The 215036-nt window shown below is 35.8% G+C and overlaps 31 protein-coding genes, 2 long non-coding RNA genes, 1 other non-coding gene and 7 pseudogenes across 82 annotated transcripts; 17 read left to right on the top strand and 24 right to left on the bottom strand.

Moving 5' to 3' along the window:
• Window positions 1-2825: 2825 nt before the first annotated feature.
• LOC147546346 (Acyl-CoA N-acyltransferases (NAT) superfamily protein) lies at window positions 2826-8155 on the bottom strand. Of its 3 annotated transcripts, none has more exons than XM_086632588.1 (5): window positions 7950-8155; window positions 7300-7863; window positions 6378-6892; window positions 5605-6013; window positions 2826-3498 (listed from the first exon to the last, which is right to left on the bottom strand). In XM_086632588.1, exons 3-5 carry the CDS (start codon window positions 6556-6558, stop codon window positions 3210-3212), a joined length of 879 nt encoding a protein of 292 aa, XP_086488714.1. In that variant the 5' UTR covers window positions 6559-6892; window positions 7300-7863; window positions 7950-8155; the 3' UTR covers window positions 2826-3209. The 3 variants fall into 3 exon arrangements, with proteins under 3 accessions (XP_086488714.1, XP_086488715.1, XP_086488713.1); XM_086632589.1 differs by having other exon boundaries at window positions 7960-8063; XM_086632587.1 differs by having other exon boundaries at window positions 7300-8063.
• A 61-nt stretch (window positions 8156-8216) lies between these two features.
• Window positions 8217-11631, bottom strand: LOC147546345 (acyl-CoA-binding domain protein). The gene is made up of 4 exons (XM_086632590.1): window positions 11300-11631; window positions 11104-11215; window positions 8757-8828; window positions 8217-8537 (listed from the first exon to the last, which is right to left on the bottom strand). Exons 1-4 carry the CDS (start codon window positions 11500-11502, stop codon window positions 8460-8462), a joined length of 465 nt encoding a protein of 154 aa, XP_086488716.1. The 5' UTR covers window positions 11503-11631; the 3' UTR covers window positions 8217-8459.
• Window positions 11632-13800: 2169 nt separating this feature from the next.
• LOC147546344 (protein S40-4-like) lies at window positions 13801-14316 on the bottom strand. The gene has a single exon (XM_086635905.1). It carries the CDS (start codon window positions 14314-14316, stop codon window positions 13801-13803), a length of 516 nt encoding a protein of 171 aa, XP_086492031.1.
• A 9433-nt stretch (window positions 14317-23749) lies between these two features.
• On the top strand, window positions 23750-24636 carry LOC147546343 (large ribosomal subunit protein uL11 pseudogene; annotated as a pseudogene). The gene has a single exon (XR_015223217.1). The product of XR_015223217.1 is annotated as a large ribosomal subunit protein uL11 pseudogene (transcript).
• Window positions 24637-33252: 8616 nt separating this feature from the next.
• Window positions 33253-34987, top strand: LOC147546342 (aquaporin PIP2-2-like). Its single transcript, XM_086633344.1, has 3 exons — window positions 33253-33848; window positions 33967-34403; window positions 34510-34987. Exons 1-3 carry the CDS (start codon window positions 33539-33541, stop codon window positions 34627-34629), a joined length of 867 nt encoding a protein of 288 aa, XP_086489470.1. The 5' UTR covers window positions 33253-33538; the 3' UTR covers window positions 34630-34987.
• A 3764-nt stretch (window positions 34988-38751) lies between these two features.
• On the bottom strand, window positions 38752-40734 carry LOC147546341 (BTB/POZ and MATH domain-containing protein 3 pseudogene; annotated as a pseudogene). Its single transcript, XR_015223566.1, has 2 exons — window positions 40424-40734; window positions 38752-39769 (listed from the first exon to the last, which is right to left on the bottom strand). The product of XR_015223566.1 is annotated as a BTB/POZ and MATH domain-containing protein 3 pseudogene (transcript).
• Window positions 40735-44693: 3959 nt separating this feature from the next.
• LOC147546340 (BTB/POZ and MATH domain-containing protein 3 pseudogene) lies at window positions 44694-46175 on the bottom strand (annotated as a pseudogene). The gene has a single exon (XR_015223867.1). The product of XR_015223867.1 is annotated as a BTB/POZ and MATH domain-containing protein 3 pseudogene (transcript).
• A 204-nt stretch (window positions 46176-46379) lies between these two features.
• LOC147546339 (uncharacterized) lies at window positions 46380-47582 on the top strand. Its single transcript, XM_086635904.1, has 2 exons — window positions 46380-47298; window positions 47361-47582. The coding sequence occupies exons 1-2, from the start codon at window positions 46501-46503 to the stop codon at window positions 47580-47582; spliced, it is 1020 nt and encodes a 339-aa protein (XP_086492030.1). The 5' UTR covers window positions 46380-46500.
• A 1507-nt stretch (window positions 47583-49089) lies between these two features.
• On the bottom strand, window positions 49090-50485 carry LOC147546338 (BTB/POZ and MATH domain-containing protein 3 pseudogene; annotated as a pseudogene). The gene has a single exon (XR_015224147.1). The product of XR_015224147.1 is annotated as a BTB/POZ and MATH domain-containing protein 3 pseudogene (transcript).
• A 1437-nt stretch (window positions 50486-51922) lies between these two features.
• Window positions 51923-53328, bottom strand: LOC147546337 (BTB/POZ and MATH domain-containing protein 3 pseudogene; annotated as a pseudogene). Its single transcript, XR_015223806.1, has one exon. The product of XR_015223806.1 is annotated as a BTB/POZ and MATH domain-containing protein 3 pseudogene (transcript).
• Window positions 53329-55295: 1967 nt separating this feature from the next.
• Window positions 55296-56406, bottom strand: LOC147546336 (BTB/POZ and MATH domain-containing protein 3 pseudogene; annotated as a pseudogene).
• Window positions 56407-56510: 104 nt separating this feature from the next.
• On the top strand, window positions 56511-60739 carry LOC147546335 (WPP domain-associated protein-like). 8 transcript variants are annotated; one of them, XR_015223866.1, is made up of 6 exons: window positions 56540-59475; window positions 59566-59692; window positions 59781-59882; window positions 59990-60069; window positions 60155-60231; window positions 60356-60739. XR_015223866.1 is itself a non-coding variant. In XM_086637048.1 (4 exons), the coding sequence occupies exons 1-4, from the start codon at window positions 56735-56737 to the stop codon at window positions 60062-60064; spliced, it is 3045 nt and encodes a 1014-aa protein (XP_086493174.1). In that variant the 5' UTR covers window positions 56511-56734; the 3' UTR covers window positions 60065-60739. The 8 variants fall into 8 exon arrangements, 1 of the variants encoding a protein (XP_086493174.1); XR_015223865.1 differs by having other exon boundaries at window positions 60352-60739; XR_015223864.1 differs by having other exon boundaries at window positions 60325-60739.
• An 800-nt stretch (window positions 60740-61539) lies between these two features.
• Window positions 61540-64881, top strand: LOC147546334 (protein disulfide isomerase-like 1-4). The gene is made up of 12 exons (XM_086633865.1): window positions 61540-62133; window positions 62226-62355; window positions 62767-62932; window positions 63019-63137; window positions 63211-63291; window positions 63385-63471; window positions 63556-63630; window positions 63729-63797; window positions 63880-63960; window positions 64067-64201; window positions 64428-64484; window positions 64583-64881. The coding sequence occupies exons 1-12, from the start codon at window positions 61652-61654 to the stop codon at window positions 64739-64741; spliced, it is 1641 nt and encodes a 546-aa protein (XP_086489991.1). The 5' UTR covers window positions 61540-61651; the 3' UTR covers window positions 64742-64881.
• Window positions 64882-69151: 4270 nt separating this feature from the next.
• Window positions 69152-71279, top strand: LOC147546333 (V-type proton ATPase subunit G1-like). 2 transcript variants are annotated; one of them, XM_086637242.1, is made up of 4 exons: window positions 69152-69275; window positions 69815-69905; window positions 70597-70697; window positions 70932-71279. In XM_086637242.1, the coding sequence occupies exons 1-4, from the start codon at window positions 69159-69161 to the stop codon at window positions 71073-71075; spliced, it is 453 nt and encodes a 150-aa protein (XP_086493368.1). In that variant the 5' UTR covers window positions 69152-69158; the 3' UTR covers window positions 71076-71279. The 2 variants fall into 2 exon arrangements, with proteins under 2 accessions (XP_086493368.1, XP_086493369.1); XM_086637243.1 differs by having other exon boundaries at window positions 69152-69315; window positions 69352-69905.
• Window positions 71280-71439: 160 nt separating this feature from the next.
• On the top strand, window positions 71440-71512 carry TRNAR-CCU (transfer RNA arginine (anticodon CCU)). The gene has a single exon. It is a non-coding gene; the product is annotated as a tRNA-Arg (tRNA).
• A 2223-nt stretch (window positions 71513-73735) lies between these two features.
• Window positions 73736-78120, top strand: LOC147546331 (patatin-like protein 6). Its single transcript, XM_086634950.1, has 4 exons — window positions 73736-73983; window positions 74094-75343; window positions 76801-77111; window positions 77448-78120. The coding sequence occupies exons 2-3, from the start codon at window positions 74234-74236 to the stop codon at window positions 77068-77070; spliced, it is 1380 nt and encodes a 459-aa protein (XP_086491076.1). The 5' UTR covers window positions 73736-73983; window positions 74094-74233; the 3' UTR covers window positions 77071-77111; window positions 77448-78120.
• Window positions 78121-82011: 3891 nt separating this feature from the next.
• LOC147546330 (uncharacterized) lies at window positions 82012-83763 on the top strand. The gene has a single exon (XM_086634256.1). The coding sequence runs from the start codon at window positions 82158-82160 to the stop codon at window positions 83562-83564; it is 1407 nt and encodes a 468-aa protein (XP_086490382.1). The 5' UTR covers window positions 82012-82157; the 3' UTR covers window positions 83565-83763.
• A 1450-nt stretch (window positions 83764-85213) lies between these two features.
• Window positions 85214-86932, bottom strand: LOC147546329 (uncharacterized). Its single transcript, XM_086634260.1, has 2 exons — window positions 86293-86932; window positions 85214-86178 (listed from the first exon to the last, which is right to left on the bottom strand). The coding sequence occupies exons 1-2, from the start codon at window positions 86720-86722 to the stop codon at window positions 85436-85438; spliced, it is 1173 nt and encodes a 390-aa protein (XP_086490386.1). The 5' UTR covers window positions 86723-86932; the 3' UTR covers window positions 85214-85435.
• A 1392-nt stretch (window positions 86933-88324) lies between these two features.
• LOC147546328 (uncharacterized) lies at window positions 88325-90021 on the bottom strand. Its single transcript, XM_086634255.1, has 2 exons — window positions 89283-90021; window positions 88325-89201 (listed from the first exon to the last, which is right to left on the bottom strand). The coding sequence occupies exons 1-2, from the start codon at window positions 89941-89943 to the stop codon at window positions 88450-88452; spliced, it is 1413 nt and encodes a 470-aa protein (XP_086490381.1). The 5' UTR covers window positions 89944-90021; the 3' UTR covers window positions 88325-88449.
• On the top strand, window positions 88492-96612 carry LOC147546327 (serine/threonine-protein kinase GRIK2-like). 3 transcript variants are annotated; one of them, XM_086634258.1, is made up of 13 exons: window positions 88492-88626; window positions 91791-92022; window positions 92333-92694; window positions 93169-93243; window positions 93329-93373; window positions 93788-93862; window positions 94232-94319; window positions 94448-94572; window positions 94946-95041; window positions 95391-95457; window positions 95551-95666; window positions 95974-96052; window positions 96167-96612. In XM_086634258.1, the coding sequence occupies exons 3-13, from the start codon at window positions 92407-92409 to the stop codon at window positions 96286-96288; spliced, it is 1176 nt and encodes a 391-aa protein (XP_086490384.1). In that variant the 5' UTR covers window positions 88492-88626; window positions 91791-92022; window positions 92333-92406; the 3' UTR covers window positions 96289-96612. The 3 variants fall into 3 exon arrangements, with proteins under 3 accessions (XP_086490384.1, XP_086490383.1, XP_086490385.1); XM_086634257.1 differs by lacking the exon at window positions 88492-88626 and adding an exon at window positions 91253-91617; XM_086634259.1 differs by lacking the exon at window positions 88492-88626 and adding an exon at window positions 91338-91617 and having other exon boundaries at window positions 92366-92694.
• Window positions 96613-107312: 10700 nt separating this feature from the next.
• Window positions 107313-111044, bottom strand: LOC147546326 (uncharacterized). Of its 3 annotated transcripts, XR_015223216.1 has the most exons (5): window positions 110734-111015; window positions 110253-110437; window positions 109738-110134; window positions 107480-109456; window positions 107313-107426 (listed from the first exon to the last, which is right to left on the bottom strand). XR_015223216.1 is itself a non-coding variant. In XM_086633343.1 (4 exons), exons 2-4 carry the CDS (start codon window positions 110425-110427, stop codon window positions 107986-107988), a joined length of 2043 nt encoding a protein of 680 aa, XP_086489469.1. In that variant the 5' UTR covers window positions 110428-110437; window positions 110734-111044; the 3' UTR covers window positions 107313-107985. The 3 variants fall into 3 exon arrangements, 2 of the variants coding, with proteins under 2 accessions (XP_086489469.1, XP_086489468.1); XM_086633343.1 differs by having other exon boundaries at window positions 107313-109456; window positions 110734-111044; XM_086633342.1 differs by lacking the exon at window positions 110734-111015 and having other exon boundaries at window positions 107313-109456; window positions 110253-110682.
• A 5851-nt stretch (window positions 111045-116895) lies between these two features.
• On the bottom strand, window positions 116896-118389 carry LOC147546325 (syntaxin-72-like). The gene is made up of 6 exons (XM_086634680.1): window positions 118000-118389; window positions 117794-117919; window positions 117399-117555; window positions 117207-117292; window positions 117035-117103; window positions 116896-116946 (listed from the first exon to the last, which is right to left on the bottom strand). The coding sequence occupies exons 1-6, from the start codon at window positions 118153-118155 to the stop codon at window positions 116896-116898; spliced, it is 645 nt and encodes a 214-aa protein (XP_086490806.1). The 5' UTR covers window positions 118156-118389.
• A 577-nt stretch (window positions 118390-118966) lies between these two features.
• LOC147546324 (uncharacterized) lies at window positions 118967-125686 on the top strand. Of its 24 annotated transcripts, none has more exons than XM_086633338.1 (9): window positions 118967-119240; window positions 119825-119977; window positions 121816-121872; window positions 122651-122800; window positions 122971-123849; window positions 124296-124705; window positions 124978-125076; window positions 125162-125299; window positions 125409-125686. In XM_086633338.1, the coding sequence occupies exons 4-9, from the start codon at window positions 122701-122703 to the stop codon at window positions 125544-125546; spliced, it is 1764 nt and encodes a 587-aa protein (XP_086489464.1). In that variant the 5' UTR covers window positions 118967-119240; window positions 119825-119977; window positions 121816-121872; window positions 122651-122700; the 3' UTR covers window positions 125547-125686. The 24 variants fall into 24 exon arrangements, with proteins under 24 accessions (XP_086489464.1, XP_086489461.1, XP_086489456.1 ...); XM_086633335.1 differs by having other exon boundaries at window positions 119825-120123; XM_086633330.1 differs by having other exon boundaries at window positions 119825-120123; window positions 124975-125076.
• Window positions 125687-126628: 942 nt separating this feature from the next.
• On the top strand, window positions 126629-127244 carry LOC147546323 (uncharacterized). The gene has a single exon (XM_086634537.1). The coding sequence runs from the start codon at window positions 126742-126744 to the stop codon at window positions 127183-127185; it is 444 nt and encodes a 147-aa protein (XP_086490663.1). The 5' UTR covers window positions 126629-126741; the 3' UTR covers window positions 127186-127244.
• Window positions 127245-127383: 139 nt separating this feature from the next.
• LOC147546322 (tetraspanin-6-like) lies at window positions 127384-129380 on the bottom strand. The gene is made up of 3 exons (XM_086634536.1): window positions 128781-129380; window positions 127791-128107; window positions 127384-127711 (listed from the first exon to the last, which is right to left on the bottom strand). Exons 1-3 carry the CDS (start codon window positions 129270-129272, stop codon window positions 127672-127674), a joined length of 849 nt encoding a protein of 282 aa, XP_086490662.1. The 5' UTR covers window positions 129273-129380; the 3' UTR covers window positions 127384-127671.
• Window positions 129381-130153: 773 nt separating this feature from the next.
• On the bottom strand, window positions 130154-133239 carry LOC147546321 (serine carboxypeptidase-like 27). The gene is made up of 9 exons (XM_086634535.1): window positions 132576-133239; window positions 132386-132481; window positions 132176-132268; window positions 131998-132083; window positions 131644-131904; window positions 131350-131477; window positions 131160-131255; window positions 130784-130889; window positions 130154-130674 (listed from the first exon to the last, which is right to left on the bottom strand). Exons 1-9 carry the CDS (start codon window positions 132952-132954, stop codon window positions 130534-130536), a joined length of 1386 nt encoding a protein of 461 aa, XP_086490661.1. The 5' UTR covers window positions 132955-133239; the 3' UTR covers window positions 130154-130533.
• Window positions 133240-136697: 3458 nt separating this feature from the next.
• Window positions 136698-139356, top strand: LOC147546320 (L-type lectin-domain containing receptor kinase VIII.1 pseudogene; annotated as a pseudogene). The gene has a single exon (XR_015223378.1). The product of XR_015223378.1 is annotated as an L-type lectin-domain containing receptor kinase VIII.1 pseudogene (transcript).
• Window positions 139357-144738: 5382 nt separating this feature from the next.
• On the bottom strand, window positions 144739-146741 carry LOC147546319 (uncharacterized). Its single transcript, XM_086636828.1, has one exon. The coding sequence runs from the start codon at window positions 145902-145904 to the stop codon at window positions 144990-144992; it is 915 nt and encodes a 304-aa protein (XP_086492954.1). The 5' UTR covers window positions 145905-146741; the 3' UTR covers window positions 144739-144989.
• Window positions 146742-146819: 78 nt separating this feature from the next.
• LOC147546318 (uncharacterized) lies at window positions 146820-148294 on the top strand. Its single transcript, XR_015223828.1, has 2 exons — window positions 146820-147055; window positions 147674-148294. It is a non-coding gene; the product is annotated as an uncharacterized LOC147546318 (long non-coding RNA).
• On the bottom strand, window positions 147318-150644 carry LOC147546317 (POLAR LOCALIZATION DURING ASYMMETRIC DIVISION AND protein). Its single transcript, XM_086636827.1, has 4 exons — window positions 149834-150644; window positions 148522-148931; window positions 147854-148127; window positions 147318-147676 (listed from the first exon to the last, which is right to left on the bottom strand). The coding sequence occupies exons 1-4, from the start codon at window positions 150363-150365 to the stop codon at window positions 147462-147464; spliced, it is 1431 nt and encodes a 476-aa protein (XP_086492953.1). The 5' UTR covers window positions 150366-150644; the 3' UTR covers window positions 147318-147461.
• Window positions 150645-150872: 228 nt separating this feature from the next.
• On the bottom strand, window positions 150873-154481 carry LOC147546316 (transcription factor GTE6-like). The gene is made up of 8 exons (XM_086634488.1): window positions 154054-154481; window positions 153021-153236; window positions 152784-152861; window positions 152370-152594; window positions 152192-152290; window positions 152020-152078; window positions 151300-151450; window positions 150873-151205 (listed from the first exon to the last, which is right to left on the bottom strand). Exons 1-8 carry the CDS (start codon window positions 154243-154245, stop codon window positions 151017-151019), a joined length of 1209 nt encoding a protein of 402 aa, XP_086490614.1. The 5' UTR covers window positions 154246-154481; the 3' UTR covers window positions 150873-151016.
• A 904-nt stretch (window positions 154482-155385) lies between these two features.
• LOC147546315 (Membrane fusion protein Use1) lies at window positions 155386-160306 on the bottom strand. 2 transcript variants are annotated; one of them, XM_086634796.1, is made up of 9 exons: window positions 160093-160306; window positions 159237-159397; window positions 158918-159010; window positions 158560-158627; window positions 157655-157727; window positions 156870-156982; window positions 156674-156778; window positions 156422-156521; window positions 155386-155758 (listed from the first exon to the last, which is right to left on the bottom strand). In XM_086634796.1, exons 3-9 carry the CDS (start codon window positions 158999-159001, stop codon window positions 155582-155584), a joined length of 720 nt encoding a protein of 239 aa, XP_086490922.1. In that variant the 5' UTR covers window positions 159002-159010; window positions 159237-159397; window positions 160093-160306; the 3' UTR covers window positions 155386-155581. The 2 variants fall into 2 exon arrangements, with proteins under 2 accessions (XP_086490922.1, XP_086490921.1); XM_086634795.1 differs by lacking the exon at window positions 159237-159397 and having other exon boundaries at window positions 160093-160278.
• Window positions 160307-160960: 654 nt separating this feature from the next.
• Window positions 160961-163803, bottom strand: LOC147546314 (pentatricopeptide repeat-containing protein At2g27800, mitochondrial-like). Of its 4 annotated transcripts, none has more exons than XM_086636823.1 (4): window positions 163557-163803; window positions 163308-163442; window positions 162343-162483; window positions 160961-162209 (listed from the first exon to the last, which is right to left on the bottom strand). In XM_086636823.1, the coding sequence occupies exons 3-4, from the start codon at window positions 162414-162416 to the stop codon at window positions 161108-161110; spliced, it is 1176 nt and encodes a 391-aa protein (XP_086492949.1). In that variant the 5' UTR covers window positions 162417-162483; window positions 163308-163442; window positions 163557-163803; the 3' UTR covers window positions 160961-161107. The 4 variants fall into 4 exon arrangements, with proteins under 4 accessions (XP_086492949.1, XP_086492951.1, XP_086492948.1 ...); XM_086636825.1 differs by having other exon boundaries at window positions 163370-163442; window positions 163557-163654; XM_086636822.1 differs by having other exon boundaries at window positions 163308-163750.
• A 963-nt stretch (window positions 163804-164766) lies between these two features.
• LOC147546313 (beta-1,4-xylosyltransferase IRX9-like) lies at window positions 164767-166426 on the top strand. The gene is made up of 3 exons (XM_086636826.1): window positions 164767-165718; window positions 165801-166023; window positions 166154-166426. The coding sequence occupies exons 1-3, from the start codon at window positions 165036-165038 to the stop codon at window positions 166265-166267; spliced, it is 1020 nt and encodes a 339-aa protein (XP_086492952.1). The 5' UTR covers window positions 164767-165035; the 3' UTR covers window positions 166268-166426.
• A 75-nt stretch (window positions 166427-166501) lies between these two features.
• Window positions 166502-169782, bottom strand: LOC147546312 (RmlC-like cupins superfamily protein). Its single transcript, XM_086636821.1, has 5 exons — window positions 169066-169782; window positions 168706-168887; window positions 168250-168330; window positions 167746-168147; window positions 166502-167085 (listed from the first exon to the last, which is right to left on the bottom strand). Exons 1-5 carry the CDS (start codon window positions 169487-169489, stop codon window positions 166657-166659), a joined length of 1518 nt encoding a protein of 505 aa, XP_086492947.1. The 5' UTR covers window positions 169490-169782; the 3' UTR covers window positions 166502-166656.
• Window positions 169783-171298: 1516 nt separating this feature from the next.
• On the top strand, window positions 171299-175107 carry LOC147546311 (protein IQ-DOMAIN 3-like). The gene is made up of 6 exons (XM_086636819.1): window positions 171299-171971; window positions 172499-172597; window positions 172841-173155; window positions 173351-173578; window positions 173742-173861; window positions 174131-175107. Exons 2-6 carry the CDS (start codon window positions 172523-172525, stop codon window positions 174800-174802), a joined length of 1410 nt encoding a protein of 469 aa, XP_086492945.1. The 5' UTR covers window positions 171299-171971; window positions 172499-172522; the 3' UTR covers window positions 174803-175107.
• RNL (RNAligase) lies at window positions 175080-185983 on the bottom strand. The gene is made up of 27 exons (XM_086636820.1): window positions 185798-185983; window positions 185181-185666; window positions 184923-184973; window positions 184701-184783; window positions 184483-184582; window positions 184000-184078; window positions 183760-183883; window positions 183374-183480; window positions 182848-182973; window positions 182469-182533; window positions 182193-182357; window positions 181780-181940; window positions 181636-181667; window positions 181127-181308; window positions 180507-180586; window positions 179866-179931; window positions 179438-179727; window positions 178602-178709; window positions 178150-178247; window positions 177992-178052; window positions 177430-177506; window positions 177253-177324; window positions 177082-177158; window positions 176489-176569; window positions 176162-176264; window positions 175779-175937; window positions 175080-175665 (listed from the first exon to the last, which is right to left on the bottom strand). Exons 1-27 carry the CDS (start codon window positions 185810-185812, stop codon window positions 175273-175275), a joined length of 3441 nt encoding a protein of 1146 aa, XP_086492946.1. The 5' UTR covers window positions 185813-185983; the 3' UTR covers window positions 175080-175272.
• A 2473-nt stretch (window positions 185984-188456) lies between these two features.
• Window positions 188457-193708, bottom strand: LOC147546309 (E3 ubiquitin-protein ligase RSL1-like). Its single transcript, XM_086636818.1, has 3 exons — window positions 192831-193708; window positions 191077-191840; window positions 188457-189306 (listed from the first exon to the last, which is right to left on the bottom strand). Exons 1-3 carry the CDS (start codon window positions 193464-193466, stop codon window positions 188712-188714), a joined length of 1995 nt encoding a protein of 664 aa, XP_086492944.1. The 5' UTR covers window positions 193467-193708; the 3' UTR covers window positions 188457-188711.
• Window positions 193709-197127: 3419 nt separating this feature from the next.
• LOC147546308 (uncharacterized) lies at window positions 197128-199842 on the bottom strand. The gene is made up of 2 exons (XM_086637447.1): window positions 197634-199842; window positions 197128-197465 (listed from the first exon to the last, which is right to left on the bottom strand). Exons 1-2 carry the CDS (start codon window positions 199751-199753, stop codon window positions 197276-197278), a joined length of 2310 nt encoding a protein of 769 aa, XP_086493573.1. The 5' UTR covers window positions 199754-199842; the 3' UTR covers window positions 197128-197275.
• Window positions 199843-200933: 1091 nt separating this feature from the next.
• Window positions 200934-206679, bottom strand: LOC147546307 (uncharacterized). The gene is made up of 4 exons (XM_086635903.1): window positions 206063-206679; window positions 205283-205447; window positions 201448-202251; window positions 200934-201222 (listed from the first exon to the last, which is right to left on the bottom strand). Exons 1-4 carry the CDS (start codon window positions 206644-206646, stop codon window positions 201003-201005), a joined length of 1773 nt encoding a protein of 590 aa, XP_086492029.1. The 5' UTR covers window positions 206647-206679; the 3' UTR covers window positions 200934-201002.
• Window positions 206680-208514: 1835 nt separating this feature from the next.
• Window positions 208515-212805, top strand: LOC147546306 (uncharacterized). Of its 2 annotated transcripts, XR_015224136.1 has the most exons (4): window positions 208521-209054; window positions 212004-212121; window positions 212257-212377; window positions 212507-212805. It is a non-coding gene; the product is annotated as an uncharacterized LOC147546306 (long non-coding RNA). The 2 variants fall into 2 exon arrangements; XR_015224135.1 differs by lacking the exon at window positions 212257-212377 and having other exon boundaries at window positions 208515-209054.
• Window positions 212806-215036: the final 2231 nt, after the last annotated feature.

Raw genomic sequence — 215036 nt, 5'->3', positions numbered from 1 at the left:
TCTTACTTTTGATGTGATACTATTCTTGTAAGTTTAAATTAAGGCCAGCGCTTTGGGGAAAGCAAAATAGTTTCCGGGGTGTGAAGACTTGGTCAAAAATTGGTCAATTTTATTTGGGGAAAGCAAAATAGCTTCTCCACCTCAGCTCTCTCTCTCTCCACCTCAGCTCTCTCTCTCTCTCTCCACCTCATCTTCTCTCTCCCCACCACTATCTCTTCTCCGACAGGTCGCCGGCCGGAAAATTTTCCGGCCGGCGACCATTAAAAAAAAAATCACTCTCTCTCCCTTCTCTCTCTCTCTCAAAAAAGCTTTTTTTTTTTTTTTTTTTTTTTTTGCTTCTTCTCTCTCTCTCTAGAAATCTAGAGAGAGAGAGAGGACCTGTTGAAGGTCCCGAACAGGACCTTCACAGATCCTCTCTCTCTCTCTCTAGATTTGTTCTAGAGAGAGAGAAGAAGAAGAAAAAAAAAAAAAAATTTAGAGAGAGGGAGAGAGAGTGATTTTTTTTTTTTTTTTTTTTTATGGTGACCTTGTCGGAGAAGAGAGAGAGGTGAGGTGGAGAGAGAGAGGTGAGGTGGAGTGTTTTTTTTTTATTTCCCCTTAAAATTTATTTCCCCGGAAAATTTCTAAAATTCTACATATTCCCTTTAAAATTTCACACCCCGGAAACTATTTAGCTTTCCCCAAAGCGCTGGCCTAAATTAAAGTCTAAATGAAATATTGGATATACAAAAATGAAGCCCCGTAGGAAAGTTTTTTCTTTTGTTGAACTTTATAAAGAGAAATAACTTAACCATGAATTTAAGGAGGAAAGTTTAGAAAAATGACTATATTAGAAGTTTGTTGAAGACAAAAACCGAGTTACGCGAGAAACTAGTCATAAACTAGGGGCTAAATGAGAATTATCCTTTTCTTTTTTTTAATGAAGAATGAGCAGAGAATCAGAAACAAAACAAGAACAGGATTTGGTTTTTGGGATCAACTTGTAGTGTGTTTAAACCTTCACATTTCCAACACTCACACATGTTTTAGTAATTTTGACCATCAAACAAATCCCTTTTCCAATGGAGTGGCTCTCACTCTCACATATAAACAGTCAACTGTTGACCATGTTTTCTAGCCGTTAAGTGTTCATCAATTTTTGCCCTATTTTACTTGGAATCCTGTTAATATTGGCTGTCAATTAGAGAGTTTTGAGGAGGTTTGCCATACTTAACTCCCCAAGACACATTTATTTATTGTCTTCACAAGTGTTTGTATTGTTTAAGAACATTATTATATATAACTTAATTACAAGTTCCGAAGAAGAATTTGGGGGTCAGAGAAGCTTCTTAAGCGCACGATTTCATGTATGGTCAGACGAATAAATAAATAAACGTGAATGAGTTGTTTGTTTGCACACAAAAATAGACATAACCTAAAAAGTCTTGTCTTGTGAGAAACTATTTCACGTGATACAGTAAATGACAAAGATAACATTGTTAACAACGGCTTTATAATTATATGAACAAATAAATTTATAATTACTGCACGAATGACTACTAATTCTTTATATAAAGCACAACAATGTAAAAGACCATATAGCGTTAGAAACGGCTGTAATTGCTACCTCGTCCTTTTCCTCCAAATGGTTGTAGATCAACACTTGCCCTACTTTGGGTTAAGGCCGCCCCTATGTGGTCTAAGTTAATGACCAAAATTTGAATAATAAATGGTTGTTAAGAAGTCGTTTTACATTTTAAAACATTTCTATGTGATAATTAGTGTGATGTAATCGACCTGTATGAGTGGTAGCTAGGATATATTGGATATATTTAAAGATGTCATCGATTATATTGAAATGAACAAATGAATATGACATATGAGAAGGTTAAGATTGGATGCATTCTACATATATATATATGGTAACATATTGTCCATCCAAAATACGACGTATGTTAACCATTCGCCATCATATTTTACATAAACGGACGATATCTATTATACTTTTGCTCAGGAGAAGTAGTTTTGAATTTGGGAAAAAACAAACAGTCTAAAATCTGTTATCCGAAATCATTAGATGTTAGACATGAGAAAAAACCTAACCCTTTTTGGAAGTGATCCACTTGGGTTTTGGAAGAGTTTGGTTGGTCATCAATCTTGTGTTAACTTTCAAAAAATTGAAAGAGAGTTCTTCATTTTGTATGTTTTGTTTGTTTGTTAATAGATTGGATTAGTATAAAGATGAGAAAGAAAGGTGTGACTTCATCAAAACATATTGAGAATAAGTTCTACCAAACAAACATTTAGAGAAGACAAGTAAAACATCAACTCATTAAACCACATTCATAAAGTTAATTAACACCCAAAACTAATCTAATTAGACAACTTAACTACCCAAAGCTAACCAATTTTGTTTTGATTATAGATTTGAATGTTTGATCAGTCAGTAGGAGCTTAAGATAATGACATTAACCTAAACAGCTTTTGTCTTTCTCATTTAGGATTAAGAATTAAGACCATTTAATCACTAGTTAGTTGGAACCCCCAAGGAAAAATAGACAAGAATAACTACCCTTTCGAAAACTTAGGTGGTCGAACTGCTTATCTTCTCATAAAAAAAAATTCAAAATACCCTATGACCAAAACTCTAATTTTTTTGCTTAAAAGATAATAATTTTTTGCGAAGACTATCTATATACAGAAATAAACGTTGTAAGAAGAATAAAGAACATCAAAATTCTATTCAAAGGGAGTTCCTGCTTGCTTGGTCCATCGGCAACTAAGACTACAGAATCAAAACATAATAAACGCTAACATTTTGAAAGGAGAAGTAGAAATCAAACATGTAATATGAAACTTCGATATTCCATTCAATTTGTTCTAGTAGTACTGTAGTAGCACACAAAAAAAAGGACATTTAGATGTATCGTGCTTTTACACCCCTAATTCAAACAGATTTGTTACAATAGTTTACTGAGAGAATGAATTACAATTACAGCAGCTGGTTTAGAATTCTTCTCTCAATATGCCAGTGTCAATTTTATACAGTTTCAGAACCCAGAGGCTATTGAGATCGGAAATGAAAATAATATAAAAATACAACAAGTTTTTCCCTTGGTGGATGAAAATACACTAAATACTGTCTTCATCTCACCTACTGATGTATACACACATATACCCTTGTCTCGTCCAGATTATCTTCTCGTTCCCCGTTTTAATCTTCATTATGATTAGTTTGTGGTTGGTGTTGTTAGAAGCTTCATCATGAAATTGAATTGAATATTTGGTGAGGTTTTTGGTTGGGGCCAATTTGCCTTTTCTGGGACTTTGATGCATTTGAAACCCTGGCCTATGTACAACCTTGTGGCACCTGAGTTGTTCACATCGCAATGTAAGGCAAGAGCACGGCAACCCCAGCTCCGAGCTTGGGCCTCTGCTTTTATGACAAGCCTCTTGGCGACCCCTTTGCGTCTGTCACTCTCACGAACTGCAACATTTGATATATATGCGATTCCAGTCCTGCAAAAGAAGAGATCATCTTATATGATAGAATTTTAGTACTAATATAACAATTGACATGTTCACGAAGTTCTGACATAAGGTAGTTCATGAATGTTATGATCATTATTACATCGTACTGATTCCTCTCCCTGATCTTCAGATTTATTCAGGATCGGGATTTTATTTTAGACTCCTTAATAATAACGGTGCAACTCTAGCAGAGTTTCCCTTCTTCCCTCCTTCACAGAGAGAAAAGATAGATTACATACGAACAAGAAAGGGGTGCGCGTATCCCAGACTACAAAAACTCGGGCTGAGAGACCGGCATTATCCACTACTGAGCAGGGATTAAGAGCATTCACCTATAAGACATAAACCAAGACCAAATCACTTGACAATATGTTGTTTCTGATAATGTTTGGATTCCTTTATAGGTCGGGGTTTTAGCCAGATCAATAATAGTATGGGTCCCTCCTGCGTTCCTTCCCAGACTATAAAACTCGGGCTGGAAGGGCCAGCTCTTACTCCCTAGCGGGAGTAAAAGGATTTTCACTTAGAAGACGCTAACGAGGACCTAATCACTTGATTATACATTTGCTCTAATTTTCAGCACATCAACCAAAACAAGATCTAAAGACGGTTGAATGTTTTGGTGGAAATCCGAGACTGACCATTAACATCCTCAAACTCAGGCCATTCCAAGGGTCGGATTTACAACATCGAAGCGATGAGTCTGACTGGGTTGCACCCCTACATAATTGGTCATTCATGTTTATAATCCCCATAAAGTTTGATGTGTTTTAGATCCGCTTGTTATGTCAGTGATACTTTCTCACTCGTGTGATGCTTGGTTTTGAATATTTAAGTACATTGGTTTTTCACAAAGCTGAGCTAGTGTACAATAAATAGTTAGCAACAGAAACTATTACTGCGAGCATAAAGGACCCGTAAAAAGAGCACCACGATGTGGAACGAAGTGCACATGACATTCTTTTCCCATCATTCACGGGTCATACATATTGCGCAACTAACTAATATTTCAAGTTCTTCAACAAAAAAAAAACTAATATTTCAAGTCAGCCAGTTTAACACAATAGTGAATTAGTTCTATAAATGTTTCTAAATAAGATCACAATATTTAAAATGATCTAAAGTAAAGCCTCCCCTTAGTTCTCTAAAGTCACATGCAGCAACTCTACGACTTGAAACATAATAGTCAAGTTCTATAAGACCACAGGATTTGACATTGTTACGCAAGAAAAAAACTACAAAGGTGAAGTAATAGAAAGCACGGAACGATAAAAAATTTAAAATAAAAGATCAAAGTAGTCAAGTCCGTGAAGGACAATTATTTCTTTTTCTTTTGCTCAGTAAAACACTACTTTTTAGGCTTAAAGCCTTCAATTGTTAGCTCTCAGCTTTGGCTCAAAACATAGTGTTGGAGACTGCAGAGCAAGTGGAGTGAGCGAGTATCGTATCTGCCCAAGAAGATGGATGGGGTACAGGAAGCTTCTTATTCTCTGTAAACAGAAAGGGATGTACAATAAAATCTTTTCCGGAACTTGAAACATATATTTATGTGGATAATCTAATCTGAATTTTTTTGAGCTGGAGGCCATTTTGAAAAAGCAACCCGCCACTTGAACAACAAAGAACAACAAATTGGTGTAAAAGGCTCAAAGAATGTATTCAATGCAGCAACTAATTAACAGAGTAATAATTATACTGGAAATTTATCGAAAGTGGAGTGAATGTGGATCAAATCAATATTGTAATACTATTGATGTAAGCAGCATATCTTAATTGACAAAACTAAACTGTTCCACAAACATTAAATGTTATGAGAAGCTATTTCATTTTTGCAGGCAGAGGTTCCAAGTGGGATAACTGTCTTGCTTACTTAGATTTTATGATCTCATGGAAGTCTTCAATACAAACATTATAGAATTTTATCTCTTTTCTTGTTTGGTGTCACACATCGGTAGGTTGTGATCCCTCGCCTTGCAAATGTGGGTGGATAGGTTTCTCGTCGCGCAGTTTTCTAGCAGTATTGGTTTATATTGTTCAAAAAAAAAAAAAAATGAGATCATAAGGTGTCGTCTAGTATTTTGATAAGGAACTAACCTTCTCTGGCGAAGCGGCCCTTTTCTAGGAAGAAAATCAGCTACTGTATCCAAAGTCAAAATGCCAGCAACATACCCCCCCTTATTGGAGCTGAACATTGCTTCAAAATCACCAACTCTAAATTCTTCACATCCAAAGAACAATTTTTCATTATTAACGGAACTGCCAACAACAGCAACTAAACATGTTCTTTTACAACCATGTGGTACAGTGAATCCTGATACCATTGACACTAATCGATCAACCCTGAGCGCCAAATCTAACGGAAACGAGTATTCTGGGAAGAATGAGCTACAATGAGTCTCAGCCACCTCCCAAGAGTCCTCTATTCTAGCTTCCCTAACAACTATCTCCGGGGAGACGGACGATGATGGGTACAAATCAACTGCTTGACTAGCCCCACAAATTCCTGTATTATCCATAAAAAAGCATAACAGTTTATTTGAGTAGTTGATAAAAACAGATGAATCTTTTTGTATTATATGAAATCGAAAATTCAGTCAAGTGTTTCAATTTTGGATTATGGGATTGGTAAATTATGTTTAGATCCACATGCAGCAAATCTAAATGGTGATTAAAAAAAAAAAGATGATGAAAAATACACCAAACAGCAATCAATCAATCTGATAATTATACCCCAGAATGCAAACAAACCCCAATTACCAGTTGATTAAATAAAAACCCAAGTTTCGGGTGTCAACAAGTAGGAGAAGAAATCGATGAAACTTGAAATGAAAGAGGAAAATAGAGGAAGAGAGATTGGAAGCTGGTACCTGATTTGAGTGAATTGGAGAGAGAAGCAGATCGAGTGAGTTCAGTAGGGAAAGCCTTATATGGTGATGATGATGATGAGAGAGAGAATTTAGTAGGAAGGTGGAGAGAGAATGGATTTTTGGGATTGATTAAGGAAGAAGATGGAGGTATTGAGAGATTCAATGGCACCGTAGTCGGCATTTTGTTTGTGATAATTCCCCCTCTGCTCTCTCTCTCTCTCCTTCTGTGGCTTCTTCTCCAATTCAGTCAGATTCAATTATACACAAAGAGGACAGAAATTAGAGAGAGAGAGAGAGGGAAATATCTGTGGGGGTCTTTTCCTCGATTATACCAATAAAAGAAGAAAGTGGAATTTGTAGCGTGGATTGATTGGTCGATTGGGTTATTACCTCATGTTTTATGGGTTCCTACAGCATTGATTGTTGTCACTTTTCCCAACGAAGCAACCCAAATGTCAAATGACCACAAATACCCCCCTTAATCACCATAGAAGAGAAAGAATCTTTAAGAGCATCTCCAATGCAACACTCAACAAAAACTCAATTAATCCAATGTGTCAAGTATGAGTTGAGTTTCTCTTTCCTAAGTTGCACTATTGAGATACTCAATTCAAAATTCATCTCCAATGCAACACTCAAAAAAACTCAACATTTACTTTAGATTTACTTTTGGTTCTTATTTTAATATATAAAATGTTGATGTGGACCAATCGAGATACAACAATAAATGTTGAGATACTTAAAAGAAAACTCAACAATTGAGTTTTCTTTTGAGTATCTCAATATTTATTGTTGCCACATCATATTGAGACTCTAGTTGAGTGTTGCATTGGAGAGGGGTTTTTGTCTAAAACTCAAGTAGTCCTATGTGTCAAATTGAGTTTTGTGAGTTGAGTGTTGCATTGGAGATGCTCTAAGCGACCGGAAATAAAAAGTTCTCTCAGCACAAATCGGACTTGGCTTCCCATGATTAGAACTTGGCATGATTGAATACACACAAGTTCTATTCTTGACAAACCACATAGAATCTTTACCTAGAGTTTCTTCCAAATATCTATTTCTCCGACATTTTTCTTTTTGTTAATGCTGGTGTCAAAGAAAACAGAAGACAGAAGAGACACGTTCTCTCTGGTCCAACTTTCATCCTTCTTCCCCATCCTACACATTTGGGATACTGATGTTGGACCAAAAGAGTAAAACCGGTCACATCCAGCAGGGAGGAATCTACCTACTAGAAATGACATACCAGAATCCATGGCCAAGCCTGATAGAGGAAAGAGAAAGAGAAAAGAGGGAAAGAGAACAAGAGAGAGAGAGAGAGAGAGAGAGAGAGAACAGGAGAGAAAGAGAAGGTGGTGGTGTGGTCCGTGGTGGTGCGGGCTGCGGGTGAAAATGGTCTGCGTGAACAGCAAAGCGAGTTTGGGTTGTGTATAAAGTTTCCCAAATGACACCTCTCATGGCAAATGGAGCTTTTCTTCTTCTAGTCCTACCATCCAAACGATCCAAATTTGAATAGGAATAATAAAACATAGAGCAGGTGTAGAAAAACCAAAAAGGCAGCCTATGCCTGACCTAGTCCAACCTCAGTCGTGGCTCTCAGATTCACAATTCATTAGCTATTTTCTGCACATCTCAAAGGAAGGTACCTATTCACGAGGGCCCGTTGATCCTTGCTCAGGCTGCGGCCTGAAGACAAAACCATAGTGAATTTTTTTGTTCAGCACGGGTTTACATGGTTCAATTGCTCGAAACCCTTTGAGCTCTCTGTTCACAAGATCCTAAGAAACACCCAGACCAGTAAAAGAAAACATTTACAGGCGCATATTCATTAAGCATCAGTTGACGAAAAACGAGCCATTGATATCAGAGCTTACAATTTTCTTTGCCATTTCGGATTAAGAATGCATAATTCTAGTAGTTTTACTCATATACAGTATTAATAGCTTTGGCTGAAGTATGTACATATCATTCTAAAAATACATTTCTAAAAGAACAAAAACAAGGAATTTAGTTAGTTGATCGTGTAATGTGTCGTGGGTAGTGATCAACCTACCTAATTCCGTACCTGGTTTTCCATTTCTATCATAAGCTGCATTTCAACTTCTCGGTTTGCAGTTCTTGTGTCAAGGACTCTACTCGGGCCAGTAAGCCAGTATTCTCCTAATCGCATGGTAAAAGAAAAGCTTATCAGAGCATTTTCAAACTCACCGGAGTAGTTGAGTAAAATCAACCACTTGTGTTCAAATCCAAAGGAACAACAACACTAAGTTACTTTTGAAAGAAAACTTTCATCCCGAGAGCCAAGTAAGAGAGAAGATAAAAGAGAAAATAAAGACTGAATGAGAAAACCACAAACGGGTAATAATATTAAACTCTCACCTGCTGCAGTGAGGCTAATTGCTTGTTGACACGGGCCGCTTCAGCCATCTTTCTCTTAAGATTCTCCTTAACCTGTCAAAGAAAATTGTACTCTTTCAACTGCTAGACCAAATATATTTTCGTTAAAGATGTGTCAAACTACTAAATATGTGAACCCAAACAAAATAATGGTCATGAATCTAAGTTTTCAAACAAGCTGAATCGAACAGGTTTACATATCTGTCCACACAAGGGGCATGGTGTAGTCAAGTGCTGCAAAACTTTTTTGGTGTAGCCCACTTAGAGGATATCTTAATCTCGGATCTTTACGTGCTGTTTGTTTTTAAAATTCTGAATCTGAATATAATTTATGTGTAGTATTAGTTGTTTTCCATTCTATTATCCTTGTAACGGAGTTAGATCTTAAAGCAAGTCCTTTTATACAATGCCTATGTTTTTCAGCAAAAAAACATGTCTGAATTTGACAAGAACACTTACTTTAAGATCTATGTTTACTAGAGAAGTAAGTGCATACAAGGACTCAACTTATACAAGTGAATTGCACATAAATAAAACTCAGATTCAGATCCTTATATAAAAAAACGAACAACACCTTAGTCCATTATTGGTAGTTGTTTGAGGCACATCAATTACTTACGAATTAGATCCAAATGCAAGGTTAAGTGAATAGAATAAGATAAACACGTAAATGTATATGCAAGCGGAGCTGATTGATGGTCCAAACTGCTTAGAGGATGATAGACTAGAATTCTTCGAAAGTTTCGTTTTAGACCGATACTGTAACTATTGCAGATTTGGATAAAATATCTATATCAGTTAATATGTATTTAACATCTATATTAAATGAGCAATATAGGACCGCATGAAGAGAATTGGTTGCAACGTAAATATTTTGTGAACTAACTAGCCAAATGTTATAGTCTTTGACGAAGAGAGATTCTTGGGGTGGCAGTTATTTGTGTGAGATTAGTCCCACATGGGAGACGGGCCATCTAGCAACCAAGAATATAATATCTAGGTCCTCTCCACTCACTGCCAATTGGGTTTGAGTTGGATGGCCACAAACTTAAAAGGGTATCAGAGCTAGGCCACACGTGCTCCACGTCACCCGAAAAGAAAAGAACACGTGTTAGGCTCAAAGAAAGTCACACGTGAGGGGGCGAGTGAGATTAGTCCCACATGCGAGAAGGGTGATCTAGCAACCAAGAATATAATGGCTAGGCCACACGTGCTCCACGTCACCCGAAAAGAAAAGAACACGTGTTAGGCTCAAAGAAAGTCACACGTGAGGGGGCGTGTGAGATTAGTCCCACATGCGAGAAGGTTGATCAAGCAACCAAGAATATAATGGCTAGGTCCTCTCCACTCATTGCCAATTGGTTTTGAATTGGATGGCCATAAACATGACAATTTGTCTTCCTCCAAAACCTATATACTTACGGCTTTCCTTTCTCTTCCTTGTTTCATCCAAATTTCCTTTGCCTTGAGGGTTAGTTGAACCCATCCCTCGAGTGTGACTGTTGTTTGGTAACTTCTAACTAACAAGTATTTCAGGTCTACAAGTATTTCAAATGAGTACTCGAACATGATATGCACGTTTGAACCTTCCTACCAGAGTTCTGTTAATTCGTCTGTAACAGTCAATTAGAAAGCATTGTTTACAGCTGGGTGTCGTTAATAAAACGTGCTTTGTGGGGAACACTTTCAAAGAATACTAATAAACCAACATTACCAACTATGGCGGAAACTAAAAAGTATCTAGATCGATAATGAACCAGGGTCAAATACTCATAGGCAAAGACTGAATGGATAAATAAGATGTTTGTTGCTAATGCTACAATTTGGATATAAGATTTACGAGTACAATATAAATGGCACGCCAATCTCTTGCAGAACCTCAAAATAACAAAATCTTAGCTGCCTCAAAAAATTAACAACAATGTTTCTACTCACAGTGTCTATAATCATGTCTATAGTGGTTGGTTTCATCAAGTGAAGATCATTTCAATGTGTGTCTAACTCTTCTCTATTAGTGAGTTTTCATTTATTTAGTCCCAAATTCTGAGGTTATTAACTTATTGGAGTCACCTCCAATCTGTTCAAACAATTACTAGACTTTTAGTTGCCTCAAAAAATTCATGCCTCCATCAATATGGTAAGCACAAATGTGTGAAGCTAACCCTAATTCTCACATGAGTCCTACAAATGGGGGAATCGAATTTCAAAAAAATCAACATGCCTCTAACACTAGAACTACAACAAATTCTATAATCAAACTACTAGTCAATGAGAATAACTTTAAATCCGTAAAATAAAACGAGGTGAAGAAGATCAGGATTATCATTACCTGGATGAGCTCCGCAGAACACACAGAAGACTTCTTGACCTCTTGATCAAATTTAAGTCTCCATTCTGCCGATTCATCCATTGCTTCCCTATTAGCAAGATCGAATTGTCTTCTGCAAAAAACATAAAAGCAAAACCCTAGTCAGTTAAACGTCATTAGGATAAATGAAAGGGAGAGAAGTTAGATAGATCAGAACCTCAAGTATTCTCGATCTTCAGAAGAGAAATCGTAATCAATCGACCAAAGCCTAAAGTAGATGGCGCTTCCTAATATCATTAATAAGACGAATCCGATCAGTAATGGCTGCCTCCGCCCTAAACCAGCCATCATCCCTCTCTTCTTCTTCTTCTTCTTCTTCTTCTTCTCTGCGTAGTGTTCCGGGAGAATGAATGAAGTCATAACTGACGGAGTCACGAGAGATTGACAAAATAACGTGTTCCGACGCGTTCTAAATTTACGGAAATGGCCCTCTTCAAAGTTAAGCCGCCGCCATCTTTTATCCGTCAAACACTCAAGTCTCAAACCCCAAGTGTTAAATTGGAAAGTCAAAAAAAAAGTGTTAAATTGGAAAGTCAAAAGTTAATTCATCAAATCCTAATGGGTGCGTCTATAGGCGCCTCCCAAAACTACTGTAGGGGCCTCCCCTCTGTAGGCACCTCCCTAACCGACTATAGGGGCCTCTCGAGCACCTCCCTCTTCTCCTCCTCTTCTTCGTTTTTCTCTTCATCTCTCTCTACTTTCAATCTGAAAATTAATCCCAAATCTGAAAATCAACCAACTAAAACTCATTCATCTTCAAAAAGATTTAACACAAAAGATTTAACACTAATCCATTTTCTATCTCCTTTGACTTCTTTCTCTCTCTACTTCCTCTCTCTATCTTAAACCATCTTAAACACAAAACTGAAAACCCTATTTGACCATCCAATTTTGAAAATTTGGTGAAAAAACCCTAGATATGTTGTCCAATTTAAAAAATGTGAAGATTTAAAACAAAAATTAAGCAAAAAAAGAACCATTAATCTATAAAAAAGATCAAACCAACAATAAGAAATAACCAAATCTCTATATTTGAAAGTGTAAAAAAAAATGTGGATTTTGATTTATCTTAACCTAAACTGATTGGTGATGAATCAAAATGCCTTTTGATATTAGAAACAAGTTTTTGGAAGTTGACGACTGTCGGACTCTCCAATCCGATTTATTTCGGGCTGGGCCAGTCCGAGACAAAGTTGTGAGCCTCGGACTGGTCTGCACGAATGGGGGGCGCCTATAGGTGTCGAGTGTTGACTGCAGGTCAAACAGCTATGGGAGGCCCCTATAGCAATTCGGGGAGGCGCCTATAGAGACGCCCAATCCTAATCTCATTATTTCCAGTTTTGTTCTTAAACAAATATATAATAGTTAGAGGATAAGTATGGTGTCCAGTGTCCTATAGAGAGAATTAAACATATGTTTGTACTTTGTAGTGACGCTTTCTAAGATTACGAGATTCTCTTAAGTGTGAAGATGAACAACGTATTTAGCAACTAGGGTCTAGGGAGACTAGTCTACACAACCTTAAAATATATGGTCTGTTGTACAGCAATCACACATAAGTCTGGGAGACTATGTGTGATACCTTCGTCTTCGTCCTTTCAGAAGAATTAAGCACAATTTTTGCAGTGGGGTGTTTAAAGTCATGGACCCCCGAGCAACCACACAAACAGGTCGATACTAATCTGTAATGCAAATTCGCACAGTTCTAGTAGGAAATTAAGTATTATTTTGTAGTTGGGATGTTTTAAAGTTATGGGCCATGGTGTAATAAAAGCAAACATTGTCGATAACAATCTGGAATACTAATCCGCCTAGTTCCGTAACACGTACTAGCATAATAATCTCTATTGTGATGTAATCTTACGTGTTACAACGCCTATCATAAAACAACTACGCATCCTAAATTTGGTGCCACTTTACAATCGATTAAACACTATATCCTAGTGACACATTTTCAACTAGGGCCAAGATGGACAACATTATTGGTGGTTTAAAACGGCTGTCCTTGGCATTTTGATAAAAACATTAAACACTCTTTTCTAGTTCCTCCTCATCTTTTCCCCTCTGTTCCCTTTCTGAGTTGAGATTTTGGGACACGCTTGCTCTTTGCTAGCCACCCATGATTAATGTACTAGCTAAGTAATTGCTATTGGACCGACCACCCACCAAGGCTTGTCCACACAAGTGAACCAGTCCACCTAGTTTTTTTTTTTGCAGGTCAGTCCACCTAGTCTTTTTTTTTTTTTTTTTAGGATCAGTCCCCCTAGTTTAGGGTGGCTTTTGTTTGCTTTCATTTCTTTTGTTGGATTCCCCAACTGTATTGCTTATGTCCAACGCCAAATTAGAACTAATAATTGAAAAGGAAAAATAAAATAGTAAGAAGAAGATGATCAAAATAATCAAAATTTCTCTTTAATTTGGAATAATACAAACATTAAAGTCAGAATTACGTCCATGAATATCGATGATGAGCTTAATCAAACCCACTCATCATCATCAATGGCCAAAAACAAAATTACTAATAATAAAAAAAAGACATTCAAAAGTAAATCTATAAATAAAGATCAAATTAAAACGAAAAATTAGCCTCAAAAAATTGAAATCAGATAATCCGATCAAGTTCTGTTTTCTTCTCGCTTACTATCTCTTAAATTATGGTTAATCTTCAAATCCAATTTTCTCCCAAATGGCATCTCTTACTCTGCTCAAATCTCGTCCTTTCAAAGTTCTCCCAATTCCTTCATGAACAGAAAATGATGAAATTTTAGTTCTCCCTAATTGTCTCGCCAAGAATTCGTGAGGGGGAATTATCTCATTTCCCCCATCTTCATCTTCATCATCATCTTCATCGATATTCAAGATGGTTCGATTATTATCTCTTCGATCTTCTCGAAGGATCTTAGACCAATCTGGTACGTTAACAGGTAATGATTTTGCAGTTCCATCAACACGATTGATCTTCTTCTGAATCTTCTCCACCCCATTAATCGTTGAAGATGATTTTTTCGAATTTCGAGAAGTGGGTGTTGGTTTTTTAAATTGATCAGGTGATGATGATGGGTAAGGATCTTGATGGCGATTTGAGTTGAAGAAATTTGATTCGTCGAATTCGAACATTTCAAAATTCAAATGGTGAGATTTGGGTTTGGTAATATAGTTCTTCCTCGTTGCCATTACTGATGAAAATTGAGATCTTTGCCCCTTTTGCTAATTGATCTTGCTTCTTCTTCTTCTCTCATTCACTTGCTTTTATAAAGACAATTGGATAAGATTCTTCCCCCTTCTTCTTCTTCTTCTTCTTCTCTCTTTCTCTCTCTACTTTTTTATCTCTGTCCAAAGTCGATAATTCTACCAACCGTTGGCTCTTTTTTTTTATTACTGGTATTTAATTTGATTTTATCCAATTTTTATGATTACTTTTTCTGCTTTTTTTTTCCCCCTCAGCTTGTTTAAATATGCACTTACCGTCTTACCGCCATTAATTATTGAAAATAATTTAACGGGTCGGTCCTAAAAACCCGGATGTAAAGACAATTATTTGGATGTGTATTACGGGCCCGCTTGAGGTTGGCCCCCGAGGCAGCATAACCACGGGCGCCCAACGGAAATATAATTTACCAGGGGCTGCCATAAAAATCCAACACGTGCGGTAAATAGAAGTCTACCTTTGAGTGCTATCAAGATTTACTGTTGTGTTTGTTTTGACCGTGATAAAATATACTCTAGAAAAAATGAGTGAAAAACCCAAAAATCTAGACCCTAATAAGAAAAAAAACCCACTCAAAAATAATAATGTCAAAAAAACCCATTTTTTTAGAGTTAATTCCTATATGGCCCCCTACTTTGTGACCAGCTTCCTTTATGGCCCCCAAATTTCTGTAAATTCAAATATGGCCCCCTATTTTCATGGAAATGTCATAACTACCCTTCACATTAATATATTTTCAAAATAAAATTAAAAACAAAAACCTAAATTCCACCTCACTTCCCTCTCCACCACTCATCTCTCTCCACGTCACCTCTCTCCAACTCACCTCTCTCTCTCTCTCTCTCTCCAAGTCAGCACTCAAACTTAAAAAAAAAAAAACATTTTTTTTTTCACTCACCTCTCTCTCCAATCAGCACTCTCATGAAGGTCGCCGGCCGAAAATTTTTCCGGCCGGCGACCTTCAAACTTAAAAAAAAAAAAAAAAAAAAAATTTTCACTCACCTCTCTCTCTCTCTCTCTCCAATCAGCACTCTCATGAAGGTCGCCGGCCGGAAATTTTCCGGCCGGCGACCTTCATACTTAAAAAAAAAAAAAAAAATTTTTTTTTTTCACTAATCTCTCTCTCTCTCTCTAAAAATTCCGGCGAAGGGGGTTTCCCTTCGCCGGAATCTGGTCTGTTGAAGAACAGACCGATTTGGTCTGTTCTTCAACAGACCGAACTGGTCTGTTGAAGAACAGGCCGATCTGGTCTGTTCTTCAACAGGCCGATCAGGTCTGTTCTTCAACAGACCAGATTCCGGCGAAGGGAAACCCCCTTCGCCGGAATGTTGAGAGAGAGAGAGAGAGATTAGTGGAAAAAAAAAAAAAAAAATTTGTTTTTTTAAGTATGAAGGTCGCCGGCCGGAAAATTTTCCGGCCGGCGACCTTCATGAGAGTGCTGATTGGAGAGAGAGAGAGAGAGAGGTGAGTGAAAAAAAAAAAAATTTTTTTTTTTTTTTTAAGTTTGAAGGTCGCCGGCCGGCGACCTTCATGAGAGTGCTGATTGGAGAGAGAGAGAGAGAGGTGAGTGAAATTTTTTTTTTTTTTTTTTTTTAATTTTGAGTGCTGACTTGGAGAGAGAGAGAGGTGACGTGGAGAGAGATGAGTGGTGGAGAGGGAAGTGAGGTGGAATTTAGGTTTTTGTTTTTAATTTTATTTTGAAAATATATTAATGTGAAGGGTAGGTATGACATTTCCATGAAAATAGGGGGCCATATTTGAATTTACAGAAATTTGGGGGCCATAAAGGAAGCTGGTCACAAAGTAGGGGGCCATATAGGAATTAACTCTTTTTTTTAACATTTTTCAAAATGTTCACAACATATGTAATTATGTTGTTAACAAGGCAACATATTTTTTTCATAATTTCATTTTTACCCTTATATGTTGACAACATATATCATTATGTTGTTATAAAATGTTGACAATATCTATAATAATGTCCCGACTTATTATAAAATGTTGGCGTCATATATAATTATGTTCTTAACAACCTATATAATGTATTAGTCAAAATATTATTTGTTCGTTAACGGATTTGTTAAATACAAAGGATAATATGCATAACATTTTAATTTTTGTAAAGGACAAATAAAAAATGCTTTAGTCTTTATATTTATGTCGAAAGCAAAACAGAAAATGCGAAAACCATTTATTTTTTCAAAAGACAAATCGAAAAATGTTGTAGCCAAAATGTTTGTGTTTGTTTGTCTATGTAAAATGCAAAAGAAAAAAATGCGAAATGTTTTGGCAAAACAATGTCTAAGCAAAAAACGAATTTGTTCAAAAATTTACAAATTGTTGAGACAAACTAAGATTTGTTTAGAAATTTACAAAATTGTCGAGAGCAAACCAAGAATTGTTCAGAACGCTGATTTGGGCGGGAAATTTCATTTTGGAGGGTAAAATTGTATTTTTACCTACTGGGTTTTTTCCTCATTATTATTTAGTATTGGGCCTGATTCTCTTTAACTTCCCCATTTTGAGCCTTATAATTACCGGCCCTAAAATATACTGTACTTTTATGTCGTAGTAGCAGATGATCATATGTATTTTCATCAATTTTCTCTAAAACTCATGTTTGGAGTAGTAGACAACTAGACATAGAATGTAATTATTAGAAATCATACACACAACATTTCATCGAGGGTGTCCACCACCCTTTGATACAATGGTTGGACACACTCTCTCTTAAGCCTATAAAGTTGTCGGATTGAGTCTCGATAGAAATAATTTATTATCGAGATTTATTTCATATAATTTAGGCAATAAATAAAGTAGATCTAAGATGGACTTTGGAGCTCTATAGGATTGTCGTAACTCGTAAGTGTTTTTATATAGGCTTTAAGGTCAAAGTCTCAAAGATGTCTTAATTAGCATATATAATACCCATTCAAGTTCATGATATATTGCATATTATAATTATGATATATCAATATCATTCAAATGTAATGATTATTGGAGTCCCAATCTCAAAAAAGGAAAAAATTTGTCAAAAATCACATTTCTAATATATTAAAAAATTTAAAACCTAAAAACTCGATGGGCAATTTTAATCAAATAATATAAACACAAAATTAACCTCCACTGGTTCTATTTCTCGTTATGTTGCTGAAAATTACATATGCTACTCTCACAATCACATTTCGTTTTTGTGGGTGTCATTAGTTGTAATCGAAATTATGCAGTGTTTTATTATTGTTATTTTTTTTTTCTTTTTATTTTTTATTTGTCGTTGAAGTGTTATTTTTTATTTTTTTTGTTGAAAGGCACGAATTATGCAGTGTTTAATTATTTTTTTTTAGTGGTGAGAATAATGAGATAGTGTTTAATTACTTGAAGAAAGGTATTACTGCCAGAGTAAGAAGAAACAAAGTTGGGTTTATTCTAGGATTTTTGAGTAAACAGTCCAATTTTTGGGGGGTAAAACAAAAAAAAAAATCCCTGGTTTTTATTTTTTTTCTCCCCTTCTTGCCCCTGGACAGAAAATTCTGTTGTTTTCTGAAAATATAAAGCGGGAAAGTAAATCTTTTTGAAAATTCGAAATTTTTGGCCGAAATTTTGGGATCTCGTCCAGCAAACTCTGTTTTTTCGTTTTCTTTCTCTCTCTAAATCACTACTTTCGTCCCTTCCCTCTTTCCGTTTCTTTCTCTCTCTAAAATTTCCATGTTTTTCTCCTCCATTATCTCTCAAATTTTTCCTATTGAGCCCTATTTTCCAGAAATTTTGGCGAAATTGTAGGATCTCGCCTACAGATTTTCGCCAAGATCTTTATCTTTCTAGATTTATCTCTCCCCCTAATTTCTCTCATAAATTTACGGTAAATTTATATCTCTTTTCGGAAGTTTTTTTTTAAATCTTAAAGTTTTTTTTGGACGGATTTCATTTTCAAATTGAGTCCGTGGGTATATAGACCAAAATAATATTCAAAAAAGATTTATGATCCAATCTTCCTAAAACATGAATATTTTGTCCTTTTACATTATGGACATAATAACCCATTCTTTATGAGATAACTACCGTCCATGTCCCTCCTACAAAAATAACGGGATTTTTAATTTTCCAGGGTGAATTTGGAATGTTTCTAATGTGGGCGTGATTTAGGAGATTTAAAGCAGCTAACGTATAAATCTGAAATTGATTTTTCTCTATCTTCTAACCGTTTCGGAAAGCAAATCTATTTCCAAATCAATTTAAAACAAAAATCGTAATCAAATCAATTTTCTCTCTCTTTACAGATTTGGAAACCAAATCAATTTTCTCACTCTTACTAAGTAAATTTTTTTCGATTCAAATCAATTTTCTCTCACTTAACTTTCAGATTTGGAAATAGTATATCTTCTAGGATCGATTTAGCGTGATTTGGGGATTAATATATAAAACATATATATCACTTTCTCTCACCTAACTTTCAGATTTGGAACTAGTATATTTTTCTGGGAACATTAAAGAACATATGTTTTCGTTTTTACTCATACATAAATACGCATAGAATACAAATTATGAAACAAATACGTAAATTATGTATTATTTATGACGAGGAAACCATCATTTGTCAAGTATACAACATACTTTATCAAATGTATGTGGGTCTTGTTCAATAAATTACACATAATTTCTTTTACATTACACATCCTTTACATTCTGTTACAAAAAAAAAGTACAAAATCTTCTTTGGTTCAAAAATGGTGCCCATCCATGTACTTTCCATTAGTTTCGTTGACTCACTTTGATTTGATGATTCTCTTTGAACTTTCATCTGGTATATCAAATCTACACACATAAATACACATACATTAAATCAAAAAATCATATATTGTATTATAAACTACATGTACAGTTTCGTAAATTATATATAATGTTTGTCAAATTTTGACAACATTTGAAGGTTTTGAGTAGTTTGGTAAACTTATCAAGGCTACTGTTTTTGGTGAAAAGTACATGTAATGGTAAATAAATAATACATAATTTATGTGCACTTATACGTAAATTATATACATAATGGTAAGAACATGAAGATATACGTAAATTATATATACTTTATTGCAAAGTACAGGAGATTTGATAGTAAAGCGAAGTATTTCTACTAATGAAATGAGTACTGTTTTGGTGTTAAAGCACGGGTAATGTTCTATAAAATATCCATAATTTACTATAAATGTTGGTAATTTACGATAAAGTACATGTACTGTAAATTCTGTTATGAGTAACCGTACGAAAGAACAAATGTTTCATAAATCCGTACGGATTTAAGACCAGATCTGAAGAAAAAAAATGAGAATATCATTAAGTTTAAACTACAAGTCTAAAGATATCTGCTATGATGATTGAATGCAATAATGTCAAACTCGAGTTGAAAGATTAAACATCAAGATCAAAAACATAAATGAAATTTTAAGAGAGAGAAAGAACATAAACATCAAACATTCGATTGATGATTGATAATCTGATCTCACGAAATATCAGAAACAACAGAAGATTAATCATGGATCTAAAGAAATATGATATTATCACTGGATGCAAACATAACATACTAACTTTGAAGGAATCATTAAATAAGGAATAAACATAAAGATCTTAAACAGTAAGAAATATGATATTATCACTGGATGCAAACATAACATACTAACTTTGAAGGAATCCTTAAATAAGGAATAAACATAAAGATCTTAAACAGATATGAAAATTTTAGGGTTTTAGTTATGAATCATTGAATAAGGAATAAACATAAAGATCTTAAACAGTTATGAAAATTTTAGAGAGAGAAAATATACATCATACAATCAAAGTTAATGAATTAGTAAACAGATCTTATAGATATGTACCATAAATCTGATACGTTTTATAATAGAGCGAAATAATTAGGGTTTTAGTTATAAGAAGAAATATTAGATATTAACAATGGTGTTTATAAAGATTTCGAAAGTATTAAACCTGATAAATGATGAATTTGGATAAAAATATAATGTTGAAGAAGAAGATTTTCTGAGTGTAATGGAGGTTTGTCAACTGAATCGGTTTTAGAGAGATCAAATAAAGAGTTTCCGCTACTGAAAATAATGAAGATATCCTTACTTTGAATAGAAACATGATTGGAGAGAAATATGAGAGATAAATATGAAAAAAGATATGCATAGAATCGATTTTAGAGAGATCAAATAAAGAGTTTCCGTTACTGAAAATAATGAAGATATCCTTACTTTGAATAGAAACATGATTGGAGAGAAATATGAGAGATAAATATGGAAAAAGATATGCATAGATTTCGAAGGTAAATTAGTTATAAAATATGGAAAGGTTAGATTAGGGATTATGAAATAATATTTATTCTAGAGATTTGTGTTTTCTCTCTAGATGAGACCAAATGGACTAGATATCCATTTATATTATTTTTTTGATTTTAAAACCCTTTATAGGATAAGAGAGGATTATATCTACTATTAGGACTCGTTTTTTGGGCTATAAGCCCAAAAATTCTTTCAAATTTTAGATTTATCTCCAGATTTTCCTTCTCTCTTTATCATATTTCTCTCTAGATTTTTTACCTTTTGAATCAAATAAACAATAAAATTTCTAGAACACAAGAAAATTTCCTACTACAAAAATGTCTAGTACATAACCCAATTGGTTATATACAAAACAATTCCCGGTACATAATTTAATTCCCAGTTCGAAAAGTGTCTAGTACACAATACAATTCCCAGTAAATACAAAAATTCCCGGCAAACAAGAACATTTACATTACAAAAGTGTCTAGTACAAAAGAAAATTCCTAGTAAATAAAATAATTTCCGGTACACAAGAAATTTTTCCGGTACAAAAGTGTCTAGTACACAAGAAAATTCCCAGTAAATAAAGTAATTTCCGGTAAACAAAAAAGATTACCAAGAAAATTCCCAGTAAATAAAATAATTTACCAGAGAAAAATTCGAAATTTGAACCAATCTAAAAAAACTCGAAATTTGAACCAATCTTGAAAAATTCGAAATTTGAACCAATCTGGAAAAATTCAAAATTTGAGATAAGAAACAAATCTTAAAAAAAAAAAGAATTTTGAACCAATCTGGAAATATTTGTTGAGATTGGTTAAATTTGGAGAGAGAAAAAATCTAAGTTAGTTAGAATTTGATTAAATTGGGAGTGAAATTAGGATTTGGTTAAATAAGTAAAGAGAAATAAATCTGGAAAGAGATTTAGAGAGAGAAAGTAAAAGAGTAGAGAGAGAAAGTAAAACGCAGAGTAGAGAGAGAAAGTAAATCCCGTGATTTTTCTGAGTGATAATTCCGTAATTTTCTGGGTGGCAGATTCCGTAAATTTGATGAAAAAACAAGGATGTTACGGTACTTTCGCGTGGGCCTCTGACTATTTGGACCTGGCTTTCATTTATTGGCAACCCAGGATGGGAATCCTATTTACTCCCTGGTTTTGGACTGTTCACCCAATCCCCCTTTATTCTATAGAATAAGCTGGTTCTACATAAAAGTTTTGGTCCTAGCTTTAAGAGAACCAATAATGAGATGACACGAATATGCCACTTGTCAGTGTAGGAGTGGTTCTACATAAAGGAGAAATCGGGGACCACCAGAAGTAACATGGCGAGGTGAATAATCTCGATCGGTCTTCACTTGGGTTGGGTCTTGGGTGGCCTCGTCCAATAAACCGCCAATCCGTTTTTTTAGCTCTGTAACAGTTGCAATTGTTGAACTTTGTTTTGGTTTTACTCTTGCCTAGCCTAACTATTGGATTTATTCAACAACAACAAAAAACTATTGGATTTATCTTTCCCCTACTTCACCTCGTTTTTCTTTTCTTTTTAACATTTGGTATGTTAACTGATTTTGTTATGTAGCTCCCCAACTCTCACCAACAAAATTGAAAGACACATCGTACATGTACACTCTACTGATTTTGTTATTTTAACAACTTATTATCTAGTTGTTAAGAACTAGTCGTTCAATTTACTATCGACTAATTTCATTTCATTTGTAATAAATTCATGTACTTTTTTTTTTAAATAGGTACTGATTATGATTCATACTTTTTATAAATGAGTATACGTCAAACCTAACATTTACCTGCGTGTAGGTTTGGTTGAAATTGTTGGAATAATTCAAGACAAGAACAACTTTGTTAGGGAAGAAATGGGAAGAAATAATTTTAGTCTTCAATTGTATATTGTCATATGGCGTTGGTCACTAGTTTCCTCCGAAATATCCGAATGCATGTTACTATTAGATTCTAGATCTAAGATTAGGCAAATTAATAATATCATCCAATAATGATCTACTTCCTTCTCTTTATTCTAATCAACTTTACTACACAATTTAGATTTAATTATCTTTCAAAATCTTTATTTTATTGCATATATCATTGAAAAATATGATCAGACTTTCGCGATGCATACTTGAAGACTAGGATATCGAATACACAAACAACAAAAACATGGTTATTGACAACTCATCAAACTTCTAATCTGATGGCTAATGTAACTTAACTAAAGTTTTTATTCTTTTATTTTCTAAACAGCAAATTCTTGCTAGGCTTTCTTTTGCACAAGATTTGTTAAAGAACCTTAAGATCTAGAAAAATGGTTAAGTAAACAATGTTATCTTGCTATCTTGATAAGCAAAGATTTGAGAGCACTACGGTTTTATAAAAGGCACACGCACGAGACCGGCCCAGAGCCAAAATCAATTTTACATAGGCAAATCATTGTTTGTACACATACCCAACTTTGGAAGAATAAGAAAAATGGTGGGCGCCCCACTACCCATCAACCATATCCTTCCCTGAACCATTTTCATCTGTATCCCTGTCAACTCAACTCCCTATCTCTCTCTTATACCTGTGGAGGGGAAAGGAGGATGGCCGTTGCGTTGGGGGATGGCAGCGAGGTTTCGCTGGTAGAGACGATCCTCTACCCCGAAGGCCATTCACCTCCATTTCTTTCAGTGCTCGAACAGAGAGGAGGGGTGTGTGGCATTTGTAAAGCCGGCTGTATCTAGTACTTGCCTTCTAATAAATATGAGAAAATTCAATAGACACCTCAAAATGTCAAAGCACAATTCTTGCAAGGGAAATTTTAAATGCACTCGCCATTTTTGTTATAGACACTCACATCTAAGGTGTTATAGGTTCATGTCAAAGGAGATATCGTTCAACAAACAAAAAAAAGTCAAAGGAGATACGAGTGTGGTATGTAAAAATGGTGAGTTTATATAAAAGATTTTCCTTCTTATAATTCGTGGAAGGACACCCAAAGCTTGGAGAAGTTATATAGACACCTCTTTTTCGGATTGGAAGTCTAGCCAAGTAAGGTGCCTATAGGATATTCAATCTCTCATCTCGTAATCAGGAGCCCAACAAAAGCAACACCAGCCTTCTAGACAACAATTACAATCTAGCAAAACTAAAACCCTAATCCTTTCTTTTGCGTTTTATTGGACAAGTCCTCCCTCCCACAGCCTTCTCTTCCCAAACCCTAATAACCCTAGCTCCGGAAATCAGCAGCAGCAGCAGCAACCATGCCACCAAAGTTTGATCCCAGTCAGGTCGTCGACGTTTACGTTCGTGTCACCGGTGGTGAAGTAGGTGCTGCCAGTTCTCTCGCTCCTAAGATCGGACCTCTCGGACTTTCACCAAAGAAGATCGGAGAAGACATCGCCAAAGAAACAGCTAAAGATTGGAAGGGTCTTCGTGTTACAGTTAAACTAACTGTTCAAAACAGACAAGCTAAGGTCTCTGTGGTTCCTTCAGCAGCTGCTTTAGTCATCAAAGCTCTCAAAGAACCAGAACGTGACCGGAAAAAGACTAAGAACATCAAGCACACCGGTAACATCTCACTTGATGATGTTATCGAGATTGCTAAGATTATGAGTTCTAGATCAATGGCTAAGGAATTAGCTGGAACAGTGAAGGAGATCCTAGGGACTTGTGTTTCTGTTGGATGTACGGTTGATGGAAAGGATCCTAAAGATTTACAGCAAGAGATTGAAGATGGAGATGTTGAAATTCCTCAAGATTGAGATTTTAATGTGAGAGTATACTTCTGTTTCTCTCTCTCTCTCTCTCTCTCTCTCTCTCTCTCTCTTTAGTCTTTCGTTTTCTATTGCATTTCTATTTTGATGATTTTGATTTCCTGTTTTAGTGTAATATCTGTTTTTTTTCCTTAAAACTTAGTAGTAATTAAGAAGAGATTATGGATAACATTTGCAGATTAAAGATTTAAAAGTTAATGGTTTTGACAATCTCATAATCTAGATATTGTTGTTTGCTTGTTCTTTATTTTTTCGACACACCGATTGGCTTGCTTGATATATGATTAGTATATATGGGTTTGCGTGATGTGTACTAGTTATTGCTTTCTAGGGATTGATCTTTCATCTCTATACGGACCTTATGATAGAAATTTTCGATGCTCCATTTGAATGATTAGTTGCATTTCGAATCTTCATATGATAGTGAAGATGCGAAACCCTAGTTTACAATGAGATATTTGATTTAGAGACCCATTGTTATCGGTCGATGATCGGGAAAGAGTAAAGGTCAAAAGAGGCGTAATAGGTTTATGTCCTTATAGATATCCATCCTTTTCTGCTTAGCTATTTCACAATTAGATAAGAAGATTTATACTTGTTGTCAATTAAGGATTCCATTTATTAATTGTGAACGAGTTGAATATGATTATATGATGGTTCTCGTCCCATGAGAACTATTTCACTTTGTTCTTGTTTTACGAAGAAAAACTAGAGCAAAATAGTTATATGTCGTACCATGAAATTAATGTTGGTGCATTAGCTAAACTAAGTGATTGAGATAACTATAATGTTTCTTAGAAACCTACGCCAGAAGGTAGGGCTAATAGAAGAGTGGTTTTCTAGGTGCTTTCTCACCATCAACGAGTTATTAGAACAGATAGAGAATGCCCATTTTGTAACTTGATGATTGTGGCAAAAATGAACTGGGGATTTGATAGTATCCCAGTTTCAGTTATGCCTGAATCTTTTTTCTTTTCTAATTGTGAGACTGATATGAAGTACTAGCTTTGAGAATACACATTTGTATGATTTGAATTTGATTGACTTCATTGTAGGTAAATTCAATCATTTTAGCTTTGAGATCATGGCTGAAAGTGTTTGTTAACATGAATTGTTTAAGTGCGGTGGGTAGCCAGCCCCGCCCTTTTGTTCATAGGTGAACCAGTCCTAAACCTTTGTCGGTCTAGGCTTGTATAGTTTAGGTGACTGAAATGAAGCGGATTTTGTCCGTTTTTTCTAATCAACTTCCTGAGAGTAGCATGGAAAGGAATATGAGGAGACACAAGTTGGTACAGCAGAGGCCTAGGTAGTGAAAGCCCATATAGCCCTAATTTCTTAATTTAAAGGCATTACTGCTTGTTCCAAGTCTAACCCACAACCTAGCTGACTCACAAGTAAGTTCGATAAATTTATTGTTGATGAACGCCATGTGGTAGGAGTTGGATTGGAGGGGGAAAAAACAAGTGATGTTTTCCGAGTAGGCATTCTAGCTGCGATTACCCCCACACTTTTGTGTAATGGAACCTTTGGAGTAGAGGAATTGAGCGAGAAATGCATGGAAGAACTTGATGTAGTGAAAAATAATGGCAAGCCACTGAAATACCCAAAATGAAAGCTACAAGTTTCGGAATTTGGAAGTTTTGAGCGTTACTGTAGCTAATCCTACAAGCGGTCCACTTTGAGGGTCAAATCCAAGATTTCTTTACCCTTTATAAATTTTTCGAGTTCCAAAAACATATATAGATTAAGGAGAACTTTTTCACAGTTTTGTTGCATCACCCGAACATAGAAGTGTCATTGAAATATTTCTGCTGTCTATAATTAAGTTTACCACATGTTAATGTGGTCTCTATTCTCTCTATCCTTGGCCTTTATTGTAGAATCTATTTCTGTAAAGTTTCTCTTTATGTTCTTCACTGCCAACATGTGGTAATCAAGAAGACATTCGGTAGGACAAGAAAAGCGAGACGAGATGGTTTTATGGGCAAGGCATCGTGAAATTGGTGGTGGTGGTGAATTGTAGCTTCTCTTTTTCATTTTCAACAATGTGGTATTAGGCTTAGGCCTACTTTCACTGTTTTATTTTATTTTTTAGCTTTTGGATAAAGTGGGTATAGAACTATAGATAGAGCTGATATCTCTCATGTATGATTTGTGAAATTGAGCTGTAATTTTGGAATAGTCTTGTGTGTCCTTTTTGTCCGAATTCATAGAATGAATTTCTGGTAAGGAAGAATATTCCCACGTGGCATGCCTAGGTGTTCAATTGTAGACGTGGCAGTAGGTGATTGGGTATACGGTAGAGTAATGGGAGAGCAGACAGCGGTGGTAGGACGGTGGAGGAGAGGTGGGGTGGGCCGGTGGGGGATGTGGATCTCCGTGATATTGTCTGTCGTCTTCATGTGTGGTTTCTATGAGTGAGGATAGATAGACAGACTCCTTTTCTTTATTTCTTCACAGGACTCGAGTGCTTGACTTTTAGCTCTCGTCTCTCACTCTTCTCATTATCACGTTCCAAATTCATGAGATCAAGTGTCAATTGTTTATGTGTGACCAATGGAGTAAGGTTGGCCGATGCGATATTGTTCATAGTAGAGCATCGTTGATGACATAAACGACTACTATTGCTCTGCACGGTTAAACACTTGTGGCTTAGAGTAGCATCGTTGTTTCTTTTTAAGAAACAATGAGTTTTGAGACTCAGATCTCTCTGGTGGAAAAATATACATTAATGTTTACAACTAATTAGAATTGGCGCGAGAGGAGCAAATTCTTGTATTTTGTTCTAGAACAGGCTAGATTGATTGTTGAACAACTAAGGTAAAAACTTGTGAGAAGAAGCTTTTTTAGACTCAAGGAAACCAACCACGCTTTGATAGTAACATATTTTCCATGAGGTGTAATTTTTTCCAACCGACAAAATCATGAATTGGATGGAATGTCAGTTCACCTAATTATATTACCTCCTAGTCCTTGCTAGCTCCCACCTCAATGAGGTGGTAATTAAGATATGAATCTTCTCGTTTGTAGTTTTCTTACTTTTGTACTCATCACTAGGTTGGTAGTGGGACGACTTCAATATTCATCTACTCCACATATTTCCATTATCTACTGCATCTAGTACTTTGTAGGACTCTTTAGTTAAAGTTGAATGCCATTTTCCTCCCCAATAATTAACAAAAAAAAACATTAATGTTATGCCCAACCGATATTTCGGCTGAATACCAACCGGAGTACTTGGACTGGTTAAATCTAGTGAGAGAAAGTAGTCAAATATTTTCTGTCATTAAATCTGAATCAGTCAAATACCCTGACTGAGTTTCGACCAGATATTAGCCGGGCGTAACATCACAGTCAAATTCATGTTAAGAGCACATGCAAATAGGCTTCGGGTCCAATTGTTAGCGTCAGCTCTTTAGGTTTGCGATCATTTTCGAATTATTGTCTTGAAAAAGTTATTTATTTCTAAGACTTTCTTATTTAACAATAGGCATTAGATAAAATTTAGGTAGTCTCTGCACTTCTTACGGTAAATTTTAAGAGTTTTTATTTGATATTTAGGTGTCTGATTATCAGTTATAATTGTATATCTGTTATTTCAATCGTCATATAATTTTTTTAATAATGTATGATCGTGATATAATCAATGTCATGTAATAAACTTAATAATTCTTGTAATATTTTGTAAAAGAATAAAAAGGTTACAAGTATTTGGTCCATAATATTTAATATTATTATCTCTATTGTGGTATTATAAAATTTGAGAAAATTAAATATATAATCACATTAAAACATCAAAATTTGTAGGACAGATGAAGTTTACTTTTCTACTAAACGTGTTGAACATGCATGATATAAGGTTCTGCTGAAACAATATATGAGGCTATGTATATGTCTGTCTTAAAAATATTAAAAATAAACTGATACATTTTTTTGTTAAACTTACATTTAATAATACAACTTGCATTTGTCTAAACATAAAATAATTAGAGTATTGTCTACATAATTTTTTAGAAGACCAGCAAAGAAACAACAAAGGAATTATAAAGAAGGGAGATGATATATTATTGGATCTTCAAAAAGAATTGTAGGCACATCGTGTGGTTCATGTTTTTGTGTGGGCTCATGGGACATCTTCTTGTGTGTTTGTTGTTATAATAGGTGATGTGAATTGAGTGGTTAAATGTACACAGAGATCATAGGTTCAAGCTACAGAGAAATTGACCAAGATAGTCATCACAATGACATTGATACATCAACAAAATATGATAAACACGATAGTCATTAATTTTAACCCTTACATAAGGGCCCTAAAACAAAACTAATCCGCTAACTTAAAGCCTAAATAACTACTTTATTTATACTTTTAATAACTTGTGCTAATAAATCATAGATTTCACATCCGCGGAGGAGCTTAATATCAAATCGAAAACTTAAAGAATTTTGAAATACATGTACAACCAAGGGCGGAGGCAGGGAGAGGCTACCCCTGGCTGCAGTTCACTGTAATGTAGAGACAACCCGGGTGGTTATTTGCTAAAACCATCACCCAACACATCCGAGATCGATTCCCTCTCCCCCCCAACTTCTGAGTTTTTTAATTGCTATTTGTTTATTTCGTGTTGGTCCTTCTAATGTAATATTTTTACTTTTAGTCTGCAACTTATGCCCCTATTTCTAAGTCTAATTCTTATTTGACCCTTTTTTGTGCTAATTCAAGTTTTACACCATTTGTTAAGTTTTTTCCAAATTATGTTTAGTTATTTCTTCATCCCCTAATTAGCAATGATCAAATACATTATGTTTGAACTACTAACACAAATTTACATATTCGAAAAAAAATACTTCTCAAATTATTACTTATTAGTAATATATTTATGTATTTTTGACTTTCTTAGTAATTTTAGGCTAATTCGAAGTGACTTTCTAGATCCTGGCTCCGCCCTTGTGTACAAGTTACAACCTAACTTTAAGAATTTCTCTAATAAAATAAGTCTAGTCTTCTCTAATAAACTCCACTATTAAGCCCCTTAGAAATCGGGCCCATCGAACAGAACCGGCCCATAAATTACGCAACCGACCAGGGTATGACCGTATGAGGCTAGAGACTCTAGAGTCTAGACCAGTAACTGTATCACCTGTTCAACGTCGTGTGACGTGTGGTGGGTTGCTAACTATTGCTCTACGTGGTGGACCCCACTTTCTGGAGCCCATCGTTATTTCCCAGAGCTTTGACTCGTTTCAATGCATGCACACGTGTCAAAACAATTTCAACCGTCCAACAATCCACGTGTCATTCACGAAACACGACAAAATTAATTCTGCACGAGAATTTATGCGCCACGTTGTTGATGACACGCTGTGTCAGATCAGTTCGTCTTTGATATTTGTGCACTAAAATCCAACGGACCGTATCCGATTTTTAGTCCCAAAAATGAAATGAATCAGACCAGTAGAAAGAAAACCGGGTTCTGTTATTAGACCGGTTATTCTGATTCTCCTGTTTCCTTGGGATACTTAAATTATTATGGAACGTGTGACACGAGGGAAGATTAGGGCAATCTGGACTCACAGATCAAATTAGGTGTTCATTAGATAAGTTATTTTGTTTAAGCTTAGCTGTCCACCAACCAATCAAACAAGGCTTAACTACTAATCTAATTTTATATGACCTTGTGTTTATGTTGGTTTCATGGGGTCATTCTCCTAATTATAAGGTTATCATTTGTTCTAATTAGAGCATCTCCAATGGGACACTCTAAGAAACACTCTAAAAGTCCTAGTTGTCAAGGACCAATAGAGATTCTCTTTCCTAAATGTCAATATAGAGACACTCTAATTTTTGTCGGTCTCTAATGGAGATCTCTAAAGTGTCTATACTTAATACACAAGTCCTTCTTCAATTCAATAGATAAAAAGTAGTTGAAAAGCAAGATTTTCTATTGGTTGAAATTTAAAAGTAACACTTAGAGAGTCTCAAGTAGACACTCTCATTTTAGAGTTTCTCTCTCTAGACACTCTATAATAAATGTGTCCACCTCATATTAGAGTGTCTAATAAAGTGTTCCATTGGAGATGATTTTTTAACAAAAACTCCAAAAAGTTTATGTGACACTCTAAGTGTTAGAGATTGAGTGTCCCATTGGAGATGCTCTTAGTGATTAGAAAATCGGACCGTTGAATATGCTTGGTTGGAATGAGAAAACATTATAATTGTGAACATGTCATTTTTTTTGTGAAATGCCCTTCTTGTCTGCTTAGTTTGAAAATGATGTTTCATTTGCTCTTTCATTTTCATACCAAGTGAAGTGAATTATATACAACTCCATCTCAAGTAAAATGCCTTTGGTCTTGGAGTATTATGTTTTGGTGTTGGATTAGGTATGTAAAACACAACAAGTATAATGACTAGCGCAAAATATATGTAGTTACGCACTAACTTTCTACTTTCAGATAAAAAAGTTTTTGTCATAGTGATATTGTCTTGAATTGTTAGTTGTTCGAGATATTCGTCGTGTAACTTCTTATAAAAAGTATAGCCTAATAGAGTTATCATGGTATTATAAAAGAAAATTTATTGTTATAATAGATTCAGTAAAACTGATAAGAACGTTCTAACGATAATGCAGTTAATACCAAAATTGTGGTGAAAATTATAGTGACACGCTAACAAGAAATCTTAAACACCCAAGAAAAGAAAGCCAATCTAAAAAGCTACCTTAACATAAACCATAAATTGTTTATAAGGTAATTAGAGTCATACGTAAACATTTAATATAGCTAATCTAGTCCACCTTATACATCACATGACTCATTGCCGAGTCAATATTCCCTATTCAGTAAAAAGGTAAACCAAAGGTGAATACTCTAGTCACTGTATGAGTCTAGCACTATACCATAAGAGGTTATAACAGTAGAGATTCTTCCCACATAACGGTCCAAATGTCATAAATCTAGAAAGAGCTTGTAAAATAGGAATATACCGAGATCTATTCACCAAAAGTAGAAAAGTAAAGTAAAAAAGATGGTAGTGTTTGTTTTTCAATATCTATCTAAAATCTCATTCGTTATTGAAATCAACCAACACTAAATTTTAAAACGATTGTTATTATCTGATTCGTAATGTTTGATTTTGTCTGAATTACATAATTTTAAATTTGAACTGAAAAATATTAAATGTACGAAATATGATAACTTAATTTGTGACATGTTGATTCATATAGTTAAAAGAATTACTTATCTAAATTGTAGTAAACTCCGAATTCTTTTCATTGAATGTAAGTCATTAAATCACAAAAGAAGTCAATTTCTTTTTCGTGTATACAACACTTCTAATTAGACATCGATCGAGTCTGACGATTTAGATCCAAATTCACCATAAAAGTTGAACAAAAACACCAGGGGCGGCCCTGACTTTTCGGTGGCCCGAAGCGAGGTCTGAAAATGTGGCCCTTTCTACCAAATTGTAAAACGTCTAAATGTATTTACATGAAAACGATAAGTACCACAATATATTTTCATCATATTTATATAACAAAATAATTTTTTTGTTCTTCTTAAATTTTTCGATGCAAAGTCACTAATAATAGTCGAATAATCAAGACTATCAGTTATATCCTTCTCAATAGATATAATAGCTAACCAGTTTAACCTTTCTTCTGACATAGTAGATCGAATATAAGACTTAATCAACTTCAACTTAGAAAAACTCCTTTCTGCAGAGGCAACAATAACTAGTATCGTTTACATAATTCTATAAGAAACTCATGTGGTCGGTTAACAACCTTTCATATCTTTCAAAAAATCTAGTACTTCAGCTGGTCTTTTGATCTCATTTGGTAAAAGACGCTTCAACATTTTCAGTTCAGAAACTAAGTCTAGTCCGTCTATGTTATATGACTCATTATGCTTGAAAAATGTTTCAAAGCGAATACATTAATATCTCAAATTACCATCATCTTGGGAGTTTAACTTTTTTTTTAACTCAAACAGAAAACTAAATATTTCTTTGTATTTCTAGTTTGCTCGAATATGCTCTTAAGTGAAGAAAAAGTCTGATCTAATATGTATATGTAATAATTAACTCTAAATGCTTCTTCAAGTGACATTGATGGATCTTCACACGCATTCTCGTCAAACTGTGTCTTTCTTTGAATAATACGTTTTTCCCAAAATGTTGTTTCAACTCCCATTTTAATGGCAATCTCTTTAACTTCAACCATGCCTTCTTCAAATCTCACTTCTCTATAATTTCAAGAGAACGAATGAGTCCATTCAATTTCTCTAATGCAACATCAATATCCATATCTTCAGCTTGAAGTGTTTTGCTAATAGAGTTTACCGCAAACAATAGATTATGCCAAATAACTATGCTCAAAAGGAATTTTTGAAAGTCTTGTTTTAATATGATTTTGGCATCATAAACTGTTTTTGAATCATCACTTGTCTCCACCAATTCTTCTAAAGCTTCTCGTAATTGTGGAACTTCAAACCTAATGTCTTGGTGGCCCTTTTTACTTAACATTTTTTAAATTGGATAAGCTTCTCGTAATCATAACTTGTCTCTACCAGTTTTTGAATCAACACTTTCTACTCTACTTTCACATAAATCAATTAAACTGTTGGGCCCACCATCTATTTAAAGATCATCAAATTTGGTGGCCCTTTTTACTTACCGTTTTTTAAATGGGGCCCATATAATTTTGTTAGAGAGTTGGACTTCTTATATATTTCTTACAGAAATTAATGTCTCGGTGGCCCCTAAAAGCCGGTGGTCCGAAGCGACGCTTTGTTCGCTTTGGCCCAGGGCCACCCCTGAAAAACACTACCCACACTAAACAAAGGGGCGATTGACCTAGAGATGGAGAGTGGAGAGATGATGGATGGGAAATGGGCCCATGAAAACGAAGCAAATGAAGATTAGTGAGAGAAGAGATGGTCGGCAAAAATATTCAAACCTAAATGACCTAATCTGTCTGTCTTAAAATTACACCATAAATAGACACCACCCCCTCTCCCATTCCTTACTCCATAACTCTTCAATCCTCAGCAACACAGAGCCCCATTCTCTCTCTCTCTCTCTCTCTAAGACTTCTTTCTTCTTGCCAGTAACATGGGTAAGGACATTGAGGTGACTGATCCACAAAGTGGTGGTGGGTTTACCACAAAAGACTATTCTGATCCACCACCAGCTCCATTTTTCGATTTTGAAGAACTCTCAAAATGGTCTTTTTACAGAGCTTTAATCGCTGAGTTTGTTGCTACTCTTCTCTTTCTTTACATTACTGTTTTAACTGTCATTGGTTACAAATCACAAGTTGCCATTGGTGGTGATGAATGTGGTGGTGTCGGTATTCTTGGTATCGCTTGGGCTTTCGGTGGAATGATCTTCGTTCTCGTCTACTGCACCGCCGGTATCTCAGGTCTGTAACTAAAACCCTCACCGGAATCTGACCCATTCCCCTCCCCCCCCCCAAAAAAAAAACAAATTTCTCTTACCCATTAATCTAAGAAATCTAATTTGTTTGAAATTTGAAACAGGAGGACACATTAACCCAGCAGTGACATTCGGATTGTTCTTGGCAAGGAAGGTTTCACTAATTAGGGCAGTTCTATACATGGTGGCTCAATGTCTAGGTGCAATTTGTGGTGTTGGGTTAGTAAAAGCTTTCCAAAAAGCTTACTATGTTAGATTTGGTGGTGGAGCAAATGAATTAGCAGCTGGGTATAGTAAAGGAACTGGTTTAGCAGCTGAAATTATTGGAACATTTGTTCTTGTTTACACTGTTTTCTCTGCTACTGACCCTAAAAGAAGTGCTAGAGATTCACATATCCCTGTTTTAGCACCATTACCAATTGGTTTTGCTGTTTTCATGGTTCATCTTGCTACTATCCCCATTACTGGTACTGGAATTAACCCTGCTAGAAGTTTTGGAGCTGCTGTCATTTACAACAAAGACAAAGCTTGGGATGATCAGGTAATAATGGCTGATTAAGTTCAAATTTTGATTTTTTTTAGTTGTTTTAAGACTTGGGTTTTTTAGATCAAGTTCAAAATTTGATGAGTTTTTTTTTTTGTTGCAGTGGATTTTCTGGGTTGGACCATTTATTGGAGCTGCCATTGCTGCTTTTTACCATCAGTTTATTCTTAGAGCTGGAGCAGTTAAGGCTCTTGGGTCATTCAGGAGTAATGCTCACAACTGATCCATGAAAAGAGTTTGATCATCAAAATAATGGAGCAGAGAGAGAGAGAAAGAGAGAGGGTTAGTGAGAGATTTGGGGAAGAAAGAAGGAACTGTAGATATAAATTGCTTGGAAAGAAGAAAGGAAGGGTTTTTATTTTGTGATCATCATCACTATTCTTTCTCACTCTCTTCTTCTTGTTTGTTTGATAATTTATTGTATCTAAGTGTTTTAATTTCTGTTGTTTAAATTTCTTATTTTGATTTTTCAGTTGTTTTTGTTTCAATTTTCCTAGTTTGTTTGTTTGTTTCAAGGTTTCATCTTTAATTATTGTGTACTTTGATTATTAATGTTATCAAGTAGTAGTTGTTTTTCTTCAGTTGGGAGTTGCTTTGAGTAGAAATTAAGTTTCCATTAATACAAGTATGTATGGAGTGAATCAATAATTCCACTATGGGTAACTTTTGATGGTTTAAGTTTCTTAAAAAAAATTATAGATCCCAATTTAGACAGTAAATAATAAAGCTTTCGGCGTCGCCCCCGGATTGAACTTACCCATACTTATTTCAGATTCATTCAAACAAAATTGCATTAACTGTTGTAGTTGATTTTAAAAGTTGTTTTTAATAGTTTCACGAAGATAAGTTTTTTTGGTTTTGTTCAACAGAAACTTCATATGATATACTATACTTGAGTCATACTCATATATGGAGCCAAGATTTGAAGTCAAGGTGAGCTGGAAAAGACTCATTAGAAAATAGGAGGCAAAGTAAGGGGTCGATCATGAAACTTTAGCAAAGTTAAGGGGCAAATGTGAAATTGCACATAAACTAGAGACTATAGAGAAACTAACCGACACAAAAAAAATGTCATGGCGGGGAGCTTGCACCATGGACTTAGTACCTCACTAGAGTCAGGGTTAGTCTATGCTTAGAGTCAAGGTTAGTCAATTGCAAGAGACAGGGTTAGTCGACTTAGTACACGGCCTTGTCTAAAAGCTTAATACTAATGGCCACTGACTAGAGGCAGTGTTAGTCGATGTCTAGTTCCGCCTTTAGTTAGGCCCACGCTATCGATCCAAAAACAAAACATACCCTAAGCCACGACTGACAAGTTACGTATTGAACTTAAAAGTATATTACACGTGGAGACGTGTGAGATTAGTACCACATTGACATAATTTCTCTCATGACTAAGAGTATAAGATCTAGTTCTCTCCCTTCATTCTCGACTAGATTTGGATCAAATGACTGCAAGAAGACAAACTTAAGGCCAAGTAAAAGGGCATTTCAGTCTCACGCAATTAGAAATTAGGTGCATCAATATTCCTCGTAATGATATTAATGTGCTATAGTTTGTCAATCGTAATCCATATAATTGGGTCGGTATCTACCCTCGTCAACTTGTTATAAGGTTAAAAAGTCTAAATTGCTTGGTATCTACCATTGTCGACTTGTTATAAGGTTAAAAAGTCTAAGTTGTTTGGTAAAGGCTTCCTGAGTTTTTTTTTGTTGAAAAAGGCTTCCTGGGTTTTAATCAGAATAAGACAATATCATATAAAAGAGTAAACCAAAGGTTCGATCCAAACTCTTCTAAAAAAGAATTGTTATCTTATTTTCCTTCTATTCTTTAATATTTTTTTTTCTTGTTGAGTTATTCTTTAATCTTTTTGGTAGTTATCATGCATTCTCGTCATGGTTTATACTAATCATTAAGATAAGATTATCTAAGTACAAAAAATGTTATCAATTCCATTGAGAAATATGTGATGCTGAAACAAAAGTATTAATTAAATTAAACTAAACTAAAAGAGGAAAAAGTCCAATACCGGAAGTATTTGTTGTGGTGGTGATTGTGATGGCGGTGGTTAATGGAATTGAGATGATCAATATAAATGATGAATTTTATTATTTTTAGAATTTTAAATAGATCATTAATCTTGATTATTATTGGATTAAGATGAAATTTTGGGTTTTAGGGTCTTCCATCTTACTAAAATTGCAAGTTGATTATAGTATATGTCTTTTGATCATAGTTAATAATTGATAAGCTGATAATCTACATTATCTTTTAGTTCTTCTAATTAATCGTATCAGTAAACTAATTTTATCCCTATTAAATATTGATTAGGTAGCAGTTTTTGTCCTATTTAAATTTTAATGGTAACATTTTCTTTTTGGTTATACAACTAACAATATAGAATTGCTATTTTGCCAGATAATATTAGCAGATACCATCATATTTTGACAATGAAACTTAATTAAATGGGTGTTCCATAGCCCTTCTTTCGGAAATCAAAGAGCCGTGTCTCCAGCGTTTCAGTCCGTGTCTTCTGTTAAAATTCGTTGTAAATGTTATGTTTTGAATGATGTTTTAGCTCAAACAGTATGAGATTCTAAGCCTTTTTTTTATCCTCATATTTTTTGTGAGTAAATATTAAGGATTGCGACAACGTATACGTTCATGATAGTAGTCCTCGGGAATGAAATCCACAAAAAAAGAGTTTTCTTTTAGGGCTAGAACAACCTTCCCAAGTCATACCAGAGATGTCAATATCAACCAAGTGGTTCAACTCATTAATCATAACATTTGAAATGAAATCTTATTAATCAAAGTTTTAATGCGGATATTGCTAATGCTATTCTGAGTATTAATTTGCAGGAAAACAAAGAAGATGAAGTTAAATGCCCTTTAGCAAAATCAGGTAAATATTCCATTAGTTCAATGTACTATAATTTTCGAACTGCAGGAAACCCCACCAATACCGATATGGTGGATTGGAACTTTATCTGGCATATGAATACGACTCCTAGAATCAAACTGTTGTTATGGAAATGCTGCACTTATAACTTACAAGTTCGAGGTAAACTTGGTAAATTTATTGGTTGCAACTACACTTGTCCTTATTGTGATGATATGGAATATCCAAACCATGCGTTACTACATTTTCCATATGCAAGAACCATCTGGTTTTACTTCAATATTCGAACAGAATCTATAACTAATGCCACAGAATGGATTCTAACCTGGAAAGATCTAGATGACGATTTATCGAACTTGTACGGTAAGATTTTATGGTTCATTTGAAAAGCGAGATGTGAAAAATGTTCCACGAAACAGTATCAAACCCCGATGCAAATAATTATCAGAATCAAGGCATTATAAGAATCAAAGCAACACCCACAAAAACTATAAAAGCAGTGACAAGAACTACCAAAAAGCCACATAAACAAACTAAGTGGATCCCCATGCAACACCTTTTCTTAATATTAATGTGGATGCTTCTTCCACTCTACTAACAGAAACTGCAGGTATTGGTTGTATTATTCATGATGATCAGGCAAATTTTGTCATGGCACTATCAGACACAATTCGAGGACAAAATACAGAAGAATGTGAATGCTTAACTATTCACAAGGCGATGCTATGGACAAAAGATCTTAACATTCAACATCTTCACATTGAGAGTGACAACATGAACGTGATCAATCATATCAAGAATCCCACCAATCCAGTGCAATGGAAATCTCTTACGCAAATAGAAGACATTATGAAACTCAAAGACAACTTCACCAACATTATCTTCTTTTATACGCCGAGGCACAAAAACAAAATAGCAAATGCTTTAGCCAAATGGAGTAGGAAGAACAAGCAAAAACGTCTCTGGCACAATGACCATGCTTTATCGAGCGCTGTTTAGCTCTTTGCTTTTCTCATTCAAAGAAAAAAGAAAGACAAAAAACCTTCCCAAGTCAATGGTTTTTATGGTTTCTATTAGGATGGGACTGATGTAATGTGTGGGCATATGTTAAAAGTGGTGTGTGCACCGACCTCTATATTAGGGTTGGGAAAAAGTCCGAGAGCCTGAAATCCGACTTGGTATACTTTGATTTTGTTAGCGCCCATAAACACCTGAAACCTGGAGGTGGATACAATCCAACAGATCCTATGAAATAAATAAAGCCGGTTCGAATTTTAAAATGCCAACCCCTTGAGAAAACAAAAGAAGATGAACATGAAAAAGGAAGTAGAGAGAAAAAGAAATCTTGGTATAGTTCATTAGCCCCGAGGGTGCCTAATAACTCAGCTGCCCTTACTGTGGAAGTTGAGGTCGCCAATTATTGTGGGAAAATTCTATAGGCATACCACAAAAAAACATCTCATTGATCAATCATATATTTGCTAGTACTGGTAGTAGTTTGTAACAGTAATAATTAGGAGAAAGAGAAACTAAATTTAGGGTAAAAGAAAGTCAAGCTCAAAACATCGAACTTTTGCATAGACTGACTCTCCTACTCTGGCCTATTACTATTTTAGTTAGGCTTCTGGCGCAGAGGAACACTTTTTTTTGCTCAATACTAGGATTGACTCAGCATACTTCAATTCAATTATTTCCAAAAGCTCCATCACCAATGAGGGGCAATTTGCTTTCAGATATTCATATCCTTCTGATTTCACCACTTCTCCAAAATTTCCTGGTTCAGTTAAAAATTTTAGACAGAAAGATTTAAGATGAGAACAACAATAGTTTTCTGCTAATACTAGTGTAGTTGCCACTGTATTTGTGGTAACTTCTTCACACAATCTTGACTCACACAAGAGTCTCAATCTATCCAAACCAAACCGATCTGCAACAACTATGAGATTCTGCACCATTATTGTTGGAGTGGAAACGGGAAGCTCGTCCGAGTACAGAAATATGAGCATGACCTTGAAAACAGAGGGTTCAACCTCCTTTATTAAAACCTTATCCATATCTTTGTTTCCAATTAGTCCAAAAAATTGAGCTTTAAATACCGGTGAGCGAGCCGCAAGTATTAATTTATGAGCTTTAAATGTTTCTCCCCCAACTTCAAAAACAATATCGGTACCCATACTTGATTCCATCAACTCTTTCAGACTGTGTCCCATATCGGGTGGAGGAGCTATTTGAACTATTTTAGGATTTTGGATATGGCGTCTAACTACTCCCAAAGTGCAACTAATAACAAGACAATCATCTTTAAGAAAACCTGAGTTCTCTAGAGTTGTCCTTCTAATGAAATTTTTATATCCCGACCTGAATTTTGAGACTAAAGAATGAAAAAAGCTTCCAACTTTATGGTTTCCCTTCTCACTTTGATCTTTCAGTGCAGGGGCGGAACCAGGATTCTCAGCTAGCCTGGGCAAGATTAAAGTTACTCTAAATTAATCGTGTAAATATTATTTATGTGTACTAATTTCACATATTATTATGCATATATGCATTAATCTTGATAATTTTTACCTATAATAAAGTAGGTATTAATGTGAGGAACGAAAGAGAAAAGAAGAAAATGAGACTCGGCAACGAAGAACTAGTCATTATTTGCAAACAAGTCTTGTCTTTTGCGAGAAAACGATGAAATAGACAAGATAGCGACCTTAAACACGAGGAAAATAAGAGAAGATAAAAATAACAAATCTCTTGGTCTCCCTCATAGTAACTCTATCTTTCATAATACAAAAATAATAAGGGTGAAATTGAAATTAAAATAATATATAATCACTAGCAGAAGAAAAAAAAAAAGTAATTTGAGAGTCTATTTTCGAAGCTGGTCAAATTATGGGGGTCATTCTATGAGTTGGTCATAATAGGAGGACTGAAAAGAACCAGCTCTTTAAAAGAAAAAAAACATGCAAAAATAGGGATGAAAATGCTTTAGAGGGGATTTGAACCTCAGACCTTAGATGCACTAGGCAGCAACCTATCCACTGGGCCGGATCCTTGTTCGTGTCATGAGTTTACAGAGGCAACTAAAAATTCCAGCCTGGGCAATGGCCTAGGCTGGACTACACATAGGTCCGCCCCTGTTTCAGTGTGAACTCAACAAAAGTCTCAACGTCATCAACGTCGCTTTCCAAGCTTAGGTACACCGCTACATAGGTCGAGTTGTATTTAGGGTCCTCACCGGCTGGGTAAAATCTCAACATCCAATCGTAGCCACCAACTTGGAATTTATCACTTATGGAAGCCTTACAAGGCATCCTCTTTAGAAGAGAGTATCCTCTAATAACGGATTCATGAGAACCATTAACCAATTCAATCATGGACTTTGATGAAGATGCTGCTTGTAACCCATTAGACATTGAAGAAGAAGATTCCATCTTTTATATTAATCAAGTCTTTCTTCTTCTTTTAGAACTCACCTACTATGTATTAAAACCTTAAACCCTAGTAGTATATAAATAGGAAACTAGACACCCTAAATCTTTCTCAAATTCTCTAATACACATGTGAAGCGTTTCTTTATGGAGTTATAAAGCGCATATAGAGTATAGACCTTCCCTTTTGGGCTGGGCTTTTATGATGGGCTTTTAGGCCAGAGACCTTCTCATATATATATATATATATATATATATATATATATAGAGAGAGAGAGAGAGAGAGAGAGAGAGAGAGAGAAGAAACTGAATTAGCTATTTCAAGAAAAGATAAAGAGTTAAATGAGAGATCGGAAATCGAGTTAAAACTTAGACAAGCTTTAAAATCAAAAGATAGAGAATTGATGTCTTTGAGTGGAGGAGGAGGACAAGATTTGAGTCTTAGTTGGATTAAGATGAAATTTTGGGTTTTAGGGTTGTTTTAAGGTCTTCCATCTTACTAAAATTGCAAGTTGATTATAGTTAATAATTGATAAGCTGATAATCTACATTATCTTTAAGTTCGTCTAATTAATCTTATCAGTAAACTAATTTTATCCCTATTAAATATTGGTTAGGTAGCAGTTTTTGTCCTATTTAAATTTTAATGATAACATTTTCTTTTTGGTTATACAACTAACAATTGGTTAGGTAGCCGTCTTTGTCCTATTTAAATTTTAACGATAACATTTTCTTTTTAGTTATACAACTAACAATAAATAGGAATTGCTATTTTGCCAGATAATATTAGCATATGCCATCATATTTTAACAATGAAACTTAATTAAATGGGAGTTCCATAGCCCTTCTTTCGGAAATCAAAGAGCCGTGTCTCCACCGTTTCAGTCCGTGTCTTCTGTTAAAATTAGTGGAAAATTTTGACTGATATTTTAGCTCGAACAGTCTGAGACTCTGAGCCTCTTTTTTGTCCTCATAGTGGGATTCTATCCCATTTTTTGTGAGTAAATATTACTACGACAAAGTATACATTCATGATAGTTCTTCTAAATGAAATCCAATAATTTCACAAAAAAAAAGGGCTTTCTTTTAGGACTAGACCAACCTTCCGAAGTCAATGGCTTTTATGGTTTCTATTAGGGTCGGATTGAATGTTGATGTGTGGGCATATGTTTAAAGTGGTGTGTGCACCGTCCTATATAATAGGATTGGGATGGAGCCTGGGAACCTGAAATCCGACTCCTGAAATGCCAACCCCTTGAGAAAACAAAAGAAGATGAACATGAAAAAGGAAGGAGAGAAAAAGAAATCTTGGTAAAGTTCATTTAGCCCAGAGGGTGCCTAATAACTAGGCTGCCCTTACTGTGGAAGTTGAGGTCGCCAATTATTGCGGGAAAATTCTCTAGGCACACCAAAAAAACATCTCATTGATCAATCATATATTTGCTAGTACTTGTAGTAGTTGTAACAGTAATAGTTAGGAGAAAGAGAAACTAAATTTAGGGTAAAAGAAAGTCAAGCTCAAAACATCAAACTTTTGCATAGACTGACTCTCCTACTGAGGCTTTTCGCACGACAGACGTTTTTTCTTGCTTGATACTAGGAGTGACTCAGCATACTTCAATTCTATTATCTCCAAAAGCTCGAATGTCAATGAAGGGCAACTCTCTTTCAAATATTCATATCCTTCTGATTTCTTCACTTCTCCAAAACTCCCTGTTTCAGCTAAAAATTTTAGACAGAAAGATTTAAGATGAGAACAACTATAGTATTTCCAACTAGTCCAAAAAATTGAGCTCTAAATACCGGTGACCGAGCAGCAAGTATCAATTTATGAGCTTTAAATGTTTCTCCCCCAACTTCAAAAACAATATCAGTACCGATACTTGATTTCATCAACTCTTTTAGGATTTTGGGTATGGCTTCTGACTACTTGATTTCATCAACTCTTTCAGACCCTGGGCCCATATCAAGTGGAGCTATTTGAACTATTTTAGGATTTTGGGTATGGCTTCTGACTACTCCCAAAGTGCAACTAATAACAAGACCCATATCATCCTTGAGAAAACCTGAGTTCTCAAGAGTTGTCCTTTCAATGAAAGTTGGATATCCCCACATTAACTTTGAGACAAAAGTATGAAAAAAACTTAGAACTTTATGGTTTTCCTTCTCACTTTGATCTTTTAGTGTGAACTCAACAAAAGCCTCAACGTCACTTTCCAAGCTTACGTACACCGATACATGCGTCGAGTTGTCCTCAGTGTCGTCACCGGATGGGTAAAATCTCAACATCCAATTGTAGCCCTCCAACTTGGAATTTATCAGTTATGGAATTCTTACAAGGTATCTTCTTTAGAAGACAGTACCCTTTCAAAACGAATTCATGAGAACGGACCATTAACCAATTCAATAATGGACTTGGATGAAGATGCCGTTTGTAACCCATTTGACATTGAAGAAGAAGATTCAATCTTTTATATTAATCAAGTCTTTCTTCTTCTTCTTTTAGAACTCTGTATTAAAACCTTACACCCTAGTATATAAATAGGAAACTAGAAACCCTAAATTTTGCCAAATTCTCCCATACTGTAGGGAGGATATATTGTTGACAATAATAACCCTCTACTTTGAGTCAAGCGTTTCTTTATGGAACTATAAAGCGCCTATATATAGGACCTTCCCTTTTAGGGCTGGGCTTTTAGGCCATATCTTGGATAACCCAGTAAGACAATAACCGCCGTTGTTAATGAACATAACGGAATTTCAATAGTTGTGTTTATACAGGAAGAGAAATTACTTTCTTCTATCGACAAAGAGAGTTTCTCATTAGGACGATATCCAAAATTCAGGTTAGTTGATTGAGTTTAAGAAATACCCTTCAATTATTTTTCGATTAGATCTATTTTTTGATGATTGAATTTGTATAAGAAATGGATGAACTATTAGATGGATTAGATTGTAGATTAACGGTATCGGATTCAATAATGATATGAATTGTTAATTCTACAATGGAAATAACATTTCAAAAAGCTTGTTCTAAAGAAGGTAATATAGAACGATTAAACGAAAAATTTAGGTTTTGTGAATGAGCACTAATGCAATTAGAATGGTGTTTAAAAATGGAACTTAATTGATAGGAGTTCTGTTGCCACTTTTTCAAAACTCAAAGAGCTGTCTCCACCATTTCATTCCGTATCTTTTGTTAAAATTAGGGATTGGGAAATGTTATGTTTTGGGCCGATGCTTTAGCTTGAATAGTCTGATGCTCAGAGCCTCTTTTTTGTCCTCGGAGAGGAGGATTCTATCACATTTTTTGTGAGTAAATATTATTTCGACAAAGACTAAGTCCAATAATTTCATAAAAAGAAGGATTTTCTTTTTGGGCTAGACCAACCTTTCCAAGTCAATGGCTTTTATGGTTTCTATTAGGGTCGAACTGATGTAATGTTAAAACGTGATGTGTGCACCAACTGAAAAGTCTGAGAACTTGAAATCCGACATGGTACACTCTAATTCTGTTATAAACACTTGAAACCTGAAGGTGGATCCAATCCAACTAATTCGGTGAAATAAATAAATCGGGTTTTGAGTTTTAAATTTCCACCCCCTTCAAAAAAGAAAAGAAAGGAAGGAGAGACAAAATGAAATCTTTGTATACTTCATTAGCCCCGAGGGTGCCTAATAACTGAGCTGCTGCCATTACTGTGGAAGTTGAGGTCGCCTGTAATTGTGGGAAAATTCTATAGGCACGCATATTTCTTTTCTTTTGAACACTAAAAATAAACATCTCATTGATTAATACTAGTAGTAGTTTGTAACAATAATAATTAGGGGAAAGAGAAACTAAATTTAGGGTAAGAGATGGGCGAGTTTAAAACATCAAACTTTTGCGTAGAAGACTCTCCAGCTGGTCTATTATCTTCGTGGTGGGAGCAAACACTCGCAAAAGAATTTGTTTTTTTTTTTTTTTTGTTTTTTGTTTTTTTTTTTTTTGGAAGGAAAAGAATTTGTTTATAAAACTTTTTTTCTTGCTCAATACTAGGATTGATTCCGCACACAAGTCTCCAAAAGCTCTAACACCAATGAGGGGCAATTTGCTTTCAAATATTCATACCCTTCGGATATCATCACTTCTCTAGAATTTTCAGGATCGGCAAAAAACTGTAGACAGTAAGATTTAAGACGAGAACAACAGTTGTTTTCTGCTAACACTAGTGTTGTTGCCACTGTGTTTGTGGTAACTTCTTCACATAATCGTGACTCACATAAGAGTTTCAATCCATCCAAGCCAAATCGATCTGCAGCAGGTAAAAGATTCTGCACCATTTTTGTTGGAGTGGAAAGAGGAAGCTCGTCCGAGTACATAAATAGGAGCATAGCCTTGAAAAAACAGGGTTCAACTTCCTTTATTAAAACTTTATCCATGTCTTTATTTCCAATTAGTCCAAAAAATTGGGCTCTAAATACTGGTGAGCGAGCCGCAAGTATCAATTTATGAGCTTTAAATGTTTCTTCCCCAACTTCAAGAACAATATCAGTACCAATACCTGATTCCATCAACTCTTTCAAACTCTGGCCCATATCGAGTGGTGGAGCTATTTGAATTAGTTTACGCTTTCGGGTATGGCGTCTTGCAGCTACTGTGAAAGTGCAACTAATGACGAGACAATCATCCTTGAGAAAACCTGAGTTCTCCAGAGTTGTCCTTTTCATGAAAGTTGGATATCCCCAGTGTCCCTTTGAGGCGAAAGAATGGGAAAAGCTTCGTACTTTATGGTTTCCCTTCCCACTTTGATCTTTCATGGTAAACATAACAAAAGCCTCAACATCATCATCCACGTCGCTTTCCAAGCCTAGGTACACTGATACATAAGTCGAGTTGTCCTCAGGGTCGTCACGGGCTGGGTGAAAACTCAACATCCAGTCGTAGCCTCCAACTTGGAGTATATCACTACTTATGTAATCCTTACAAAGCATCCTCTTTAGAAGAGAGTATTCTCTCATAACGAATTCATGAGAACCATTAACCAATTCAAACTTAGATGAAGATCTCATCTTTAATTATACTAATCAAGTCTTTTTCTTTTGGAACTATGTATATTAAAACCTTAAAACCCTATTATATATATATATATATATATATATATATATATATATATAGCAAATATAGCAAACTAGAAACCCTAATTCTTCTCAAATTCTTCCCTAGTGATTAAAATAGGAGAGTGGTTATTTTATGGATACTGTAACCCTAATATATAAACAGGAAACTAGAAACCCTAAATTTTCTCAAAATAGATTTTATGTTATATGTAACTCCTAACAAAGACAGCACCCTTTCATAAGGATTTCATGAGAACCTTTAACCAATTCAATAATGGACTTGGATGAAGAGTCTTGGAACCCATTTGACGACAGTGAAGAAGAAGAAGAAGAAGAAGATCCCATCTTCCTATTAATCAAGTCTTCCCTCCTCTTCTTCTTCTTATATTCTTCTTAAACCGACCTTATGGAATTATAAAGCGCCTATATATAGGACCTTCCCTTTTAGGGCTGGGCTTTTGGGCCATATCTTGGATAACCCAGTAAGACAATAACCGCCGTTGTTAATGAACATAACGGAATTTCAATAGTTGTGTTTATACAGGAAGAGAAATTACTTTCTTCTATAGACAAAGAGAGTTTCTCATTAGGACGATATCCAAAATTCAGGTTAGTTGATTGAGTTTAAGAAATACCCTTCAATTATTTTTCGATTAGATCTGTTTTTTGATGATTGAATTTGTAGAAGAAATGGATGAATTATTAGATGGATTAGATTGTAGATTAAGGGTATCAGGAATGGTAGCAGATTCCATAATGATGGGTATTGTTAATTCCACAATGGAAATAGCATTCCAGAAAGCTTGTTCTAAAGAAGGTAATATAGAACGATTAAATGAAAAATCTAGGTTTTGTGAATTAGCAGTAATGCAATTAGAATGGTGTTTAAAATTTGTTCAAGAAAATACAGATAGTTATCTTCTAGTCGAAAAGAGTGGCGAACGAGAAAATTTGGTATTAGAATTAAGAGAAACAAGAGATCGGATTAAGAGACGTTTAGAAGAAACCGAATTAGCTATTTCAAGAAAAGATAAAGAGTTAAATGAGAGATTCGAAATCGAGTTGAAACTTAGACAAGCTTTAGAATCCAAAGATAGAGAATTGAGGTCTTTGAGTGAAGGAGGAGGACAAGATTTGGGTCTTAGTAGTGATGATAGTATTAATGGTGATTTTTGTGAATTGAAGAACTCTGTTAATCAACAATTCTTGAATATTCAACAAAAACTTGAAGACGAACGAGTCAATTTGTCGTCCGGGGTGAGGAAGAATGAAGAATTATGTAAAGAAGACGGCGAGAATGAAGTTGATCATTTTTATCGAAATGTTAACGATTTTGAGAATTCGGGTAGTTTGTTAAAGCCGGAAATAAATGAAGGGTTTCATAAGATGAGATCTGATATTGATGTTTTGAAAGAAACATTAGATTTTGCTTTTAGAATGATGAATGATGCCATTTCTTTGTCTGAGGTTAGACCAATGTTAACGATTTTGCTTTTAGAATGATGAATAATGCCATTTCTTTATCTGAGGTTAGACCAATTGAGGAGAAATGGAGATGGACAATTGACAAGGAGATGAATGCGGTTGTGTTTAGAGGGTTCTTGAGGGATATTCAAGATGATTTTGGAGAGCAAATGAGGGTTGGGAAGAAGCCAAGTTCTTTAGTTTTGACAGAGAATTGGTCTAAATTGGTGAATGAGATTACAAGTAAGAGAAGATGTATGTACAGGTTTCTTACTAGAAACTGTTAAGGAGTTGTATGAAGAGTTAATAAGTTATAATATTGAAAATCACATCAGAGAAGATATATTCCAAATTGTAGTTTTTGAGGGAGTTAAAGATGGCCTAGACAACTTCTCTGCAACTCAATGCCAGAGAGATTGTAAGAGCCGTCGTCTTTTCACGAAGTTCTCCAAAATCTCGAGGGCTTAATACGGAACGATGTTTGTAAAGTTTTCTTTCGAGAAATAGGTAGGGAATGGAACCTCGCTGTTGAAAATTTTAAGAATCAGAGTTACATAATGGTCACTGACTAGAGCCAGTGTTAGTCGATGCCTGGCTCCGCCCTTGGTTAGGCCCAAGTAATTGGTCCAACAACAAAACATACCCTAAGCCACAAATGACAAGATGTATATTGAACTTGAAAATTTCAACAAAAAAAAAAAGAACTTGAAAAGTATATTACACAGACATAATTTCTCTCTTGGCTAAGAGTATAAGATTACTTCTCTCCCCTCATTCTCCACGAGATTTGGAACAAAGTACTACAAGATCCAAGACAAACTTAAGGCCAAGTAAAAGGGCATTTCACTCTCACACAATAGAAATTAGGTGCATCAATATTCATCATAATGATATTAATGTGCTATAATTTGTTTATCGTAATCCATATAATTGGGCGGTATCTACCCTCGTCGACGTGTTATGAGGTTAAAAAGTCTAAATTGTTTGACAAATGCTTCCTGGTTTTTTTAATCAGAATAAGACAATATCATGCATTCTCGGCATGGTTTATACTAACATTTTCTTTAGGTTATATAACTAACAATACAGAATTGATGTTTTGCCAGATAATTTACCAGGCACCATCATATTTTAAAAATGGAACTTAATTAAATGGGAGTTCTATTACCAATCTTTCGAAACTCAAAGAGCTGTCTCCACTGTTTCATTCCGTATCTTTTGTTAAAATTAGGGGTTGGGAAATGTTATGTTTCGGCTGATGTTTTAGCTTGAATAGTCTGATGCTCAGAGCCTCTTTTTTGTCTTCGGAGAGGAGGATTCTATCCCATTTTTTGTGTAAATATTGTTTCGACAAAGTATAAGTTCGTTATAATTCTCCTGAATGAAATCCAATAATTTCTTAAAAAAGAAGGATTCTCTTTTTGGGCTAGACCAACATTCCCAAGTCAATGGCTTTTATGGTTCCATTAGGGCGGAACCGATGTAATACGTGGGCATATGTTAAAAAGTGATGTGTGCACCAACCAAAAAGTCTGAGAACTTTAAATCGGACATGGTACACTATAATTCTGTTACAGCCTATAAACACTTGAAACCTGAAGGTGGATCCAATCCAAACAATTCGATGAAATAAATAAAATCGGGGTCCAGTTTTATATTTCCACCACTTCAAGAAAGAAAAGAAGATGAACATGAAAAGGAAGGAGAAACAAAAAGAAATCTCTGTATACATCATTAGCCCCGAGTGCCTAATAACTGAGCTGCCTTTATCTTGGAAGTTGAGATCCCCAATCATTGTGGGAAAATTCTATAGGCACACGTAATTTTTTCTTTTGCACACTAAAAAAATATCTCATTGATTAATATGTATCTGTTACTTGTAGTAGTATGTAACAAATAATCATTAGGAGAAAAAGATACTAAATTTAGGATGAAAGAAAGTCAAGCTCAAAACATCAAACCTTTGCATAGACAAGACTCTCCAGCTGGCCTATTATTTTGGATTTTCCAACAGGCCTATTATTTTAGGAATGATTCCGCACACATGTCTCCAAAAGCTCCAACACCAACATGGGGTGATTTGATTTCAAATATTCATATCCTTCAGATATCATCACTTTTTTATAATTTCCAGGTTCAGCAAAAAAATTTAGACAGAAGGATTTAAGATGAGAACAACAATTGTTTTCTGCTAACATTAGTGTTGTTGCCACTGTGTTTGTGGTAACTTCTTCACATAATCTTGACTCACATAAGAGTTTCAATCCATCCAAGCCAAATCGATCTGCAGCAGGTAAAAGATTCTGCACCATTTTTGTTGGAGTGGAAAGAGGAAGCTCGTCCGAGTACATAAATAGGAGCATAGTCTTGAAAACAGAGGGTTCAACCTCCTTTATTAAAACCTTATCCATGTCTTTATTTCCAATTAGTCCAAAAAATTGGGCTCTAAATACTGGTGAGCTAGCAGCAAGTATCAATTTATGAGCTTTAAATGTTTCTTCGCCAACTTCAAAAGCAATATCAGAACCAATACCTGATTCCATCAATTCTTTTAGACTGTGACACATATCGAATGGAGCTATTTGAATTATCTTACGCTTTTGGGCATGGCGTCTTGCTACTCCCAAAGTGCAACTAATAACAAGACGATCATCCTTGAGAAAACCTGAGTTCTGTAGAATTGTCCTTTTCATGAAAGTTGTATGTCCGGTCTGTAACTTTGGGAAGAAAGAATGAACAAAACTATAAACTTTATAGTTTCCCTTCTCACTTTGATCTTTCAGTGTGAACTCAACAAAAGCCTCAACACCATTCACATCGCTTTCTAAGCTTAGGTACACCGATACATATGTGGAGTTGTACTTAGGGTCCTCACCGGCTGGGTAAAATCTCAACATCCAATCGTAACCACCAACTTGGAATTTATCACTTATGGACTGCTTACAAGGCATCCTCTTTAGAAGAGAGTATCCTTTCATAACAAATTCATGAGAACCATTAACCAATTCAATAGTGGACTTGGATGAAGATGCTTGCAACGTATTTGACATTGAAGAAGAAGATTCAATCTTTATGTTAATCAAGTCTTTCTTCTTTCAGAACTACAGTATGTATTAAAACCTTAAACCCTAGTATATAAATAGGAAACTAGAAACACTAATTCTTCCCTAGAGGAGATTAAAATAGGAGAGCAGTTATTTACTGTAACCCTAATATATATATATATAGGAAAATAGATTCCCTAAATTTTCTCAAAAAAGATTTTATGTGAGCCGTCAAACTCTTAAAGATAATAGACTTTTCCAAAATTGAGGACTAGTAGTAGATAGGAAACTAGAAACCCTAATATATAGTAAATAGGAAACTAAAACCCCAAACTAAAGGGCGGTGATTAAATGAGCCGTCAAACCCAAAAATAGACTGACAAAACTTAAGAGAGATTTTAGGGTGGTTCCAAGGTCTTTCTTTTTTTTGTTGAAGTGGTTCCAAGGTCTTTCATCTGACTAAAATTGCAAGTTAATAAAAAGTAGTTTAATCATAGTTTGTAATTGATAAGCTGATAATCTACATTATCTTTTAATTCTTATAATTAATCGTATCAGTGAGCAGTGAACTAATTTTATCCTTATTAAATATTGTTTTTTTTAATGTTGAGACTCTTAAGAGTACTAAATATTGGTAACATTTTGTTTAATTTAACATTTTAATTGTAACATTTTCTTTAGGTTATACAACTAACAAATCAAAATTGCTATTGGGTGCTTTATAGGTAGGTACCTGGTCGAATGACTGTAAGTGGGCAGCTCTATAACCACCGGACCCAACAACTATTTTCTCTATAAGCACCAGGCCAATCTGTAAGCACGGGGCCAATTTGAATTAATCCTAACTGTGCGTCCATTCCCTCTCACGAAACCAGGCAGACCAAATTTTCATTTTCTCTCTATAAGCTTCTTCTCAAGAGTCGAACTTCTCCTCACTTAATCTCTCATAATCCCTCTCTAAGTTTCTTCCCAAGACCCGAGACTTAAGAGGTCCAAACGGATCAGCTGATCCGGGACTTAAGAGGCTAAAACGGATCAGCTGATCCCTTATGTTGTGTTAGGTCCCAGTTCGAGTACGCAACCCAGATTCATACTTCTTTTTTCACTAACCATATATTACATATTGAAATATTAAATAATGGAATAGAAAATGTTTGTTTTGCAAACATCAAATAATAGACGGTGCCGGGGAATGTCGGTGGTAGTTGACCTCTACTTAGGGTATTCGTTTAGATAAATTAGCCGGACTTCCTTTTATTTTAGAAGAAGATGAAAGAAGCAAACAAAGGTGAATGTCATTCATGTTGGTGACGGTGCTTATAGAGAACTCGAGTCATTAGTCATTGACCCAAACCGCCCGCTTACAATCATTTGGCCCCACAATAATATTTTTAAAAATGAAACTTCATTAAATAAGAGTTCTGTTGCCACTCTTTGGGAAATCAAAAAGCTGTGTCCACCGTTTCAGTCTATATCTTTGTTAAAATTAGTGGGAAATGTTATGTTTTGGGTGATGTGTGGGCATATGTTAAAAGTGGTGTGGGCACCGACCTATATATTAGGGTTGGGAAAAAGTATGAGAATTTGAAATCTAACGAAAACAATTCATTGTTCATCAAAAAAAAAAAATCGAAAACAATTCATTGATTAAGCATATATCTGCTGCTTGTAGTTGTATGTAACAATAATAAATTAGGAGAAAAGAGAAACTAAATTAAGGGTAAAAGAAAGTCAAGCTCAAAACATCAAACTTTTGCACAGACGGACTCTCTAGCTGGTCTACTTTTTCAGTTGCGCTTTTCACACCGTGGTTGGGGGAGCAAACACCCCGAAAAGAAATTGCTTAAAAAACCTTTTTTCTTTCTCAATATTGGAATTGGTTCCACACACTTGGGTTCAATTGTCTCCAAAAGCTCCAACACCAATGAGGGGTAACTCGCTTTCAAATATTCATATCCTTCAGATTTAATCACTTCTCCAAAATTTCCAGGTTCAACAAAAAATTTTAGACAGAAAGATTTAAGATGAGAACAACAATAGGTTTCTGCTATTACTAGTGTTCCTGCTACTGTGCTTATGGTAACTTCTTCACATAATCTTGACTCACATAAGAGTTTCAATCTATCTAACCCAAACCGGTCTGTAACTGGTAAAAGATTTTGCACCATTTTTGTAGGAGTGGAAAGAGGAAGCTCGTCCGAGTACAGAAATAGGAGCATGGCCTTGAAAACAGATGGTTCAACCTCCTTTATTAAAACTTTATCCATGTCTTTATTTCCAATTAGTCCAAAAAATTGGGCTCTAAATACCGGTGAGCGAGCAGCAAGTATCAATTTATGAGCTTTAAATGTTTCTTCCCCGACTTCAAAAGTAATATCAGTACCAACACCTGATTCCATCAACTCTTTCAGACTCTGGTCCATATCGAGTGGAGGAGCTATTTGAACTGTTTTAGGTTTTCGGGTATGGCGTCTGACTACTCCCAATGTGCAACTAATAACGAGACAATCATCCTTGAGAAAACCTGAGTTCTCGAGGGTTGTCCTTTTAATGAAAGATTTATATCCCCATCCCCACCCCCACGCTGACTTCAAGGTGAAAGAGTGAAAGTAACTTCCAACATAATGGTTTCCCTTCTCACTTTGATCTTTCAATGTGAATTCAACAAAAGCCTCAACGCCATGAGAGTCGCTTTCTAAGCCTAAGAACACCGATACATACGTGGAGTTGTGCTTAAGATCCTCACCGGCTGGGTAAAATCTCAATATCCAGTCGTAGCCTCCAACTTGAAATATATCACTACTTATGTATTCCTTACAAGGCATCTTCTTTAGAAGAGAGTACCCTTTCATAACGAACTCATGAGAACCATTAACCAATTCAATAGTGGACTTAGATGAAGATGCTGTTTTTAACCCATTAGACATTGAAGAAGAAGAAGAAGATTCCATCTTTTAAATTAATCAAGTCTTTCTTTTTCTTCTTTTAGATCTATGTATTGAAACCTTAAACCTAATATATAAATAGGAAACTAAAAACCCTAAATCTTATCAAGTTCTTCGCGATTAAAATAGAAAAAGTAGTTATTATAGGGATTTCTTAACCGATTGTTGACAATAACACCCTCTACTTTGACCTGTTTTTATATTCTTTTAACAAACTTTGGTTCATGGAAATAGGTTCAACATTTTTTATTTCGAATAGGGCATGTCAAGCGTTTCCTTTATGGAACTATAAAGCGCCTATAGACCTTCCCTTTTAGGGCTGGGCTTTTGAGCCAGATCTTGGACAACCCAGTAAGACAGTAACCGCCCCTTGTTAATGAACATAACGGAATTTCAATAGTTGTGTTTATACAGAGCAGAGGAAAAGAAATTACTTACTTCCATATATCTATATATATATATATAGAGAGAGAGAGAGAGAGAGAGCTTGTTTTACGACGATACCGAAATACAAATTTTCCAAAATTCAGGTTAGTTGATTGAGTTTAAGAAATACCCTTCAATTATTTTTTCAATTAGATCTATTTTTTATGATTGAATTTGTAGAAGAAATGGATGAATTATTAGATGGATTAGATTGTAGATTAAGGGTATCAGGAATGGTAGCAGATTCAATAATGATGGGAATTGTTAATTCTACAATGGAAATAGCATTTCAAAAAGCTTGTTCTAAAGAAGGTAATATAGAACGATTAAATGAAAAATCTAGGTTTTGTGAATTAGCAGTAATGCAATTAGAATGGTGTTTAAAATTTGTACAAGAAAACACAGATAGTTATCTTCTAGTCGAAAAAAGTGGCGAACGAGAAAATTTAGTATTAGAATTAAGAGAAACAAGAGATCGGATTAAGAGACGTTTAGAAGAAACCGAATTAGCTTATTTCAAGAAAAGATAAAGAGTTAAGTGATAGATTCGAAATCGAATTAAAACTTAGACAAGCTTTAGAATCCAAAGATAGAGAATTGAGGTAATTGAGTGAAGGAGGACAAGATTTGGGTCTTAGTAGTGATGATATTATTAAAGATGATTTGGACAATTAATAAATTTTTTAGCGCTTATAAGTGATAAAGAACAAACGACTTTACGCTTATAAGTGATAGAAAACGAACAGCATTGCACTTATTAAGTGATAACACTTTGTAAGGGCTAAAAATTATAAGTGACAGGAAACCAAACAACCTCTTAGCTCGAACAATTAGAGACTTTGAGCTTCTTTTTTGTCCTCATAGTGGGATTCTATCCCATTTTTTGATAGAAAATATTATTACGATAAAGTATAGGTTCTTGATGGTTCTCCGGAGTTGAAATCCAATAATTTCACAGAAAAAGGGTTTTCTTTTAGGGCTAGACCAACCTTCCCAACTGGACATATGTTAAAAGTGGTGTTCCCACCTACCTCTATATTAGGCATGGAAAAGAATCTTGAGACCTGAAATCCCACTTGGTACATTGTGATTCTGTTAGAGTCCTGAACCTGAAGGTGGATCCAATCCAACTAATCCGATGAAATATATAAATCAGGCTCGAATTTTAAAATGCCAACCGCTTAAGAAGAAAAGAAGATGCACATGAAAAAGGAGAGAGAAAAAGAAATCTTCGTTTAGTTCATTAGCCCCGTGGGTGCCTATAAACTAAGCAGCCCTGAATATGGAAGTAGCGGTAACCAATTATAGTGGGGAAATTTTATAGGCACACCAATTTATTTTCTTTTGAACACTAAAAAAAATCATCTCATTGATTAATGGGGTTCTTGATTAATCATATATTTGCTACTTGTAGTAGTTCCTCACAATAAAACTTAGGACTTTAACAAAGAAAAAACAATAGTAATAATTAGGAGAAAGAGAAACTAAAATAAGGTAAAAGAAAATCAAACTTAAAACATCACACTTTTGCATAGGCTGACTCTCTAGCTGGCTTAGTGACTTACTATTACTTTTCACACCAACCTTAGTTGTGGGAGCAAAAACCCCAAAAGAATTTGTTTATAAAACTTCTTTTCTTGGTCCCTGCTAGGGTTGGTTCCGCACACGTCTCCAAAAGCTCCAACACCAATGAGGGGCAATTTCCTTTCAAATATTCATATCCTTTAGATTTCATCGCTTCTCGGAAATTTCCTGGTTTAGCCAAAAATTTTAAACAACAAGATTTAAGATGAGAACAACAATAGTTTTCTGCTAATACTAGAGTTGCTGCCACTGTATTTGTGGTAACTTCTTCATACAATCTTGACTCACATTAGAATTTCAAATCTATCCAAGCCAAACCGATCTGCAGCAGGTAAAAGATTTTGTACCATTTTTGTTGTAGTTGAAGGAGGAAGCTCGTCTGAGTACAGAAATAGGAGCATGACCTTGAAAATGGAAGGTTCAATCTCCTTTATTAAAACCTTATCCATGTCTTTGTTTCCAATTAATCCAAAAAATTGGGCTCTAAATACTGGTGAGCGAGCAGCAAGTATTAATTTATGAGCTTTAAATGTTTGGTTCCCAACTTCAAAAACAATATCAGTACCAATACCTGATTTCATCAACTCTTTCAGACTGTGACCCATATCGGGTGGAACTATTTGTACTGTTTGAGGCTTTTGAGTATGGCGTCTGACTACCCCCATTGTGCAACTAATAACAAGACAATCATCTTTAAGAAAACCTGAGTTCTTTAGAGTTGTCCTTTCAATGAAATTTTTATATCCCGTCCTGAATTTTGAGACAAAAGTATGAAAAAAACTTAGAACTTTATGGTTTCCCTTGTCACTTTGATCTTTCAGTGTGAACTCAACAAAAGCCTCAACGTCATCAACCTCGCTTTCCAAGCTTAGGTACACCGATACATACTTCGAGTTGTACTTAGGGTTCTCGCCGGCTGGGTAAAATCTCAACATCCAATCGTAGCCTCCTACTTGGAATTTATCACTTATGAAATCCTGACAGGGCATCCTCTCTAAAAGACAGCACCCTTTCATAAGGATTTCATGAGAACCTTTAACCAATTCAATAGTGGACTTGGATGAAGAGTCTTGGAACCCATTTGACGACAGTGAAGAAGAAGAAGATCCCATCTTCATATTAATCAAGTCTTCCCTCCTCTTCTTCTTCTTATATTCTTCTTAAACCGACCTTATGGAATTATAAAGCGCCAATATATAGGACCTTCCCTTTTAGGGCTGGGCTTTTGGGCCATATCTTGGATAACCCAGTAAGACAATAACCGCCGTTGTTAATGAACATAACGGAATTTCAATAGTTGTGTTTATACAGGCAGGGAAGAGAATTACTTTCTTCTATAGACAAAGAGAGTTTCTCATTAGGATGATATCCAAAATTCAGGTTAGTTGATTAAGTTTAAGAAATACCCTTCAATTATTTTTCGATTAGATCTGTTTTTTGATGATTGAATTTGTAGAAGAAATGGATGAATTATTAGATGGATTAGATTGTAGATTAAGGGTATCAGGAATGGTAGCAGATTCAATAATGATGGGTATTGTTAATTCCACAATGGAAATAGCATTCCAGAAAGCTTGTTCTAGAGAAGGTAATATAGAACGATTAAATGAAAAATCTAGGTTTTGTGAATTAGCAGTAATGCAATTAGAATGGTGTTTAAAATTTGTTCAAGAAAATACAGATAGTTATCTTCTAGTCGAAAAGAGTGGCGAACGAGAAAATTTGGTATTAGAATTAAGAGAAACAAGAGATCGGATTAAGAGACGTTTAGAAGAAACCGAATTAGCTATTTCAAGAAAAGATAAAGAGTTAAATGAGAGATTCGAAATCGAGTTGAAACTTAGACAAGCTTTAGAATCGAAAGAAAGAGAATTGAGGTCTTTGAGTGAAGGAGGAGGAGGAGGACAAGATTTGGGTCTTAGTAGTGATGATAGTATTAATGGTGATTTTTGTGAATTGAAGAACTCTGTTAATCAACAATTCTTGAATATTCAACAAAAACTTGAAGACGAACGAGTCAATTTGTCGTCCGGGGTGAGGAAGAATGAAGAATTATGTAAAGAAGACGGTGAGAACGAAGTTGATTTTTATCGAAATGTTAACGATTTTGAGAATTCGGGTAGTTTGTTAAAGCCGGAAATAAATGAAGGGTTTCATAAGATGAGATCTGATATTGATGTTTTGAAAGAAACATTAGATTTTGCTTTTAGAATGATGAATGATGCCATTTCTTTGTCTGAGGTTAGACCCATGGAGGAGAAATGGAGATGGACAATTGAGAAAGAAATGAATTCTGTTGTGTTTAGAGGGTCCTTGAGGGATATTCAAGATGATTTTGGAGAGAAAATGAGGGTTGGGAAGAAGCCAGGTTCTTTAGTTTTGACAGAGAATTGGTCTAAATTGATGAATGAGATTACAAGTTTGCGACAAGAACTCGACCAATTGATGGATCAAGTGAAAACTTCTAAACGACGCGAGTCAATGTCCCCTCCATCCCAAAAGGACGTTGGACCTTTTTCTCGACGAACAAGTCCATCAAGAGGGAAGCCTATTTCAGATGAAGCTTCCTCTAGTCCTCCTCCTGCTCTAATCAAATGTGGGAAGCCACCCAATGTTACTCCTTTGAAGATTAAAGATTCGGACACTCACGAAGAGCAACAACCGAAAGATAACTCGCCAGAGAAAGGAAGTCTTGTTGCTGAGATGATAAGAAATCATGAAACTATTATACGAAGAAAAAATGCAGAATCAAATTGGCTTAAAGGAGAAATATTAAGAGAAAATTGGTCTTCATCGTCTAAGAAAGATACGGAACCAGACACCTTAAAGGCAAGAATACAAGACATAATTTTACGGCTGGATAGTATTATCGAAGGAAATGCTGCTATAGATGAAGCATACGACAGTAGTAGTTTCCTTTGTGAAAACGATATAGTCAATGTAAGCATAAGAGAGGAAATTCAACAACTGAGACAAGAAAGAGAGTTTTCAAATATGGAAAGTGAGATACTAGGTGAAATTTACACCGTTCTTTTCAAAGGTTTGGTGAAAGAATATCAACTTGGTCTATACAACTACTTTAGTGCCAAAAGGAATAAGGAGGGCCCTCTCAAAGACTCTTGTTTGTCGAACGAGTTGCTTCAAAATATAGAAGGTCAGATAAGGGAAGATGTATGTACGGGTTTCTTACGAGAAACGTTCAAAGAATTGAATAAAGAATTACAAAGTTATAATATTGAAAATCACATTAGGGAAGATATATATCAAACTGTAGTTTTTGAGGGAGTTCAAGATGGCCTTGACAACTTCACTGCAACTCAATGCCAGGCAAAGAGTAAAGAGTTGTCGTCTTCTCACGAATTTTTCCAAAATTTCGAGGGTTTAATACAGGACGATGTTTGTAAAGTTTTCCTTAGAGAAGTGGTTAAGGAATGGAACCGTGCGATTGAAAGTTTTAAGATTGAGAGTCACATAAGGGAAGATGTGGATCACATTATCTCAGTTGAAACGATGAGAGAGTTATCCGTCAATCATTTGTTGAACGTAGAAGGCGAAAAAAGGGAAGCCAAACATCAAGTCAGGTCGGCTAATGCTAGCAACTCTTTTCAAAGTTTAGCCAGTGTGATGAGGGAGGATGTGTGTAAAGTGTTCTTCAAGGAAGTGCTTAAGGAGTGGAAAGAGGAAATGGAATGTTTCAACACCGATATTCTCGTAGATGGCCATATATATCAAATTGTAATTGGAGAGACCCTCAAGGATATTAATCTACAGTTTTCAATACACAAACCGTACCCAAATCGCGAGAACATCTTAGAACTTTGCGGTAACATTAAGTTGAGCAAAGAACGAGAGACACATAAAAGAGAGAAGGTGAGTACAAGATACGATCTAACGGAGAGAAATATGAACGTCGAATGTGAGAATCTAGACCACGAAACTTTAGACCAATCTATATTGGTCCCAAGAGAAACTTTTGGTTTAGATGTTAACAAATTAGACAAGGTTCCACAAGAAATAAGTTCAGCGATAGCAGTTGGAGACCCGGAAAAAGTAAATAATCAGACAACTTCAATTGATGCAACTTGGTTGAGTTATGTCTTCACAATTATCGGCGAATTCTCCCAAGAAATTGTAGATTTTGAGAGGATGGTACAACAAAAAATAGATTTGAAAAATTCGAGGTACTTCTATTTTGAACTTCAAATTTCTTTTCTTCTCTTGCTAACTCATGCCTAATGGTAATATCGATTCTTTTGATACTTCTTATTCAGATTAGAAGAAATAAAATGTCATCTACAGGCGGATATTGAGTGTGTTATTTCATTAAGGAAAAAGGAAACACTTTATAGAAGTGCTTTTCTAAGGAGATGCTATGACCTTCAAAAGGCGGAAAATGAGGTTGTCGGAAATGCTACAATTTGCATTTTTATACTCTTAACTTCTATGCCATACTAATACGTTCGTTAATTGTTATACCAACTTTTAGGTGGATTTGCTGGGGGATGAAGTTGATGCACTTATAATCCTTCTTGAGAAAATATATAGAACAATAGAACAATATTTGCCCGATTTTCAGAACAACTTTGAGGTAATCTCGATTCGAATTGTTATAGGAATTCTTTGTTTTTTGGATGAAAATCTTGATTTGGTTATCAGTTACCATGAATTGATAGTTATTTAGTGTTGTTCATATAGGTAATGGAGATTTTGGAGTTAATAAGGAAAGAGTTGAATGGACCAAATTGCGTATACAAATCAGTAATGAAATAAACAGGGTACATATGTCATATGAGATTTCTTCGACTTTCTTGTTTTCAATGATGTAGTAACCCTTTTCCGTGGTTACTCACTCGGAGTCAGTTATAGATATCCATTGCTCTGCTCTGCTCCGTCTCCATGTTTGCCTTCGGAGTTTAGTACTTCCGTCGATAAGATAGGTAAAATTCTATCCACATTTAGTAAATTCATTTCCCTTTTGTGTGTATGAACATGTAGTACTTTAATAGGTGTGTTATCAAGTCTAATGGCAGGTTCATGTTACATGACATACTCGAAAGCTAGTACCAAAAAGAAGTAGCTCCATCTGAAAGAATGTATCAACAACCACTCTTAGCTAGTCGAATACGGCGAGATGGTTTTCAGGAAGAATGATAGTCAAAGCATGGATGTGAAATGCTTGAAGCGCACAACGAGAAATCCTTTACTAATGTCGATCACGCCATAACCAAATGAAGTGTGTGACTGAGAAGCATTTTCGTATCCGAGAAACATCTTTATACCCTTTTCTTTCGAAGATATTATCATTTCTGTTTGGTTATAGAGAAAAGTCTAACTCCTTCAATCTTCCATATTTAATTGGTGTTCTTGACAGTTATTAGGTTTGCCATTTATCTACTGCTTATTTTGTTCTAATGTTTTATATAGTCCTTTTTCTACTATTAAAAATATATTTTCGGTGGGATTAGCAATTATATACACATACGAGGGCACCACTAAATTTTGATTAACACAAAATGATCTACTACTTTAACGGTCGAATCATTTATTGTGTTTTCAACATTTTCGAGATTTCAAAATTTACATATCCATGGAATATTACTCATAAATTGCAAGATTATCCAAGAACCAAGAAGAAGCTATTTTTTCACGATGATCAAAGGAGGGGGTGATGCATAGAAATAAAAATAGTGAAATTTTAAAGGGGCCTCCCAGTTTTGTTAAAAGGGCCCCTCTAGTGAATTCAGTATAAGTCCACTGAATTCACAATTCGGTACAAGTCCACCGAATTCACAATTCGGTACAAGTCCATCGAATTCACAAAAACAGGCTACTGGAGTGAATTTTGGTGGACTCGTACCTAATAGTCTCTTGTAAATTCAGTGGGCTCGCACCGAATAGTCTTTTGTGAATTCAATGAGCTCGCACCGGATAGCCTCTTGTAATTCAGTGGGTTCGTGCCGATTTACAAGGAGGGGCCCTTTTAACAAGAATGGGCCCCCTATAAAACTACCCATAAAAATACGGGGCAAATAGGAAATGTGTAAATGAAAAGGGGTGATACCAAATTAAAGTATAAATTGGGTAACGTAGACCCACTACTCTACCACGAGTCAAGAAAACCCACTATATAATATGCTAATGTCTTAACGGAGTCAATTGAATCCTTAAAATAACGTTTGATTCTGCGACTTGGTGGGTCCCCCTTAACCAATTACGACTTCCCAGGTGGCAAATAAACATCCTCTGTCATCTACCAAATCAGTTATGAAATTTCCCATTTTTCTGTTAACCCTCTAAAGAAGCTCATCTCAGTTTTCAACAACCTTGAACCAATCTGAAATTTTCACCCTAACATCAATGAAGAACCCTAAATTGATTTTCACCCTAATATCCATATTTGCTCTAGTTCTTACTGACAACTTCAGTTTCACCATTTCTGCAAATAGACATGACAATAATCAAGATCAAAATCTTGAGTTCCACCATCTTCAAGAAGAAGGATTTGAAACTATTGATGGAGATGGAGAACAAGATTATTCATCTTCTTCGCTTTTTGACGATAAAGATATATTTGTTCTTAAGGAGAATAATTTCACTAAGATCGTAAAAAAGAATCGATACGTAATGGTTGTGTTTTATGAGCCATGGTCCAAAGAATGTCAAGACATGGAGCTTGATTATGCGAATTCTGCGAAAGAATTGAAAGGAGAAGTGGTGATGGCGAAGGTGGATGCGACGGAAGAGTATGAATTGGCTCAGAAATATAAAGTAGAAACGTTTCCGACCATGTTTTTCTTTATCAATGGGGTTCATAAACCCTATCTTGGCCTAAATAACAAGTAAGTTAAATATGATATTTACTGAAATGAGATTCATTTGTTTTACGGGTTTTCACAAAGCTGAATCTTGGTGAATTGGACCTGATAAACAGAGAAGCTATTGTGAAATGGATTAGGAAGAAAATTGGACCTGGAATTCGAACCATATCAACAAAGGAGGATGCTGAAAGTATATTGAAAACTGAGAATAAACTTGCTATGTGTTTTCTTGATTCTTTGGTGGTATAGTTCTTGTTTCCTTCGCATTTTCTTAAAGTCATGTTTGGCGCGCGGAAATAGAATGTGATTACTAGGAATTGCATTCAGTAATGTTGTTTGGTAAGCGGAAATGTATCAGGAGTTGGGGAATCCCAAACCTAAGAGTAGGTGGGTTTACGAATATCTGAACCTTTGAATTGTCAATCAAATAATCTACAGACGAAATAAACCTTTATCGATCCTATTCCTATCCAAACCAAGCAGTGTAGTATGTTGCAAGACTGCTATTCCTGGTAATCACATTCATTTCCCGCGTGCCAAAATGAATGAGCAAAATTTGCTCATTTTCGCTGATATAGTTTATTTTGAACTCAAGGAGTTATCATGTCATTGTAACTTCGTTTTTCTATCAGTGATATGATTAAGATGATCCAGGGTCCTGAAAATGATGTGCTTGTTGCTGCCTCAAGACAAGAAGATGATGTTAGCTTCTACCGAACTTCAAATCCAGAAGTTGCGAAGCTTTTCCACATTCATCCCAACGCTAATCGCCCTTCTTTGGTCTTACTCAAGAAGGATCACGAGAAATTAAGTCACTTCAGTTAGTACCCTATTTGGCGTCCTTAGTATTTCGTTACTACATATTCGAATAGTTGGTCTCACTTGATTTTGGTTTTCATTGAATAGATGGTAAATTCACCAAGCTTGAGATATCCAAGTTCGTGTTGCTCAACAAACTTCCATTAGTTACGCGGTTTACTAAGGAAACTGCTCGAATGATATACGAAAATCCAATCAAGAAACAGGTATTGACATACTATTGAATGCACAATTTTTCGTCGCTTTGGGTCTTTAATATATCTTCCTCTTTACTCTTAGATTTTGCTTTTCGACACCTCTAGTGGTTCAAAGAAGGTCTTTCTAGCATTCGAGGAGGCGGCGAAGTTCTTCAAGGGAAAGGTACTTAAGATATTCATTCCTTGAAGTAACTATTCTTTTAATTTCGGAGCCCAAGTTATGGGTTCGTATTTGAAACCCATTTTATAATTGCAGATCATCTTTGTTCATGTGGAACTAGATAATGGAGCTGTAGGGAGACCACTTTCAGATTTCTTCGGTGTTAATGGAGACCGTCTCAATGTAAGTTTCCTTTTCATTCTATTTCCTTTCAAAATTTCTCTTCTCTTGCTTAAAAGCTTTCTGGTTGAATCCATTTGCTTATAGATTATTGCATACACTGGAAATGAAGATGGCAAGAAGTACTTTTTCGATAATGAAGTGACTTATGATAATATCAAGGTTGGATTCCCTTTACTTATAAAAACCAACTTACTTTCGTCATTTGGGTTTTGTTTGCTTCTTTGCTTATTCATCTTAGTTCTTATATCGTCTATTAGGCATTCGGAAAGGATTTCCTTGAAGGCAAGCTTACACCTTTCTACAAGTCTGATCCCATACCGGAGATTGTAAGTTTTTAGTCCTCATTTTCTCGCTGATTTCTTCGGGAAGTTTCTTAGACTTATCGTCTCATTCGTGAACTCGCCATAGAATAATGGAGATGTGAAAATTGTGGTGGGGAGAAACTTCGATAAGATTGTGCTGGATGAGTCAAAGAATGTTCTTCTCGAGGTAACATCACCTACTCTTAACATGTATATCAAACTATTCATTTACTTCCTGACAAAAATTTTTCATTTGCTTCATAACGATCTCATTTGGTTTGGGATTGAGCCAGATGTATGCACCATGGTGTGAATATTGCATAGAACTAGAGCCTAAGTACGAAAAGCTAGCCAAGGAACTTCGAACTGTTGATTCGTTTGTTATCGCCAAGATGGACGGATCGTCCAATGAGCATCCTATGGTCAAGGTCTATTTTAATCTCATCTGTTATAACAAGTTTTTTATGCCAAAACTAAACATATCTTCAAAGTCGTAGGTTGTTCTATTATTCTAACCATCAAAATCAAACTAACTTGCATAACTAAGATTATGACTATAGGGATCTATATTCGACATTTCATAACCGTGTCTACTTTATTCTTGGGCCGGGAGATTAGGGCAAAAGAGTTAATGCTTTGGTCATGGTTTTGCAGATTGATGGGTTTCCAACATTCCTCTTCTTCCCTGCAGGAAATAAGACCTCTGGTCCAGTAAGTGACTTATCAAACACCTTCTCATTGTTCTTGTTTAGTATATCCATTGCTTCATTCGGACTTACAAATTACGCTGTTATTGTTGATTTTTGCAGATTGTCATCGAAAGTGATGGAAATCTAGCTGAAATTGTCAAATATCTCAAAAAACATGCTTCAATTCCTTCCAAGGTGCAGAAACAAGCTTCTTCAGGGGATAATGCCGGTGCTAACAAGAGGAAGCAGAGAAATAACAACAAGAAGGATGAATTATGATGGTCTAGTATGGGTGTCACAATATGTCTAATTATCTCATAGTTTTGTTTCACATATGACTTGAGTAGTGTGAGTTATTTGATAGGCGGTTAGAAATGCTTCACATTTGTTATTCTTTAAAGCTTAAACTCTTTCTTCTAGTGCTCCCCAAGCTCTCTTCTCTATCAAGAAATCCAGTAAGTGCAAATAAGATGTACTTTTGCGTTTTTGAGTCATTGACCTGGTCGGGGCGGATGGGGAATTCCAAAAGCCTAATCAAGCTCCATGCTCAGGGACTAAATCCCGGCTCGAAGACATACCAAGCACCATGTGGGTTCAGAAAATTGCATTGGCAAGAATCTCAGGGGCTTCTTTTACATTCTTTTAGTGCAAAAGAAGCCAATGACTCAATGAGGCAAGAGTTCTATTAGTTGCCTTCTTCATTTTACCATTCTGCTCTGCTCTTTAGAAATTGGAAAAGAGAAGGTAGGAGAAGAAAGGTGGCCCTATCTGGGTCAACCAACTCCTTAGGCATACCAAAAAAAATAAAAATAAATGTTCCAAACCTTAGGTGTAAAGTCAAACATAAAATAAGCCTAACTTTTTCTTTTGGGTTAATTCCGTTTTGGCCCCCGATTTGTGACCAACTCGCCGTTTTGGCCCCTATAAGTGTCCGGCAGTTCGTTTTGGCCCCTATAAGTGTCCGGCCCCAACATATTTTTGTAAGCTTCTCCATTATACCCTTATGGAAATTCTGTAAATTAAATGTATTTTCTTTCTCTTTGTCCACCTCACTAAGCAATTGCCACGTCATATTCGTCCACATAAGGTCGCCGGAAAATGTCGTCGGAAAATGTCACCTCATCACTTCTGTCGGAGATGGTGATGAGGTGGCGTAACAGATGATGTGGCGTGAGTTGGCAGAGAGAGAAAACATGATGGAGGAGAGAGAGTGACGGTGTTATAACGGAAGGGGGTCATATGGGTATTTTTCGTAAAGTAGGGGGCCAGGCGGGAAGCTGGTCACAAAGTAGGGGGCCATTAAGAAAATAACCCTAATTGTCGATAGAAATAAGCCTAATTTAAAAAAGCTAAAATATGTTTGACCCAAGAATTTGTTCTCTAATACAATTTGAAATGTTCAACAACAAAAAAAAATTGAAATAACTATTGTATCTATTTATTGCAAAAAGAATTTTTAACTTTAGATTCAGACTAGTCATTTTACGACAGTGACCCTTTGTATTTAGGGTACACTTATAGGTGCCCCTTCATTTGATTCTCGAGTCTCACGCTTTGCACTTAGGGTACATCAGTAAGGTACATCGGGTTATAAGAGTAGTCCTAACCTGCCCACCAAAATTTGACGGGTTGGGGCGGCAGTGCCTGTCTCAGGCTTCAGACAGTCAATTTCGTCTTCGAACACGGGCGTTCCGGGTCGGACTTGGAACTCGAGAGTTTAATTCCCAGCCCTAGTCCAAGACCTGGACGGAGTGCCATGGGATGGGTCATGGGGCTAAGAGAGAAGAGCCACCCGTGTACTTACTTAATCAATGCACATGAATAGAGAGAAGGAAGGCGCGTATGGCAGGTTGCTTCTCGTGTCGGTTTAGGTATCGGGAACTGAAATCAATAATGCGACTTTACTTAACTTCAACTGACGGGGTGTTTCATTTTCAGCCGCCGGATCTTCCGCTTTCATTTTCAGTAATGCTTCTCTCTCTAAATTACTCCTTTAACCAGTTTTCCTGTCGTCCCGAACAAAATGTCCAATACCAAGGACCAAATAGCAAATCAACGGTCACGATCTATTTATCCCTCTACCTTGTAGTAAATTAGAACCTCTGGATGATATTTGAATAGATAGTCTTCGTCATTGTGTTTGGCCAATTCTAATACTAAATATAGTTTTCTTAATTTTACTGTTTTGATTTAAGTTTGACTTTCTTTTTATAACTTGAAGTTGAATCTAAAATAATAGTAATACTAATAATCAATACTAAAATAAAAATAAAGTTAGGTTATTTCTCACTCCTCTCATCAGTCCTAAAGTTCATTCATACTCGCCTAACTTCTCCTTCATTTCAGTTTTTAAGCTTCAGATCTCTCTCAACTCTCAATTAGGGTTTTCTACTTCATCTTCATCACTTTCGTCTTTCAATCTCGTCTTTCAATCTCGTCTTACCAATCGGAGAAATCAAACAATGGCGGAACTGAATAATAGACTCAGTACTGTTTGCATCTGTTTCTTCTCTCTACTTATTTTCGCTGATTTCGTTATTTCAGCAGATCCACTCAAGATCTCACCAAATCTTGATCCTGGAAACGAAGAAGATGATGATTCTTCTTTCTCACCTCCTCCTTCCAATCTCTCTCCATCTCCAGCTCCAGCTTCCTCGCCGTCGTATCATGTCAGTAGTCCTCCATCTCCATCACCATTACATTCTGGTTCTTCTCCAACACATTCGCCTGTTCCATCACCAAACCCTAAAAAATCGCCTAGTCCGTCACCATCACCGTTGGATGATGATAAATCTCCAGTTCCATCACCGTCGGATGCGAGTGATATAAATCATATAGTGAGTGCTGACACAGTACTCGAGGGACCAAAAAGTTCATCTTCAAGTGGAATGACAGGATTACAGAAATTTGGAGTAACAGTTGGAGTGGTTGTTGGTGCCGGAGTTGTTCTCGTCGGAGGTTTTGTTTATAAGAAACGTCAAGATAATATTAGGAGATCTCGATATGCTTATGCGGCTGGTGGAGATTTTCTTTGAGATAAAAAGAGATTCTTTTTTGCTACTTCAATATTTATGATATTTTTTTGTTTTTTTTTTTAAATTGTATTCTTAGATAAAAATTAGAGTAATTAAGATTTTCTATGGCTAGATCACTAGATGTGATGATTGGGGCGGATATGAAGATTGTGATGATATTTGGTAAATTTTTTGTTTTTAGTTATAAACATTTGTATCGATTGAATAATACTCTCATGTTTTGTTGGTAAACCCTGTTTTGCTGATTTATGACGAAGTTAGGTGTCTTTGTCCCGTAGTTAGGCAAGTTGAATTTGTTGTAGCCCATAAAAATAGATAGATAGTTAGTCTTGGTGCGAAACACCGCTTTGCTAATGATGTTTGTTTTGACATCTTAGGGTGTGTTTGACATCTTTTAGAAGTCTTACAAGTTGAAAATGGGGCAAGTGGAAAATGGTGTGTTAGTTCCCCTAGAGGAGATGGGGTTCTTTGTCTCCTATTAACGTGGATTAGAGCATATCCAGTACCACGAAGAATTTTTAGTTCAAAATTCAATGCAACATTTAATTTGAATCTCTAAAATGATGAGCCGGTAGTTATTTCAGAGATCACTAAGAGGAGACTCTAAATAAGCTTGAGGATCTCTAAGTGTCACATAAGCAAATCAATTAATTTATTCTAAAATATAAGTTTTTAGAGTTTTTCTTGAGTGTTGGGCTGGAGAAGACTTTCCAATAGAGTATCTCTATATATTCAAATAGGAAAGAGATCATTTAGAGATTCACTTTTCACACTTGTCACTTAAGATTTTTAGAATTTTCTAGAGTATTACATTGGAGACGCTCTTAGCTTACAGGACACTCGTCCAAAATTACATCGTGCAAACCACTATTCGGGGTTTGTTGGTTTTGAAAAAAAATGTCTCATGACTTTAAATGTGTCACTCGAAAAGAATTATGGTTTTATATCGGGATGGAAATCTGGACGAGCAGGCGGGCATATCAAGGGCCGGGTCGAGCGGGTTCGGACGACCTTGCTCAATGACCTCTTAATTTTTCTAGCGGGTCGGCGTGCAAAATCTCTTTCTTAGTCTGGCATTGCCCGCTTAATTGAGCAGCCACATCAGACAACGGGCAACGTAACTTGGGCAGCTCGATGTACCTTAAAAAATGGAATTCAGTCATGTCTCAAAATGAGAAGACCTTACCAAAAAGCCCAATCCTAAGAGTGAAGCCAACCTGAGGTTTGAAGGCCATTAAAAAATACGATGCTTCATTTAGATGCAAAGTGGTTGAAGGTATTTATAGAAGCTCATGCTTGTTTAATTCCTCATAAATTACAATGTAGGACATATTCTTTACTCTATCATATGAGTTTTCAGTCCTTTTTATTTAGTCCCACGTGAAAAGGTAACAAAGTTGAAGAGGGGTTTGGGGGTTATATCTAAGTTTCTCTCCAGTACATTCATGTTATAGTTGTACAAGTCACTATGATAACCATGGGCTCTAAACAAGCTCTAAAAGGGCCAGGCTGGGCCAGGTAATCTGTGCAAGGTTCCTGCCCGTAGCCGCTTGTTGTTCTTAACCCGTGCGGGCGGGTAGTGCCCGTTATCGGGCAACAGGCCCGATTTACAAGGCCGGTAGCAGCGGCCCATATAAAAAAGTAGTAGAAGTCCAAGTCGCATGCTTGAATTTATCATTTGCTCCATCCAATCCTATACTCGTACCAGAAGACAGAAGTTGCCTCTTCATATCGGATTACTGTTTTTCGTCGATCCCAAATCAACTTCATTTCCCAAGGTACGTCTCTCTCTCGACCGATGTTTGGTTGTTGCCACCAGTTGAATCACTTTTATTGTGAATTCAATATATTTAGATCCAACTTTGTAGTAGGTCATTAGATTTATGTGTTTCTGTAACGATTTTGATCTGTTCTTATATTCTTCTTGTTTTCCTTCTTTCGATTAAACAGCACGTTGAATTGTCTTACTTGATATCAACCTGTGAATCCTGGAAAGATGTTTTGATTTCAAATTCGATCATTTTAGTTTTCTTAATTTAAATGAAATTCCATTACCCCCAATTTAAATTAAATTTTGATTTTAATTTCTGGGTTAATTGAATTGGGTCTCAGATCTTGATCATATATTATTTGGATGGGATCTTTAAGAACTAGGGCATAATTGATTGCTTTCATTAGATCTAGTTCTTCTAATGGTTAATTTGTACTATTTTAAAACTACTAATAGCAAATATAAGTAGATTCATGAGGAGATTGTTATATATGACTTTGTTCATCTTGATCTTATTTTTCTGTTCTTGTTTGATGTTATGTCTAGCTTAAAATGGATTCTAACAGACAAGGTGGAATTCATCACTTGCTATCTGCCGAGCAAGAAGCACAAAACATTGTCAATGCCGCCAGAAATGGTATCGATTTCTTTATATCTATCCATATTTTGATTGTGGTAATTTTGAAAACAACGTGAGAAGTTATTTCGATTTTGAAAGTCCTTTCTTAGTGCCAACAATGAAAACCCCATGGCATCTGTGAGAATACCCACATTGGAGAAGGGTGGTCTAGTAACCATGAATATAATGTCTAGGTCCGCTCCACTCATTGCCAATTGGTTTTGAGTTGGATGACCACAAACTCAACAACATCCCTATCTAGACTTCAACTCTCTTTACATTTCACATCAATCGTATTTGGGTTAATATTTACCCAACAATTTGACCGTAAGAGCTACTTGATTTTGAATCGGGCTCAAGTTATTGTAAACCTTATCAACACTCATTAGACGAAAAAATACCTTATCTTGTTTGCAGTTTTCACACTTTTCGTGAAGTGGGAGCATTTCTTAGGATCGGCATTTTGTATAGAAACTGATATTGAATTGTATAAATTTGCCACACATACTCGTATTCCCATTGTTGAATTGAAAATACATAAATAGTGCCGACCCGCGCAAGGGGGGGTTAGCTACTAAAGAGAGAAAGAGGGGAAAAGCCGAAGTTCTGAATGCTATATTTATTCTATGGGTTCATTCTTTCACAATTTCACTTCTTCCTAGTGTGACTACTTTTGTTGAGTAAGCTTTTGTTTTGATTTCTGATCCAGCTAAAATGGCGAGGTTGAAACAAGCAAAAGATGAGGCCGACACAGAAATCGGCCAATTTCGCGCACAAACAGAATCTCAGTTCCAGAATAAAGTTTCACAGGTAACATATTCCATAAAATTCCTTTTGCTGTCTATGCATCAATCAACATGCTAATCACGTATAAAAAAGAGTTCTCAACTATAATTTGTGCCCATATAATTTTGGCAACTGATTTTCAGCATGTATTCGCGAAAACCCACCCAAACTTCTTTAACCCCTTTATATAAATGCTATCTTCCATTCTCAATATGCTGACACAAATCGTTGTCATGTTTTTCTCCTTGTTGCTAACAGAGCAGTGGTGACTCAGGTGCTAACGTGAAACGACTTGAGCAAGAGACAGAAGGGAAGATCCATCACCTGCAATCAGAGTCCTCAAGAATCTCCCAGGATGTTGTCGATATGCTTCTTCGACATGTTACAACCGTGAAGGTCTAGGTTTTGTTCGTTACAAGTTGTTCTCCTTTGTTTTGGTCCTGAACTTCAGACTACTCATTATTTTTTGCTTCTAGCACTTAAAACTTGTTATGGGCAAGAGCTGAAATGATATTTATTTCCCCTCTGCATTCCATTAATGTTGTTTTCATGTTGTCCGATTGACTTTTATGTGCTTGAGCTAATAAAAATGCCCCACATTTAATATCTTTGTACTCATTTTTTATTAAGTAGATGGAGGAGTTTGTCTATATTCAGACTTAAAAACTCTTACCTGTCCATTGGGCTGAAGTTTTACTTGATCCTTGTTTCGAAACCTAGCCAAGATTTTTATTTTACTTGTATGAGTGCATATGGAGTATCAAAAGCGCCTGTAGCTCAGTGGATAGAGCGTCTGTTTCCTAAGCAGAAAGTCGTAGGTTCGACCCCTACCTGGCGCGTGATTTTTTTTTTATCCTTTTTAACAATAAAATAGTTGGTGCCTATCTGAAGTTTTCACGATTTTGGATTAGTAGGCTTGGGCCTAAATAATTGCTTTAACAGCACTCTCCTTAAGTCACGGTCAACGGTTCATGACTCAACTGACTAATGACACAACTGAATAGATTACTATTTTTTGCCAAATAATTATACTGTAACCGTGTGGGCACCTAAAAATGATAAGTATTTTTTCTTAACATGGATGGATGCAAGATTCTTTTCATTTTTTTTTATTTAGTTTATTCAAATCTATGGGAATAGGAAATACTTATTTCCAACAACCATATTAGTTTTTTTTTTGTTGTTGTTGTTGAACTGTAACAGCCATATTAGTTGTTGTAACAAAAGAAAAACCACCATATTAGATTATTAGTTATAGACCACGTGAAGTTAAGGGTCATCAAACCACATCTAAATTAAAAATTTATTCGAAATAAGACCGCTAAAAGAAAAGAAGAATGAGAATGGACTTTGTCAGTGGTCGGATGTAGAAAATGGCAGTGGATTGAAGGAAAATAATACAATCATCGTTACTATAGCGGCTGGCCGTCAGCGACGCCCACACTGATTAAACTTGTATGTGTTTTTTCTCATCTACGAGGCGTGCACGTATTTTCCTTGTTCCTAAATTGGAGTCGTTTTCTAATCAATGGGGAGGTTAGTATAGTTCTTTATCATTTGTTCACCAACTAATTTAGGTTATGATTTATCAGCTTGAAATTCTCAATGATGTACTAGTTACATATAGTGTGAGAGAGAAGTTGTAGCGTACTCTATATTACTTTGGGTGATTGATAACAAGTTAAACCAACTAATTTGGGTTTTTGAAGTAAATTATCCCCGTTAAAGAATAGTTGCAAATAATAAATTTATTGATATGATATTAATGCAGTTCTCAAAATATATAAGTAGAGCTTTCTAAACACTAAAGATTAACTTGTGGGGATATGAATTAAATCCTTTTTTAGCTTGATTGATATACAATGTCGTTTTGGTTGCTATCTCTCTTCCTTTTTAGCATAGTTTGGAATCTAATAACCTTGTTAGTTGGACATTTGGTGTGTGGCTAAACCAACTTTAGGCTTGTAATTGAATAATTTAATGTCCCTTTTTGATGGATTGGGAGTTGCTATTAGGAAATGAGGAATCACTGCCCACTGTTTTTTTCAATCCCAATTTCGTTCCGGAAGAAGTAGATAAACTCCACGAACCAAATAAAATCACCATAAAGTCATTTTGGCATGCTCTTCATATAGAAAGAATGCTTATAAAGTAAATGATATTTTACACAAAAATAGATAAAAGAAAAAAAGAAGTTCAAAATCGATTGGAAGTGATACCTAAAGACTAGAGTCATTCACAATTGACACATTTGTTTGGCCTGGACCAAATCTGAGTGGATTGTACTTAGTCGCACATTGTGGATTATTCATTTGCAATCATAAGTCCTCTCACCAAACCAATATTAGTTGAAAAAAGTCATTTGAAAGAGTTATGTGAAATAACTTAACTAGTTATGTTGTAATTGGCGGAACAACCAATTTTTCTCTTTTATTTTTCTACTTGCGAAAAAAAAGAATTTCCTTCATCAAAACAGTCGACTTGGTTTGAGTGTTTTCTCCTAAATTAAATCTTGGTCCATATAGTTGTTTGCATCCAAACTGATCTAGGTTCGAGTCCCCACAACTACGTCTGGCAAATGGTAAGGCCGGCCCTGCCAACAGGGTGGTTGAAAATAGTGGCGGAGGCGGAGATAGTTGCAGGTGAAAGTAAACATAGAAGTTGTACAAGGAAGATCTTCACATAAAATAAAATATCACCAAACACAACCTAATGTGAATAAATTACTCGCACGTTGTTCAAAAGGTTGGACTTTGGAGTAAGAAAACGAAGGGTAGTTTCGGTATAAATGAAACTGTGGTCCAATTTTTAACAACATAAATGTATGAGGTATGGTGTTGGACCCCACAATTGTAGAAGACGTGAGGGCGGGAGAAATTTTGGATTTGGCCCATCAAAAAACGCGGGCACGAGGAAAGCGAAATCAAAATTAATCCTCACCGTTAGATAAGATTGACTCGATTATTTCTTTCACCTAGTGATCGTCGGCTACCTTAGTTAAACCACGGTTACCAATCAAACCCTAGTTAGAGAAGAAAACCCCCTTCTTCTCGCCAATAAGAGAGAGAAAGTTATAGAGAGAGAGAGAGACTTGTTGGGGTTTAAATAAAAACTCAAGCGCGACATTCTCTCTGCAAGTCTATAGCGCTTTTATCGCCATTTCGTCTTTCATTTCAACCTCTTCTTGTTGTTTTCGCTTCTTTTTTGTTCTTCATCTGGAGTAACGTCGACCGAGATTCACCGACGATGATCGATTGAAATATCAGTATTTGAAGATTGTGATCGGAGAAGGAGAAATTGCAACCTGAAGGTTAGTAATTAACCTAATGATTTTGAATTTTGAATAGAAAAATGATCTGAAAACTAGAAGAAAATTTCTCAGTTGTTCAAAGTTTTTTGTTAAAACTTGAAAATCTTCAGGAATTTATGAAATTCGTTTCATGATGACTTGAGGAAGAAGAAACTATCTGGTTTGGAATCGAAGTACGAAGCGAAATTTGTAGAAATTCGTGAAGAAATAACTTCATCTAAGGTTTGATTTCGATTTCGTTTTTTTGAAGATGGCTTGTAGTCCATCGTCAATGCAAGAACCGAGTATCGATACAGATAAACTTAGTTATGAAATTTTCTCAATCTTAGAGAGCAAATTTCTCTTTGGATATGACGATCAGAAGCTCTGGATCCCGAAACAAATATCTCCTGAAGTAGAAACCCCGCCGGTTGGTACAGATAACGGCGTTTTATCGATCAAAAATCAAAGAGGTAAAGTATGCATATTGAGCATAGATGGAGGTGGAATGCGAGGGATTCTACCTGGAAAAGCTCTTGCTTACCTAGAACAAGCACTCAAAAACAAATCTGGTAATCCAGATGCCAGAATCGCAGATTATTTCGATGTTGCAGCGGGAACCGGGGTCGGAGGTATTTTCACAGCTATGCTTTTTGCCACAAAAGGAGGTACCGGGAACCGCCCGATCTTTCGAGCTGAGGAGACATGGAAGTTTCTGGCGGAGCAGGGAACGAGGTTTTATAAACCGGCTGGTTCAAGTTCTCGTCGCGGTTTAGTTGGCCGATTACTTAAAGGAAGTTCCCGTTCAAGTGGTTCCGGAACGGTTAAGCTTGAGCGAGCAATGAAAGAGGTGTTTACGGAAAACGGCCGTTCTTTGACTCTAAAGGATACTTTGAAGCCTGTGTTGATACCTTGTTATGACTTATCAAGCTCGGCCCCGTTTCTATTCTCCCGAGCTGATGCACTTGAGACAGATAGCTATGATTTTCGGCTTTGGGAGGTTTGTCGAGCGACATCGGCTGAACCGGCTATATTTGAACCGGTGGCAATGCGGTCGGTTGACCGCCATACGCAGTGTGTTGCAGTGGATGGAGGTTTGGCTATGAGCAACCCAACGGCCGCAGCAATTACGCACGTTTTGCATAACAAGCAGGAGTTCCCATTCGTGCGAGGGGTTGAGGACTTGATGGTTTTGTCTTTGGGAAGTGGTCAGCTTCTTGACGGCAACACCTACACTTATGAGCAAGTCAAAGAATGGAAAGCGAAAGATTGGGCTAGACCCATGTCTCGAATTAGTGGAGATGGTGCAGCGGATTTAGTTGATCATGCCGTAGCCATGGCTTTCGGGCAGAGCCGGAGTAGCAGTTATGTCCGTATTCAGGTACAATTTCACATCTTAATACATCAAAATCTATCTGTTATTACTATATATAAATATTCTGTGTTGTGGGTGATAAATTTGCACTTTCTTTCATGCTTATATTTTCAGTATACTACTGTTGAATTTGTTGTTTCCAATTTCATGAAATTGGCTTTGACAGTCTGTGTTCCTGCCAATTGTTAAGCCTGTTTGCTTTACTGTTACTGCTAAGACTGAAAGACCAAACCTAAACCCAGGTTGCAAATTCTATTGTATTGGTTCAAGGGGAATTAATTTCCTTTGCTGTGGCTTTTATTTCTTCAAGGGGTTGGGTTTTGTGCTTTGGAATTTTACTATGACAACAGTAACACCTGCCTGTGAATTGCATCAGTTGACAGTAACATGTAATTCAGCCAGGGGGTTTTGTTATCTTTTGTAGGAAGATGGTGAAATTTAGTAATTCCGTTTATGTTCGCATTTGGCAACTTATTTTGCTTGAATCTAGTATCTGCAAGGCCTTGAATCTCGTCCCTCCGTCTAACATTATAGACAGTCGTGCTTATGTCCTATTTCAATTTGTCAAAGTTGTCTTTATCCTATAATGGGCATCTGAGTTACCCGTATGTGTGTATACGACAATTTAGATGTTATGCTTTCAATTACGTCTCTTTGAGTCTTTCTTTTATTTATAAACTAGAGAAAGGAATTCCACTTCCATGGCGGGGTTGAAAAAGCCTAAGACTTTTTCTTATACTTAGTATTATAACTTATATTCATGGGTATGTCTTTACGGTCAATTTTGTCTGACACAGATAAAGATAACTAATCTCATTTTCAAAGAATTAAATTGGGTTGCCTTGAGTAAACATCTTTTTGTACTTAATTGACTTTCTTAAGATACCCTAATCTCCAAAAGTTTACCCTTTTGACTTGGCTAAGCTGAACTTGAACCAACTGTATGGAATTCTTTCGTGGATAGTATTTATGATTTAGATTGCAGAACTGCCAGAACCAACCTGGCTTGTAACACTTACTGACTTGTAATTAAACCTGGGACATACCCTGGAAGAGTTGAAGTGCAGATATACAATTTTATATACTACTAAACTGTGTCTAATAAATACATCACCATCGAAATTCACATACATAAAAAGGTGAATTTGTTCATAGTATTCATTAGATTTCCTCAAGTGGTTCAGCAAAAGCGAGGCGGTTTTGCATACCTAAAGAATCCGTAATTATTTCATTGAAAGACCAACTACTATACTGGTTTTCACAATCCGGAAAAGTGTTTTGTCTGTCTTGATTATGTTAAAAGTTTTATTTCATAGAAGGGTACTTTAAGAAAAAGGCTCAATGCAATAATTTTTGCTGAATGAAGTATGGGGAATTCTGTGTATAAAATCAAATTGTTTGTGTTAGGAAGGCGTAATTATGTTATTTTTAACCAAATTATGTGGTGGAATGTGGTTTTACAGGCGGTGGGATCCAATTCGTGTTGTGGTTTGACCAACATGGATTATGACCCTAGTCCAGGAAATGTAAAGAAGTTGGTGTCTGTAGCAGATGACATGCTGAAACAGAAGAACGTGGAGTCGGTGCTTTTCGGTGGGAAGAGGGTAGGAGAGCAGACAAATTATGAGAAGTTGGATTGGTTTGCCGAGGAACTTGTCTTGGAGCACCAGAGGAGGAGTTGCAGAATAGCTCCCACTGTTGCATTTAAGCAAGCTACTCCAAAATCTACCTAATAATCCCATACAAAAAAAAGACAAGAAAAGAAAAAGAGAAAGTAAGTGTTTTCCTCCCTAATCTCCTCTCATTTCATTATTAATTAGTATCAATTAGAAGTCTAATAATACCTAATTATTTGACTTGGTCCTGGATACCAACCATGCCTAAAAAGCTCACAACCAAATTCAAAATACTTAAACGAGAAATAGAAAAGTGAAAGTGAAAAGGAACAGGAAAAGCCTAAAAAGACTAATTGATCTCTAAAGTGTGATTATCATGTGTGGCCTACTGTCCTTTGTTCGTTCTACCTAACCTTTAACTGATTTTGTTCTAATCTTGTTTATACTAGTATCTTTTCTCCTAATGGTTGTATTAACTAAAATTCAAATTGCAGGTCAAAATGATAGTAAAAAGAAAAGGAAGTAACAGAAAAGAGTAGCTTTGCTTTTGGAAGTGAATAGAGAGAGAAAGAGATGAGTTAAAACCCCACTTCTGGAGTAAAAAAAAGAAAAGATCAAGTATTGAGATCTTTACTGGGGATTCTTTGTCTAGGAGAGGACAGGCAAATATAGGTTTGGGAGTCCCCACTTTTTTCACCTGGTAGATAAAACCCAGGTATGTATGGTTTCTATGAAATCCTCACTTTTTTTTAACCCGCGGTCTGCACCGACATAGGGGGCACACAGGGTTTACTATCTGTCCAACCCTACCAGCAATTCTGATCTTCCTCTATTCACCACTGAAGCCTGAAGGGGAAAACCCCACCACCATAGAGAGCAGCTACCAGTTAAAGCCTCACAACCACCACCATCCTTTTCCTTTGGTTACTTTTTAGGTCTGTCATTTTCTTTTGTTTCTTGTCTTCCCTTTTTTTGCCTCTTGAATATAAACTTTTTAGGTGTATTTGTGATTTGAGTGCGGTTGGATATTTTAGCTATAGTAAAATCTTGTGAAAAGTGATTTGATAGATTAGAATTGATGGAATCATTGTCAATATGGAATAGGAAAAAAAAAAGATCCTATAGTTTGTTAAATGAAAAATTTGATGGATTGGTGTTGCTCTTGTAGTTGATTTATAATGTATACTCTCTATGAGTTTAATGATTTTTAGCTTTGATTATATATCGATTATTGATGCATCTCTTCAATAGCAAAATAACGTTGTAGATATTTTACTCTTGTTCAAAACCTGAATTTTCTAAACTAATATCCATTTGATTACAGAAGTGTTTGTTCTTATTCATGGAGGGTAAAAAAAACTTAGTAGTTATGAAACTAGATCTGTAACCTGTAAAATTGTCTAATATGATGGATATCTATTTTTTTTTTTTTAATTATAGTCTAAATTTTTAGAAGTGATTCTTATCATCTTCCTTTAACGTAATACAAATAAAGTGCACAATTTAACTTTCAAGTGAGAAACCTCTAGAACTTGGGTGGGAGTTTGAAATACAAATGCACAGAGGAAGTTGGTGGAAATTGGTTCATCGTTTTTTGCTGTTGTTTGGTTGTTGAGTTTGAGCAGATTGAGCTACTCCATTTGTTTCTTTATTTACCTTTCTTGAATGTGTCTAACATAAGATGTTGACTAACAGAGTAAACATGCCCTTTCAACAGAAAAAAAAAGAAGCGGCCCAATAAACACGCCAATTCTCCAATTTGGAGTAGCCTTTTGGTTTTGGGTGGTCCTCTCATGTTTATTTATTTTTGGAGTAGTTGGTCTGAAACAATGAAAACCTTTCATTTTATGTTTCTCTTTTATCTCTTAGATTCTGGAATGACCGATCAAAACGTTTCAAACATGATTTTACTGCAAATTTATTTTTGGAAGTGATAGTTTCAATCAATTCATTCAGTAGTATTTAAACTTTAAGCCTCTATAGTAAATTAGAAATTTAAACATTTTGATCTAGATTTAAATTTTAAAATATCCCATCTTTCTTACCAACTAGATATTTGAGATGAGGCAAGCAATTAATGAAAGACATGTTAGTCATTCTTGGGTTAAAAAACTTTTTTAGTTCATTTTGTTGCTTCTTTAGTTTTCTTCTATTAAATTTATTCCTCAAATAATGAAATAATGTCACCGGTCGTACGAAAATAAATTAAATTGTTTGATGTGCTAATAAATTCATTACCTTGTTTTTGTATTGTTTACCCAATTATAGGATACAACTCACACATACACAATATATTAATTATTTATTTCATAAAACTAAAATATGTCTCCTGTTTTCGTGGCATTGAGGAATGAACTAGGTATGTCTTAACACAACTAGTAACAATTTGCATTAGTCTAATTTTAATCAAAACTCCTATGCATATTTTCAAGATCCTATAAACTATTTCTTTTCATGCCAACAACCAATCGTTGGAGTGGTAAGAAGTATAGTCTTTTACCTCAGAAGTCAAGGGTTTGAGGCACGCTGAACAATTCGAAAAAAAAAACTATTTCTTTTCACATATTTTAGTAGCTAGGCAACAAAATTAGCATTATACGACGTGATTAAAAATAAGAACTAATTAGGACTAAAGTTATCCCATTAATAAACCTCTTTCAATATAATTACTTTGTAGTTGATACTGGGACCAAATTAAATAAGTGGTTAGTAGCATAACATTGAGTTTATATGCACGAGAAATGATTAATTAACATCCCTAGAGTATTAAATAGAGTTGAACCCACGTCTTCTCAATTTGTCGAGCCGTCCTAGTACTACATAACCATCATCCAGAATATTGGAAACCTAATTTTTTTTTATTATCCAACAACTATATATATATAAATTAAATGGGACAACTTGCCTATTAGTTAGAATTTAGTACATATATGCCATCATGATCATAATTTTTTCTGTTTATGACTCCTTTTTGTTTACCTACCTAACTACACTTATTAGTGGGAATCTTCTTTTAGTTGTTTCTTGTTTATAAAATAGGTTATCCTCTTTATACTATGGACTACATGCTTACACTATTTATTGCCTTTCATATATTCACATACAATCTTTCTTATCTTTATATGTCATCTCAGAGCAGTTTAGAGATGAAACTGAATAGTTATTTTACTGCACTTGAATAATATATTTGACTTTGCCTATTACTGTACGAAGAATTTGGTCAAAACTTCGTATCAATTTATAGTTTTGGTGAAAAAAGATCTGTCAACTTTTTGTACTCTTCAATTCTGTGTATTTTTTAAATTTGCAACATCTTGCGACAACTTTGCAACAACTTTGCGACACCTTGCAACAACTTTGCAGTACTTTGTTATAGCTTTGCAACACCTTGGAACAACCTTGTAAAAAAAATATTAAATTTTTAATCAAAAAAAATATAATTTTAGATTTTTAACAAAAAAAAGAAGTATAACTTGTCTTTTTTAACTTAAAAAAGTTTAAAGTTGATTCTTCGATCACATTTTCTATTACTATTATAGTTACCGAAAGAGCAAATAATCTAGAAAAGGCAGTAGTTTCGCACGAGATTCTTTAAATTGTGACTCCGGTTCGAATTGATCGCAAAAGTGAAGGACGATATTTATTGAAAAATTAAATTAAACAAAGTTAAACTTTGAGTTTCTCTATTATCTCAAAAGACAAATTTCTTAAATTTAATTTGGTGGCGATGACTATGCCTCTCTTTTTGATGATTTGGTTAGCTTCTTGGTCCACATAATAATCATTTTGCACAATTGATGATAGAACTTGTTAAGACAGATGGTGATTGGGAAAAGCCAAAAGTATAAGAATAAGTATTGCAAATATCATCGTTGATGTATTAAATGCCAATTGTAACGACAATGTAATCGGTTCTAAAAAAAAAAGTATTACAAATATCGAATTAAGTATTATTATTTTTTTGTTGAAAGTAGAAATAAGTATTTGATACATCATAATGGCAAAAATTCCAAAAATAACTTTTTCTGAAGGAATATAAGCACTCAAATTTTCTAAGCTCAGCCCTTGGGAGGTAACTTTTTAAAGATGCTCCTTTTTATTCCTTAAAGCACATTCTTTACTCATGAACCCTCTAAATTTAGCTATAAGGAGTATATACCAGTAAGAGAAGTCTTTAAAGACCGCCTTCTATGGTTTTATTGTGGCATCTTTGTTATTGGGGGCCCATATTCTAGAAAATGATTAAAGACAACCCCTCTCAAAACAAACATTTCTCTTTTTTTTCTTTGCCTTAAAATGGGTGGATTCAAGTCGTTTTGGTTACAAACTCGACTCAAGTCCACCAATTCCAAATTCACTGGGTTCCAAACAATTCTGTGCTCGAATCCTGCCGACACTATTTCGACTCAGTTCCATTGATTTCAACTTCATAATGTAGAGAGTTAGAAATTGGTGGACCTTTCTTTGAGTCGCCTCGATTGTCGGTTGCCTCTAACCAAATGGAACAACAACAACAATGTAGGTGCTTATAGAGGGAGCCTTGCATGTTGCACATAAACAAGAAAAGCCCCATTTTCATACTATAAACCACCACAAAATTTCCGCCTTAAGTCAACCCGAATCTTGAGGGGGGAACCACCGCGCACCGAGGTAGGCAAGGAGATTCCTTGACCATCCGGTTGAAGGAAAAAAAAAAAAAATATAGTCAGACTGTGATATGACTTTAATGACGGTTATAACGAACTGCCACTCTTCACATGCATCATTTAATGACTCTGTTTCGTTTCAAATCCCAATCTACAACAACACACACACAAGAAGAAGCAGTCACTCTCCTTCTGCACTCTCAAAATACTGAAACCCTAACCCTAATTTATCTTCTGCTGCCTGGAATTACAACAACTTGTAGGAGGAGAGAGAAGGATATGTAGAAATCTACTATCTCTCAATGGGATGATAAAAAGATGAAGATGATTCCTGTTATCTCTTACGCTAAAATCATGTCAATTAGAATCCCTAAAAGGGTTTGGCTAGGGTTTCAAAATACTCAAGGTGTTCTCGTGGGTGGAAATCACACATCTTCCAGGTTTTGTACTCGTTAAATCTCTGGTTTTGATCAAGTTTTGCTATTTGACAATTCCTCATAACAATTTCATCGAAAGATACGATTTTTTCTGTAATTTGGGATATATTTTGAAGTTAGAATGAGGACTTTGAGCTTATTGAAATTGCAATTACTTCATGGATCCATAGTCAGGCGTGTGTTTAATCGTGTTATTCTCTTTGCAATTGCTATGACAATCTTTCCATTTCTGCAACTCATGCGAGATAATAATCCTGCTATGATTTTAAACCTAAATTCAGATGCTTGTAGTACCCAAAATCTAGCTTTGGAAAGCCCTTCAACAAATCTAGGGCAGTTCCTGTCACCCTTTTCTGGCTTTGCATATTCACTTTTCGTCTCGCCTTTAGGGTGTAAAGAATATGAAAATGTCACCATAAGTTTCTTCACAGAGCTAATGGATAAGAAAATGTTGAAATCCGATGCTAATGCACTCTGTATCGGGGAGGGATCAGCTTCTGCTGTCTCTGCATTGGGAGAATTAGGGTTTGTAGATCCTTTAAGGTTAAAGCAAAACCGAATTTCCATGTTTAAGCGAAAAAGTATCGTTCATGGACTAGATCATAATGATAATTTATTCGATTTTGTGTTCTCCACAGCTCCAAATACGGTTTCTACCTCTGCTCTCTTTGTTATCGAGATTGAGCGTATATTAAAACCAGGTGGTCTTGGTATAATTCTTGTTGTAGTTCCTAATCTAAATCCTGGTAGCTTGATGAAGTATGTTACCCCGATTTCATCATTCTTGAGAAGCTCGGATGTTGTACTTGTGAGTAGCATCGACTTGTTTTCGATGATTGTTTTTAAGAAAAAAGTCGATATTGTGAATCCCTTTGAGCATTATAAGCTCCCTGATGAGTGTTCATCTATTACGAGCAACAAGCCGTTTATTGAAAACCTAGAGCCACTGCCGGAGAAAGAATTAGTAGAATTTGAAGGAAGAATTTCTTACTTGCCGAAGTTCTTGGATGTCTCTTCTAGGAAGCGGTTCATTTATATCGATGTGGGTGCTGGGCGGTTTTTAGACTCCAATACTACAACCCGATTCTTCGACTCATATCCTATGAATGCTCGAGCCTTTGATGTTTATGTTGTTGATGATGACACATCCGTTCTGTCATCCTATGTGAACAAACCTCGTACTACTTTTGTTTACCATCCTGGTTTGTCTAGGAATAAGGATACTTCTACAAGTTTCAATGAGACCGATGACTGGCCACCAGTCTTGGATGATGGAGCGTTTGATTTTCTTGTCTGGTTTAGAGAAACAGTGACAGAAGGCGATTTCGTGGTCTTGAAGATGAATGCAGCTGAAGCAGAACAGAAAATACTCCATCAGTTATTCGAAAGTGGAGCTATGTGCCATGTTGATGAGCTATTTCTTCGATGCCCAGGAGATATAGATGGTCAAAGCGGGAAACTTGGAGAATGTGTGAACCTCTTCGAAAGTTTACGAAGTAGTGGTGTGTTCGTCCATCAATGGGTGTAGAAGTGATCTTCTTACAAGTTTACTGTAAGTATTGTGTTGTTTTTGTACGAGTGAACTTCCATGAAAGTTTGCTACAAAGTATTGTGTTGTTCTCTGTTTAAGACTAATGTATTGGAAGTTCTTTGTCTGTAGTCCTTGTTCGGGGCGGTAGATAGAAAGTGTACCGCCTGCTTATTAATAAAATCGGTGTGCTTGTTAATGTTATGTCTTATTCCTACTTACTCAATGACAAATTAACAGTATACAGAAGCTATTGTTGCAGCTCTCTTCAGCTCAGAGAGTCATTCGGTTCCTCTTATGTCTGCGAAAGAAATCAGAAAAATTAGGCATAACAGAGAGCAAGAGAGAGAGAGAGACTGAAAACTCTAGCACATACATGGTGCATGGAAGTTACACCACTTTTACAAACCATATATCTCACTTTTTGACTCGTTCTAATATTCTGTTTAGTCCAACCCAAAAAGAAGGGACAAGATGATGAACAGTCTGTGGCAGAGGAAAACCCGACTCAGGGCGAGTTTGGGAGTCAACAAAAAGAGGTGAAGATCGGGAGAAAAGTATGGCGATAGAGATGCAGGTAAAGGGAGGTGAGAGCTGTAGAGAGAGTGAGGTCGAGAGGAAGGGAGGGATATAAAGAGAGACACATAAAGAGATGAAGAGAGAGAAGCGAAGAGATCGAGAGGCACAGATAAAAAAATCTCTCTCTCTCGCTTTCTTCCTCTCTTTGTAGGTATATCTGCCACTGGCAGAGCGCAGAGGTGACCATTGTTATCTTGAAAGAAAAACATAGTGGGGGTTCCCAACTGATGTGGTTAGGTTAGAAATCTGGTTACCAGCGGGCTTGCAGTCTGTCTCTGAATCAGCTTATAACTGCTCTTCTTTGGTTATTTACGCTATGGTGGTTAATTTATCTAATTATATATTCTTATCTCATATTAGATTCATGTTTTGGGAGTATAAGATTTCCAGTTATGCAAAAACATGAAACTCAGGGATCCATATCCTTTAAATGAAAGGACGACGGGTAATCGATGGATTCTGATGAAGTGCACAACTAACAGCTAAGCCTCTTGTTCTTGACATATAAAACAGGTAAAAGTTTAGGTTTCCTTCTTTTGTGCTAAGTTCCTTCTTGAGAGTATATCTCACTTTTGGAAACAATCGCCTCAGGGTTTATGTCTTATTGATAAATTCTTCGTATATCATATGAAAATTCTGGCAGGTTTCTTGTTATCTATACCTAAGGTCTGCACAGAAGTTAAACTAAAAGAACTAAGCCGGGAATATGCAATTCTCATTATCTTTCCGGAATGCCCTCTAGAGGCAGTGCTTGTGAAGGCTTCCAAGGGTCTTCCTAGTTCAAAGTATCAATAAGAGAAAGATCGATCTCGCTCCAATATTACAAAGACGTACGTATCTGCAAATGGCACTGCTGCACCTTGCTAGTGAATTTGAGGTATGTTTCTACCTAGAAATTAATCCGAATAGCCATTAACCCCGAGAAGGCCTTCTAGTACTCAGAGTACTCTGTTGCACTCCATCTTGCTTTTAGAACATCGATGATGTGAACACGTGGATAGAATTATGTTTTGATGGAACTCATGGAGCAAAGGCCGAATTATAAAATGTGTTAAATGATCAAACAAACATAAAATGAAAAAGAATTGTATTCAGCTCAGATAGAATTACAAGGAGGGTTGCAATGCTAATCATAATGCAAACCAACTCGAAAATATAAGTTAACCATAAGAATATATATTTGTAATCGACTTTCGAAACTTGAAAATATTGATCTTTCTTATTAGTTATATAGCTGGAATAAATATCAAGCTAATTAAAATATCATGCTTTTATTTTTAGTTAATTAAATATTAGTACTGAGCCACCATATGAGCATCCATTGACACGCCGGTTTTCCCCGGTTTGAACCGGCAAGCTTCACAAAGAGGGGAAAGAAGGGAAGGTGTTTGATACCTATACTCTCCACCCATCATAGGCATTGGTACTCCAACCTTAACTGGACTGATGTAATCCGATCTGTAAGTCTGACCCAAAACTCCTTCGACCCAGTCTGTTAAATTCACAAACTTGAACTGAGTTTCAAGATGTGCGAAGGCATCATCAGATGGTATCTGATATTTATGAACACGGTTTTCTTTTGCTCCAATAGGCGTTACTTTTAAGTCTATCTCTACCAATCCTGTTACTGTTACTCTTACACTGTTTGTGTCATCTGTTCTCTCGACAATTACAGTTCTAATTCCATCATTGGTTCTCCATTCTGCTTCTCCATCTGTGGGTATTTCAACAGTATCACCGTCCCATCGAACAATGAGAGCGTCAACGTTGTTGTCCCACTTTGAGACTTTATTGGCAGCTAGGACAAGATTGTGAGTGTCAAACATAACAGAGAGAGCTTGAACCCAGGTATAATCACGAGTTCTGCCTTGAGGTCTTGTTCCAATGAAGTGGGCATTGATTTGGAATTCATCGTCGGATACTAGAGCAAAGTCACCTCCGGTAGCTCCATGGAAGTAGAACATCACACCATCGCCACCGACAAACCTTGGATCGTAACAGATGGAGCCGAAACCATCACATTTAGCTCTCCTATCTGCATTTTGTGCACATTTGAATTATTAACTTCTCTTTAGTAGTAGTTTTGCTACAGTTTTATCGTTAAAATTAGAGGTAATAGTATAGCTAGAAAAAGTAATAAGAATCTCACATCTGCAAGTGGTCTCACACCTATTACAGTCAATGAAGCACCCCTTGTCTTTCTTGTTCCTCTTAGGCTTCCTTTCTGGGCATTCCGCAGGGCAAACAAGAGTCATACCAGAGCATCGCCCTCCTTTTCCGCAAACATCTTTCTCTTTTGCCTTTGGAACATTATCTGGAGGACCATTGCCATTTCCATTTCCATTTCCGTTGTTGCCATTTCCATTCCCATTACCATTGTTGTTGTTTCCGTTTCCGTTGCCATTGTTACCATTTCCGCTGCCACCATTGCTATTACCATTTCCGTTTCCATTGCCATTGTTGTTGTTATTTCCGTTGCCGTTCCCTTTTCCACTGTCATCTCCCTGAACCATGGCGGCTTCAATGGAGATGAAAACAAGAATGGAAAACACCAAAAGGTATGATATTTTCCTATCCATCTTTAGTTTGCTAAAGCTCTGCCTTACTCGTAGTTCCCTTTGTATATCTTATATTGAATGAAAGGGAAAGTAAGTAAAGATCCTATATAGAAGAAATAATATATACTGCTTTTTTCAAATCTTAGCCATGAAGGAATTTCAGGTCTAAAGTCTACATAAAGGTCCATAAGTTTGAAGATAAAGAAACTAGTTTAGATGCTCTTTCTCTCTATTTCTCTCTCATTTTCTCATGGAGTTTATGTAGCAGTACTTGGTGGCGTAGGAGTTGAAAGATTTTTGGTGAAGCAAAGGAGGAAATGACCGACATTACATGTGACTGGTACCTATTGGAAGAAAGCAGCACATGCATGATAGAATGATGAAATTGGATTAAATCTTACACCACCATAAGGAACAAAGACTTGCAAGCCCTACAATCATGGAATGAAGGATCTAATATTACTAAAGCGAAGTCATTACAAAGTTTTCGCTAGATAAAGCTGGCTCCATGCACTGATGCACGTTAACAGGTGCGTATCTTCAAAGTCAATCCAACTATTTTAATCCAAAACTGATCCTAGGTCCAACCCGAGCCTAGATTCAAGGACCATATCTATTTAACATTTTCTCATGGTATATTAGAAAACGAAAAAGCAATCAATTGTTAATTTTTTGACCATGTCAACACTAGGATGCCGTAGGGTATAGGAAAGTGCTATAATTACTTGGCATATCATCTATGCACTAGTCGCACAATATTATCTTTTTATTGTAAATAAATTAGATTTTTAAAAAATAGTTGATGAGAATATATGACCAAGAAGACGTAGCATCAGCTTTTAGGGGAAGCTATAAGTAAGATTTTCAGAGTCTCAGGGGAAGAAGTATTTATGGTACGACATAGAGCTGTGACATTAGAATTGCTAATTTTAATTTCCGTGACTATTTTCATTAGAATATGTTACTCATTGCCCTCTTGACAGCGACAATCAACTAGCACACAGAGTTGTGCAAGTACTCTCAACAGGACCGGGATTTTTAGATAAAAAGAAAATTAATATTACTTATTGTTAGGAGAAAAATAAGCACAATTTTATTAAATTGTTGCTAAAATTGATGTGTAGTGAAAACGTTTCAGAAGTCAATCTACCTCATTTAGTTGGTGGGTTGAGTTTTACCATCTTTCTCTCTCGAGTTGTTCATCGTTTTAAAATTGCACTCATTCAAAAATTCCTTCCATCTTATGCGCGAGTGGTGAAGTCATTTCCACGGTTTATTTTGTTTTTCATGTTTGATATTTTTTTCACTTGTTACATCCGAATGCCATCGTTTTTTTTAGTTAGAGATGCATATAGACTCAAAATCGTGTGGATTATTGCACAGGATATATCCAATAACATTAATTAGTGACAATAAAGGACTTAAGCTTGTCCAAGTAATGGTATACAAAAGAGACCAAAATGCATGGTTAGGAAGAAAACGAAAGATATAATGTCATTTCATTATATGAATCTCTTTTATTTTTTCTTAACTAGAACTCAATTGGTAAAAATCGAAAATAAAAATAGGAAGCATCAATTTCAGGAAATATTAGTCTCGCTTCAAACAAATTACAACCGTTCATTTCCAATCCAACTGTTGGTTTATTTAATCAAATCAAATATTATCTCTTTCTTGTTTATACATTTTCAGTAGTTTAGAAAGTATGTATTTATATATATAATTAAATATAAGTGAAGCTTGTTCAACTAATATTGAGCTACCATTTGAATGACAGCTAACTCAGATGACGCTTCCGTTGCACCTGGATTGAACCTACAAGCTTCACAAAGAGGAGAAAGAAGGGAAGGTGTCTGATACCTATACTCTCCACCCATCATCGGCATCGGAACTCCGACCTTCACCGGACTGACATAATCTGGCCGGTAAGTCTGACCTAAAACTCCTTCAACTGAGTCTGTTAGTTTCACAAACTTAAATTGAGTTTCAAGATGAGCAAAGGCATTATCAGATGGTATTTGATATTTATGGACACGGTTTTCCTCCGCTCCGATTGGTGTCACTTTTACATCAATCTCTACCAAACCCGTTACCGTTACTCTAACACTGTTTGTGTCGTCTGTTCTCTCAACAATTACTGTTCTAACTCCGTCGTTGATTCTCCATTCTGCTTCTCCGTCTATGGGTACTTCAACTGTTTCACCATCCCATCTAACAATGAGAGAGTCGACGCTGTCATCCCATTTCGAGACTCTGTTGGCAGCTAGGACAAGATTGTGAGTATCAAACATAACTGAGAGAGCTTGAACCCAAGTAAAATCCCGAGTCCTTCCTTGTGGTCTTGTTCCTATGAAGTGGGCGTTGATTTGGAATTCATTGTCGGAAACAAGTGCAAAGTTGCCTCCGGTGGCACCATGGAAGTAGAACATGACTCCGTCACCACCGACGAACCTTGGGTCGTAACATATTGAGCCAAAACCATCACATTTGGCTCTCCTATCTGCACCAACCGGAAGAATGAAAATTGAGTAAAGAAAGAAAGTTATACTAAAGAAGTGTAACTAAGGATCATAGGACTTACATCTGCAAGTGGTCTCACACCTATTACAGTCAATATAGCATCCTTTGACCTTCTTGTTCTTCTTAGGCTTCCTTTCTGGGCATTCAGCAGGGCACACAAGAGTCATACCGGAGCATCGTCCTTCACTCCCGCATGTATTTTTCTCTTGTTGCTTCGGTTCTGTTGGTGGACCTCCGTTTCCGTTTCCATTCCCGTTTCCGTTGTTCCCATTGCCATTTCCGTTCCCACTGTTCCCATTGCCATTTCCATTGTTACCATTGCCGTTTCCATTCCCACTGTTCCCATTTCCGTTGCCATTCCCATTATTACCGTTTCCATTGCCGTTCCCACTGTTACCATTTCCGTTGCCATTCCCATTGTTTCCGTTGCCATTTCCACTCCCACTATTGCCATTTCCATTGCCATTCCCATTGTTGCCATTTCCGTTTCCATTGCCACTATTACCATTTCCGTTTCCATCCCCATTATTACCATTTCCATTGCCATTACCGGTGTTACCGTTTCCATTTCCATTCCCATTGTTATTGTTGCCATTGCCGTTGCCATTGTTGGCGTTGTAGTTCGCATTTCCATTATCATCGCCTTGAGCAAAGGTGGCTGCCTCCATGGCTATAAAAACAACAAGCAAAGCCAACAGAAAATATGTTATCTTCCTATCCATCTTTACCTTGCTAAAGATGTATATGTGTATATTTTGTTCTCTAGCTATGTAAAGATGGAAAGGGTTAATGTTTAAGATTGGGTTGTGGAGAAGTAGATGAATTAGGTCTTTATATAATCAAAGGTTATGCATGGAGTTCTGCCTAATTCATGTTCATTCTCTTTAACTTCATGATTTTGTTTAGGGGTTGACCAAGTTAAGAGTATCTGCATTGACATTGTCATTAAATTAATGGAGGATCTAATCATTCCTTCCATGGAGGTCAATATATTTGACTTTCAATGACTTGGTAGTTAATTAAGAGAAAACAAGATTAGAAAATGTTCATGGGAGAACAATGTAGGTACTAGTGCTTTCCGTATAAATTATACAATAATGAATTGCTTCGTCAGGAAATTAAGTCGAAGACTCAATTTTGAACTTATGCAATAACATAAGAAGAATCTTCGAACGATCGCTGAAAAAAAAATTTTTATCAATTACAAGTGGGCATTTTTTTATTAACCTAATTAATTGGAGATGCCAAGTTCAATCATCTTAAGGTTTAAGGTAATTAATCAAAGTTAAATAAGTACACTATGAGCTAGTGGGCTCATAAATTATTATGTTACTTTTAGTGGTACATTACTTGCATTGTCATTTGGCTTGCAACCCTAGATCTTGCACAGGATTTGCCTTCCCTATATTGTTATCTAACTAAAAAGTACTTTAAAAAAAAAAAAAAAAAAAAAACTAAAAAGTAATCACAGTATTTTTGAAGGATTTAACTAGCCAAAGCAATTGCCCCCAAAATTCAATACTATCTCTGATTTATTGAATTGCTTTAAATTGAGAAGTCAACTACCACTAAACTGTGGTAGAAGTAATTGATTTGTTCAAACTTCGGTTTGTACAGCAGAGGCACAGGCACACATATGCTACTGCTCAAGCCAAACTCGGCTTCTTAGATTATGACTAGTGGTTGAAAGCGTTGGGTTATATTTAGTGTCCTCAAAAAAAAAAATGTAATTATCCTGAATGACGTTTAGTTTCACGTAGAGCAATTTTCATTTCATTTACAATTCCAATAGAAAGAAAGAACTACAAATCCACATACTCTCTCAAGTTAGATTCCACTTCTCGCTGACAGTATTATTCTTCTCGCTGACGGTTATATTTAATGTCCCACCGTCTCCCGCGTCCCTCAGACAGAGTAGTCTAAGGGCACTCTGGCTAGTTTAACTCATATCGGATTTGAACCGTTCGGACTAATTCGAGTGCCCTTGGATTGATATGTTTGTGAGTCTCAGACGGCTCTGTCCCAAGCATAGGAGGAGTGCTAAGAGAGGGTGGGCCTATGACAAATTTTTGGGACCAATCCTTTTGGTAATGCGCCAAACAAGACCTAGGTCGTTGACTCCGTAACCGGTTGTAGCTTCGCGGGCGAACCTCATCTCGCTAGATATACGCGGCAAAACCCACGAAATTTGGAACAAACGGCTTCCACCTTTCTCTCTCTGCCTCTCTCTCTCTCTCTCTCTTGAATTCTTATTCGATTCTGTTTGACGATTGCTGAAGTTTCTCTCTTGAATCGAAAGAGGTCTTCAATTTGATTCCAAATCAACTCGCCGTCACTAATTAGGGTTTCAGAAATCACTTTTCAATGCAATGTGTTTGATTTCAATTTGAATCAAGGTTAGTTACTGAATATCTTTAGTACACAGTGATTAATGACTTTTAACGTGATTTCAAGATCCGATTTTTCGTTTTCAGCGTTTCCGTGATAAGTTTGTAGGACCCAAGGAATCTCTTTATTGGTTTCATTAATAAATTTTCCCCCTTTTTTGATTTTTGTATGATGATGGTAGGAACCGTGAGGTCAAGGGTTACTGTGTACCTGTTGTTGTTGATGGTGATGTTCTTGTGAGTTTCTTAAAAGAGGGTATTATTTATTAAAACTGGAGCTTTCGAGATGTTAGTGTTGAATCGAATTGGTATCAATTTCATCAGCTGTTTTGTTCCTTTATGTGAATGGCATCCCTTGGAATAACGAATCGTCTCTGGGTTTTATGTGCCCTAAACCTACTCCTCCCTTATCAGGTATCCGTAGTATCTCTTATTGGATCTGAATTGATAGTTTTAGATAAGTAATCAATTGTCAAATCTTTATGCTTCTATTCAATAAATATCGCTCATCATTAAAATAGTTAAATCTGGAACTTCTTATCGTATCAAATCTCACCTCAAAATTTGAAGGTTAAGTTTGCTTTTCATTGCTAGAAAAAGCAGTCCACTTATCTTCCTCCACATGTAGTAGATGGTTTAGTTATATATGTAAAAAAATTCCTGTTCGAAGCAGTTTCGTAGAGTTCTTGATGGCACGATTTTTCATGGTTATTATATTCGCCAGGTCCAGGAATTGACGTATCTTACACTTTGATAGTGAATTGGCTGGAGCTGTTGGTTTCATCTCAAGATTGAGAAATGGGTTGTTGTAGTTGTTTTGGGTTCACAAAGAAATCCAAAAGATCATTGAGACCATCTTCTATCTATGCCAGACGGTTTTCTCAGGAGCATTTGCTTAAGAATAATCTACAAGAAGTTTATGTAGATTTAAATAACGGTGGAGCGAGCAATATTCGAGATGGAAGTTATGGGGAGCAACCGAACCATGTAAAATATCCCGAGGGGATCATCTCACGTGGAGCTCAAGATGGAATGATATGCAGGGAGGTTTCTGTCAGGGAGACTCACAAGCTTATCCGTTCGGAGGTAAGTGGGGTGTGGGGAATGGACTAAGGTCACAGTTAACAATTTGAGTACCTCACAATTACTTTAGATTTTTCATTCCTTCATATGTCATGTTTCAATCCATTTTGAGTCTTTGACCATGCGAGGCTGACGATGTGTTGCTTAGTTCGTCACATTAGGAACCGAAACATCTAAGATTTAAGTTCTATACTTTTATAACATGTTTGGAAACTCCAAATCAAGGCTCTTAAAAATGGTGCAGGTGGTTATTTATCAATTGTGGTCATTATAGCCTTGATGATTTATCATATAGCCCGAACTTAGCACGATTCGAGTGATGCCATTTTAACTAGAGACTAGAGTCAGAGATACCAACTATGGCATCTTAAATGTTACAATATTCTTGTTCTTGTTCAAATAGAACTATGACATGTTAGCTATATGATGGATATGCATGATTCGGACTAAACAATTCATTTTTCAATTCATGCTCAGGACGAAGATGGAAATAAAATGGTGAATGAGTATGTTCGAGTATGCAAGATTGGTTCTGGGAGCTATGGGAAAGTGGTGAGGAACAATTTATTGACATTCTCTTTGTTCTTATTTTTTGAGAGAAGGTATTTGCTTTTTGCTAAGCTAATGCCTTTAACAGGTACTTTACAGAAGCAGTAAAGATGGAAAGCAATATGCATTCAAGGTCACATATTTTCTCTTATATTAAGTTTCTGTTGTTTGTACGCTGCTATGTTTTTTCTATGTATCTTCCCACTGGCTTCGAAAATTTCCAAAAGAGAAGACCAAAAACTGTAGTCAAGTTTTCTGTCAATATTAATTCAAGTTTTTCTATGTATTGCCGCTATATATTCCTCCTTTTTGTCAATATTAGTCCAAAATTTTCAAAGTAAAAACTGTAGTCAAGTACTATTTTTCATTATTTTCAGTAATTGCTCTATTTCTCTACTTATGGCATTTCATCTTTTTCCTTTTTGTCATGTTTAGATGTATTTAACAGTTACGTTCTTACAAGTGATATATGTATGGACACAAACAGGGTTAGTTGCTATTGCTTAGAATACACCAACCTTTAGTTTCTTGTATGGTTTGATTTCAGGTTTTTCACAAGTCTCATTTATCAAAGTTGCGAGTAGCACCTATGGAAACTGCAATGACTGATGTTCTTCGGGAGGTATGTGCTGTATGGTTGGACACTTTACAATGCATAGGACTCCTTGCTCCTGTCTTAAATTCCAAGAGTTAATGTACGGTTAACTTGGCATTTTTGTTCTTATGATATCTTTGTATACGTGCTTACTCTAGAGAGTAGAAAGGATTCTTCATTTCTAATCTAAGCCATTGTATCATGTTTGAGTTGAAGTAACTGCACCTGAGTTAGCAGGTTAAGATGTATTTTGTCTTTATTATTTGATTCCATATCTTTTAATTGGTTTACATATTAGTTCTATCTCAAATAAAATTTTGAAAGTAATGCATATATTCAATCTTATTATCTGCTTGAGAACAGTACGGTAAAGTTACCTACGGTATTATTTTGCAGGTGTCGATCATGAAAACGCTGCAACATCCAAATATAGTCGACCTTGTCGAGGTGATTGATGACCCCAACAAAGATAATTTCTACATGGGTATTTATGATACTTATATCTCGTTGTCTTTTGGGCACTTAAATATGAGTTGTTATTATTCTATCTTGAGCATGTAAATTAAAGATCCCAGTGTATAGCTAATTCTAAACATTGCATTTCTCTTACAGTTCTTGAATATGTAGAAGGCAACTGGATTTGCGAGGGTTGTGGTCCGCCAGGTGGTTTAGGGGAATTTACTGCTAGAAGATACTTCCGGGGCATAGTTTCCGGTCTTATGTATCTTCATGCTCATGTATAGTATCTTCCTTTTTCATCTACTTTGTTCATTTTAATTTTTTCCATCTATAACCTTCACTCACAATTGTACATTTTAAAGTCAAGATTTAGTTGGTTAAGATCAATACTTTTTCATATTTATAGTTACCTTAACAAGGTGGATCTAATTATTGTAGCTAGATCGGTTTTTGTTTGTGGTTAAATGTTAAAATTCGCATAAAGCTATAATCATTTTAGGAAGCTAGAGCTTCAGTAATTGATAGTATTCATAGTTGAATATTTCTTAGGGTGAAAATCCCTGAAAGCTCTTTTAAGGTAACAAACTAAGTCCAGCGGACCAGCGCTAAAGTTGTTAATATTAAATACCAATTTTTTTCATTCTTTAACAGAATGTAGTGCATGGGGACATCAAACCTGATAATCTTTTAGTTACAAGCACTGGCTCGGTGAAGATTGGAGACTTCAGCGTCAGCCAGGTCTTTGAGGTAATATTGTTGTTCCCGCATTGCTTTGCTTTACTTCTGCCTAAACTAGTCCGTGTTACTTGACTATCTTGAGATGAGCCAATAGAATTCATTTTTAAGCTTGCCCATTTTCTAGAAATATAAATTCATCGATAATTTTTTAAGCTTTTCATTTTTGTGAAAGTTTTTCAATTTGAATTTCGTTGCTAATTGCTCAACTCTGCATTTAGAAAATGTGGAAGTGCCGTTTCAAAAAAAATTGAGAATTAAGTAGAGCGCATCAAATTTAACTTGGAGTCAGTTTTCTTTAAACGCTTGCATGGAATTTCTTGACGATTGTCTGTTTGCTTTCTCCTTGTTTTATCTGAAGGACGATAATGATGAGCTTCAACGATCTCCTGGAACTCCTGTTTTCACTGCACCAGAGTGTTGCTTAGGTAGTGTAACTGATCAGAATTGAACTTCTGACATTTTTAATAGATGTCCAATCTTATGTGTACTTGAATGTGTGGTTTCCATTCTGATGGCAGGGCTAAGATACCATGGTAAAGCTGCAGACACGTGGGCTGTGGGTGTCACTTTATACTGTATGATCTTTGGTCAATATCCTTTTCTTGGAGATACATTACATGACACATATGACAAGGTAACCGGATTACGAGAATACTTGTGTTTGATTGGTTCTTTTTTCCCTCGGATATAGAATTTTTGAAATTGAAGTTCTCCATCTGTTTAATCAATCATTTAAAGGGAATAAGTTACCTATTTACCCGCCTTCTTTGAGAACTTCCCCCCATCCCTGAAATTGCAATCCAACAAAAACTACAGCTTGAGAAAACAAAAACGTGAGAATTAGTATCTTTTATATAGAATTTGAAACGGTTTTTCATTCTTTTTAGATCTCGTGCTAAGAAGTTTTGCTAAATAATGAACTGCACAACAACTTTTTCCAGATTGTAAATAATCCGCTATCATTTCCGGAGGGCATTAATCCACAGCTGAAGTACTTGTTAGAACGACTTCTATGCAAAGGCTAGTAATTTTCCCTTCCATCCAAAAATTAACTTGCTACTGCATGTTTCATTTCCTTTTTGTTTTCTTGTTTGCTCTTCATTCTCACTGAATCTGCACTTGTTTATTGCACAGATCCAAAACAAAGGATAATTTTGGAGGATGTTGCCGTCCATCCATGGGTCATACAAGAAGAAGGTCAAATCCCCGAGTTCTTGTGTTTATGCAAGCGTTGGAAACTCCAACAGGAGGTCTAATGTGATCATAAAGGAAAAGCAAAACGTATAAATGACTAAATTATGTAAGCATAGATAGTTAAACAAGAACTACCAATAGACATACACTAGGATGATTACGGCTTCTTGAATGGCTTCCGTTGATGACAATATAAGTAAAGGTACATCATGAATATTTGGGTTTAGTAGGGTTTGGTTTTGATGAATTTTGGCTTTTTTTTTTTTCCTTTCTTTCTCGTTCAGTGTTGGAATATACAGTAGGATGACTTTTTTGTTTTGGCGTAGAAAAGCGAGGTTGTATATGACTCATTTTTCCTCAATTTTCCACATATTAGCTCTTCTAAATGTTACTAGTATGAAACGCATGTATTTCATATACAGAATCTGTCTGCAGGTTCGATACTGCAGTCTTCAGTTTCCAGTCGGACTGATACTCCTATTCGAATCAAACTATTAACCGAGCAGGCGGAAAATTTGTCAATCCTTGGGAAATTTAGAACTCACTCATAGTTTAGCTTGACTTCTCGACTAGAAGTGATTTTATTATAGTCCAGTATATAATTGATTCTTTTCTTCTCACTGAGGTGATAATCTTTTTGTTCATGGTTAGATATTCTTCCACTGTTTGTAGGTGACCTCCTTCTGTCATAATAATGTTGTTTTTCTGCCAAATATCTGCACATTTATGTCATAATAATGTTGCTCAAGTAGAGGTTTGAGCTAAGCGAGTCAGTAATGCTCAACCCTAATTGATTAAGTTGAGAACCCTAACCGGCTAAGTTAGAGTTTGTATCTAAGTCAAGACCCAAGGGACTGCTTTAACCCTGTCAGGGTTCAGATATGGGACTGTTTCATTATGTTCTTTAACACTATAATAGTCAAATGGGACTGTTTTAAGAGTAGAAAAAAGAAATGTCAAGAATAGACACATTTGTGATTGGTTCATGGTCTTGGTTATTGTATCTGACAGAGACAAGTACAAATGATCTGAGTGAGTCACATTCGTAGGCATAAGTCATCATCATCATCTGACAAACGTGTGTGATTCCCTGAATTGAATTGTTCGTTTCCAACTCAATAAACGTCAAGAAAATTCAATAAAAACACCCTTCCCCACTTACCCGTTTCATATCTTCTCCACTTTTACCATTTTCTGCAACTAAGTGATTTTGCAGCTTTACTTTCTCTCTACTCCATCATCATCATCTTCATCATCATCATCATCATCAGTTAGTACAGGGTCGATCACTTTTACCTGTTTCATATACTGATTATACATGTGCTTTCACCAAGTATAAAAAGCTAGTCCTTTCAACAAAAAAAAAAAAAAGTATAAAAAGCTAGTATGTTGTTTTTTTTTGAACGAGTGATACCATATATCAATAAAGTCTATTACAAGGTAAGAGACTGGAATTAACAACACTTAAAAAAGGAAATCAGTCAGCACGGACCAATTCTTCAACAGCCAAATTATGAGGGGCCGAATTTGCAGACCGAGGGCAGTAGCGGAACTTCACTCTTCTTTCTCTCGCTTTTTCTCGCAACAGCTGGACTTCATGTTTGATGCGCCACGGGATACAATCAGAACCGTCCGATAATAGGGTTATCATGACCCTTGAATCTCCCTCAATCTCTGCTCCATATAATAGGTATTCCTCCACCATTTCTAAACCTAATTGGAAAGCTTTCATTTCGCTTTAGAGAGCCGAAATGGCCGAGAATCTTGAAACCCTAGAGCTGAGAATACCTCCCGATGAGTCCCTCACTATCGCCGCCGCCGAAGCTCCCCCTATTCTGTATGCTCCATCGACATTTACCTTTATATTTCCTTGTGAAGGTGGGATCCAAGCTTGTACCTGTATTTCATTTACATCAAAGGTCGAGTTTAACAAGTTAGGGTTTTTGTTAAGTTCAATTTTGGTCATCAACCAGACTCTATCCAAATCGATGGTGCGATTATTGAAGTAAACTTCGTTGCGACTCTTCCACCAAATCCATAACAGATAAGTATATTTATACCAAATTCTGTTATCCTTTTCTCCTTGATTCAGTAACTCCTGCAAATTTATAATGGGATCCGACCCTAATTGAAGTAAATCATGATCATTAGTTATATATAGTAATTGTATAAACAATGGACATGAACCGAATAAATGATTTAAGGATTCTACTTCCTGTGAATTGCATAGTTTACAAATCGGATCTGTGTGATGCATGCGTCTGTTGATGTTTGAGAGAGTAGCTATACCATTGTGTATTAACTTCCAAGTGAATAACTGAATTTTAGGGTCCATTAAACTCTTCTTCCAGAGCTTACTCCAAGGAAATGATTGAAGATGATCAGGTAAATTCGATTGTTGTTTAATTGTAGAGTAATAAGACTTAGTTGTAAAGTTCCCTTTTTCTGTTTGGCACCATATAAGGCTATCTTCCGAATTATCATTTGGAACATATAAGTTAAGAATCGCAGTTATAGTTTCCTGATCGAAGTGCTCATTAAGCAAACTACAGTTCCAATGATTAGTACCAGGGTGTAGCAGATCAGAGACCCATTTGATGTTGTTGGATAACGTCCTTATTACATGTGGTTTCTTGTTCTGCATTTCAGGTAGCCATGGATCCTTCTCTATTTGTACTTTGGTGCCATTTCCAATCTGCCATATGCTGTGATTTCTTAACACATCCCTTACTTGAAGCAATGACTTCCAGAATTGAGAGTTATGTTGCTTTGGAGAAGCCTCCCAAAAGTTCACATTGGTAAGATACTTCGACTTTAGTATTTTGACCCACATATCATCATTATTTGTGCAAAGTCTCCATGCCATTTTAGCCAACATAGACTCATTGACCTCCGCTAAAGTTCTAATACCCAAACCACCTTGCTTCTTCGATGTAGTGATAACATCCCATTTGATAAAGTGTAATTTTCTATCTTCAATTTCATGTCCCCACCAAAAACTACGCTCTTCTCGTTCTAGAGTGTAAATAATTGATTTAGGAACTCTCTGTAATCCGAATGTATAAGTGCAGAAAGAGCCTAAAACCGACTTTATCAAAACTGTCCTACCAGCTTGTGAAATTAGTTTTTGCTTCCACCCAGAAAGTGATTTCTTGAACTTTTCTTTTAGCCAAGTATAGGTTTCTATTCTGTTTCCTGGTTTCATGATGAGTGAACCCAAATACTTGGCCTGATTTGTCATACGAGGTGCTTTTAACTTAGCTATATATTCTTCTTGAATTTCAGGTGGAATTCCCGCACCAAAATAAATCGAGGATTTATCGAAATTCACTGCTTGTCCAGAGAAACCAGCATATTCTTCCATTAGTAGCAAGATTGCATTGAGGTTGGTAAGACTAGCTTCTCCAAAAAGGATTAAATCATCTGCAAAGAGAAGATGAGTGATAGAAAGGCAAACTCTATTAAATTTGTATCCTGTGTAAAGACACTGCCTCTCATAGTGGATAATAAGTAGTGATAGGGATTGAGTAGTTAAAATGAAAAGGTAGGGTGATAACGGTCACCCTTGCCTAAGACCTCTCGAGGCTGAAAAAGCCCCAAACAGACCCCCATTAATCTGAATATTAAAATTAGCAGTCGAAATACAAGATATAATGAGACTCAAAATGGGGCCACGAAGACCAGTCGCTTGAAGAACTTGGGTCAAGAAAGACCAATTGACCCTATCATAAGCTTTGGCCATATCCATTTTTAGAGAAAAACCACCCGATCTAGCTTTTGAACCATGCATAGAGTGAATCAATTCGGTAGTCACTACAATATTATCTACTATTTGTCTATTCGGGACAAAAGCGTTTTGAGTCCACATGATGTTATCCTCTAAGAGAGGCCGAATCCTATTTGCAACTATTTTAGTGATGAATTTGTAAATAGAGTTGCATAAAGAGATCGGACGAAAATCCGAGGCCATACTCAGACTCCTCACCTTAGGGATTAAAGCAATAGTAGTTAAATTAAGAGAAGGGTCAATTGAACCTGACTTGAAAGCTTCCTGAATATAGTGTACCAGATCCCCACCTACAGTCTCCCAATTTTGTTGATAAAATATACACGGGAGACCATCTGGTCCCGGGCTTTTGAGGGAACCCATCTCCATGACAACTGCTTTAATCTCTTCTGTGGATGGAATTCTTGAGATGTAGCCCAGGTCTTCTTCCGATATGACTTTATATGCATCTAATAACTCTATCGGTGGTTGTACTACCATCTCTTCAGTAAACAAATTCTGAAAAAATAATGAGATATCAGTTGCAATTTCAGTGGGATTATTAGATTTGATACCTGATTGCAGCCTAAGCTCACTTATTTGGTTTTTCTGTCTTCTTTGTGATACTGCTGCGTGAAATGCTTTAGAATTCCGATCACCGTTTTGAACCCATTTGACTTTCGCTCTTTGTTCCATTCTTGCTCTTTCTAATTCTTCAAAATATAATATATCCTCTTGGTAGTCACTTTCTATCTGAAGAGTAATTTCCGTGGGGGCTAATGTCTGAATGTGTAGTAACCTGCTACGAAGTATTTTAAGTCTCTCTTTCAGTAAACCAAAAGTCTGCCTACTCCATTTCCTTGTCAGGTCTTTTACTTGAAGTACTTTATCGTAGAAAGAACCCGTAGTTTTGTCCCAATTACTTTGAAATGATTCTTTATAGTTTGAATGTTTTAACCAAAACGCCTCGAATCTGTCAATTTTTGCAAAGATATTAGATGCCACCACCATTTTGAGTAAAATAGGAGCATGATCACTCGAGTATCTAGGTAAATGGAACAGTCCCGAGTCAGGGTAATTTATCAACCAATCCGCATTGCAAAGGGCACGGTTCAATCTTTCTCTAGTGAGATGAAATCTGGATTTATTATTAGTCCAGGTAAAAGCAGGCCCATGAAAACCAAGGTCTAAAAGTCCACCATTCTGAATGAAGTCCTGGAATTGTTCAAGAAAAGGTATATTAGGAGAGCCGCCGAACTTTTCCGATCTCGATCCCATGGCGTTCATATCTCCTATACAGCAAAGAGGTCCCTGTGTGTTTGAAATTCGTACTAAGAGTTCCCCCCAAAATGACGACCTATCTTGCACTCTTGGAGGACCATAAACACAGAATAGATTCCACGGTTGATCCATAGAGGGACCTAAAACAGTGATATGAATTAGATTATTCGAAGAGTAATTAATAGTAACATCCAGATAGTCATTCCAATACAAAATAAGACCTCCACCCCTACCTTGAGATGAAACAAAAAAACTTTTATTTAAACCTACATAATTATAGTTAGGAATATTATTAATATTATTTATTTTAGTTTCAGAAATAAACGCAATAATAGGCCTAGTGGCCGATAGGAACTGATACAAAGTATTCTTTGTCGTGTCGTTCCCTAAACCACGACAATTCCAACAGAATATACTCATTCTTCCATCGGCTTTGCGGTAGCCGTGACCGATATAACTTCAGTTTCATCCGACATGTTCCTCATGGGGCGTTTAAGTGAACCTCTATAACGATTCTGTCCTTGAATGGAACTTTCTGTAATTTCGAAACAATTTCAATGTTTTCACTATTTACATATTTCCTTATGAACATCAAAATATGTGCCACTTCTTGCTAGTAGAGAAGACTAGTCTTGATTGGCTTCTCAAATGGACCGAACAAAATTTAGTGAATAATGAACATCAAAACAAGTTGAATAAATTAAGAAAAGTAGTCCATATAATGTTTAAAAATACATACATATAGTACTATTTGATTTTGGAATCTAATCTTCCAAACGACTGACTAGGAGACAAATAAGCTTGACAGAAGTATAAGACAAACTCTGCTTTATAAATCACTCATCACTTAGAAAATGATGAGATCTCAAACATACAAGTTGTTTGGGGATGAGCAACTTCAACAATCTCTCTCTAAAAAATGAGTTAATGATCTCTCTTTCTCTCTCTCTTTAGATAGTAAATATAGGAGTATTATGGTGGGAGTTGGTTGGTGGAACCTTCAACCCCACAACATCTTTTTACCCATCCATAATATACTACTACTACTACTACTACAGTATATATATCAATTTTCTGGAAAGACGGTCAGTTCCCCACTTCCTCAAAGTTGGTCAAATAGTGGTTGTGGGCCGGGGTAAAAACCAAGTTGTACATGAGAAGAGAAAATTCTAGAGAGAGAATGAGTCTACTAATACTATATACTTCCACAACCATTAACAACATGAGAAGCCAAGCTAGTTCTCATTTTGTTTTCCTTTTCTTCTTTTTTTTTGCATAGAAATTAAGATGTCTCTTGTTCATGACTATATGTTTGTTCTCTTGATCCTTGGGTACGTTACGTATGTACGTACGGTAGTATATACTAAATGATGATCAATGATGATGCCTGGCTCCCTGTATGCCATTTGCTGAGAGTCCATCGTATCTAGCTAGCATTTTGATGGGTCTTTGTGGATGGCGTGCTAGGAGCCAAGCATATTTACATCTCTCAACTCTCTCTGTTTTCATGGAGCATTTTATAATCCCTTGTATAAAATGGGTATTGTTCTCTCATTTCAAATTAAATTTTTGGCAGTAGTAGTACTACTACTTCCGGGTCGTTATGATTTTAATACAACTACTAGTTTGTTGGTCAAAAGTAAGTAACTAGTACTAGACTTGTCAAACATGAGATCATTAGCTTGTTGTGATAGGGACCCCCCCCCCCCCCCCCCCCCATTGATCATCATATAGATTCACTACAGTTTATAGAGTACAGGCCAGTAAAATAGATCCATATTGCCTCTTATCATCATCATCATCATCATCTCATTTTTTGCCTATGTTCTACAAACTACTACCAATAACACAGAACGAATAAGAAGGGCAAAGAAAATAGGTGTAACTAGTAAGAGTTAGCACTTTCCTAAAACAATGCCTACCAATAGGTGAAGATGAAGTATTATGGGCACCACCAAAGAAAATTTTTGTTTTCGGAAATAATATACATGATTGCCATGAATATGGTAGATTATCATACATCGATGTATCATTTTTTTTTTCTTTTTAGAAATCGACTACAATCCACACGTCCCATCTTAGGGAATCGAACTTGAGACCTCTAGGGTTTTGGAGTTTATGTCAACACTAGCAACCACTTGGGCAAAAGTGTTGACATACATCATGTATCGTTTGACTTTTGATACATTATCATGACAGAATATACATACTATTAGTGAGAATCGAACCAATAACCTCTGAATTATCAGATTGAGTGTCCAAAACTGCATCAAGGGTGGACGACACCCACTTTCTCACTGAACCCCATCTATTCTATGGAGACACCTTTAACCAGTCAAGAGGCGCCGCCTATGGAACCTCCCTCTTCACTCGCCCTTTATATGCTGGCCCGAGTAGGGAAGATTTTATGGGCGCCTTCGTCTTTACAGGGTCAAAGCCTCGGGCCAAATTCATATTGCTCAGGACCTCTAATTTTATCTTTATAATCTCTTTCAATGAATCAATTTCGCATGATTCTCTCAAATTTCATATGGGTCTCACACGATTTCACCTTCATTCCTAGTTAAACCTACATTGAGGTTGTCTATCCCTTGGGATCCTCTGTGCTCCCTAGAATCACATACTGGATGTGAGACTATTCTCAAATGTCTCTTTACATGTAGTATTCTTTAAATCTAGCACGTGTCTTTTATCTTGTGACGCGAGAAACGTGTTCCTTTTGTGCCTAACTTGTGTGGGCTTATCCAGGGCCGTGCCTGAGAATCCGGGGGCCCGGTGCCAAATTTTTTAGTTGGCCCCCCTTGTAAAAGCAAACGTAAAATCTAAATTTTTTTACGCATTCGGTTGCTTTTGTGTATGTCAAGGTTGTGGCTAACTTTTTCATCTCACACATTAAATTATAGTTTAGTTATGAATGATAATGAGAGTTTAGATAGAGATTCATATGATAGAAAGAATGAGAAATTTTAGAGAGGAGAAAAAAAAATAAGGATTAAAAAGAAAGTTATGTGTCAAAGAACAAATTGCGTTGCGATAAAAATTATAGAAATATCATGTCGCAAGAGAGACCGAGAGAAAGGAGATTTGTGATAAAGAATAGTTTTGTTGTCCTTATTGACTTTGGGATGACAATACTATATATTATACCATTTTTTTTTGTTGACATGTATATTATACCACTTGAATCATTGACCATTAACGTTTCAATGTGACCTCTTCCAAAAAAATTAAGAGAAAGTGCTACCGGTAGCACTCGAACCCAAGACCTCTATCCCAAGAGATGAACAGTGAACCAGCTGAGCTACTTCACAACTCATGCTAATCCTATAACCTTCCCAGTTTAATAGGGTTAATAAATGGCCAAAAGCTTGAAAATGACCCTTTGTGGTGGGGGCCCTGTGCGGGCGCACGGCCCGCACCCCCCACTGCACGGCCCTGGGCTTATCTCTCATATCATGTTAAATTTATGGCCATCCGACTAAAAAACAATTGACAATAAACTTTCATAAAAAAACTATTGTTAGTAATTAAAATCCAATACAAGGAGTGTCTCTGTTTGTAAAATGGTCTCCTATAATAAACAAGACTTTGGAATTTTCAGTTCAAGCTATTAAAATCCATCTTTAACAAAAAAAAAAAAGCTATTAAAATCCAATGTAAGGGGTGTCTCATTCTAAAAAATGGTATGGACTTTGGTAATTTGAGTTCAAACTAGTACATGCATGACTACATGTAGATCTTCACGTGGTGCAATTCAATCATATGATAGTCATCATTATAAATAAATAGTAATCACATTGAACGCCCAATTAGAGTGTCTAAACATATGATTATGGCCTATATCTAAAAAAATTTCATATAACACTTGTACTTTGGTTTGGGTAGCCACGGGAATATTTAGATAACAAGACGAGTAGACGACTCCAATGTCATGTTTGGCAAACGTCACTCGAATTTAATATTTTACCAAAAATTTCATTATTTATGTAGTGCCCCAAACCTAAGAGATTATCAATATTGTTGTCGTACTTCATGTATAAAATCACTGGTCCAGAGTTTTGTGGTTAGAGTAAACTCTACCAACTCACCTAAAATATCTTAACACTTACTAAGCTCAAACGTTCACCTATAATTCAGATTCCGGACAATCTTACAAATGGTGTGGGACTATCATAACGGAACATTGTTGGAATGCAAGAATGCTTGGTGATCTGACTTCCCAATATACAATAGGATTCATCGTGCGAAGAGCAAATCCCAAATTCGTGTGCTGAGTAGGTTTGTTATTTGGGAGATGCTAGAGTGACTTAGAGGATGACATAATGACATGGAATTCACTAAAAGGCAAGATTTTTTAAAAGTTTGACCACGGTGGGGACCACTTTTCTTTCCAAATGAGGAAACATGTCATCCTCTAACAGGGCCGGCCCTAGTATATCGGGGGCCCGAAGCGAAACCAAAAATTGGGGCCCCCATATAATGGATGTTAGAAAAAATTAAGTAAAATTTAAACAATGCAAATGGTAGGAATCGAACCCTTGACCTTTCAATTAAGATCTAAACCCTTTACCACCAAGCTATAATTTAAATTATATATGAAATTGATTTAAAATATAATTAGTTTTTCGAAAGTTACATACGAAATATGAAACATGAGGCCCAGGGCCGGATCCATGGGGGTGCGAGGGGGTGCGGCCGCACCCCATGGATCCTCCCGAAAAATAATAACAGTAGTAGTAATATTTTTTTTTATTTACGTATATATAAATCAATATATTTATCTAATGATGTATGATATTGACACAAAGAAGCATTTGGTGTGGTGGTTTGGTTATGAGTTAGATTTTGGCTATGAGTGTGAGGTCGTGGGATCGAATCTCTCCATAAGCAATTTAAGTATTTTTTTCTAATAGATATATTTGTATATATTTTTTTGATTAATGATATATTTGTATATTATTATTAGCATTTTTAAGTATTTTATGTTTGAATTCATTTGATCCGACTATCTTTATTGATATTCAACTTCAAGAACCAAAAACTCGTTTCAAGAGTACCGAGTTGTTCTGTTGTATGACATGTTTGAGTCTATCTAAAAGATTTTCCATTTTCGACAAAATTAAGTTGATTCTCTTGTTCAATTTTATCCGTTAGCTTTCATTAGTCTTGACACTTTGCCACTTAGTTATCAGCTTGATAATTACATTTACGGTACGAAGAAGAATGACGATTTTCTAAATTTGGATGAGATTGAAGTTTTTGCTAGAATATTGGTGGAAACTAAGAGAAATAAAACATATCATTTAGTTTATTTGCTTATCACTTTAGCACTAATTTTGCCGACTGCGCCTGCCTTTAATGAAAGAGTTTTTTTGAAGCTAGTTAAAGCGCGTTTAAGAAACAAGATGAGTGATTCTTGGTTGAATGACAGTTTAGTAGTCTTTACTGAAAAGGAATTTTTAGTAAAATTAGGAATGAGTCCATTATCAGAACATTTCAAAACATGAACTCTCGAAGAGGTTAATGTGTTTGTAATTGTTGATGTATTAATATAATTAATGAATACAAGTATTTTGTTTGCAAAAAAAATTAGTTATATAACTCCGCACCCCCTAAATAAAAATCCTGGATCCGTCCCTGATGAGGCCCTTGATTATTTGAGGCCCAAAGTGACCGCTTTGGTAGCTTTGGTCACGGGCCGCTCCTGTCTTCTAAGTACCAAATTCTAAGTCACTCTATCATTTCCCTTGTTACTATTTCACATCCTTTAAAACTGTCAATCAAATAATATATTTATAAGCAAAAGTTCAAGCAAGCTAGACATAACCAACTGCATAGTAAAATAAAGTATTACGATCATATAACGATCACATTTACTGAGATTACGATCCTCCGTTTAACCAATGTGAGACTACGGAAGTAATACAAAACCGACAGGTCATTGTAAAAGAACATATTAAATGATCTTTTTAGAAGCTTATTAGCCTATGAAAAACAACAAAAACAACTTAAAACAAGACAATAGCAAGAGGAAACCGGTTTAGCTAGGCTAACTACTATAGGTTATTATTATTCTATATAGCTTACAAATACAAATATGGAGTAGGCTAAGAAGAAACAGTAAGGTTTGCATGCCTTTTTAAACTCCAATATCTTTATTAGTTGATACATGCGTTTACACAAACTTAATTAGGTCAAAATACTACTGTAATAATAGTTGAAAAAACTAGTACCAAACAAAATGTGCATGAAAATACATACTCCATATTTATGTGGAGGAAGTAGTCTTACTTACTTACCCTAAACTGACAAGTCATGCATCTTTGACGTTTGCCGTTTCTCCTCCATAGCTTGACCACCCTTCTTCCTTGGTCAACGCAATCAAAAGACCAGACAGACAGAGAGAGAGAGAGAGAGAAACACGTGCAGTCAAATATATACACCAAACCAAAGACGACAACAACAAAAACAACAACTAGGGCAACCAACCAACCAATATTCAAGTACTACAGTATCTTTTTTCATTTGCATGATTCCCAACGCCACCCCGTGAATCAACTCAACTCTCTCTCTTGTTTCTCTCTCATTATCAGTTTCATCTTCTCTAGGTCAAGTCGAATCATGATATTCAGACCACGACTGAGTCAGCTGACTCAGTATGAGTACTAATTAATTAGCTCCACTGATCTGCTAAAATCCACCCATGACCCCATTAATGGCTTCCACTAGTACTATATCTGTTCAACTGATGATTTTGATCCATAGTTGAAGAACCAGCCATTGAAGAAGCAAAATTCATAAACTGATCTTGTGTTGGTAATAATGGACCAAGATGATGATGATGATGACTTCCATTAGTATTATTCCTATTAACATTTACTCCTACTCCAAGGAAATCTCTTGTCATATTATGATCTTGAGGACCAATCACACTTGAATTATTCTCTCCTCCTCCTCCTCCACTTGAATGGCTTATAATCTGTTGTTTATTCAATAATGAAGAAGAAGTTTTGTTTTCTTGATCTTCATTTGCTGCTGCTACTGACATCATTAACCTATCTAGGTTATTTTGATCTGTATCTGTTAATGAGCTTAAATTCATCAACCCACTAAACATTCCATGATCACTATTAGTACTATTGTTACAATTTACATTTCCATTCATCAACTGCTGATTCATGTTCTGGTATTGTTGTTGATGATGATTATCGGCAGCTGGTTCTTGCTGTTTAGTTTGATCATGGCGGCCGAAGAATAACTGATGAAAATTGTCATTTCTAGTCTGGGTAGCAGATTGTGAGAGATGAGAATTATTAAACCCATTATTAGTATCAGAAGAAGATGAACTTACAACACCGGCGAAGTTACCCATGAATGAATGACTACTTCTTGATGCTCCTAAATGAGCTGCTTTTTGTAGAAGTGCAGTTGCTGACATTTGAGGAGTTGATGATGATGATGATGATAATGTTGGTGGTGGTGTCTGGTTTTGATTTGAATATAAAGATGAGGCAAAATTGCTTTCCACAATTAACCCTTCTTTATTACTATTATTGTTGTTGTTTATATTTTCACCTTCCTTCTTTAGACCTCGTGGCGAAGTCGATAAAGAAAGGTTGACACCCGTTGATCCGTCGTTACGTCTGTTCATCCATTGTGTCGATATACATCCTTGATAATCAACAATTGGCGATGACGATCCGAATAAATTATTATTTGTTGATGCCATATGTGGTGAGAATTCATTTGGAAACCCACTTGTTGATTTTGATGCTAAGAATGGATCTTGATTCACAACATGACTAGTCATATCAATGGGTGTGCTAATTTGAGGATTGGATTGGTGATCTAGCCAAAGTGATAACCTAGGCTTGGTCTCATTAGCATGAAGATGATGATCGAGCGGGTTCATTAGTCCATTAGGGTTAGTAAAATCCGAGCTACCAATCGGGCAGAATTGAGAACCACTACCAGAATCAAACCCTTCCCTTTGATTGTTGAATGCTTGTAACAAACTAGTAGATTGATGAGGATTTATCATACTTCTAGCATTGTCACTTAAGAATGACGAATTCTCCGCTCTAAAGTTCAAATTACTTTTCATTATCATCGATGGATTAAATCTCGCACTTTCTTCTGCTAAAGCATCACAAAATGCTCTGTGTGTGATAAAACTGTCCTTCCTGATCGAACAAGAAAAAAACTACTCAGAATAATTATACGAGATGTCTCACTACTAAATAAAAACAAAATAGACAATCGCTTGGAGAAAAAATTAAACAAAAAATGTTTGTAAAGTTGATTGACATGGCTGCATTTAATTCAAGATCCATATAGGAAAAGGAACAACCATGAAACCCTACTTGTTGGGTCATTTATTAACTCTTTAGGTATTCATTCATAAAATAAAATAAATTGAAGGACTAAAAGTAGTAAATAATAAAAGTTGAAGAGAGGATTAAACCTGGAGAAAAGTGTTCCACAATCACATTTATACTCTTTAGTACCACAAATTTTAGAGTGAGCTTTCCAGTCAGATTGAACTGCATATTTCTTCGAACATTTCTCGCACTTCCATTTCTTCTCTCCATGTTTTCTACTAAAATGTTTTTTAATTCCAGTAAGATCACCTAAAGCCCTAGATGGATCATGATGAACACAGTTTTTCTCTGGGCATATATAAACTTTCTTCTTGATCTCATTACTTGTTCTTTGTTTAAGCTTCCATGGTAAATTATGACCTCTTCTATGAAGTTGTAAATTTTGATCTCTTTGAAAACCCTTTTTGCAAATCTCACAGATGAATCTGTTTGTTGCCATAAGTGACTTTGGTGATAAAGCAATAACCTCAGCATCTGGATCTGTTGAATGTGAATGAATACCTTAGATAGATAGAGAGAGTGAGTGAAAAATGAAAACCCTAGCTAGCTAATTAAGTGCATGTACTAGTTATTACTATAATTATCCATACATACATACCTGGTGTTCCTGGTAGATTTCTCTTCTTTTTGGCAACTGGGTTACTAGTCTCAGAATTAGGGTTAGGGTGAGATGAATTAGTTTTTTCTTGATTAGGAAACCCTACTAGTCCTCTGTTAAGAGAAGAAGGAACTGAAAGTGAACATCCATCATCACTAGGTCCAGACATCATCATCTCAATCTCTCTATCATCATCAACAACAAAAACCCAACACTTTCTTTAATTAGTTAAAATTAAAACAAGAGTTTGAGTAGCTAGATAACAAAGTACTATAACCAAATTAAACAAAGCAAAGACAAATACATGCTAGAAATTTACAAACAGAAGAATCCACTAGTATATAAATCTCAACTTTCGATCCTGCCAAAAATATACTCAAAGTTGAAAAAACTATATATAATCAAAAAAATATATCTTGATTTATAAATCTAACTTATCATCTTTATTGCTAACAAATAAGTAGTAGTATTTTTCATTTACCTTGTTTGTTTGAATCTCAGAAGAACAAAAGAGAAAAAACCAACACCCACAAAGCTAAAAAGGAATATTTCTTCCTTCACTTCTCTCTCTCTGTCTATCTATCCATCTTACTCTCTCTCTCTCTACCTTCTTCCTTATCTTTGACGCCTTTCTTCAAAGTCGGCCAGCCATACACTAGTAAACCTAGATGGTCCACCACCGCCTCTCTGTTTCTCTCTCTCTCTCTCCACATATACAAACACTTGTTGTTTAGCTGGTGAAAGGTACTTACTGCTCAGAATTGTCTTATGTGATGTCTCTTGTTTCTTTTCATTTCTAGGGTTAAGTTATTTCTTTATTTATTTGAAGAGTGAAAATTGGAAAGTTAGAGAGAAATTAGAGAAGTGGGGCTCACTAGCGCTAGCTAGGGTTTTCATTTATTTTTTAAATTAACCAAATTGGAAAATGAAATGATGTGACTTTTCACCCTTCAAAGTATGATTTGATTAAAAGTTTGATTTCAAGTAATAAAAAGGTAATTGCCTTTATACAGATCCATCAAAACCCTAAAATGATTAATTTAATTATTGCTTTTTATAAGATTACTGCACAAACTTTGTTCTGGCCTGATAGATAGGTATCTAGCAAGGATCTATAGAGAGAGAATCTCATCATCCATCATTTTTAACCAGACTGTGCCCTAGCCTAGGGGTGATCCGTGATACCATCATGTCTGGTCTCTGATGTGTGTGGGTCCCACTACACTGTCCACTGTAAAAAAACCAGCCAATCAAATGTTCAAGAACGGTTGCAGTAAAAACAGAGTTACCGTTACGTATCAGTGATTTATTTGAGTGACTAGTTAAGCTTAGGGCTTGAAAAATTACAAGGTCTAGGCATGATTATTCTTTCCGGAAATTATAAAGAGATACTTTTGAATTTGAAGCTAGGGCAACTTGTGATATGGAGAGGATTGAGGCTCCTTGAAATATTAGAAAAGTCAAGAAAACCCATGCTCTAAACATCCCTTTCCAATGATTTTTGCTAATGCTAAATATTGTTTAATGTTCATATGGTGAATGATATGACGTGATGCATTAATAATGTATACTATTTTTTTTAGTTGATGTACCATACGCAATTATGCATCAAGTGCAGAAAACCATATGGATTATTAATTAAAGTGCCCAATAGGTTATATGTAGATTTTGAAACTAGTTTATCTTACATTAGTAATATATTTATTTCTACATAGATCAACACCACAAATTTTAGTGACTTCAGTTGTAATTAAGATGTTTTAACTGGATTTTAAATCTTTGTTGAGAGTAACAGTTAAGTCTATCCGATAAGTACTATTCATGTGTATCACCATGAACGACAGTATTTTAATTTATTTCTTCTCAAATATATATCTAGTGCTACATAAAAAAAACCTACTCTAAATTGACATACCACTAGTTTAGATTCAGGTGTCTATACCAATTAGTCTGAACCAATCTAACAATTAGAAGGGAGGGTAAAAGTCTAGATGGCTAACCAACAACCCGATTACACTTTCAAAAAAAGGAAAAAAAGCAACAATTAGATTAAAATGTTTCTTTTTCTAGAGAAACTTTTTATTGTGGCGCATGTCAATATATGTAATCCGACGGCACACATGTAGATGCTTTTTGCGTGTTTGATTGAACTCGTGCCATCTTTAACTACTTCAAAGTTATTTTTACATGCTTAAGTGTCCATAAATGTACAGTTTTTGTCGTGTCAAAATAGTTGTATTTCTTATTACCCGTGGAAAGAATCAAATAAGATGTGGCATTAAAGAAATTATTTAATACTAAGTTGTTGTTTTCTTCCCCAAGAGCTTCTCCAATGCAAATTAGATTAAAATATTTTGAAGTGTCACCTAGTTAAGTTTTCTTTAGTTCAACAATAAAACTAGTTAAGTTTTCATTAGAGTTTTTTTTCTTACAAAGATGTGACATCATTTAATTTTGAGAAGTCTCAAGATGAAATTCAATATTGAGATTTCTATACACAATCTCAATTTTTCACTCAACGTTAAAAATAAAACTTCTCAACTAAGAAATGACATCTAAGTAATTTTAAAGTTTTTAGAGTGTTGCGTTGGAGGTGTTTTTGAATTTAAGATCTTAATATATAATGTCACGTAGAAAAGAAATTCTCAATTGAGACTATACCCATAAGACAATTTGAGTTTCACATTCGAAATGCTCTAACTAAAATAGCTTAAATAGAATTATGATACAAAATTGCATGTCTTATTACCTAGTCAGCGAGTCTTATATATATAGAGAGAGAAAGATAGAATACTCGGAACCTGAACTAGCTATAAGCGAATGTTCAAACTGATTAAGTGTCGAAGTCTTTTGGGTGGACTCCACGATATGGACGTAGTGACTGGAACCACTAGTTTTTTTTCAAAAGATGTCATCTGACTTTATTTTGATTAATTTGTTGGGTCCACGAAGACATGGTATACATTCTTGTCATGTGAGCTTTCTTAGTTCTTTCCTCCATTATGTCGTTTTGTAAAACATGCAAGGTAACGGCTGGCATATTATTTTGTATGTTGATTGGGATGCTAGTAAGTATTATCCCTCTCTTATATCTACATATAGGAAGTTAAACTAAAGAGGTCGTCCTTTCAAATATATCTCTAATTGTCCACGACTCATTGGTGCAGTGGTTTGACACCCCCTCTCCAGTCTATAAGATCTTGAGATCGAGTATCTGTGAAAACAATTTGTCATCAAAATTTATCTCATGTAATTTAGACAATAAATAAAGTCGATGTAGGAGTAGATGGGCTTTCAGACTCCTAAGATGGTCTTAATTAAGGGTCTTTACACGGGCTTTAGGGGTCAAGATGTCTTAATTGACATATTATACTCATGATGTATCAACGCCGTTGAAATGTAATGACTCTTGGAGTACAATCTAAAAAAAGGAATATCTCTAACTTGTATACTAGGCCTATTTCTCAAAAAAAAAAATTTACATGTTTATCCATTATAAGTTAACTATCTTGGTTTCCACCATAATTGTGTTTTTTATCTTCTTATGAATGAAACTATTTTACCTTCTCTTAAAAAAAATCTATTATAAGTGATAGAGACGTTAGGGTCAATTATCATCTTCTTCTTCAAAGCGGTTGCCTTTGTCTGGTTAACATTTTCTAAGCCGCTATTACAAATTAGTAATATTGGGACAAGATTTTGAGATACGTTTCTTGCAACCATAAAATTCACATCTTTTTGTACTCACGGTCAAATTGTACATATAGAGATATCTTTTACACAAATTTGAACAAAATTAATGCAGAAAAATGGACAAATAGTAATTTATACATATATAGTGATTTTTCTGTTATTTGTACATACACATTTTTTACATGAGATCTAGCTAGTTCTAGTTGATTACTTGCAATGGCAAAATGCAATAAAAAAATTATATCTTTATGCATGGAGCAAATGGGTTTATATTCCTTCCTCAAAAAAAAGGGTTTATATTATATCTTTATGCATGGGAGCAAATGGGTTTCTAGTCTAGGTGTAAAACTCGCCTACAAATGCATGTTCAGATCGACTGATTTTCATAGAAAAAAGCGTTTTAACAAATAAAAAAATGTATAAACTTTGAGATCGTAGAGATAAAAACCCAAATATTTTATTTAATTGAAAAGCTTTGGCATGGGGCTGTCTGGTGTATTATAAGTACAAGAATCAGGATCCTATGTTGCAAAACACAAGTGATTCTCTTTTATTTACAATAATAAAATAACATTAATTATAGATTTATTTCTCTCTTGATTTCTTACCCAACATCTCTTCAATAATACTATAGATAAATATAAAATATATTCAATTCAGGTGTACCTAATAATTCTCTATACCCAATATTATATAGTCTAATCTTTTACCAAAAAAAACATTATATAAGTCTAACGTAATGTTACTTGGCCCCATATGTGTGCCGACCATGTGATCTGAGAACGACGTGACATGTCTGAATTGGGCCATAGGCGTATTATGTCATCTTTCGGTAAAGAGTTTGGGTCATGTAACACTCATGTATATAATAAATCTAATTTTGGGAGCACAAATTTTGTGATTTGTTGGGGATGTTTGTCCACTGAAATTACGGGTTATCAGCTCGGGAAACAATATAATAAGTTGATCTACAATATGTACAAAGAGGGCCTATTAGTTTCAGATCTGAATTTGTTTATAATTTAATTAACCATTTACCCAAATTTATATTTTTATGCTAATTACTAGCATTTAAAAATTGTAATTTACAATAAGATATTAAAATTTGAACTTCTAATTGCATGTTAGATTGAAACCTAATAGTTTAACTTGCAAATGCTTACAAAACAGATTGGAAATCTTGAATAGTGTTGAATAGATATTTTCAACTATTAATAAGGAATTTCAAGAAAAAAAAACTATTAATAAGGAAACTTTGAAAGAAATTTGACTCGACCATTCAAGTCATGTCATCAAAATTAAGTATTTAGATAAATTTTTTTCTCCCCCAAATTATTAATTAAATCTAATTCAAGAAGGAGCTCCAATGGAAAAAAATATGTTAATATAAAACACATAATTTTGCTCGATTACACTATTTGACTTGGATCAGTAAAAAGAAAACTATTGAAATCATGTCCCTAATATGATGCTCCTGATTCTAAATTTTTAAACAAATTACCATACTTGAAGGAAAAGTAACTCCAAACATGGAAGAATGGATAGTGTTCCAGTTTTTAAAAAAAGATGAGACAATTTTCAAATTATTAAGATCAAATTGCTAGACTATGCCTAACAACGACGCTACTTGACTTGATAAAAGTAGTCTGAAAGGCAGGACAAGGCAAATTTTGCACAGGTTTGCCCTGTTTGGGCCATTCATACCACTTTTTGTCAGTCAATTAGCATTTTCATACGTAAAGAAAGAAAAGATGTATAACCGAATAATTTAACATATACCTAAGAAAATTATAACTAAGTAAAAGGTATAATTAAAATATGAGCACAAACAAGGAACAATAATTATGAACTAAGACAAACTAATAGATGGGTTTCTTTTTGTCTTAATCTAAGCACAAGAGTATAAAAATCAACAAGTAAAATCCAAACCTGAGCATCAAACTGTCAATATTATTATACATTTATTTGTATCTTTAGAAGAAACCCAAGCAGTATAGGTAACAAATTTCAAAATTATGGCACGGATAAACCTAAAAACTCCAATAAGATGCAAACAACCAAATATTATATATAATCACCCAAGAAAAATAAGTGAATTTGATACTTACATGAATAGAGTAAAAGAAACATTTACATTATTAGGAACTCGAAAATTAGTACCAAAAGCTGAAAAGGAATTTTCAAGTTTGAACAAGAGCAAAAGAATGGCGAGAGAATTGAAGAGGTGGGAAACCAATGTATATATATAAGACCTTCAATGAAGAAAAATAAAGTGGCTCCCCGTTGAGCAGAATCAATTGATACTATCGATAGTTTCACTTCAATATACTGCAGCAACAAAAATAATAAGTAAATAAATAAGAAAGCTTTTGAAGTTTCATTTAGTGTATGCGAATTATAGTTCAACACTAAGACTCTAAGAGTACCAAAACTCAAGACTACTTGGATGCTTTTAGGTAACATATTCCCATTGAGGTCTTAGATTTTGGTCTTGGCCCGGGAAGCTCTCATCCTAGATTTCGAGCGGTCTTGCACTCTTGCCATGTTGATGCTTGTGATATTGAAATGATGATCCGTGTAACCTAGATTTCAGAGGGAACTTACTTGTATAAATATGAAGCGATGCCCAAAATAACGCACACGAGAATAATATCAATACACATATTCCGACTAGACCTCATCTGGAACAAACACAATACTCCATTCGTTAAGATTTTAGTAATCATAAAGCGAGGCAAGAAATGAAATGGGTTAAAAGTATTAGGATTAACTCAATTACCTGGTGAATAGTTTGCTTGAGCCTGACATTAGTATGCCTAAGGTCAGAAGTTGCCTTGTCCACCTATCATAATACCAAAAAAAATCTCATTACTATGCAGTAAAATTGTTCCGATTGGACCTTTCTAATATTGTCAAAAAGAGTCGCAGGATGTAAAGAACAGGATAAGATTCATACCTTAGTATCAATTTCATCCATCAATGGAACTTGCCTATCCAGCTCCTGCACATATTATGACTTAATGAGAGAAATATCGAACACATTCTATGTGCCATTGTGCTTGTCAATACTAAGTGCAAGAACGACTAACCTCATTCATGTCATGAGCCATATTCTTCAGTGTACTTAACCCATGCGATATAACATCTAGTCCTTCATCCTGTGGTGAATCGCAAATTAGTTCGGATAAGTATCTAGCAAGTTGCAACTATAAACATCGAAAGTACTAAGCAGTAGTATATATAAAACAAATAAACACTTGCCTGCTTTATTTTTCGCATTTCATATTCTTGCTTAAATTGATTTGACTCTTCGGTTTGGTCGAAGAACCCATCGTCGAGTCTAGCATCTTTACAAAATATATACTATTGTTAAAATTTCCTACATAAGAATGTGTAAACGGAAATGTGGAATGATAAGAGATGAGAGCCCTTTTGAAAGGATGAATAGATAACCTGATGTTGCATCAAACACAATGCCTTTTTTAGGGGCTGAAGATCCCCAACCTCCAGTTTGTTTTACTCCAGCATCTGGAATTGCTTGAATCCTCTCTGACAAACCCATAACCAAATCGCAACGGGCTTCTAATTCCTCCTTAGATACACCTTTTACCTGTGATCAGATAGAGAAGTAATTTTACATGCAAAACTAGTTCCATATCAATGAATTCGAAAAATTAATTTGGATAAAAGTTGAATGGGGGAGATTCAATGAGATTATGGGTCTAACTCCAAGTGCTAGCATTAAGCGGGAAAACGTCGTTGAGGGTTCTCCAAGATCAAACAGGAATCTTGGAATTTATCCTTGATGAATTAAGATTGAAGTAATAACAGAAGTAAAGGAAAATTACCCTTTTAACAGCTAGTTTTTGCAATTTGGGGAGTTCTTCCATCAACCGAGCCTTGGTCCTTCGAACCTCGGCATTCATAGCAACCGCAGCAGCCCTATTGCTCTCGTTCGAAGCAGCTTCGGATTTCTGCCAGGGAAAATAATTAAAGAACAACTCAAGAAAATGAACGGAAACCCTGAAAATTAACAGGATAGGGAGAGAGAGACCTCGAGAGCAGCATCGATATCGGAATCAATGGATGAGTAGAGACGAGCGAAAGGATCTTCAGAGGAAGCAGAGAGTTCCCTCTGTTTATCGACATCGTATTTTTCATACTTGGTACAGATTGAATCGAGTCTGGTTAGAATGTCGATCACACTCATCTTGATCCTCCTCTTTTGTTAAATTTAAAGATCTGTAACTTTGCAAATTGAAGAAAGTAAAAAAAAAAAAAAAAGTAAAGGAAGAGAGAGGAAATGAGGGTGGGAATCGTTTTGGAGTACTTGGAGGAAGAAGGAGAGGCTGAGAATCAACTGGGACTGGGTAACCCTAACTAATAAAACCGGGAAACCTTACAACTAACTTCCTACCAAAAAACGCGGGAAGTAACTGAAATGTCCAAACACGTAGTATTTACTTGCGTGACGGGTTCAAATCTCTTCACAGGTCTCAAGTGGGCCAGGCTATCACACCATTCCAAGTTCATTGTTAAATGGGCTGGGTATGAACCAGGCCTGGAACAGGCCCACGATGGGTGTCAAGCGGCATCTTGTAGGCTTGTGTGAGGGCCCAATCTTTAGTCACTAGGCACCAATAAAGAAATGCACACTACCCAAATTTAGAGTTTTTAAATTTCATAAGAGCCGAACTTATTGCTACCTCACATCATCCATGATGTATTAGTTAAAAAAAGAGAAAAATGAAGTCTCCCGTGGGCGAAAGCACCCACGGACAGAAGATAAATACGAAAATGAAGAAAAATAAGTTCTTTTTCTTTCTTTATTCGTGTGCGTCTTTAATAATTGACTTGGTCCAAGTCAATGTGGCAAGTTATTAAGTACGGTGGTGTACCTATATATTCTCCCTATAGAAAATCCACTATGTGCCCCAAAAAAGAAATCCAATATGAGCCCTAAGTTCCTTCCATAGTACTATTGTGTTTGTATACAAAAGAAGCCACCCCATTCCCAAAATGAGCGGGCTAGTGGGTGGTTCATGAAATTGGGCTAAGCCCAGTGTAACAGAAGTCCGTGAAAAAGCGTGACCATCTCTCTCTCTTTCTCTCAAGAGAGAAGTAGGAAGGGAGGAGGATCAAGTTTGTTGTATTTAATCGGTTTGGTTTGTGCTGAATGTGGGCGTGAATATCAAGCCAATTTTCTCTCTCAATTCCTTCTTCTTCTCCTCCTCCAAAAACACCACCATATCCTCATCTCCGTCGATCGATCCTTCCGGCAGATTTCTCACTAAGGTATATTATGTTTCTCTTCTCTAATTCCGATCATCACTTCACGATTTTGATTTCCACAATTTATGATATCTATATTCACCTTTTGTTTTGTTTTCTTTTGGATTGATTTTTTTGATGTATTGTTCTTCTCTAATTCTATTGTATTAATTCATTAAATTGTTCTTCATCTGCTGCGTCCTCCTCGCTAACTCACCAGATTCGTCAAAAAAACAATTTCTTGCATGATTATGCTTCCAAAGTGGGGATTTTGTTTGATCGGAGTTTGAGGAGGTTTCTACCTTTATGAGCTTCGTAGATTAGCTGTTAAATTCTTAATTTTGATCTTTAAGTGAGTGTTTTAGGTCTTACCCTTTCGATATAATTGATGGGTAAGGTGTAGGTAGATCATAGTCTTTGTAATACTAGATTTCTTTTATGTTCTTTCTTAGTTGTGGGGAGTTTGTCTTTTGACCAATTTCTAGGGTTTTCATTTGCGATAACATTATGAGCTCGTGACCTTGTTATATAAGTTGTTAATTTTCGTCTTGAAGTGAGTGTTTATAGTGGAAATCAGCTGGGCATGGTACTTTTTTTCGTTTTTGCAGATAGGTCTTCTGAGTTTGTAAACATCCCCGGGAACCTTCGTGTTCTGGTCTGCAACATCGTATATGTGACACCTTTGGTGGGGGGGCATCTTACCTCCATCCCCATTCTTTTCATTCGAATACTGGCATTTGTAGGATTATGCTTATGTGCGAGTAAGGTATTTTAAATTTTATGTGTTAATGGTTCAAAATCTAAAATACTGAATCGAATAGAATGGAGGTGTTCGCACATATCATGTTAGCTTGAAGTGAGACACTACCGTAACTCATTATCTTTTTGAACAAGAGAAAGCATCATTGTAAGTACATTTTAAAAAAAAAAAAATTGACTCATTATAAATACAGTCATTTGCAACCTTCATAGTTTTCGTACTTCAAGATATACGAAGTTTTAACGTTAGCCAACTATTTTGTAAATTCAACCTTAATTTTGCCCTAACTTACAATTTCATTATCCTTATCTCTGATAGACTGAAACAGTCCTTTTCTTCTCCAATTGATTTAATCTTTATACATTAGTTTGTTACACTCTAGAGAACTAATTGTATCCATACGCCAACATATTTATTCTCGTGACTTCGGTTTAATGCTTTGAGGTATGATATATTCTTTTAAGTTGTTAGACAGGTATATTCTCTAAGTAAGGCACAACCAGGTAACCCTTAAAGTTCCTTTCTCTTCTTTTGCTGCACTTCTATCAAGTTGCTCTTCAAAGATGTGATCGAAGTATCTCAAAATTCTATTTAGCTTTCTGACATTTAATTAGGCCTAGTGGGTTTAGATGAATATGCAGGTTTATGGGTAATATTATATTGGCCAACAAAAGGGGGACATATATGGTTAGTCTTCCTAACTCGCATACGACTTATCTATGGTCCCCTAATTGTGTATGGTGTGTGCCATGATTCTTGTATCTAAAGGTGAGAATAGTGTTCAGATTAAGATCTCTCAGCTCTTTCTTGCGCCTATCTGTCTCTCTCAATGGATTCCAATCTCTTTCTGCTGTTCTTTTTAGTGGATTAACAAGCACCTGCAAATTCTTGTGTCTCAGCATTTTCTAGGATAAGTTTCTTTAAACTCGAGTGCTGTTCATTTAGTATCTTTTTATACATTAAACATCCAAGTACCCATCTTTATATTCTCTTTACTCTGTTATCTTACTCTAAGGGTGATGTTTTTTCACATACGTTACTATGCTGAAGTTAAGAGGTACGTGCATAGGGGAGACTGCATGTCTTGAGTTGTGCGAGTAGGATAAAGCTTTGAAGTTGTTTGATGGTATGAGTGTGGCGAAAGTAATGGTAGAGGCTTATGAGATGATGCTTTTTAAGGCTCGATGGTTGACTATTGGTTGCATCCTGTTCTGAAAGAGTACCACTGCATGGATCTGGAAATGAGGGGATACGGGAAATGTGTGGAATGTCGGTGAATCGTTTAATATGTGGTCGATTTGGAATGATGAATTTTGTGTCTTGAGCTTCAATTCACTAAGCGACGTATCTAATTTGACAGGCTTCTTTCATAACCAAGCTAACTATCATCATACATTAGACCTAATCATCATTTTCGGAAGTTATTGAATTTTTCAGCAGTTCAGAATATATCATACCACCAGGACAACTTTTTTCAGAGATAGCTCAAAAAAAGTAAAATCCTACCTGTGCATGTGGTGCCGTTGTTTTGACTGATCCATTAAACAAGACCAGTCAACAGCTCATTCCTTTCTCTAATAAAGTCTCTTTAGGGAGGGTTTTTTTATGTTCTTTTCCTTAATCAATTCGTTACACTGTTAAACTAAAGTTTTTTTTTTTTTTTTTTTACAAAAACCAAAATAATAAGAGAAGATATGCAACTTCACTATGTAGTCTCTTCGGAGTTGAGTTCATGGAGTCATCTAAGATCTATATTCTTTTATGCAGTACCCTGGATAGGGTGATAAACTAATTTTACAAATTGAAATTTTATGCTTATCTTACTTATGTCCTTAACAGGCCAAACAGGTTTATGATTGGTTGCTGATTAGGCTTCACGCCAAGGCAAATCTTTTGGTAGGAATTGTTATGCTGTAACAACTACAATGGACTTCTTATTACTTAAAAGATGTTGTTATAGCTTTTTTAGTAATAGGACGTGACTTTAATGTTATTAAAAACCACATGTACCAACCTGTGCAGACAAGGATTAGGTCCTGTTCCAGAAAGTATATCTAACTGTGCAACCTTTTTTATTGCTTTCGAAACTCTTCCTTACTTCCCCAGTAGAGTTGTAGGTTACTAGGTTGTGCTCCCGTAGGTGATTTTGCGTTAATGAGGCTCTCAGTCCTTGTAGGTGTATGCGTGCAATTTGTGTGTGGGTGTCTGTAGGTGGCAGCTGCATTGAAGGTCATCCATCTCCTTCGCCAGTGTTTTCGAGTTGAATTTGTAAAAGCAACTACTAACTATTGGTTCATCCATCTCCTTTGCCACGACGATCAAATACCTCTAGTGCTTATAATTTTTTTTATGTTGCATAGTTGTTTTAGAGTACAACAGCAAGAATATTGCTGTCTATATATCCACCCTTCTTCCTTCTATCTTAAAAATCAAACAGAAGTAATGACGGCAAGACATTCCTTACCATTCTCAGACTCCCAGTCCCCACTAATGGCACATTGAATTATTTTTTCAAATTACTCGTCAACCATAGTTTGCTTGGTAAAGTTCTCTCATCTGGGTGAGAAGACAACGAGCTATTTTTAACCAAAAATAAAGCCTTCATGCTTTACTTCGAGTCAGCAAATTTTGCTGGATTTTAATTGTTGATCCTTTTGTTATGACATATGAACAGGTAGATTTTCTCATTTCGTCTGAACTTAAGGACTTACAAGATTGTTTTTCATGGAGCATAGACGCTTGTTCGGCACATCCTTTTTGTTTGACGGGGACCATGATCAGAACCCAAATCCTGTACATGCTGAGCATGCTTATGTGCATATGGGTACGCTCTCACTAATATTTTACTATATCTACAACTAGTATGTCTAAATTCTAATTACTGACTTTTAAACCTATACTCATCCGTGATATGCTCTTTTAATTGCCTACTTATAGTTATCTGCAAATTCCTATAAATATTTGTTAAAACTCATAATTCTTAATGCACTGCAGGCAGGACTGGAGCAGCAGATAACAGTTCTACCTTCCATCCCAGGGAAAGTATGCCCATCGAGGCAAAAGAACTTACCTCTCAGAAGCGGAATGAGTACTCTTCATCAAGTAGCAGTGCAGAATCCTTCCAAACGAATTCTAACCAGAGGTCCAATATGTATCGTCCACCAAGTGTTAGCATGCAATTATCACATTATCAAGCAACTACTCCAAGCCCAGCCTACGATCCTATGCTTCATCCTTCCACTGGTGGAAGCTCCTGGGTTGTTCCACCAAATTATGCCAACCAAACTTCTTCTAGTCATTACAGCCATGTAAACAATGGAGCAAGCAGTAGTGTAAATCCTGCAATTGGCGATCCAAGGACATGCAAAAGAAAAAGGATGGAAGCTTCTGAGGTTTGTGAAAGGGGCGGTACTAGTCGAAACTATAGTCTTGCAAGTACTTCTGGTGTCCCTGTATCTACTGAATTGCAGTCAGGGAATCCTCAGCATGGGCCGTGGGAGCCGATGGGTGCAATTTCAAGATCCAGGGGGAACAGTCTCTTGATTCATGGTGAAGGTTCTCAGAGAAATGTGAGAAGTCGACCGACTCTCGACTTAAACTTGTACCCACCTCAGGTTCCTGTATCAAGCATCCCATCACGTAGTATCCATTCAACAAGCAGAGGGATATACCAGAATGTCTCACTTGACTTGGAAGTTGACCTACCTATACTGCAAGGACCAAGCTTCTCATCAAGTCATATTCAATCAACAGACAGAGTGATGGACCAGAATGATACAGTTGATTTTCCCGGTATGAATTCTATCGTGACTGCTCCTGAATGGAACTATATACCTGTTCCTCGTGCTGCACGGGGGAGACTTCCAGCTTCAGGTTAGTCCGCAATACTCATGTACTATGTAGTAGGACGTAGTCATAGAGTCATTGATTAAAAACCCTTAAGTGATACTGGAGAGGAAGACATTATGTGGTCCTTAGTTTACTTTCTGTTTGATATGAATTGCGATAAGAAATTTAGTTTTACAACTACTGGCTGATGATACGTGTTTATTCGGGTTAGACCTATGCTGTGGATATGTCGCCACTTTCTCCTATTTCAGGTGCTTGGATCCCAACCATGGTCCAACTTTAGTAAAGAAGGCAAACAAAATATGATTTTTTTACTAGGGTTTTAAAGTACAAGGACAATATCATCCTTATCGATGTCATTTATATGTAATGGAGGTTTATTAGAATAAAAAGCCCTTAAATACCAAGGTTCTATCTGACTTAAGTTAGTTGATTGATGTTTCTCATAGACGTTTATGTAAAAGTTGCAGCTGCCAGGGGCTTTAGATGTGGCGCAAACCAGTTTCACGGTGAAAGCAGCGGTTCTAGTAACTCTCTGGAGATTGGTGGATACACCCATGACATTACTCCGAGCAGAACTTCTGTCGTTGCTCAAAACCTTCCTGGTCCTCCTACACAAGCTCTAAGAGGAGGACGTAGTAGCTATGCTCAAAGGGCATTGCCTGCCAACGGGGCAACATCTAGCCGCTCACATGTTGGTTATGTCCCAAATTCGGAGGATAGTTCACTTTCCATTTCAGAAAATCATTCCAGACATACAAGTACAATTTCTAATATTGGACGGCATCGAAGTCACAGAGGTGAACGATCAGGGTTACCTTTTCCAAGATTGCGCTCACCTGCTGATGAGGCAGATGCCCATGATCGATTTGTGCCCGAGGTAACTAGTCTTCCCTTCTGAAAAATAAAATATGGATTTTAAAACTCTATTGAAGTTACCAACATGTAGTGATGGATTGAATTTTACTTAATGACCTAGGAGAGTAACCTCCTAGGAGGATCGTTTTTCTTTTTTTGGGTAACTAAGATCCTGTAGGTTATAAACTTGTTGTATCCATTGTTACCTGGAATGGGGACATGTTACAACTTGAATCCAACTCGAGTCCATATTGTTCTCCTAATTTGGGGAATGTTTATTTGTTTGCTTAGCAGGGTTTTACTATATTTGATCGCTCGGCTTTGAATGCTTCAAGAAGTTTGCTTGATCATCACAGATACATGACTCTAGACGTAGACAATATGAGTTACGAGGTAAATTCAATCGATCCGTATTTCTCTACTTCAGTCTTATGGGAGATTCTTGGCCCCTGAACAATATGTCGGTGATCTGATGCAGGAATTACTAGATCTTGGGGAAAGGATTGGGACAGTAAGCACAGGCTTATCTGAAGATTTGATCTCAAAATGTTTGATAAAAATGACATATTGCTCTTACAATCAAAGCGAAGATGAAGGAAAATGTCCAATATGTCTGGTATAATCAACTAAAAAACCTTATATAACATTGAAACTTGATCATTAATAGAAATATCATATCAACTAGCTAATTCTTATCCTGTCTATCTGGTACTTGAAATTGGCAGGAAGAGTACATGAACAAGGAAGTGATCAGCAAACTGATGAAATGTGGCCATGATTACCATGAAGGATGTATCAAGAAATGGTTGTCTATGAAGAATTCATGCCCTATCTGCAAGGCTCCTGCTGCTAAAGACAAATAAACTACACCATCAATAACTTATTACTTGTAAATATATTCTGATACACCTCTCATCAGAGGAGACAGCCTTATTTTTGCGAACAATTTATGTCAAACCAACAGTTTTCGATTCAATTTTCATTTTTTAGGGTTTCACTTGGATATGTTTTTGTTTCTTCTATACTTGAATATGACTGTGCAGGTATTATATAGCTTTGCAAATTAAGGTGCACCCATGGGGGTTCCTTATTTGGAAATTTGTGGGTCTTACCTTACTTCTAGTTTCTAATCTTTTGCATTATAGTTCCAACCTAATTCTTGCCATTGAATCTGTTACTATTGAAATAGGTACATTAAACCCATCTGGAAAAAGAAAAGCGGGTCCATGTGACTTATCAGTTGAATCAGGTATAAGTTTACATTATTTGAGCTATACTTTTTTGATGTTCTTGGATAGTAATTTGGTCATTCATTTCCTTGTGAGAAGGATCCATTAACATGCTTGGACAAAATTACATAGCCCATTTTTGACATAGAAAACGTCGGAGACCCATACTTTATCAGGCGAAAGAGACGAAGATTCTCATTTTCAAAGGCCGGGCCCTTCTCTAAGTAACTCCAATTGTCGAATGTGAGGTCATACATTCTGCAGTTAGATATACTTGGTTTGTAACTTGGCCCTCCATAGGAAGAGTTGTGTGTATTCGAGATTAAGATGCAATCCACCTCATAAAGCAGAAGTGTGTCATATAAGATATCTTGTACTACTCTGATATGACTATTAAGGAATGTTGTAAACTTCTCAAGAACTTACTTCCGTTTCGGAGGCTCTATGCTCCCTCGTCTAATTGTATGTTTCCACATGTAAATAGTATCAAAACATGGTGGGTAGTCATTGAGGAACTCCTAAAATTTTGTAACTTTTCGATTGATTCCTATACTTCGATTTTGCCACACAATCACTTGTCTTATATTTCTGTTTTTGATGTTAATGCTTAGAAGTTATAGCTTGAATATATGATCAACAAGTAATAGAATACATACAAGTCATGTTAACTTTACTTGCCCCTTTTCCAGCTTATGAAACAAATACTTCTTGCTTCACTCTTACTAATTCCCTTCTTCCTTAACAAGGAATCACTTCCATTTTATTTTTATCATCTTCAATATTCCCATCTTCTCTCTTTCTCCTTCATTAAACTCTTATCATTATTTTCATGGAGGACTTGAACTCGTTGGCAGCCGATGGGGTCGTAATTTGTTGTTGTTGTTGTTGTGGTTGTCCTTGCTTGATCTTACAAATCATCATCTTCTTTTTGCTAAAACTCCCTCTTAAAATGGTGAAGAAGTATAAAAGATATGTCCAAAAGAGATCTCACAGGAAGGAGAATAAGAAGATGAAAGAAATGGAAGAGAATCAATATATTGATGAAAATAATGGATTTCAAGGAAGTCTTTCGAACAAGTATAATGATTCTAGATGGGTCATGGTGGAAGTTGAAAGAGTTTTGGAGGAATTATCTCAAGAAGGGGAGTTTGCATTTGGAAGCTTTTGGAAAAGAGAAGAATCAAAATCAAGATTAACACCACATTTATCTGAATTGGAATTTTATGATATTGTACATTTGGTTGAAGTTATAAAATATTTTCATTACACATGATTGATTATAAAATATAGAAATTCGTTCGAGTATCCAACGGTTTCAGCTACCACATTATTTGGCACATCGGAGACTGATTTGTAAACCTCCTCCGATCATTTTATAACCTAAACATGTGTATCACACACCGATATTTTTAACATGACTTGTACTTGAAGTGATTATAGTAATCAAATGAAACCCACTTTGTTGTCCATCTTTTGAGAAATATATATCACATTAACTTTTCAAAAAACCCAAAATTAGCTCTTTAAAGTACTAAGAGAGCCCAATTTTTATACAAATAGTTTCAAATCAACATACATAGTCATGAATTGTCTTATAAGACTTCAAAATTCAAATCCTTAATCTTCAATAAGATATTCATGACGCGCTGGATAATATAAACTAGTTCATCAGCTAACACATGGGCAATTAAAGAGTTGATTGTTTTTCGACAGAATTATCCTCGCCCTGTTTGAGTTTCCCACTTTACCGAAAATATAGCTAATAAATCAGTTCTTTCCTATCATTCCACCATCTCCACCTGCCAAATAAGAAAGGAAGAACTGTTTAATCACTTGAAGTATAAATCATTTAATAGAGCTTTTGGCAATAGTTATTACCAGTAGTAATCCCATCTTGGTCGAACTTTAGTAATTCGATTCTCGCCATATGGATAATCAGTCTCTGCTCGCTGAACGTTTCGAAATGCACAACAACCCGTCGAATATATGCAGATAAGAAACACAAGAACAACAATAAGAAGAACAGAGATTTTGTTCCAATCCATCTTCACTTTTTGCAGCAATCCTGCCTTGCAAGAATCACATTCATAGCATAACAAGAGCTCATTGTTGTCCCATCTGTAGCAGTCTGGATCTTGTCCCACTGTTGTAGCCATTGCATAGTTGCATGAACTTGGAGGTTTACAACAACCAGACTGTCTTGGATTTAAAGCAAAAAAAAAAAAAGAATTGTTTAGAATTCTAAATTGACCAATTTTTAAAGGCTTAATGTTGAAATGATGTAAATTTTTTCAAGAATCTTGAAAAATAAAGAAATAGTTTGATTTATGTGTGGTGGGTTGCATTAAAGAGTGTAAACAAGGTGTGAACTTTATGAATGGAAGTAAATCATTTTATAGCCCTTAACCAAGTAACCAATAATGATAGCAAAGTCTTAACAAAATAACGCGTTGTTTAACAGTAAGATTTGAATCCTGATCTTCCAAGCAGAGATATACATGTTACTATTGAACTAAAGTAATTTTTCTGTTATGGTTTAAAGTCACTCGACGAAGTTACTATCTACCAGGGAGGTATGGTACCGTGCCTCACTTTCTTCAACTAGATTATGTTGAAAGGAAATTTCTTGTAAACCAGTCTCTCTAAGTGTCTAAGCCGGACTTCGTCTGACATGACTTTATAGTATTTAATAGAGTTCCCCATTTAACACTAACAAATTCACAAAAACTCAAAAAAAGAAAAAAAGAAAAAAAGACTTAAATTTAAATTTCATGTAGGAGTGAAGTGGTAAAAAAAGTAGAAAATTATAAAAAAAAAAAAAAAAAAAAAAAAAAAAAAAAAAAAAAACAGAGTAAAGAAGAAGTGAACCTGTATAGGAGATAAATCTCTTTGAAGATAATCAATAGGAGTCCAAGAAGAAAGCTTTGAACAAGTTTTAGAACCCAAAATGCAGCTTCTAATGGCCTTCCAAGTATGAGGATCTTTCACTTGATTCCTCAACCATGGAGAATAATCCTCTAATCTATACTCTTTATAAACCCTACCAGGAACTTCAACACCTCCACCTCTACTTGTAACAACAAAACCAAATATTATTAATGACAACAAACACCCCATTAAAATCAACATTACTAGAAGATAAACCCATAAAGCCCAAGCTATGTTAAAACAAGAACCAATAAAACCAGCAAGAGAAACTAAAAGGATTATAAAACCAATAACAAGAAGTGGTGTTCTTAAAAACCCTTCACAACTTGTACTAGTTCTTGCTAACCATAATCCTCCACCTATTATGGGTATAGATGCTAATAGACTAAATAAGTTTAAGAAACCTATTAGTGTGTTACTAAATCTGTACATTCTCTCTTTCTCTCTAGAACTCTCTCTCTTTCTAGAACTCTAACTCTCTTCTTGAATTTGCTTCTTTACTTATGATTTGTGTGTATATTTAATTCTTGATCATGCAAATACCCTTTATCTTTTGAATTGATAAAAAGGGGTTTATTTGGAAAACAACAATAATTCTTTCTTCTTCTTGAAACCCCCAAAATTCAAAAAATACAAAAGTGGGCATACCACCTTTTGTTGCCTGAAATACTTTTACTGTTCTAAATAGTAGTAACCACTAAAACCCTTCTTCTACCCAAAGAAAAGGGAAAAGAAGAAAATTCCTTGGTCAAAATATTTTAAAGAGATTCAGAACAATAACTAAGTTGATATCATTTCAATCTAGACCGTCCAATTAGTGGACTAGAGCTTGCAAAATCTTTTGACTTGGAAGATACCTTGTCAAGAATAAGGTTTTAGGGGCATCATCAAGTGTCTCAAGGCAAGTAAGGTATACAAATATGGGCCCCCTTGCATATATACATATAGGTGCTTAAAGCCCAAAATATGAGGACCTACGTATATTTGAGCTTTTTTTGACATATTCTGGTAAGGCTAAGTGCGAAAAACAACCCGATTTTTGGGGCCGACCAGAGCGAAATGTGTCGTGGCTAGCTTCAATTGGTCATGCCATGAGGAGAGAGAAATTACCTGACCAATTGGGGTCGGCCATGTCACCTTTTGCCCCGTGGTCGGCCCCAAAACATCTTTCTTTTGACAAGTCTATTGGGTAAGACCAAACTTAAATAATGTGGTTTTGGTTTTTAACCGAGGGAGACGATATTGTCGAATGACTCGATAGGAGAAGAATGTATCAGTTTGTGTGAAAGTAGGTAATAAACGGCGAAGTTACATGACCAAAGAAGAGAGTATTTCCATACCAACATGTGAATAAAGAATCATTACATATGAAAATATAAAAGAATCAATTACATATGAAACTATAGTGTAGTATTCGATTATTTGTAAAAGAGTTTCAATCGATAACAACTCTAATTAACTACCAGAAATCGATCTACTTACATGAATCTGCACAGAATAATTAAAGTTGCTTAAGAATAAGCTAATCTAATGGTGAGGAAATCCGAATTTGATCATATTAAGCGTGTGCAGGGAGTCGACTTTACTCCTCTTATTCATTCTTTTTTCATTCTTGAATGAAAGCTAGCTACTTTTCTCATTCTTCCTTGTTTTGATTTAATGACTTGGAAAGAAGAAGTGGGGCTAAAATGGTTCAATGTGGCATAGACTTATTCTCTAAGAAAGATCGAAACATGATAAAAGCTTGTCGAGGGCGATGAAGTGGAACCTCATGTCCTGCTCCAGTTACTGTCACAAGGGTTAGTCCTTTGTATACTTCACTCCACCCACCAACCTGTACCAAAAGGAAAAGCGAAAAAGTAAAATTCAGGATAAGGTATCTACAACTTTGATATCTCAAAAAGAATAGAAAGAAAGTGATTTTGCAGTTTCTTAAGACTAACCTTTCCATTGTCATACCAAGGAAACCAGTTCATAAGTGTAGGTAGCTTGAGAGCATCGATAGAATATCGAGTTGCAGTCACAGGCACCACCGAGTCTGTGTCTCCACTGGACAAAGAGTTCAAACAGTAAAGAGAAAATTCATGCATGACAGAGTTTTAGTCTTTCCGAAACTTTATTCTAGGTATAAAAACAGGATTTATGAGCTTGAGTCGTCTGTCTAATGAAGATTTCTAAGAAACAGTACAAAAGAATCCTTAGTGTGGGTATCTAGTATAAATTCTTCTTATTTCAATATCTAATTATGGTTCAACTAGATTCGGTAATGCCTCCTAATTTCAGTAATATAATCGAAGTAATTAAGAAATCAGACACTACCTATATACCCATATTCTTAGACCAGCTGAAATGAGTTCTTGATAAATAGGAAGCATGGATTTTGGAGAATCATCCCAGTAGTTCCCGACAATATCACTGCATGAAAGAATTCAATCGACGAGGTAAGAACGTAAACGACCCAATTGTTCAAAACAAAAATGTAAAAAATTTCGGAGTGAGCGCACAATACCTGCATGTATCCCAAGCATAGGGAATCCTAGTAACATTGGCATGAAATGCTTTCTGCACTTCTGGGCGATTGAAGTACAACTTAGAGTACCGTTCGGTGCATGGATCATATGCCCTCGACATCCAAGGCTGATAAAGAACGAGTGAAATCGTCTTAGAAACCACATCATTATCAATATAAACCAAACTCCAGAAGTTTCAATAAAAACCATAAAATTGTTAGAAAATTTTGGCGATTCCCAATCGGAGATTTAAATCGACAATAGAAGTGAAAGCTTTAATTGTGAGAGCTCACATAGTGACCCCTTAAGTTGCGCTTAAGAGCTTCGGTGTTATTGCAAGGACGTGTATATATACTGTAAGGGTCGATATTTCCTTGTTCATCATTTGCTATGTTGAGAGACTTTATACATTCAACTGATGGGTGTTGAGATGATCCAAAATCACAAGTAACTTTAAGAGTTTTATAAGTAGAGTCGGAAATCAACCCGTGTGTCCACCAATACTCGAAAGTACCCACATAATCATTATAATCATCAGTAACAGCATTACCAACCTGAAAACAAAGACCCAATATGAATCCATTACTTACGAAAAAAACAACCAAACTACAAATCAGAAAAAACTTCAAAATCATTTCTGTCCTTACCATGAAACCTTTAAAATTTAGAGGAGGATTCTGAATTCCCTTGTTTCTTTCATGTATAATTTGAGATAATTGAGGAACATAATGACCTGAAACAATGAGAATCAAGACTAGTTGGTTTTTAAGTTCAATACGGTTTTCGAGCATTTAAGTTAAAGAGTATAAATCAGTAAAAATCGACCTGCATAACTTTCTCCAGCAATGTAGAAATCTCTGTGTTTATATTGAGGAAACCTTTCCAACCAGTTGACAAGGAAATTATATGCATCTTCAGCTACAATTTCAGTAAAAAACCCAAATCCCATAATCATCTAAAGCTGACATTTTTCACTAATTTGAGATCAATCAACAAAATTTAACAATACCCATTTCATAATTTTTGAAAATTTACCTGTTCTTTTATCACCAGCATTATATAAATCAGCTGTAGTATTTGAATATGAGAATCCAACACCAGCAGGAGATTCAAGGAAAAGCAAATTCGCCACTGAAAAGTGAAAAAAAAAAAACAAGCAGAATATTCATAAAATTGAACTTTTTTCTTTGTTTTTAAGTGAGAGATTTGAAGTTAAAAAACTCACATTTGTTCCAAGAATAAGGATTTAAGAAAAGGGTTTCCCCATCTGAACGGATTCTAAAAGGTCCAATCTCTTCAGCAGCTCCATAAGCAACAGATGAACAACCAGGTCCTCCATTAAGCCAAAGAACAAGTGGTCTTGACTCGGCATTTCGACTTGTCGGTGACTCAATCAACCAGTAAAATAAAGCTCTTCCAGCATTTTGATCAACAGTAATATAACCAGAGTATTGAGAGAAACCCACATTTGCTGGTTGACCAGGCAACTCAATAATTCTATCTTTCTCTTGATCTGAGATAGAAGAAGTAGACACTAATAGAAGAAGAAACAGAAAACTCGGAATAGGGATCAGAGAAGAAGAAGAAGAAGAAGAAGAACCCATTTCTTCTTAAAATTAGATAAGTTAAAAAGGACAGAAAGTAACAAAAAAAACCCAGATCCTAAAATTAATCAGGGGGGTTTCTTCTATTCTATTTATGCATTTACAGATACCAAGATATACTCTCTCTTCTTTTCTCTATTATGTAGATGAGAGAGAAAGAGTTGAGTAAAGGACTGTAGAGAGAGAGAGAGGTTGTTGACAAATTCCTTGTTTTTACCTGCATGTATAGGGACCTCACTTGGTGTAGAGGCACACCTAATTTTTTTTTATAGCTTTTTCATATCCCTATACCAATTGGAAGAGGGGCGTCACCACTTACTCAAGTGGTTGAAAGTGTTGATATAAATTCTAAAACTATGGAGTCCTGGAGGAGGTCTCAGATTGAGTTAATGTAATAAATTTGTCGGGTTTTAGGCCTCTTTCATTAATGTTGAACTTCGGCAGTTATCATGCTTATCACATCTTCCTGATGTATCATGCCTTGTAACGACTAACGTATATCATAGTCGATTTCTCAACAAAAAAAAGAAATTGGAAGAGGGACATTTCAAACAACACCCCGTTATTTATTTTTCTCTTCCCAAACACACCATCACCTTCACCAGTATCACCATCATCATCCTCTCTTTCTCTTCTCTCCTTGACTCCCTTCCCTCTTCTCTCTTCTTCTCTCTCTCTCTCTCTTGTCTATCTTTTCTCCTCATTTCTATCTGTAATCAATTGATGAGACTCTATGGTAAGTAGCCTCGGGAACACTTTTCGCCTGTGACAAAAGTGGTTTAGACCCTCTGAGGTCGACAAAAATGGGAGGACAAAAAAGAGGGATATATTGTAGGGTTTAATGGAGTTGGAGTCATAAACAAATAAGTTTAAGAACTATTAAAAAGAATAAACTAATTATTATAGACGGGATCGTAAAGGTATGAAAAAGGTTGATCTCCTTATAGAGTTGGTAGCTCCCTATAAAAGCTACCTATTAAGTACTTACTACTTTGGAAGAGGACTTAAATATTAGTTGGGTCCTTAGTTGGGGATGAGTTGTGATTGGAGGCCACAAGACACTCTATATTGAGAGTAGAAATTGAAGCACATGGGCATGGGAGTATTAGTTGTTGTTTGGATCTTTCTTTGGGTCGTCGTCATCTGTTTCGGTACCTAGTTCATTATGAGGTTTGACGGTGGAACCAATAATAATAATAATAATTGTTGATTTGATTTTTGGACTTTTATGATGATTCCAAACACGCCTTTGGGCTGGTTAGTTACTAGTTAATCAAACTTGGGATATTTTATAGGGCCCTCATTTTTGTTAAAAAGACCCCCTCAATGATAATTTACCAAGTAAAATAGTTCATGGGGAGGCCCTTTAACAAAATTGGGGAGGCCTTATAAAATTTTCCATCAAACTTTATATATGCACCAACAAAATTAGTTAGGGGAAGTTAGTTTTATCTATATTTACCACCACCAGAATTACTAAGTTCAACCTCCTGTCTTTTTTGCATAACTAAAACATGCTTGTGGAGGATGGCTGAGCTTAAGCATTTTTCTCTTAGGGGAAATTTTATAGGCACTCCCAGTTTGACGATCTTTAAACATGGAATACACCCTTAGACAAGCTATAAAATCCTTGTTCCGCCATTATATCTAAAACAAGTTTGTTATTTTACGTTTCCTAGTTTTATCGTCTCTCTCTCTCTCTCTCTCTCTCTCTCTCTCTCTCTCTCTCTCTCTCTCTCTCTCTCTCTCTCTCTCTCACACTCTTGGGTATTAAGATTTTTCGGCCACGATGCTACTTCTTTTTTGTTTTAAGGAATCTTCTAGAGACTAGAATGTCGAAGGGATGGGATTGGCTAGATTCTGGTGTGTTTGCTCCTTGTATATATAGTTTTGTACTACTAATTTTCTTTTGTTGAGAGTTTTATTACTAATTTGATACATATGATTTATCAATTGGATTTTGAACATATTTCATCAAAATAAAATATTGGATTTTGAACGTTTTCAAAATACTCAAACTAAATCAATGAAGTTCAGTTTTTGATTCGACAAGACAGACATTTTATAAGGCTGACAAGGGGGACTCTCTGGGCATACTCCCCCTCTCATGACAAAGCCGTTTTGATCTTTTCACAGTTTTTATTAAACTAAAATACCCTTGTCATGTGAGGAGGAGTTTACCAGAGAGCCCCCAAAAAATTTTTGTTTTACTTTTGATCAGTCCAATTGGTTTGTAGGTATGTGTAGACAGGTCCCATATTATATTAATGTACTTGTTATTGACCCAACTAGGTTAAGTCCCACTGTTAGAGGGGTGGGTTTAACGATCGAGTAGACGAAAAGTGGGTAGCTAACTAATAATGACCAGCTTAGCTTATGGTCCCAGACAACTCATCATGTCCCAGTTTCTTGTGTGCCCTAACTCAGGCTCAGGCCCTCAACCAACTCAATAATAATGAGAGTAATAACAAAAACAATACTTAAAGAACCGGCATTACTATCACATAATGATTTTCTAATATAATTTTCTCTTCCTAATTTTTTTGGTTATCTGATAATTTTAAAATCTTCCCTTATGTAGTAAGTGTTACAACTATTTATATGTTTTATGAGTAAATAGTTGGAATGTTACAGCGAAATCATTAACTTATTTAGAAAACTTTTACTAATTTTCTAATTTTGATATAGAAAAATAGTTTCACACTTTATTTTTTTTTAATGGAAAATATTGTAAGAGATTTATATTCATTGTTTTTTTTTTTGAGCGAGATTTATATTCATTGTTAGTATGAAGGAATATCAACTAAAACTTATGATTTCATCAAAAAAAAAATAAAAATAAAACTTATGTTTTATAGTCAAATACAAGTAACAATTAATTAGTAATTAGTAGTATTTATATGTACGTAACAAATTGACTTTTTCTCCACCAGAGACTTGAGAAATGAAGCATCTTATTTCACGATTGGGATTTTACGCGTATAATAAAGATAGTTAGTTAATAATTAAATATATGGTATTGGAGGTAAGAACGCACTACTACTTTCTCTTTGACTTTTCGATATTATTGAGTTAGAATCAAGAAACATTCACCACCGAACATTGTCACTCTGCCAACGGCCAAAATTAGAATATAAAAATGCATACTCTCGTCTTCTCTTGTTCATACACACGACAGTACTCCTTCACATATGGCAATGATATATTTATTCTATTTATACGCCCATCTTCATAGTTTCATAAATTTCAGAGTGTAAATTCCTATTCATGTATCAAGGTGGATAGTTGATAGCATAACAATGGAGGAAACGCTAACTAATGTAGATAACTATGGAAGAATTAGTGTTTTTTAAGGTATGTTGTTGTCTCAACTCTCAACTGTTACTAGATTATATTGCCACTAAACTGTTTTATTGTCTTCTAATATGTTAATATGGACAAAAAAACAATTATAGTAATACACAACCATCTTACTTTGTTTAAACGTTGGTCAATATGGAATTATTGGTAGTAGGTAGTGGTAGAACATTTCTTAATTAAGGTTTCTGTGTTCATCCAGTCATTAACACATCCGCTACCGTCTAGTCAATTATAAAATATTGCTACTTTATTAGTAAGTGAAATAATTTACTGACTAAGAAAATTATCGATATTGACAGACAATTCAGATATATAAAGTTATATTAGTACATACTCTTGAGATCACTGTTCGCCTTCATCATTCTTACTTGAAAAAATTGATGAGAAAGCCACCTTCAAAGTTATTCGGTTATACCCAACTTTTGTTTTTCCATCATAAATTGTCTTAATTATTTTTTAAAAAGTAATTAAAGAAAGGAAACCAAAATCAACTAATGCTCCTAATCATCATCTAATTTATAATGGCAAGTTGGAGAAATAGAAAGTGAAAAAATGTCTCTCTTTTCGTCTTTCTCAATACATAGCCGTTGGAATTTAACACGTGTAAAAAATCTAGCCAATCAATTTTCTCTCAACCTCATCTTCACTTTCCCAATCAGAATATCTCTTTCCACTCTGTTTTGTTTCTGTTTTTAAGTAGAGTTCAGACAACAACACCAACCCTCTCTCTCTAACTTTCTCTCTCTACTTCTTCTTCTTCAATTCCAGACAATGGGTTCTGTCAATTTTTAGCAGCAATGTTGAAGTTTTCGACTTTTTTGGTCTTCTATCTTCTGATTTTTTTGCTTGATTTTCATGGAATTAACAGTGAGAAAACAGAATTTGATTTTGGGACATTAAGTCTTAATAGTTTGAAGTTACTTGGAGATGCTCACTTGAATAATGGAAGTATACATCTCACTCGTGAGCTTCCTGTTCCAACTTCTGTCTCTGGTAGGGCAATTTACAGTAAACCCATCAGATTCCGGCAACCAGGAACTCAATTTCACTTTTCATTTTCTACTTTCTTTTCCTTCTCCATTAATAACTTAAACCCATCTTCAATTGGTGGTGGATTAGCTTTTCTAATCTCACCAGATGATCAATCAGTTGGAAATCCTGGTGGATTTTTGGGATTAAAAGGGGTTTCTGAAAAAGGGTTTGTTGGAGTTGAATTTGATACATTAATGGATTTGGAATTTCATGATATCAATGGAAATCATGTTGGGTTGGATTTAAACAGCTTAATATCTGAAAAAGTGATTGATTTAGATACTATTGAGGTTGATCTCAAGAGTGGAAATCTTATAAATGTTTGGATTGATTATGATGGGTCAACAAAATTACTCAATGTTTCTGTTTCTTACTCAAATCTTCAACCTAAAAGTCCTCTTTTTTCATTCAAACTTGATTTGAATCTGTTTGTGAAAGATTTCATGTTTGTGGGTTTTTCTGGATCAACTCAAGGAAGTACAGAGATTCATAGTATTGATTGGTGGAGCTTCAAATCTTCTCTCACTACAGTTTCTGGTTCTCCTCCATCACCTCCAACAGCAAGCTTTAATGGGTCAACCCCATCTCCTTCACTAGCCCCTTCTGATCCTGTTTCAAGCTTAAACACCCCAGAAAAAAACCCTAATTCAAAAACATCATCTTCCTGTCATAATCAGCTCTGTAAAAGAAAACCCATGGCAATTACAGGTATAGTAATCGGTGGAACAATTTTTCTAGCAATATTTGCTTGTTTTATGATATGGGTATTCTCTAAAAGAACCAGATTCATCAGAAATTCAGATTCTTTATCTTTAGATATAATTAAAACCCCCAAAGAGTTTAGTTACAAAGAGTTGAAATCTTCCACAAATTGCTTCAATTCATCAAGAATCATTGGTCATGGTGCATTTGGAACAGTATATAAAGGTATAATCCCAGAAACTGGATCAATGATTGCTGTAAAAAGATGTAGACACAGTGGAGGTGAAGGAAAGGCTGAATTTTTATCAGAGCTATCAATAATTGGAACATTAAGACATAGAAATCTTGTTAGACTTCAAGGTTGGTGTCATGAAAAAGGAGAAATTCTACTTGTTTATGATTATATGCCTAATGGAAGTCTTGATAAAGCTTTATTTGAAGCTAAAATTCCATTATCATGGACTTATAGAAAAAGAATTTTAATGGGGGTTGCTTCTGCTCTTGCTTATTTACATCAAGAATGTGAAAACCAGGTAATTCATAGAGATATTAAAGCTAGTAATATAATGTTAGATGAATTTTTCAATGGTCGATTAGGCGATTTCGGATTAGCGAAACAAATCGAACACGATAAATCACCTGATGCAACAATTGCAGCTGGAACAATGGGTTATTTAGCTCCTGAATATCTTCTAACAGGAAGAGCTACTGATAAAACTGATGTTTTTAGTTTTGGAGCTGTGATTCTTGAAGTGATAAGTGGAAGAAGACCCATTGAGAGAAACAATGAAGGAGTTGGAATTAGTACTAATTTGGTAGAGTTTGTGTGGAGTTTACATAGAGAAGGAAGGTTATTAGAAGCTATTGATGTTAAAATCAATGGGGAGTTTGATGAGAGAGAGATAATGGGAGTGATTTTGATTGGATTAGCTTGTTCAAATCCTGATCCAATGGCTAGACCTGGAATGAGAAATGTTGTTCAAATGCTTATGGGTGAAGTTGATATTCCAATTGTTCCAAAATCAAAACCAGCTATGTGTTTTAGTAGTACTGCCCATATTTTGTTGAGTTTGCAAGATAGTATTTCAGATTGTAATGAAATGGTCACAGTTTTCACTTCTCCTTCTTCTTCTTCAGATTATAGCTTTCATGGTGGTGAAAAAAGTCTAATAGGTTAAAATTCTTTCACTATAGCTATTTGTTTGTAATATCAAGAGTAAATATATTTATTCATTTTTATTTATTTATTTATTTGTTTATTTATGGGGAAATGATTTCTTGGGTTGGAGACTTGGAGTTAGGTGTTAATGTTTTCTTGTTGGTTGGTAGAATGTCTTGTTGTCCATGTGAAGGAGTATATATAGTTGATCTTCAATCTAACCTGAAGAGTGAGATTTAAAATATAAAAAAAATCTAACCTAAGAGTGCAATTTAGAGTTTTTGTTTTTGTCTATACCCAATTACATTTCATTCATTGTAAAACAAATGAAGAAAGTTAGAAGAAAAAAAGAAAGTTAGAAGAAAAAAAAAAGACGGTGAAAAGAATTTGGGTCATAAAAAAGATGTTTTTGGTGCATCGGACTATAATGTTGTGGTATGTTTAGCTTTTTATACTATGGTGACCAATGAGTATGTTCAATTCAAAGAGTTGATATGGCTTGTAGCCTTGTACAACATACGATAGGTGCCATCCATTTGCTCACAAATTAAGCCCCCTACGAGCTTGGCTCGGTCAATCACGCTTGACCTCAACTGGCCACCCCTTTACTTGATGAATAATAGGAATTGGAATTAAAAGCTAGATTGTGGTTGAGAGATCCATACCGGAAGATGAAGAGCTCGAAACGATCAAGAACTTTTATATGCACACAAAAATGAGAGAACTGAACTAGCATCTAGTCTGAATTTGTCAGGGAGGAATGACAATACTCAAAATCCAACTCCAAATATAAAATCTTCTATCCTCAAATAATTCATTTTTAGCTAATGACGATCAATGAATTTAGTTACATTTGGTATGTTTTCCTCTTTCTCTCTCTAATCCAATAGAGAGGAGAGAAAGCACAAAACTCAAAAAAAATTAAAGGAACCCTCTCTCTTTCTCTCAGTTTCTAAAGGAAAACCGTTTCATATCTAGTCGATTTCTTTACCCTTCGCCGGAACCCTTTATAGTTTCTTTTATAGCATCTCTCTCTCTCTGTCTCTCTCTTTTACAGTCAAACCGTTCGTGGTGTTGATGGTGGTGGTGCGAAGGGGGTCTATGGTAAGATTTGGTGGTGTTTAGTGTTGGTGATGTGGTGGTGGTGTGGTTCTGCGGTGGAGTTTAGTGATGTGGTGGTGGTGTGGTTTCTGCAGTGGAGTTTAGTGATGGTGATGTTTTGATGATAGGGGTGGTGTGGTGGTGGTGCGACTGGATTTTTGGGCAAGATTTGCTGGTTTTTCGAGAAGGTGTTGTGGTGGTGGAGTGGGCTCTATGGGGCGTTTAGTGATGGTGGTGGTGGTGGGATGGTGAAGAATGGGATTGATTAATGGTGGTGGTGGTGGATTTCATGGTGTATTGTGGTGATGGTGGGGGTATGTTTTGTGGTATGAGATGATGGTGGTTTTGTGGATGGCACAGGGTGGCTTCTTCGTCGGGACAGTGGGTGCTCGCAGTGGCGGCGGTTTTCAGTGATGGCGGCGGTTTTCTGGCGGTGGAGCGGTTTTCCGGTGACAGAAGCGGTTTTTTGGTGACGCTGACGATTTTTCGGTGATGGCAACTGTGGTTCTTTTAGTATTAGTATAGTTATTTTGTCGACCGTTAGGGTCTTTTCATTCTCGATCTTTAGGATCTTTTCATCTTTCGACCTTTAGGGTCATTTTATTGAGTCGGTGTCTAGTCAATTTCTTTCTCTTAATGAGGCACTTTACATTAAAGGTATGTAACTCTCATAAAATTTTCAGAGGAGAGAAATAAGAATTATCATTCATGTAACATTGTAATTTATTCACTTACGAATGAAAATGGTTTGGCGTGGTTTCATAAAAAAAAAAAAAATTAGTTACCATTTTTATGTTAGGATTCAGTTAAGACTATTAAGAGAATTTGTTATGGTACCCATTTGTAAGAGCATCTCCAATGCAAAACTTAAAAAAAAAAATTCTATTTGGCTTATGTGTTTGAGTCTCAATTGAGATTCTCTTTCCTATGTGGCTAACTTGAGTGTCTCTAATTCAAGTCCTTCTCCAATGCAACACTCTAAAAAACTCTAATGGATACACATGTCACACATACATTTAATAGGAAAAAGTGGTTGAGAAAGAAAGACTTTCTATTGGTCCAAAAATTAAATTTGATGACTAGGACACTTAAGACTCTCAAAAGAGATCTCAAAAATAGAGTTTCTAGTTGAGACATCTTAAAACTTAATGCTTCCACATCATCGTAAGTTGCATTGTATTCCTAATTTACTAAGACTAAGTATTAACCATAAAGTAAGGAAACAATAACATTAAGTTTCCATTAGCTCTTTGGTTGGAATGATTGCTTATGACGGTAGTGACCCCGGTTCAAACCCAAGAGATAGCATAAATTTTAAATTACACTCTTAGTTTTTATGGCTTTACTAGGAGTGCTTGGAAATGTTATATATTGGTAATATGAAACTTTTGAATTTAAAAATGATAATTATATTTTTTGTTGAAAACCTCGTATGTTTTTTTTTGTTGAAAACCTCGTATTTATCATCGAGAAATTTAAGTTTGAGAAATAGATCAATCATTCACATTAGTTGGACAATAAAAGAAAATCGTGACTCGTTAAGCAAAAAATTTAATCTCAATTTTTTTTTATTTAGAAGACATTCTCGAGTGATGAAAGTAAAATGAGGTTAAACAAAATCATAATTATTTTAATTGGTGGTACTACTCTTATTTCAAAAAATATATATAAACAACGTCTCTTAGTATAAATGTAAAATTTGAATAAATTGTCAAATAAAACAACTGAGTTCGTATTTACATTGGCCCCCCTTCGTTTTTAGTTCTGCTTCCGTCCCTGAACATAATATTACTAGATTATCTCTATGTAAAAATATCTATTACAAAAACAAATGATTGGTCATCCTTTTATACATTTATAACAAATTTATGATAGTATGTCAAATGTTTGATACTTTATGAATTAGTATTAATCTATATGTTTGATACTTTATGAATTAGTATGTCAAATTTATGATAGTGTGTCAAATGTTCGATTTTTATCCACACGATCCTCTCAAGAAAGGGGTATTTCATTCTTTTTCTTTTTCTTTTTCTTCTTCTTCTTCTTCATTCTTCTTCTTTCTTATTCATTCTTATTGTTAAATTTTAATAATTAGTGTTCTTTGTCTCAAATCAACAAAAATGACACTCGTATTTCATCCATAGACGATCCTCTCAAGAAAGGGGCATTTCATTATTCTTCTTATTCAACTTCTTCATTCTTCTTCATTCTTGGAAGTTCAATTTTAATAATCACCATTCTTTATCTCAAATCAACCAAAATAGTACTGTTATTTCATGATCCTCTCAACAAAGGGGTATTTCATTCTTCTTCTTTTTTATTCATTCTTGTTTGTTAAATTTTAATAATCAGCATCTGGTATCTCTTTTATTATTCAAGTTCTATCGACTTAATAAACAATTGCTGAGATATATAATTTTGTGTCTGGCTTAAATTAATTAGTTTTCCAACATTTGGTATCATAACCTTCATTTCGCTTTATTTGTTAGTATTTAATAATAATTTATAATTTGTCATATTATATAAATTCTAAGATTTATTATCTTGATACATCATCTCAATTTAGATAAAACAAATAATATTCATACTTTATGATTGCCTCTCGGTAAAAATATTTGTTTTCAAAACAAAATTTTGTTGGTCGTTCAATTATTTTAACTTTGGTATCTATAACAAATTCTAATAGTATATTAAAATTTTGATACTTTACGAATTTGTGTTAATATATATTTACTAATTAAATTCAGATATGTTAAAATTATAATTTTCTTAAATTGTCTCGTATAATCTTAAAAATAAAATTTATTTTATCAAGTAAAAAGAGATATTTGGACACAGAGAGATGTAATATTTGAACATAAATTCATGCTTTTAAACTGATACATAGTTGTATGTATTTATTTATGATTTATTTTCTCTACTAGTGTACATAATGTAAAAGTAAATGCTAAACTAGATGTATACAATGACAAGTTCATATAGATGTGCGATAATAAAATGTTATTTGTTAAAATGATAAACTTAAGTATCAAAGAATGAGTTTGGAACATGTCTTGAATATTATTTGAAACATGTCCCATTCCTAAGGGCTAAGAGCATCTTCAGTGAGACACTCTAAAAATCTAATTGTCAAGTGTCACTAAAGATTCTCTTTCCTAGGTATCAATATAGACACTCTAAGGTTGTGTTTGATTACAAGGTGAGGAAAGGAAAATAAAAAGAGAAAGTGTTTTTCTTGAATGTCTTTATAATAAATGCTCCCACGCCATCATGGAATGTCAAATAAAATGTCCTTGGAGAAGGTTTTTTAAGAAAATCAATAAAAATCCTAAGTGACACTCTAAGTGTTAGAGTTTCAGTCTCTCATTGGAGATGCTCTAAGCTCACTTTTGGAGTTATATATATAAGAGAGAGAGAGAGAGAGGAAAATGTTTCAACAATTAACTTAGGTTAATAATAATATTTTCTTAACAGTAAACCGTTTTGGGTAGCGCCTCCTCCATGGGGTAGTTACCGGTCCACTTTTGGAGCATTTTCAGGCGGTTTCTTTACTTTTTATCAGTTTCTAGGTCTTGTTGTTTGTCGGAGGAGGGATCCCTCTTCCGAAATTTCCTCTTTTTAGTTTGTATGGCCTTACTTTTAGTTCTATGATAAGGAAATTCTGAAGTAGACGGAGAGGAAGAGACGAGGGAGATGAAGACTCCATTAACAACAACTCCATTGTCGGGTGGTTTCATCACGACACAAAGACGGTTTTGATGAAGATTCAAATACGATTTTTATGAGACTTTCTCACTCTAAAAACGGTTTCAAAAGACGGTTTTGAAGGTTCATAGTCGATCTATTCATGGTTGTGTTTTGTGGAAAGGAGAAGATGGACTCGGATAAAGTTCGTACATGAACTACAACGAAGAACTGGGTTAAGAGAATAAAATCAAACAACGGGAATTGAATAAGTAATCTCTTCATCGGATTGGTATTGATACTAGTATCATTATCTTACTACTTCTAATTTTCAATTTTATTTGTATAATATTATTCTATGTTGTCGACCTTTAGGGTCTTTTTATTCTCGATCTTTAGGATCTCTTTTGTCGACCTTTAGGTTTTTTTTTTTAGTTTGTGTCTGGTCAATTTCTTTCTCTTCATGACACATTTTACATTCGATAGTTCTATGAACTTATCTTATGTAACTCTAATGTAGTTCTCAGATAAATAACAATTATCATTCATGTAACTTTGTGATTTTATCACTTACGAATGAAATATGGTTTCGTTTGGTTTCAAAAAACAAAAGTATGTAAGGTTAATAATACTCAAAACACAAATATTTGTGGCATTTAAGGGTCTCTTTTAAAAATGATACAAGAATGAGATTAGGTTAATCAAAAAACCCTAATCTTAACACTCATTAAAGAAATGAATTCTAAACAACAAACATATGCCTTTTTTTTTTTTCTTCAATGAATCTTTTCTATTACAATTCACAAACAAGAAACAAAAGGAAAACTGTAGAATTATAAAAAAAGAAAAAGAAAACTGTAGTAGCCCATGGGGTTTGTCTTCAGAGAGAATTCAAATAGAATTAAAAGTGTGGTGGAAACTGTAGTAGAGGGTCTTTAGCCCTCTTTCTCTCTCTCTCTCTCTAGATTTTGATTCTGTTCCTTCCTTAATAGAATTAAAAGTGTGGTGGAAATTGTTCTTTACAACCCAATCTTCTATTTCTCCAGAAATAATTTTCTGAATCAAACTCAAATTCTCTTGAAATTCTTGCTGATTCAGATTTACACCTCCTTAAAACCCTAGGTAAATCAAAACCCTTTCTTATCTTCTCCAAATCCTCTTCAAATTTACTACTTTTAGTTGTTGTTATGATGCTTGTTGAGCTTTCAATTTCTTCGCAATTTTCTTCAATTTCTGTTTCTTTTCTCGACTTGGGTCTTTGTTCTTCTTCTTCTTCTTCTTCTGTTCTATTAGTATTATCAAAGTCGAGTGGAGAACCCCATAATAGATTAGCTAGAGAAGAAGGTCTATAATTCTCAGATCTGCTTCTCATCAACAATAAAGTATTCTTCGGTGGGGAAGTTGAAATTGAAACCCTAGTTCGTCTTACCATCTCCTCATCACCCGCGACTCTGTAATTCTCTGTTTCCTCATCTTCTCGTCTTGACTCCAAATTCTTAGCTGATTCTTCCATTATTTCTTCTACCTTTCTGTGATAAACCCCAAATTGAAGGCACAAACCCCATCTTCTCCAAACAGATGGAGACTTTTTTATATGAGAATCTATTTTCCCACAAAAGCTAATCTTTTGAATCCAACCATGTCGATGTTTACTAGTAGTGGTGGGGGTGGAAGGGGAAGAACTTTTTTTAGGTATTTGATTTGATTTTGTTACTTCAACTTGACCAAAACAAGTGACTTTTGGGGAAGATGGTTCTTGGGTTTCGCTGGTTTCATTCTTCTTCCTAATGAAAAGAGGATTTAAACGAGAACTACCTCCTCTGCTTTTGCTTCTCAGAGACCTTGTTAATGGAGATGGGAACTTGTCTAATCTACTTGGACTTGTTATGGGTTGTGGAAATAACTTCATCTCACAACAACAATCTCTCGCTAAAACTATTGATTTTGAAGGACCCTCATCTTGTTTCTCTCTCTAGAACTTGTTTCTCTCTCTATAAAACTCTTTCTTCTTCTTCTTGGGTATCTATTCTTGTCTGGTCTGACTAGTTATGAGACTTTTGGGGTTGAATGAATTTTTGCAATGTTTGTTTGGTTTAACAAATTCTGACTTCTCTGGACTTGTCTATTTTGGAAGAATTTTCCTTATTTCTTCCCCAATCTTAGACCTTTTTTTTTTATTATTTTGAGAAAACTTTTTTCCTTCTTGTTTATGTGAAGTGATTGTGAGCCGTTGGTTTGAGATGCAATATCTGAGTTTTCAAGAAATGTGGATTACACATTTTTTTTGGCTCACTTCACCAAGAAGCTAAAAGAGAGAAGAAGAAAGTTCACAACAACCTCCATTTAATGAATTTTGTCCTTACTACTTCATTCTCCATTAAACACAAATACTATAATGGTTTCTTTATTAACTTTAATCTAATGTTGGTTAGCTAATAAGTTTCTCTATTTGTATCTGCGAACTTTACGCAATTTCCTATTTAAGTAGTTTTCTAGTTGTGGAACTAAGCGTAGATCTCCTTTGTGCAATTAGGGTAAGGAAAATGTTAAAGTTACAACAGATTTTGACAAAAGATAGTTCCCAGCTGATGTGGCGGTTGTGGTTTGAAACTTTGACCAAATCTAGGGTGTTGAGAGATGAATATCACAACTGCCGCATCAACTGGGAACTTTCTTTCGTCAAAATCTTTTGTAACTCTAGCATCTCCCATTAGTTAAAGCTAGGAATGAAACTTCCTTATTACTCTAAATTGATATAATACTACACACCAATATTTGTAGCAACATAACACCTCACCTCATAGATATGGTGGTGGGCCTAAATTTTTGTTGTGGTACTTTTTTTTTTTTGTTGAAGATTTTGTTGTGGTACTTGGTAACATAAAAACCAATGAAACTTATGTTTGATGGAGTTGGAGCCTTGGAGGGATATTGGGGACAAGAAGAAGTAAAAGTGAAACCCGTCCAACCCGACCCGACATCATCCAAAGACACTGACAAAAGGATGCGGGCTTCCTAGTAAAAACACACACACAAACACGATTCTCTGCAATTTCCAAGGTATTTACTTTCTTTCTTGGGTAGTGTTCTACCGTCAACTTGGTCTGCCCCATGAGGGTTGACCATTAGCATTGACTCTTCATCATTGGCTTTGACCGTTGACCGTTGACCATTGCCCACAGACATGAGATAGTTTTCATGTGGGCTCGGTCTCAGACCGTTTATATAGGCAGGCATGGCTCAAGGTGGGTTGGCATATACCGAAAGGGCCAACCCAGTCCGTGACCAGTCACCGTTTATAAGGGTTTATAACAATTCTACATTGGAAATTTGATAAGATTCCAACTCATTTTGTGAAGAGTACAACAACTACAAGAGACTTGGCAAACTTCCTAATATAAAAGTGGAAGATTATTTCTTCATCTTTTTCTTCCTCTTCTACTCTGTTTAGTATATTTGTGTTATATTACTTCTTATTAACTCCTTCAATACTTACATCACATTGATGAAAACCCGTCTCATGAAGAAGATCGACTGCATTAGAATTTGACCAGCAACCTTCGCATGATTCAAACTCCATTACCCTTTTCTTCCCGTATAATAATGATTTTGGTTCTGATACTAGCAAGTTGCTCTTACTGTTTTTTACATTGATTACTTCGCCGTCTTCTGTTTCAGAATCTACAAAAGAAAAAACACGAACGCCTTAGAGGGATGAGATAAGACTATCTAGAGTCAGAATTTAAAAGTAAAGTGAGGACTATTCCTTGTGCACATGAAGAGGCCTAGCTAGAGTGTTACCAAAATCCAGAAGGTATATTATGTGACAGTTTATAACGTTGAGGTTAGAGATCATGCCTGAGAGAGTTTCAAGTGAAAAATCGCTGAGGCGATGAACGACATCCTTAAGCCTTTGAAGTTCTGATTCTTTTTCATGGAGTTTGAGTTGTGATGAGTATAGATTAGACTGCAGTTCTAGAATCTGGCTTTCCTGCCGTTCAATAAGCAAATTACATAATTCCGTATCCAGCTCAGAAGGTGGAACTCCATTAAACAAGAAAGGCTTTGAATCCGTGCAGAGTGATTTATGTGGTGCTGGGAATGAATTAGCTGGAACTTGAACCTTCACATTCTGCAAGAGTCGTTATAGATAAAGTTGGAACATGCAAGGAAGATAACATGCATGGAAGTGTCTTTGACCACAGAGATGTAATTGCTTTCCACTATCGTTCATCTAATCGTCACATTACAAGTCAGGAAATTAATTAATATTGCATATCCCCTTGTTCAAGTCGGCCATTCATTTTGTGTAGAATGAACTACCAGAACGGGTTATTGACATTCGACTGAGGCCCAAAACTGTCAAACATTACGAGTATCGTGTGTCTAGCCTTCGCTATATTAAGATTTCAAAACAGTATTGCTAAAACATAGATTCTAATTTGAAACATCACAGATGGTTCATTTGCTAGAATCCTAGTATGTTAGGTTAAGAACAGGGGAGACTAATATGCACGAAATGTCACCTCAGTTGGAAGTTTGAGCAGTTCAGATTCAAGCTCTGCTTGAAGCTGGTCGACCTTCAACTCTCCTAGTTCTGACTCTTCTGTGAGAACACTGCTTGCACTCTCCCCACCATCAGTTGACAAGACACATAAGACATCGGTCACATCCCGTCTTGCTCCTTCAGGATATGAATTTTTCCCGGGCCATTGTTTGTTCTCGCTAAGTGTTTCCTTGGGGTATTCACCAATTCTAATTTCAGCCTGATTCTGGAGATCGCGAGATAATTTTCTCTTTCGAAGCTTAGATTTCAAGTCATGAACCACCTTTGTGGTTTCTTCTACGACCTCATTGATCTTCTCGATTTCAGCTTTCCCAGCTGATACCATGTACATAAGTCCAAGACCAAGTCCGTAACCAAAAAATGTATCACCTAGAGAGTAGAGATAGAAACCATAAATTGAGGAAATTAATGACAAAATAAACCAAGCTACAGCTCAACACAAGAAACCACCATAAAAATTGCTAGAGTGCTTCATTAAAGAAAAAAATTTAGAAAGCCTGAAACCAAAGAATAGTTTGGGTAGACACTGGCTAATACATTTACACATCTTACACTTATACACCATCAAACTAGAACAGATCAACATATTAAACAGATACACATCACAAAGGTTTCCGCGAAAACTACATTATACAGATTGATAATTCAACGATACAAATGATTGCATTAGAAACAGATACTCTCAACGTAACCCACTTCTTTGCAGAAAGAAAGCTCAAACTTTTCAATCACTTAAAAGTCGGGTTAAGTTTGCGGCCATCCAACTCAAAGCCGTGTTAAGTTGGCGTTCTCTGAGCTAACATGTGTCTTTTTTTAGGTAACGTGGAGCATGTGCAGCCCTTATGTCCATCACTTTTAGGCCTAGCTCTGATACCATATTGAGTTTGCGGGAATCCGAATTAAAACCATTGAGTGGAGAGGACCTAGATATCATATTCGTGGTTACTAAATTACCCTTTCCCCATACTGGAGTACTGGACTATCCTCACAGCTAAGAAAGGCATTAAGAATTTCCGAGTTGTGGAAAAGGGATAACTCGTTCAAAGTAACTTTAGAGGGAACAATCATCGAAAGTACTCATGTTACTGAGAAAACCAACAGAGATAAATCATCAATTACATTCTACATTACAGAACTTCATTAAAGAACCAGCGCTATGTCGAAAAGATTTCAAAATATACAAACCAAATTCCTTAGAAATGAAAAGTAATACACACATAGTAGTTCTCATGTAGTATTGAATTTGAATTTAGGGGTACCAAAATTTGTACCTGTAGAAGAAGATGATCCAGATTTCCTGAATGTTTTCTTGCTAGTATGTCTCCTCTTCAGGCAAACTGTGAATTTTCTTCTCTTCTTCTTTTGCTCCTTGACTTCATCATCATCCTCAATAAAACTCAACTTCCTATTGGTACCACTTTCCACATTTTTCCTCCTCAATCCAACCTTCTTCAGTGAAGAACCCTTTGAACTAGAACGAGATTCACTCCCATCCCCACGATCCAAACTAGAAAACCTAAAGATTCCTTCTTTCTGATCCTGGATCACCAAATTCTGTAACTCAGAATCACAGATTTCATTTGAACCCCTAGATGAAACACCTAAAGAAGATACCAAAACTTCACCTTTCACTGGATCAACAAACTCCTCTTCTTCTTCTTCTTCTTCCTTTCTTAGAACCACAACCACCCCATTATTCTCCTGTTCTGAGGTAGAGGGTTTATGATGATCTAAATCAATGAGGAAGCGTTTAGTTAACAACCCACATCCTGTAATTGCTGCAGCTAACAGAAATTGCCACATTCTGAGACCCAGTAGTAAGAAGAAGAACAAATTAGGTTTCAACAAAGAAGAAAAGAGAGAGAGAGAGTAAAGAAACTGAAGATGAGTCTGTGCATGTAAATGAGAGTCAGAATGTGAGTAACATTTGTAGTTGGCACATTCAATTCAAATTTTACTCGAGATTTGGTTTTCCTTCATTTTTACTATTATTATACCCAGTTTGGCTTATTTCCCGCTTAAAAGAGAATATGTTTGAATTTCTTATTGGACAGGAAGAAGGGATCCAAGACTAAAGAGCCCATAGATAATTCATAATACCCTAATTTTTTTTTCCAGAGTCTAACTTGACTAGTCCTATTTCAGAATTCAGACTGTTAGGTTTTGTCTGATTATGTGATGTCTAACTCGTCCGATTCAGTTCTCCATTTAATTCAGATGGTTCAGACAACGAGGAAAAAAAAAACAACAACAACATCAAAGCAAGCATTTTTTAGGTTGATCGACCCTAACTCTTGTATAAAAACAACAAGTACAATGTATAACATGAATTTCCTTTGAAATGCTAAAAAGAATAGTAGGTTTCTTTAATGAGATGATTGAACTTGTTGATGATCACTATAAATTAGGAACTCAAATTGTTGATCTACACAAGCTACAAACAAAATTGCATCTCTAGGCACATTTTTCGACATTCGAGGAGAGCTTTTTATTTCGTTTTTTGGCAGTTTTAGCAATGGCATCACAGATTTCTTTCTTCCGTTTAGAGTTCTTGTCGTCATTGACCTTTGTCGGAGAACTCTTCGCCTCAACTTCTCGAGCCCCCTTTACAAGGAATTTCAACCTCCACAATGTAGATTCACTCTGCATCAAGATCAAAATCATATCATAAACCAAACATAAAGAGAAAGAAAGAAAGCTAGTTGACATAGTTATAAGGGATTGAGGGTTTAAGCACCTGAGCATCCAAGTCAATTTCCACCATATCGTCTGTTGCTTGGGAGCTTGTATTACTTTGAGCAATAATATCCACTGCCTTTATGAGATCTTCATGAGATAATCGACCAAGCCCTGATGCGAGCTTCATTTTATCCTCTGCAGACATTTTCCTTGATAAACAAGAGTTCCGTTCATTTTAGAAGACCAAGCAATCAAGTAGTCAATTAAGCGTAATAAGTAATTTTAGGATTGTAAAGTCAAGCAACTAAAGTTCGGCTTCCACGATGTTAGCTCGAACTTAAACTTCCATTTGAAATAGAGTTTCCAGTAACCCCACTCGAAAAGCATTTTAGAAGATCAAGCTTTCTGTTGAGTCCTCGCCTAGAGAGATTTTATATTACAGATGTTTGAACTTGTTTATCATATACTACCCTAGAAACCTGGATATTAGACGGAAGATTGAATATAAAAGGAATGATGGAATACAAAACCTAATAATTCAAGTTCAACAAGAATCATAGCGATATGAAAGGCCAGAAAAAGAATATTGTTGGCGAAACTATAAATGTAATTGCCTTTACAAAACTCATCTCGAAAGGCTTTACAAAATATTCAAACATTCGAATAGCATGAATATATTGGTTCTTTAAGTGACAAAAGAATGTAATCAAATGGAAACATGTCAAAGATAAACAAAGTTCACACATTTACAATATCAGAATCAATGTTTTGAACAAACCTGCATTTCAGAAGCACCATATCTCTTAGTTGCTCTAAATGCTTATCAACCTCAGAAAGCTGAAAAGAATCGATCATAATTTTATCAAAAGCATAATCTTTGTGCATTTATATAATTCACATGTCATTTCAGATTAATGAGTTGCATCCAACTTCAAAAACTAAAAACATACCTTCTTACTCATATTTCTAACCAATTTCGCATTAGCAATTTCCTGAGCAAGCTGCATATCCATAGAGGCTTCTGCTTCCTCCTCTTTTCTTTTATCTTCCTACAACTAATATAAGTTAGTATATGATTTTGTGTCATGACACGAGCACTTGAACCATATTTTGATTAGCAAACTTTACCTCATCCAAAACTTTCGGAAGAAGCTGCAACCACTTCTCTTCAAATCTTGCCTGCAAGGTTTTCGCCATAACATGAACATCACTATCTTCCTCATTATACGTCATGGCATTTTTGAAAACCAACGTCACATCAGCATATATTTCTTGAACATTCTTATATCCATCACCATCCTTTGCCTCCATTTTATTCTTTATTGTACTAAAATCCATGGGTTTCTCAATAACCTAAAACAATATAGTATTAAGAGATGAATCGTGGTGTATTACCCCTTACGAATGATAAACATATAAAGATAGAAAATAACTAGAAATATGTAATTTAAGTTTTGTCGATGAAGTGAAAAGTATCCATAGTAATTAACTGTCGTGGCAGAGGAAAATAATTCAGAGTTGAGGAAGTAACTAGGTAGTTACCTCGTAATAGTCGTGTAGACCAAGAGTCTTAACATCTACAGGATGCATAAAAGGCCAAGCCCACTTGTGCTGCGTGATCTGAAAATTAGTAAACATATACTTGAGCACAAGTAATTCCAGAGATGCCAAACTAATAGATGGACAATTTATTTCTTATACTTGCTCATTCACTATAAAAATTGTCCTAGCTTAACATATGAACACAACAAATAAAGTAAATGAAGGTTTAGCATTTGCCTGTCGCATAATTGTAGCAAACTGGCGTATGAGCTCTTGCATTCTTTTTACACTAGCTGCTTCCCTCTTTGCTGCATCTTGCTTGTTCTTATTAATACTCACAACCTGTTTCTCTTTGTCTTTGTCCTTCCCAACTAAATTAGGTTTTGAATTGTTTGGCTGTTTTTTACTAAATGATGAGTAGAACTGTGAAACCTCAGTCAGCTTTTGCTCAAGCTGCAAAGAAATTATAATGTTAGCCCCCAAAGAAGAAACCCATCTAACCTTTTAGTTTCCGAAAACGAAATATAGGAACCCAATCGTCACATAGTTCTATATTGCCAAAAAGCCAAAAAGGAAAATGCTAGCTTGCCTATGCCCGCTATATGAGGGGTTGCAAAATCGAAGAACCATTTCTATAAATTTCGGAACTTGTCGAGATCATCAAATTTAAAAGACAATGTCACGTCGAAATTATAATATTAGTCCCCAAAGAAGAAACCATCTAACCTTTTAGGTTCCGACAAGGAAATACAGGAACCCAATCGTCCTAAGGCAAAAAGGAAAATGTTAGCTCGCCTATGCCCACTATATGAGGGTTTTCAAAATCTAAGAACCATTTCTATAAATTTCGGAACTTGTCGAAATCATTAAATTTGAAAGACAATGTCATGCCGAATTGCGGATATTGTCTCCGCTTTCTGACACCCAGAAGCCTCGACAATTACTAAGCTTGAGGATCCACCTATAGCCCAGACTAAGGACACTCTCCCAAGCCAGTGGGGCTATCACAGAATCAATCCTGGATTTTTGGGGTTTCTCAACATGATGGCATATGGATTGAACTATTGAAAGCAAAACACTGTCATTAGACAGTTTTAGACATCCCCTGGAAGCAAATTCATCTAAATGAGCACTATAATATAATCTATCACCATGGAGAATTAAGAACAAACTAGATTACCAAATAGTAAAATGTTAAAGACCCAAACTTTAAAAGAAGAAAATTGGGTAGTTGATAATAATAATCTTAAATAACACAAAAGAAACTTACCTCATCAACTTGTGCAGAAGTTTCATCAATTTCATGATTATAGTTAAACAATTCAACAGAATCATCTACAAACGTATCATCAAGTAATGGTTCTCCTCCTCCTACAACTCCTTCTCCTATATCACAAATATCCCAACAATCCCCAATATCAGGAACCATATCAAGAGCTGATAAATCAAGTTCTTGCATCATTGAATCACTTGTAGAAAATTCAAAACCCAGAAACAATTTGGGGAGTTGGTTTTTGTGAGTGGGGAGGGAGGGATTATTAGTCTGAGTTCTGAAAGTAATGAAGATGAAAAGATTGAGATGGAAAGAGGGTAAGCGGCGGAAGTATGAGGGAATGAGACGAAATAAAGCGATTTAGAAGCATGGGGAGAGAGACGACGTTAACAGCTTCTTATATAGTACCAGCAACAGAGTAGTACTTGTGACAACATTTCCAGCGGCTGCTGTAAAATAAGACAATGTTTTAGGGTTAATCAGAAAATGCCCCTAGGGTTTAACTAATTGAATATTTAGTCCTTCAAACTGACGATCCCAGCACTCGTGGAAACTCTCTTTTGAAAATTCCAAGTGTACATGTGGGCCCTTGCAATCTCACATAAAGGGGTAGATTCATTGGAGTGTGTAAGTGTGCGGATGACAATTTCGTTCGTAGGCTTAACATCTCGCATATTCTTTGGTCGTCCAGACTCAATTCAGATTGCATGTTGCTAATGGTGAAGTTCATAATGTTATCTATTGTCCTCTCAAACCCCATCGATTGCTCCTCTCTCTCTCTCTCCCTCCCTCCCGCTCTCTCCCTCCCTCCCTCTCTCTCGATCTTAAAAACAGTAGGTCCCGAGAATTTCTAAAGAGTACATCGAGATTGACAGATTGACAAAATGTCAATTTTCGAGAGGACATCGACAAAACTGAACGCAGATACTTGATTATTACTCTCTTGCTTTCTCTCTTATGATCTTAAAAACAATAGGTCCCGAGACTTTACTTTCTGAAGAGTACATCGAGATTGACAAAGCTGAACACAGATAGTCGATTATTATGTTTCTCTAAAGTACATTGACAGTGTTGTATTGTATGAAGTGTTGATTATGTTGCTCAAAAATGTAAATTTTGAGGACCAAAGTGTACATTAACAAAAATGAGGGAAAATATTGAGTTGGTAAAAAATTAGGGCATTTGGGAAAACACCCTTTCAGTTGAAGTAATTCTCTCTAATTACTTTAGCCTTCAGTTTTGTACTTGTGAGTCAAAACTCCAATTTTGATGGTTATGTTAGAAATCTGATCCTTTTTTCTGTTTACAATTGAAAAACTGAATACTGGATTTACCAAAAATGAGGGTCTGAAATTAATCAGAGTTTCTGTTTAACCCTACTTAATAGTAATTACAATTTTAATGTAACAAGTAGAAGGATAGCCTAAAAATGCTCAGTAAGCAGAACTATCCAACAATATTGAAGTGTGAAGGTTTCGGACACAAGAACAACAGGTAACATAGACTTTCAGAGAGATTATAAAATCTAAGTGACGCGAATTAGAAGTACAACCATGACGAAGATACATGTCATAACAAACATAAGTAGCCACGTGAAACATGTAGTCTTGAAACTCCGCGAATATACCTCCATCGCTCGAGCATTGGCGTGACCCGTAGTTGCCAAGCTATGTTCCACTGCTTTTTCTGTAGAGTCAAGTATCTGCATTTGAAATCATAATCAAACACTTAATACAATGCACACAAGATAGAATCGTTAATGACTACCTTACTCTAAAAGCTCTAACTGTCAGGTAGAGAGGGAAGTACAAATGTATAATATACAGCAGAGGGTCTTGTAACTCTTGTTAGTAACAGGCATCCATATCGGATAATGTAGGGGATATCTGATAATAGCTAGTCGGAGAAATGCTAAATAAAGATATGACTTCAAAATTCTAAAGTTGTAGATAAGGAGGACAACAGTGTGTTAGTCTAACAAGAACTAGATAAGCAAACTAAGCAGTCGGGTTGGGATTGGATAAGAGCTGTGTTAGTCTAACAAGAACTAGATAAGCAAACTAAGCAGTCGGGTTGGATCGGATAAGAGCTGATGATATCCTTGGTCCTATCTGAGTAACTCGGCCGACTTTCTTTGATGACCGATTGCGCAAACCAAAGATTGAAATGTTTGACTCCATATTTAGCATAGCTTGTCCAAGTGTTCAGTCGCTCTTTAAGTAAGATGTTTAAAGCTTCCCAAGAGATGTTGCTGCAGCTCATAAACTGCATTTTCGATCTCAAACCTCATGGTTCTAAATTCTTTACCAAGAAAAACTATTTTCTCACAGAGATAAAAACATAACGTAGAAAGTATTGGACACACCTTTTCTGTGTCTTTAACAGATCGGCTCATCATGAGGCTACTCTCCTTTAGTTTGCGGGCTAATCCAACCATTTCATCCGTCAGATCCTCTTGAAGCCTCCTGTTGCAGAGCAAAAGAGAGGTAGAAAATCGGAATAAATCAGTGCGAGAAACAGAAGACCATCTCTAGTTAAAACAACTATTCTGACACTCAGAAAATTCTCTATAAAAACATAGGATTTTGAAATTGAGCAATCAAAATTGGCATACTACCTATGCTTTTCAATGTGTGCCTGTGCTTCTGCATCCAATTTTACAGGTTTTGATGGATCAGTTTCCTTGATCTCATGAGATTTGGTCTCAACTGTTGGATGAAATCTGTGATGTTGAAAAATTAAATTGGATGTAAGAACTACTTAGCAACACCAGTCATCAATTCAAGATTAGAGAAATCTACTTCTTCACTTACACCACTCTCCGTCGCAATCTTGGAGAAGAAACATGTGTGTCTGTTTCCATCTTTGATGGGATTTCGTCAACCAGAGGGGCATCAGTATCCTCTGCGGACTCTGGCTTAACAGACTGCCAATTTGACAAAGAGAACTATTAGGATTCAAACGGTAAATAGAATCCAACTACTGAATTTGACAAATGGGGGAGACAGTAGATACAATAAAATCAGACTCCCCAAAATTGTAAGAAAACATATAATAAAGTTAATAATGGAACACGACTCTACACCATGGGGAGTAAAATAATCTTCAATAGAATCACAATACCTTTTTCCACTCGAACACTATATGCATTGGAGATTCAGGTAAGAGCAAATATATCTATTATACAGAAAAATTTCTAGAAAAATAGGGCTGCACAAGCCGTAAAGAGGGAAAAGTACATGGGGAAATCCTTCAGATGGAATGCTCCTAAGTCCTAACCTCATGAGTAAGATTCATAAGAATCAAATCATATACCTCCCAACACTGACTATTTCCCATCATAGTATCATTTACTTCACTCTCCCAAAACAAGATCGTCTATTTTAAGTTTTTTAATTCTCAAATTAGAATTTTAAAGATTGAGATAAGGAGTCGTAGTCTTTTTCAGAAAAAAGAGAGAAGAAGAGGCATCGTGTCGAGTAGCTAATCAGACCAGACAAGACTTAAGCTGGACCTGCTCAAGTTCGCAAATATCAAACAAAGATAACTTTTTATACTGAGGTGAGCGAATAAATTAAGAAACAGTAAATCTACAAACCTGTTCAACAGCTAATTTAGCAGCAAGGGATTCGATCTTCTCCGAGTAGTCATTCACTTTTGCTTTTGAAATCCTGTAGGGAAAGATTTCAACTGTTTAATATTTAATGAAGGAAGACAGACAGCAGAACTGAGTCAAAAACAAGAAAATTTGGAAATAAGATTGAAGTAAAACAGCTTAAAAAAAATAGTGTAACAAGTTTAGGCCTCCTTGAACTGAAATAAAGTAATGCATATACAACTATGCAAGCATACCGTGCACATTTCTTACGATCTTCAAATGGAGTCCTATAAAATGATTCTTCTTCATAATTCATCATTGAAATTATTAAAGGTAAAGAGCGTTAAGATTCCAAAAGCAAATCTGTTGCTGTGTTGCACCCCTAGTTCAAAATGCTGGACGCTTCCAAGTTCAGACCAAATACACAGTCCAACTCCAGCATGATTTAATTGTCAATTGCATCCACATGATACAATTTTTTCTATGATAAAAAACAACAAAGCACCCAAAGATCATCCTCATGACACATTAGACAATTTCGTTTTTATATTCTTTAGGTTTTACGACTTTTTTCCAGACAAGTGTATTCCTTAGGTTTTCCAAAGAAGCTGATGAATGTTGACGTAGTTGGGATGCTCATGAATTTGTTTAAGAAGTAAAAGTTTTAAAACTAGTCTTCTTCTTTACTAAATCCTTCTTTATGAGATTCCAAGGAAAAAAGATCGAATAATAAATTAAAACAGAACTAATCTAACAACTATACAAGATCAGTGAAGTATACAACACAAGGCGGGATATAACTAAGAGCATTATTCGTAATAAAAGGAGAGAATCAAATAGCATATCTCTAATTCTATATTATTTGAAAATAGAAAACATAAAATACAAAGTAATAGTAGGAAAACCTGGGTAAGCCATCTGGTGTAGTCTCTGCAACCAATTGTTCTAATTGTTCCCGTAAAGTAGCAACATACTGCAAAGCTGAACCATTAGCATCAGTCATGCAATTGTAGCAAGATATAAACTCTAAATCTATGTAATGAAAGAAACTCGATTAAATGAGTTGAGTTCACACTTAATAAACCAAAATAGCATCAAACAACATCTAAGCAAACCCCATATCACTAGAGTGTCATTTCTTGGAGCAAATTAACCCTTCCCCATTGATTCCCCAAAATATCAGCCAAGTGGGTCTAGAAAGTGATGTTTAATTGTTAACACTAAATAACATAAAAATGAGAACATATCAGATGAAGCATTTACATGTATGAGCTTTGACTGATTCTGTTGTTGAGGTGCCGTTGCAAGCAACCTCCTCAAATTTACTTCAGTCTTGCTGAATCCCATCAAGAAAACCTAATCACATTAAATAACAAGATTTACACAACTTAAAAATGTATATCAGAATCGGGATCGCAAAACAAATTTTTGGCAATACTATCAAATTTTAATGAAGGAAAATTTTCATGTGGAACTGAATATACACAAAATTAAATGTTATCAAATTGGAAGATTGTCGGTTAATAACCACTGGAATTAAACAAGGAAAAGTAGAACAAAAATAATCATTAAAAAAACTCACAATTTCTTAACGGATGATACCGAGATTGAATCAAAAGAAAGATATATAAACCGGTGAGGATTAGAGAGATGAAAGAAAATCTTGTTCTCAAACCGACTCCTTGATCACACTAATGTTGAAAATCGTCGTCTCTCGAGTCTCGGAACTTTGGGTATTTTCCCCTACAATATTACAAAAACAGAAATGATACTCACTTCTCATTTGACAATGCTATTGCCTTGGACCGTCGTGCTACATCCCAGGTGATAATTCTTCTTTGCTCTTCTCTGCTCATATAATCTTTTTTGTTAACCAAAAGAAGTCTACTCGTGATCCTACCATTAAAGTATAAATCTTTTCTTCTTCTTTTTCCTCCGCAATCTCTTTCTTCTTTCTGTGTTTGATATGGATTTCTAAATTTATTTATTCAAACTGTTAATAGACTTCTTTTCCTATTAGTGTTTTATGGACGTTCTCTGATTTTACATCTAGCTTATATTTCTTCAACACTTACATCAAACAAGATACTAATTCAACAAAATTAACCTTAATTAACAACAATTTATCCTCTAATTTTGATTAATGGATCATAATTGACACTTATTCTAGTTGGTTTTGGAATTAAAACCCTTTCATACCAATACTGAACAAGAACTACTACACGAAACCATTAGATAAAAAAAACCCTAATTCATTACTTAACGATTTCAAAATTGGTTAATAGTACTACATGACTAGACCTTTGTTATGATCATAATCATCATCTAATAGGTTTCTTTGGAAATTCAGGATACAGTGATTTGTCTAACATCTGACAAATTATGCAACAAAATTCATAAACCACCGAAATGAAAAGAAAATATGAAGATCTTCATACCTTGAAGCTGATGGGGAAGAGGATATCGATTTGGAGCAGCAGCAGGTGGTTCTTTCTCTCTCTACAACTCGATTTGGGCATCAATGACAAAGGTTTCATTTACACATGAATCCCTCCAATTTTGCTTTTGGCAGGGCGCCTATCGCACTAATGTAGGGTGCCTACAGACCTACCCGTTTTTCAAGCAATCTTTTCTTGGACTAATATGAACTATCATACCCAATTCAAAACTGATCCATCTTTCAACTTTAGTTTCATTATTTTAGAGTTGTCACTTTACTTCTCACTACAACAGACATGCCGTCTCAGTACACACATTATACTTTTACGTACAAACAAAGCAAATAAAAATCGACTTCCATACCATACATCTTTAATTTATAAATGTTTATGATGGTCAAGTTGAATGAAACAATGCTTTTCTCTTTTTGTTTCCGAATCATACCCAACTCAAAACCAACCCATCCCTCAACTTTAGTTTCATTTCTCTAGAGGTGCCACCTTACTTCTCACTACAACAAATGTGTCTTTCAGTAAAGAAATTTGATACGCACATTGCATCTTTAGGTACAACACAGAGCAGATAAAAATTGAATATTCCTTCCCATACATCTCTAACTTTATAGTACATATACAAGATAGACTTGTTTCGACATGGCCTTTTCACTATCTAGCTTAAAGTTGTTGGGAGTGCAATATAGTGACTCCCAACTCAGTAATGCCCCGCATATCTTCGAAGAGAAACCACATAAAAAGTATCATGTGGATGAAACAAAAGGTTGGAAGTTGGAACTAGTGTAGGAAGTGAAAGTAGCAAAGTACACACCACAACCGGCTTTAACTTGAAGATTTTAACTTGAGTAGGGCATAGAAATCAGATGGCATTTTTTAAAATCAATAAAAAGGTTGGATTAGTTCAACAAAAAAAAAAAAAGGTTGGAACAAAATCTTGATATGTATAAATCTAGAAGAACAAACCGCAGCAAATACATAAACTAATAAAAATTAATTTGAACTAGTCATTTGAATCACCAAATTCATCATCAAGTACATGCAAAAGTTTTCTGTATGTATGCCCATCTACAAGATCTTTCTCCTGCAACTCCTTCAACAATCTCATGGCCTCACCAACTTTCCCTTTCCTGCAAATCTCATCCAAAACTGTCCTATATGTGATGAAGTCAACCATTCTTCTCTTTTCGTTCATCTCCCACATAATACAGACAGCCTCTTCAATCTCCCCATTGATCGCTAAACTATTCGTAAGCGAATTATATGCCTTACCACTAGGAACAAACCCTTTCTCCTTCATTTCGTTATACAACTCTTTGGCATTTCTTGTTCGGCCTTGACAACATAAACCATGTATTAGATAATCATACGAGTTTGAGTCTGGCCGACATTGATAAGCTACACCCATTTGATGAAATATCCTAAGAGCGTCGTTGATGTGAAGAGAAAGAACATACCCTTTAATCATAGAATTCAAGGTAAAAATATCTGGCTCGATTCCATCATCAACCATCTGCTTGAAAAGACATCTGATCGTCTCCATATACATGTGGTTTATATAAGAATTGGTTCTCTTACTCAGAAGTGCAGTGAAGAGCAAATTATAAGTTCTAACAGAAGGTTTATGTTTCGGATCATTACTCTTTTTCATGTGTTTGTACACATGAACTGCTCTCGATAATCGCCTAGCTTCTGTATAGAAGTATATGATTGTATTGAATAGAGCTTCAGAACCAATAGTTGGAACAGCAAGAACCTGGTTAACTACACCATCCATTTCTTCGTATAATTTTGCAGAACCAAGCTTTTTTATTGTAACATGATAAGTGGCATTGTCATGCCTGAACCGAGGCTGTTGTGAGGCAAAACTGAAGAGCTCAAGACAAGCTCGGGGGTTTTCTTGGGTGGCTATGGTTTTGCAGAGATCTTCAGATTTGAATCTTGGTGGAAGTTGAGACACAAGAAGCTCGATTTGATTTGCAGTGAGAAGGGTCTCATCCACATTTTTCGATTTGTAGTACTTTTTCTTTCTTGGATAAATTCTAGTATTTACAGGTCTTTGAGGTGGACTTGAATACGGATAACATGTAATTTTGTCCGAGTATCTGAAAAAATGGAAACCATTGTTAGTAGCAGCTGGATTTGACGGGCTTTGAGAGATGTAGCTCAGTTTTTTTCTTGAGACCCAAAAAATGAATTGATAAAAACAGAATAGTTAGAGAAAGAGAGAACAGAGACCTGTTATGAAGCTGGTGTACAAGATTCTGGTTGGAGAACAAAAACAACAGCCTCTGTCCACGAAACCAATTCATCTCTAAAAAGACTCACGATAAAAGCCAGTTAGCAGAAAACAGCCACGAAGATGAACTTCTGATGAACCTGCAAGTACATAAAAACCAATACATCATCAGCTAAGATTTCTCGGAAGATATTAAGAAGTTGAACCAACAACTTTTTCCCTTTTTCAAAGCCATGCATGAAAAACGGAAGTTCATCTCGAGTAAAACTCGGCCATGATCAAAGCTGCATAAACCACTTGAAGCCTCGGCGGCTAAGCATTTGAAAGAGGAAGAAAAATAGTGAGAAGATTATAATTTGAAATATGGTAACACACTAACACCAAGAAACCCAAGAAGAATTCTACAATTAACACTAATCTGAGCTCGTATTCAAAGACTCATCAAAAAAATTTATGCAGTCAAACCAAAAAATGAAAGATATGTTTGATCCATTGCTACAACCACCATGGAATTCGAACTCATCGAGTAGATAAACTTCCATAAATTCGATAACAACATGAAGGATAGTAGCTTATTAATACATTTAGCCCTGTCGCCTTCGAGCTACTGATTAGTTAGGTTTCCCCTGACGACATGAAACCCTAGCATTGAATTCCTATAAACCATTTCCTGAACTAGTAGAAAACTGTTTCATCTCAGCAGTTCAAGAAAACTGAATAACTTCCCTAATGCCCTCATTCATTACGACATTCTCTCTTTCTACTATTTCGAAAATGATTTTTTTTTACAAACAAATCGTATAGAGAATACCATAATTTCTGCTATCACTAATTCAGATAGACATTTTAACAAACACTATGTGGGCAGAGTAAAGTTACAAATAAAAAAGAACCCTAACCCTAGAAACCAAGTGTTGAAAACCAAAAATTAGCTCCATTATGTTAAGTTACAAGTTAAACTTACATGAAAGTTCACAGCAATTTTGAAGATTAATTGTTCTTTCTTTCAGAAAGTTGGCAGCTTACATTAAGAAATTGAAGCGTTTCCTTATCATCTCCAGACGCGCTCGATCTCTTCTTATCTTTAACTCTATATTGTCTGTATGAATGTTATGATCAGTCAGTAGAAGTAAAAAAAAAAAAAAAAAAAGCACAAACAGGATTTAGATCTCCTCGAGGAGGAGAGATCATGGCATCAGTCTTTCCCATGTACTTGCACTATCATCCATATTACGACTAGGCCCGGGAAAGAAGGCTGAGAATCCGAAATCCGTTACGAACACCCGAGTCCGTTCAAGCCCTTAGACGTCTGAAGAAGTCTAATTCGATCGGCCTCATAAAATAAATGTGCCATGCGTCACATTAGCGTTTTGAAGTGTTATCTGACATCTTGTTCGAGTCCCACCTATTAGTCTTTACCCAACATCACTTGCTTATTAGTCCGCTTTTTTTTTTTTTTTGAAAGTAATCCATTTATTCAAGGATGAAGAGAATAGTATATGTTTAGACGACCTCCCTTCACAATTATCAAACTATTTAAAACTTAGAGCTCGCATCACCCGATATTTGATAAAGTCGAGAGATTTGATGGGTGTAGACGGATTTTGCACATTATAATTTTAAAAATGATCACTCGAGTCGCCCGGTAATTTCAATTGACATGCAATTTCAGAACCGACCAGTCTAACCCAATGAGTGAGTAAACCTGTGGTCATCGAACTCACCCCGATTTGCACCCCTAATGTTACCACACTTGGCCAAGTAAGATGCTAAAGTATACGACTGCCCACAGAAAATGTCACCCAACAGATTACAAAGTGGCCGAAAATAATGGAGAAATACATTTTAGAGGCCCAAATAATGCCATTCTATAGTGTGCATTAGTGAATAATGCATTGCAAATATATGTTGCACTATTTCAAGTTTGTTTATCTAAGTTTAGCAAATTCGTTTGATTATCATAATGATGGGATGGAATCAACATAATCTTCTATTGTATTCCTCCTAACAGGAACTAGCTAGGTTGTGTATTTGGTCATTAAAGAATTAGAGGAATGCAAGAGACACTTCTAAAAATGTTTATATTGGACAATTGGAGTATAAGAAATTAAGAATTCAAGGGATCCAATCCTTTGGTGTAATTATTATTAAAAAAAAATTTCTATTATACTATCAAGGCCCACACTTGATCTCATATTTTAAGTTCACAACTTGGCATTATTCATTACCTAACAAGAAATCATTAATCTATTGGTTAATATTAGAACTATAAATATCATTAGTATTTACTAATCAAATGATAGGTCATAAGTTTCAATCTTTCAACAAACAATTTGGTGAATCCCAACAAGTTCAAATCATATCTATATTTCTTCAACTTCAAGTGAAGATATAAAGAATCCCCTCTTACCTAATTTATATTCATCTACTATCATTTTAGCTTTCAAACCTCCTAACACAATTTCAAGTTAGCCCATACCTATCCAAGATCTCATTGGTTCCCACATTTTTATAATGTATTGTATGTTATTTCAATATATATAATGTAAGGTTTGCGCATCTTTTTCGATCCCCACTTCCTCTTATTGATTGAAATAGGCTAGAATCGTCAATATTTCTAAAGAGGTTTTCGTATTATAAGGCTTTTGGTTAATGTTTGGGTGCATAGATTTGTTCCGGTTCTAGAATTATAATGAGTTCGTTCGATAGATCAAAGAAGAGATTACAACTATGGAAGAAAGCTATAATTCATTTTTCTTTATGTTTCATCATGGGTTTTTTCACAGGTTTTGCTCCGACTAGTTCAAATTCATTTCTCAATATAAGAAAAGAATCTAATCAAACAATGGAACATCGAAAGTTTTTAGTCGAACCCATGGAAAAATTGCATCAACCAGCACAAATCAAGAACTTAAATCGGAGTCTAATTCAGAACAGTCTAGTGTCTGTTCCGGTTCCAACCAGTACTTCAAATTATTCAGCCCAGAATTTTGGAGTTGATGAATTTGAAGAAGAATTGGTTCCAAGAAAACAATTAATGGTTATTACTTCAACGGATTCGAATGATCGATTTCAGGGTGCTTTTATTAGAAGACTTGGTTATACTTTGAAATTGGTTCCAAGTCCACTCCTATGGATAGTAACCGAGTCCAGTTCTGATTCTTCCGAATTATCTGAGATTTTGAGAAAAACTGGAATAATGTATAGGCATTTGGTTTATAAGGAGAATTTTACTGACTCTGAAGCTGAAATGGATCATCAGAAGAATCTCGCACTTAATCATATCGAACATCATAAGCTTAACGGGATTGTTCTATTTGCCGAAATTTATGACATTTTTGACCTTGAATTCTTCGATAATCTCAGAAAAATTCAGTATGGTTTTCTCTTTTCGTGTAATATTTTTCGAAATTAAATTAATTTTGGGAAATCAATAAGTTTTATTAATTTTTTTCAGGGACTTCGCCGCATGGCCTATAGCAACTGTATCGGCGAATAAGAAGAGAGTGGAGATAGAAGGACCAGTTTGTGATTCAGGAGAAATTAAGGGATGGCATTTGAAAAGAACAAATAATAACGCAGAGTCACAGTTTAGTATATCAAAATTTGCATTTAACAGTTCAGTCCTTTGGGATCCAGAAAGATGGGGCCGTCCTTCTTCTACTCAAGACTCCTCACAGGTATGCACACATTTACATTTTTCTTCTACTCAAGACTCCTCACAGGTATGCACACATTTACATTTTTCCGCCGACCATGAACACGCCGAAACTATGATGAACTTATAAAATTTGATTTCCCTTTTGACAGAATTCAGTTAAATTTGTTGAAGAAGTGGTGAAGGAAGATGACACCAAATTAAGAGGACTGCCAGAAGAGGATTGCTCCAAGATTATGCATTGGCATCTCCACAACAAAATTTAAAACGAGATAGACATGAAAATGAAGATTTAAAACAAAAATAAGGTGAAGATGATAGTAGCATGTCTAGTTTGATACCAATTAATATTTTAATTCGTTCTTCGATATTGTTGTAATACCATGTTACTTACATAATATAGTGAGATAGATCAAATTTTTCGATATCATGGTTCATTTAAGGTCTCCATATAAAGGATTCAAATTCAAACTAGCCAGCTTGAAAATAATATGTGCATCTGAAAGACAAACACAAATTTGAACTTCTTATTAATCACAAGAAAACACATGCATTAAACCCCAAACTATAAAACCTAGAACACTTGATAAAAGAAGAACAAAAACAGATAAGACAGATCTCCTCATTCCCTCTCTCTACCATACCTAGAAGAAATTTAGATCTTTGCAACCATATCCTTCTCGTGGTATCGAAGATTATTAGGTTCAGAAACAGGAGCAGAAGGAAGTATCACAGATTCATGCTGCGCATTTATGAGATTTCTAAATCTTTCTTCAGTCATACCAAAAGCAGTAGCCAGTTCAGGCCCTCTCATTGTCTGTAAAACAGAGCTTGCACCAACTAAGAACTGTGGTCTGTTCTTTCTTGCAGATGTTGTGAATCCAAAGAACTCCATTGGTCCACTTCTTGATGCTATTTGGCAGAATGGGAAGTATCTTGGTATCCAAAATACATCTCCTTCTTCTACTCTTGTGTTCATTGCTAATGTCCCGTTTGGATATACAACTTGGATTGATCCTGCTCCTCTTAATACTACTCCATATTCTGTTGCTGTTGGGTTCACATGTGGTGCCATCATTGATCCCTTCATTAGGGAAAAAAAATTTCATTCAGTCAAAACAACAAACACTTGTAACACCGGGGAAGAATAACGATTATAGGATGTCGTCGCATACGTAGGGCATTAAAGATGATATCAAAGACGAGCTAACACGTGCCACACAGACAATCATTTGTCATTTGTGACAAAGACAATATTGAGTGACAAAGACAATATTGAGTGACAAAGACAATATTGAGTGACAAAGACAATATTGAGTGACAAAGACAATATTGATAGCTGTTAAGGCTAAAAGCATAGCTAACACTTGTGCCATCCGAAAACCCACCCAAAAGACCTTGAGCTACACCTATAGCCGAGTGTCATGGCCATCTTGTCAAGCCTTGCTGGAAGCCTTGTTGGTATTGCCGATGGCCCTTCCGAGAAAGTAAGGTCGTGACTCTAGGCTCGACACCCTTTACCAGGGTCGAGGGACTATCACAATCCCCACCCTCAGTGGGGTAGGCTTGTGGAGCCTACATCGACAATTGCTAAAGGGACAGAAACAGAGACAATATCGACAATTGCTGAAGGGACAATATCAGCGGGCGTCACAATTGGACTGTCACAAATGGTTAGATACGAGAATAGTTCATCCTTGAGACGTCGGAGACAATATCGATAATTACAGAGAGAAAAACTTACAGCGGTGAGGTTGACAAGATAAACACCAACACCAGAGTGACTGAGGGGAGTATAATCATGCTCATCAAGGGCTAAACTCCATCCATAATTGTTCTGAAAATCAGGTTTCCTATCATAAAGATTGTAACTATCAGGAGATGAAACTGTTCTCTTACTACCCTTTCCACCTTTCTTCTTCTTTCCCCACATTGACATCATCAGTTTCCTCCATGACCATGAACTAGATCTCTCTCCTTCTTCTTCATCATCATCATCTTCTTCCCTAATGTTATTCATCTGTTGCTTTAAGTTCATGAATGAACCACCTTCATGTTCATCTGGTCCACGCCCACCTTCTTGTATGTATATTATTGGACCACCTTGTTGTCTTGTCATCATGTCTTCCAATTGACTTGATGATACCTAAAATCGCATTTCAATTTGTTCTTATCAATATTGCTTTTAATGTGTTCGATGAAATGCCTGAACCAAAACAAATTAATTTCAAAGAACAAAGTTTCTTACATTAAATGCAGTTGTAAGCGTTCTATGATCAAATCCAGCAAGAACAGATTGTGGGTTTGTTCCACCAGCAATGAAGAATGACTGTAAAACATAAAGATCACATGCTAAAAAGATTAGTCTGTTTCCAAATAGAGTTCCACTTAGAGAGAGAAGACACGGAAAGAAAAACGATAGGGAACCCAAATAAACTAGACAGACTCTGGGTAGAAAGCTTTAGTGAATTGTCGTTATTCGTGTTTCCGTGGTCTACTTTTGATAGAAAGCTTTTGATCGCCTCAACGGCAAACCAGAGCCATGCATAAGATTTCTGCCCGGAGTCTTTCTAATTTTTCTTGTTCGGGCCAACAACCCTTGGTTGGAGTGGTAAGAGGTATAATCTTCTAGGATCAAGGGTTCGAGGCATCACGCTGAACAATTCAAAAAAAAAAAAATCTCTTTGGGAGTAGAATTACTGACCTGGAAAACACCTCTACCAAGGCTCTCAGTAGTGTCAATACTGGCAATAATCTGAAGTCTTTGGCCTTTGCCAGTATTGACAATATAGAAAGTAGAACCAGCAGGAATTCTGTAAATGTCTCCATGTTTTAATTGCTTCTCAGCTAATCCATCTTCATGTATCCACCCAATCCTAGCTTCCCCTGCATATTCACACATCCATCAATTTGATTACTTTCTACAATTTTGAACATAACCCACAACTAGAATTACTTCAAGAATCAAGAAATGGGACCAAGAAATTCAAACATGCAAATAACCAAAATCAAAGAAAAGAATTGAAGAGTTTGGGTGTGATTAAAATGAATGAAGTTAGAGTACCTCTACGAATGAAGATGATCAAGCTAGAATCAATGTATTGAGGAATGAACAGAGATTTAGGTTCCATGGTGATGAAACCAATATGCATAGGGTTTTGATTAGCTACTCCTTGACATGCAGCAGCTCTACCAGCTTGTTTATTCCATCCTCTTACTACTCTTACTTCTCCTGCTTCTGTCTTTATTACTTGTTTTGAATTCTGCAACATGAACATCTCTTTTGATGACACTTCTTCTTCTTCTTCTTCCCCTCCACCTCTTTCATCATACCCTTCTTCTCCTCTCTCTCTTTCATCATACCCTTCTCCCCTTCCTTCTCTTCTCCTTCCTCCTTCTCCTTTGTAACCCATCACCATTGAAATGGCAATAGAGAAGACCAACAACAACACCAACAACTTCATCATAGTTACCTTCTTGTTACCCATTGATGATTGATGATTTTCTTAGGTGAATCACTCTTTTTGATCGGAGTATTGGTTGATCTATTATATGAAGAGGAGTTGTAGAAAACAGGGAAGGATACGTGCTATTCATGCAGGGGAATGGGGTATTGGTGGCGGTGTCTGGTATAGCCAACGTTGTGAGAAGGGGGATGATGAGATGATAATGGTGATAAAAAAAAAACAAGCAGTATACTTGTTGTCTGTATATGGAAGTTATCACCTTTTGGGACGCGCGGACACGCAGGAAACTTACTTGGGGACGCCATTCACGCCAAACGTGGCTAATCACATGAAGACATGGTCGCGGCTTTGGGGAATAAAGACTTTTCTTAAAACTAGTCAAATAAGATTGACTTTTTATTCTTCTTTTTATTGTCAAGGGGCTTTTAATTTTAGAAGATGCTATAAAAAAGGCTCCTCCATCTCACCTCTCTCTGCCACCTAACCTTCTCGCCACCTCATTATCTTCTCCGGCGACCTTCGCCGGCCGACCAATTTTTCGGCCGGCGACCTTGAACCATTAAAAAAAAAAAAAAAATCTTTTTCCTCTCTCCTCTTTCTCCCTCTAATTTTTTTCTTCCAAAATCCCTCTTCTCTCTCTCTAGATCTGGTGAACCACATCTGGTTCACCAGATCTAGTTGGTCTGTGAACAGACCATGTTGAAGGTCTGTTCACAGACCATTAAGGGTCTGCAAACAGACCTTCAACAAGGTCTGCAAACAGACCTTAACAGAGAGAAGAAGGATTTTGGAAAAAAAAAATTAGAGAGAGAAAGAGGAGAGAGGAAAAATAATTTTTTTTTTTTATGTTTGAAGGTCGCCGGAGAAGATGATGAGGTGGTGAAAAGGTTAGGTGGCAGAGAGAGGTGATGAGATGGAGGAGAACTTTCAAAAAAATGTATTCTGTATTCCCTATAAAAATTTATTCCCCGGAGAACTTTGAAAAAAATCTGGATTCCCTCGAGAATTTATTCCCCGGAGAATTTTCTTTATTCCCAAAGCCGCGGCCTATAGACATATGTCTCTTCTCTCTGTATCAAATCTAAAATCTTACCTAAATGACAGCCGACCACGTGTTGAGAGGAGAGGGAAAGATACCCTCCTCGCTTATTATATAGATTGTAATCAAATCTCAACCTTCAAACTTTGAGAAACTAAATCTCAACCATTAAAGATAAACATGGGAGAGTAAATCTTGGCCATTGAGAGGAGGGGGAAAGATACCCTCCTCCCTTATTATATAGATAATCATGTAAATCAAAAAATATAAATTGTCTCATAGTAATTATAACCATGACATTTGGACTCTTAAAATTTATTTAGTTTTATACCTTATCTGTAGTCACATGAAAAAAGTTTAGAGGTAACTATTCCACCAAAATTCGAACCCGAAAACTCTGAGATTTGAGGGTAACTTATTTTAAGTCGGTATTTTCTCCCAATCTTCATCTTCATCGTCGCCTTCGACAACCGCCACAACTCTAACCACCACCTACCACCTCCGATCACTACCACTAATTTGTTCTTTCTTTTTCTTTATCAATATTCCAACGAAAAGAAGAGAGAGAGGGATGAAAATAATTAGAGGTAAGGATTAAAGGCGGTGGAGGGTTGTAGACGAAAGTAGTGGCAGTCAGAAGTCTGATTGTCAGGAAATTGTGGAGGTGGTGGAAAGTGAGAGCGAAAATGAACGTTATGGAAAAAAAATCTAACTAATATGCGTATCTTCATTTTTTTTTACTCAAAATAAAGTTGTCTTCTACTTATTCATTGGAACATAGGTGGGTGGGGTTTTTTTTTTTGTTGAGAAATCTACTACGATCTACGTTAGTCATTGCAGGGCATTGGTACATCAGGAAGATGTGATAAGTAACTACCTAAGTTCAAAATTAATGAAAGATGCCTAATTCCGACAATATGAAAGAGACCTAAAACCCGACAAATTTATTACATCATTTACCCCTTTAATAATCCAAGTTCAATAAACCATGAATTCCGTCCTCCTTGAAAATCGAAACTAGGACTTCCAGAATTTTGGAATTTATGTCAACACTTTCAACCACTTGGACAAGCAAGTGTTCACGGTGGGTGGGGGTATTGATGGATGTCTGTCTGCCTATAGAACTTCCCTACAAATTGAGGAAAGCAACCCCTGTTCGAATCAACAGAGAAGGTGAAATCTTTGGTTCTACTAGATCGTAATCGTCTTCCAAAAAAATAAAAATAAAAATAAAAAAATATAATAAGTTGCCTAACCCAAGGAGGAGCGGGTCCACTTGTAAAACACATGCTATTCTTCTCTCATCCTCCTTGAGTGACATCCTTTTTCTTTTTTTCCTTTGCCCCAAGATTTAGTTTTCCTCTCATACCCAAAAGGAGAAGAGAACTTCTCCAAGGTGTAATTTTTTTTTTGGAGGGAGAATAGAAAAGATAGATTTCTCAGATCTGCAAATTTCGTTTACAGGTATCCCTTTGTTGTTATATTTTTTCATTCAAGTCGTTTCTTGTCATAAAATCTCTTTCTTTCTCTTGTTGTTCTTGGTGCAACTTTCTATGTTTTTTTAACCCTTCTTTTTCTGCTTAGATCTCTGCACTTCTCTCTTTTTCTCCCTTAAATGCTTATGGGTATTTTGTTTTTTCTTTTCATTTTATGATTCTAGACTCTGGGTACTTCATTAATGATAAGTTGGAGTTTGGGTTTTAATCAAATATTGTTTTTTTTTCAATTTGTGTTGGTGATTGCTTTCTGTAAGCTCATTAATGGAGTTTCCTTTTGAATTCTCTGGTGGATCTCTTTGTGATTCTCTTGTTTTTCCTGAAACAATGCCATTGCTACCCAGTTTTTGTAGATTTCATTTCATTCAATTTTTAACCCTTTAACCCCATTTTGTTATAAATACATAAAACATTTCCTTATTTGATTTGAAATCTTCTATGTTCCAACAAAATGGCTCTAATATTGATTTGGTTGTGATATCTTATGGATTATAGATCAAATTGTGGAATGATAAGGAGATGGGGAAGAAAGGAAACTGGTTTGTTGCAGTAAAGAAAGTTTTCAGCCCTGAATCAAACGAGAAGAGAGATCTGGTAAGAGTGATTTTTAGAATTTCCATTTTGTTCTTTTAACAATGATACCTTTCAGCTCTAAATTAAGTATCAAGGAATTAAATTTCAAAATATTTTGGTCGTAATGACCGATCGAAATGGAAATTTAACGACGTTACTCTTAACAATGCCTTGTGAAGCAAATAAATTTCCAAATATTTTGGTCATTAATGTTCTACCGAAATTTCATTCTTTGAGTTAAACAATTGATTTGTTCTTGAGCAGAAAAAGAGTAAGTCCAAGAAAAAATGGGGGTTTGGAAAAGAGAAAGACCATGAGACTTCTTCTTCAGTGGTAGAAGAAACTATTCAACCAACTCCTCTGCTAGAGGAGGAGGTGAAACTGGATGAAGTAGAGAATGAACAAAACAAGGAGGAATCCTCTGGTGCAGTAGCTCGTGCTGCCCACGCCGAGACTGGAATTGCTGCTCCTCGGGCAACTGTGGATGTCGTTAGGCAGAAGAATGCGAGACGGTTTCCAGGGAAGTCGGAGGAGGAAGTTGCGGCGATCAAGATTCAAACAGCGTTCCGAGGTTATCTGGTATTTCCTCGGTTCTGATCATGTTTGTTATTTGTTACTATTTTAGGATCTTAAGAGGTATATATAGCTAATACGACACATGTGGAATTTGTACTGCGCTGTAGTATAACTTGGTTTCTAAGCATTGTTTATGTTTTTCTGAATATCCAGTGAATGAATGAAATAGTTTCTCAATTTTTTTTCAACTTTTGGCAGGCAAGGCGAGCTCTACGGGCTTTAAGAGGCTTGGTTAGGTTAAAGACTTTGATCCACGGGCAATCTGTCAAACGCCAAGCCACAAATACCTTGCGATGCATGCAGACGGTGGCACGTGTGCAGTCCCAAGTCCGTTCAAGGAGAATAAGAATGGCGGAGGAAAACCAGGCTCTCCAGCGCCAGCTCCAGTTGAAACGTGACAAGGAGCTTGAGAATATGCGAGCTAGTGTATATCTCTACATTATTCATTTCTGTTTTTTCCATTTCATTGTTTGAATCTTTGATGATGAAGGCCTGCTGGTTGCTCGTAGTACCTTTGCTTGATTTTCGTTTTGGAGTCTTTTGACCCTCTAGGCGGAATCACCTATTGAACAAATTTCCCCGTAAACAGATGGGAGGTGAATGGGACGACAGCAGTCAATCCAAGGAGCAAATTGAAGCGAGTTTGCTTCACAAGAAAGAGGCGGCCATGAGAAGAGAAAAGGCGTTGGCGTATGCATTCTCACATCAGGTTTTTTACTTCGACTAGAACCTAACTAAACCCTCTATTCTTTTCTCTTAGCTCCATATTTTTACTTGTTCTCCATATTCCCTGGACTATCAAGTCGGCGCTTCTTAGCTTGTGACACGGTTTGATGCCACAGTTGATGGTTGATTTAGGATGAGATTTGTGTCACTGTCTAATTGTGATTACTTGAACTCGACGATAGTTAATTTCTTGTAGTCTTCACTTGATACAGAATCTCTTTTTTTTTCTTGACATTCTATACGACTCTGCAGCAAATGTCGAGGAATGCTTCACGATCCACAAACCCGATGTTCATGGACCCAAACAATCCTCACTGGGGTTGGAGTTGGTTAGAGAGATGGATGGCAGCCCGTCCATGGGAAACCAGAAGCACAATCTCTGAGAAAGAACTGAATGATCAGTCATCCGTAAAGAGTGCTACCCGGAGTGTTGGAGTAACAGATATCAGCAAATCGTACGTCAGCCGTGAAGCTAAGGCAGATAAACCTTCACCAAGATCACGTAAACCGAGTGGGGTTTCACCTTCAACTCCTCAATCCCGGCCTGTATCATCATTACCAGCTGGGAAGTTGAAGTCGGCAAGCCCAGGGGAAAGAAATCTGTATGCCCAAGATGAGGATGGTAGGAGCAGTTTACAATCAGAAAGACCGAGACGACATAGTATTGCTGGATCTTTGGTTAGAGATGACGAGAGCTTAGCTAGCTCCTCAGCATTGCCAAGCTATATGATACCAACTAGATCTGCTCGGGCCAAACTCCGCCTACAAAGCCCCGTCACAGTCGAACATGAGGAGATTTTGGAAAACGTATCCTCAGGGTCCGTGAAAAAACGGCTATCTTTTCCAGCTTCTCCCAGTGGACCTCGCCGACATTCAGGCCCACCCAAAGTGGAGAGTAGCTCCATCAAGAGCATTAATGTATAAGTAAAGCAAATATCAGCAATGGAAAAAAGCAATTGGGGAAAAGGTGAAAATAGAAGAAACAGAAGAAAACAAATATTTCAAGTTAGGAAATCTATTTAGCAAAATTTGTTATTATTTGTTACTTATGTTGTATTAGTGCATTAAAGGGTTTTCGGGTAAAATGGATTATTGGGTTCTAGGGATTGTGATAGTGTGTCAATATATGTACTTACTGTGTACCTTGGTGTTTTTCGTTCTCTAAATCGTTGATGAATTAGCTCAAATTCGAACCAAATTATTTGGAAATGAGAAGCATTTTATTTCAATTCTCTAATATAATACAATTCTAACAAAGATGCTAAATTCTACAAAAATTCACTCACTATCCACAAACCCACAGCAACAAGTTGATTTCTCCCTCTTATCCTTCCAAATATTAAGCCATCTAGCTGAAACAACAGAATGACAATAACTAACAATGTTACTTGAAATCAATAGAAATCCAGGGTTCCAGATATGGTGAAAGGGGGATCGATATCGACTCGGATGGCCTTGCCCTCCGAGGCCTGTTGTGGTAGTTCATTTGCTTCTTTGGGTGGTACTCCTTCTGCAGTCCATATAGTAACATGAGGCCATTCATTTTTCGAAGTTATCTTCTCACCATCAACAGACCCTAGACAGGCTTCTAGTGCAGCAGATTTCTTTGAGAAAAGCAATGCTGTTAAATCGATAGGTACATTTCGGTTGAGGTAGACGCCGTAATTAGCGACAGCTGCCACTCCATGACTCCTCTTGTGAGCTAGAGTTACGTGAGCGTTCTTAAGGCAAGTCTGCATATCTTTATTCTTGAGGAAACCTTCAATCTTGGGATTCTTCTCGCTTAACTGTTTGGTGTGATCGGAGAGAACGAAGGAAAGGAATTTTTTATATGGAGATTAACATTGTATCAAAGTAATAATGAATCGAAGACCAAAATTATAAGACCTAAACAACTGACCTTATCCAGGAAGCTTCTGATTTCTGCAACAGGAAGGGTCACAGCAGCATAAACAATCGTTCCAAATTTCCTCTTTTGACTGTCGGGTGTCTTATATTCGCCTTTTGCAATAGTTTTTAGTTGCTCTATTACTTGTTTGACTGCTAAATCAAATGGAACCTGGAATTATAGGCAGTAAAAATACTATATTAGGTCAAAGAAGCTTGGACATATACAAACCTTAAGGAGTTGGGAGCTCTCTCTCTCTGTAATTATCTCTACATTGATGTAGTATGCTACATGTTTGTGGATCATAAAATCTCGAATATAGTTTTTGTGAGACACAAATTGGTAACTGCATTCAACTTAATCCTTAAATGAAACTAAAAAACAATAATATTGACCTGCATAGCATTGAGGGCATCTGCATTTTCATGTAGAACCTCACGTAGCCGCTTTTCCCATTTAGCCCACTCCTTAAAATAATGTCCTTTGGTGGAATCCTTCCTAAGGTAAGAGTATTGACAAGGAAATAATAAGAAATTCGGTAAGAAACAACTAGTTCGCAAACAATGAGTTGAATCCTCAAACAGAATCATTTGCATTACTATGACATAAGATGAGATATCAGTCCTCTGATGAATATTGACTTAAGTTAAAACATATTCCAAAAAAAGAACGTAAACAATCAGCAAACAACTATAACAATCAGCAATTTATAGAACTCCTACCTCCCGTCTTTGGTTATGTGTAGATGGTACAAACTTATTCCCTCCTCCAATATAGATTTAACAGTCCCAGGTAGGGGAGGCCTGCAATGAAAAAAAATCATTTAAATCAATTTCCAGTGCCAGACATTCCGAAATTTGATGTTTCTTTCCTGCCCCACAAGCAAAGAGGTCTGAAGGTACAAGATAACTAAGTGATTCCAAGCAAATCATCTAACGAGTGTGTCCTCTATTTCCACTTCCGTTTCTTCTAAGAACTATAAATAAGAAATTTCAATATAGAAATATGACCTCTCCTCTTATATTAGACCCTAAATGGGAATCAAACCTATAAGATGGGCATAGATGACAACTCAGTTTATCTTTCTTACCTTTTTCGTATGTAGGACGGGCGGGGGGAGAGGTGAGATAGGGTTACAGGTTTCTAGTGTGGTAAGAGAAATGGAGAGAAAGGTGATGGAAACGAATTTGGTAGTTCCCCATACCAAATATTTTATAGCTCATCTAGTTTGGGCCTTTCTAAAAGCATGGTTCTCCTCCTATTCAGCTCAAGTTGTGAACAAATTTGCAAACAGGTAGACATAAATTAATCTTACCTATCGTCTTTCAGCAATGGCATTTTGACAAGAGTGCCAAAACGGTCAATTAACTCATGCTCAAAATCCTTACGATTCTGGAAATTCAGGAAAAGACAGCACAAAAAGGTCAAGAAAATGGTTAAAGTTCCACGTCTCTAGAACTTGTTAACACCAAAGAATATATTTTACCTTGCCCTCGTAAAGGTGATAAAACATTAACAGGACATAACCAGCATTTGGAGATCCCTTGTCCAGATTTCCCTTTATTATGCACAGCATATGGAAATACATTAGATAAGAGATCCTACACAGTTTAGAACATAAAATATAGAGAACTAGAGATTACTGAAGAAGAAAGACAAGTACCGGATGGTTAGCTCGCTGTAGCACACGGAAGATGAAAACAGCTAACGCATCGAGAGAGAATGGATTTGACTCAGTTCCTGCACATCAAGAACAACTGTGAACGAGTAATCAACTCTATGGAAGTCCATAAAATGCTTGATTATTACATTATTTGATATCAAATATAATTAAACCTCAAACCTTGAAGCAGACAAGACAAGGAAATGGCCCATGCTCATCATCCCAGAAAGCAATAAATTTAGTTAAAACGCTAGTTAGGATGATCAGAGGTATAAGAAGGATTTTCACACAACGGAGGGAGGGCATGGAAGAACTTTCAGCGTAGAGGACAATTTACAAAATTTTGTTTGGTTGAGAAGGAACAACAGGAGAAGTATCTCCTCTGTTATGTCCTTCAGACTCTACTACATGCAACAAAGTAGTTGTTTGTAGGACACAACTCCTAGACTTCCCATAGGCGGGCCATGATAATATATTAGGGATGAGGCAATTATAACCAGTAGAGGTCCAGCAATACAAAATGTTATGCTTGGACTTAGAAATGCAAGCTGAGGTCAATAACCTTCAGAATCAGGAACCACTGGAACAGCTGAAGCCCGTGTACTTCGGCACATGCCTTCAATCTGCATGATCGGAAAAGACATAAAATATCCATCAGATAAGAAAGGAAAATCCGTGGAGTCTTTGCCAATCAAATCACAACAAAGCCAAGGCTTTTACCTGTCTCCAAACTTCTTCATTTGGTGCATTTTTGTCAGCAAGGGTTATTCTTAAAGGTTTCTTTTTACGTTCATCAGCAACCTTCTGCCAATACTTTCCTGCCAATGTTTCACAAAAGAGGAGAAAAGGTTGTAACAGTGACAATAAGATTATCCAGGCATAAAAACATTCAAAACCAACTCGAGGCGTTTTTTCCATTTTTAAAGATCGACAAATCTCAGGCTAAATGAATTGCATTTTCCTAGGTAATCTTTTTTACAATATGGGTCAAAAATAAGTATTCCTGTTGCAGAAATAATCTGCAGCAGATAGATATACACCAACTATAATCTCGACTTCTCAACTAGGAGAACCCACTTTGACATCAAACTGCAAGTGCCATACTAAGTGGCACTTTGAAGATTCTGACATTCATTCCAGAAAGCCGTCATGCAACAGAAATAGATACATACCTTTGATAAGATCACCCATGAGACTATGGATTGGACGGTCATCTCCCAGTCCACCAGGAGCACTTAGAATTTCCTTGCATAGCGCAGACTTGGCACAACCTGGTATTCCTGAAATGGCAATGAATACCAAGGTGGTCAGTAGAAGACGATCGAGATAGTCTAAGAAAGATATTAAGGCTGCGGGTTTCTAAAAAATTAAGAGAGACATTACCTAAACATAAAAGCAAAAGGAGAAATAACTAAACAAGCGACAGCAAGAATTAAAGCAGGTTGGAGGCAAAAATGTTTACTAAATAGTGAAGCCGGCCCTTCTAGAGTGTTGCTTGGTACCAGTGTTGAAAGATAGACCCAAGCTAAGTTTGTGTGCATAAATATAAGAATTGAGATGCTCCAAGTACGTTTTGGTCCAACGATCTCAAAGAATAGAAACAGTCAAGAATTTCGCTCCGGACATTCTTTGTAACTATTGATCGTTAGTTCTACGTCTACCAATTTTGATGCCCACATTCAAGGCGTCAATACTTGATTAGGGTAAATCTTCTAAAGATGGTATCCTATGGGCTTGATGACCAGACAAGGGCCTGCACCACCTCTCATGGATACAGTATTGATCAACATGGTTCAGACATTATAAGACTTTCATAACTAAAATTAGGTGATTAGAAAAACGGGCCAGCAAAAATCATGGTAGCATGGATTTTTCACGAAAGTTCTTATTTTGTACCATAACATAATGAATACTGAAATTGTAATGTTATTGTTTACCATGCTCAAAAACTAACATATGGTAACAGTAACAGTAACAGAATGTGAGGTTGAGAATGAATTATTTTTACCAGGAAAGAATACGATCAGACCCTCGGCTTTTGGAACCGTGTCCAGTACAGCACGATTTGGGCTTTGAGTTGCTGCACCACTGTCCTTATCAAGGTCACCTTCTTCATCCCTACCAGATTCAACAATTGCCAAGAAATCTTCAGCCATTACTAAATTCCCAGCAGATCCTATCAAAGCCTGATTCTCTGGGCTGCGTCTTGCATATTGCTCAAGGAAAGGCTCAGCTTCACTAAGATATATAGACGACGACAACTGCTTGTTACCACACTTCCTTCTTATATAAGAAGCCCTGAATATCAATTCGACCAACCGATTCACACCTTATGAATGGACCATATCAAAGTAAAAGAATGAAAGGAAAGATATACACCTTTGAGTACAAAAAAAGCAGTCAACTGGGCTGTAAAGAAGAAACAAGAATAGTTACCATTCATCTAGCATCTTGCTAAGTTCCCGCTGCTTCCCAGAGGAAGTACCCCAGATCTTCATTTGCCTATGAAAGCCAATCATGTAATCAATATTGAAAAGCATAAAGCAACAAATATTGGAAATTGTTAAAATAAGAAAAGGAGCACGAATCTGCAAACGAACTAAGTGTCGAGGTATTCAATTTTACGTCATGTCCTAAGATGAATCTGCTAGATTGTGACTGTTTATTGCTTATCTGTTGTGAGGGACGTCCTCACTTCCTTATCTCTCTGTTTCCTTTCTTGTCTAGTGGCATTCGTTGCTTTGACATTTAAGTTTACTTACTTATTGTTGGAGGAAGTCACTAATATTGAGTGTATGCTGGAGTGTTGTTTATTATATTTTCATATGCTTATCTTTTAAGTAAAACCTGGATCACTATGAAAGCGTCTCTGGTCTGTTATAAGATGGATGCGACCAAGCTGAACTGGAAACAAGTTTACATGGTTGATCTGAATGAGAAGTCCTTGTGCCAAATGACACTCTTGTATTTGCTCAAGAGAAATCTCAAAATTTCTTGCTATCATATTGGTATACGAATTAATGCAGAAACTTACTAACGTTTCTAGGTTTACTGGAGAAGGAAAGATGCAAACTTACCTCAAGTAGTACGTCTTGTAAGCTGCTGGACCTTCTTTGAAAAGAATTGACAACCCATTGCGAATCAAGAAGGTTCGTATCTGCGAATTTATGAGTAGCATTACAAGACAGTATCTAAAAAGCTAAACCAATACTAAAATCACATCAATGTTAAATTTCATGCAATGGAAAGATCTACATACAAGAGGGTTAGCCTGTTATTTCAAACTTTTCAGGTAGCATGTGATTTAAACTTAGAAGTAGAATCATATAAATACCATATGCAGAAGAAACTAGACATATGCACTAAACAGTTGAAAACATCAATTACCTACTAAAGGACTCAACTGCATGTAATGGTAGCTTCCAATTATGTATCATACTATCATGTCAAAATTAATTGATGCCCAACTTATCATATCAGAACACTTAGAACAATTTCTCTATTGGACAATGCGGTGAGGAATTGACTTCTTTTTCCTTATACCATTACAAAGTTTACAAGTTCCAACTCCCAACAAGGTAAATACATTTCACCTTAAGAAGTTATATTTCTTCAGAAAAGAAATACTTCTCCAATCAAATAACTGAAGTGTTGACTCTTGCGCTACATTTAAGTATTTGTGTGTCATTAACCATACCTTATACGTAAGAAATTTCAATTTGATCATTAAATTTGCATCTTCATCAGCTAAACCATCTGTTCCCGATGAACGTGTACCAGAGCTAGCATTGCCATTCTTTGCTATAACATTATTATCTTTTGCAATTTCCGCAGCTTTTTCTTTGTTCACTTTGAATAAATTTATATCAACAAAAAAACCTGGGAGAAAGAAAAAAAGGAAAAATCAGTAGCAAAAATATTTTAAAGTGGTCCAACCAGAGATAGAATAAAAACAAAGAATCCCTTACTGAACTGTAAAATAGCCAGCACAACAGAGGTACAAAATAGGGTTTGAACACAAGAAAGTTACAACTATGTGAATAGGTTGAGATCTTGTTACATCCAATGGCAGAAACTAACATGAAGGTCACATAATGAGCTTTCTGGGAACAATCACTATGTACAGTGGCTGTAGTCCTAGATTAAGGAAGAAAGGCGTTAACCCCTGAATTGAAATAACCTATATCAAAGAAGAAAGACATTTACCTCTATACAATGGCCACAGTCCTGGATTATGCCTGAAAAATTAAAATTTCCTTCTAAGAAAATACAAAACGGATATATGCAGCATACAAAATGAATAGTGAATATTTATAGACCACGAAACTAAATCTGCAAGTTGAGCTAGACCTCATCTCCTTCTGGTATCTTCGGAAAGCTGAATCACTATGTACATGGATAACCATCTTAAAATGAATGTTATCGGCTGTGACAGAAGAGATCTTGTGGAAATTATAGTAACACTTCAAAGCAGCTGGGAATCGCTTATCTTTTATTAAACGGACTACTTCCTGATGCAATAGTAATACAAAGACACTGTCAGATGACAACTTAATCAAAAGCTAGTCAGCAACATGAAGAATCCTTCTAGTCAATCGATGTAGGAAAACAATAGAAAGAAGGTTTGATAAAAACTCAATAATCCTATGAGCAAGGTTTAGATATTCCAAAGATAGATAAATACATGCCATACAGAAACTTACAGACCCAAGGTGTAAAAGTACTCGAAAGAGTAAATTTTGAACAGGGGCCATTAATCTCACCTGCAATTTAGTGGTAGAATAATCAGCAGGGTGAGCCTGTAAGAATTTTGAGGCAATAGCACGATCAGCATTTCTAGAATGAGCACCATTATTTCCATTTCCAAACCAGTCTACTGCGTCAGGGCAGAAGGAGGTTCCAACACTCTGAAGAAGAGCTTTAATTTGCTGAAGTAAGAATGATTGAGACGAAATAACCCAAATAAGTTATAAAACAAAACCAAGCTCGACCATAAAATGATAAAAGCATTATTCTAGATTGATTTCCATTAAGGTCACCTGTTCCTCGTTGGACCTATTGGCAGCAAATAATTCTCGAAGACTAGGTCCTAAATCATTGGCAACTGCAGTTACAGGTAATATACAAACACAAAAAATCAGAGAAGGCACAGGAGAAGAAACTTATAATGGAAAAGAGACGCCTAAAATGAACCCACAGAGAAACGATACTATCAGCAAAACAAATTAACATACACTCAGCTCTTGAAGATTTCACACAAGTGAAAGCAGGATACGCTAGAAATGGCAGGATATTTACAATAGAAAGATGGGAGCATTTTGTTAAGCGTTTAATGCAGAGCAAATATGTGTCGGACCTAGATTACAACATATATATATATATATATATATACATATTCAAAACTGTATCATTTGCTACCTTCTAACGGCGGTGGAGGGAACTCCTTCAGAACTTCCTCCATATGTTTTGAGCTCTCATGGTTCACAATACGGGCAACAAGACCTTCTAAGATTTCACCTTGCACTTCAATGTGGTCTTTCGATCCTGCAGATAGAGTAAACTAACAATTACCAAGTCCAGTCAAGGAATAATCTGAGGGAAAAAAAGGAAAAGAAAAAAAATTGCAACTATAATAGTTAACCTGACAAAAGGTTAAAGGACATTATGCCAAAAAAGATGGAAAAAAGGCACCCATAATAGTTAATCAGATGAAAAAGGTTATAGGCCAGAAAAAGGAAAAAGTGTAAATGTAATAGTTAATCGGATAAGAGAAAAGGTTGACAGACTACACGCTAGTAATCAAGGAAACAATTTTAAGGTTGGCATTTCACCTAGACACGATCAAAGTATTAAGTGGACCAGACTAGCATTGCTCAAGAAAAACTGAAACGCATACTGAATAAAATATTAGTATATAAGAAAAATCAGATAAGATGGGTTTTACCTGAGACAGATATATCAGCGACTTCATCAAGGGCTTTACACACTGATGTTGCAGTTCCTTCTTCACATAAGGCATCAAAGGCAGCAAAAAAGGAAGAGACGGATTTCCTTCAGTCAAAAAGAATATACTCAGAATCTGAGATTTTCTTTCCTATATAGCATGTAGTGTAATGAACACAGAGACATCAACCGAAGTACGTTTATATTAAGCAACAAAATCTCACGTGGCATGAAGCCATGAACAAGAATCTTTAAATTCGGAGTATAATGTTGATCAGAAATTCAAGATAAGGTTCCAGCTGCTCATTTGTTCTAGAATATGCCTTATGCAATACCAGTTCTGTAATATTTGCGAACAAGAGCAAGCTGTAAATTATAGATCTTCACCTTGTTGAGAACAACCAGACATGATTTGTTGGCAGCCGCCATTTCCTACAAAAAGCAATTATGTCTGGAGTAGAATAAAAATTTGGTTTTCCCTTTCCCAATTCCGTGACAGCAGTCACTACAACTGCACAGAAGCAAAATCGACCACGAAGATCGTGTAAGTGATTAGAAGACAAACACAATGTGTTGGAACTATTTAAACCTACGTGCACATAATATTCAATTAAGCGAAAGATGCACCATAATCCTCCCGAGGACGCTGTCCATGATCTCCAAGAACAGCAGTCACCAATTCCATTGATATGCACATACGATTTCTCTGAAAAAAAATGAACTGTTGGTTACCGTCTTCGAGGTTCGAATAAACTACTACTAGGAACTGAATAATTTAGTTAGGCTTCACGTCTAACGGATTTTAAGGACTTCAGATTTTGAATCTCATCACAAACTGCAATACAATGTTTAGATGAGTTCCCTTTTCTGGTATAGGGTCTTCTGTGTTGAGCGTCACTCGTTTGTGTATTGGCATGTGTTTTTGGCATCTATCTTGTATCAACCATCTTACTAATATATTTCCTTCTATTACTCATGAAGAATATATCAATTAATGCTGGATACATGAAAAGTGAAAAGAAGAATACGTCTATGCAACAGAGTATTCTAAGTAAACTACTAAAAGTCTAGATTGAACATGGTATTTAATTATCCTTACATGTAAGTTACCTCAAGATAATCATTAAACTCTGCTTGCTTCTTAAATGCTTCAGTACCCCATGCCTCACGGAATGTTCGTCCAAGAACAAAAACACCAACAGCAGTATATCTGCAATAAGAAAAGCAGGTTCTTTAAGGTCCACATAAGAGCGACATTTTAACAAAAAAAATACGCATTAAAAAGTAGCAGTAGCATATAACAAAGATATTAAGAACTATAACCGTACACATTGCCAAAACTATTCTTCGCATATGCTCCGCCCTCGTGCCCAGCATACATGAAAAGAGATCCTGAATGCTTAAGGGAGACCTGTTTATGTTAAATTAGATGCATATGATTTCCAATAAGAGTACAAAGTCAATGATGCCTTCAGTGATTACTTAACAACAGTAAATAACTCATACAACATAAGTAAATGAATAAGTTAACTGGTATGTAAAAACTATACCTCCAAGGTAGCCAGGCCATGAGATACCATTTCTATCATTCTAGTTCGAACCTGCAGACGTACAAAACAAAGGGGGATGAATTACGTATGTGAAATCCTAATAACTCCCACACTAGTTTTACCAACAATCGCTATTGTACGAGTAAGAACAAACACAAAGACAGCATATAAAAAACTTTAATGCACCAAACTTTTATCGTAGTAAAATCACATGTATTCGTAGTTTCATAAATCAGTGAACTTGGAGAAGAATAATACCTCTTGGTCCGATTTCTCGTTTTCAAATTTCGGATAAAATGTAGCTCTGGTTTGTGCAACAGAATAGGTATAATTATCAACATTAAAATCTGCTCCCAGTGAACCTATAACTTTATTACCCAATCCCACATTACTCTTTTCAGCTGAAGAAGACCCATTCTTCTCGACAGTGACAGCAGTTTTCTGAGGAGGACTTGCAGCTTCAACTACAACAGAATTAGGTCCAGTTTTTGTTCCATACTGTTTAGGCACCCAAATTGAGCTTTTTAATGGAGCCGGTTGTGCTAAAGGTACACTCCCAAACTGTAATGTTGAAGCTGGATTTTGAAATTTAGTTGATTCATCAACAACCCTTAATCCAGCAAGCTTGTTAGTAATGCCTAAAACTGAATCATTTTTCGATATGGAAGAAGAAAATGATGATGATCCTCCTGATTTTGAAACTTCTTTCCATAATCCTCCACCTTTAGTAGAACCAATCTTTCTCTATTTACATATTAAATAAAAAACAATAATCAATAAAAATAACTCCTTTAATCAAATTAAATCTTCTACTAGCAATCTAACACTCAAATAGAGATTAAAAATCAGTTAATTAAGAGGTTAAATGAACGTACCTGACGATTCGGCATTGATAACTCGGATACGAAACTGGTTAATCTGAATGTTCGACCAATAAGAGTAATACTAGTAGTTGAAGAATGAAAAGAACGAGAGCGATTAGATAATAATAATAAGGTGCCTTTTGATTTTGGGGAAGATGAAGAAAGATTGAGAGAGAAAAGGGAGAAAAGTTTGGAAGACATTCATAGGAAGAAGAATTAGTAGGCGGTGAAATAGGGGTTATAAATAGAACGTGGTAGCGAGTCTAGTAAGCACAACTAGTAGAGAGAGAAAGAGTGTTTAGAGACAGATGGAAGAGTGAGAGAGTTGACACTGGTACTAGTCTACTACGACTAAGGAGGGATTTTAGCGGTAGAATCCGCTTCTGGGTTCTTCTTCTTGAGACTTGAACTACTATGGGAATCGTAGATTTGGCATTTTAACAAACACTAGGTGGGCAGAGTAAAGATACAAAACAGAGGATTATTGAAGGAGAGACCCTAAACCTTGATATCAAGGGTTCTAAACCAAAAATTATTAATTTTTTAAACTAAATTTACATGGAAGTTCAGTGTTATGTTCATGGCATCAATGTTTGGCATGTACTTGCCCTATCATCCATGTTACCAAACTTGAGTTTCCATCCTAAGAAAATAAATGGAGTAAATGAAAAAGTTGCGTTACTTTTCTTGATTTTAGGGCATAGTTGACTTTTTTTGGGCCTGGTTATACGGTCGTAATATGTCTCGATTAAGGCAAATTTCAATCTTTGTTCGGTCTATTTGATTCGAAGTGCTTTATATAATAGGTATATGTTTGATGAACCTTTATGGAATAACTGTCATTTTGAGATTATCGATCTAGACCCAATATATATAATACAAGTGTAATAGTATACATGCAAACTGATTCAATATTCACTTCTCCAAAAGTGCAACATGCCACTATAGTATAGAAAGAGTATGACTATGAGACAAACCAAAAGGGAAACTGAGTCTCTTAATTTGAGATGGAAGAAGTATATATTGGCCAGCGCTTTGGGGAAATCAAAATAGTTTCCGGGGTGTGAAGACTTTGTCAAAAACTGGTCAACTAAAGTTGACCAGTATATTTTCTAAACGTTAGGGGGAAAGCAAATTTTTTGACCATTTCTTCTCCATTCGAACAGGTGTTGTCGGAATCCGGCCACCACCAATGTCACCAAATCCGACCACTACCATCATCACCAAAATCCGGCCACCACCATCATCATCAAAATCCGACCACCACCGTCTTCACCAAAATCTGACCACCACCATCTCTAATTTTTGAGATTAAGTTGAAATAATAGTGTTAGTTTTAAACAAGATGAAGGTTAGTATGAACATAGTCTATAACCACTTTATCTTCAACTTTTGTTTCATGATTTCTTTTTTGTTCATGTGATATTAGATGTTTACTTTTATAAAAATGGGTTTTGAGAGATCTAATGGTTTACAAGAAAATGGGTATATTTCTTAGCTATGGCTTTTGCTTCTCTTTTTTGTTAGTTATGTGCAGATGGTAATGAGCTTTTCATGGAATCTGTTCTTTTTAGAGATCTCCCATGGGAAGCAAGCTTAGAGCTTTCCATCTCTCTCTCTATCTCTCTCTTCAAAAGCATTGATGTAGTTGTAGTGTTCTTTGATTTAGATTTCTATGGGTTGCTCCTTCCAATATCCTTAGTGGGGAAAAGTGAATGTTTGTCATATGATTATTCAGATTTTTTTATTAGGTTAAACATAAAATTAAAAAGCCAAATTCTTCTTCACAATTTGACTGTTTTTTATTAGGTTAAACTAAGAGAGAGAGAGAGAGAGAGAGATTGGTATTTAGGGTTAGGGTTTGTATTTGAGGTGTTAGAGAAAGAGAGAGGGGCAGAGATAGAGAGAGAAACTATAAGAGAGAGAGAATGGGGAGAGGAAGAAAATGGTGGGGGTTGTTGCCGGAATGGTGGTCGGAGTTGAAGATGATGAAGAAGAAGAAGAAGAAGAAGAAGAAGAGGAAGAAGCAATGTTCGATTTCCCCTTAAAATTTGTTTCCCTAGAAAATTTCTAAACTTTCACATATTCCCTTTAAAATTTCACACCCCAGAAACTATTTCGCTTTCCCCAAAGCGCCGGCCTATATCTTCCGTCCAGACTTAGGGGCACGACCTATAGTACCTGTATCGGCAAAAAGCAAGAGAGTAGAGATGGAAGGACCAATTTGTGATTCTCCAAAAGTTAAGAGATGACATGAAAAATACAAAAAGGGAGACAGTATAATGGGGTCGTCCTTGTACACAAGATTTCTCACATATATCTTTGTGTATATCTGTAAAGATTGATTTCGTTTGTGTATTACTTAATTTATGATGTTATTATCGCATGTCAAACATGTCCTTAGTAGTTTTGACAAAAATTCTAAATTCAAGGGGTAAGCTCAATTCCCAATTATTGAACGGGTAAACTCAATTACCCTTAAAATTCACTCGCTAATAGGGCATAGAACATAAACAATGCCATAATAGAACTTCTTTTTGAGTACAAGAAAAGTTCACACACGGGAAATATAGATGACCAACCAACTCTTTCTAACTACATGGTTAAGCATCATACTTGTCAGGATCGTAAATCATAAAAGCCTAAAATGGCTCACGTTATAGAAAAACTATTCACATAACAAAATCTTATACCAATTAGGACTATGTCCTATGTGTATCCAGAAGGTTTCCCTACACAGATTTTACTCAAAAAAGTCGAAAGAGCAAGTCCAGTCAAAGAAAACAAAAGCTATATTTGTTAATAGAGGAAGTTCAAAGCAAAGTTAGGTCCAGTAGTGTGTACCACAGTTATGGTCGACCCCTTAACTCACCTAGCGAGTGACGAATACCTATCATCACCCACCTCCCCGGTAGTAATGATGTGGTCAGTAGTTGTGTGGGTTTGGTGGATGCATCTGCGGATTTTGTTGGTGATACTGCTGTCGATTTTGCTGGTTATAAGGGTTTTGTTCGTAATGTCTTGGCTGATTGTGCTGGTTATGTGGGTTCTGTAGACCCTGTTGATTCTGCTGGTTATGCAGATTTTGCTGGAGATGTTGATTCTGCTGGTGGTTATAAGGGTTTTGTTGGTTATGCGGATTTTGTAGCCTCTGCTGAGCCTGTTGGTTATGGAGATGCTGGGGCTGCTGGTTATGCAAATGCTGGTTCTGTGGGTTCTGTGGTCGCTGTTGTGCGTGCTGATTATGGGGCTGATTCCGTTGTTGATTCAGCAGCTGATGTAGCTGCTGAGCCTGTTGATTATGGAGATGCTGGGGCTGCTGGTTCTGTTGCTGCTGCTGTGCATGCTGATAATGGGGCTGATTCCGTTGTTGATTCGGAAGCTGATGTAGCTGCTGACCACGCACCTGGAGATACTGCTGCTCCCGCACAATGTTACGTTCGTCCCAGATTGGACAAGAACATGTTGCTTTTTTATTCTTCCATTCAGATCCACAGGTATAGCAGAACTCATGACCACATCTACAAAAAAGTGTCCAGATAAGAGCCATTCAAACAGATGAAAACAAATATATGAACTACTTGATCAAATATTTAAGAACTAGATCATCAACAAAAGCAAACTATGGACTAGTTCGATTCACAGATACGGCAAAGTCCTTGATTTAAATGTATGGAGGTGCCAACATTATAATTTTACAAACTTGCTGGGTGGGGGAGGGGGGGTGGGGGGACAGTTGAGGAAAAATATAGAAGCAACCGAAGATAATCAGCTAAAATTGAAGGATTATGGCGTGCAGAACAAGTCCAACATAAGGTATGTACATACATTTTTCCAGATGTTGGAAAAGTCGGGGGGACTACTAGTCGACGGACTCGGGACTAGGCTTAATCGCTACTAGTCGTATTTACACGGGACTAGTCGTAAAATATAAATATATAGTCTATTTTGTATATATAATTATATATAATAGGTATAAATATAAGTATTTGGGCTTAATGAAGTATAAACACTAAATATTCATCCCTAAGAAGGACAGATCTAATTATCAACAAATTCTACAGTATTAATGAAGTATAAAACATTAAAAACTGACATTTATTTGAGTTTTTAGAGAAAAAAGAGTAGAATCTGGGTTCAAGAAAGTAATAGTAAAAAAAATTGAGAAGATAGAGAAACTTGGAATCTTGTTTGGAGAGGAAGAAAATTTTAAAATTACTTCAATCTAGTTAGAATGATGTTTGGAGGGGAGAGGAAGGGTGAAGAAGCCGTATGAGCAAATCCTATACCACCTTAGTTGATTTGAGCAAAAAAAAAAGGTGAGCTAAATAATCCCGACTGGCCCGACTAGTCGACTCGGGGATTTACCCGGAATTCCACGGGACTAGGGTTTTGACTTCTAGTCGAGTCGGCAAGATGGGGACTGAGGAGCAGTCGAGAGTACTCCGGGATTAATCCCGACTTCTTCTTCATTGTTTTTCCTTATAACAGCACACACCACATATTATTAGAAGTGAGGACAACAACAACTATGAAGGGAAGTTTAAAGCATATACACTTCAACCTAGCTTTCTATTGATCCAACTTTAGAGAATTCAGAACTACATCATCCTAGGCTTGGAGCATACATGTTCTAAATCTCAACATTCATTAACCATCTAGTATCTAATATAAAATGGCAAGGGCTTCACAATGTATGAAGTAAGGATCGGGTTAAAGTATGAAAATGGCTTATGACCATTACTCCAGTAACGCTAAAAAATGCAGTTAAAACATAAAGTAATATTGGACACCGATATGACAACGTATATACCTGAAGTTGCAGCAAATAATGCAATTACTGTTCCAGAGTGTTTTATTGGGCATCTAAACATAAGGAAATTTCTTTCGCGAGGAGAATTATTTGAGAAAATAAACAGGAGTTATTGAGGACCCATGATGTGAAAACTAGGTCTCAGTCTCACATTAAGTACATAAATTTCGTAGGCACACTGCACACCGAGAATTATCAAAAGCAAGGAACCACTACTATGATTAGAAGTAAGCAAATAGTATTATTAACAGATGTTCACTTTGACCCAGCATTCCAATGGAAGTACTAAAAACTGGATTATGACCAACCAACCTAAATAATAACTATAAGTATATACAAAAATACAGACATGATGACATGTATACCTGAAGTAATGATGTAATTAATTAGCTCACTAGAATCCAAGGTGTTTTATATCGAGCACTTACACTGTAACCGATCTACATTTTAAAGATAATTGTCTAACAAATAAAAATACCTGCAAGTTATGTGGTAGCAACCTTCAGACAGTTCGATCATATGATTGCACTTTTTGCATTGGCGCCAAAACTTCGTTACTGCAAGAGTCTTCAGCAGTGCCTCTTCTCCCACAGGGGCTTTCGACTTTTGAAAATCATTGCAGTTCATGTTACTGTGCCATGGAACCTTGCAACGGATGCAGAAATAGCCATAGCATTTGAGACATCTTCCAGCTAGTAATTCAGTAGCAGTTTTACTATCAGCAAATTTCGGAATCTCGCCTTTCGACATGAGGGTTGAACATTTAGGGTATGGGCAATAAACTTTCTCGCTTACAGGTATTGAATCCTCCTTGATCCGTTGGCTCATCATATCAATCAACTTTGACGACAAAAACTTCCTACAACTATCAATGTGTAACGTGGTCTTGCAACTCTGATGAGGGCATCGGGGCATCACCCCATTAAGTAACTTGACTTCCACATGTTGTTGCATACAAGAATAACAATACCAATGTAAACATCCATCAATAGCAAACATTTGGTCAACAGAAGTATCTTCTAAGCAAATACTGCATGTCTCTGTCATATCTTTGGCTTTGCTACATTCTGCTGACATTCTGGTCTGTGAATCTATTGCGTCCCTTGCCAGTTTAACTGCAAACTTAATATCGTTTAATCCCACGCGATAAGAAGTGCATTTCTCGAAGTTTCTCCGAACTAAAAGCACTTGATCAATGATAGTAGCAATATTCTGCTGATTCACTAGCCACCTCATTGTAAACTGGATAAAGAATTAACTTTGTTAACAATATATACTTTTCATAAACAATAAATACATTTTTCAAGTTGATAAACCGTAAACCAAAACTAATTGAGGATGTATAATTATATGAAAACCTCTGTTTAATGTCTACGAGAAAGAAAACCTAGAAGCTGATTCTATCATCTCAAATTTGTCAGACACAGTGAACCTTCTACGAAAAGACCGCTACACTTTAGTGTGGAAGTTCTAGCAATACCCAAAAAATCTTCGACTTTTTTCAGTTTCAGAGCAATGTCATGTTCCCCGTGAAACCTCTACAATAACAAGAATAAACCCGATAAACAGTAAGGCTCAGTTCTACAGAAACAACCATTAAATCCTTGAGTTTTTTCAGAGCACTGCCATGTTCTTCTACAATAAAAAGACTAAACGCTGAGTTCTATAGAAACACCCACAAAACCTTCAAATTCTTTTTATACTCTTCGATTACTGCCATGTTCCCGAAAAAGATGATCTAAAGAACTACCAAGTGCCTATTTGAAAGTACTAATCGTAATATGTTCAAGCTACATATGGGTAGCATTAGTTGTTTGGTCCATCAAATGAAGGAACCTTCTTCCCAGAAAAAAACCACTTTTCATTTTATGTTCTTGCATGAGGGCCTTATCATCCGTAAAAGGGAAACTAGTAACATATTCGTCAAATATTCAAGATTTCGAGGTTTTCAGAGCATCTAGAGGACCAAAGTAGGAAAAAAAAACTCCATTAGTCCTATTTTAAATTGAGATCCTCCAATTTTTGTGTGTGTCAATGTGAATCCCTAAAGTTGTTTTGTTTACTTATGGGGCATTAAGAGTTTCTGAGATCAAGTGTTGCATTGGGAGTTTCTAATATTGAGTGTTATGGAGATGCTTAAGGCAAATAATGTAAAGAATCTATGACAAGAAAATCATGAATGTGAAGTAACAAAATGTTAAAATGAAGTGAAAAAAAAAAAAACAAACTCACGTATTGATGAAGAGGTAAGTTATCGTTAAAGAAATCTATGTTCTTTATACCCAAAGAAAAAGCCACAGTTAGACCTTCAATTAGAGCTTTCGCCTCCACCTTCAGTTCGAGTTCTTGATCAGCAAAATCACCCTTCCAATCACCAACCAACAGCTTATGTCCATTCAATATTAAATTATCACTAGGATCACAGATTGCAAACCCTATCGATGCGATTTTAGCTGTTGAATTCTCAACTTTCTCCGCGCTAATCAAACCCTTGAAATACAACCTGAAAGGTCTATGAGTGTTATTATCATTCACATTAGGAGAAATTGAAGAACTACCTTCGTAAAATGGTTTCTGAAAGTGATCTCCAGTTTTCCGCCATTTTTCTTCAGGAATACGACTAATCTCTAATGCAACTTCTCGATCATGAACACGACGTTTAAGATCGTTACGAATTCTACACACTTCTTTCTCCCGTTCCAACTGGTCAATCTCTTCTTGCTTGAACTTTTTAACGAGTTCTAGGGTTTGATATTCACTAACTTGTTGAGGAATGTCTTCAACTTCAATCAGTGAAGCCACCATGGATTCCTCTACCTGGAGTGAGAAGGCAAGGTCTTGATCGGATTCTGTATCTTGGTCCGCCATTGATTTGAACTCTCTCTCTCTCTCTCTCTCACTAGGGTTTTTTATACTGGAGGTGTTTTCACCAGAGTTTATATTTTCCCGTCAAATCCGTACTTGGCGCGCTTTTTTGTTTGCGAGTAGCGTGGAGTGGAAGCTTTCCGATCGGAGAAAAACAACTTCGTGGCAGTCGTGTGTGTGCCCTAGCTCAAGTTTGAACACTTATCTTATATTTACACCATGTCTACACCTACTCTGTTTTTCATGAAGGAAAGCCTACTCTCTGAAAAGATCAAAATGGCCTTCCTATGCGAGGGGGAAGTACACTTGGGAGTAGTCTTAGGGCGTCCCCTATCACTTTTCTTTCATGAAATCAAATTTAATTGACTTTGAACAAGATTTCAAAATAGTTTATTTTGTGTAATTGGTTTAAATTAAATGACTAATGCTCGTTCAATTGAGTTTGTTTCCCCTACAAGAGAATGATACTCCATAACCCACCCAACTCCCCCACATTCTTGTTCTCCCTATAAATACTTGGCATAACCTGATCCTCTGACAAAGACTCTTCTATTTTGGATATATATGTTAGGAAATGCTTGACAACCGTTACTGATGTTGATTATGTGAGTCTATTTGGTCAAGCCCAAGGGCCTCATGGCTGAGAGAAGTAAATAGCCGCACGACCGAGTGCAATTAGTTTAGATTTAAGAATTTCTGTGTTTGAGTATTTTTTATTAGGTCTAGGTTTAGGAGTTTCTAAGTTTGAGTGTTATCTATTTTGGAGTCTTAGAGCATCTCCAATGCAAAACTCAAATAGTCCTATGTGTCAAGGCTCAATTGAGTTTCTCTTTCTTAGATGTCAATGTTGAGATCCTCAATTCAAAAGACATCTCCAATGCAACACTCTGAAAACCTAAAAATAACTTAGGTGTCATTTCCTAGATGGTTGGATTTGCTTTTAATGTTGAGTGACCAATTGAGATCCTCAAAAGAAATCTCAAATATTGAGTTTATTCTTGAGATATCTCAATATTAAATGATGTCACATCATTTTGAGATCCAAATTGAGTGTTGCATTGGAGAGAGTTTATTACAAAAAATTCTAGGTGGCACATAGGTATTTTTAGAGTTTCTCTTTAAAATTCATCTCCAATGCAAAACTCAATATGAATCTCTAAAATGATGTGTCAAGATTTATTTTAGAGATCCTTAAGAGGACACTCTAAGAGCATCTCCAATGCAAAACTCAAAAAAAATCTCTATTTGTCCTATTTGTCAAGTTCCAATTGAGATTCTCACTCCTAGGTGTCGAAAATAGAGATACTCAATTCTTGTATGTCTCCAATGCAACACTCTAAATTCTTTTATTTTACTTATGTGTCATGGTTATTTTTGTAAAAAAATAATTAGTTATTTTGAAAATATACGAATACTTGATTTCTATTGGTTGAAATTTAAATATTGATGAGTTGGACAATTAGAGATGTCTCAAGAGGACACTCTGAAAATAGAGTGTCCTCTCGAGATATCTCTATTCCACTCTCGACACATCATCTTTGAGATCTTAGTTGAGTTTTGCATTGGAGATGATTTTTTAATAAAAACTCAGAAAATCCTATGTGGCATCTCCAATGCAACATTTAAACTCTAAATCTTTGAGTGCCACATAGGATTTTTTAGAACTTTTCTTTAAAATCCATCTCCAATGCAGAACTCAACATGAATCTCTAAAGTGATGTGTCAATATTTACTTTAGAGATCCTTAAGAGGACACTCTAAATTTAGAGTGCCCTCTTGAGGATCTCTAAGTGCCACATAAGCAAATCTATAAATTTTAAACCAAAATATAGGTCTTTAGAGTTTCTTTTGAGTGTTGCATTGGAGAAGGTTTTGCAATAGAGTGTCTCTAAATGGCCAAATAGGAAAGAGGCCGTTTAGAGATCCATTTTTCACACTTGACACATATGATTTTTAGAGTTTTTCTTGCGTCTTGCATTGAAGATGCTCTAAATTGAGTTTCTCGTGAGTTTCTCCAAGTGTCACATAAGTTAATCAAGTAATTTTATATCAGAATATAGGTTTTTAGCGTTTCTCTTGAGTGTTGCATTGGAGAAGACTTTGCAATAGAGTATCTCTAAATGACCAAATAGGAAAGAGACTATTTAGAGTTCCACTTTTCACACTTGACACATACAATTTTTAGAGTTTCTCTTGAGTCTTGCATTGGAGATGCTCTTAGTTTGAGTTTATCTAGAAGTATCGAAGTTCTTATAGAAGGAAGTCAAATCTGTCATTGTTATTCACTTTTCAGAGATTATTAATCAAAATTTATCGTAATTCCTTTATTTTACGTCGTTACTTAATCAAGGTTTAGCCTTCTTTTAATTTACGTTGCGTCTACATCAGATACGTAGATGAATGACCTTCCATTTTCGAAAGTTAAGGGTTTGTTCTAACAATAATTAGATTTTGTTACTACTACTTCTGACTAAATTGCATGTACGAATGAATGCGAGAAGATAAATTTAGTTTTACCAAGTAAGAAACATAATTCTCAAAAAAAAAAAGAAAGAGACATAATAGGGGGCACAAAACAAATAACATATCTTCATCCACTAGGACCACTACAGACACCACAAGTTGCGACATCATTAACATTCAAAAGTATTCGTAAAAGAAGGTCCACTTGAAGATTGTTCCACTCGTTGAATTTATTTCCACCAATGCTAGTCTAAATCCTGGGTTTTTAATTAATACTCGGCTAACCATTGTCAATCTTACACTTGACCAATTTTCATAATTTTTGTTATCTGCCATAGAAAAAACATATGAGAAGCAATAGAAGTAGATCACAAAGTACTTGTAAAATTTTTCAAAAGAAAACTTTGAGTTCCAAAATCTAAAGAAATGATTCCATCTTATGCATGTAAAGAAATGATAAGATTCTAACTTCATTTTTTTCATCTGATTTCATGCCTAATTTATACAGGGAACACTTTGAAAAATTGAGCATTCCAATGAATACAAATTTGATGATTAATAACAATCTGTATACATATTTGTGGAAGAGGAAGAACCCAATCATGTACTAACAACTTAAATATACACAATAATAACATATCGTCCATTGTTATTTGCTAATGTTATTCAAACAAACTAAAATTCTAAAAAAAATAACACAATCTTTTCGGAGAAACAACGAGTAACCTCAACAGATTTTGAAACAAATCTTGCAAGTTATATGGAGAACAAAAAATTCTGTTTATCCCTCCATTTTGGTTTGAAAGGTATTCCTATCAAATAATGAAATAAGTTAACATATGAATTCGATATTATCTTAGTACAATATATCACCTTTGTAAGTTGGTTGTTTTAATAAAGTTAATTTTTAATTAATGCACCTTAATAGAAAAACAATATTTTTTAATTGATGAGAATAAAATAGGCAGTTTAGAGTGAATTTGTAAATTTAGAAATTTGCGTCATAGATTTTCAAGCGTCAAAGATTTAAAAATTTGCGTCATATTTTTAATTGATAAAAAAAACAATATTTTTAACATGATATAAACTCCTCAGTAGAAATCTTAAAACCAGATTTATGATTTTCTAAATGAATACAAAACACAATTAGAATTCTACTCCAAAGTGATTAACACGAAATAAATAGGTAAATACCTTAAAATTAATAAAAGAAAATAGGAATGAGTTTTTTTAAAAAAATTATTCCAAAGTGCATAATGTGTCTAGATATCAACTATCAATAATCTCAAAGAAAGATCTTATCAAAAAAGTAATAATCTCAAAGAAAGATCTTATCAAAAAAAATAATCTCAAAGAAAGGGTAGGTCTAAAGTCCAAACTGCTTTGCCGTTGATTGCAAACTCTACTTTTTCATTGCCTGCAAAGATCGACTGGACGGTATCAATAGAGCAAAACACAATACGAGCAAACAATGGTGGTTCCCCTATCTCTCGAGCTTGTTGCATGAAAATTGAATCAATACTTTCGCTTCCATATAAACTGCAACTCATGAACAAACCAATAATTAATGATTAGTGTATAATTATATCTTCAAAGAGATATAATTGAGATAATATACGTAAATTTTGACTTTTTGAGTGTTGTCTCGCCACAATAATCAATATATTACCTCTTTCTCAGAAAAATAAATTGAGATAATATACGTACCTGTTGAAATAGTCTCTAAATTCCCCCAAAGTAACAGGATTTTCTCTAGTAAATGTGAAGTACATTGTTCGGCTATCAATTTCATCGTTAATGTTGCCAGACCTCGCCAAACTCCTACCCCTTCTTGGTGCCAAGGAGGGACCTCCAACGTCAATTGGACCACTGAAGGCCCCAAGTCCTATTAGACCACCACCACCACCAAAAGAAACACCACCACCACCAAAAGAAACAGCAGGAGCAATATTATGGGTTTCGGTTATCTGATCCTTAAATTGGACCATGCTGCTAACTTCATTAGGGTTTCCCCTCCTAGCGGCTGCTTGCCTCCCCAGAATACCACCTTGTGGTGCATTACCATACCTCGACAAGCCCTCGCCTATTCTTGGTGTGAATGACGGACCTCCATCAGCTGGGAAGTCAGTTGAACCAGTGAACAGCCCAACCCCTAAACCACTCCCACCAGAAGCAAAAAGAGGAACAACACCACCCTGCTGTGACACATTTTCAAACCTCGACAATCCTTCGCCTCTTGTTGGCGCCAATGATGGACTTAGAACTTCGAAATTAGGTAGGCCGCTCAATGCCTCGGGTCTTGTTGGTGCCCGTGATGGACCTCCAACTTCGAGGTTATATGGACTGCTCAATCTCCGGCCTATTAATGGTGCCAACAATGGACCTCCAACTTGGAAGTTACGTGGAGCACTCAACCCCTGGCCTCTTGGTGGTGCCCATGATGGACCTCCAACTCTGAGTGGGCCCCTCAATCTCCCACCTCTTGATGGACCTCCAACTTGGAAGTTACATGGGCCGCCCAGTCTCGGGCCTCTTGTTGGTGCCAATGATGAACCTCCAACTTCAAAATTAGGCAGGCCGCTCAATCTCTCGCCTCCTGTTGGTGCCCGTGATGGACCTCCAATTTGGAAGCTAAGTGAGCCGCCCAGTCCCAAGCCTCTTGTTGGTGCCAATCCCTCGCCTCCGGCTGGTGCTGACGATGGACCTCCAACTTCGAAATTATGTACGCTGCTGAATCCCACGCCTCCTGCTGGTGCTGACGATGGACCTCCAACTTCGAAATTATGTATGCCGCTGAATCCCTCGCCTCCTGTTGGTGCTGACGATGGACCTCCAACTTCGAAATTATGTACACCGCTTAATCCCTCGCCTGCTGCTGGCGCAGACGATGGATCTCCAATTAATCCCTCACCTCCTGCTGGCGCTGGTGATGGATCTTCAATTAATCCCTCACCTCCTGCTGGTGCTGACGATGGACCTCCAATTATTCCCTCACCTCCTGCTGGTGCTGACGATGGACCTCCTACTTCGAAGTTATGTTGGTCGCTCGGTTCCCCGTCTCTTGTTGTGGTCCACGATGGACTTCCAACTTTGAAGTTATTTGGGACGATCAATCCCTCGTCCCTTGTTGGTGTCGAAGATGGACCTCCAACTTCGAAAGCATGTAAGTCGCTCAATCCCTCGCCTTCTGTGGGTGCCGATGATGGACCTCCAACTTCAAAGGTATTCCTGTTGAACGAGCCAAGTCCTAAACCACCATCACTAGAAGGAACAACAGGTGCGTCGGGTTGGGTTATTGGACCATCCATTTGGACAATCACATCACTAACATTTTCCTTGGTCACAACATCTTGCCCCTCAGGAATAATAATAATATTACCACCTTGTGGTGATGGTACATTTACAATGATATCGCGGAAGTCAGTAGTACGCATCATATCCATAATCTCATCAATCCGTCTGATCCCCATATCCCTCAATTCATATAGCTCATAAAACGACAAATCTTTTTGTCCTATAGTTAGTCCTGTCAATGGAATATCACAGAGACCACGTTTCATAGACGGTGGTGGTGGAGGAAGAAGAGATTGCATCCAACTGATACACGCGAGTGCTTCACTTATCATCGATCCAACTATACTATCATCATGAAGTAATACATGACGTACAATATCCACGGAACCACGACCTATTTCTCTAAGCCACATCCAAAATGCAAGGACTCTCATGACTTCCAGCTGATCTCTGTGCAAATCTACAACCAAGCGCCTAAACAATTTTCTCTCCGGACCCTTTGGATCCACCGTAATTGTTGATCGGGAGGCCATCCGGGTAGGTGAGGGAAGAAGGATTAATGGAGTTTAGTAGAACAAAAACGGCAGGGAAATACTTAGACACCTTAAGCTTTAGATTAGCTAGCTAGGTATAACCTTTTGCTGTTTTTTTATAGAAAAAGATGGGGTCTTTTGGTGAGTTGACTTTTGGTTGTCACAACGTTTCCCTGACAAGGTTTCCAAAAAAAAAATATTCCTGTTTTACCATGTTGATGTTTTTTCTTGTTTTACCATCTGGATATTTCTTCCTATTAAACCACATGGAAGTTTTTTCCTGTTATATTATCTGGGAGTGAAGATCTTTTTCTTTTAAAGCTTTCATTATATTAATTAATGTGCATTATTAATCTGTTTCTTATGTGAAATTGAATGATTTTGTTGCCTTATCGAGACCGATTAAGAATTGAATACGATCTTCTAATTAATGTGCATTTTTTATCTGCTTCTTGTATGAAGTTGAATTGTTTTCTTTCCCTAATGAAACCGATCAGGATCCTAATACAATCTTTTGAAGCTTTCCTTTTTAGGCTTTCGGATTCTTACTTTATGAAACAGTTATTAGTGTGTCCTTCATTCGCTGCGATAACGAACTGACATTAATAATGTAAGGAACCCACTTACCTTTACAGTCCAATTCAACAACTTCGGACTGTATGCCAACTTAAAGTAATTGTTGTGCAATTTGATGCAACCTCTTCAGTCAGCAAGCAGGACTCCAAGTGATAGAATCCATGAAGTGCCAGTTCGAAGATCACCTCGAAGTCCAGTGACTTGAGATCTGTTATATAACCCATTTCACCCTCGTGCAAGTCTCGGGGTTGCCCAACTCCAAGAGGGTTTGTAGGTACCACAATATGCACTTGTTGAATACCCCGCTCCAAGATTGAAAGGTAAGAAGCTCAAGTTGTAGCCATACTGCTCATGATGAACAACTTCCGTCCTCTTAATAGGAAGTTATAAGAGGAATGACAATATTCCAACTTTAACCGAAATAATAATAACATCATATAGTTCGGTACTACTGAATCTTCAGTATCCTCCATCACACACACAATCCTCATATGACAAATTACTTAAAGAATAAAACCCCACTTATTACTAATAAACCGGTAAATTGTTGATTTCTCAAAATAGTTATTAAAACCGCTAAATTGTTGGGCCGGGATAAGAGACATAACTAATTTATTTTAGACACTTAATACTAATAGTTTCAAGTACATCCTTGGTAAGGATTTAGTATTGTTTAAGATGTTGATGGTGCATACTGATTCAGTTGATGCTGACTTGGTTCGTAACGCCTTGCCCATAGATGTTTTCCATTGATCGTGAACTTAACCTTTTCCTTTCCTTCCAGGATTCCCTCTACAATTGTTGGAGAATTGAATACAATCCGTGCGAACAATGGTTGTTTTCTAGGCGGAACCTCTTGCATGAACACACCTTCTACACAGCTTCCATATGTACTGTATTTCATTAACAAAATAAACACAACTTTTCGTTAGTCGTAACCCACATTAACAATTAGGTAGTGTTTGTTTTTTTAGAAGTCAGATATGAAATATGACACGAACTCGAATCAGATTTCGTTAGTCGTAACTCAGATTACAACGAGTCAGATTCAGACAATAATAAATAGTTACTTCAACTATATGTAAGATTGCTAGATATAGTAGAGTGTATAACCCTACCTGACCAAGAAATTTTTAACTTGTGTTGCAGTAATTCGATATCCTCTAGAAAACGTAAAGAACATTGTCCGATCGTCAATTTCGTCATTGACAATAACAGTTGTTTTGGGAGATTCACCAGCAGTATCATTTCCACCACTACCACCACCTTGTTGGAATGAAGGAGTAGTAGCATACTTGTTGTTTATTGCATTTGCCAAAGCTTCTTGAAAAATATCTTGAAATGCTCTAAAAAGTTCATTAATAATAGTCTTATTAATCCTCGTTAACGCGAAAACTCTGTTCTTGTACAGATAAAGAAACGAAATCTGTTTTCGGGTACCAATGAGATTCTGAGTTAACGGAAGTTCGAGATTTCTTGAAGACGGAAAAGGCGGTGGTGGTGGAGTCTGAGAGAGAATACAATAAAGACATTTAACTCCTTCATCAGCAATGGGATTAATCAATTGATGATTGTTGTTTAAAGAGAGCAATTTCTGAATAAGATTATTGAAACCAACTTCTTCAAGCCAAAGCCAAAGAGCAATTAATTGGATACTTTCCATGGGATCTCTCTTTAACTTGATTACCATCACTTCAAACAATTCTCTGTCCATTTTGTGGAATAATTGGAGTTCCTCTGTTTCCAAATGAACTACAGGCCATGCGGCATCCATTTTGGAGACAGAGAGAAAGGGAGAGAATGTAGAAGTATGGTGATTTGGTGGTGGTGGCAGAAGTTTCAATTTTATAGGGGAGAAGCAGGTGGCGATTGGGTGGTGGCTTTTGGTGGAGATACTCCGGTACGGAGAGATGTCTTTCCAACTAGGGAAAGATTGGAGGAAAGGTTTATAGCGTCGTCTCAGTACCACCCATGAGTCCATGACGTTCCTTTTCCCCATGACGCAACATTGACTTTTCATGGATGATGTTGGAGAAATGCATATTACTGTTTGATCTAGGAGTCTATTAATTTAATTTTTGGGTTTATTATTAGTGATTATTCTTTGAAAATTGTTTTAGACCACATTGAAATCAATGTTGAATCGAGAAAAAAAAACACTGTTTTTTAGATTGAAAAAGGTGAATTGAGTTTAAGTGTGATAGTTATCGTTCTATTAATAATACAACAAATTAATAGTTCTATGATTCTATGTTTAAAAATTTTGAACTTACACATATAAGAAAGAAATAATAGTACTACGTAACGGAATCTTGTCGTGAAACTCATCTTCTTATGATCGTATCTTCTTCTTTAATTGTTTTTCTCCTCTATGCAAATTGTACTCGGTTTGGATCATTTTCCACGTTGCAATGCATGCAAACTTAGTGCTATAAGATTTTGAATCATTGTTAATAATTTTCTGTCGGACAAAATGACAACGACCTCATCTCCGTGTGACTATGGGAGTTGGTCATGCCAAAGTACGCATTCTAAGGTGTGCGGTTGAATTACCTCTTCTCCGGGAGAGCTAATGCTAGTTAGACTATTTTGGTTTGACATAAGGTGCGGGGTCGAATTACCTCTTCTCGAGGAGAGCTAATGCTAGTTAGACTATTTTGGTCCGACAATGCTTCACGCCCGAAATGAAGAGACCTGCATCTCGCTAAGCTTAGATTCTTAAACCTAGTTAAGAGACCAAAATGAGATATTCTTATGCAACTATTAAAAATTTTACTTTGTTGTAAGCTTGGAGAATATACAAAAGTTTGGCCACTCCTATGGGATTCATATGCAACCAATGAACATATATTCTACTAATCCACAAGTGTTATGTTTATTTAAAAATTTCCCCATTACGAGTTGATTTGAAAATTTTGAAAGTCTCACACACTATAATAATTCAAAAATATAACCTCCTCCATTTTTACATAGAAATAGAAGAACACTACATTTTGTGAATTTTATATGTAATTCTCTTTTAATATTATAAATTGTATGGCTTTATAAAGATATTACATACACTCTTGTTTCCTTTCATTTCCAACCCAAAGACACAGAGGAAGTCAAATCAGACCACCTGTTGCTTTATGGATAAAAGAAGGATAACTTTAAAGTAGAGAGATCTAAAATGATTTTGTTTATTTAGGCTTACTTAATCTCCCATTTTTAACAAAGTAGAAATCTCCCAATTTTAACAAAATAAAAATCAGCCATTTTGGAAACCAGGTGGCTTTGAAAGATATAATCTTAATTATTGTAATTATGTGACTAATATCTAAATTGGGTATCTATTATGATTATGAGTTAGATGTTAAAAACTTAATGATGTACATCATTTGATCCTACATTGAAGATTTTTTTTTCCTAATAATTATTCACAATCAAGGGAATGTTTCATTCACATTTTTATCCATTTTTTTGTTGAAAATTTATATTTTAATTCATTCTAATAATGTGAATCTTTTTAGTTAATTCATTGTAATAATGTAAAATCTTTTTAGTAAATTCATTCTATTTTTAATAAGTTAAATTTTCTCATTAATATTTATTATTTCGTGATTTCCAATTTAAAGGAGATTCTTTTCTTATTGAGCTCATTGTGGCTCATGAATCATGATAAAGAAAATCCTAAATTATATACTCTTTATAACCATAGAGAAAAAAAATTGTAAGGGTTTATCTTAGGTCAAGTCACCCACCAGGGACGGCCCTGGGCCTAGGCGACCTAGGCAGACGCTTAAGGCCCCAAAATTTAGGGGGCCCCATTTTATATAATATTATATAATATATAGATAGTCTCATTTTATGTATTGTTTTATGCGCATATGTTACAAGTTTGCTTGGACAGTAGAGTTGGTAGAGTAGTCGATTGGTGATCCTAGGGTCAAGGGTTCGACTCCCATAACCTACATTGTTTTTTAGATAATATTTTCTTTTTCAAAAGAGATACTAAAAGAAAATGTGATTACTGATTTTATATCGAAAAAGACAAGAAGAACGGTATTTAAGTAATATTTGTTTTATGTGTAATTTTAACAACAATAAACTTTATAAAAAAATGATCAAATTTATATTTTTTCGACTTAAAATGTAGGGGCCCCGTCGATAAGTCCGCCTAGGCCCCCCCAAAAGTCAAGGCCGGTACTGTCACCCACAAACATTTTCTCTTTATATAACTAGGAAATTTTTGGATAAGTAAATAGTGCGAAAAATTGAACTTTAACTTCATAAAATATATTTAACTTATCATGTACCGAGACATATAACAAATTATAAAAGCATCTTATATATAAAAAAATTCATTGATGAAGTAGTGGAATAATGTTAGTCGTACTAAAAAAAACTACCGTGTTTAGAACTATTTTGGAATCTGCCTTTTTATTCGTTCAGTTAGTGGAATATTTTGCATATTTGTTCAAAACTAATTGCTCTTTAGTTTACGTACTTCTTAACCATTGTAACGAATTCTAAATTAACTTTGTACCAATTAGATAACAATAACGCTAATGCTGATGAAAATAATTTTTACACAACGAAAAAGATATATTATTAGACTGTCTTTAATAAAATCAATCGTATAAACTGAATCAGTAAGTCAATATTTCCTTGTTACTTTTTTTTTTTGTCGAAAGATATTTCCTTGTTACTTGTTCTTAGATATTGTAAGAGTGCATATTAATGTCAAGTTACAATAATTTTTAAATAAATCGACAACGAATATAACAAATGTAATACTTAAAGTTCCACCATAAACCATATTTATTGATATGAAATAAGTGCTACAAGAAACCTCACACCACTTTTCCATCAATGTGTATAAGTAAAGGCTCAATAGTCCCGTCAACTATGGTGCTTGTGAAAGAGACATTGAACTATTGAAGTGTTTATTTGTTTTGTCTAGGAAATGGTCGCCCGAAAAGGACACGATCTCCAATTGTGAATTGAACAATTTTTTGGCCCGTTAGAAATGATTTCTTAGTGTATTTGGATCGAAACACCACCAACGCGTAGGATTCTTGGTCGTCTGGATTTGGAATCTGCTGCATCTGAACTCTCTCTATGCAATTTCCAAATAACCTGTTACATTTTGTTAACCATTTCAAATACCATTAGTATTGTCCATACAAATACTCGACAAAACATTCAAATTTTATCAGGACTTAATAGTATTTGTTAAAACCCTAAACCCCTAATATTTGAAAATAACGATATCAATCAAATAAATCCTAAAAGATTGTTATTAAACATTTTGAACTAATAGAAATCTGGAAGACTGCTCAAACGAACTGCACACGTTTTTTTATATGAAAAATATTGTACTAAAGATAATGATAGCCCGAACGAAAACCAAACCAAAATTTTCCGATAAGCACATCGAACTACAAGACTTCGGATCACACATCCCACTCGCAGATCCTGACTACTCGTGACCTGTTTCGATCCCAACCGTGATAGAATACCCGACCACTATCTGGCCGAGTCGAGCCAGGATAGTGGCGGGATAAGATCCAGACACATAAAGGCTTTCTCTCTCTAAATCTTAGCCGACTAGCCGATCACACATCCTGGTTGGGATTCCGCCTGGATAGTTGTGGCCGGACAATCTTACACGTTCCTTTCAGTCTGGCGTCACCTTAGATCTCAGGCCCCACTATCATATTACTTAAATTGTGAAAATTTAAAAGTACTTACCCAGTAAAGTATGATTTCAAATCATTTGGCGAAACCCTATTTTCCAGTGAAAATGTCACAATCAACGTCCGATCCACCAACTCCTGAGGGATTTCAACTGGTTTCTGAACTTGGGTTTGAACCACTTCCTCAGTTGGAGCTTGAATACTCCCAATTTGGGTAGTAGAATCATTATTAGCAACAGCAACAGAATAAGAAGAAGACCCAGTTTCATGTTGTTGACCTAGGTTATTAGATGATTCCATTGCCATGGAAGCAATTTCATTAGATATATCTTGAAATGCTCTGTATAATTCATTTCCAACAAACTGAGTAATTCTATGAGACCCAAAAGCTCTGTTCAAGAATAAAAACTCAAAAGAGATTTCTTTAGGTTTTACTAAGTTTCTTGTTATGGGGATTTCATCAATGAAAGGAGAAGGTGATGGTGGTGGTGGGATTTCATTGAGAATATAGCTTAAACACTTGACTCCTTCCTCAGCAATTAAGTTCATAATCAGATGATTACTCTGTTTCAATACTTTATGAATCAAATTAGGATAACCTAATTCCTCTAACCATAGCCAGAAAGCAATTAAGTTCATGCTTTGGATTGGATCTCTACACAAGTTAATCACCATTTTCCTGAACAAATCTCGATCCATTCTATGGAATAATCGAATTTGTTCATCACTGGCGACATCAAGAACTGGTTTTGATCCATCCATGGCTTTTTTAGCTTGATGATATAATTGATTATTCAGAGGTTGAAGATGAAGAATTGGGTAGATGAATTAAGGGTTTGATTTCATTTTTATAAATGGAGATTGGATAGAGGCGTTTAGGTGGTGCCGATTGGTGGTGGGATGTCTCCGGCCGGTTTAGGAAAATTATTAACTAGAGAGAGAAAAAGAGAGATTTTCTTTCTGACATATATATGTTTGTTTCTCTCTCTAGAAACAGGGGAAATGTGAGAACAAAATCATCTCCAAATTAAGGTTTTTCTTCATGTTCTATATCTTATGAATCATGATATTTGATATCCTTTTAAGAGTTTCTACATGTTTAAAAGTGTTTCACTTGGGAAAAAACTAGGGTTTATTCATGTTCCAATATTGGGTTTAGTTTGGACTTTGGAGCAATCCCATGCATAATGGACTATTAAGGTTTACTTCGGGTTTGGCCCCTAGAAATGACCATTTTGGCTCCCATAATTGTCAAATACGCCATTTTAGCCCCTTAGCTAACTGTTTTGCTAGGAGAAAGTTAGTTAATTGTGTTCCAGTTATGCCATTTTCATTACGAATTTCTCTCATCGTCTTTTTTGCCCCCCTTCGCTGATTTGATGTCCATGAAGACCGAGGGACCTCTTATTTATGGGATTTTTCTCACGAGTATTCCCTCGAAAGACACAGGGGTCATTGACTTTTTATGGGTTAAATAAGAAAGAGATAAAGTGAAAAATTGTGAACATTTTGGCTACAATTATTGTCCATTATGTCATTTTGATCGCTAGCTAACAGTTTTGTTAGCAGAGCATCAATTAACTTGTTTTTGTTGAAAGGATATGAATTTGTCTGAAAAATGTCAAAATTGGAGCACCAGTTGAAACGTAGTCCTCTCCTACGAGAAATATTAGCTAGGGGTAAAAATAGTTTACTGGACAATCATGGGGGACAAAGTGGCCAGTTGGTCGCAATTGACGGGGGTAAATTAGGACTAACCTATCACAAAACCAAGCAAAAATAAAATAAAATAAAATAAAGACAAAGGAAAACACGAACTTTTATTTTGATTATACAATATTGAAGATCTCAATACTGCATTTGGATGTTAATCTTCATAGATGATCACGACATACTCCTTATAGAAAGGATCTTTACTTTCTTCTTTCTTGGATACCAGTGTTTACAAAAAATCCATTTGGGAGAAAATGATTATATTATAGTATTCAAAAAACAACTTCATAGCTGCAGATGATCGAAATGTGACGTCTGCATATTCAATAGTTATATCCGTTGGATCCAACTGGTCTCCCACCGAAAACTTCTCAATATAGTCTCCGTACAACCTACAAAATTCCATTCATCAACTCACTCTAAAATTATAACTCTTTAGTTCAAATAAAACTTTTAAATCTTCACCTGATACAGTCAAACGTAAAAATAATACAAAAAAGTAATTAACAGATAATCAAACTACAATAAATCGATCTTACCAAACAAAATAGTCGACCATCTCTCTCGCGGTCATCTGTAAATCTTCTGTAGACACTCGTAGACACGTCGTAAGTTCCTCAGGCTGGACATCTTCTTCTTCTTCACCAACAACTACTAGAAAACCTCCATATGGAAAAGGAAATGGTGGGCCAGGAAAAGGCCCAATTAAAGATTTCTCATTAGTGGATCCTTGTTGGGCTAGATCTTGGACGGCCCTCTCGATTTTATTCTGTATCAACTCAGTCATCCTAGTCAAAGCTGAAACTTTATGATCAATCACAAACTGGAACGAGAAACCTTTAGGGCCAATTAGGTTTTGGGTCAATGGGGTTTCCACCATTGATGGAGGTTCAGTTTCAGTTTGAGAGAGGATACATTTCAGACAGTCAACTCCTTCTTCAGCTAGGGTTTTAACCAGGAACTTGTCTGTGAGTTGGAGCAGGAAATCAGCTAGGTTTTTGAAACCGGATTCTTCAAGCCAGTACCAGAGAGCTATCAAGAACATACTCTCAGTTGGATCTCTCTGAAGTTGAAGAACAAGAATGCTAAATAGTTCCCTAACTATTCTATGGAATAGTACGAAATCACCGATAGTGATTGAAAGGGATAACAATGGAGAAGAAGAATCGGCCATTTTAGAAGCAAGGAAAGAGAAATGGGTAGTCGAATTGTGGTCGATTTAGTGATGAAAGTTCGAGTTTTATAGTGGTTTTTGAGAGGTTTTGATTGGGAAGTAGCAAAGATTCAGAAAATCCCTCTCTCTCATTTTTCGTAATCTTTCATTCACTTTCCAGGTTAGATTTTGAAATCCTTTATTATTTCGATTCATTAATAAAAAATCTTTCAAAACAATGAATTTCTACTTTAATTGAAGATCCCAAGTTTCTTCAAGTTATAAAAGCTAGGTTTTTTCCTTTTCAAAGTGTAGGATATTCCCTTATCTTGATTTGGATCATTTATTGTGTTATTAAGGGTTGTTTCTGAAATGCTTTGATATGTTCCAGAAGAATCAGAACTTTTAGGCAATTCTTTATGAGAGAAATTTAGTAATAAAACATTGGAAATTAATGGGATTTTCTAATTAAATACACAATAATCCTTGTTTGACGTGTATATAACGACCATTTGAATCGAAGTGATTGTCTTCTCAACACTCACATGTATCTATTATTGTACTTTATTCGCTAAACATTTTCGTACTAGATTAGGAGAATGTCAATATGCACCTTGACGGAGACTCTTAAGTAGCAAAAAGTAGTGTTTAGTGATGATGGAGTTTAGTTAAGTATGACATCCTAGTAAGAGAGAGAAATGCAGAAAACGTTTCCAAAACATTGTCAACGGGTTTTTTGCTCGATCTCGTCATTTAAGGCAGTGACACTTGTCAGGAACGAAGACAAATTTCTCGATTGGCTTGGACATAAACGTAAATGCTAGTGTAGTTAAGAAATGTAACATATATTGCTACAATTTAACTTTTTTTTTAAGAGAGATGCTAGAATCACAAAAGATTTTGACAAAAAAAAGTTCCCAGCTGATGTGGCGGTTGTGATTTTCATCTCTCAACGGCCTAGATTTGGTCAAAGTTTGAAAAAGCACCCGCCACATCAGCTGGGAACCTTTTTTTGTCAAAATCTTTTGTAACTTTATCATTTCCCTTTTTTTAATACTATGCTCTTGTTCTTAGAATTGTAAAATATATATGGCGGCTGTGATTGGCTTGCCAACAATGGTTTGACTGAATTAATTGTATTGTCTCAGCATTCGTAGCGTTAGCATTTAATGTGATTTACGTGTAAGAATTTCCTAAAATAGAAATACTTGGTAGTTTGTGATTCAGGAGTCCTCTACGTTAAGGCCTAGTCCTTCTGTTTCTTTACTATGACAGAATATGCTACTTCTGTTGACATTTAGGATGTTTTAACAAGCAAGGTAGTGAGAACTGCAGATAATTTTTTTGATAGCTTTTACGATTGTTTTGGGGTAGTAAGTGACTAAGTTCCCCCTACCCTCATTCTTGGTGTTATAGCAAGTTGAAACACAATCATGTTTCTTATTGTTTCTGATTCTTGGTTAATTAAGCCCCAGTGTAGGGTTCTGAACCGGACTGTGCCACTGCATGCTGGCACTTCTCTTATCGGGCCGAACTGCACAGATGTCTGGGCAAGACATTTCACAAGAGTCTGGCCCGTTAAATCTGGCAGTCCGGGCAGGTACTACCTGTTTTCAAGCTTCTGCTTTTACGGCTCGTTCGGATGCAAGGGCACATGCGAGGACGGGGCTTTCTTGCGTTCCTAACCATACCCCTAGTTACCCTTAAGAACAAGAACTCTGCACCTCAATGGATACCATAGCATTACTAGTGGTGGTTATTGTTTTTAAGTGATTATCTAGTTTCTCTATAGTCATATTCCCTTGTTTGATTTACCCCAGATAAAATTCCATTTCTTATAGATGTATTTCTACAACTTATGATAATCAGGAGAAGTCTTTTACTATATTATTCTCAGTATCTGACATGCTACATTTGGATTGTAAAACTAGCTAAATACCAGTACGATTTTGATTATATTTTGGTGAACGACTAAACCTGACACAATGATCACCTTTTACTTTGCGTCTTTGCCACTACCTGATACTTGCATATAGGAATGAAGAGATTTACTTGCTTGGTTATGAGAGACGCACCTTAATAAAACGACCATAGATGGTACTCTATGCCTGATGAGCTCTGTTAGCGCAAGAAAACACTTCAATTTGGTACAAGAAGCAGATAAATGTACTTTAAATATAGTGAAAGCTCGGTAAGATCGTTTTTGGTTCCTGATCGGTCTCGTTAGCGCAAGAAAACCGTTGAATTTTGATTAACTTGCTAGGTAATCCTATCCCAATTAAATAGTTAAAGATATCTTTGTACTATTTAGTTTATTGGTTATGTCAAGTATGGCACCCTGGTAATAGATAGAAAAATGCACTAATGCAGTAAATGTTACTAAACATACATCAGCAAGTTTTTCTTTTTCTAGGTTTCGTTATTAAGAGGGTAACTGGTAGTCTTCGAAGTGATCAGATCTACTGGGTTCCAGATGCCACTCATGGAGTTGTACTTGTAATGTTGTCCGGACACAAATTTAACATGTTATTTCAAACATCAAATCATTAGTACTATAAGAATAGAAACTGATTAGCGGCACGTAAATCCGTTGTCCCACTTGTCAGGGTCTGAGTCAAGTTACCGGTTAATGCGGAGATAAACGTAAATGTAAGTGTAAATGTGTAATAATTGGGATATAATGCTGGAATTTAATTCTCTTGTTGGTTCAGAACTTCAGTCATGACTTCACTGTTGATGAACCAATTATTTTTAGTAAACTTTCTCTTATTGTTTCTCAAAATAAAAAACACTGAACTGATATATATATATATATATATATATATATATATATATATATACAAGGGTGTCATTACCGTTAGAAACGGATATGAAGCCATCATATTCAAATTTCAGATTGATGGTGCTTAACTGCTTATATAAGGAATGATCCTAACTTAACTTATGACCCTCGTTTATATTCATAACGTAGCGTCCTTGTTCAGTGATAATAAAACTCGAATCTTTCTTATATGAGCGTGCAAGTTTGGAAACTATTTTCTTCTAGATTTCACTGTTTCGAGACTTGCTTATACTCTAGTGATATCAATTAGATCTGAAATCATTATAACATCTGCATTTTTATTTACAGGCAAATCAGCAACTATCTGCTACAAAACCCTCCTCAGTTCTAGCTTTGTATATAACAAAGTTATATGGATGGTAATTGGAATATGGTGGTGCTCGAGGAAATTCTTCTGGGTTTTCAGGTACGTCTTTGTTTCTCCTGTGTATTTGTGGCTATTGTGCTTAAAAGGAAGTATTCGTATATAACTATCGTGACTGAAAAACTTTAATTTTCTTTTAGCTAGTTTAATATAAATAAAATCTATTCCCTTTAACAGGAAACTAGTTTTAAACTATTCGAGGCTGAAATCTCTTGTACCTTTAGCCTGTATATGGGAAGACATATAACGAAAGAGCTTTCTTTAGTTCAGCATTTTCGAACTATACCTGACAAATTAGGTAAATGAGGATTTCATTACTATCTTGAATATTATCCATCCCTCGGCGTACCTTAAACAAGATTTTTTTTTGTATAGCTTGAATTTTTAAGAATCAAAATATGATTATCCAATGCTTAATTATCTACAGGAATAATCCTTTTTCGTCGCTAATATGAATATGCTGCGAGCAAGATATACCAAACAAGAGCTGGATAAGATATGGAAGCGACCAATATGTGACAGATCTCGACCGGAGATAGCAGTCCGAGTTCTTCATTTATTGTTTCTTCGATGAAATTTTTGTTGTTAATGTCTTAATACCATACGTTTTTTTTTTCATATAGTGTATTCAAACCCTAAATTGGTGTACCATACCCTTAACAAAAAAAAATTGGTGTACCATATTTTTTTATGGAATATAATATTTGATTTCATCTGTTGAAAAAACAAGCATCTTTCATGTTAAATAGTCCATTTAGAGATCATAGTTAAACCAGAATATGCAGGTCAGCAGGTGAATAACAGTGGGCCTTACGTTTCTTCATCGCAAACCCTAACATGAATATCAGCCATGGACCCTCAAGATAGTAAAAAAAACTTCTGAAAATGACTTAGGATGGGCAAAACACAGGGGTTTCTTAAGTAAAGGTAGCAAGGGCGTGGAAGAGGGGGTGCCATAGGTGCGACGGCACCGGCCCCCCTCAAACGACAAGAAAAACTGAAGAAATTGGGGCTGCTCAGATAACTTATCTTGGTATAAATATTTGAAGGACTAAGTTGTTATCATAACTTAGTTGTAGCTAATTAGGTAATCTCCTTGTTTTACAAACAAGAGGTCAATAGTTCAAATTTCACTACATTCATTTTTTCTCTTTTCTAAATATCAATTACAAATATATGCTTCTAGGCTAATGATTCGAAGGAAGTTTAATAAGTATTGTTTTCGTCCTTTTTTTTTATTAAAAATGATTCTTGAAAATTTGTATAGAATTAAAATTAATGATTTTTCTCTTGAAAAAAGATAATTGGTTGGTAAGTTATTTTGTCCGAAATATTTTTTTTAATTGTCCTAAATACTTTGAAGCATCAAACATAGTCAATTGTTATAGTTATTCACATTCATCTAAAATATATCAAAAATGGATTTAGTAATCAAAGTTAATTTTTTTTTGTTAACTACAATATGTATAAGAAATTATTTTTCGTCTTATATTATTGAAGGTCCCCGAATAGAACTTCGCACCGGCTCCGTTTTTCTCAGCCACGCCACTGAAAGGTAGCAGCATCTAAATTGTATGAGATCCAATCTTTTCTTGTTAACAAATGCTAGGAAGTTGTACCCCAAGAAGTTACAGATTTTAAGCTGAAGTATAATGAGATCATCTTGTTGTGGGAAGTTGATCCACCTTGCCCTAAGTTTTTCGGCACATATTTAGACCCTAATTTTTCGGTTTTTTATTAGGTTAAAGATATTGTTTTATATGAATACGTTTGATTGCTGGATATGGTTCCACCGTATCGATGAAATCGTAAGCATTTTTTTTGTTTTTCCCAACCATTTGAATAGAAGAACTAGTCCATAACCAAGAAAGTACTAAAGCCAAAGACAAATAACACTCCATTAAAAAGCTTCATTGCAACATAGGTTCCTATTACATGTGTTTGTGCTACATACGCTCATTTTGAAGCATATGTTATTTATTGGGCTACTTGGGGAGGTGGTGCTTCTGCTGCCGCTTCTGGTGGCGGTGGAGATGGTGAGGATGGTGGTGAAGTCGATGTCGAAGTGGATGGTGACACAAAAAGCGGAGGTGGTGGAGTTGGGTTATGGAACCCGTTAACAGCCAAACGCTGTCCCCATACATGTGCATCTTGGACAACAAAGTTGACAATGTCGTCTCCGTTCATAAAATCATCAACAGTTTCTTGAGAATGAAAAATGATATTTCCATACAAGGGACGTTGGTTGCCAGGTCTCCGTTCAAATTCAACGGCCTCAACGCGATCAGGTTGACCTTCACTGTGAATTCAATATAAGAGTACAATATCTGATTAGATAAGTTTAGTAGTACATTAACTTTTCATAAATTAAACAAAAATTACTAATAAATTCTTACACATTGAAATATCCTCTCAGTGCGTCTTCAGTAACAACCGAACCATGTGGTGTAAACGTAAGATGCATGGTTCGGTTGAACCGTGCCCCATTGTTAGGAGGGGCATGGTTAGCATTGTTTGCCATTTGCAGAGATATAGTATAGAGAGAGGACTTCAACCAAAAAATGGTATAGAGAGGAGTCAAAAGGTACTATTTATAATTGTTTGGAGGAATGTAAATTAGGGAAAAACAAAATTATATTGTGGGGTAATTAAATATTAACTAAAATAATAAAAAAAATAAAATATCACATTTTTACTATTTAAATTTTTTAGCTTATCGGATAGACATATGGGCATTTCTAATATTTACATTTTTAGTACATGTTAAGTTATAAATTCATATTACTTTTAAGATAAATCTTTTTTCTAACATTTACCATTAAAGAATTTGTTAAGTTATAAATTCAGTTTACTTTTAAATTAAAAAATATGGAAAACAGTATAATCAAATATGGAGAGTTAGATTTTTTTTTATTTGTTAAATATAGACATGGGCTTTGAAATGTTTTCTATTTTAA

This window comes from Eschscholzia californica, unplaced genomic scaffold (genome assembly GCF_041429995.1).
Source record: "Eschscholzia californica isolate CP2 unplaced genomic scaffold, dmEscCali1.0.p SCAF_4, whole genome shotgun sequence".
Classification (NCBI taxonomy): domain Eukaryota; kingdom Viridiplantae; phylum Streptophyta; class Magnoliopsida; order Ranunculales; family Papaveraceae; genus Eschscholzia; species Eschscholzia californica.
Note: the sequence above shows the minus strand (reverse complement) of the source record. Positions and strands in the feature narration are given on the sequence as shown.

Excerpts from the sequence above, each read along its gene's own strand:
- LOC147546346 (XM_086632588.1), bottom strand. The coding sequence starts at position 6,558 with ATGCCGACTACGGTGCCATTGAATCTCTCAATACCTCCATCTTCTTCC. Across the intron at positions 6,014-6,377 it reads CTCCAATTCACTCAAATCAG|GAATTTGTGGGGCTAGTCAA; the intron begins GTACCAGCTTCC and ends TGGATAATACAG. Across the intron at positions 3,499-5,604 it reads GGGCCGCTTCGCCAGAGAAG|GACTGGAATCGCATATATAT; the intron begins GTTAGTTCCTTA and ends CTTCTTTTGCAG.
- LOC147546345 (XM_086632590.1), bottom strand. The coding sequence starts at position 11,502 with ATGACTTCATTCATTCTCCCGGAACACTACGCAGAGAAGAAGAAGAAG. Across the intron at positions 8,829-11,103 it reads GTTCTGCGGAGCTCATCCAG|GTTAAGGAGAATCTTAAGAG; the intron begins GTAATGATAATC and ends TTTCTTTGACAG. Across the intron at positions 8,538-8,756 it reads AATTAGCCTCACTGCAGCAG|GAGAATACTGGCTTACTGGC; the intron begins GTGAGAGTTTAA and ends CCATGCGATTAG.
- LOC147546344 (XM_086635905.1), bottom strand. The coding sequence starts at position 14,316 with ATGGCAACGAGGAAGAACTATATTACCAAACCCAAATCTCACCATTTG.
- LOC147546342 (XM_086633344.1), top strand. The coding sequence starts at position 33,539 with ATGGGTAAGGACATTGAGGTGACTGATCCACAAAGTGGTGGTGGGTTT. Across the intron at positions 33,849-33,966 it reads CTGCACCGCCGGTATCTCAG|GAGGACACATTAACCCAGCA; the intron begins GTCTGTAACTAA and ends AATTTGAAACAG. Across the intron at positions 34,404-34,509 it reads ACAAAGCTTGGGATGATCAG|TGGATTTTCTGGGTTGGACC; the intron begins GTAATAATGGCT and ends TTTTTGTTGCAG.
- LOC147546339 (XM_086635904.1), top strand. The coding sequence starts at position 46,501 with ATGATTGAATTTGTAGAAGAAATGGATGAATTATTAGATGGATTAGAT. Across the intron at positions 47,299-47,360 it reads ATGCCATTTCTTTGTCTGAG|GTTAGACCAATTGAGGAGAA; the intron begins GTTAGACCAATG and ends TCTTTATCTGAG.
- LOC147546335 (XM_086637048.1), top strand. The coding sequence starts at position 56,735 with ATGATTGAATTTGTAGAAGAAATGGATGAATTATTAGATGGATTAGAT. Across the intron at positions 59,476-59,565 it reads ATAGATTTGAAAAATTCGAG|ATTAGAAGAAATAAAATGTC; the intron begins GTACTTCTATTT and ends CTTCTTATTCAG. Across the intron at positions 59,693-59,780 it reads TTCAAAAGGCGGAAAATGAG|GTGGATTTGCTGGGGGATGA; the intron begins GTTGTCGGAAAT and ends ACCAACTTTTAG.
- LOC147546334 (XM_086633865.1), top strand. The coding sequence starts at position 61,652 with ATGAAGAACCCTAAATTGATTTTCACCCTAATATCCATATTTGCTCTA. Across the intron at positions 63,138-63,210 it reads AAAATCCAATCAAGAAACAG|ATTTTGCTTTTCGACACCTC; the intron begins GTATTGACATAC and ends CTTTACTCTTAG. Across the intron at positions 64,202-64,427 it reads ATGAGCATCCTATGGTCAAG|ATTGATGGGTTTCCAACATT; the intron begins GTCTATTTTAAT and ends ATGGTTTTGCAG.
- LOC147546333 (XM_086637242.1), top strand. The coding sequence starts at position 69,159 with ATGCTTGAATTTATCATTTGCTCCATCCAATCCTATACTCGTACCAGA. Across the intron at positions 69,276-69,814 it reads AATCAACTTCATTTCCCAAG|CTTAAAATGGATTCTAACAG; the intron begins GTACGTCTCTCT and ends TGTTATGTCTAG. Across the intron at positions 69,906-70,596 it reads TGTCAATGCCGCCAGAAATG|CTAAAATGGCGAGGTTGAAA; the intron begins GTATCGATTTCT and ends TTTCTGATCCAG.
- LOC147546331 (XM_086634950.1), top strand. The coding sequence starts at position 74,234 with ATGGCTTGTAGTCCATCGTCAATGCAAGAACCGAGTATCGATACAGAT. Across the intron at positions 75,344-76,800 it reads GCAGTTATGTCCGTATTCAG|GCGGTGGGATCCAATTCGTG; the intron begins GTACAATTTCAC and ends GTGGTTTTACAG.
- LOC147546330 (XM_086634256.1), top strand. The coding sequence starts at position 82,158 with ATGAGGACTTTGAGCTTATTGAAATTGCAATTACTTCATGGATCCATA.
- LOC147546329 (XM_086634260.1), bottom strand. The coding sequence starts at position 86,722 with ATGGATAGGAAAATATCATACCTTTTGGTGTTTTCCATTCTTGTTTTC. Across the intron at positions 86,179-86,292 it reads GTGTGAGACCACTTGCAGAT|ATAGGAGAGCTAAATGTGAT; the intron begins GTGAGATTCTTA and ends CACAAAATGCAG.
- LOC147546328 (XM_086634255.1), bottom strand. The coding sequence starts at position 89,943 with ATGGATAGGAAGATAACATATTTTCTGTTGGCTTTGCTTGTTGTTTTT. Across the intron at positions 89,202-89,282 it reads GTGTGAGACCACTTGCAGAT|ATAGGAGAGCCAAATGTGAT; the intron begins GTAAGTCCTATG and ends CGGTTGGTGCAG.
- LOC147546327 (XM_086634258.1), top strand. The coding sequence starts at position 92,407 with ATGGGTTGTTGTAGTTGTTTTGGGTTCACAAAGAAATCCAAAAGATCA. Across the intron at positions 93,374-93,787 it reads GAAAGCAATATGCATTCAAG|GTTTTTCACAAGTCTCATTT; the intron begins GTCACATATTTT and ends GTTTGATTTCAG. Across the intron at positions 95,458-95,550 it reads TGCACCAGAGTGTTGCTTAG|GGCTAAGATACCATGGTAAA; the intron begins GTAGTGTAACTG and ends TTCTGATGGCAG.
- LOC147546326 (XM_086633343.1), bottom strand. The coding sequence starts at position 110,427 with ATGATGATGTCTGGACCTAGTGATGATGGATGTTCACTTTCAGTTCCT. Across the intron at positions 110,135-110,252 it reads AAATCTACCAGGAACACCAG|ATCCAGATGCTGAGGTTATT; the intron begins GTATGTATGTAT and ends CACATTCAACAG. Across the intron at positions 109,457-109,737 it reads TGTGGAACACTTTTCTCCAG|GAAGGACAGTTTTATCACAC; the intron begins GTTTAATCCTCT and ends TTGTTCGATCAG.
- LOC147546325 (XM_086634680.1), bottom strand. The coding sequence starts at position 118,155 with ATGAGTGTGATCGACATTCTAACCAGACTCGATTCAATCTGTACCAAG. Across the intron at positions 117,293-117,398 it reads TGTGTTTGATGCAACATCAG|ATGCTAGACTCGACGATGGG; the intron begins GTTATCTATTCA and ends TATTTTGTAAAG. Across the intron at positions 117,104-117,206 it reads AAATGCGAAAAATAAAGCAG|GATGAAGGACTAGATGTTAT; the intron begins GCAAGTGTTTAT and ends GATTCACCACAG.
- LOC147546324 (XM_086633317.1), top strand. The coding sequence starts at position 122,701 with ATGGAGCATAGACGCTTGTTCGGCACATCCTTTTTGTTTGACGGGGAC. Across the intron at positions 123,850-124,289 it reads GGGGAGACTTCCAGCTTCAG|TTGCAGCTGCCAGGGGCTTT; the intron begins GTTAGTCCGCAA and ends TTTATGTAAAAG. Across the intron at positions 125,300-125,408 it reads GAAAATGTCCAATATGTCTG|GAAGAGTACATGAACAAGGA; the intron begins GTATAATCAACT and ends TGAAATTGGCAG.
- LOC147546323 (XM_086634537.1), top strand. The coding sequence starts at position 126,742 with ATGGAGGACTTGAACTCGTTGGCAGCCGATGGGGTCGTAATTTGTTGT.
- LOC147546322 (XM_086634536.1), bottom strand. The coding sequence starts at position 129,272 with ATGTACAGATTTAGTAACACACTAATAGGTTTCTTAAACTTATTTAGT. Across the intron at positions 128,108-128,780 it reads GAGATTTATCTCCTATACAG|TCTGGTTGTTGTAAACCTCC; the intron begins GTTCACTTCTTC and ends AATCCAAGACAG. Across the intron at positions 127,712-127,790 it reads CCAAGATGGGATTACTACTG|GTGGAGATGGTGGAATGATA; the intron begins GTAATAACTATT and ends CTTATTTGGCAG.
- LOC147546321 (XM_086634535.1), bottom strand. The coding sequence starts at position 132,954 with ATGGGTTCTTCTTCTTCTTCTTCTTCTTCTCTGATCCCTATTCCGAGT. Across the intron at positions 131,905-131,997 it reads TAAATTTTAAAGGTTTCATG|GTTGGTAATGCTGTTACTGA; the intron begins GTAAGGACAGAA and ends CTTTGTTTTCAG. Across the intron at positions 131,256-131,349 it reads TATGCTTGGGATACATGCAG|TGATATTGTCGGGAACTACT; the intron begins GTATTGTGCGCT and ends TCTTTCATGCAG.
- LOC147546319 (XM_086636828.1), bottom strand. The coding sequence starts at position 145,904 with ATGAAGTTATTTCCACAACCCATAACAAGTCCAAGTAGATTAGACAAG.
- LOC147546317 (XM_086636827.1), bottom strand. The coding sequence starts at position 150,365 with ATGTGGCAATTTCTGTTAGCTGCAGCAATTACAGGATGTGGGTTGTTA. Across the intron at positions 148,932-149,833 it reads TGGATCATCTTCTTCTACAG|GTGATACATTTTTTGGTTAC; the intron begins GTACAAATTTTG and ends TCTACTCTCTAG. Across the intron at positions 147,677-147,853 it reads TTCACTTGAAACTCTCTCAG|ATTCTGAAACAGAAGACGGC; the intron begins GCATGATCTCTA and ends TTTCTTTTGTAG.
- LOC147546316 (XM_086634488.1), bottom strand. The coding sequence starts at position 154,245 with ATGATGCAAGAACTTGATTTATCAGCTCTTGATATGGTTCCTGATATT. Across the intron at positions 152,079-152,191 it reads TTAGAAATATGAGTAAGAAG|CTTTCTGAGGTTGATAAGCA; the intron begins GTATGTTTTTAG and ends GATTCTTTTCAG. Across the intron at positions 151,206-151,299 it reads AAATTGACTTGGATGCTCAG|AGTGAATCTACATTGTGGAG; the intron begins GTGCTTAAACCC and ends ATCTTGATGCAG.
- LOC147546315 (XM_086634795.1), bottom strand. The coding sequence starts at position 160,191 with ATGAAACCTTTGTCATTGATGCCCAAATCGAGTTGTAGAGAGAGAAAG. Across the intron at positions 156,779-156,869 it reads AGATTGCGACGGAGAGTGGT|ATTTCATCCAACAGTTGAGA; the intron begins GTAAGTGAAGAA and ends TCAACATCACAG. Across the intron at positions 155,759-156,421 it reads CTGTTAAAGACACAGAAAAG|ATACTTGACTCTACAGAAAA; the intron begins GTGTGTCCAATA and ends TTTCAAATGCAG.
- LOC147546314 (XM_086636823.1), bottom strand. The coding sequence starts at position 162,416 with ATGAATTGGTTTCGTGGACAGAGGCTGTTGTTTTTGTTCTCCAACCAG. Across the intron at positions 162,210-162,342 it reads GTACACCAGCTTCATAACAG|ATACTCGGACAAAATTACAT; the intron begins GTCTCTGTTCTC and ends CCATTTTTTCAG.
- LOC147546313 (XM_086636826.1), top strand. The coding sequence starts at position 165,036 with ATGAGTTCGTTCGATAGATCAAAGAAGAGATTACAACTATGGAAGAAA. Across the intron at positions 165,719-165,800 it reads GATAATCTCAGAAAAATTCA|GGACTTCGCCGCATGGCCTA; the intron begins GTATGGTTTTCT and ends AATTTTTTTCAG. Across the intron at positions 166,024-166,153 it reads CTACTCAAGACTCCTCACAG|AATTCAGTTAAATTTGTTGA; the intron begins GTATGCACACAT and ends CCCTTTTGACAG.
- LOC147546312 (XM_086636821.1), bottom strand. The coding sequence starts at position 169,489 with ATGGGTAACAAGAAGGTAACTATGATGAAGTTGTTGGTGTTGTTGTTG. Across the intron at positions 168,888-169,065 it reads GATCATCTTCATTCGTAGAG|GGGAAGCTAGGATTGGGTGG; the intron begins GTACTCTAACTT and ends GTGAATATGCAG. Across the intron at positions 168,331-168,705 it reads TTGGTAGAGGTGTTTTCCAG|TCATTCTTCATTGCTGGTGG; the intron begins GTCAGTAATTCT and ends TATGTTTTACAG.
- LOC147546311 (XM_086636819.1), top strand. The coding sequence starts at position 172,523 with ATGGGGAAGAAAGGAAACTGGTTTGTTGCAGTAAAGAAAGTTTTCAGC. Across the intron at positions 172,598-172,840 it reads CAAACGAGAAGAGAGATCTG|AAAAAGAGTAAGTCCAAGAA; the intron begins GTAAGAGTGATT and ends GTTCTTGAGCAG. Across the intron at positions 173,579-173,741 it reads TTGAGAATATGCGAGCTAGT|ATGGGAGGTGAATGGGACGA; the intron begins GTATATCTCTAC and ends CCCCGTAAACAG.
- RNL (XM_086636820.1), bottom strand. Across the intron at positions 182,358-182,468 it reads ATAGGTCCAACGAGGAACAG|CAAATTAAAGCTCTTCTTCA; the intron begins GTGACCTTAATG and ends TTCTTACTTCAG. Across the intron at positions 176,265-176,488 it reads CACATAACCAAAGACGGGAG|GAAGGATTCCACCAAAGGAC; the intron begins GTAGGAGTTCTA and ends CTCTTACCTTAG.
- LOC147546309 (XM_086636818.1), bottom strand. The coding sequence starts at position 193,466 with ATGGCGGACCAAGATACAGAATCCGATCAAGACCTTGCCTTCTCACTC. Across the intron at positions 191,841-192,830 it reads ACTTACCTCTTCATCAATAC|TTTACAATGAGGTGGCTAGT; the intron begins GTGAGTTTGTTT and ends TTCTTTATCCAG. Across the intron at positions 189,307-191,076 it reads TGCTACCACATAACTTGCAG|ATGTGGTCATGAGTTCTGCT; the intron begins GTATTTTTATTT and ends ACTTTTTTGTAG.
- LOC147546308 (XM_086637447.1), bottom strand. The coding sequence starts at position 199,753 with ATGGCCTCCCGATCAACAATTACGGTGGATCCAAAGGGTCCGGAGAGA. Across the intron at positions 197,466-197,633 it reads TTTAGAGACTATTTCAACAG|TTTATATGGAAGCGAAAGTA; the intron begins GTACGTATATTA and ends CATGAGTTGCAG.
- LOC147546307 (XM_086635903.1), bottom strand. The coding sequence starts at position 206,646 with ATGAACTTAATTGCTTTCTGGCTATGGTTAGAGGAATTAGGTTATCCT. Across the intron at positions 205,448-206,062 it reads TTGAAATCATACTTTACTGG|GTTATTTGGAAATTGCATAG; the intron begins GTAAGTACTTTT and ends AAAATGTAACAG. Across the intron at positions 201,223-201,447 it reads GTTAAAAATTTCTTGGTCAG|TACATATGGAAGCTGTGTAG; the intron begins GTAGGGTTATAC and ends AATGAAATACAG.